This window comes from Coccinella septempunctata, chromosome 1, assembly GCF_907165205.1.
Source record: "Coccinella septempunctata chromosome 1, icCocSept1.1, whole genome shotgun sequence".
NCBI classification, from domain to species: domain Eukaryota; kingdom Metazoa; phylum Arthropoda; class Insecta; order Coleoptera; family Coccinellidae; genus Coccinella; species Coccinella septempunctata.
In genome coordinates, this window is record NC_058189.1 from 53278620 (window position 1) to 53566977 (window position 288358).

At 35.3% G+C, this 288358-nt stretch overlaps 23 protein-coding genes, 1 long non-coding RNA gene and 2 other non-coding genes across 33 annotated transcripts; 11 read left to right on the forward strand and 15 right to left on the reverse strand.

Annotated features, from left to right (window-relative positions):
• Window positions 1-23161: 23161 nt before the first annotated feature.
• On the forward strand, window positions 23162-24333 carry LOC123322234. Its single transcript, XM_044910149.1, has one exon. It carries the CDS (start codon window positions 23392-23394, stop codon window positions 23980-23982), a length of 591 nt encoding a protein of 196 aa, XP_044766084.1. The 5' UTR covers window positions 23162-23391; the 3' UTR covers window positions 23983-24333.
• Window positions 24334-57182: 32849 nt separating this feature from the next.
• Window positions 57183-67415, forward strand: LOC123322152 (cytochrome P450 4c3-like). The gene is made up of 8 exons (XM_044910011.1): window positions 57183-57410; window positions 58246-58361; window positions 59620-59710; window positions 59811-59993; window positions 61764-62128; window positions 63539-63607; window positions 66295-66646; window positions 66839-67415. Exons 1-8 carry the CDS (start codon window positions 57248-57250, stop codon window positions 67000-67002), a joined length of 1503 nt encoding a protein of 500 aa, XP_044765946.1. The 5' UTR covers window positions 57183-57247; the 3' UTR covers window positions 67003-67415.
• Window positions 67416-81638: 14223 nt separating this feature from the next.
• LOC123322146 (cytochrome P450 4c3-like) lies at window positions 81639-104466 on the forward strand. Its single transcript, XM_044910002.1, has 9 exons — window positions 81639-81920; window positions 82407-82522; window positions 84727-84817; window positions 84884-85066; window positions 86945-87321; window positions 88664-88732; window positions 96413-96764; window positions 98244-98498; window positions 104362-104466. Exons 1-8 carry the CDS (start codon window positions 81758-81760, stop codon window positions 98405-98407), a joined length of 1515 nt encoding a protein of 504 aa, XP_044765937.1. The 5' UTR covers window positions 81639-81757; the 3' UTR covers window positions 98408-98498; window positions 104362-104466.
• Window positions 91141-92801, reverse strand: LOC123322159. Its single transcript, XM_044910023.1, has 2 exons — window positions 91395-92801; window positions 91141-91217 (listed from the first exon to the last, which is right to left on the reverse strand). The coding sequence occupies exon 1, from the start codon at window positions 92591-92593 to the stop codon at window positions 91574-91576; it is 1020 nt and encodes a 339-aa protein (XP_044765958.1). The 5' UTR covers window positions 92594-92801; the 3' UTR covers window positions 91141-91217; window positions 91395-91573.
• On the forward strand, window positions 92839-94499 carry LOC123322166. Its single transcript, XM_044910034.1, has 2 exons — window positions 92839-94245; window positions 94423-94499. The coding sequence occupies exon 1, from the start codon at window positions 93047-93049 to the stop codon at window positions 94064-94066; it is 1020 nt and encodes a 339-aa protein (XP_044765969.1). The 5' UTR covers window positions 92839-93046; the 3' UTR covers window positions 94067-94245; window positions 94423-94499.
• A 3803-nt stretch (window positions 104467-108269) lies between the features above and the next one.
• LOC123322174 (gamma-glutamyl hydrolase-like) lies at window positions 108270-117614 on the reverse strand. Its single transcript, XM_044910042.1, has 4 exons — window positions 117286-117614; window positions 113941-113991; window positions 111618-111847; window positions 108270-108863 (listed from the first exon to the last, which is right to left on the reverse strand). The coding sequence occupies exons 1-4, from the start codon at window positions 117483-117485 to the stop codon at window positions 108376-108378; spliced, it is 969 nt and encodes a 322-aa protein (XP_044765977.1). The 5' UTR covers window positions 117486-117614; the 3' UTR covers window positions 108270-108375.
• Window positions 117615-119179: 1565 nt separating this feature from the next.
• LOC123312889 (glutamyl-tRNA(Gln) amidotransferase subunit B, mitochondrial) lies at window positions 119180-121586 on the forward strand. Its single transcript, XM_044897459.1, has 8 exons — window positions 119180-119312; window positions 119367-119625; window positions 119737-120052; window positions 120275-120510; window positions 120569-120748; window positions 120906-121039; window positions 121188-121311; window positions 121363-121586. The coding sequence occupies exons 1-8, from the start codon at window positions 119254-119256 to the stop codon at window positions 121579-121581; spliced, it is 1527 nt and encodes a 508-aa protein (XP_044753394.1). The 5' UTR covers window positions 119180-119253; the 3' UTR covers window positions 121582-121586.
• Window positions 121587-121906: 320 nt separating this feature from the next.
• LOC123314583 (tubulin-specific chaperone E) lies at window positions 121907-126301 on the reverse strand. Its single transcript, XM_044899949.1, has 8 exons — window positions 126107-126301; window positions 125879-126055; window positions 125565-125768; window positions 125241-125429; window positions 124648-125041; window positions 124462-124593; window positions 124215-124368; window positions 121907-122359 (listed from the first exon to the last, which is right to left on the reverse strand). Exons 1-8 carry the CDS (start codon window positions 126121-126123, stop codon window positions 122064-122066), a joined length of 1563 nt encoding a protein of 520 aa, XP_044755884.1. The 5' UTR covers window positions 126124-126301; the 3' UTR covers window positions 121907-122063.
• A 201-nt stretch (window positions 126302-126502) lies between these two features.
• Window positions 126503-128025, forward strand: LOC123314589 (beta-centractin). Its single transcript, XM_044899960.1, has one exon. It carries the CDS (start codon window positions 126681-126683, stop codon window positions 127815-127817), a length of 1137 nt encoding a protein of 378 aa, XP_044755895.1. The 5' UTR covers window positions 126503-126680; the 3' UTR covers window positions 127818-128025.
• Window positions 128026-130589: 2564 nt separating this feature from the next.
• On the reverse strand, window positions 130590-131344 carry LOC123309336 (respirasome Complex Assembly Factor 1). Its single transcript, XM_044892405.1, has one exon. The coding sequence runs from the start codon at window positions 131267-131269 to the stop codon at window positions 130883-130885; it is 387 nt and encodes a 128-aa protein (XP_044748340.1). The 5' UTR covers window positions 131270-131344; the 3' UTR covers window positions 130590-130882.
• Window positions 131345-131568: 224 nt separating this feature from the next.
• LOC123309319 (serine/threonine-protein phosphatase 6 regulatory subunit 3) lies at window positions 131569-142798 on the forward strand. Of its 3 annotated transcripts, none has more exons than XM_044892375.1 (14): window positions 131569-131739; window positions 131826-132012; window positions 132074-132153; window positions 132218-132491; window positions 133269-133439; window positions 133740-133918; window positions 135397-135510; window positions 135562-135718; window positions 136568-137101; window positions 137158-137247; window positions 137373-137479; window positions 139176-139417; window positions 141137-141524; window positions 141710-142798. In XM_044892375.1, exons 2-14 carry the CDS (start codon window positions 131953-131955, stop codon window positions 141774-141776), a joined length of 2463 nt encoding a protein of 820 aa, XP_044748310.1. In that variant the 5' UTR covers window positions 131569-131739; window positions 131826-131952; the 3' UTR covers window positions 141777-142798. The 3 variants fall into 3 exon arrangements, with proteins under 3 accessions (XP_044748310.1, XP_044748328.1, XP_044748318.1); XM_044892393.1 differs by having other exon boundaries at window positions 133302-133439; XM_044892383.1 differs by having other exon boundaries at window positions 131570-131739; window positions 135568-135718.
• Window positions 142799-143887: 1089 nt separating this feature from the next.
• Window positions 143888-145210, reverse strand: LOC123310464 (NEDD8-conjugating enzyme Ubc12). Its single transcript, XM_044893938.1, has 3 exons — window positions 144974-145210; window positions 144826-144920; window positions 143888-144758 (listed from the first exon to the last, which is right to left on the reverse strand). The coding sequence occupies exons 1-3, from the start codon at window positions 145077-145079 to the stop codon at window positions 144408-144410; spliced, it is 552 nt and encodes a 183-aa protein (XP_044749873.1). The 5' UTR covers window positions 145080-145210; the 3' UTR covers window positions 143888-144407.
• Window positions 145211-146407: 1197 nt separating this feature from the next.
• LOC123320177 lies at window positions 146408-174864 on the reverse strand. The gene is made up of 3 exons (XM_044907384.1): window positions 174634-174864; window positions 153488-153838; window positions 146408-147940 (listed from the first exon to the last, which is right to left on the reverse strand). Exons 1-3 carry the CDS (start codon window positions 174691-174693, stop codon window positions 146480-146482), a joined length of 1872 nt encoding a protein of 623 aa, XP_044763319.1. The 5' UTR covers window positions 174694-174864; the 3' UTR covers window positions 146408-146479.
• Window positions 155592-155663, reverse strand: Trnad-guc. The gene has a single exon. It is a non-coding gene; the product is annotated as a tRNA-Asp (tRNA).
• Window positions 157486-157874, reverse strand: LOC123320186. Its single transcript, XR_006538710.1, has 2 exons — window positions 157685-157874; window positions 157486-157617 (listed from the first exon to the last, which is right to left on the reverse strand). It is a non-coding gene; the product is annotated as an uncharacterized LOC123320186 (long non-coding RNA).
• A 2696-nt stretch (window positions 174865-177560) lies between the features above and the next one.
• Window positions 177561-195085, reverse strand: LOC123310988 (MOG interacting and ectopic P-granules protein 1). 4 transcript variants are annotated; one of them, XM_044894730.1, is made up of 10 exons: window positions 194776-195085; window positions 194316-194385; window positions 193286-194259; window positions 192315-193081; window positions 191939-192235; window positions 189375-189693; window positions 185536-185616; window positions 182547-182975; window positions 180905-181211; window positions 177561-177955 (listed from the first exon to the last, which is right to left on the reverse strand). In XM_044894730.1, exons 2-10 carry the CDS (start codon window positions 194368-194370, stop codon window positions 177948-177950), a joined length of 3237 nt encoding a protein of 1078 aa, XP_044750665.1. In that variant the 5' UTR covers window positions 194371-194385; window positions 194776-195085; the 3' UTR covers window positions 177561-177947. The 4 variants fall into 4 exon arrangements, with proteins under 4 accessions (XP_044750665.1, XP_044750657.1, XP_044750679.1 ...); XM_044894722.1 differs by having other exon boundaries at window positions 189366-189693; XM_044894744.1 differs by lacking the exon at window positions 185536-185616.
• Window positions 195086-201773: 6688 nt separating this feature from the next.
• On the forward strand, window positions 201774-202669 carry LOC123311355 (mitochondrial inner membrane protease ATP23 homolog). Its single transcript, XM_044895266.1, has one exon. It carries the CDS (start codon window positions 201856-201858, stop codon window positions 202630-202632), a length of 777 nt encoding a protein of 258 aa, XP_044751201.1. The 5' UTR covers window positions 201774-201855; the 3' UTR covers window positions 202633-202669.
• Window positions 202670-203017: 348 nt separating this feature from the next.
• On the reverse strand, window positions 203018-212232 carry LOC123311364 (importin-7). Its single transcript, XM_044895276.1, has 13 exons — window positions 212008-212232; window positions 211639-211950; window positions 210251-210469; window positions 209969-210174; window positions 209443-209762; window positions 207339-207811; window positions 207079-207234; window positions 206856-207017; window positions 204703-205077; window positions 204107-204464; window positions 203778-204038; window positions 203528-203671; window positions 203018-203349 (listed from the first exon to the last, which is right to left on the reverse strand). The coding sequence occupies exons 1-13, from the start codon at window positions 212089-212091 to the stop codon at window positions 203285-203287; spliced, it is 3135 nt and encodes a 1044-aa protein (XP_044751211.1). The 5' UTR covers window positions 212092-212232; the 3' UTR covers window positions 203018-203284.
• A 716-nt stretch (window positions 212233-212948) lies between these two features.
• LOC123311543 (eukaryotic translation initiation factor 3 subunit L) lies at window positions 212949-216103 on the reverse strand. The gene is made up of 4 exons (XM_044895582.1): window positions 216031-216103; window positions 215566-215829; window positions 213253-214470; window positions 212949-213157 (listed from the first exon to the last, which is right to left on the reverse strand). Exons 1-4 carry the CDS (start codon window positions 216046-216048, stop codon window positions 213023-213025), a joined length of 1635 nt encoding a protein of 544 aa, XP_044751517.1. The 5' UTR covers window positions 216049-216103; the 3' UTR covers window positions 212949-213022.
• LOC123311529 (85/88 kDa calcium-independent phospholipase A2) lies at window positions 215891-222553 on the forward strand. 2 transcript variants are annotated; one of them, XM_044895563.1, is made up of 7 exons: window positions 215891-215933; window positions 217160-217364; window positions 217597-217687; window positions 217743-218045; window positions 218344-219614; window positions 221872-222139; window positions 222194-222553. In XM_044895563.1, the coding sequence occupies exons 1-7, from the start codon at window positions 215906-215908 to the stop codon at window positions 222410-222412; spliced, it is 2385 nt and encodes a 794-aa protein (XP_044751498.1). In that variant the 5' UTR covers window positions 215891-215905; the 3' UTR covers window positions 222413-222553. The 2 variants fall into 2 exon arrangements, with proteins under 2 accessions (XP_044751498.1, XP_044751505.1); XM_044895570.1 differs by lacking the exon at window positions 215891-215933 and adding an exon at window positions 216809-216912.
• Window positions 222554-225111: 2558 nt separating this feature from the next.
• LOC123320477 (pentatricopeptide repeat-containing protein 1, mitochondrial) lies at window positions 225112-227616 on the reverse strand. Its single transcript, XM_044907811.1, has 4 exons — window positions 226066-227616; window positions 225867-225997; window positions 225557-225731; window positions 225112-225362 (listed from the first exon to the last, which is right to left on the reverse strand). Exons 1-4 carry the CDS (start codon window positions 227569-227571, stop codon window positions 225114-225116), a joined length of 2061 nt encoding a protein of 686 aa, XP_044763746.1. The 5' UTR covers window positions 227572-227616; the 3' UTR covers window positions 225112-225113.
• A 105-nt stretch (window positions 227617-227721) lies between these two features.
• Window positions 227722-234150, forward strand: LOC123321461 (sorting nexin-14-like). Of its 2 annotated transcripts, none has more exons than XM_044909079.1 (12): window positions 227722-228008; window positions 228213-228477; window positions 228591-228967; window positions 229037-229353; window positions 229833-230113; window positions 230170-230231; window positions 230287-230497; window positions 230712-230890; window positions 232739-233011; window positions 233072-233259; window positions 233672-233833; window positions 233889-234150. In XM_044909079.1, exons 1-12 carry the CDS (start codon window positions 227866-227868, stop codon window positions 234140-234142), a joined length of 2712 nt encoding a protein of 903 aa, XP_044765014.1. In that variant the 5' UTR covers window positions 227722-227865; the 3' UTR covers window positions 234143-234150. The 2 variants fall into 2 exon arrangements, with proteins under 2 accessions (XP_044765014.1, XP_044765022.1); XM_044909087.1 differs by having other exon boundaries at window positions 233892-234150.
• A 521-nt stretch (window positions 234151-234671) lies between these two features.
• Window positions 234672-238797, reverse strand: LOC123311578 (uridine-cytidine kinase-like 1). The gene is made up of 8 exons (XM_044895623.1): window positions 238630-238797; window positions 238109-238248; window positions 237871-238041; window positions 237527-237804; window positions 237108-237431; window positions 236796-237051; window positions 235086-235231; window positions 234672-235025 (listed from the first exon to the last, which is right to left on the reverse strand). The coding sequence occupies exons 1-8, from the start codon at window positions 238680-238682 to the stop codon at window positions 234720-234722; spliced, it is 1674 nt and encodes a 557-aa protein (XP_044751558.1). The 5' UTR covers window positions 238683-238797; the 3' UTR covers window positions 234672-234719.
• Window positions 238798-239250: 453 nt separating this feature from the next.
• LOC123311585 (ATP-dependent DNA helicase Q4) lies at window positions 239251-243436 on the reverse strand. The gene has a single exon (XM_044895633.1). It carries the CDS (start codon window positions 243303-243305, stop codon window positions 239292-239294), a length of 4014 nt encoding a protein of 1337 aa, XP_044751568.1. The 5' UTR covers window positions 243306-243436; the 3' UTR covers window positions 239251-239291.
• A 3635-nt stretch (window positions 243437-247071) lies between these two features.
• Trnal-caa lies at window positions 247072-247184 on the reverse strand. The gene is made up of 2 exons: window positions 247147-247184; window positions 247072-247116 (listed from the first exon to the last, which is right to left on the reverse strand). It is a non-coding gene; the product is annotated as a tRNA-Leu (tRNA).
• A 6258-nt stretch (window positions 247185-253442) lies between these two features.
• LOC123312671 (transcription factor Sox-9-A-like) lies at window positions 253443-281511 on the forward strand. The gene is made up of 3 exons (XM_044897171.1): window positions 253443-253826; window positions 262236-262382; window positions 280159-281511. The coding sequence occupies exons 1-3, from the start codon at window positions 253615-253617 to the stop codon at window positions 280931-280933; spliced, it is 1134 nt and encodes a 377-aa protein (XP_044753106.1). The 5' UTR covers window positions 253443-253614; the 3' UTR covers window positions 280934-281511.
• The last annotated feature ends 6847 nt before the right edge of the window (window positions 281512-288358 follow it).

Below are 288358 nucleotides of genomic sequence, written 5' to 3' on the forward strand. Positions count from 1 at the left end.
CTGATAAAAAGATATAGCCATTTTAAGTTTTCCTAATGAGCTGTGCCAGACCTGGAAAAACAAAATTACCTTCAAGATAACTAGAAATCTGTGATCCTACGCATCTGTGGGTCTTTTAAACAGAGTTGTATTCAGCCTTAGTACCCAATTTGTCAAATTTAATAAATACTTTTTAATTTTTGAATATCAAATTACTCGAAAACGGCACATTATACGAGGAAATATGAAGAATACTTTTATTTTACAAAACGTTCAAACATTCATCAGATAGCGTCCAACATAGTTTCAAGAGTTGGGTTAACTGAATTTTCGTAATTTTTATGGTACGTAATGGTCATAATGAGGAAACTGGATTACGTGGGTGATATGTTGTGTTCGAAAAACTTTCATCAAATAAATGAGAAACTATATTCAGAAATTCATTTCATTCGATAAAACCGTTTGTGAGATAAATTATATATAAATAATTTATTCTTAAACCGATGCGATTCTTGAGAAATGGTAAAGGAGAAAAGTGTTTCTTTTAACCTCAAGAATCTACTGTTGAAATATTTGTACGAGTCAAAGACTCACCCTGTATATTGTCACCTCTAAATATTGCAAATAAATTTTCTTTTCATGAAATCAATCCAAATAAAATTAGACTGCACTGCAATGACGAAATAACAAATGAATAGGGGAGAGTGGGGGATTACCGGCCCCCTAAGGAAAATTTGGAATTTCATGAAGGTTTATTATTGATTCAGAAGGAAACGGGTTGGTGTAAATCAAAGATAAGACATTCAGAAACAAAATTTATAAAAAAAACAGAAGGGTACAAATGAGTAGTAGCAACATAATGAATTTTCAAAAAATTACTAAGTGGCCGGCATTACCCGCACCGTGGGGGTAATATCGGCCGGGCGTTATTCCAAAAAATAGCTTAGAGAGATTAATTATTTGATTTGCTTATTCATTTTCTCGCTCTTGGTTAAATATAGGGCATCGTCCCAATCGAGGATTCGAAACATTGCCATTTCTAAGACGGTCTTGGAGAGTCGCTCTCGGAATCCCAAAACTTCTTGACACTTCCCGAACAGCACGCCCATTTTGTATAGCTGACAAAGCTTCCCTCAGAGTCTCCGAAGTCCAAGAAGCTTTTTCGGTCTTCCTTTTGTATGTCCTCGGCATCTGAAAGTTGGGAAAAAATTCAAAATCTATCTATGGGGTAATACCGGCCGGGCCGGTAAAACCCGCAAGGCAAGGGCCGGAATTACCCGCAAAACAGTCATTCAACAATAATCACGATATGAAAAAATGTGTGGAGGAATACCTTTTTTGAGTGAAGTGGATGATCACCAAGAGTATTCAGTTCATTTTGATATGCGCTAACTATATTTGCCACTTACCGTTTTGAAGTTATGGCGTCTCGAAGTCACAGTTTTCTTGTAAGCAACACGTCTATTTCACCAAATGATCAACACTAGGAACAATCATCACCTCCGAGCTGCCCAAATGATACTGAGGCACAGATTACAGAGTGTACTGAGGTTAGATTTCTCGATGTGCTTGGCCGTTGAATACAAATCTATGGAAAATTCCTATTGGGGTAGGGGAATCTCGATGGCCGGGATTCCCCCAGTCTCCCCTAATCAATTCGATAACTAATTAGTTTCTAGAAAAAAAGGTAATAATGAGTGGCGTTTTATAATGAAGGTTACGCTAGCTGTCTTATAACTCAATAGCAGGAATAAAAAAAAGAATCCTCGATTTATTACGAGGTGAAGAATCGTGGAGAGAGAAATACCCAAACAAGTCTCAATAACGACGGCACTAATTTTCTTTCGGTGAAATAGAAGATTTTTGCTACGAGCTGCGACATGTATTTTGATACCGGAGAAGACCCTTGAGCTAAAACTAGAAAAGCTGGAAAGATTAATTAAATGAAACAGATCCTTCGGATTTTCACGAAACCGTTACTTATGCAACTAGAAGAAATATTGCATTTCCTTCATACATTTTTCCGTAATCCCCTTATTATAAGATGAATTCATGACTGAATTCTTGAAAATTGAATTTATGTGTATCTAAAACAATATCACTCAACTTTTACTTGTATTCTGAGTCCTTAAATCAAGAACGATTGTTTAGAAGAATATTTCAATGTGATGAAAAAGAAATAACTTCGAATTTTTGGTTGATTACTCATACACACGAAATTTATAGATTAAAATTTTTATTTGGGCATAAAAAATAAGTTTTATGGATCAGGGTCGGACTTAATGACTCATCTGAGATGGAATAAAATTGTTGACAAACATAAAAGTCATACCTAAATGACAAATTCGATTTCAAAATTCCGTTGGACATCAAAACATTCGCATTATTATGGGAAGAAAATCAGTAGTATAAGCGATGATTCCAATTCCAATTATTCTTCTAACGTTCCACCTACTTGCACGTTCACTACATCGAAATTGATCAGATTTATTCAGAATCCTCAGCCAACATTTCGTCACTCGATGTAGAAAACTTTCCTTTATTTATTTGGACTCTGCCCTTCATAATACTGGCTCCGAACTCCTCTCATAACAAACAAAGGTTGCTTTTTTGTGCATAAAAATTATTTCAAGGACTGTTATGAATTCGCTCTCCAATAATGACTTCTTATAATATGAGAAATCTAGCGCGCAGTGCAGTGCTGAGGCAGCATCTGTAATTTTTTTTTACTTATTCATATATACTAGACTTCAAATATGCATCTGAATAATTTAATCTAAAAGTTATGAACAAGTTTATCAACCCCTTACATGGGGGGCAGGTTACTTCAGAAAAATAATACTTGTACTTTTGCAGTAGCCAAATTATATATCCTGATTTTTCAAAGTTAACTGTTAAAATGAACGACCAATCTACATGAGACTTTCAAGCTCAAAACAAGAAAAAATTCACAAAGTTATTGAATTCCTTCAAGGAACATATAAAATGCAAAAATTATTTCCAATCCAGGGTGGACGAAACCAAAAAATTATATAAGGACCTTGTTATTTCACAACATTTTTTTTCATGACAAGCCTCTCAGAAGAATTAACTTTATAATTTTTATCCCAAAAATCGTAGAAAGATAGTTATTATATCTTTTTAAACCAAGATTGATTACAAAAATAGTTTATAATGTACTAACTTCTTTGCTTTCCATAAAAATGACACGATACGATTTTAATTATTGGCAGTTAGACATATCATTGTTTTGGAATTGGAAATAAGAAGTAGATTTCAAGATTTTGATTTTTAGGATACAAGACAACTAGATTTTTAGATGTCATCACTTCCAATGTTTCCATTTTTCAACAATATTGCCAATATGCCAATAAATTGAGAAAGCTGCATTTATTCAGACTTCATACAGAGATATAAATATTCTTTTGAAATAGAATGTTACAAACTTTGAAACTTTTACAATATAAATCAATGACGCGGATGTAAAAAAATATCAACAAGAGACTGATGTTAAAACCTTTTACTTGTTCCAGATCTCAGTGTAAGCAGAGGAAAAATGTCAACGGGGTACCATACATATCTTCGTATGATACATGAAAATAGAGATAAAAAGCTCAGAAAAAACTCTCTGTCTGCCTGTATAAGTGTAATGATAATGAATTTGTCTAAAGAATGAGCTGAAATTATTATGTCGAAGGACATCTTCTTCATAGAACAAAATCCAAAAACTTCCTCCCCTTCTTTCTACTATGATGGTTGACGAAGTGAGAATAATCTGAAAACAAAAAAGAAAGAAAAAAACGAGAGGGGTATTGAATTTTATATTTCTTATCAAATAATTTTGAAATTTGAAACCCATCTCAAAAACGAAACGGTCACCGAATGAATGCCTTCGAAAATTTATATTTTCTGCAACTCTTTACCAATTGGTCTGTAGTTTCTTCTTCTACGACACACACACATTTTGGACTATCAACAGCATTCCACCTAAAGAGCTTGCTATTATACCGACCATGGCCAGTTCTAAGTCGATTTAGAGTACACCAAATTTTTCTTGGAAGATCAAAGCCAAGGACTTTTTTGAAGGATCAATAATCAAACGTGTATCAAAGAGATTACACGAATTCCATTCTGATTGCCAAAATTCTTTATGGCTATAAGTCCAATAAAGAAAATCTTTAGTCCATAAAAGCTTACGAGATTTCCATCTGGCACTTCTAGAATCTGGTAAATATGATTAAATTGGGAATAAATTTGGGAAGGAATGGAATTTATTCCAAGACTTCGAGACTGCCACCTGTCGGCGAATATGAGGTGGTACGATGTTTGACAGAACGGGTAATCAATGCAGAGGTGTAGATTTGATGGTTCCATCAGTGACAATCCTCATAGAATCACTGAGTAGGGTATCGATTTTATTGACATAAGCACTGTTGAACCAAACAGAGCAACAGTACTCAGCAGCAGAAATACCCAAGCCTAAAGCTGACGTAAGAAGTGTGATGGCATCAGCACCCCATGAAGAACCAGCCTATTTTCATAACCCACAAGAATTGAATATACAGGGTGTCCCGTAAAGACCACGTCAAACGAAAACGGAAAGTAGATCAGAATGTGCTCTACCTGATGTGAAAAAATCATTCATATGAAAGTCTCACAGTTTTCGAGATATTTGATGTTTTATGAAAATGTTGAATTTTTTCACTTAAACTGCTTTCTCTCTTGCAGAAGCTACAATTAAATACTTTTCGAATCAGTTTTTTTTCCGTAAATTTTGTTGAATGATTACTCCAATTCATGCAGTGAAAAATACCACAAAATATTATACAGGGATTCTGAAAAAAAAAATTGAAATTCATGTTCTGAAGGAAGTGCTTTTTTGTGCTGAATTCTATCTGAAGTGGTATAAAAAAAAGACACTAGACCTTTTCTGCATATTACGTTGAAAAGTTGCCCATTTTGTGAGGATTCCGAAATGGTAAAATACAGGTGAAAACCTTTTTCACGAAAAAAGATATTTGAATGTTCATCGAAAATGGAACATTTCTATGAAAAACTGATTTTTTCACCTTTTCCATAAATACTTTCATTTTGCACTTCCTGCTGAAAATAATCAATCAACAAATCAATAAAATGTTATTAAGATGCTAATTCACTGACTGAGTTTTTTTATTTCTTTTTCTTTGCCTAAAGAACTCTCGAACATCGATATGATGTGATGCGATTCAATGATTCACCAGACTTAAATCCTCTGGATTTTTTTACTGGGGTTTTTTAAAAAAAGGAAATTTATTCGAATCCTATAAGAGATGAAGGACACCGCATTCGTATTTCAGCAGCCAAAATAGCGGGGAGAAGTTTGTATGGTTTGAAAAAGGCATTTCTCAATAGATGATGGGCATGTATTAGCGAAGGGGTTGGTCATTTTGAGCATTTGCTCTAATAAGAATCCTGAATTTTTATTATTGATATTTTTATAAAGTTTCTTCACAATAGATTTGTTGATGTTGAAGGTCCTGTGCGTTATTACATTATATCATTGCAATTAATGAATAATTTCATTTTATAAAAAATTTAAGGACTAACTGACATTTTTCAAGAAAATTATTCAATATTTTACAGCAGAATCTTCAAAATGAAAGAATTTGTGGAGAAGGTGACAAAATCAGTTTTTCACAGAAATGCTCCATTCTCGATAAACATTCAAATATCTTTTTTCGTGACAAAGGTTATCACCTGTATTTTACCTTTTCGGAATCCTCACAAAATGGGCAACTTTTCAACGTAATATGCAGAAAAGGTCTAGTGTCTTTTTTTTATACCACGTCAGATAGAATTCAGCACAAAAAAACACTTTCTTCAGAACATGAATTTTAATATTTTTTTTCAGAATCCGTGTATAATATTTTGTGGAATTTTTCATTGCATGAATTGAGTTAATCATTCAACAAAATTTACGGAAAAAAAACTGATTCGAAAAGTATTTAATTGTAGTTTCCACAAGAGAGAAAGCATTTTAAGTGAAAAAATTCAACATTTTCATAAAACATCAAATATCTCGAAAACTGTGAGACTTTCATATGAACGATTTTTTCACATCAGGTAGAGCACATTCTGATATACTTTCTGTTTTCGTTTGACGTGGTCTTTAAGGGACACCCTGTATGTTACAAATTGGCGAATGCGCTGGGTTGAAATGGTGTATACTAATAAGTAAGTGCACACACAGAGATATAATACAATTCAAAAATTTTTGACGAGCCATTTACCTGAAATCTTCTTCATTCGACATCGAGATTTGTTTTTCAATTAATAATTTTGACCAAAATTATTCGCCTATGATATGCAAGTGTCTGTCTGTGGAAATTCTTAGTATGGTAGCTCAGTCAGGTAATTTATTTTTTGAGTTGATGAATTTCGAGGACAGCAGACGGTGTAAAATTTTTGCTCGGTGGATGGTTCTTGTTAGGAGCATCAAATGTATATGTCATTACTGAAATGAACAATGGAATACTTGATTCGTGATATAATCAGGGACAATTAAGGGTGTTATAAAGTGTCCGAAATGCGTGAAACATATGGCGGGATGAATAATAATCTCTGGTCATTGAACCCTCCAGCTCCAAAGAGTCGAAATTCAATGTTCATCATGTCATAAGATCGTGAGACTATTTGTTATTTCTTCGTTACATATACAACTCCGGGATACTACTCAAAGGATTCAGTAATTAAGGGATTTCACGGTCCAATCGAACTAGCTAATTACTCAACTGTAGGATTTGACTACGACTGGATGAATAAAAGATGCTCGTTATTGCTAGAGAGTACTATCCCCAGGTAACTCGAATCTGGGGTCTGCGAACTTTCATTCAGATTCATCATTGGATTGCAGCGTTCGAAAATATTCAAACCCAATTTATTTATTTGCGAAAAATCTGAAGATTTTATTCGCTCCAAGTTATCATCATGATAAACCAGTCCATTCTATCCCCTTCGGAACATAGAGCTCCCCCATGTCTCCCCAATACGATTCTAGTGTCGTTTTTGCCAGAAATGGATAGACCTTCTGTTGCTTAGTATTATTTGGTAGCTTACCTCGAACAACTGAAGAATAAGAAAAGGAGAATCATCACTTGGAAGACCGAATCTGGTCGAAAACAAGATTTGAAATATTATTAATCTCGATACTGATGGGATTTCTGACGACGAGAGTGATCCTCCACCAAAATCAACAGAGAATTCTTTGAAGCAGAGATGATGTTTTTCACAGTGCAATTGGGTAACAAGTTATGTACCTATAATTAATTAATTTTTCATTAGTTATAATCAAGTCTTCGAATTAGTTTGATCAAGGAGTTTTTTATCAACCCTTTCCCATCATTGACCAGAGACTTCTAAACAACAGAAGGTCTATTCATTTCAGTCAAAAAAAATTTAGTTCGTCATTTAAAAAACTGAACTTTCCTCTATCCCTCCTAGAAGGTGCATGACAAACTTCTCAATTATACAGAGTGTCCACGCCATGGGGCATGGGGCAGCGGTCGATTACTCGAATTCTATTAACTTACAAAAAAAAGTTTCAAAAAAAACTTTCCTCATTTTAAGTAGAGCATCTCCTTAAATTATTTAGAACTATACAAATTGTTTCGTTTCTTCTTCACAGCTATCAACTTTGTTATTTCAAATGGAACACCCTATACAATTTTACATTTTTGAATTCCTTGTTAAATTTGAATATGAGTTGGATAACACAACTATGTCTGAATTCTCAACGGTTTTCGAGAAATTTGACTTTTTTTATAAATATTTTGACAGTTTGAGGTACTTCCATAAAAAACTATAGCTCCGACACTATTCAATGTGATTGATTCAAATTTGTACTGTGTCTAGTCAATAAATGAAACACTGAAAATTCTCTTTGTAAATAACCATATTATATACAGGGTCCACGAAAACGTAGATTCATTATCAAAACAGAAATTCATCAAAATCTTAATTTTTTAAATAGCAACCCATATTTTTTTCTGTTCATTATTTAAAACAAGTTGAAGTGAACAAAAAATGTTCAAATAATGAATAGAAAAAAATTATGCGTTGCTATTTAAAAAACTGAAGATTTTGATGAATTTAAGTTTTGATATTGGATCTACGTTTTCGTAGACCCTGTATATAATATGGTAATTTATAAAGAAAATTTTTAGTGCTTCATTTATTGACTAGACCCAGTCCAAATTTGAATCAATTACATAGAATACGGACGAAGCTATAGTCCTTTATGTAAGTACCTCAAACTGTCAAAATATTGATAAAAAATTAAATTACTCGAAAACCGTTGAGAATTCAGACATAGTTGTCTCATCGAACTCATATTCAAATTTAACAGGGAATTGAAAAATGTGAAAATATATAGGGTGTTCCATTTAAAATAACGAAGTTGATAGCTGTGCTGAAGAAACGAAACATTTTGTATAGTTCTAAATAATTTAAGGAAATGTTCTACTTAAAAAGAGGGAAGTTTTATTTGAGACTCTTTTTTGTAAAGTTAATAGAATTAGAGTATTCGAACGCTGCCTCATGGCGCGGACACCCTCTGTATGTATATGAAACGTTGCGTTATTATAAATAATAAAAATATAGAATGCCGAAGATATTTACTTTGTGTATTACCTACTTCGTACTCGCTTTGTATAATTTGTTTTCGAATGAATCAACTTCTGAGACGTTAGTCTGGATCTTGAAAAGCTACTCGAATAATATGAACTGTGCAGACGTATATTTCTTTCAGTTAATTCTAGACGAAACATCTTTATCCTTATTACCTAAAAATTCACCACAACAGGAGCCTCTTATAATTCACACTTACATACCGACCACAAATTATTTTCACTTAGACCTTATTCTATGTCAGATATAATTTCGTTTTATACACGTGGAAGGATACAGATACAAAGTCGTAAAAGAGGCTTAGGTCAGTTGAATTCTTCACTGAATGATGATGAAAACGACTTTTTATCAATGAAGAAAATCCATAATTTGTGTATTCATAAGAAATTCGAATGAACGTTTATTTTTGGAGAGTTTTCGAGGAAAAATTTGACGTTGAATAGATAATTCAAGTTCAATCGTGAACCATTTCAATGGAAAAAGATTATTCTTGCTATAGCTTATCAATTTTATCAATGAAGAAGACCTATTATTTGTGTATTCATGAGAAATTCGAATGAACGTGTATTTTTGAAGAGTTTTCGAGGAAAAATTTAACGTTGAATAGATAATTCAAGTTCAATCGTGAACCATTTCAATGGAAAAAGATTATTCTTGCTATAGCTTACGTGTAGGAATAATAAACCAACAGCTTAGCTTGGGAGGTGCTGAATTATATTCTGATTGAATGACGTTGCTGAGAGATATGTCCTACTCATACGACTGAATTAATGAGTTCCCGAAGGCATAATAATCCCCCTACTCTGGATTTCGATCAGCACTCATTTTGCTGGAATATTTCGGGAAATTCCCAGTAGGATCTGAATGAAGGACATCATTAATGAGGCTGTCGCAGTTTTTTCCCCTATATTCATAGGTACGTATACGATTTTGGTTGATTCATTGAGAAATCAGAAGACTCATTAATTTGGAGAATATAATGATATAAACTTCAAATTAAGAATATATAACAGCATTCTTATTTTGGTTCATCTGTCATACTTAGGCCCGGTACTTTCACGTCCGAATAAATAAATTTATTCGATAGATAAGTCTTATTCGTAGGATAAGTAAAAATGCTGTCTTTTCACTTTCGGATAATGTTATTCATCGAATAAATCTATCATTGAATCTTAATAATAATGTTTTGTCATAGATCGAATGTGGGTACGTCATTATTGGTTGAATTTTTTAAATTCTTGATGTATGGTTATTTTTTGTGTGATTTTCACGAAATAATTGCTTTCTAGTTGTAATTATGACAATTTCTACAATGCGGTGTCTTATTTTACAAATCAGTGAAAAGTAGTATACCGTGCTTTCATAGAATTGTCATAGAATTTTTATTCGTCAAATAATTTCATCTGAAAGCACCGAAATAAGGTATTGGCGAATCCAAAAATCTAGACGCCCTCTGCTGACTGAATTACGAAACTACTTTGTCAGTACGGCAAAGTCAAAACAAGTTTAGTTCCTTATGTTTTTTCTTATCTCACGTTCTCCAACAAAGTATTATAATTATTATTGGGAGAAGTTATATTGAGATTATTGTCTGGGTTTCTGAATAGAAATATTGATTCCGAAAAAATATTGGAAAAGGTATTTATACCAGTGCTTTCAACATGCAGGAGTTAGGTTAAACGATTTTTCTTTGCGAGAGTTTTCTGCTGAATTCAATTGACGATTTAGAAATACAATTTCATAATTTTCATACTTCCAAATAAATGCTTTTTATCATCTGTAGAACTTGTTCCATGAACTGAATTATATTTATGTCTCTTCAGATTTCATTATGAGGAATACCTATATCATAACATGGAATTGAAATACTTTAAATAGAAACTTCACAAACTCAGTATATGCTGCCTCAACATTATTAGCTAGTTTCGATTCAAGAAAGAATCTGTGAAATATAGGATTTTGTGTCTAGGTACAGTGGATCACCAATATCATCGCTCGATTTTATTCCCCATTTCATCCTTTTCAAATGAAATATTTCAAAAAAATGTTGATCTTTTTTTACGAAACTAAATCAATCAATTCACTTCCGATAAATATCTTGATTTTCTAGAAAAACTCTGTTAGGCCGTACAAATCTTGAAAAGAGTACTGACAAACGTCAAAGTTTGTTTTCATTTCGCAGCGCCCTCAACGGTAATTGGATTCGCGAATCCTTCAGATAGGAATTATTTGACAGATACTTATTCACATTGAATAAAAATTATTCGAAGGTGAAAATACCATAGACAAATAATATTAGTTTATCTATGGAAAATACCGTTCGTAATTGCGTACGAAAAAAATTATACTCTCCTCAAAATATTCATAGTTTATAGTATAATTTGAATGATATTGTGGTTATATAGTTCCCTTCACACGTGCCATGAGTATGGATTGTTGAAAACAGAGAAGGTCTAAACTTAGGCCATTCATGCCTTCACCCTCCTTTCAGAAGGTAGGATCCCTAACTGCCTGTTTATAGGTGCTCAAGAGTATCTCAATAGGAGTCTCAAATGGAGGCATATTTATATACAATATAAAGTCGTACTACCATAAAGCAATTGACCAGAGGCACAGTGTAACTGTTCGATGGGTACCAGGGTACTGCGGTATTGGGAAAATGTAAAGGTTATAAATTTCCGAAAGGGTATCAAACCTCTGGTTGTCTCTGTTAATACCTACTGGACCCAAACCAAAGAGTGTCAACAGTTGGTACTCTTTGCCCAAACCCTTCTTTGTGCTTTTAACACCATATGCTATTCACTATTCAGCAGTAGCAGTTGTACCATAAGCTGGAGGAGGACACCCAGATTCGTGGAAGCAAAACTATTCGTGGAATTTTTCGTAAACCTTGCTCACCTGTTAACTATTTTTGGTTGAAAATAGGATTCGCTTTTATGTTGAGAGAGTTGATCTACTCGAGCTACTACGTTGCAGTAAAAACATGAGTTGTGGGAAAGTTGTCTAATGATACAAAGCAAAAGGATTAGAAAAGTTTTATTGATTTATAAAATAATTTTTTCATGGTTCAGTCAACTCCCATCAACATCTGATCGTTTCTAGAAGTTCGTCGAATTCAATTTGCCTCTCCGATAACTTTAGTTACACTTTTTCACGTGTGGAGAGAGATCGAACGGACAAATACCTACATCGGTAAAAAGCTGGGATCCATGAGCTGACGTTGAAAACAGAATCGATGCAAGTTCATTGTTCGTCCAACACGTGAATCTATATTCCGATTCATAGAGTATATGAACTCCAACTAATGAATGGATGAACTTGCGTGGAGGGAAAATTAGTATTTTCGTGTTAACCTCCATGTTGAACTCGGATCCGACAGCACTTCAACAAATATTGTTGAATGGATGAACCCTATTTTCGCATGGACGAGTTTAATGATCGGAATAAGTTTCCCTCAGAAACTATCTGATCGAGTAATTTCGATAAAATTGTTATTGGGCGGAACTTATTATTAGGTATTCATTTTTTCGGTTCCCCTACATTTCTGTGTGATGTTCTACAATGGAGAATGCTCATTTATTTTCATCTTTAGATATTCCTATTCTCTATAAAAAATAAAAATATTGTGTGAAAAGTGCAGCTGAAATATACACTGCGCAAAAAAATTAACGCACATTATGGAAATCTCAAATTTATTCTACAACTGAAGGTGTTCTCAATGATAATTATTTTTATCAGAATTATGCATGCATATGTTATCCACTTTCAACGGTTTTCTTCAATACAGATGTTTTTCCCAGCAGGAATAAAAAAAGATGATATTATCAGATTTTGAATGTATTGGCTCCATTCTAAAATCAGTTGTTCTCGATCAATTCTAGTGATCAATAGTTTTTCTTTCGTTTGATTTTCTACACTCGATCGCTATGCAACGCGAAACACGCAATTTGACCCAAGAGGAATGTGCCCAAGCTGTAGTTTTGCGAGAAGAAGGGTGGGCATACACAAGAATTGCAGAAAGGTTTGGAGTTTCCCATACAAGTGTGTCCAGAATGTTGCAGCGATTCAGGGAGACAGGTATGAATGTCCGATGACCAGGACAGGGTAGACCACGGGTAACAACTGCCATTCAAGAACGTTACTTGAGAGTTTCTTCGTTGAGACAACGGTTTGCAACCGCTCGCCTTCTTCAAATTCAGCTTGAGCAAACTCATGAGGTGCCAATTAGCACTCAAACAATAAGAAATCGCCTCAGAGAATATGATTTAAGGCCTCGTGTCGCGGAAAGAGGCCCAGCTCTTACCCCAGCCCATCGAAGGGCGCGTTTGGATTTTGCGAGAGAGCATATCCATTGGGAAGAGGCCGATTGGGAAAGAGTTCTCTTCACAGATGAGTCTAGATTCTGCCTCTACCATTGTGATCGACGTTCCCTTGTATACAGACGTCCACATGAAAGATATGCTCAGTGCAATTTCCTGAATACTACTGGTTTCGGGGGAGGATCGATTATGGTATGGGGTGGAATATCTTTGACTGCTCGCACAGACCTAGTGGTCGTTGATAAAGGAGCTATGAATGCTGATAAGTATATAAGGAACATTCTTGAAGAGCATGTAGTGCCATTTGCCCTATACATTGGTGAAAATTTCATTTTTATGGACGATATTGCCAGACCCCATCGTGCGCGCATCGTTCAGGAGTACCTTGAAGAGGTTGAAGTCTCTCGAATGGAATGGCCAGCAAGAAGTCCAGATCTCAATCCGATTGAGCAGGTTTGGGACAACCTCAATAGAAGGTTGAGAAGTTCAGAAAATCATCCAGCTACTCTTAATGACTTAGGAATCAAACTCGGAGAAATCTGGGAAGGATTAGATCAGAACATTTTAAGATCACTCATTTTGAGTATGAACCGTCGTTGTCGAGCTGTAATTAACGCAAGGGGTGGAAATACCAAGTATTAAATCACTTATCAGCATTTCAGTATTTTGAAAATTGTTCATTTCTCTTCTTTCACATAAGATTCGGTGAAATCCTGAATTTTTCTTCCATTTAATGTGTCTTCTTTCGTTCAAAACCTTCCCGAGAGAACATAAAAAATAAGTTATAAAGTCAATGTAGAGTTAACTTTCATTAAAATTGAGATTTTCAGAATGTGCGTTAATTTTTTTGCGCAGTGTACATGGTAACCATCTGCTCCAACTGATAAATCTTGTAGGCAATGTTTCAAGAATGGTGCACCATTGAACAAAAACTTCTCTCTGGACCGACAAAAAATTATGATGATGATGAAAATCCAGGTCAAATAGAATGGGCACTTGCAGAATCTTGTACTCAACAAGCAGTTTCCGTTCAATTATTAAACTCCATGGGCATCATTCAAATGCAAGGCAGTTGAATGCCTCCTGTAAAAGGTATCCCAAATAGCATGTTCTTGGCTATTTCTGGTACTTGGTACTTCTAGAGTAGATAGCTAAAAACGTTGAAAGGAGTCCTGTGCTCGATATTCGTGAATAATCCATTACGATATCTTCATTTTTCTTGAAGATATAACCAAATCTTGATATTTTTTCGATTTCGAAATTGTGCCATAACTTTTTTATACTCGAAAATATCTAAAAACGATAAAAACTTTGTCCAGACACTTTTTCACTGGGAATACGACACTATATTCATCTTTTTTAAATCTTTCGTGGAAAAAAACAACTTTTTCTTTTAATACGAATGCTTTCTTTTTTGTTTCATATCATACAAATAAAATAGCTTTTCAAAATGGGTCTCACGTACATTATTCTATGAATGAAGTGGACATACAATACTACAATACTTCAATACATTGTAATAGTGAAGGTCATATAGAATGAGATGAATTTTCATGAATTTTGCCCTAGATTATTATCAAAGAGAAACATTTCCATCGATATAGGCAACCAGTAGATGGGAACCGAGAACCCATGGTCCTATTGGCGTACCAGCAAGATCACCAGACCTCAATCGTTTGGATTTTTTCGAACAGGTTATTGTTAAAAATAAAATTTTCAAGCCAGTCTTAAATAGGGCCGACTAAGAGCAAAAAATCAGAGACATTTCCTGCGTTATGCTGTTGAATACAGTGAATTCTATTAGATAAAAATGTCGAATTTGTTCAAAGAGAACTTTTCATTAGTTATATTAAAATTGATTATAGAAATCCTGCTCGTAACATGAATTACATGATTTTATTGAAGTTATAGATGTTTCAGCTAACAAATTAAGTTTTAATTCGTATCATATTAATGGAGATTTATTGGAAATGAACATTTTTATAGTGAATGGTTCCATAGAATTCTATCATTTTCATTTATTGGATGAATCTTTTTCGAACACAAGATATCACCCACGTCTTCCAGTTTTCTCATTATGACCATTACGTACCATAAAAATACCAATAATTCAAAGAACCCAACTCTTCAAACAAAGTTGGACGCTATCTAATGAATATTTGAACGTTTTGTGAAATAAAAGTATTCTTCATATTTTACCGAATAATGCGGCGTTTTCGAGTAATTTGATATTCAAAAATCAAAAAGTCCCTGTGAATTTTCAAAAGTTGGGTACTTTGGCAGAATTTAATTCTGTTCAAAAGATCCACAAATGTGTAGTGTCACAGATTAAGGCCCGGTACTTTCACCTCCGAATTAATTTTATTCAGTGTGAATAAGTATCTGTCAAATAATTTCCTATCTGAAGGATACCTTATTTCGGTGCTTTCAGATGAAATTATTTGTCGAATAACAATTCTATGAAAGCACGGTATACTACTTTTCACTGATTAATGTAAAATAAGACACCGCATTGTAGAAATTGTCATAATTCCAACTAGAAAGCAAATATTTCGTGAAAATCACACAAAGAATAACCATATATCCAGAATCTAAAAAATTCAACCAATAATGACGTACCGACATTCGATCTATGTCAAATAAACTCTTATTATTAAGTTTCTATGACAAATGTATTCGATGAATAACACTATCTGAAAGTGAAAAGACAGCATTTTTACTTATCCTAAGAATAAGACTTATCTATCGAATACATTTATTTATTCGCACGTGAAAGTACCGGGCCTTAGCTAGTTATTCTGCAGGTAAGTTTGTTTTTCCAGAGGTGGCACAGCTCATTATGAAAACTCAAAATTGCTATATGTTTTTATCAGGGCCGAATCGGAAAAAATGGTGTAGTAATAGGAAAAAAGTGTTTCTTTTGACCTCAAGAATCTACTGTTAAAATATTTGTACGAGTCGAAGTCTCACCGTTACAAAGGTAGGTACTAATTGCTTCATTAAATGAAAATCTATCTTGATACTGGATCGATTGGACATTTTTAACATATTCGGAATTTTTGTGAAAAATTTAAGACCAGAAATACTGTTATTTTCGCATTGAGAAATTGATGTTTTAGTTGAGAACCCTTTGGATCGCTCTGAAGCAATCACCAAAAGTTCTCCTAACAATAGAAAACTGTCGTATATAGGTGTAGCACATAACATAACGAATTGATACCTGAATGTTGAATGTTTCAATCAAAACTTTCAACAGAATCGAAGCAATCAAACGTTTGCACATTGAGAAACGTGAGCCTGTTAATCACGATTCAGGTGATCAAAACAGGGTTGATATTGAAATCCTGCAGCCTCACGCTTCCATTGGGGATATTCACGTGTTCTACGAAGAGATTTCCAAATTAATAAAACGAATTTCAATACCCACGATCAGCTTCTCGGAAATGTATGCGGGATCTCATATACTTCCGAGAGCCGAAGTGAAATAGGTAAAAACACGAAAATGAATTTATGGTCTCATAAAGGGGATTTTATTTCAGGGAACCGATCTGACGGTATTTTCCTAGAAATCTAAAAGGGATTCTGATATACAGAATGTTCTAGGGTTATTGAGAATAAATTTGGATATAAGTTCAAAACCTCAAAATAATACGAAAAGTTTCTATGGCCTGGAAACGCTTCGTTGAAGTGTTAAGTTACTTGAAAGATGAAGAATTGGTTATGGATTTATTCAATTGTTTCAAAGTATACTCCATTCACTTTTATTTTAGCACTCGGTTGGCCATGGTAGTTTGACACATTTCACTCTGTATAGTACGAAAATGTGGGGTTATGACGCTTGTCAAAACATTTTTGGGTTTAATCAGCGCCTGTTCTACGTAAAAGTTTCTGTTATTACGTATTATATCACAATGTCGAATCTCTTCGGAAAATATGTGACGAACATAATTGACGTTTATACAGACTGATTGAAGGCATACCAAAACCAGTTATTTGCATGGAAAATACAAGAGATCAGTATAATATCATAATATGCACTAGCTTGAGGAGAGTTAATGTTCGTTATCTTCTTTGGCTAAAGTTTGAATACGTTACATCAGTTGTAGATTTCAAAAATTTTAACCGGAAGATGAAATGCATATGTTGCAGTAGTTGGGAATGGGTATCTCCCGAAGGAATTACCAGATAATTACAAGAATGTTAAATTCTTCAACAAAAATCATCTTGCAACAATATAAGTAAAAGAAATTAAAGGAAGTTTCAATCAAGATGAACTTCACCTTTGAACAAAAATTTCACATGAATAAGCAATTAGCAGGACAACTGGCGCGTATTTGTGGCTGTTCATCTTAATGCATTGATATAGTAATAATAATAATTAGGTATTTATTGGTACCTTAAGACATTTACAATGTATAGGACAAGTGAAATGAAAAATAGAAAAATCAATTTTCCGGAACTTATTCTACGATGACATTCTTCGAAAATCCTGTACTTAAAAAACTTGTCGTATTAATTCACTCAAACATAAAATACTCAAATGCCACCACTTTTTTGGGTCTCCCAATAGAAGGAAATTCTTTGTCATCCTCTTCATTCACAATCTTTCTGATTGTGGAAATATTCAGCTGAAATATAAGTCGTTTAGATTCAGATGAAACCTTATATAAATTCTCTATTCTCTTACACGTTCGCTACCGTCTGACGTATTGTGGATTTCAGAATATCATGGTATAACTATTTGAATGAGCGGACCTGAATTCCAAATAGCACTTCCTGAAACCCTGTCTCTTTTTTCAATCACTTTCGGCATTTTCGTAATATTAATTGATATAAGTTGTGTCAACGGCGTTATGACATTAACGTCATTTCATGAGTGCCAACCTTACTCCGTTCTAGTTACAAATACTTGAGAAAATTATTTCATGGCCAACCGACAAATGTGAATGGAGTATACAAGTAAATTTATAAACTTCAAGTTTATCTAACTTATTCAGTGTACCTCCACTTACCTGAAGATGCTACTATAAATTTTTGTTCAAAGGTGAAGTTCATCTTGACTTGAAACTTCCTTCAATTCCTTTTACTCATATTGATGCAAGATGATTTTCGTTGAAGAATTTAACATTCTTGTAATTATCTGTTAATTCCTTCGGGAGATACCCATTCCCAACCACTGCATCATATGCATGTCATCTTCGGGTTGATTTTTTGGAAATTTACAAATGATGTAACGTATTCAAACTTTAGCCAAAGAAGATATCCAACATTAACTCTCCTCAAAGCTAGTGAATATTATGATATTACTGATCTCTTGTATTTTCCATGCAAATAACTCGATTTGGTATGCCTTCAATCAGTTTGTATAAACTTCAATTATGTTCGTCACATTTTTTCCGAAGAGATTCGACATTGTGATATAATACGTAATTACTGAGACTTTTACGTACAAAGTGGGTTTAATACTCAATGGTACAACGGAGAACATAGGGTGATTTAAAACCCAAAAATGTTTGGACAAGCTTCATAACCCCACATTTTTGTACTATACAGAGTGAAATGTGTCAAATTTCCATGGCCAACCGACTGCTAAAATAAATGTGAATGTTTCACTCTTCCAACTCCAAATAATAAAAATGAATAATCCAATTGATAACTCCCTCGTATATTTAAATGGCACACAATTCAAATCCCACTACAATTGTATTTTTCCATGAAGTTCGATGATATAAAAGACTCCAACGCATCACCCATTCATCCTTGCATAAAACGAGAAATCTCGATGCACGTCATTAAATAATAGAGGTGGTTGATCGACCTCGAAACAACCTTCATGCATCTGGGCACTATAACATCTTATCAACGAATCTGAACGTGGAAACTTTCAAACGCATCACAGTTCATAAAACTGTGGATGTAACTCCTCAAAGTCGAAGGTGATTGTGTGATAACATCGCTCCGCCAGAGTTCATTCATTGTCCAGTTACTTACTACAGTTCATCTTGATTGAAACTTCCCTTAATTCCTTTTACTTATATTGTTGCAAGATGATTTTTGTTGAAGAATTTAACATTCTTGTAATTATCTGTTAATTCCTTCGGGAGATACCCATTCCCAACCACTGCATCAAATGCATTTCATCTTCGGGTTCATATTTTTGAAATCTACAACTGATGTAACGTATTCAAACTTTAGCCTAAGAAGATATCGAACATTAACTCTCCTCAAGCTAGTACATACAGGGTGGCCATTTGATAACGAAACAGACGAGATTATAGACGAAATAAATTTTTTCGATAGAAATGCTCGGACAGGTCGATTTCTGTTTCGAGGGGGACAATTTAAGATGTAGGTTACGGACGCATAGCGCTTCAACCCTTGCTACTACAACCCTCAACCCCAATTTTTGAATAGGGAAGATGGGGTGAGTGATACCTCATTTGAAAGGTATTTTTATACTGATTTCAGCACAGTAATTGTTTTTTCATTTTATGCAGCAGTTCTCGAAATATTCTTAACTAAGTATTTGAAAATGAAGTGGTGTTTACATGGCACTTGTAGTGTTTTTTTGTGAAAAATCGACATTTTGAGCTTCAAAACAACCATGAATGTGGCTTCCTTTGAAGCCACAAATTGATTGAAGAATTCTGCGGTTCTATTCGCACACTGATTGTTTGCAAAAAAAAGTGAAATTATTTCCACCCGCTCTGCAATTGAATAAACCATGTCGAACAATGAATTAGAACACATACAAGTCTCAATTCAAAACTAAGAATAATTCACATGTCAAAGAACCAGTAAGCCAACTTAATGATCTGTTCGTAATGAATAAAAAATTATCGATTCTCATTTTTTCGAAAAAGATATGAATTCAATAATCAACAAAATGAAAACATTATTGAAGCCAACTGAGAAAACACTTCATAATTAAGTCGGAAATCGTTTCACGAATTGGGACTGGAATATTTCTGTGGTATCATTAATGATTTGATTTTCTTACCTGGTAATCTGATTAGAGATATGTACGTATTTGGACTTTTTGGAGATTTCTATCGATCAAGTGTTACCGCATGTTATTGGAAATACTGCAAATTATATCGAATATAATTTAGATTGAGTTTCAGCAAGATTGAGCTCCTTCGCAATACGCTTTGTTTGTTCGACATCTTGATTAAAGATTTCTATGTCAGTGGATTGGAGGAAGGAAGCCACAGTCATGGTTGTTTTGAAGCTCAAAATGTCGATTTTTCACAAAAAAACACTACAAGTGCCATGAAAACACCACTTCATTTTCAAATACTTAGTTAAGAATATTTCGAGAACTAATGCATAAAATGAAAAAACACTTACTGTGCTGAAATCAGTATAAAAATACCTTTCAAATGAGGTATCACTCACCCCATCTTCCCTATTCAAAAATTGGAGGTGAGGGTTGTAGTAGCAAAGGTTGAAGCGCTATGCGTCCGTAACCTACATCTTAAGTTGTCCCCCTCGAAACAGAAATCGACCTGTCCGAGCATTTCTATCGAAAAAATTTATTTCGTCTGTAATCTCGTCTGTTTCGTTTTCAAATGGCCACCCTGTATATTATGATATTATACTGATCTCTTGTATTTTCCATGCAAAAATCTGGATTTGGTATGCCTTCAAACAGTTTGTATAAACTTCAATTATGTTCGTCACATATTTTCCGAAGTGATTCGACATTGTGATAAAATACATAATTACTGAGACTTTTACGTACAAAGTGGGTTTAATACTCAATGGTACAACGGAGAACATAGGGCTGATTTAAAACCCAAAAATGTTTTGACAAGCTTCATAACCCCACATTTTCGTACTATGCAGAGTGAAATGTGTCAAATTTCCATGGCCAACCGACTACTAAAATAAATGTGAATGCAGTAAACAAACTATTGCTTTCTATGTTTCACTCTTCCAACTCCAAATAAAAAAAATGAATAGTCCAATTGATAACTTCCTCGTATAATTAAATGGCACACAATTCAAATCCCACTACAATTGTATTTTTCCTCGAAATTCGATGATATAAAAGACTCCAACGCATCACCCATTCATCCTTGCATAAAACGAGAAATCTCGATGCACGTCATTAAATAATAGAGGTGGTTGATCGACCTCGAAAGAACCTTCATGCATCTGGGCACTATAACCTCTTATCAACGAATCTGAACGTGGAAACTTTCAAACGCATCACAGTTCATAAAACTGTGGATGTAACTCCTCAAAGTCGAAGGTGATTGTGTGATAACATCGCTCCGCCAGAGTTCATTCATTGTCCAGTTACTTACTACAGTTCATCTTGATTGAAACTTCCCTTAATTCCTTTTACTTATATTGTTGCAAGATGATTTTCGTTGAGGAATTTAACATTCTTGTAATTATCTGTTAATTCCTTCGGGAGATACCCATTCCCAACCACTGCATCAAATGCATTTCATCTTCGGGTTCATATTTTTGAAATCTACAACTGATGTAACGTATTCAAACTTTAGCCCAAGAAGATAACGAACATTAACTCTCCTCAAGCTAGTGCGTATTATGATATTATACTGATCTTTTTTATTTTCCATGCAAATAACTGTATTTGGTATGCCTTCAATCAGTTTGTATAAACTTCAATTATGTTCGTCACATATTTTCCGAAGTGATTCGACATTGTAATAAAATACGTAATTACTGAGACTTTTACGTACAAATAGGGTTTGATACTCAATGGTACAACGGAGAACATAGGGCTGATTTAAAACCCAAAATTGTTTTGACAAGTTTCATAACCCCACATATTCGTACTATACAGAGTGAAATGCAGTATACAAACTATTTCTTTCTATGTTTTACCCTTCCAACTCCAAATAAAAAAATTTAATAATCCAATTGATAACTTCCTCGTATATTTAAATGGCACACAATTCAAATCCCACTACAATTGTATTTCTCCTTGAAATTCGATGATATAAAAGACTCCAACGCATCACCCATTCATCCTTGCATAAAACGAGAAATCTCGATGCACGTCATTAAATAATAGAGGTGGTTGATCGACCGCGAAAGAAACTTCATGCATCTGGGCACTATAACGTCTTATCAACGAATCTGAACGTGAAAACTTTCAAACGCATCACAGTTCATAAAACTGTGGATGTAACTCCTCAATGTCGAAGGTGATTGTGTGATAACATCGCTCCGCCAGAGTTCATTCATTGTCCAGTTACTTACTACACATCATCTTGATTGAAACTTCCTTTAATTCCTTTTACTTATATTGTTGCAAGATGATTGTTGTTGAAGAATTTAACATTCTTGTTATCATCTGTTAATTCCTTCGGGAGATACCCATTCCCAACCACTGCAACATATGCATTTCATCTTCGGATTAATATTTCTGAAATCTACAACTGATGTAACGTATTCAAACTTTAGCCAAAGAAGATAACGAACATTAACTCTCCTCAAGCTAGTGCATATTATGATATTATACTGATCTCTTGTATTTTCCATGCAAATAACTGGATTTGGTATGCCTTCAATCAGTTTGTATAAACTTCAATTATGTTCGTCACATATTTTCCGAAGTGATTCGACATTGTGATAAAATACGTAATTACTGAGACTTTTACGTACAAAGTGGGTTCTCAATGGTACAGCGGAGAACATAGGGCTGATTTAAAACCCAAAAATGTTTTGACAATCTTCATAACCCCACATTTTCGTACTATACAGAGTGAAATGTGTCAAATTTCCATAGCCAACCGAATACTAAAATAAATGTGAATGCAGTATACAAACTATTTCTTTCTATGTTTCACTCTTCCAACTCCAAATAAAAAAATTCATAATCCGATTGATAACTCCCTCGTATATTTAAATGGCACACAATTCAAATCCTACTACAATTGTATTTTTCCTCGAAATTCGATGATATAAAAGACTCCAACGCATCACCCATTCATCCTTGCATAAAACGAGAAATCTCGATGCACGTCATTAAATAATACAGGTGGTTGATCGACCTCGAAAGAACCTTCATGCATCTGGGCACTATAACATCTTATCAACGAATCTGAACGTGGAAACTTTCAAACGCATCACAGTTCATAAAACTGTGTATGTAACTCCTCAAAGTCGTAGGTGATTGTGTGATAACATCGCTCCGCCAGAGTTCATTCATTGTCCAGTTACTTACCTTTCCCACGCCCCATCGCAGCGCCCGATTGCATTCGCACCTCGTGCATTTCTTCACGTGGATATTCCAACCCCCAGACCTGCGCCACATCGTGACAGCCACTAAACGGCGCCTATATAAGGGAGCGATATCGCAGGACTGGCAGTTATCGTTCAAGCAACCCAGTTTACCACTTGGACCTTGTGTGTTAAGAGTGAAAACGTCCAATATTAAAGTGCGAAGATGCCTTCAGTGGACCACAACATAATGCTAACATCTTTGAGCGTTGGCTCCGACGACAGTCGTAGCACATCCCCAGTGACCCCAACTTTCTTCAAAGAAGCCCGTGGGATGAAACTATTCCGAGCCATCAGTAGAAAACTTGGCAAACTCTCCAACGAAAACATAAGTTTCTTCGATGAAGACAGCAGATCTTCAAGCACAGACACCTGCTCCCTCACTTCAAACGAAAGAAGATGCTCAAGGAGACAAGGTAGAACATCATCGCCAAACCACTTATCCAGCAGTTCCAGCGAGACAGGTAGCGATTTCCCAAATCGCCACAGACATCACCATTCCAGCTCAGCCGAAAGCATTCGACAGGTGATCCAGAATTTGGAACTGAACACCAGATCACAAAGCTGCACGAATTCAAAAGATTGCAAGAGAAAAGCCGTTAAGAAGACGACGCCAAAGAAAATACTGAGATCGCCAGTTGCTTACACTTACGTTAAAGGACTATCAGGTTTACCGACACAAAGGGTGCCCAAAAGTTGTATGAGCAACTACAATACTTGTGGGTGCAACACCTTCTACATGGGACTTAACCGGTAATCAAGATTATCAAACAAAAAACACGTTCAATTCATAGAATGATAAGACTGTTAATTAATAATATATCTAGTATATATCAAAATTTGTATGAAGACTTTTTCAACTTCAACAATTGTACATAAATCAACATTTTTATACTGACTATACCTGAAGGTATATGTCCATTTGTTATACATTGTAAGAATTCACTATTGTAAATCTAGAATTAAGTTCTCATTAAAAGCACCTGTTCTCGATTTTCAAATACCGAGAAAACTCAATTTTGCAGCTTCTATCTTCCAGAAACTCATGATTTCACGAATGACTGCACATCTCTATATGAAATTGAAATATTTTATTATTGAGGTTTCGAATTAGTGCCTTGTAGATAATATCCCAATTAAAATATTCAATATTGATCTCTCTGGTTTTTTTCGATTCAATCCATTCTCACACCCTTGATGAATGATAGCCATGACAGAATTTTTCGTAAATTCATCAAAATACATAAATCACATAAAAAAAAATAGGTACCCAGGTACAATTGTCATTTATCTGGATACCTCCAGATAAAATTTCAAAAACCTTCCCCTGAAGAAATCGATTCAATCTTGCTAAAGCCATTAACTACACCTTAAAATGTTTTAATACATAATGATTGGACTCAACCAGTATTGAGAAAAGACGAAGGGGTTATATTGCATGTGCATATCCAATTTTTTTATGAAGGATATGAGCCAATTCAGCAGAGACAGAGCAGAAAAGTTACTAGCTGTCAGAGGCTAGCAAGGAAAATAAGGCTTGCTTACAAATGCCGATTTCAATGGAAATTACACATGTGAATTTGAGATATCTTCCAATCTTTCAACTCCCAACGTATGATCCAAGCCAGAATGGCGAGATCAGAACCAGTGGTCTCAATTCAACAAAAAATGATAATCTTCATAAGAATACCTTTCTGCGAAACCCCTTTTAATCCTTACAAGCTCAAGGCATCAAGTAAAAAGTGTTCTATTGAGAAATATTCAGGGCGTACATACTCTGATATTCATGCACATTTCTCCAATTACTTCAAGAATTAATTTTTAGTTAATGTTTTTTGAGCTCGCGCTTGAATATTCAAGAAAATTGCTTCAAATCAGAACATCTCCGATTATGATTTAATGTTTTCCAAGGTAAGTAAGATTGTAATCTTATACAAGTTGTATTGAGTATTGTAAACAGAAAGTCTATTTATCCGTGATGATCAGACTTGAAGGTTTTCTCTTGGTCAAAGTTATTTTTTTTTCAATTTCCACATCACAATGACTTCCAGTATGAGTTATCGGATTTGATTCTGGATTTAATCGGGGACTAATTGAAAACTGAAACTGAAGCTGCTATCTGAAACTTCGGTACACGTGTAAAGAAATGAGTTTCTTGCATAACTCAAACGTGTCTTTTCTGTTTGCTCCATAGAATGGAAAGAAATTCATCACGATTGCTGAACAAACGTGCTTGTTTTTACGGAAAATATTTATCAGCTGGACGGAAATATTACCCTGCGTAATCGGAGGGTATCGAAATTATAATAACCTCTGAAATCTTCATAAATTGAGTGGATGAAAATAGAACATTCGTTCTTCAGTGTCTGTTTCTCTCTTCTGAAGGGGGTTTCTGCTATTATACCGGTTTGAGAAAAATTACCAGAAAAATTATTCAACCCCCTACCTAACTAAGGGGGTTAATACTCAATGCCAGAATGGTCAATTATTTCAAAATATACGGGGGTTCTCAAAAATTTCTTTCATAAAACTTGAAAGCCTGTTAAAAATCTACATATCTGTGATAAATTGAAATATACACGGTCGACCACAAAGTAGTTGAGAATGATAGTTTTTTTGAAGGAACACCCTATATATTATTGCTTATTCTGGTTGTCGAGTCAATTTCAAATATTTTTATGGACCATATAATATACTTCAATTCATTTGCTTCCTAGCGTTTCAAAATTGCGAGAATAACAAGGCAAATTGTTTAAAATATTTTTGCATTCTTGGGATAATTTGTAAAATTTTCAATTAGTTAGGGGCTATTTTCAACACTTATTGAAGTAAAGAGCCAGTTTGTCTTGCCATGACGTTTTTTTTTTTGTTTAAAGATAACACATTAAATTGTTTCTTGAAAACTACACTTCGCAAAAAAATTAACGCACATTCTGAAAATCTCAATTTCAATGAAAGTTAACTCTACATTGACATTATAACTTATTTTTTATGTTCTCTCGGGAAGGTTTTGAACGAAACAAGACACCTTAAATGGAAGAAAAATTCAGGATTTCACCGAATCTTATGTGAAAGAAGAGAAATGAACAATTTTCAAAATACTGAAATGCTGATAAGTGATTTAATACTTGGTATTTCCACCCCCTGCGTTAATTACAGCTCGGCAACGACGGTTCATACTCAAAATGAGTGATCTTAAAATGTTCTGATCTAATCCTTCCCAGATTCCTCCGAGTTGGATTCCTAAGTCATTAAGAGTAACTGGATGATTTTCTGAACTTCTCGGCCTTCTATTGAGGTTGTCCCAAACCTGCTCCATAGCTCCATTATCAACGACCACTAGGTCTGTGCGAGCAGTCAAAGATATTCCACCCCATACCATAATCGATCTTCCCCGAAACCAGTAGTATTCAGGAAATTGCACTGAGCATATCTTTCATGTGGAAGTCTGTATACAAGGGAACGTCGATCATAATGGTAGAGGTAGAATCTAGACTCATCTGTGAAGAGAACTCTTTCCCAATCGGCCTATTCCCAATGCTCTCTCGCAAAATCCAAACGCGCCCTTCGATGGGCTGGGGTAAGAGCTGGGCCACTTGCCGCGACACGAGGCCTTAAATCATATTCTCTGAGGCGATTTCTTATTGTCTGAGTGCTAATTTGCACCTCATGAGTTTGCTCAAGCTGAATTTGAAGGAGGCGAGCGGTTGCAAACCGTTGTCTCAACGAAGAAACTTTCAAGTAACGTTCTTGAATGGCAGTCGTTACCCGGGGTCTAGCCTGTCTTGGTCTTCGGATATTCATACCTGTCTCCCTGAATCGCTGCAACATTCTGGACACACTTATATGGGAAACTCCAAACCTTTCTGCAATTCTTGTGTATGTCCACCCTTCTTCTCGCAAAACTACCGCTTGGGCACATTCCTCTTGGGTCAAATTGCGTGTTTCGCGTTGCATAGCGATCGAGTGTAGAAAATCAAACGAAAAAAAAAACTATTGATCACTAGAATTGATCAAGAACAACTGATTTTAGAATGGAGCCAATACATTCAAAATCTGATAATATCATCAAGTTACAAATCTGTAGCGTACGATCGATCTATCTGTGTCCGGTTGACAGATTCGTAAATAATGTAATTCTGGAAATGTTCCTGTAACTATCTTCTTTACAGTGTTAGTTTTGAACTACTTATCGTGAATAAATACGTATTCCTGTAAGCTACAGATCACTAAAAACGTCCAGAAATGCATAATTTTCCAGTAAGCTTATGAAAAGTTACAGATTGGCTTGCAGATGAAAGCAGAATACCACCGTTAATTTCATAAAGCATTCGTCTGAATTGAAATATGCTTATACTTTCTACATATGAGTGATAATAGATTCGTAATGATAACCCTGCACTGTCAAATCCAATCATTGCATCATGAATAAACAGAGTGAATAAAAGATAGCCCTCAGAATTTCGTAGGTATTCACTAACTATTTTGGAGAAATATGCTCGAACAAGCCAATTCTATATTAAATTACTCAATATCTCATGTATGAACGAAGAGTTTGTCATGCACCGTCAAGGGGTTGTTGAGTTTTTTTAAATGGCAAACCCATAATTTCTTGTGGTAGAAATGGATAGAACTTTTGCTGCTCAGGATAGTTTATTGATGGTGTCTTTTTTAACAACCTCTTTTCTATTTTAGGGAAAAAAAATTATCAAACTTGTCGAATCCGAAGTTTTGCTTTTTTAGGTATTTTGAGGTCAATGACATAAACTTTAGGAGAAATTGTTTTCTGTGGTGTTATCGAATGAAATTATTTTATTATTATTTTTCGGATTGTGATTTTTATTTCATATATCTTATCATCAATTACTAACCAACAAAAAAAGCATGTTTTCGATAATACTCATAGCAATCATCATGCAATAATTCTCAAAGTGTCGTTGTCCTCAAAATACATAAGAAAAAGTGGAATTTCAATACGTTTTCATCGCTATAATAAAAAAGCTGATAAAAACCCCAAAATGATCAAATAGTCCTCAGCAACAAAATGTCTATCCAGAGTTACCTACCTCGAAGTCACTCAAAGAGTTAGGGTTGCCTTTTAAACCAACTAATACACCATCCACCCCTCGTAGAGGTTGCATGACAAACTTCTCAATTCATGAAAATTTGTAAGCAAATGTGAAATAGAATTTGACCTGTTCGAACATTTTCTACAAAATTGCAAATACAGAAAGTGTAAATTTAGTGCTTTTTACGCACCCTGTATAAATTATTGTTGTAGTCTGCACCAGAATCTTCAAAAATACAGTCCATTAACAAATAAATAGTAATTCGATCGATAACTACAGATGCCTGCTGAAGTTATTTTGATGACGACTAGAAAACCTGAAAAAGCAGCAACAACTTTGTACTTTCGAATATGAAGAATAGCACAATTTTCTGAAAAAACTCCAGAACTTTGTTCTGCCATACCTTATCAAAAACTCAAGGTGTGCATATATTCAGATTGTGATGTCAATTTAAGGGCAGCTGTGATTTTTCTGGTCTAGTCAACGAATGACCATCTGTCCTGGTTTTTTTGTACAGGCAAGTTGGCCTGTAATTTAAGACTTTTTCATCGCCAAATCGATGAGTTCCTGAACACTGTTAACAGGAGAACTAGAACATCAATGATCTGGAGAAGATGGTCTTGAAGAGCCAAGACTCTTTACTGGATGAGCAAACAGACCCACACGGAGAGCTTTGGAAAAGAATGTACAACTAGCAAAAAGGCTGTAACGCCCCGTGTAGGACAGGCAGAGAACAAAGAATATAGTTTAGGAATCCGACAAAGAAAAAATGTACAGAGTTACAGTACACACTTTACGTGATATAACTTACGGTGAGATAAGACTTATCAAAAAAGTAGGTCATGGAGAAAAATCCTCCCAAGCACCTTGTGATTGAAAGATGCAAGATGCAAAAAACGATTAGGAAATATACCTAAAGGAATAATTCCTCCCCAAATTTTTGAGCTCATTGCAACTCTGTATGGGGAGTTCAAGAAGAAGAAGAATCTCTCAGACCTAATTTCTACTCTATCAGCGTTCTGCTGCCCCATTAAACCCTTATTTTCGGCCAATGAGCCTATCCTTCATATTGTAAAATCTATTGAGGCATTCCACTTCTAATCTGGGTTATGATAACAAGTCAAAACGAAAAAAAGGGGTGAATGAATGGGAGCCCCACCTGAAATGCAGGTAGTGACGTAAAAGGCACTGCGATATGACGTCATTCGGTGTGAACTGGGACGGAGGCAAATCAGAAACTGGGACAGTGACCGGGGCGAGGTCGTGGTTGGAGTTGCAAGGATCTACACTGATTTCAAAACAAAGGATTTCTATTCAACAGCGACGGGCAGGACCTGCAGATATTCCTGGTTCGTTATATTTGCGAAAACTGAAAGGAAAATGAACGTATTCATCGCTATATTTGTGTACCTACGTCTATCGGAGGACCTATTGTATGTTTGTATCTATTTATGTTGTCATTTCATGGTATTGTTACGATTGTTTTGTCTGTTACATGAGGAATATAAAGGATGTCATAACTTTGTTGTGGTGATGGTGTGCACGAAAATGGATGAAAATTTTTACCTTCTTAAGACTCCGTAGAGACACTATGAAATAAACTACAAAAAAGGCTCAGGTCCAGTCGGTGGAGGGTAAAACAGGGAGGTGGTGCATTTTTTAGGGTTTTTTCCCCAAATGGTACTATTCCAACTTGAATCATCAACTATTTTTTATTCTCCTGGTTTCTAGATCCCAACGTTATTGAAAAACGAGATTGCATGGACAAATTTTATAATCAATAACTCAATGACTAACTTTCAAACAACTTGTATTCGTAAATTTATCATCATATTGCGCCATATTGAAAAAAAATATTGAAAAAGGAGAAGAACTTCTCATTTTGGAGGAAAGCCTTTTTTTACACAAAAAAAATGTTGCAACAATTTGTATTTCCAAATTCTAAGGTTGAACATCTTAACATTTTTTGGCTAGAACGAGGGTATGGTCATCTTTCAATTATTTTGATGTATTATTGATGATAATAGTAAAATAAAGCAGTGCATTGTTAAAGGTTTTAAAAATACACTTAAGTTTCGACATCCAAAAATGCTTTCAATTTTAATAGGTACCTAAAGTGTATTTACTTAACTAATCAATTCGTACAAACTGTTCCGTTGTATTTTATTATTCTTACCGAGAATACATCAGAAGAGTGGGAAAATGAGCATACTCTAGCTGAAAAAATTAAAAGGTGCGGATAAAGAAAATTCTAGTTTTTTGATTTTCTGTTTTGTTTAACCTTTGTACTCTAGATTTGTTCCAAAGTTATTGCGATGAACAAATGCTATGATCATTTTCTTACTCATACCGGATGTTTGGGACTCAGCTGCTGTTAATAATAATTTGTCTCAGTAACGGACATGTCCTCTCGTATTTCAATGAAATTAGGATCCAGTAATTAAAAAAATAAGAAGGATTGATGATTTCATGGGATGAATATGGAAAAGTATTTGGGGAAGGCCATTTATTCGTTTTTAATTATCTGCCACCTCATTAACGAAACATTTCATGTTCTTGTCCAATCTCCGAACACAATCATCATTTAAATTGCAACTATACTCCATTCACGTTTATTTTAGCAGTCGCTTGGCCATGGAAATTTGACAGTTTTCACTCTGTATAGTACGAAAATGTGGGGTTATGACGATTGTCAAAACATTTTTGGGTTTTAAATCAACGCTATGTTGCCCGTTCTACGTAAAAGTTCCTGTTATTACGTATTTTATCACTGTCGAATCTCTTCGGAAAATATGTGACGAACATAATTGAAGTTTATACAAACTGATTGAAGGCATACCAAATCCAGTTATTTGCATGGAAAATACAAGAGATCAGTATAATATCATAATATGCACTAGCTTGAGGAGAGTTAATGTTCGTTATCTTCTTTGGCTAAAGTTTGAATACGTTACATCAGTTGTAGATTTCAAAAATATTAACTCATAGATGAAATGCATATGATGCAGTGGTTGGGAATGGGTATCTCCCGAAGGAATTAACATATAATTACAAGAATGTTAAATTCTTCACCAAAAATCATCTTGCATCAATATAAGTAAAAGGAATTAAAGGAAGTTTCAAGTCAAGATGAAGTTCACCTTTGAACAAAAATTTCACATGAATAAACAATTAACAGGACAATTGGCGCGTATTTGTGGCTGTTCATCTTAATACATTATTGATGTAATAATAATAATTTGGTATTTATTGGTACCTCACGACATTTACGATGTATAGGACAAGTCAAATGAAAAATAAAAAAATTTATTTTATGGAACTTATTCTACGATGACATTAATCGAAAATCCTGTAGTAAACTTTTCGCATTTATTCACTCAAACATAAAATTCTCAAATGCCACCACTTTTTTGGGTCTCCCAATAGAAGGAAATTCTTTGTCATCCTCTTCATTCACAATATTTCTGATTGTGGAAATATTCGGCTGAAATATAAGTAGTTTAGATTTTTAGATTCAGATAAAACATTATATAAATTCTCTTACATTGAATACGTTCGCAACCGTCTGACGTATTGTGGATTTTAGAATATCAGGGTATAACTATTTGAATGAGTGGATCTGAATTCTTGATAGCACTTCCTGAAACCCTGTCTCCTTTTTCAATCACTTTCGGTATTTTCGCATTATTAATTGATATTAGTTGTGACAACGGCGTTATAACATTAACGACATTTCATGAGTGCCAACCTTATTCCGTTCTAGTTACAAAAACTTGAGAAAATTATTTCATGACCAACCGACTGCTAGAATAAATGTGAATGGAGTATATATACTGTATACCTACGGCATTTTGACCAATTTTTCAACAAACGTTTATTCTCACAAAAGGAAAAACTAATGAAGTCCTCGCAAATCATTACTCGGTATGATGCTATTCTCCTCAATAATTATTATTCACTTTTTTTATTCGACAAAAAATGATAAACAAGTACTTGACATTCGATTTTTGAACTGCCTGAATTATTTCTTGCAAGTGAATCAGACTCCTTCCATTTCGTATAATTGGTATTTTTTAATATCTTTTTATCGACAATAAACAAAAAGAATTTGATATTTGGTATGATAATGGACGTGAAATGCCCATTAAAAATAATCATAAAAAATTGGATTGTCATTAAAACAAAACTATCGCTGACGTCATATCTCAAAATTGCCACAAGCGCTTAACATTTCCTCACATCGAAAAGAGAGCATTTTAAAATACTAATGAACCTGTCCGAGCATATTAATAAGAAAAAAACTCCTTTGATTTACCTAATCAATTTCAAGTAACGGACATGCACTATAAAAAAGATTTAAAAACATTTAATTCACAGTAGGACAGACTGTTCGAAATAATTGAAAACCTTCCATTGACAAATGTTTTGAGTTCAGGATTGATTACATGGATGGAAATTGACAGGTTGCAAAAAAAAACCTGCAGAGGAATACACCCCCGAGTTCCCGAGTTCTCATATTTCAGAGAGACAGAACAGAATGATTTTCATTCAGTCCGAAATATACAGAGCGAGTAAAAAGTAACGCACAAAATTCATATATCCGGTATTCCCTACTTTGTAGAAAAATACGCAAATGGGTCAATTTTTAGTTTAAATTAGGCAACTTTTCAGGTATAATTAAAGAGTGTATCATTCATCCTCTACAAAGGTTGGAAGAGTAATTTAATTTTTTTTTATATATAAATATCATCATTTTGTTCGATTCATAACTCAAAACTTCAAATTTTCACATGAAAAAAGAATTTTTTTGTGGAAGAAAGGTTCGCCTTTTTACCACAATGAATGAATCTTCCACTGGAGTTCCTCATTCATTCAGGTTTCGGAGATGTGATGAGAAGAGGTGAATTGTCAATACTGCAGAAGGCAGGAGATGAGCATCATCCAGGACTATAATACGGCGCATGCAGCATCGGGACGTTAACCTATTTTCGGGGTTATTGCCCAAGGCTGTTCTATTTATAGACCAGTGACGACACGATTACGTATTTGGGTTGGCCCTTTGTTATTTGTTGAAAGAAATTCTATTTATCAAAGTTCATTAAGGCTGACCGAATACATCAAATGTAAATTTCAGATCCTTGAACTATGTTGGCAAATTATCTGAACGCATAAAAGTATAATTGAGTTATTTTCGTATTCCTTCCTAATATTATTAAATATTATTAAAAGTATAATAATGTTTCAATTTTGCAATGAACCCAGAGTAACGAGTTTGTTACTGCAAGTTATTTCATTAGTATTATTTGAAGGAAATCCAGTGTGAGGTGGTTAATCAATAGGAAGGATTAATTATTTTTCATCCTTCCTATTTCATTAGTACCAACATGAATAAAATTCTCGAATAAAAAACAATATGCACGTCTTTTTCTTTTTAGTTTTAGCCCTTGCTTAGATTTTGTTTACTCGAAAGTTTTGGAAAATAATGGATTTTTTATTCGAAATACTTACAATAGAAGAATATGCAAGAAAAAAATAGTAGAAATAATGAAAATATAAAAAGTAACGTATATAATTCTCTTCGGTATTCTTTTTGTGCCAGAAATGGATAGACTTTTAGTTGTTATGGATAATTTTGTTATTGATGGGTTTTTTAGCAACCCTTTCCTCATTATAGGGATGGAATGAACTCGTTGAATTTCAAAATCTGAATTGAACGAATTATTTTTAGAACGGCCCCTTTCACATTTGCAGGAATGAGGTAGTAGGGCGGGATTGGCCAGGTCACTAGGTCATTCTATGTGTGTTCTACATTTCTCAATGATGATGACGTCAATTCATCCAACAGGGCATTGATTCCAACCGTAGGTTATTCTCGAATTCTGACTGATGGTTAAATCAGTACGGAGTCAAAACTAAAAAAGATGTGCGATGTTTAACAACCTTTGAATTGATTATACTTTACAGTTAATCGGTGAACTCCCAAAAAAACCATTTTATTGGAAGCCGACGCAGATGTTTCGGTATATACAGGGTGAGTCTTTGACTCGTACAAATATTTCAACAGTAGAATCTTGTGGTCAAAAGGTACACTTTTTTCCTTTACCATTTTTTCCGAATCGGCTCGGTTCAAAAGATACAGGCTGTTGGAAAACCATAAAAAAATATTATTTTTAGTTCTATCTCACGAACGGTTTTATCGAATGAAATGAATTTCGGACTCAAGAATTTGCTGTTAAAATATTTGTACTTTTCAAAGACTCACCCTGTATAATACCCTCTTCAGTACTCAGAAAAAAATATGAATAAAAGGATTAACAATTTTGATGTAGGAAATTCAACAGCTATTCATAAATAAAAAAAGAGAAACACAACCAAGTCACACCCTTGAGAAAAATCAATTGAACAAATTGAATAAAATTGAGTTGAGAAAAAACTTTGATAGAAGAATTATGGATATAATCATGAATAAATATCATTATCTTCATTTACAAGTGATCGATAAAGAGATGAAAAAACAAACAATCAAATAAATTTGTTGGAAGATTGTATAAAAGCATTAACGGAGGCTGCCATCTATATCGAAAATAAGTTGTCCGTGTTAAAGAAATGCATAAAACAGAAACTTGTATAAGTATGAACGCCAACACTTTATTCACATTGGATGCGTTTTTTTTTACTTATTATCCAATGTTCAGAGCCATATGTATCTAGCAATGCGTTCTACTTATTATACTTTTGTTTATTCTGTTTTTGTGTCCCCGAGAGGTAAATTAAATTCATTGATTTCAATCAAACGGCTATCGACTGCACTCTTCCAACCAATTGGTTTTGTTTAAAACAATTGAACATAAAACTTATTAAAAACTATTGGAAGGTAATAATTATTGTTATGTTAATGATTTTAGGTGATCGAAAAGTGGCAAAGCTGGCAACTTTGCCTTTGGTATAGACTCTTTATTGTAGTGGCACGATCATTTTATATTGTTTTGATTTGTGATGAATTTTTTGGTGAGCTTTTGCATTCTCTCCAGTATTGGCTCTATTTCCTTTATCTCGTATAAAGGTTGATTGGATGGGTTGTAGTTGTGGATTCGGTTGTTGAGGTGTCTTAGTTATGTAATTTTTTTAAGCAGGTTCTTTCTGCTACTTCCATAAGTTGTTTTTGGTGAATTCGAGAATATTGTATGCACATACGAGAATGTATCTAGTTAGTCTAGACCAATCCCATGCATAAAGAAATATCGCGTTACCATAGTAACGAGCAATAACTCATTGTGTCAGTGTCAGTGTAACCAGAGTTACACAATGAATTAAAAAAAAGAAGATGTCCACCGAAATTGTAAAAATCGAAGAATTGGAGTATTGAGCCATCATCAAGTACCTGCATTTAAAAGGGTTAAGAGGTAAGCTGATTTGGTGATCAATGTCCTTCGTATGCCACCGTGAAAAATTGGACTGCAAGCTTCAAAAGAGGTAAATTTTCCATTGAAGATGATGACCGATCAGGAAGGCCAGTTCTGTGTCAGTCCCCGAAAATATCGATGCAGTTCATGACATGATTTTATCAGACCGTCGAATTGGGCTAAAACGGATATCTGAAACACTGAATATTCCATACGAACGCGTTCATCATATAGTTCACGTCATTTTGGACATGAGAAAAATTGCTGCAAAATGTATCCCCAAATGTTTGAATGTTGACCAGAAGCGTGCATGGGTAGAAGCATCGCGTTCAATCTGTAATCGATTTGAAAACGATGTAGACATTTACAGTTTTGTGTCCAAAAATCTGCTTAAAAAGTTCTTGCTTCAGTTTTTTGGGATTGCCATGGAGTAATCATGATTGATTTTTTGGATAAGGGTAGAACAATAACCGGAGAATACTATTCGACATTACTGACCACTCTACGGAAAAAATTAAAGAGAAAAGACGCGGAAAGCTATTCAAAGGTGTTTTGTTTCTGCAGGACAACGCCCTGCACACAAATCTCATGTTGCCATGCAAAAAATTCGTGATTTAGGGTTTGAATTACTAGAACACCACCCTTTTTCACCAGATTTGCCTCCATCCGACTATCATCTCTTTTCTCAACTGAAAAAAAGTTTAGAAGGTCGTAAATTTTCTTCCAACGATAAGGTAATAAAAGCTTTGGTGGTCTGGTTTTCAGAGAAAGAAGAAACATCTTTTTTGAAAGGTCTAGATACGTTGCAGGTTCGCTGTAATAAATGTATCGAATTAAGAGGAGAATATGTTGAGTGATAAAATATTTCGGCATTGAAATTTTGTTTAGTTCTATAGTAGGCTAAGAATTTTTCAATATATCCTCGTATTCCAATGAAGGTCTGATTATTTTTGTAAATCCTAGTAGCCGTTTTATTGCTGATTCCTTGGTTTTCATACCAGTTAGATACCTGAAGTGCCCAACTCGTGTAGTAGCTGTTTTCTTTTGGATTTTTAAGTGTGCTTTCGAATTCATCTTGTGATCGATCTGTATGCCCACGTATTCATATATATTTGTAGTTCTACTTCGTGCAGAAAAGTGATCCTTCGTGTGAAAAAGTGCTCCTTCATGTGGAAAAGTTCTCCTTCATGTGGAAAAGTTCTCCTTTGTTTGGAAAAGTGCTTCTCTCCAAACTTAAGTGCGTTTGGAAACTGATACTTTCAAAACGCTAGTAGGCAAATAAAATATTTTGTAGGAGCCGCTGGGTTGAGTGAGTTCAGTACAGAGTGTCCGATTTAAAGTGTCCCTACACCTTATTGTGGAAACTGAAGAAGCTAGAAGAAAAAGTTGAATATAAAACTTGTGTGTAATCGATTGAACTTTTATTTTTTTATTACCCATCTTAATACAGGGTGCTCCGTTTTTTCCCTGTTGGTATAAATTTTCTTATTTTAAACGGAACACCCTGTATATTATTGCATTTTTGAATTCCTTGTCAAATTTTAAGGTAACTTTGGTATGACAACTATGATTCTATATAGCACCGATTCTGAGATATTCGAATTTTTACTAAAATTTTGACAGCTGTAGGTGCTCACTAAAACAGCTGATACTAGTTTTCTAATGAATGTATCGAAACCAAATTTTGCCCAGCTCTTGTCAACATCTTGGATCATACGTTACATCTCTAATTTCAGCAATCTGATATACAGGATCTTCAAAAATGAAAGTTAAAAATTCAAATAGAAGTTCAATCAAAACTTAATTTTTTCAAAGGGCAACCTATATTCTTTTCTTGTTCATAATGTAGAGTGGGTCGAAATGAGCAAAAAATGTAATAAAACTTTTTCTGTAAAGTGAATAGTTTCAGAAATATAGACGAAAAAGTGCATTTTCCCGTAAGAACCAAATATAATTATTAATTAGTGTTGCTGCTTCATAGTTGGCTTTGATTTTTAAAAATTTAATTAACTAGATAATGAAAGTCAAAAAGACTCTTTTTCTCATAATCAGTACTCGCTCCCAATAAAATTAAATTATTTCAATTTTAAAGGGAGACTCAACTAACAGATACATTTTTCTCAAAATAATCAAGTAGTTGTCTGACAATACAAAATACACCATTAGATAAGTGCTAGTTTCCATAGTTACCATATTCTATCAGCTTAATAAATTAATTATCGTTGGTTTTTACGGGAAAATGCACTTTTTCGTCCATATTTCTGAAACTATTCACATTACAGAAAAAGTTTGAATACATTTGTTGCTCATATTAACCTGCTCTACATGATGAACAAGAAAAAACTATAGGTTGCCATTTGAAAAAATTAAGTTTTGATTGAACTTCTATTGGAATTTTCAACTTTAATTTGAAGACCCTGTATATCAGATTGCTAAAAATAGAGATCTAACGTATGATCCAATATGTTGACAAGAGCTGGGCAAAATTTGGTTTCGATACATTCATTAGAAAACTAGTAGATATCAGCTATTTTAGTGAACACCTACAGCTGTCAAAATTTTAGGAAAAAGTCGAATATCTCAGAATCGGTGCTATATAGGACCATGGTTGTCAAACCAAAGTTACCTTGAAATTTAACAAGGAATTCAAAAATGCAATAATATACAGGGTGTTCCATTTAAAATAAGAAAGTTGATACCAACGGGTAAAAAACGGAGCACCCTGTATTAAGGTGGGTTATAAAAAATAAAAGTTCAATCGATTACAGACAGGTTTCGTATTCAACCTTTTCTTCTAGCTCCTTTAGTTTCCACAATAAGGTATAGGAACACTTTAACTCGGACACCTTGTACTGAGGGATGGCTGCTCTGGTTAAGAATTTGAAAAAGCGCCTAACTTCACGTCATATCAGCGCTCTCCTTCTTATGTGCAGGGAACATGCTCGATTTCATGTTACTGTCGCAGGCTTATCATAATATCAGTCTTTTTATAATACGCCTAGGCTTTTTCAATATGACTAGGCGTATTGTAAAACTACCAAACTAAATGAAAATCGGACAATAAGACGTGTTATAATACGCCTGACGCTTCTTAGTCTTATTGTTCAAGAGAATCCGAGAGAGAATATGTACGCGATGTTTTTAGAATTTCACTGTATAAAAAACGTGGTATATGATGGTATATGACTGGCAGTGTACCAGGCAAATCATAGAAATCGCTTATAGGACAAAAAAAATAAATATTTATAGATTTGGATTATTTATTACAGCATGGTCCACATGTTGTACATTTCATATGGGATTTGAAACATAGGCCTTTATTGTTACGACACTGTGACTTGCTTGGTTTGCAAGAACACCTGTCATTCGAATTTCGGAAATAAACTTAAAGCTTCTCTTGAGGAAATTACTTCATCCTCTGGAATATTAATCCCTTCATTACTGTGGCAATCAGTCATTTCATCACTCGAAAACCATCGGCTTAACAGTCCATCTGTGGTACCAATTTGGTAAACATCATTGAAGATCTTTACTACGGTTTCTAAGATATTTTTGAAACCCAGAGGTCCTCTATCTACTTTAGGAACTCTGATTGCTACAGATTGACCTATCTCAATTTCTTATTACTCACGTTCAGCATTTTACCTGAAGATCTTTTCTTTGGTTCATGACTATTTCTACATTATTGAATAGATTGGCACAATTAGCCTGACAAGCCGTCAGTCGTATTACCATACGGCGAGTATAACCAATCAGAATCCAGAGTATTCGCGGGCTTTTGAATTTTGTCAATAATAAGCCTAATATGAGCAACAGGCGTATTATAATACGCCTCAAATTGTCAGTCAAATTGTCAGATTCTGGATTCTTTCGGTGATATTGCAATATGCCTAGTCATATTGAAAAAGCCTAGGCGTATTATAATATGACTGATTTTACATTAAGACTACGACATTACCATACGGAACTAAGGAAGGGAAGAGCTGTATTTTTCCACTGATCATTGAACGAGGAAAGAAACGTTTCTCGGCCGTTTAGCCTGCTTATCCTCGAATCTTTTCTCATAGCGAATCCGCTGCCTTCCGTCAAGTGTCCCGAAGCGACGAGCATGACGCAGTGGCAACGGGAAAATCACGTTATTATTCACGTGTTTGTTTGGTGGTGGGTGGAAGGGAATAACTTTTAACAAACGGTTTGCTAATTGGGCTCTACGGGAGTAAATTAATTGCGGAGTCACGTTACTGAATGACACAATTCCTGGATGAAAGGCGCCGTCGATATTGCGGTAGCTGATCGTTGGATCAAAGTGGGACATGAAAAAGCAGAGAATCGAATCACGTTCAGATCGCTCTAGGGTTTGCTCGGTAGGATTTGCGCTGTATCAAATTGGCGATTGACATAAACACGTAGTAGTTGGGGAGCCGAAGAGGGAAATTCGGGATTTACTCGAGCGTGTCAGATTAATATAAGGGGACATACCTTGGACCCTGTAGAGTACCTCTACCAAAAATTAGACCTGTATATAGCGGGAATTGTCTAGGACAGCCTGTCGGAATAGTAAAAAAAAAACGATCATTGTACATACTCGGGCTTGTCAGATTAAGATATATGTGGTTAATTACATGTTGAAAAGTATATATTCTCTTAATCTGATAATTTAAGCGTGCCGAAAATGTGTGGGGGGGCGCCAAAGTTGCAAAAAAAAAAACGTCACGTGTACATTGTCGAGCGCGGTGGCGTTTTTTTTTATCTTGAAGCTAATGATTCAAGAATGACGGAAAAAATATAATCTGACAGTTTTAGCAAGCCGAAACGATAAAAATTGGCCATAAAGTTCAAAGAAATCAGTTTTTTTGAATTATTTCCTCCCCTGGGCTTCAAATCTTTTTCGCATTCATTATAAAAATTGTAGAGCATAACATTTTCTACGAATTTTGTCCCAAGCAATTTTTTCTACGTTCAAACGTTTTTGAGATATATGTCGATTAATGCGAGGTGTTTAGCGATACATGCTGAAGCGAAAATTCACTCGTTGGAAAATAGTACATTCTAAGGTTCAGTTACAGACAACACTAAAATTTTCGTGACTAATTTCGAAATTGTCATCATAGAAATACCTTGTCATTTTGACAATTGTAGATTAGACTGGGATTATACATTGACCTTGCCCTTTCTCATGTGTGGCTAAGCTTCTCGCCCTTATCGCCCTCTAACTCGAGAACAGTTAAGAGTATGTAAAATTGCTTCAGACAAAAGTTGTGTAGAATTTTATTATCTACAACATAATGAATACAAAAACGATTAGAGGTACAGGGAGGGAAATATTCGAAATAAAGGGATTTTTATCATCTTCAAAGTGTCAGACTAAGAAAACCCCCCCTGATTAGTGTCAGATTAATGGGTCAACACGTCTACAACACCCAGATTAACCATCTGTATGAAAATCTGACACGCTCGAGTATGTACAAGTAACGATTTTTTTTTACATGTTCAAAGGACCGCTGTGACCTTGCGCCCCGTCCAAATTGTCAGTCCCTTGAAAAGTAGCTTCCCTTGGGTCCATTTAACATATCCTCCAAAAATCTGACACGCTGGAAAATTTTTTTCTTTACCATTTTCAACTCTTCCGTGCGGCCAGTTCCACCGCGCAAACTGTCAGATAAGCATGAATTCATCATCAGAGACACGTAGGGCATATACAGTATCTTAATCTGACACGCTCGAGTATGTACACCTGACGATTTTTTTTACATCTTTGAGACCCTGCAGACGCTTTCCCCACCGCTGAAAGTGCATACATCATAGAACCTTTTTTTTTCTACCATCAAATCTTCAGAATCCACTAGGTCTCCACGACGCTCGAGTAAGTAAATCCCGATATAGCATCGTCGGCTCCCCAACTAATATCAGTGGGAGAAGATATGCACGAAGCATTAAAAGGTCATTTTTAAGTCGATGTCGAGCGTGTATTGATGCTGGTGGCAAGCAATTTGAACATTCATTATTAGGTTTATTATCGAATAAATAAATAAATACCATTTTTAAATTAATTCAACCCATTCAACCCCAAAAACCCATTTTCAGCACATAGTTGTTTACTACCAACAAGAGCAATTAAGAAATTTCATTATTTTTTCTAATAATATAGATCTTTTTGCGTCTAGTTTTCTTGAAGTATTATACCATTTTAGAATCTTGGTTAGTTGTGTAAATTTTTGAAAAAACTTGTCGCCATAGTGTCCATTAAAAATGAAATTAAAAATCTTTCAAAAGTTTATGGAAAAAAAATATTTTGATTATTTTTTGTGTAAAAACTATAAGTATTCTGGGAGTTGTAGAAGTTGTGGTGGGCAGCAGTACTACTCAAGTTGCCGATACAAAATAAAAAACAAAAATTTTTGAGAATTGTCGCCGTGGAAACTTGAAATATTATGAAGGGTGTTGATTTTCGAAGAATTTCATAATTTATTTGGTAATTAAATAAAAAATTGAGCTGAATTTTTTTCCTTATTTTTCCTGAAGTAGTTATGACCATGTTCACCCTACGGCGCCGTCTTATCGTTGAATTTTGGGACACGTTGCATATATATACCAAAAATCCGAAGATTCCAACTCTTGAAACTAAGTTAGACGCTATCTATTGAATGTTTGAACCTTTTGTAAAATGAAAGTATTCCTCATATGCTCTCGTATAGTGCGCCGTTTTAAAGTAATTTGATGTTCAAAAATTAAAAAGTATCTGTAACATTTCAAAAATTGGATACTTTGGCTGAATGCCACTCATGTTTTTAAGTTCCACAGATGTGTAGTGTCACAGATAGTTTTTCTGAAGGTAATTTGTTTTTCCATGGGTGGCACACCTCATTATGAAAACTTTAAATGGCTATATCAAAGTCCAATCGGAAAAAAGGTATAGGAAAAAAGTGTTTCTTATGGCCTCAAGAATCTACTGTTAAAATATTTGTACGAGTCAAAGATTCACCCTGTACAGGTTGAAACGGAAAGGTCGAGCATTATTTCTAAGTATGATAGAATAACCAAAACAAAAATAGATATTTTTTGTCTGATGAATTTATGTCCGAAACACCTTATCAAGGGTGCTACAAACCTTATACCCAACATGGTATAATGACCATGTCTTTATACAATGACCTTGCTAAGATTATATTCATTGAAGACGAACAACTATTATTAAACACGAATTACTCGACAGCAGTTAATTTTTGGATTCTCATCCAATGTTTTCTCTCTACGGAAAAAAACATCACTTTTTACTACAAAATATGAAAACCTTCTATCAGGAATATGCTGATTTTTACAAAAAAAAAATATTTAATATTTTATAAAATTACTTTTTTACTACTCACATTTTTCATCTTTATATCTTGCAGCAATTTTTGATATATCAAATAAATCCGTTAATTCTGAATCACCTAACACAAATTTTTAGTGAATTTTATGGGCCAAACGAAAGCCAAAAACGAAAAGTGGAAACATTACCTTAAAGAAAGCACTGTGATTTTATTTTACTAGTTATTTATTGAATAAATTACTTGATGATGAATTACTTCAACAATAAATTAAAGCATATTGACTACGAAAAATATGAACATTAATTATTCCACAACAAAAATTATTGATATACAAACATGAAATTTCACTCTCTTTTATTAGATATTCAGATTGTAAGCTGGATATCTTGTGAAAAATTATATACAGGGTTAAAAATACAGGGTGGCTTAAATTACAAAAAAATGGTACAACAGTAAAATCGCTATATAGGATTATGACTACAAACAAATCTGGACGAACTATGTAATCACTTTCTTGACTCACTTTTATAAGGAAGATGAATATATTTAATATCGGGTGTCACAGATACTACTTCTCCTGGATAAACGGCAAATTTTTCTGGCAATAACTTCAGACATTCAGCAGTATCAACGGCATCTTCTTCAGTGAGGAAATCCAAAAAACAGAATCCACCCTTACCTTCTTCGTGGATGGCTATAGATATTCCTGTCACTGCTTTATATATCTTGAAAAAATAGAATGTGTCTAGTATACTGTTTGATATGGATCCCAGATTTCCAACGTATAAGCGGTTTTTACAAATTTCTCTTTCTTCGTCCTTTATATCGAAGTAAATATTTCTAACGAACACTTTCTTTGGCGCCATTTCTGATTGAAGTATTTCGGTTACACTCGAAAAACTATGTAGTTAAAGTACGTTACAGAAGGGTTTTGAAATAAACCTTTTTCCAGGAATCTGGGAAGTTACCTGTACCACATGGTACAGAGAATAGAATCGGCATGCTATTCTTCTTCCCCGGAGAACGAACTGACTTATTTACAAATTCCTTCAAAATTTGGGTACCGGACGTTCAAAAATATTCGGCGTCAAGAAGGCAATGGAATTCTGAAGGTTTATGTTCTGTGTCTGAAAGTGGTTTTACCAAAGTACATTGTGTCCCAAAATCGATGCTCACTGGAAGCATCTCTAGAACTATATTTGTATAAGACAAAATTTTCAAGGACCCCAGATCTTTTTTTTCGAAATAATTAGGGGTCAGAAACCAGATCTTAAATATTTTCATCGTTCATATACCGCTATACAGGGTGGTCCAGATCGTAACCAAGAAATTTTAACCACGTATTCTACATCAAAAATAAGCCTTAGTTTGTCATATAAATATATGTCGAGAAATGTTTCCTCTCCGAAATACGGGGTGTTACAATTATAGAAAAAAAATGTTTTTTATTAATAACTTTCACACTGCTTGAAATATTTTTATGAAATTTGAGACATAGGTTTTGAGCGTCAAGGAGCACTTTTTGCATAATATCATTTCTTTTCTTTTCTACTAGTGGCGTCCGTACTGCAGCGAGACTGAATATTTTCAGATAAAAAATGATACGCCACTGGTTTTTCCGACAATAAAAATTACGATTTAAATCCTTATTTAATTTGGAGCAAATTCAGTTTCATGACTTTTTGCTGTACGAGGCACCGTTTCCGGTTAAAAAAATAAAACACATTCTCATGCATGAAGAAATCGCCAAAATTTGATATAGCAATAAAAAACTTACAACGGTTACGGTTTTGTAGCAATTTTCTAAGATTAGATAAATTCAACACACACCCAACTCCTATTTTTAGAGTAGAATAATTTGATTAAAAAACTCGAATGACAGTTTTGGTTTCCAATTACAAGCATAACCATAAAAAACTGTAATTTACCATATCAAATTTTGGCGATTTCTTCATGCATGAGAATGTGTTTTATTTTTTTAACCGGAAACAGTGCCTAGTACAGCAAAAAGTCATGAGACCGAAATTACTCCAAATTAAATAAGGATTTAAATAGTAATTTTTATTGTCGGACAAACCAGTGGCGTATCAATTTTTATCTGAAAATATTCAGTCTCGCTGCAGTACGGAAGCCACTGGTAGAAAAGAAAAGAAATGATATTATGCAAAAAGTGCTCCTTGACGCTCCAAACCTATGTCTCAAATTTCATAAAAATATTTCAAGCAGTGTTTTCAATAAAAAACATTTTTTTTTCTATGATTGTAACACCCCGTATCTCGGAGAGGAAACATTTCTCGACATAAGTTTATATAACAAACTAGGGCTTATTTTTGATGTAGAATACGTGGTTAAAATTTCTTGGTTACGATCTGGACCACCCTGTATATTGGTTTTTCTGCTCTTCCGAGTTCATCCTATGAGATTATTACAATTATGCAATAATGAATAAATGAAAAATATTCAAACAGGGTGAGTCTTTGGCTCGTACAAATATTTTAACAGTACATTTCTTTCCGAATCAGCTCGGTTTATAAGATACAGGCTGTTGAAAAACCATAAAAAATGTTTTTTAGTTCTCTTCAACAAACGATAAAATAATAAAGAAATAACTTACTGAAAGAGAGGTTACTAAGCTAGATACTTTTTCGTTGCGATGACAAAACAGGAGTTTTAATAATTTTTTTCAGATGAACAGTGTCACCACAATCTGAAGTTAAGTTTTGTTGTTTTTTTAAAGAAATTTCAAAAACAATTCTTTCGAATCAACAATTTTTTCATCACTTTCAGTTATTTTTTTTGCACAAAATTTAAATTGAAAAGATTTCTATTGGAAATAAAATAAGGCAGTTATATTGAAGACATTTATTTTGTAAATATGGGTATTTTTTTAACAATTTTACATAAATTATCATTCATCTCTGATACAGTAAATATTATTATAATCGTAATAAATTTACAATTTAAGAAGAGTACGATATGATTTTCGAGATAATATCACATGTTGAACGTCGCTTAGCAGTTCTTGGTCCTACGTTTGTAACGGAAATGGACGAATTGTATATCAGGTGAGATGGTAACTTCTTCTTTGGGCTGAATGATGAATTTCTGCTGCGGTGATGATTTAAGAATTTCAGCAGTACGTTGTCTATCTTCGTCGTTATCGAAATTCAGAAAACAAAATCCAAACTCTTCATTTTTCCCTATGGCTATTGATATTCCTTTCGCTTCCTGGTGGATCTTGAAGAAATAAAATATTTCCATGATATTTTTCGAAAGTGTACTCAAATTTCCAACGTATAACTGGTGACTGAATATTCCCTTTCTCTCTCTGTTCACTTCGGTGAAGTGTTTTCTGACGATGGCCCTGTTTGTATTAGCCATTTTTTCCAAATGATATTGGTCTTTCACTGGGGGATGAACTAGACTGCACTGTCGAGTTGAATTCGTTTCATAACTTATATTGTAGGAAGTTGTTGGCACGTTAATTTTCTTTGCTATAGGAAGGGGCATTTTTGATGACTACCCCATTGTTAATCATTATATCGATGTATTCTCGGAAACAGGTGATTATGAGGGTAAATTCCAAGAAGTGGAATATGCTAAAAAGATAAGAAGTCATTATGGAGATCTTGATGCCGCATCCTTTCACAGTCCTAGGCAAACATTTCAGTCAAACACAATTCGAATAAGTTAAGTAATAATAAGTAATAAGTTTTAAAATCGGTCAAATTTGTCGAATACCTCTTGACCAAAGATTATATACAGGGTGAGTCAAAAATGTGTACCGAGCTTTTTGGGGGTCTATCACCCCATTGAGAAATAAGTATAGTTTGATAAATAAGCTCATGGCCCAAAATGCATATTAAGGGAGATATATGCTTCCAAAGTTGATAAAATTAAAAAAATTTCTCCGCATAACTTCTAAACGGTGAATGCCACCAGATTTAAATTACGTGCATAAATGAATACTGCATTAACATTTATTTTAACAGTCGGTTGGCCATGAAATAATTTTCTCAAGTTTTTGTAACTAGAACGGAGTAAGGTTGGCACTCATGAAATGTCGTTAATGTCATAACGCCGTTGCTACAACTAATATCAATTTTTATTACGAAAATGCCAAAAGTGATTTAAAAAAAGAGAAGCCGGGGTTTCAGGAAGTGCTATTTAGAATTCAGGTCCGATCATTCAAATAGTTATACCCTGATATTTTAAAATCCACAATACGTCAGACGGTAGCGAACATATTTAATGTAAGAGAATAGAGAATTTATATAATGTTTCATCTGAATCTAAACGACTTATGTTTCAGCTGAATATTTCCACAATCAGAAAGATTGTGAATGAAGAGGATGACGAAGAATTTCCCAAAAAAGTGGCGACATTTGAGAATTTTATGTTTGAGTGAATTAATGCGAAAAGTTCACTACAGGATTTTCGATGAATATCATCGTAGAATAAGTTACCGAAAATTGATTTTTCATTCGACTTGTCCTTTACATTGTAAATGTCTTATAAGGTACCAATAAAAACCTAATCATTATTATTATATAAATTCATTAAGATGAACAGCCACAAATACGCACCAGTTGTCCTGCTAATTGTTTTTTCATGTGAAATTTTTGTTCAAAGTTAAAGTTCATCTTGACTTGAAATTTCCTTCAATTCCTTTTACTCATATTGATGCAAGATGATTTTTGTTGAAGAATTTAACATTCTTGTAATTATCTGTTAATTCCTTAGGGAGATCATTCCCAATCACTGCAACATATGCATTTCATCTTTGGGTTAAAATTTTTGAAATCTACAACTGATGTAACGTATTCAAACTTGAGCCAAAGAAGATAACGAACATTTACTCTCCTCAAGCTAGTGCATATTATGATATTATACTGATCTCTTGTATTTTCCATGCAAATAACTGGATATGGTATGCCTTCAATCAGTTTGTATAAACTTCAATTATGTTCGTCACATATTTTCCGAAGAGATTCGACATTGTGATAAAATACGTAATAACAGAAATTTTTACGTAGAACGGGCAACATAGCGTTGATTTAAAACCCAAAAATGTTTTGACAAGCGTCATAACCCCACATTTTCATACTATACAGAGTGAAATGTGTCAAATTTCCATGGCCAACCGACTGCTAAAATAAAAGTGAATGGAGTATATGTTGTTGAAATACATTTTTTCGTAGCACTTCTACATTTCTGATATAGTTATAAAGGGTGTTTCAAGAAGATGAGCCATGATTTTTTTGCTGTATTCTTTTGCTGTATTCGTTCTGGTTAAAAAAAATAGAAGCATTCGATGGAGCGAAGAAAATTACCTGAAAAAGGTATACTCTTATATCATCCAAAAAATTAAGAACATAATTGATAATGGCCTGCTAAAATATCGTTATCGATGAATGAATCTGCTGACATCATGTGACTAGAAAAACTAAAATATTACGAAAACGGTTAATTTTTTTGTATTTGCATTTAAGTACTCTTTTCGTGTAATTTTCTTCGCTCCATCGAATGCTCCTATTTTTTTCACCAAAACGAATACAACGAAAGAAGTTGTCCAAAAACACCCCCTAAAACACCCTTTATAACAGTATCAGAAATGTAGAAGTATAATAAAAAAATCTATTTTAACAAAATATATTTTTGAACAAAATTTCAATTATGCGGAGAAATATTCTTAAATTAATCAAATTTGGAAGGATATATCTCCCTTAGTAAGCATTTTGGGCCATGAGATTATTTATCAAACTGTACTTATTTTTCAATGTACTATCACCCCCAGAGAGCTCGGTACACATTTTTGACTCACTCTGTATACACAGGATTAATGTGAATAAATTTGTTTATAGTTTCAGAACCTCAAAATAATACAAAAAGTTTCCATGGAGGTCCGAAAAAGCTTAACTCTATTCTTCAAAATCAATACAGTTTCGATAGTACAAGTACATCATAGTTTCTTAGTTCCAGTAAAAAGAAAAATTTATTTCGCTTTGTAACGAGGAATAAAGTGAATTGATTTTTTCGATTTGGATTCGAAATCATAAAAAGTACAATATTTCAAGAACTTTCTAACAGACGCTCACTTAACTATACAGGGTGATTTGAAAAATTGGGTACTTTGGCTAAATACAACTCTGTTAAAAAGATGCACAGATATGTATTGTCACAGATTTAGCTAGTTTTTCTAAAGGCAATTTTGTTTTTCCAGGAGTGGCACATCTTATCATGAAAACTTAAAATTGCTTTTTTCAGTTTTTCTTTTGACCCCAAGACTTTTAAAATATTCGTATTCAAAGACTCATCCTGTATAATGTTATAACAAGTAATCGATTGTTTTATACGATTAAAATGAGTTCATAATATTAATTCTTTTTATCGATAGTAATTTTATATGTCGGAGGATTTTTTCATCTGTTTTTTCGAATTTTCTTGCCTGCAAAAGTGGACGAAGTGGTTAACAAAAAAACAGAATATCAGTGATTTTCAATCGCGTCAATTCTTCAAACAATTCTTGGAAGGAGTTATTTTTATTGCAGTTAAACTTTCCGTTCAGGTTTAGAACCAGCAATAGATATTCAATATCGATTCCACCAATACAATAATTGCTTCGTAAGATGAAAGAATGGGAGTGACTAATACAAAAAAGGATTATCTTTCAGGTAGGTCTGAAAGTCCCTTATTTATTTCGCATTAAATGTTCATTTCTTGAGTGAAAAAGATTCTGAAGAATAGTTGAATTTAAAAATACTCAAATTCTAAAGAAAGTCGTTATAAGGATATTAACATTTCAACCCACTACATTTATGTCATTTCATGGGAATGTCATTACGACATTCCCCAAAATATTATTTCGTGAATTTTTCGAGTTTTGTTGATGATGTATGAAATTCAACTCTAGTGAGATGATCATTTGTTAATGATTTGACTAAAATTGCTTCTTCTCACTTTCAATGTGCGCTAAGTGCTGTTGGTTGTCCAAATGATAATTAATAATAATTTTTTCAGTAGAATTCGAATTAGGTACGGAGTTGAATTGTTACATAAGAGAAGATGAATATTGACAATTATTAGTATTGGTGGTAATAGGTATCATTTTGATTCAACCAAAAAATAATTCAACTGCCCCCCTAGAATTATGTTCACTTTTTCAATATTCTATTATCTTAGAGTATTAAACTCAATGATATTATACAGGGTGGATCTTTGGCCCGTACGAATATTTTAACAGTAGATTATTGAGGTCAGAAGAAACACTTTTTTTCCTTACCATTTTTTCCGAATCGGCTCGGTTTATAAGATACAGGCTGTTGGAAAACCATAAAAAAATGTTATTCTCACAAACGGTTTTATCGACTGAAATAAATTTACAGTTTTTCATTTATTAGATTAATTAATCTCGAACAGAAGATACCCACGTATTCCAGTTTTCTCATTATGACCATTACGTAAAATAAAAATAGCAAAAATTCAAAGAACCCGACTTTTGAAGCCAAGTTAGATGCTATCTGATGAATATTTGAACGTTTTGGAAAATAAAAGTATTCTTCATATTTTCTCGTAGAATTACTCGTTTTCGAGTAATTTGATGTTCAAAAATTAAAAAGTATCTATCAAATTTGAAAAATTCAGTACTTTGGCTGAATACAACTCTGTTTAAAAGATCAACAGATGTGTAGTGTTAAAGATTTAGCTAAATATTTTTAAGGTAATTTTGTTTTTTCAGGGGTGGCACAGCTCATTATGAAAACTTCAAATGGCTATATCTTTATATCAGGGCCGAATCGTAAAAAATTGTAGAAGTAAAAAGTGTTTTTTTTTACGTCGAGAATCTACTGTTAAAAAATTTGTACGAGTCAAAGACTCACCCTGTATACAGAGTGGGTCAACAGTGCTCTATAGGTCGATAACACTTAGAAATTCTGGGCTAGGAGAATGATTCAAATTTTGGCGAAATCACCTCTACTAAGCGCATAAGCTAAAATTATTTTTCATTTTATAGATGAAACTCGATAACACCCTGCTCTTTCGAATTCCATATTTTCAATTCGTAGTTTCATGGAATAAAAATGAATGTGAAAAAAGTTCTTATTCAAATTTCTGATATAGGTAATACCAGAAATCCAATAAGTCTTTGTTTACATATATGTATGAATATTCCATATAGGACCCCATATTGATTAAATTTCTTGTTTCTAGTGTTAATCCTTCGTATTAACTGTGATTATTTTTCCTGTTTCTGTTTTCCTGAATATGGATGTTTTGATGTTATCTTTTGTGTTATTTTTCATTCAATCCAAATTGTTAGTTGGTGCCAATTATTTATTAATAATTTTCTATTTCAATTTTTTTAATATTAGTCAAATTATGAGTTAACTGTGATTTATTTTTGGTGTTTCTACTTTCTTGAGTATGAATACTTCTGATCTTATCTTCTTTGTTATTTATCTTTCAATCCAAATTGTTAGTTGGTGCCAATTATTTCTTAATATGTAATCTACTGTTTCAATCTTTTGAATATTTTTCTAGTCGTTTACTTGATGATAATAGTTAATTTATGAGTTGTATTTTTTTCTATAATCACCATAAGAGAAAGTTATAATTGTCGAATAACATTTGTGCTGCTTATACCTATGTACGCATAAAGATGTCATTGATAAAAGTACAACTGGATATAAGATGAAAACTATTTTGAACATAAATCGTACAGAATAGCACAGAATTCACAAACAGATCCCAAGCAGTGAAGCTGAAACGACGAAACAGTTGACTAACTGGTTGATGTCCTGAAAAAAGTATGGAATCTGTTATATCCGAATATAAAAATCTGAATATTGTGGTCGAGACCGCTGAAGAAAAAGAACTGGCAAGATTGTACGTTGGAAATCTAAGTCTAAAAACTAATATACAAGAAATCTACAATTTATTCTCAAGATATGGTAAAGTGAAAAAAATATCGGTAGCTATGAACAACGGCAAAGTTTGTGGTTTTTGTTTCGTCGTATTTGAGGAGTGGGAGGAGGCGTATTGTTGTTTAGAAAACACCAACAGAAAATGGCTGAATGACAGAAGAATTTCAGTCAGCTGGGATTTTTTGGTGACCTTTGAACCGGAAATAAACTTTTTGAACTTCAAACCGAAGACGAACTGTGAAAGATGCAGAAAGATGAGGAAAAATATGAAGAAGTGAGTCTTTTGATGAACATCAAATAATTATGAATATTTGTGCGGATACTAGAATAGATTAAGATATTCTATATATGTATGACAAACTCCCCTATTCGTGATGTATTTTCTTATATATTCTACTTGACAGTGTATATATATATGTAATAAATTTTTCGATCTACAGCATTCTTCTCTTCATTCTTCCCTATATATTTTCTTCATCTTATTATTACTTTGATTATTCATTATTTAATTATTACTTAAGAATCATACTTGAATAATTCACTTTATATCCTTCCTTTTCTAGTTCATGAAATCCCTTCATTGCGTAGATCCAAAATTATTTCGGTTGTGAAAACAAAGATAAATAAAAATGTATTTGTTTTTTGTTTGTTTTGTACATGAAGGTGCTTACAGAAAAATCATCTCTCACTTAAAACTTCTTTGTCTTCTGACTAGAGGTGTCAATAATGCTGATCTGCAGCTAGTTATTCACTAAATAATTGCATATCCAACGACAAAGCACACCAATTACTTTCACTGACTAAAAACATTTCTGAGAATTGAAAATTTATCGGAATAAACTCTATCTCCAGTATCTAGTGGTTTTCATGTGATGGAAAATTTCATGTTTAATATCTTTGATCTTTTTATGAGGGTCTCAGATATATCGATGATCATAATGATCTCTTGATCTGAACTGGAATTTTTTTCTTTGAATGAGATGTAATTGACATCCCTACTCATTATGAAGATGCGCACTATCACGTTATAACACTACGTATTTGATCTTCTAGTGTAGGTCAACGAAAAATCACACATTTTTAAACAACCTTAATTAGGTTACAGCGGATTGACAAACTACTTTTTGAATCTATACTTCTCCATGTACCTATCGAGAAAAAATGCTATTTTCATTATTTTTTCATCGACTTGATGTAACACAAATTCAGCTGAACGCATCCCCTCCATTGATAACTTGGGAGAAATACACTGCGCAAAAAAATTAACGCACATTCTGAAAATCTCAATTTTAATGAAAGTTAACTCTACATTGACTTTATAACTTATTTTTTATGTTCTCTCGGGAAGGTTTTGAACGAAACAAGACACATTAAATGGAAGAAAACTTCAGGATTTCACCCAATCTTATGTGAAAGAAGAGAAATGAACAATTTTCAAAATACTGAAATGCTGATAAGTGATTTATTACTTGGTATTTCCACCCCTTGCGTTAATTACAGCTCGGCAACGACGGTTCATACTCAAAATGAGTGATCTTATTATAAAATGTTCTGATCTAATCCTTCCCAGATTTCTCCGAGTTGGATTCCTGAGTCATTAAGAGTAGCTGGATGATTTTCTGAACTTCTCAGCCTTCTATTGAGGTTGTACCAAACCTGCTCAATCGTATTGAGATCTGCACTTCTTGCTGGCCATTTCATTCGAGAGACTTCAACCTCTTCAAGGTACTCCTGAACGATGCGCGCACGATGGGGTCTGGCATTATCGTCCATAAAAATGAAGTTTTCACCAATGTATGGGGCAAATGGCACTACATGCTCTTCAAAAATGTTCCTTATATACTTATCAGCATTCATAGCTCCATTATCAACGACCACTAGGTCTGTGCGAGCAGTCAAAGATATTCCACCCCATACCATAATCGATCCTCCCCCGAAACCAGTAGTATTCAGGAAATTGCACTGAGCATATCTTTCATGTGGACGTCTGTATACAAGGAAACGTCGATCACAATGGTAGAGGCAGAATCTAAACTCATCTGTGAAGAGAACTCTTTCCCAATCGGCCTCTTCCCAATGGATATGCTCTCTCGCAAAATCCAAACGCGCCCTTCGATGGGCTGGGGTAAGAGCTGGGCCTCTTGCCGCGACACGAGGCCTTAAATCATATTCTCTGAGGCGATTTCTTATTGTCTGAGTGCTAATTTGCACCTCATGAGTTTGCTCAAGCTGAATTTGAAGGAGGCGAGCGGTTGCAAACCGTTGTCTCAACGAAGAAACTCTCAAGTAACGTTCTTGAATGGCAGTTGTTACCCGTGGTCTACCCTGTCCTGGTCTTCGGACATTCATACCTGTCTCCCTGAATCGCTGCAACATTCTGGACACACTTGTATGGGAAACTCCAAACCTTTCTGCAATTCTTGTGTATGTCCACCCTTCTTCTCGCAAAACTACCGCTTGGGCACATACCTCTTGGGTCAAATTGCGTGTTTCGCGTTGCATAGCGATCGGGTGTAGAAAATCAAACGAAAGAAAAACTATTGATCACTAGAATTGGTCGAGAACAACTGATTTTAGAATGGAGCCAATACATTCAAAATCTGATAATATCATCTTTTTTTATTTCTGCTGGGAAAAAACATCTGTATTGAAGAAAACCGTTGAAAGTGGATAACATATATGCATGCATAATTCTGATAAAAATAATTATCATTGAGAACACCTTCAGTTGAAGAATAAATTTGAGATTTCCATAATGTGCGTTAATTTTTTTGCGCAGTGTATTTTTCAAATGTCGAAAAATTATTTTATTTCCCCTTTTCAAATGGGAATAAGTTTCAAAGTAGATTTCTCTCAAACATATATGTAGCTTATATTACAATTTTAATGATACACCTATTTATTTTATATCAACAAACACCTCACAGAATTTCAAATATGAAATTATACCCCCACCCCAAAATAATTACTGGAAGCTCCACTGCTGATGAAATTTCTAGATTTATTACAAGAAGACCTGCTCTTTCAGGAAAGGTGTAGCATTTATATCTACAATGATTTTTTTGGGAGATACGCGTGTCCAAATTCAATCTTGGAAAAATCCCGAAAAAGATGGGGTAAGAAGAAATCGTCTATATCGTACGGTGACACCAAGATCGATTAAATTCCAGACAATTATTGAATACAATTCTCCTTAATTATTATTCACAGGCATTAAATCCACCTTGTTTAGAATTTTTGTTTTGCTCCCTTAGCCCAATGGCTGTCAACGCCAATGGACGTGGACGTAATGATAGTAAAAATAGTTATTTTATAGTTTATTGAATATTCAAAACGTTGCAGGTAAAATTATTTGATTGTAATGACAGTTTTACAATGTGAGCTCAATGTTGAAAGGATTAGGAAACTTAAGAAAGACGTTTAGGTACATACGTTTATTGCATGACCAACATTAGATCAATAACTCTTATAAAAATGTTGAGAAGTTTTCGATATACCTACTTGTTCAACTGAAATAAAAATCAGCCCAGAGCACAATTCAGGGGTGAGAAGAAATGGGGTGGAGAAGTTAAACCTAACTTTCTTGTATGGATTTTTATTTTATATGTATCGGATTTCTGTTCTCCCTACATGAAATCATGAAGTTTAAGATCCATTTCACGAGAAAGGTTGTGGTTGGTATTATTTTCTCGTCATTTTTTCACATTGAGTTGGGGGGACGCATGTAAAGGGATAACCAAAATTTTGAGTTGATTTTTATTTCATTTGATCATGTATCAGATATTGTGCACAAAATCTTCCTGTCGGTACTTTACGGCAAGAAAAAACATACAAAATTAATTTTGAACAGGAATTCATCATAAATGAGTCCAACTCTATCGTTTGGACCATTTCCAGCATAAAATTAGGCATTTACGAATATTCGGGTAAAACGATGAGAAATTATGTGCCTATAAATAGGAAAAAGAGCGCATAAAAAAGTTAATCGAAGTTCGATAAATGAACTTGATGTACGATAACTATCAAAACAAAAAATATTGTTGTTCTCAACTAACGAGGTCATAATTAAGAAATACCGGCTTTTCAAGTCTCCACAAAAAAATAATTTGTAGGAAAATACCATGTTTCTTTACTATTCGAAGTAGGTTTATTGGTAATAAGAAAAAGTGTTGCTATTACAAAAAGATGGGTAACATTTTTCACCTCGAACAATTTTCAAGATATCAAATCCAAATTTCATGAAGAAGTATGATATAAAAATTCTCCTTTGAAAGAGCAGAGTGGTATCGTTTTTCACCACTTTCGGACCACCCTTTAGGTTCAAAATTTAGATTATGCGCTGAGAGTGGATTAGACCAGAGTTTGAATAGTTTTCCTATAGCCCAAAATTTCTAAGAGTTATCGATTTTCGAGAAAATTTCAACAAGTTCTCACATCAAAATAGTAAATTTAAAAAAAATAAAATTGCTGGACTAACTTTTTTTTCAATTTCCCAGAGAAGCCGACTAATTTCCGTGAAAATATTTATGCCGCAAATTGACTCGTTTTCGACGAGAAAACAAAATGCTTTTTTTTTTCATTTTAGATTTTCCTGTAAATTAGATGGACCTTGCCTTACAAAATTCGAACACACAAGTCAGTATGTACAAAGCACATTCTATTTCGGTTGTTAAAACCCAAATTTTGTAAAGGTGCTTGGTGGCCATTTCATACATATAGTGGAATCTGAGAGTATCAACTCTTTGGTGGAATATCTTGAAATGAAGAGAAAGGCAAAAACAGCACAGATACAGCACAAAAAAATTTCGAAAATTATGAGTCAACTTCACACCCGTTGCTTTTTCATGAGTTATAACTAATGAGAGATTTATAGGTACTTTGTATAGAATCATAACTTCTCTTCTTTATTTTTGTTTTATATTGCAATCTAATTTGAGCCATAGTTTTTTTTTATATCGGCAGCTCAAGCACTTTCATAACTATGACTAATATAAGTATTTTTGGGTCTGACAGTAGAAATATTTCAATTCCAGCTGAAGAAATCTCTTCGAAATAGTAAATAGTACCTCGTTCACTTATCGATTCATAAAGTCTTGCGGAATCCTTTGTTGTTCACCTCGGTTATTCCATATTGAAATTGTGAAACTTCAATATGAATTCAATTCAAATTAACGCTCAGTGTCGTGTGACATCTGAAAGAGCAATAGCTCTGTCCCATTCTTGTTTATCGAAGGTTAATGATGGTGATAATAAATCAAAATGGATATTATATTCATTCAGCTCAAAACGTTTTGAATTGCATCGTACGTCGAAATGTTGATAGCAGCGCTCTTGCTGGGAATTCTCCTGATATTCCTATTTACTCAATTTGGCAGATTGAAAAATTTTTTGCGTTTTGTGAAACACGTGAAAAAACTTCCAAGAAGAAAAGGCTATCCTTTAGTCGGTAACATTCTGGATTTACTGGGAGGTCCAGGTACGTGAATCTTTCATCATTTATTTATTCATTTATTTATTTATTTATTTATTTATTTATCTATTTATTTATTTATTTATTTATTTATTTATCTATTTATTTATTTATTTATTTATTTATTTATTTATTTATGTAAAGTGTCTCGACTGCAAAGGTCATTGACACGGTTACAGTCTATTCTTTAACTATTTGTGTACAATGCAAAATTTCAAATCTGACTGTACAGTTGTGTTGCTTTACGGTAATTGATCAGATTTCCAAAGTTTGTGGAGTTGTGTAGAATTTCCTTTAGGTTCGACTCTATTTTGTAGGATCTCCTTTCGTTTTCATAGTGCGAGCACTCCACCAGAAAGTGAGGGATTGTCAGAGGTGGCATTATTTGATTCACAGCCATAAACGAAATTTCGTTCAATTTTTTTCAGTAGTTAATATTAATTTTTCTTATATCATATTGAAGTACAGGAACTTTATGAATGATTATAATATCCGAGTGGGATGCAGATTTCTATGATTTTCACTGTTTAGGAAAGAGAGGTTTGTGAAATTTCAATGAAAATTGGGGATATACAATGATTACAAGATACCATGATTAATAATAATCAGAATAACCAGCTAATTCGATATAACTATCAGTATAGACGGCAAAAAATATTTCATTACCCACTCCAATGTCACATTCATTTATAAATGAATGGGTTATGTGTTACTGATGAGTTCGAATAAGGGCGAAACCGGTCTATCACTACTCTCCTTCGATAGAGGTATCTTTTGGTGTCCCTTTCATTTCACTTTATTTTCATGAATATTATGCCTTAAAGAATTCTTTTAATTTCAGAGGAAGTCTTTCGAAAATTGACACTCATTGTCAATGAATCTTCTCGCAATGGAATAGCAGTTATTTGGATGACATTTTTTCCTCTCATATTGGTATCAGAGCCAAATGTTTTGGAGGTATGTTCCTCATTCTTTGGGACTTATAAGAAAGACGATCTTTAAATGTACAGAAAAAAATTAAATATGTGACAGCGATTCGTACCTAAGGCTCAATGACCATTTGACGTGTTGAATCAGGTGATCACAATGGACTAAAGACGAATAACTGAATATAACATGATAAATTGAATCTGGCGTTATCGGAAGTAAATGCTATACAGGGTGTTTTATTGGTAAATGAACATACGGTAACCTGAGCTAAAGCTACCCTAGGCGAGTCCAAAAAACCCATATTAGATAGGTCTAATCAATTCCATAACCGAGATACAGGGTGCTTCATGTATTTACCTAAAATTCAAATGCGTGTTCAGATTTGTGATCAAAGTGCGAACTTAGTGTCTTGCTCACTCAAATCTTACTTCAAAAACAGAACAGATTGTCTTAGAACGATTTTTAACCAAAACATTTCTCACTTCGCTTTCCCGGGAGTTTCCTTTGAGCAAAATAACGTGCGGGACAATGAAATCTACTGAATCTCATTGATTTTTTTTTCAGCTCTTTTCAAATATCTCAATCAAAAAAAAAATTTTGATATACAGGGTGTTGAATCCCAGCTTGGAAGATGTCCCATATTTTTCAATTGCGGACCTGGAATTTTTTGGAAATTTAAATGTGAATCTATCGACCTCTGCAAGTGAATCATATATTCCAAATATCAACCGACTATACTGGTTGGTTTAAAAGTTATGAGAAATTTTAGGTGAATACATGAAGCACCCTGTATCTCGGTTATGGAATTGATTAGACCTATCATATATGGGTTTTCTGGAGTGGCGTAGAGCAGCTCTAAGCTCTAGCTTAGGTTACTGTATGTTTATCTACCAATGACACACCCTGTATAGATATTTGAAATTGAATTCGGAGAATAATAAAAGTAATTAATCTTTCACTTTTTAAAGGCATACCTATACTATACAGAGTATAGTTTTTGTAGTATTGAGGTCAAAAGAAACCTTTTTTCCCATTACTGGAGAGTAAAAAAATAATTGAAATATTATAAAGATCAAATTGATCTTGAAATCCTTTTGCCTAACAAATAGAACTGTGAAATAGAATCACTGTAGTAGAATAATAATATAAACATATAACATATAACATATAACATATTATAAACTTAACAGACATCACTCAAATGCACATTTCACATAATATCTATGCATTCATCTGTGGGAGCACGGGGCGTTTTTGTGGAAAAAGTATCACTTATGTTTTACAGCAAGTACTGAGAAGTCCAGTAAATAACACTAAAGGAGTAATATACAATATGGTTCGTCCTTGGCTAAATGATGGTCTTCTGACTAGTAATGGTAAGTGGTAGCCATCACAATTTGGGAAGAAATAAATAAAAAATTCGTTATCAACCTTAGGAAAAAACAAAAATCTTTCTCACACTTTCGAATTTTTCAGACAAGAAATGGCATACAAGAAGAAAAATGCTCACACCAGCTTTCCATTTCAATATATTGCAAAAGTTCCTTCACATATTCAATGAAGAAAGCAGATTGATTGTTGACAGCCTCAAAGGACATAGTCACAATGAAACAGATGCTTCGAAAATCATCAGCAAATTTACCCTGGATACAATATGTGGTGAATTTCATACATATCTTATAGTATCTACATCGCCAAACAACCAAGTCAGCCGGTATTGTTCATAAATACACCATACATGATATAGTTCGTTGAAGTCAGGTTATCAAGGTTATCATACATAATAATAGACCAAGCATTGATAGTTTCTTGAAATCAAGTTGTTGAGGAGCTTCGAAAAAATATACAGGGCTGTTCTATAGAAAATTAAAAAGGCAGACTGTGTTGGATTGGCACGAATCACCCTGTATGTATATTTAGATTTATGCTTAAGAAGTGCATCATTGAATTTAAAAGTTGACGTGTTCCATTGTTTTGAATAATTTGCTAGTATGATAGTTGGGGAGCCGACGATGCTATATCGGGATTTACTCGAGCGTCGTGGAGACCTAGTGGATTTTGAAGATTAGATTGTAGAAAGAAAAAAAGGTTCTATGATGTATGCAATTTCAGCGGTGGGGAAAGCGTCTGCAGGGTCTCAAAGATGTAAAAAAAATCGTCAGGTGTACATACTCGAGCGTATCAGATTTTTGGAGGATAGGTTAATTGGACCCAAAGGAAGCTACTTTTCAAGGGACTGACAATTTAGACGTGACGCAAGATCACAGCGGTCCTTTGAAAATGTAAAAAAAAATCGTTACTTGTACATACTCGAGCGTGTTAGATTTTCATACAGATGGTTAATCTGGGTGTTGTAGACTTGTTGACCCATTAATCTGACACAAATCAGGGGGGGTTTTCTTAATCTGACACTTTGAAGATGATAAAAATCCCTTTTTTGGAATATTTCCCTCCCTGTACCTCTAATCGTTTTTGTATTCATTATGAAAGTTGTAGATAATAAAATTCTACACAACTTTTGTCTGAAGCAATTTTACATACTCTTAACCTTCTCGAGTTAGAGGGCGATAAGGGCGAGAAGCTTAGCCACACATGCGAAAAGGCAAGGTCAATGTAGAATCCCAGTCTAATCTACAATTGTCAAAATGACAAGGTATTTCTATGATGACAATTTCGAATTTAGTCACGAAAATTTTAGTGTTGTCTGTGACTGAACCTTAGAATGTACTATTTTCCAACGAGTGAATTTTCGCTTCAGTATGTATTGCCAAACGCCTCGCATTAATCGCCATATATCTCAAAAACATTTGAACGTAGAAAAAATTGCTTGGGACAAAATTTATAGAAAATGTTATGCTCTACAACTTTTATAATGAATGCCAAAAAGATTTGAAGCCCAGGGAAGGAGATAATTCAAAAACACTGATTTTTGTGACGTTTATGGCCAATTTTTATTGTTTCGGCTTGCTTAAACTGTCAGATTATATTTTTTCCGTTATTCTTGAATCATTAGCTTCAAGATAAAAAAAAACTCCACCGCGCTCGAGAATGTACAAGTGACGTTTTTTTTTTTGCAACTTTGGCGCCCTCCCAGACATTTTCGACACGCTTAAATTGTCAGATCAAGAGAATATATACTTTTCAACATATAATTTATTAACCACATATATCTTAATCTGACACGCTCGAGTATGTACAATGATCGTTTTTTTTTTACTATTCTGACAGGTTGTCCTAGACAATTTCCCCTATGTACAGGTCTAATTTTTGGTAGAGGTACTCTACAGGGTCCAAGGTATGTCCCTTTATATTAATCTGACACGCTCGAGTAAATCCCAAATTTCCCTCTTCGGCTCCCCAACTATAAGGACACAAAGAATTTTATTCCATAAATGGTTCACACTGTATATATCAATGAATTCCTTCCAGAGACAGCCATGGGGACCAAATTGAGTGAGCTTGCGAACGGAGAGAAATATCGTTGGGCAGTTCGAGAATATGGAATTATGGCAATAGATAGGGTGGCCAAAACTTGGCTGTTGGTAGATGCAATACATCGTTTTTCTAAATATTACCGGAAGCACATACAAGTTTTGGATATCCTCCATGAATTCACAAGAACCGTGATCGATGCCCGTCAAAAAACCTTCATCAGTCATGAGGAAATAAGCATAAACGATGATTCAAGTAAAAAGAAGGAGCCAATGCTAGATCTGCTAATTTCTGCTCAGAGGCGTGGGGAAGATATTGATGATGAAGGAATAAGGGAAGAAGTCGATACTTTCGTGTTTGAGGTGAGGGGTAACTGCTATTTAAAATTCGAAAAATATGTTGTTGAGAAGCAGGAGATGTCATTTTTTTAATATAAGAATTGTGCTTGTATTTCTATAAAATAGTTCATTATATGCATAGATTGTTATGGTTTCTGAAAGTTTGAAGAGACACTGAATAGATCTAGGAAAAGTAGGTAATTCAAAAACAACAGATCATTGAAAAATTTTAAAAATGTAATCTGAAATTATCACACTTTATTCAAAAATTCGAATTTCTAATTAGAATTAAACTATGGAAAATTCTACTCAAAAAATTTTTCAATTAAGCTATACAGATCTTTGCTTACATAATTTTCACTGTAAATCTTCAAAATACGGTTTCTCGCTATAATCTTCTGATCAACATGAATTTATACCGTAGAGGTGGAGGAAAACAAATCTTATTTTATAATACACAGGGTGTTTTCAAAGGTGAAGCTTTTTTTTGACAGAAGGTAGAACTCATGAAAATAAGTCGTTTCACCAAAAATTTTCTATATAAAATATTCAAGATGGCTGAGATACAAACCCTAGAAATTCGACAAAATTTCATTGAATTTCAGTACGGGACTGTAGAAGGTGACTTCGGCTTCGGAAAAACGAAACAGAACATAAACATATGGCTGGATAATGAATGGTTCAGTACCAAGTTCATAGCATTAGATGCATCAGTTCACTTTTGAGAGAATCATAATTGTTGTATCGTGCAATTTAGGGTGGAAAAAAATGTACTAAATCGAGGCAGTTTCTTGAAAGTGCTTATGTTAATTATGTTGAAAAAGTGCTATGATGTTTTCCCATTTCATCCCATTTTTACGACGATTGTTGCAGTGTTCGAATAAGAAGATGTCCATAGCGAAAAAGTTCGTGAATAATTTAGAAGAATTTGGTTAGATTTTGAAGTATTATTCCATTTTTTGCACTTGTGTCCACTAAGTCTCTTCTGTCAGTTGGTACCGAATGAGCCATTCCATAAAATCGTGTAAGTTACTAAAAAATAATGACAACTATTCGGCAATCCTAAGTTTCCAATTTCATTACCACGTAAATATCGAACGAGCCAATATCCTAAACGAAACCACATGTTCGAATCAGAAGATAAGTTTTTTTCCACTGCTTCGCGATAATTTAGCTAACAAACGGTCTAGGGTCGTGTTAGGATCTATTATTTCAGTTATCATTATCAGCTTTGTCATTTTGAAAGTTTGGTATAGGTGATTTTTGGTGAAACGCTTCATTTTGACCAGTTTTACCTTCTGTTTGAAAAAAAGCCTCACCTTCAAATACACCCTGTATATGATCTCCCTATATGAATAAGTTATTTCGAAGAGCTATTCTAGGAATTTCGATGATAAAAGAGTTTCTCAATTCTGAATTCAACTCATATTCCAGGGTCATGATACCACGGCAGTCGCACTATCATTTTCTTTGATGCTTCTGGCAAATAACAGAGAATGTCAAGTAAGTTATTAATATTCAGATCTTGACACCATAAAATTGAACCCTGTAAAATAATAGTGATAATTGCACCTTTCGCCAAATACATATTCCGAAAATACGAACAATTATCACTATTACAGCCCCTGTAACTCTAGAACCGTTCACTCTAGCAAGATTATGTGATTTTTGTTCGCAATAGGGAATACTCCTTCTGAAGAAAGTCAGAATGCAATGTATTTTTCATGAAATATCTTTGAAACGTCACATTTTCAGTAGCCATTTCAACCGTTTCCAAAAAAAAATTATTTTAAGTACTTAAAAATGAAAAATAGAAATGGGTATTTAAAATTTAAAGAGTTTCGTTTCTATTGCACAAGTCGGCAACATCGACTGAAATATGCGTTGATAATAAAGGGCAACAAATACACTATCTTGATGAGATAGACAAAGATGGCTATGAAGTCTGCGATGAACGATGAAGGTCGTAAAATTTTATGGGATTCTTATGGCCGGTTGCTGTTGGGGCTCGCCAGTGAGTACGCCACTTATGATGGCTGTAAATCAACAGATTTCATATTATAAACAAGCCATTTTTCTTTTTATTTTCTAGTAGACGCTATTGTCAAATCGTAAACTAGAAACGAAGCCATTTAAATTTTAAAACTTATATTTGAAGAATGATTTTGGATAATTTCCGCGTTGCATTCGAAAAATTCATGAACGAAACCCATAATTATTCATTTTGAATTTGTATATGCTGTGATAACCCAAATTGAGGAGAATTCCCCATTCAATGGATATTATTTTTATACAGGGTGAGTCTTTGACTCGTTCAAATATTTTAACAGTAGATTCTTGAGGTCAAAAGAAACAATTTTTTACTTTACCGTTTATTCCGAATCGGCTCAGTTAGAAAGATACAGGCTGTTGAAAGCCTGTATGGGGAATGTTATTTTTAGTTCTCACAAACGGTTTTATCGAATGAAATGAATTTTCGAATATAGTTTTTCATTTATATTATTAATCTTTTTCGGACACAAGATATCACCCACGTCTTCAAATTTTCTCGTTATGACCATTACGCACCATAAAAATGCCAAAAATTCAAAGAACCCAACTCTTGAACGCTATCGGATGAATATTTGAACGTTTTGTGAAATGAAAGGATTCCTCATATTTTCTCGAATAATGCGCCGTTTTCGAGTAATTTCAAAAATTTGGTATGTACAGGGTGGGCAAATTTCGATGTTTTAGCACTAAAGCTTTTAAACCAGTGGAGATAGACAAAATCTGATACCCCATTCTCGGTCTCTTTTTCTGAGCAACTAATCAGAGTAGCAGTCATTTTTGGCCACCTTCTTTTGTTTTCGAGTTATAAGCGAAAATTGGAAAAATGGCGATTTCGAAATAAATTTATATCTCCGCTAATACTGATGATAGAGCTCTGAAATTGAAACATTATACAGACACTCTTTTAAGTAGAATCCAGTGGCGTGCTTGCCTTTTTAGCAGGATGTTTAATTACGGAGCTATGACCCAAAGTCATGTTTTTTTAAATGGGAACACTAGATTTCTGTGCAATTTTTTGAATGCTAAATTTTTACTGATTTCAAAAATATATAACATCATATGGTTTGTATTAATATAAATAATAAAAAATGGTCAAAAACCTCTTTTCTCAATATTTCTATGGTTTAAACTTTTGATGAGAATAGAAAAATGTAGCATCTTATCTTTCCCTCAGTCTCCTTCTATTAGTCCTTTCATTTCTATGCTTCTTACTCAATTTCTCCAAAATTCAAATTTTGTGAAAATTGGTAAAAAGTAGACAGAAAAGAATGACATTGCCGGAAGGAGACCATAGAACCATAGAAAAATTGAGAAAAAAAGGTTTTTGACCATTTTCTATTGTTTACACTGATACAAATTATATGATGTTATATTAAATATAATTATATATATATTATATAATTAAGCTTCCAGAAAATTGCACAGAAATCTGGTGTTCCCATTTAAAAAAACATAACTTTGGGTCATAGCTTCGTAATTAAAAATCCTGCTAAAAAGGCAAGCACGCCACTGGATTCTACTTAAAAAAGTGCCTGTATAATGTTTCAATTCCAAAGCTCTATCATCAGTATTAGCGGAGATATAAATTTATTTCGAAATCGCCATTTTTCCAATTTTCGCTTATAACTCGAAAACAAAAGAAGGTGGCCAAAAATGACTGCTACTCTTATTAGTTGCTCAGAAAAAGAGAATGGGGTATCAGATTTTGTCTATCTCCACTGGTTTAAAAGCTGTAGTGCTAAAACATCGAAATTTGCCCACCCTGTACTTTGGATGAATACAACCCTGTTTAAAAGATCATCCACAGATATGTAGTATCTAGTATCGCAGATTAAGCTAGATATTCTGAAGGTAGTTTTGTTTTTCCAGGGGTGACACATCTCATTATGAAAACTTAAAATGGCTATATCTTTTTATCAGGACCGTATCGGAAGAAATGATAAAGAAAAAAAGTGTTTCTTTTGAGTCAAATCTACTGTTAACATTATTTGTATGAGTCAGAGACTCATCCTGTATATAACATTACATTACAATTTTCAAATTCCAACAAATCGTTCTAATTGTTAAACCCTTCACTAATCTTTTCATTTTTCTTCGTTCACCCATATCATATCAACTTTTCAATTTTTATTATTCAGGATAAAATTTATGAGGAACTGAAATCTGTTTTCGGGGACGACGATAGAGATCCAACCGCTTCAGATCTTCAGGAATTGAGATACTTGGAACGATGTATCAAGGAGACCTTAAGACTTTATCCCAGTGTTCCCAAAATAAGCAGAAAAACGGAGGAGGACATTATTTTAGACGGCGGGCTTATTATACCGAAAGATAGCACATTATTAATTATGATTTACGAGATGCACAGGAGAGCTGATCTGTATCCAAATCCTGAAAAATTCGATCCTGATAGATTTCTGCCGGAAAATGTGCTACACAAGCATCCCTATGCCTATATACCATTCAGCGCTGGACCCAGAAATTGTATAGGTGAGTATAGTCGTACAGAAAAAGTCATAGAAAAAAAAGTGATGGAAAAATCACTAATTTTCATGAATGATTTTTTTGAATAACGCCCAGTTTCAGAAACATCAAGTATACTTCAATGATCCATTATAACTTCAATCCCCCATTAAAAGGGGAATTTACACTTCCCAATTCCTACATGTTTTCACGTTTTAGGTCAGAAATTCGCAATGATGGAAATGAAAAGCTTCTTAACCGCTATTCTTCGAAATTATATTCTGGAACCAATTGATACACCGGAAACGATACAATGTATAGCTGATTTGGTGCTGAGGACAAAGTATCCGATTAAAGTGAGATTCATTCGTAGAACAGACTAACTTATGTGGGTACATGGGTACTTTATATTTGAAAAAACTCCTGATAGCTATAATAGCGGCTGAATAAAGTTTCTTTCATATCAATGAGTATTGGCAGGTTATTCAATGTTTATATCTACATACCTCATCTACGTGAACGGGTACATAAAAGTACAAACCATTGAACTATTTATATGATATTAGCACAAACACACAAGTGTTCTAGCTTGTTCTTTTTTTATAGAGTGGTAGGTCCTACGTGATGTCATTCATAATGCTATTATGTTACCATTTATACTTTGCCAAAGAATTTGTGACATTTTCAGAATAGGAATAAAAATTCAAACTGAATTAAAATTTTTTATCATCTCATATTTTTTTCGAATTGAGGTTTTATTATGTGGTGGTTGGAAATACATAATATATTGAATAGGGACTGTTCTCTTAAGCACCTTCAACCCAAATTTTCAATATAGGTACCTAATTCCTTCCTATAGTTCCTCACCGGTTATTCTGCAGTATATAAATGTAAAAATTTCATCTTAACGTTGATGATTCGATCTAACTTATAGAAGGTAAATGATAATAATAATTTGTTATACTATTGAGATTTTAAGAGTAGCTTCTGTTAAGAAAATTCGAAATTGGAAATTTCGAATTTAGAATTTGTTCGAAAATTCGGCATCATCAATTTTCCTTTTATTTCCGAGAACAATGACCCAAAAATATCGGAAAAATTGCGGAATATAAATAGAGAAAAAAAACTCAACAATAAAAGTTGATTGAAAATCCTTGGAATCCAAAAACAATTTCTTGATAATACCTACCTAAAAGAAGCTCCCACATTTTCGGTGAAATCATCTTTTTTTCCAATAGCCAATATTTTATTGGGAAATTTTAAATTATATTTACTACTTCTGGTAAATTAAAGCATATCAAGATTTTTTTTCTTTAATGATGACAAGTAGTGAAGACACAATTCAGAACGCGAAGTATTTGAACTCCTCGTCGAAAGTTGAAAATGATATTGCATTTATTCTTTTTTACTCTTCAGAAAGTTGCTTTTGAAATATGTATAAAGGGTTTGTCTTCAACTCGTACAAATTTTTTAACAGTAGATTCTTGAGATCATTTTTCATAATCGTCTCGGTTCAAAAGATACAGGCCATGAAAAAATATTATTTTTAGTTCTATCTAACAAACAATTTCATCGAATGAAATGAATTTCGGAATACATATAGTATTTCATTTACTTGATTGATCATTTCCCAACACAAAAGAAATGCTCAGGTTTTTTAGTTTTCTCATTATGGCCATTACGTACCAAAAAATTACCAAAAATCCAATGAACCCAACTCTTGAAGCTATGTTGGACCCTATCTTATGAATATTTGAACGTTTTGAAAAATAAAAGTATTCTTCATATTTTCTCGTATAATGCGCCGTTTTCGAGTAATTTTATGTTCAAAAATTAAAAAGTATTTATGAAATTTGAAAAATTGGGTACTTTTTTCCTATACCATTTTTTTCGATTCGGCCCTGATAAAAAGATATAGCCATTTTAAGTTTTCATACTAAGCTATGCCTTCCGAAACTAGCTAAATCTGAGACACTACACATCTGTCGATCTTTTTAACAGAGTTGTATTCAGCCAAAGTACCCAATTTTTCGAATTTCACAGATATTTTTAATTTTTTAACATCAAATCACTCCAAAAGGGCGCATTATACGAGAAAATATGAAGAATACTTTTATTTAACACAACGTTCAAATATTCATTAGATAGCGTCCAACTTAGTTTCAAGAGTTCTTTGAATTTTTATGGTACGTAATGGTCCTAATGAGAAAACTGGAAGACGCGAGGTAATATCTTGTGTTGGAAAAAGATTCATCAAATAACTGAACAACTATATTCCTAAATTCATTTCATTCGATAAAACCGTTTGTGAGATAGAACTACTAAAAATAACATTTTTTGCATGGTTTTTCAGCAGCCTGTATCTTTTAAACCGAACCGATTCGGAAAAAATGGTAAGAGAAAAAAGTGTTTCTTTTGACCTCGAGAATCTACTGTTAAAATATTTGTAAGAGTCAAAGACTCACTCTGTATAATGAGGATGGAGAATAGGTATTAATTGGAAATTTTAAAATGAAAATCTATCAGTCCATGCATTTTTTTCACAACCATTTTATTGAATATATCTCTCACTTTCAGGAAACACTGTAAAGGCATCCTTTTATAGGTATAATAAAATTCTGAAATAACAAACGATAAAAATCATTAAAAATAAAATCTTGCATCTAATAGAAAAGTAAAAACTCTCTTTGAATAAAACATTATCACTTAATCCGTTTGGATAGAATTTAAAAATTGAAATTAATATTCAACCCCTGTATAAATACTTTTCAAAACGAACTACCAACAACTTCACAACTACCAATGAAAAACAAGTAGAACCTCCTAGATAACACTGATGAAATTGTTGAAACAATTTGAAAAGGAAGTGTCCTTCCATACTTACAAGTTTCGAAATTAATAATCTATTCTCAAATTTTATAGTACTGGAACTTCAGTCTAACTTTTTTTTGAAATCAACAAGTTCAACCTGATAATTTAAAATCAGCCCCAATCAGTAACGAAAAGGTCTCAAATCAACAACGCATTTCGTTTAAAAAAATCTACCTCCCTGTTATGTTGCCATGTAAAATATAGCGGTCGATTCAGTTAGACCAAAACTGTAAATCAGTTTAATTTTCGTTCTTAAAAGCTCAGATGAGATGATATTGTGCAGGCTCACTGTCGGTGAATAAATAAAGCTGCAAATAACTACAATTGATGGGGCCCAATACGACATTAAAATTATATATCAGGGACCTATGCTCGATGTTCCTATCCGGAAAAGTGTTGTTGTTCTTACTGCACTCCCCCACGGTGAAATCGGCGAAAAATTGTGAGACCCTTCTGTTGAACAAGTCATGTGGGATCCTCAGACTCTCCTGGAACTCGAATTTTGATTTTTCCGGGTGAAACTGAAATCCGTAAAATGGATATTTCTTGTGCTCCATGATGGATATGAATTTTTTTCCGTGAATATCCTCATTTCTCGTCACAATCCGCCAGATGTCAGTGAGGTTATTCTCATCTCGGTCAAACAGTACTTGTGGTAGTCATACGTTACGTTTTTATCCCTCAAATCTGACAGGATCTCTTTTGGGGTATCCTTGAAAACCCTGCTTTCACTGTAGTCTGAAAAAATAATGTTGAGTATTTGGACTGTTTCTTCATTTTCAGGGCATCCCGAAATTGATTAAACAAAATTTGGTCACAGATTTTATATTTACCAGGGAGCAAAATTCTGGCAAAATGCTAAAACAAGAGTCTCCTAATTTTGTCTCGACAATCTGTGACCAAATTTTGTTGCATTCATTTGCGACATCCTCCATATTTGCCTGAATCCTTTCATATTCCCCGAAAGCGACCAAAAAGTTTTACAAAAAACTCAATTTGAACCTAATTATAGGCAACAATCACAATAATTATGCTTAAACAGGGCACCCAAATTAAGTTAAAGAATATATTATACGTAAAAAAATTGGACGTACAGTTTTTCTTCATATGTGTATCTGAATTACATGGAAAAAATGTGAAGGGTGATTCTGAGGAAAAGTAAGGAGGGTAATTGATATAACTTTTTTTTTAAAACTCCTCGAAAGATTAACAAAAAAAGTTTTTCTTTTTTTATTTTCCTTTGTATTTGAGCTAAAGACACGAAACTTGGTAAATATCATTTGTCAATGAAATTAATGTGTTGGAATTTTTTCAACCCTGAAATATGCTTAGAAAGGGTTGAAATAGTAAAACTCTAAGATATAAACTTAAAAAAAAATATGGCTGAAAAGCCGAATTAATTAATACCTCAACTTTTTTATTCCTACAATGCTGGTATCGATACTATTGTTTTTATGATTGTCATTGCAAAGCACAAACTACTATACTCCATTCACATTTATTTTAACAGTCGGTTGGCCATGAAATAATTTTCTCAAGTTTTTGTAACTAGAACGGAGTAAGGTTGGCACTCATGAAATGTCGTTGATGTCATAACGCCGTTGCCACAACTAATATCAATTTTTATTACGAAAATGCCGAAAGTGATTGAAAAAAGAGGCAGGGTTTCGGAAAGTGCTATTTAGAATTCAGGTCCGCTCATTCAAATAGTTATACCCTGATATTCTAAAATCCACAATACGTCAGATGGTAGCGAACATATTCAATGTAAGAGAATTCATATAATATTTCATCTGAATCTAAACGACTTATATTTCAGCTGAATATTTCCACAGTCAGAAAGATTGTGAATGAAGAGGATGACAAAGAATTTCCTTCTATTGGGAGACCCAAAAATGTGAAGGCATTTGAGAATTTTATGTTTGAGTAATCGTAGAATAAGTTCTCGAAAATTGATTTTTCTATTTTACATTTGACTTGTCCTATACATTGTAAATGTCTTAAGGTACCAATAAATACCTAATTATTATTATTATATCAATGTATTAAGATGAACAGCCACAAATACGCGCCAGTTTTCCTGTTAATTGTTTACTCATGTGAAATTTTTGTTCGAAGGTGAAGTTCATCTTGACTTGAAACTTTAATTACTTTTACTTATATTGATGCAAGATGATTTTCGTTGAAGAATTTAACATTCTTGTAATTATCTGTTAATTTCTTCGGGAGATACCCATTCCCAACCACTGCATCATATGCATTTCATCTTCGGGTTAATATTTTTGAAATCTACATCTGATGTAACGTATTCAAACTTTAGCCAAAGAAGATAACGAACATTAACTCTCCTCAAGCTAGTGCATATTATGATATTATACTGCTCTCTTGTATTTTCCATGCAAATAACTGGATTTGGTATGCCTTCAATCAGTTTGTATAAACTTCAATTATATTCGTCACATATTTTCCGAAGAGATTCGACATTGTGATAAAATACGTAATAACAAAAACTTTTACGTAGAACGGGCAACATAGCGTTGATTTAAAACCCAAAAATGTTTTGACAAGTGTCATAACCCCACATTTTCGTACTATACAGAGTGAAATGTGTCGAATTTCCATGACCAACCGAATGCTAAAATAAAAGTGAATGGAATATAGATATTAAGGCAAAACACCCTCGATTTAGCTCATCTTTTTGAAAATGCATTGCATTTTTTTTTTCGTAAATGCTCAAGTTGTCAAAAAAACTGTCAGAAATAAAAAAGTTAGTATATGAGTTGGGTATGGAGGGTACCCTCCATAGAATTGGGCTTTTCAGCCATATTTTTAAAAGGAAAATTTTCATCATAAAAAAAGTTGTAAGAAAAAATATCTTAGAGTTTTACTATTTCAACTCTTTCTGAGCATACTTCAGGGTTGAAAAAATTCCAACATACGTAATTTCATTGACAAACGATATTTACCAAGTTTACCAAGACTTTAGCTTAATACACTGGGAAAATAAAAAAGAAAAATATTGTTTTTGTTAATTTTCGGAAAAGTGTAACTTTTCCAGGGAGAGGTTTTTCAAAACCATTCATAACTAAAACCCACTTTAATTTACACCACAGAATCACCTTTTCACACCTTACATTTTTCTGAAAGGTTCCGTATTCGAAATTGAGTCTGATCTGATGATGAAATTAATTCCCTGAATATTTCTATTCATCCGAAAATGTGTACATTCATGTAATGTTGGGCCTAATTGAAATGAATTACAACAAATGAATCAGATCAAGTCAGTGGCGCGAAATAAGGGGAGAGGCGTCGATGAAATGCCCTTATTACAAATTAATATAATATAAAATCATCATGTTGCAATTTTCTCAATATTTCTCACGAGAAACCTACTTGGGTCGAATTCCAATGGGAGCGACACCTTCATGGCATCACAACCAATTCGAATGTCCTTCCCACCAGCTGAGGCAAATGCTAATACCTGCATTCCTAAACAAATACCAATCAGGGGGTAATAGATTCCCCTATCATTAAGCTCCTCGGCTAACCGAAATATTATCTTAGCCGCTTCTGCATAGCCCTTCGATTCATTGAAGAAAGTTGCTCCTCCTGGAAACAGCATTCTGAAAAAATTCAATCTCTAACATACGGGTAATGAAGATATATCGAAAACTTATGATAAAGCTCAACTGAGCAATGGATTTTACAGCTGAGGCTCTAAAAACATAGTATAAATACTACAGAGTAAGTAATACTACACCATTTCCAGTTGTAATTCAGAAAGCATCAATTGAAATTCAGATTAATGAAGTTTATTTCAGTCAATTGTACACTGCGCAAAAAAATTAACGCACATTCTGAAAATCTCAATTTTAATGAAAGTCAACTCTACATTGACTTTATAACTTATTTTTTATGTTCTCTCGGGAAGGTTTTGAACGAAACAAGACACATTAAATGGAAGAAAAATTCAGGATTTCACCGAATCTTATGTGAAAGAAGAGAAATGAACAATTTTCAAAATACTGAAATGCTGATAAGTGATTTAATACTTGGTATTTCCACCCCTTGCGTTAATTACAGCTCGGCAACGACGGTTCATACTCAAAATGAGTGATCTTAAAATATTCTGATCTAATCCTTCCCAGATTTCTCCGAGTTGGATTCCAAAGTCATTAAGAGTAGCTGGATGATTTTCTGAACTTCTCAGCCTTCTATTGAGGTTGTCCCAAAGCTGCTCAATCGGATTGAGATCTGGACTTCTTGCTGACCATTCCATTCGAGAGACTTCAACCTCTTCAAGGTACTCCTGAACGATGCGCGCACGATGGGGTCTGGCATTATCGTCCATAAAAATGAAATTTTCACCAATGTATGGGGCGAATGGCACTACATGCTCTTCAAGAATGTTCCTTATATACTTATCAGCATTCATAGCCCCATTATCAACGACCACTAGGTCTGTGCGAGCAGTCAAAGATATTCCACCCCATACCATAATCGATCCTCCCCAGAAACCAGTAGTATTCAGGAAATTGCACTGAGCATATCTTTCATGTGGACGTCTGTATACAAGGGAACGTCGATCACAATGGTAGAGGCAGAATCTAGACTCATCTGTGAAGAGAACTCTTTCCCGATCGGCCTCTTCCCAATGTATATGCTCTCTCGCAAAATCCAAACGCGCCCTTCGATGGGCTGGGGTAAGAGCTGGGCCTCTTGCCGCGACACGGGGCCTTAAATCATATTCTCTGAGGCGATTTCTTATTGTCTGAGTGCTAATTTGTACCTCATGAGTTTGCTCGAGCTGAATTTGAAGGAGGCGAGCGGTTGCAAACCGTTGTCTCAACGAAGAAACTCTTAAGTAACGATCTTGAATGGCAGTTGTTACCCGTGGTCTACCCTGTCCTGGTCTTCGGACATTCATACCTGTCTCCCTGAATCGCTGCAACATTCTGGACACACTTGTATGGGAAACTCCAAACCTTTCTGCAATTCTTGTGTATGTCCACCCTTCTTCTCGCAAAACTACCGCTTGAGCACATTCCTCTTGGGTCAAATTGCGTGTTTCGCGTTGCATAGCGATCGAGTGTCGAAAATCAAACGGAAAAAAAACTATTGATCACATGAATTGATCGAGAACAACTGATTTTATATGCATGCATAATTCTGATAAAAAAAATTATCATTGAGAACACCTTCAGTTGTAGAATAAATTTGAGATTTCCATAATGTGCGTTAATTTTTTTGCGCAGTGTATTTTTCAAATGTCGAAATAGTTATTTTCCTATCAAGTGCGGAAAGTGACACTTGCCCGCACGAAACTGCCGTTGCCCGAACGATGCGAAGCAGAGTTCAGGTAAGCAGTTGAGTGCGGGCAAGACACTTAACGCAAGAGTTAGGAACAATATTTTTTCTACAAGCGCTTGAAATATATAAATGTTTCCATTTCACGAAACAGATCATATCTCATTTGATTAATTCATATATAATGACAGACGTAATTCTGCATGTCATTACTATGGGTTTCTCATCGTTGACGTTCTGTGCATAGAAACATGATAGAATTTAATTTACTCTATAATATTTGCGTGCGGGAAAAACCCCTGCTAATCCATTCCCGCACGCAAATGCGTGCGGGAAAGAAATAAGAGGCGTTTTTCCCGCACGTTTTCGGAAAGTGACTCTTTGCAACTTGGAATGCGTGCGGGAAAAAGGTTGAACGCGCACGCTTGTAGAAAAAATTATTTTATTTCCCTTTTCAAATGGGAATAAGTTTCAAAGTAGATTTCTCTCAAACATATATGTAGCTTATATTACAATTTTAATGATACACCTATTTATTTTATATCAACAAACACCTCACAGAATTTCATATATAAAATTATACCCCCACCCCAAAATAATTTCTGGAAGCGCCACTGCTGATGAAATTTCTAGATTTATTACAAGAAGACCTGCTCTTTCAGGAAAGGTGTAGCATTTATATCTACAATGATTTTTTTGGGAGATACGCGTGTCCAAATTCAATCTTCGAAAAATCCCGAAAAAGATGGGGTAAGAAGAAATCGTCTATATCGTACGGTGGCACCAAGATCGATTAAATTCCAGACAATTATTGAATACAATTCTCCTTAATTATTATTCACAGGCATTAAATCCACCTTGTTTAGAATTTTTGTTTTGCGCCCTTAGCCCAATGGCAGTCAACGCCAATGGACGTGGACGTAATGATAGTAAAAAATATTGTTTTATAGTTTATTGAATATTCAAAACGTTGCAGGTAAAATTATTTGATTGTAATGACAGTTTTACAATGTGAGCTCAATGTTGAAAGGATTAGTAAACTTAAGAAAGACGTTTACATACGTTTATTGCATGACCAACATTAGATTGATAACTCTCATAAAAATGTTGGAAAGTTTTCGATATACCTACTTGATCAACTGAAATAAAAATCAGCCCAGAGCACAATTCAGAAAAAATGGGGTGGAGAAGTTAAACCTAACTTTCTTGTATGGATTTTTATTTTATACACTGCGCAAAAATATTAACGCACCTTATGGAAATCTCAAATTTATTCTATAACTGAAGGTGTTCTCAATGATAATTATTTTTATCAGAATTATGCATGCATATGTTATCCACTTTCAACGGTTTTCTTCAATACAGATATTTTTTCCCAGCAGGAATAAAAAAAGATGATATTATCAGATTTTGAATGTATTGGCTCCATTCTAAAATCAGTTGTTCTCGATCAATTCTAGTGATCAATAGTTTTTCTTTTGTTTGATTTTCTACAATCGATCGCTATGCAACGCGATACACGCAATTTGACCCAAGAGGAATGTGCCCAAGCGGTAGTTTTGCGAGAAGAAGGGTGGACATACACAAGAATTGCAGAAAGGTTTGGAGTTTCCCATACAAGTGTGTCCAGAATATTGCAGCGATTCAGGGAGACAGGTATGAATGTCCGAAGACCAGGACAGGGTAGACCACGGGTAACGACTGCCATTCAAGAACGTTACTTGATAGTTTCTTCGTTGAGACAACGGTTTGCAACCGCTCTCCTCCTTCAAATTCAGCTTGAGCAAACTCATGACAATAAGAAATCGCCTCAGAGAATATGATTTAAGGCCTCGTGTCGCGGCAAGAGGCCCAGCTCTTAGCCCAGCCCATCGAAGGGCGCCTTTGGATTTTGCGAGAGAGCATATCCATTGGGAAGAGGCCGATTGGGAAAGAGTTCTCTTCACAGATGAGTCTAGATGCTGCCTCTACCATTGTGATCGACGTTCCCTTGTATACAGACGTCCACATGAAAGATATGCTCAGTGCAATTTCCTGAATACTACAGGTTTTCGGATGAGGATCGATTATGGTATGGGGTGGAATATCTTTGACTGCTCGCACAGACCTAGTGCTCGTTGATAATGGAACTATGAATGCTGATAAGTATATAAGGAACATTCTTGAAGAGCATGTAGTTCCATTTGCCCCATACATTGGTGAAAATTTCATTTTTATGGACGATAATGCCAGACCCCATCGTGCGCGCATCGTTCAGGAGTACCTTGAAGAGGTTGAAGTCTCTCGAATGGAATGGTCAGCAAGAAGTCCAGATCACAATCCAATTGAGCAGGTTTGGGACAACCTCAATAGAAGGCTGAGAAGTTCAGAAAATCATCCAGCTACTCTTAATGACTTAGGAATCACACTCGGAGAAATCTGTGAAGGATTAGATCAGAACATTTTAAGATCACTCATTTTGAGTATGAACCGTCGTTGCCGAGCTGTAGAGTTAACTTTCATTAAAATTGAGATTTTCAGAATATGCGATAATTTTTTTGCGCAGTGTATGTATTGGATTTCTGTTCTCCGCACATGAAATCATGAAGTTTAAGATCCATTTCACGAGAAAGGTTGTGGCTGGTATTATTTTCTCGTCATTTTTTCACATGGAGTTGAGGGGATGCATGTAAAGGGAGAACCAAAACTTTGGGATGATTTTTATTTCATTTGCTCATGTATCAGATATTGTGCACAAAATCTTCCTATCGGCACTGTACGGCAAGAAAAAACATACAAAATTAATATTGAACCGGAATTTTTCATCAATGAGTCCAACTCAATCGTTTGGACAATTTCCAGCAAAAATTAGGAATTCACGAATATTCGGGTAAAACGATGAGAAATTATGCAATTATTATGAAAAGAGTGCAAAAAGTTTATCGAAGTTCGATAAATGAACTGGATGTACGAAAACTGTCAAAACGAAAAAGATTGTTGTTTTCAACTAACGAGGTCATAATTAAGAAATACCGGCTTTTCAAGTCTCCACAAAAAAGCATATATGTATATGTAGATATTTGTAGGAAAATACCATATTTTTTTACTTTTCGAAGTACGTTTATTGGTAATTAGAAGAAGTGTTGCTATTGCAAAAAGATGGGTAACATATTACATATATTACATATTAATATATATATACTTCATTCAAATTTATTTTAGCAGTCGGTTGGCCATGAAATAATTTTCTCAAGTTTTTGTAACTAGAACGAAGTTAGGTTGGCACTCATGAAATGTCTTTAATGTCATAACGCCGTTGCCACAACTAATATCAATTTTTATTACGAAAATTCGAAAATGCCGAAAGTGATTGAAAAAAGGGACAGGGTTTCAGGAAGTGCTATTTAGAATTCAGGTCCGCTCATTCAAATAGTTATACCCTGATATTCTAAAATCCACAATACGTCAGACGATAGCGAACATATTCAATGTAAGAGAATTTATATAATGTTTCATCTGAATCTAAAAGACTTATATTTCAGCTGAATATTACCACAATCAGAAAGATTGTGAATGAATAGTATGACAAAGAATTTCCTTCTATTGGAAGACCCAAAAAAGTGGTGTTATTTGAGAATTTTATTTTTGAGTGAATTAATGCGAAAAGTATACTACAGGATTTTTGATAAATGTCATCGGAGAATAAGTTCCCTAAAATGGATTTTTCTATTTTTCATTTGACTTGTCCTATACAATGTAAATGTCTTAAGGTACTAATAAATACCTAATTATTATAATTATATCAATGTATTAAGATGAATAGTTACAAATACGCGCAAGTTGCCCTGTTACTTGTTTATTCATGTGAAATTTTTGTTCAACGGTGAAGTTGCATCTTAACTTGAAACTTCCTTCAACTCCTTTTACTTATATTGATGCAAGATGATTTTTGTTGAAGAATTTAACATTCTTATAATTATCTGTTAATTCCTTCAGGAGATACCCATTCTCAACCACTGCATCATATGCATTTCATCTTTGGGTTAATATTTTTGAAATCTACAACTGATGTAACGTATTCAAACTTTAGCCGCAGAAGATAACGAACATTAACTCTCCTCAAGCTAGTGCATATTATGATATTATAATTATACTGATCTCTTGTATTTTACATTCAAATTACTGGATTTGATATGCCTTCAATCAGTTTGTATAAGCTTCAATTACTTTCGTCACATATTTTCCGAAGAGATTCGACATTGTGATAAAATACGTAATAACAGAAATTTTTACATAGAAGGGGCAACATAGCGTTGATTCAAAACCCAAAAATGTTTTGACAAGCTTCATAACCCCACATTTTCGTACTATACAGAGTGAAATGTGTCAAATTTCCATGGCCAACCGACTGCTAAAATAAAGTTGAATGAAGTATAGTATATTTTATCTCGAACGATTTTCAAGATATGATCTCTATAGTTAAATATGCATCATAATCGGGAAAACTGGCCTACGTCAAAAAGTTACTTAGAAAAATCATCGCAACTGAGGTACCTATATCGAAATCTAAATTTCATGAAGAAATATGAAATAAAAATTCTCCTTTGGAAAAGCAGGGTGGTATCGTTTTTCACCACTTTCGGACCACCTTATAGGGTAAAATTTAGATTATGCGCTAAGTAGAGTCGATTAGGCCAAAGTTTGAATAGTTCTCCTATAGCCCAAAAGTTCTTACTTCGCACTCTTTCAGTGCATTTAAAAAAAATAAAATTGCTGGACTAGCTTACCAGAAAACCCGACCAAATTTCGTGAAAATATTTATGCCACAAATTGACTAATTTTCGACGAGAAAAAACAAAATGCTTCGATGACTTTTTTCATTTTAGATTTTCCTGTAAATTAGATGGACCTTGCCTTACAAAATTTGAACGCACAACTCAGTACATGCAAAGCACAATTTATTTCAGCCGTTAAAACCCAAATTTTCTAGAAGTGCTTGGTGGTCATTTCGTACATTTAGTGGAATATCTTGAGAATCATATGAAATAAAGAAAAATGGCAAAAACAGCACAGATATAGCAAAATTCAACACAAAAACATTTTGAAAATGCTGAGTCGACATCAGACCCGTTGCTTCAAAGAAATGTTTCATGAGTTATAGGATAGAAACTTTTCTTTTATATTTTTGTTGTACAGGGTGGGCAAAATTCGTTGTCTACTGAAGGGATCTCGAGAACTATAGCAGCTAGAAGAAAACGGATGACACATTCTCGAACTCTTTTTTCCTTACTATTCAAAATCTGAAAATAGATCCAGCCTAACGGTCATAGATTTTGAGTTATGAACGAAAATTGGGAAATTGTCATTTTCAATTAAGCTGAATAATTCGCTTATTTGAACTCGTATTCGAAATCCGTTGTTACATTCTATAGGCACTATTTTATGAGGAATTCGAATATGATATTATTAAATTTTTTGATCCAGTCATTTTCGAGATACGATAGGGATTTCCGATTTTTCAAATGTAAACTATAGTTGAAAGTTCTTTCATCTTGCTACAATTTTGTTGCTGATTTCAAAAATGTATCATATTATGTTGCTATTCACATGAATGTTACACGAGAAAAAAATTCAATACTTTTTCGTGCTTTTCCATTCTCTGTTGAATTATAAGTAGGCTGGGTTACCATAGCAACCGTTGAGTATGCATTATATTTTGTAAACCTGAGCCTCTATGATTGAAATCACGGATTGCTGAATAAATATTTCGATGATTAATTTGCCATCGTTTGTTCTCGCGATGTTTGGCATGCTTATCTTATGATGGTTCACAATTCGAACACTACCGTTGACAGAAGTACCTATTTTTCATCATCTTTCTTCTGTAAAAATTATAATTATAGATAGCTATCGTATTTTATTTATGATATTACTGACTCTTGAAGTTTCTTTCATAAATAGAAAAAGGTAATTGAATAAATTTTCTTCTTTAATAATCAGACGGAAGTCTTTTACTCTCTTTAAAAGGATATCGATCTCAATATCGATATATAAAAGAAATAATTATTCGTTAGTCGGTGATTGCTATCGCAGAAGGTTGAGTTCACATAGGATTATGTGGAGTTCACGAACGATAATGCATTTTCAACGGTCGCTATGGTTACGCCAGCCTACTGAAAATTCAACAGTGAATCAAGAAGCAAAAAAAGTATTGAATTTTTTTTCTTACGTTATATTCATGTGAATAGCGACATATGATACATTTTCGAAATCAGCAAAAAAATTACAGCAAGATGAAAGAACTTTCAACTATAGTTTACATTTGAAAAATCAGAAATCCCTGTCTTATCTCGAAAATGACTGGATCAAAAAACTTAATAATATCATATTCGAATTACTCATAAAAAAGTGCCTGTAGAATGTAACAACGGATTTCGAATACGAGTTCAAATAAGCGAGTTATTCAGCTTCATTGAAAATGACAATTTCTCAATTTTCGTTCATAACTCAAAATCTATGAACGTTAGGCTGGATCTGTTTTCAGTTTTGGATTAGTCAAGAAAAAAGAGCTAGAGAATGTGCCATCCGTTTTCTTCTAGCTGCTATAGTTCTCGAGATCCCCTCAGTAGACAACGAATTTTGCCAACCTGTATATTGCAATCTAATTTGACCGATAGTTATTTTCATATCGGCAGCTCAAGCACCTTTTCACAGCTGAAGAAATCTCATCGAAATAGTAAATAGTACCTCGTTCACTTATCAACTCATAAAATCTTAAAGAATCCTGTATTCCTGTTCACCTCGGTTCCATATTGAAATTGTGAATTCAATTCAAATTAACGCTCAGTGTCGTGAGACATCTGAAAGACCAATAGCTCTGTCCCATTCTTGTTTATCGAAGGTTAATTACAGTGATAAAGAATCAAAATGGATATTAGATTCATTCAGCTCGAAACTTTTTGAACTGCATCGTACATCGAAATGTTGATAGCAGTGCTCTTGCTGGGAATTCTCCTGATATTCCTATTTATTCAATTTGGCAGATTGAAAAATTTTTTGCGTTTTGTGAAACACGTGAAAAAACTTCCAACAAGAAAAGGCTATCCTTTAATCGGTAACATTCTGGATTTACTGGGAGGTCCAGGTACGTAAATCTTTCATTATTTGATTCACAGCCATAAACGAAATTTCGGTCAATTTTTTTCAGTAGGTGATATTAATTTTTCTTATTATTATCATATTGAAGTACAAGATCTTCATGAATGATTTTAATATCCGAGTGGGGTGCAGATTTCTATAATTTTCACGGTGTCGGAAAGAGAGGTTTGTGAAATTTCAATGAAAATTGAGGATATACAATGATTACAAGATACCATGATTATTAATAATCAGAATAACCTGCTAATTCGATGTAACTATCAGTAAAGACGGCAAAAAATATTTCACTACCCACTCCAATGTCACAATCATTTATAAAGATCGTAGATTGGGTTATGCGTTACTGATGAGTTCAAATAAGGGCGAAACCGGTCTATCACTACTCTCCTTCGATAGAGGCATCTTTTGGTGTCCCTTTCATTTCACTTTATTTTCATGAATATTATGCCTTAATGAATTCTTTTAATTTCAGAGGAAGTATTTCGAAAATTTACACTCATTGTCAATGAATCTTCTCGCAATGGAATAGCAGTTATTTGGATGACATTTTTTCCTTTCATATTGGTATCAGAGCCAAATGTTTTGGAGGTATGTTCCTCATTCTTTGGGACTTATAAGAAAGACGATCTTTAAATGTACATGTATATGTAAAAAATTATATATGTGACAGCCATTCGTACCTAGAGCTCAATGACCATTTGACGTGTTGAGTCAGGTGTTGAGTCGGAAGTAAATTCTATATATACTCCGTTCACATTTATTTTAGCAGTCGGTTGGCCATGAAATAATTTTCTCAAGTTTTTGTAACTAGAACGGAGTAAGGTTGGCACTCATGAAATGTCGTTAATGTCATAACGCCGTTGCCACAACTTATATCAATTTCTATTACGAAAATGCCAAAAGTAATAATAATAATAATAATAATAATAATATCTAAACAACTTATATTTCAGCTGAATATTTCCACAATCAGAAAGATTGTGAATGAAGAGGATGACAAAGAATTTCCTTCTATTGTGAGACCCAAAAAAGTGGTGGCATTTGAGAATTTTATGTTTGAGTGAATTAATGCGAAAAGTTTACTACAGGATTTTCGATGAATGTCATCGTAAAATAAGTTCCCGAAAATAGATTTTTCTATTTTTCATTTGACCTATCCTATACATTGTAAATGTCTTAAGGTACCAATAAATACCCAATTATTACAGCCACAAATACGCGCCAGTTGTCCTGCTAATTGATTATTCATGTGAAATTTTTGTTCAAAGGTGAAGTTCATCTTGATTGAAACTTCCTTTAATTCCTTTTACTTTTATTCATGCAAGATGATTTTTGTTGAAGAATTTAACATTCTTGTAATTATCTGTTAATTCCTTCGGGAGATACCCATTCCCAACCACTGCATCATATGCATTTAATCTTCGGGTTAATATTTTTGAAATCTACAACTGATGTAACGTATTCAAACTTTAGCCAAAGAAGATATCGAACATTAACTCTCCTCAAGCTAGTGTATATTATGATGTTATACTGATCTCTTGTATTTTCCATGCAAATAACTGGATTTGGTATGCCTTCAATCAGTTTGTATAAACTTCAATTATGATCGTCACATATTTTCCGAAGACATTCGACATTGTGATAAAATACGTAATAACAGAAACTTTTACGTAGAACGGGCAACATAGCGTTGATTTAAAACCCAAAAATGTTTTGACAAGCGTCATAACCCCACATTTTCGTATTATACAGAGTGAAATGTGTCAAATTTCCATGGCCAACCGACTGCTAAAATAAAATTGAATGGAGTATAGATATTTGAAATTGAATTCGGAGAATAATAATAGTAATTAATCTTTCACTCTTTAAAGGCATAACTATACTATACAGAGTATAGTTTTTGTAGTATTGAGGTCAAAAGAAACCTTTTTTCCTATACCATTTTTTTCGATTCGGCCCTGATTAAAAGATGTAGCCTTTTTAAGTTTTCATAATGAGCTGGCTCCTGGAAAAACAGAATTACCTTCAAAATAACTCATTGAACACTATGGGAGCTCAATGGGATAACTATCTAAACCTACTGACACTACGCATCTGTGAATCTCAAACAGAGTTGTAGTTAGCCAAAGTGTCCAACTTTTCAAATTTGACAGATATTATTAATTTTCGAAAATCAAATTACTCGAAAACGGCGCATTATACGAGAAAATATGAAGAATACTTTCATTTCACAAAACGCTCAAATATTCATTATATAGCGTCCAACTTAGTTTCTATAGTTGGGTTCTTTGAATTTTTGGTATTTTTATGGTGCGTAATATCGTGATATCTCTTTTGTTCGAAAATGATTCATACTAAACTATACTAAACTATATTCCGAAATTCATTCAATTCGATATAACCGTTTGTGAGATAGAACTGGAAATAACATTTTCGTATGGTATCTCAACAAGCTGTATCTCTTAAACCGAGCCGATTCGGAAAAAATAGTGAAGGAAAAAGTGTTTCTTTTGAACTCGAGAATCAATTGTTAATAAATTGGTACGAGTCAAAGACCGACCCTGTGTAGTAAAGCCCGGAGGGTAAAAAAATAATTCAAATATTATATAGATCAAATTGCTCTTGAAATCCTTTTGCCTAACAAATAGAACTGTGAAATATAACCACTGTAGTAGAATAATAATTGAAACATAACAGACATTAATTGAATGCACATTGCACATAATATCTATGCATTCATCTGTGTGAACACAGGGCGTTTACGTGGAAAAAGTATCACTCATGTTTTACAGCAAGTACTGAGAAGTCCAGTCCATAACACTAAAGGAGTAACATACAATATGGTTCGTCCTTGGCTAAATGATGGTCTTCTGACTAGTAATGGTAAGTGGTAGCCATCACAACCTTAGGAAAAAACAAAAATCTTTCTCACACTTTCGAAATTTTCAGACAAGAAATGGCATACAAGAAGAAAAATGCTCACACCAGCTTTCCATTTCAATATATTGCAAAAGTTCCTCCACATATTCAATGAAGAAAGCAGATTGATTGTTGACAGCCTCAAAGGACATAGTCACAATGAAACAGATGCTTCGAAAATCATCAGCAAATTTACCCTGGATACAATATGTGGTGAATTTCATACATATCTTATAGTATCTACATCGCCAAAAAACCAAGTCAGCCGGTATTGTTCATAAATACACCATACATGATATAGTTCGTTGAAGTCAGGTTATCAAGGTTATCATACATAATAATAGACCAAGCATTGATAGTTACTTGAAATCAAGTTGATGAGGATCTTCGAAAAAATATACAGGGTGTTCTATAGAAAATTCAAAAGACAAACTTTGTTGCACTTGCGCGAATCACCCTGTATGTATATTTAAATTTATGCTTAAGAAGTGCATCATTGAATTTAAAAGTTGACGTGTTCCATTGTTTTGAATAATTTGCTAGTATAATAGTTGGGGAGCCGACGATGCTATATCGGGATTTACTCGAGCATCGTGGCGACCTAGTGGATTTTGAAGATTAGATTGTAGAAAGAAAAAAAGGTTCTATGATGTATGCAATTTCAGCGGTGGGGAAAGCGAAAGCGTATGCAGGGTCTCAAGAATGTAAGAAAAAGGTGTATATACTCGAGCGCGTCAGATTAAGATAATGTATATACTCTACGTGTCTCTGATAATGAATTCATGCTTATCTGACAGTTTGCGCGGTGGGACTGGCCGTACGGAAGAGTTGAAAATGGTAAGGAGAAAATTTTTTTCCAGGGTGTCAGATTTTTGGAGGATATGTTAATTGGACCCAAAGGAAGCTACTTTTCAAGGGACTGACAATTTGGACGTGACGCAAGGTCACAGCGGTCCTTTGAAAATGTAAAAAAAAATCGTTACTTGTACATACTCGAGCGTGTCAGATTTTCATACAGATGGTTAATCTGGGTGTAGAAGTGTTGGCCCATTAATCTGACACTAATCAGGGGGGGTTTTCTTAATCTGACACTTTGAAGATGATAAAAATCCCTTTTTTTGGAATATTTCCCTCCCTGTACCTCTAATCGTTTTTGTATTCATTATGAAAGTTGTAGATAATAAAATTCTACACAACTTTTGTCTGAAGCAATTTTACATACTCTTAACCGTTCTCGAGTTAGAGGGCGATAAGGGCGAGAAGCTTAGCCACACATGCGAAAGGGCAAGGTCAATGTAGAATCCCTAATCTACAATTGTCAAAATGACAAGGTATTTCTATGATGACAATTTCGAAATTAGTCACGAAAATTTTAGTGTTGTCTGTGACTGAACCTTAGAATGTACTATTTTCCAACGAGTGAATTTTCGCTTCAGCGAGTATTGCTAAACGCATCGCATTAATCGCCATATATCTCAAAAACGTTTAAACGTATAAAAAATTGCTTTGGACAAAATTTATAGAAAATGTTATGCTCTACAATTTTTATAATGAATGCGAAAAAGATTTGAAGCCCAGGGCAGGAGATAATTCAAAAAAACTGATTTTTGTGACCTTTATTGCCAATTTTTAGTGTTTCGGCTTGCTTAAACTGTCAGATTATATTTTTTCCGTTATTCTTGAATCATTAGCTTCAAGATAAGAAAAAACGCCACCGCGCTCGAGAATGTACACGTGACTTTTTTTTTGCAACTTTGGCGCCCTCCCACACATTTTCGACACGCTTAAATTGTCAGATTGAGAGAATATATACTTTTCAACATATAATTAACAACATATATCTTAATCTGACACGCTCGAGTATGTACAATGATCGTTTTTTTTTACTATTCTGACAGGCTGTTCTAGACAATTCCCCCTATATACAGGTCTAATTTTTGGCAGAGGTACTCTACAAGGTCCAAGGTATCTCACCTTATATTAATCTGACACGCTCGAGTAAATCCCAAATTTCCCTCTCCAACTATAAGGACACAAAGAATTTTATTCCATAAATGGTACACACTGTATATATCAATAAATTCCTTCCAGAGACAGCCATGGGGACCAAATTGAGTGAGCTTGCGAACGGAGAGAAATATCGTTGGGCAGTTCGAGAATATGGAATTATGGCAATAGATAGGGTGGCCAAAACTTGGCTAATGGTAGATGCAATACATCGTTTTTCTAAATATTACCGCAAGCACATACAAGTTTTGGATGTCCTCCATGAATTCACGAGAACTGTGATCGACGCCCGTCAAAAAACCTTCATCAGTAATGAGGAAATAAGCATAAGCGATGATTCATTAAATCATTCGAGTAAAAAGAAGGAGCCAATGCTAGATCTGCTGATTTCTGCTCAGAGGCGTGGGGAAGATATTGATGATGAAGGTTTAAGGGAAGAAGTCGATACTTTCGTGTTTGAGGTGAGGGGTAAGGGGAAACTGCTGTTAAAAATTCGTTGTTGTGTTGTTGAGAAGCAGGAGATGTCATTTTTTTATTATAAAAATTGTGCTTGTATTTCTATAAAATAGTTAATTGTATGCATAGATTGTTATGGTTTCTGAAAGTTTGAAGAGACACTGAATAGATCTAGGAAAAGTAGGTAATTCAAAAACAACAGATCGTTGAAAAATTTTAAAAATGTTATCTGGAAATATCACACTTTATTCAAAAATTCGAATTTCTAATTAGAATTGAACTATGGAAAATTCTACGCAAACAATTTTTCAATTAAGCTATGCAGATCTTTGCTTACATAATTTTCACTGTAAATCTTCAAAATACGGTTTCTCGCTATAATTGTGAAGCATCTTCTGATCAACATGAATTTATACCGTAGAGGTGGAGGAAAACAAATCTTATTTTATAATACACAGGGTGTTTTCAAAGGTGAAGCTTTTTTTTGACAGAAAGTAGAACTCATGAAAATAAGTCGTTTCACCAAAAATGTTCTATATGAAATATTCAAGATGGCTGAAATACAAACCCTAGAAATTCGACAAAATTTTATTGAATTTCAATGGATTGTTCAGTACCAAGTTCATCGGATTAGATGCATCAGGTCACTTTTGAGAGAATCATAATTGTTGTATCGTGCAATTTAGGGTGCATAAAAAAAAGTAGAAAATCGAAGCAGTTTCTTGAAAGTGCTTATGTTAGTTTTGTTGAAAAAGTGCTATGATGTTTTCCCATTTAATCCCATTTTTACGACGATTGTTGGAATGTTCGAACAAGAAGATGCCCATTGTGATAAAATTCGTGAAGAATTTGGTGAGATTTTGAAGTATTATTCTATTTTTTACACTTGTGTCCTAAGTCTCTTCTGTCAGTTGGTATCGAATGAGCCATTTCATACAATCGTGTAAGTTACTAAAAAAATGACAACAATTCGGCAACCCTAAGTTTCCATTCTAATTACCACGTAAATATCGAACGAGCCAATATCCTAAACGAAACCACATGGTCGAATCAGGAGAAAAGTTTTTTCCCACTGCTTTGCGATAATTCAGCTAATAAACGGTCTAGGGTCGTATTAGGATCCATTTCAGTTATCATTTTCAACTTTGTCATTTTGAAAGTTTGGTATAGGTGGTTTTTGGTGAAACGCTTCATTTTGACCAGTTTTACCTTCTGTTGAAAAATAGCCTCACCTTCAAATACACCCTGTATGTGATCTCCCTATATGAACAAGTTATTTCAAAGAGCTATTCTAGGAATTTCGATGATAAAAGAGTTTCTCAATTCTGAATTCAACTCATATTCCAGGGTCATGATACCACGGCAGTCGGACTATCATTTTCGTTGATGCTTCTGGCAAATAACAGAGAATGTCAAGTAAGTTATTAATATTCAGATCTTGACACCATAAAATTGAACCCTGTAAAATAATAGTGATAATTGCACCTTTCACCAAGTACATATTCCGAAAACACGAACAATTATCACTATTACAGCCCCTGTAACTCTAGAACCGTTCACTCTAGCAAGATTATGTGATTTTTGTTCGCAATAGGGAATACTCCTTCTGAAGAAAATAATGTATTTTTCATGAAATATCTTTGAAACGTCACATTTTCAAACAGCCATCTCAACCGTTTCCAAAAAAAATTATTTTAAGTACTTAAAAATGAAAAATAAAAATGGGTATTTAGAATTTAAAGAGTTTCGTTTCTATTGCTCAAGTTGGCAACATCGACTGAAATATGCGTTGATAATAAAGGGCAACAAATACACTATCTTGATGAGATAGACAAAGATGGCTGTGTATGAAGTCTGCGATGAACGAAGAAGGTCGTAAAATTTTATGGGATTTTTATGACCGGTTGCTGTTGAGGCTCGCCAGTTAGTACGCGCCTTATGATGGCTGTAAATTAACAGCTTTTATGTTATAAACAAGACAATGTTCTTTTTATTTTCTAGTAGGCGCTGTTGCCGAATCGTAAACTAGAAACGAAGCGATTTAAATTTTAAAACCTCATATTTGAAGAATGATTTTGAATAGTTTCCGCGGTGCATTTGAAAAATTCATGAATGAAACTCATAATTATTCAGTTTAAACTTGCATATGCTGTCATAACCCAAATTGAGGAGAATTCCTCATTCAATGGATATTATTTTTATACAGGGTGAGTCTTTGACTCGTTCAAATACACTGCGCAAAAAACTTAACGCACATTATGGAAATCTCAAATTTATTCTACAACTGAAGGTATTCTCAATGATAATTATTTTTATCATAATTATGCATGCATATGTTATCCACTTTCAACGGTTTTTTTCAATACAGATGTTTTTTCCCAGCAGGAATAAAAAAAGATGATATTATTAGATTTCGAATGTATTGGCTCCATTCTAAAATCAATTGTTCTCGATCAATTCTAGTGATCAATAGTTTTTCTTTCGTTTGATTTTCTACACTCGATCGCTATGCAACGCGAAACACGCAATTTGACCCAAGAGGAATGTGCTCAAGCGGTAGTTTTGCAAAAAGAAGGGTGGACTTAGACAACAATTGCAGAAAGGTTTGGAGTTTCCCATACAAGTGTGTCCAGAATGTTGCAGCGATTCAGGGAGACAGGTATGAATGTCCGAAGACCAGGACAGGGTAGACCACGGGTAACAACTGCCATTCAAGAACGTTACTTGAGAGTTTCTTCGTTGAGACAACGGTTTGCAACCGCTCGCCTCCTTCAAATTCAGCTTGAGCAAACTCATGAGGTGCAAATTAGCACTCAGACAATAAGAAATCGCCTCAGAGAATATGATTTAAGGCCTCATGTCGCGGCAAGAGGCCCAGCTCTTACCGCAGCCCATCGAAGGGCGCGTTTGGATTTTGCGAGAGAGCATGTCCATTGGGAAGAGGCCGATTGGGAAAGAGTTCTCTTCACAGATGAGTCTAGATTCTGCCTCTACCATTGTAATCGACGTTTCCTTGTATACAGACGTCCACATGAAAGATATGCTCATTGCAATTTCCTGAATACTACTCGTTTCGGGGAAGGATCGATCATAATGAATTCATACCATAGTATGGGGTGGAATATCTTTGACTGCTCGCACAGACCTAGTGGTCGTTGATAATGGAGCTATGAATGCTGATAAGTATATAAGGAACATTCTTGAAGAGCATGTAGTGCCATTTGCCCCATATATTGGTGAAAATTTCATTTTTATGGACGATAAAGCCAGGAGTACCTTGAAGAGGTTGAAGTCTCTCGAATGGAATGGCCAGCAAGAAGTCCAGATCTCAATCCGATTGAGCAGGTTTGGGACAACCTCAATAGAAGGCTGAGAAGTTAGGCTTGAAAATTCAACTCGGAGAAATCTGGGAAGGATTAGATCAGAACATTTTAAGATCACTCATTTTGAGTATGAACTATGAACCGTCGTTGCCGAGCTGTAATTAACGCAAGGGGTGGAAATACCAAGTATTAAATCACTTATCAGCATTTCAGTATTTTGAAAATTGTTCATTTCTCTTCTTTCACATAAGATTCGGTGAAATCCTGAATGTTTCTTCCATTTAATGTGTCTTGTTTCATTCAAAACCTTCCCGAGAGAATAATAAGAGAGAAAATAACTTATAAAGTCAATGTAGAGTTAACTTTCATTAAAATTGAGATTTTCAGAATGTGCGTTAATTTTTTTGCGCAGTGTATTTCAACAGTAGATTCTTGCGGTCAAAAGAAACAATTTTTTACTATATGTAAGGTGTATCGTTCCAAAATAATTGAAGAACACAATTTTCAGTCTTAGGAACACTTTATTTACAATTTATTCACGCAGCAACGTTTCGAGAAAAATTCTTCTCTTCTTCAGGCTGAAATTACAAGAATGGTATGAACAAAATAGATCTAAATACCAGGACAATCCAGAAACTAAATTCAAGAACAGAGCAACAAAACAATGCAACTACAGTTTACGAACAACAATAGTGGAACAACAAAGACTAAGAACAATGACAAAAAACTATCAGAGGAAAAATCCACCAACTCACCTTATGAATAATGAATTAAAAATCGTCTGAAAAATTCAAACTCGTAAAATCATTCGAAAAAAGCAGGTTCATCTCGGGGTCTCAAATTAACGTGACGTACAGGTAGGTATGGACGCATTGATATGAATGAAACAAGAACATCGCACATACGCGGTCGGAATGCATGCACTCGAGAAAAACTATTTATTTATTTCCTTTATCAAATTCGAATACGCAATACTGAGTGAACCAATATCAGATCTCGAGTTCACAGAATTGGGGTGTTTTCTTATAAGCAACATCTCTTTGAAACTACGCTTGAACCAATTGGTCTCCTTGGTTAGAATCTTCGCATTTTCAAAATCAAAAAGATGTCCCTCATTCTTAGCATGTTGGGAAAGTGCGGTTGCCTCAGATTGTCTTTTACAATCTAACTGATGTTGCCTCAATCTGGATCCGAAATATTGACACGTTTGTCCAACATAAATAGCATCACAATTCGAACAACCAACCCCATACACCAAACCGGATTGTCTCATTGGGGGATCAATATCTTTCAAACGGGAAAATAGGCTCTTAACAGTTTTTTTATAATATGATACCACAATAGTAGATGTTCCCTTCATCAATCTAATCAACATCTGACTCAATTTGGGAATGTAGACTAATTTGTAATATCTGAAAATCTCTTTATCGGAACCATTATCAGTCGAAGGTATACTAGTTGAGTATTTCGAACCATAAAAAATTTTATTAACTAAAGTTTTAGGATAACCATTTTGACATAAAATGGTCGCTTGCTGTTTAAAATTCTTCGGATGAAATGATGTATCAGACAAACTAAGAATCTTCTGTTTGATACCCCTGACGACAGCAATTTTTTGCGATGTTGAATGCAGAGAATTGAAATGCAATGTACGGTGGGATGCCATGGGTTTAGAATATAGGTCAGTTTTTATACCACCACTATCCCTTATCAACAATAGGTCCAAGAATGGAATTTTACCATCTATTTCCATCTCATGTGTGAACTGGAGATTCTCATGGAAGCTGTTGAAAATCCTCAATACCTCTTCTAATCTACTCATGGGCACCGACATAATTATATCATCAACGTAAACAAAGACAAACGGTATATGAAAGTTCAAAACAGACAGAACGAATGCGATCAAGTGATTCATAACCAATTCCGCCAAAATTGGTGAGGCTGGGTTGCCCATAGCTGTGCCCCTCACTTGTGCGTAAAATCTTTTATTATATTGAAAAAAGCTGTTATCAAAAATGAATTTAATAATATTCAACAACACATCAAGTGGAACATTAACACAGCTCTCATAAACAGCCCAGTTATCTTTTATTAATCGTTCTACTAAATCTTGTGGTATATTAGTGAATAGGGATTTTACATCCACACTTATGAGAACATAATCATCAGGTATCATCATAATCATCAGGTACCTGATGATTATGTTCTCATAAGTGTGGATGTAAAATCCCTATTCACTAATATACCACAAGATTTAGTAGAACGATTAATAAAAGATAACTGGGCTGTTTATGAGAGCTGTGTTAATGTTCCACTTGATGTGTTGTTGAATATTATTAAATTCATTTTTGATAACAGCTTTTTTCAATATAATAAAAGATTTTACGCACAAGTGAGGGGCACAGCTATGGGCAACCCAGCCTCACCAATTTTGGCGGAATTGGTTATGAATCACTTGATCGCATTCGTTCTGTCTGTTTTGAACTTTCATATACCGTTTGTCTTTGTTTACGTTGATGATATAATTATGTCGGTGCCCATGAGTAGATTAGAAGAGGTATTGAGGATTTTCAACAGCTTCCATGAGAATCTCCAGTTCACACATGAGATGGAAATAGATGGTAAAATTCCATTCTTGGACCTATTGTTGATAAGGGATAGTGGTGGTATAAAAACTGACCTATATTCTAAACCCATGGCATCCCACCGTACATTGCATTTCAATTCTCTGCATTCAACATCGCAAAAAATTGCTGTCGTCAGGGGTATCAAACAGAAGATTCTTAGTTTGTCTGATACATCATTTCATCCGAAGAATTTTAAACAGCAAGCGACCATTTTATGTCAAAATGGTTATCCTAAAACTTTAGTTAATAAAATTTTTTATGGTTCGAAATACTCAACTAGTATACCTTCGACTGATAATGGTTCCGATAAAGAGATTTTCAGATATTACAAATTAGTCTACATTCCCAAATTGAGTCAGATGTTGATTAGATTGATGAAGGGAACATCTACTATTGTGGTATCATATTATAAAAAAACTGTTAAGAGCCTATTTTCCCGTTTGAAAGATATTGATCCCCCAATGAGACAATCCGGTTTGGTGTATGGGGTTGGTTGTTCGAATTGTGATGCTATTTATGTTGGACAAACGTGTCAATATTTCGGATCCAGATTGAGGCAACATCAGTTAGATTGTAAAAGACAATCTGAGGCAACCGCACTTTCCCAACATGCTAAGAATGAGGGACATCTTTTTGATTTTGAAAATGCGAAGATTCTAACCAAGGAGACCAATTGGTTCAAGCGTAGTTTCAAAGAGATGTTGCTTATAAGAAAACACCCCAATTCTGTGAACTCGAGATCTGATATTGGTTCACTCAGTATTGCGTATTCGAATTTGATAAAGGAAATAAATAAATAGTTTTTCTCGAGTGCATGCATTCCGACCGCGTATGTGCGATGTTCTTGTTTCATTCATATCAATGCGTCCATACCTACCTGTACGTCACGTTAATTTGAGACCCCGAGATGAACCTGCTTTTTTCGAATGATTTTACGAGTTTGAATTTTTCAGACGATTTTTAATTCATTATTCATAAGGTGAGTTGGTGGATTTTTCCTCTGATAGTTTTTTGTCATTGTTCTTAGTCTTTGTTGTTCCACTATTGTTGTTCGTAAACTGTAGTTGCATTGTTTTGTTGCTCTGTTCTTGAATTTAGTTTCTGGATTGTCCTGGTATTTAGATCTATTTTGTTCATACCATTCTTGTAATTTCAGCCTGAAGAAGAGAAGAATTTTTCTCGAAACGTTGCTGCGTGAATAAATTGTAAATAAAGTGTTCCTAAGACTGAAAATTGTGTTCTTCAATTTTTTACTTCACCGTTTATTCCGAATTGGCTCAGTTAGAAAGATACATTCTGTTGAAAACCCTTATGGGGAATGTTATTTTTATTTCTATCTCACAAACGGTTTTATCGAATGAAATGAATTTCGAAATATAGTGTTACATTTATTTGATTAATCTTTTTCGGACACAATATACCACACACGTCTTCAAATTTTCTCGTTATGACCATTACGTACAATGCCAACAATTCAAAGAACCCAACTCTAGAAAATAAGTTGAAGGCTATCGGATGAATATTTGAACGTTTTGTGAAATAAAAGTATTCCTCATATTTTCCCGTATAATGCGCCGTTTTCAAGTAATTTCAAAAATTTAGTACATACTTTGGATGAATACAATCCTGTTTAAAAGATCATCCACAGATATGTAGTATCTATACTCTATTCACTTTTATATTAGCAGTCGGTTGACCATGGAAATTTGACACATTTCACTCTGTATAGTACGAAAATGTGGGGTTATGACGCTTGTCAAAGCATTTTTGGGTTTTAAATCAACGCTATGTTGCCCGTTCTACGTAAAAGTTTCTGTGTCGAATCTCTTCGGAAAATATGTGACGAACATAATTGAAGTTTATAAAAACTGATTGAAGGCATACCAAATCCAGTTATTTGCATGGAAAATACAAGAGATCAGTATAATATCATAATATGCACTAGCTTGAGGAGAGTTAATGTTCGTTAGCTATCTTCTTTGGCTAAGTTTGAATACGTTACATCAGATGTAGATTTCAAAAATATTAACCCGAAGATAAAATGCATATGTTTCAGTGGTTTGGAATGGGTATCCCCCGAAGGAATTAACAGATAAAAACAAGAATGTTAAATTCTTCAAAAAAAATCATCTTGCATCAATATAAGTAAAAGGAATTAAAGGAAGTTTCAATCAAGATGAACTTCAGCTTTGAACAAAAATTTCACATGAATAAACAATTAGCAGGACAACTGGCGCGTATTTGTGGCTGTTCATTTTAATGCAATGAGATAATAATTAGGTATTTATTGGTAACTTAAGACATTTACAATGTATAGGACAAGTCAAATGTAAAATAGAAAAATCAATTTTCGAGAACTTATTCTACGATTATTCAAACATAAAATTCTCAAATGCCACCACATTTTTGGGTCTCCCAATAGAAGGAAATTCTTTGTCATCCTCTTCATTCACAATCTTTCTGACTGTGGAAATATTCAGCTGAAATATAAGTCGTTTAGATTCAGATGAAATATTATATGAATTCTCTTACATTGAATATGTTCGCTACCGTCTGACGTATTGTGGATTTTAGAATATCAGGGTATAACTATTTGAATGAGCGGACCTGAATTCTAAATAGCACTTCCTGAAACCTGAAACCCTGTCTCTTTTTTCAATCACTTTCGGCATTTTCGTAATAAGAATTTATATTAATTGTGAAAAGGGCGTTATGACCTTAACGACATTTCATGAGTGCCAACCTTACTCCGTTCTAGTTACAAAAACCATGAAAATTATTTCATGGCCAAGGCCAACCGACTGCTAAAATAAATGTGAATGTAGTATAGTATCGCAGATTAAGCTAGATATTCTGAAGGTAGTTTTGTTTTTCCAGGGGTGACACAGCTCATTATGAAAACTTAAAATTGCTATATCTTTTTATCAGGACCGAATCGGAAGAAATGATATAGGAAACAAGTGTTTCTTTTGAGTCAAATCTACTGTTAACATTATTTGTATGAGTCAGAGACTCGTCCTGTATATAACATTACATTACAATTTTCAAATTCCAACAAATCGTTCTCATTGTTTAACCCTTCACTAATCTTTTCATTTTTCTTCGTTTACCCATATAATATCAACTTTTCAATTTTTATTATTCAGGATAAAATTTATGAGGAACTGAAATCTGTTTTCGGGGACGACGATAGAGATCCAACCGCTTCAGATCTTCAAGAATTGAGATACTTGGAACGATGTATCAAGGAGACCTTAAGACTTTATCCCAGTGTTCCCAAAATAAGCAGAACAGTGGAGGAGGACATTATTTTAGACGGCGGGCTTATTATACCGAAAGATAGCACATTATTAATTATGATTTACGAGATGCACAGGAGGGCTGATCTGTATCCAAATCCTGAAAAATTCGATCCTGATAGATTTCTGCCGGAAAATGTGCTACACAAGCATCCCTATGCCTATATACCATTCAGCGCTGGACCCAGAAATTGTATAGGTGAGTATAGTCGTACAGAAAAAGTCATAGAAAAAAAAATGATGGAAAAATTACTAATTTTCATGAATGATTTTTTTTAATAACGCCCAGTTGCAGAAACGTCAAGTATAAACTGCTCCACATGAGTTCAATTTGCAAATTAATTTTAGCCTGTAGGTCTGCAGCGTTTTCAGGGTGGTTAAGAAAAATCGAGTAAAATAACGAAATTTTATTCCCAGAGAATTCAAGCATTTTAAGACTATCAATACAATGTATGGCCTCCACGGGCATCAATAACAGCTTGACATCTTCTTTGCATACTACACACGAGGTTGTTGAACATTTCTTGAGGAATTTGGTTCCATGAACGTGGCAGAAGCTCTCTCAGATCATTTAAGGATACTGGGGTAGGTTGATGATTATCTAATCTTCTTTGGAGCATATCCCATGCATGTTTTATGCAATTCAAATCTGGTAAGTGCAGAGGTATTGGTAAATGTGGAATACCAAGCTCCTCGCGCGCATTCTCAACTATGGCTGCACGGTGCGGTCTAGCGTTATCGTCTAGAAATTGAAAAGTTTCACCAATAGCAGCGTGGAAATTTGGCACAACATTATCAATGACATGCTCCCATAGACGTAACCCCATGGGTTTAGTCTATGCATGCTCCCTATAGTGTAAGGCGGTCATATTCCCAGGACAAATGTGTAGATCTGTGCGCCCGTTGAAACATATCCCGGCCCATACCATAGCACTACCCCCTCGTAATGGATGGACTTCTTGGACATAGCGACGATTACGGGGTATGCGTGGGATTGTCCATACCCTTATTCTTCGAGAATTCGAAAATCGTCCATATCTGGTTTGATCAGTGAAAAGGACACTACGCCATTGATCGTTCCAACTGATATGTTGCCTTGCCCATTCCAGTCTTTGACGCTTATGGTCACGTGTTAATGGAACTCCTCTTAATGGACGTCTAGAACCTAGATTCACCTCTCTCAAAAGTCGTCTGATGGTTTCGATGGAAACTTGGACCCCATCTGCATTTTGAAGAGTATTCCGTAGCATTCTACACGTAGATGTAGGGTTTCTTGGCGCCGAAACGTTGATGAAACGATCCTGAGCAGGTGTTGTTTTTCGTCGCCAACCAGCGTTTGTTAATTTACGTCTTTGCATTTTCAGAAAACTCGTTTCAAATCGAAGCCGTTGTTAAACTGACTTCATTTCAAAATAAGAACATTCATGAAGCATATCCAAAGAACCAAACTTCAGAAAAAAGGCGATCAGATTGACGAAATGTCTCATACTGATTTTTATTGGATCGATTCAAGTTGTTATTGAGTTTTAAATGATTTTACAGCGATTTTCTCGAAGATAACATACTTTTAAAAACGGTTGAATACGATATCCATAACTCTTGTGGAGCAGTTTAATTTCAATCCTCCATTAGAAGGGGAATTTACACCTTCCAATTTCTACATGTTTTCACGTTTTAGGTCAGAAATTCGCAATGATGGAAATGAAAAGCTTCTTAACAGCTATTCTGCGAAATTATATTCTGGAACCAATTGATACACCGGAAACGATACAATGTATATCTGATTTGGTGCTGAGAACAAAGTATCCGATTAAAGTGAGATTCATTCGCAGAACAAACTAACTTATGTGGGTACATGGGTACTTTTTATTTGAGAAAACTCCAGATAGCTATAATAGCTGCTGAGTAAAGTTTCTTTTATATCATTGAGTCTTCTTCTTCTTCTTCTTTTATTGTGCTTGGCAGCGGGGCCATCTACACATTGAACACTTCAATCTTCAAGGTGCTTAATATTTTAATATAATTTCAAAAGGTATAAAGACTTTTATTTATTATAGAGGTAAGTTTCAGCTTCGGGTGAGGAGGGGTGACACATAAGACATCACTTGGGAAACTGAAAGGATACATAGTGTTAGCTTCACGGAAATACACATATCACAGCTTATATCCACAAGAATTCAAAAAACCGAAGAGTGATTTGTATACCAACAGATTTTCAGAGAATATCAAATCTTGGATGTTAAGAGGAAAAGGCATATTAGCGCATACTTTAGAAAGGTCGTCATATAGTTCCCTGCATTCATGATCTTTGAGAGAACATGAAAAGAAAATGTGCTGCAAATCTCCTCTCTCTCCACATTCACAAAGGTCACTGTCTTTGACCTGGATCTTAGCTAAGTGGGCAGGTGAACAGCAATGGTTTGCCCTGAGTCTATTCATTGTTGTCAGATTGCCTCTAGGAAGATCAATTGAGTGGAACCATGGTTTTTTATGGAAGTGGGTCATGTTAATCATGGTAGAATAGAGATGACCCCTAAGGAGCGAAGATCGTTTCCATTCCGACCTCCACTTCTCCCATATGTTTCGTTTAAATCAGGGCCAATGTTCTCTTATGTCTCCTTTGATAGGAAGAGGACTAGGGAGTTTGCTACCTTCCTTAGCCAAACGGTCTGCATGATCATTGCCTGAAATATTTGTATGGCTGGGAACCCAGACAAATTCAATAGTACGGTTGGACTGAGAGAGGGTAGAAAGTCGGTTTCGGATTGAAAGGGTTATAGTATCATTATTGGAGTGGGGGGAGCCAGTTTTTTATCTTTTCAAGGGCGGACTTGGAGTCTGAAATGATGATAGTATTATTGTTGGACGTTTCTTCAACTATAGACAAAGCTTTATCGATCGCAAGAAGTTCAGCGGATGAGATGGAGAAGTACGAGGGGACGCGCCCACTGTATGAGATACCCTCTGAGCTGAAAACACCTATACCTACCTGGTCCCGAAATTTTGAGGCATCTGTGAATAGCCGGGAGTGATGGGGAAACCTCTCTTCGCATCTCTCAACAAACAAATATGAGTTGTCCAAGTCCTCTTTCCGAAGGTTTAAGGAGCAATAGTCGACATCAAGGTAGTGGACGGACAAAGGAAACTGAAAACAAGGAAGACGGCAAGAGGAGAAGAAACAATCTGTCTCAGGTAGCAAATTGAGAGCCTCTAATAAAGGTGGTGCAGATCGACCACCCCATGCATGGCGCCAAGATGACAGCAGTGACATCTTTTGAAGGAGGGGATTAGGTGATATTCTAGCTACCCTAGAAACAAATTTGGCAGCCAACCAGATACGACGGTGGGAAAGAGGAAGTTGTTTACTCTCAGCAAGAAGGACATTTATAGGGGTGGACTTCATGTATCCCAAAGCCACCCGGATGGCAGAAAACTGGACCCTATCAAGTCGAGACAGAATGGGCTTGGTACATCTTCCCAAGAAAATAGACCCATAGTCAAGAAAGGGAAGAACTATGGCTTTGTAGATAGTTAACATGGTTTGAGGGTGTGAACCCCACCATGTACGACATAGGGCTTTCATGACGTTAATGTTTCGGTTGGCTTTCGAACACATGTTTTCGATATGAAGGGACCAGTTCATATTGACATGTAAGGTTACCCCAAGGTATTTGGTGGAGGTTTTCCAGGGGATTGTACTAGAAGAAAGTTGAAGCGTACGGAGATTGACCAAAGTTTTTCTCTTGTGGAAGCACATAGCAGCAGACTTCTCTGCCGATACAGTGAGTCCCCTACTCTGAGTCCATTGCTCAATCAATGCCAGTGCCTGGGTCATTCTTTCAAAGGCGTCTTTAAAGGATTTTCCAGACGATATTATTGTGGTATCATCCGCATATTGGATTACCTCAATGCCTGGGACGTTCAAAAAGGAGGACAGTCCTTTAACGAAAAAATTAAAGAGATTGCAGCTATCAGGGGAACCCTGGGCTAGGCCTAGAAAAGATGTTTTTGGGCCAATAAGTTTGTTAAAACAAGGGTCTACCAAGAAAACCTTCCTTCCCACGGTTAGTTTTTGCAGGACATTGATTAGCTGGACAGGAATTCCTTCTTTCAGTAAAATAGATTGTAAGATATCAAATCTTACAGAGTCATACGCCTGTTTGATATCCAGAAAAACAACTACGGAAAATTCATCCCTAACAAATGCTGTGTAAACGGAGGTCGTTAAGGCAGCCAGAGCATCATTGACAGATTTGCCCTTTCGGAAGCCATATTGGGGCTCAGTTGTGGGGGTGTTCAGCTCGTAAATTCTCTCCAATCTTGCTGCTATAAGGGATGCAAAGATTTTCAGTAGACAGGAGGTGAGAGCTATGGGCCGATAGCTATTAGGGTCATGAGGGGGCTTTCCAGGTTTGCAGATAGGTACTACAACTGTTTCCGTAAGAGATGAGGGAATGTCAGGATTTGAGAGCAATCCGTTGAATATCCGTAGGATTATATAATAGTTTTAGCTTGGATGGGTAGATGTTTGAGCATAGAATACGTTATGCCATCCTTACCTGGAGCGGAGTCTTTTTTACTGAACATTACTTTTGACAGTTCACACAGAGAGAAGGGAAGTAGTGAGATCGAAGATCCACGGGATAGATTACTAGTGCCCAGAGGGCCACTATCAGCATCGTGGATAACTAGCTGAGGGGAAGGACAGATTCTCGAGAGGATTTCTCTGCCGCAAGATGGAGGGGCACGCGTTTGGGAGCATGGGGAGATGCCGGAACGAAACCTTCTGACATTTTTCCAAAGATTTTTGCTGTCCTTTATACTTAGGTTTTCACAGAAATCTCTGAAGGAGGACTTTTTCTTTTCTCTGATTTTTCTTTTGGCAATGGCTTGCATTTTCTTGGCATTTAGATAGTTTGAATTTGTAGGGTTCAGGCGGAAGTTCCTGTAGGCCTCTGACCTATTTTTCATATGGTTAATAAGCTCCGCATCCCACCACGGAACCCGATATCTGGAGTGACCCTCACGACACCTTTTAACAGGGAAAGAGCGATCAGCTGAAGAAATAATGATCTTCTGGACATCATCAAGTCGCTGAATATCTCGACATTCAACCTCCCGAGCGATCAATTCCTGGAACAGCATCCAATTGGCCTCCTTAAGGTTATATCTAGAAGTTGTAAAATAATTCTGGGAAAATTCAGTTAATTTGAGATTCGCAATCCTGGTCATCGTTGGCCAGTGGTCGCTGCTACCCGGATCCGGAAGGACCTCCCAGAAGGAGTCAACTCCAATACCCGGGGAACAGAGAGTAACATCTGGTGCGCTCGGTTTATCCGGGGTTTTAATCCTAGTAGGAGAGCAATCATTGAGGAGGCAAAGATCACTGGTGGATAAAAATTGATCAAGAATGTTACCATTTCTATTTTTGGAGTGAGAACCCCAAAGGGGATGCTGAGCATTAATGTCTCCACTAATAAGATATGGGGAGGGGAGATTAGAGGTTAAATTAACCCAAAATTTCATGGGAAGTACGCGGTCTGGAGGGCAATAGATATGCACAATCGTTAGCTGGTCCACTTTAAATCCATGAATATCAACTCCATCTGGGAGAGGCATGTTAAGACTAACCTCAGCAAAACTCAGACTTCTGCAAACAAGTGAGGCGATACCGCCCCCCAAAATAGATCTATCTTGTCTAAGTATACTATAGCCAGACAGCTTGAAGAAGTGGGAGCTGCTCAACCAGGTTTCGGAAAGGAGGATGATGTTAGGATGGTATTCCTCTATTTGATATTTCAAATTGTCAATGTTGGAAGATATGGATCTAATATTCCACTGAAGTATTCTTAACATTAGGGATAGAGTATATGAGGAGTAGGAGTTTAAAATGGACATATAGAGGAATATTCAATTGATATTTATTTGTTAGGAATGTTGGACTGAACATTGTTATTAGCTTTATTGTTGTTGTGGGTAGAAGAGTTGAATGAGAATTCTGGGGCTGATTGATTTTCTATGAAATTCATTAGGCTCTTAACAAACTCATGGTTTTTTAATACTCGCTGAGAAATTAGTTTGAACAAATCGTCATCAGAAATAGAATTAGAAGCTGGGTTGAGTGAAGGGTTTGATTTATGGAAGGAGTTCGGCGTAGTGACTGGGGATAGTGGGAGTGACAAGTGAATAAGCTGGTCATTATGTGCTTCCCTGTTATAACCTGGGGATTGCGGTATTTTTCTTTTCTTAACAAGAGTCGCATAAGAAGTATTTCTAGATTGATGTGATTGCAGGAGGGACCTTCTGTTCTGAACTGAAATGAGGGATGCCTCTTGAGGAGAGTTATTTCTAAGTGTTCGAGGTACTAGCGATGGGAAAGAATTAGGTTGGGAGACTGGATTAACTGCTTCGTTTTCAGATGAAATATCTGCATTATAGGATTTTGGGACCAGTTTCACAGCTTCAAAGTACGAAATGTTCTCCAATGCTATGAGATTGTTGATTTGTTTTTGCCTAGCAAATTCAGGGCATTTCCTATCGGTAGAAGCATGGTTACCAGAGCAAAACAGGCATTTAGGGTTATTATTATTTGGGCAATCTGATTCTTCATGTTTTTCGCCACAATTTCGACATCTTTTTGATTCGGCTGGGGAATTGCAGTTTGTCTTAGTGTGTCCATATCTCAGGCAATTGTAGCACTGGATAACTGGACCAACATATAGAGAAACATTTCTTAGAACACCAAAAATACCTATTTTATCTGGCAAGTTTTTCCCGTGGAAGGTGAGTACCCACGAATTTGAGGGAACATAAGCGGTAGTTCCATCCTTAAAACCCTTCTTTTCAACAGACGAGCACCAATAATTTTTATTCTGGAGTTGGCGTGGGACAAAATATCTTCCTCAGTGATACTAGATCCCACATCTTTGATGACACCTCTGCTAGAGACCATTCGGGATGGAATGAAAACATCGGCGATATCAGGGTCATCAATGAAAGGATTTTCAGATAGGAATTTATTAGCATTTAGGGGAGTAGAGAACTCCACGGAGATTCTCTTCTTTCCTTTCTTCTTAACATCTTTGACACCAGGCACCTTGAGTCTGTCGAGTTCCTTACCAAAGTTCATTGGATGCATGTTGCCAATGTTAGCGTCTGATTTAGATTCAACTATAACTAAAAAAAGGCCAGAATCTGACATAGAGTAAGTGTGGACTATTTTTTTTTTATGGGGTGGACGAGAATTCTCAGATAACTGAGATAACAAGGAAGAAACTGATTGAGATGCCTTTGTTGCCTCCAGGAATAGTTCTTAATTCATCATCCTGGAATATACTTCTAATACTATTGATCTCCCTAGAGAGCAATGAAATGTCTGCCAGAGAAAAATGAGATGAGGAGTCTTCGGTAACATCAACTAGCAATGATTTAAAAGTTTTCTGCGATTTTGCTGATAGGTGATTAAGAACCTGTGGAGAGAGCGGGGTTTGAGGACGAGAAATTAAGGGAGAATTACCCTCTGGGGGATCCTGGGGACCCCCCGACGACCAATCCATTGAAATTAGCAGTGATTTGCTACGTTATCACTCAGCGGTTTCTTCAATTATTTTTTCAGTGAAATTATAAAAAATAAAGTGAAAAAACAACTTACCCCACAATTTCTACGCTCACAACACAGTTAGTAGAAATTTTGAAGAGTTAGTGATTAAGATTACCCAATAATTAATAGGAAACAATTAATAATTCTGGAAGAGCTGTCACTCGTTGAACGGTTAACCTCTGTTTTTCATATATCATTGCAGGTTATTCAATGATCATATCTACATACATCATCTACGTGAACGGGTACATAAAAGTACAAACCATTGAACTATGTATGTCATTGGCACAAACTAAGATGTCTAAAACTCTGGTGTATTCACTGATTCGATTTTGTTTTTAATTTCGTGGGGATATGGGATCAATTTCGTTCTTTCCACTGTAGGTAGCGCTGTTTAGAATTTGACAGAGCATTGTCATTTGATATTAGGAAATAATTTGAATACTTTCCTACGACGTACGAATATGTGTATTTATAAGCGATTATTGGTATGTGAAAATGTATAAGTTTCGAGAAAGAGGTGTAGAACATTAAATCATTCAACATGTCGTTCAGTAAGTTCAGTTTTCTGTATGGACAATCAAGAACTACAGCTAAGAATTCGGTGTTGTTGGAATTTGAAGCAGAACTAAATCAGATGAATGAACATTCGGGACCGATATAGCTAAGTTTTATGGAAACTTCAGCAATATTTCAAAGAAACTGTATTGGAAATACGTAATGTGAATTGTGAGCATGTATTGAGAATCAGAGATACATAAATCTATTCGAGTCTGTTACTTCAAATATTCTTCCTGAGTAGATATAGTGAGAATTCCCTTTCTGTCATCTGAATATATTGGATATTTGACCTATCAACTGTGTTTTATTAAAATCATATTGAATTACCCCCTCACGAATTCAAGTTGTCAAACGGAAATTATCTTGAAGAAGGACAGTAAATCCTCCTTCGAACCCTTATTCAGTAGTGTTGAAATATTGACAGATTTGTTTTTACAACGAAAAACTGTAAATCACAAATATTCCTTAACAGCTCTGACAACATGGGCCGGTTCATATTTTGAACTCGTTGATCGACATTCGATATCAACGCTAAACAAAATAAAACGGGAGATCATTGGACTTGCTTTGGTAGAACAAGGATAGAACGAAGCAAATGACATGGTGGCGCCGCCACGAAACTGATCCCATATCCCCGATTTTCTGAAATGTTGATGCTTGCAAAAAGTGACAAGTGCACACACCAGTGTTTTAGACATCTTAGCACAAACACACAAATATATGTCATTCGTGATGCTATTATGTTACCATTTGTATTTTACCAAAGAGTTTGTGACATTTTCAGAATAGGAATAAAAATTTAAACTGAATTATACTTTTTTATCATCATATTTTTTTCGAATTGAGGTTTTATTATGTGGTGGTTGGAAATACATAATATATTACCTATGTACTGTTCTCTTAAGCACCTTCAACCCAAATTTTTAATATAGGTACCTAATTCCTTCCTGTTAGTTCCTTACCGGTTATTTTACAGAATATAAATGTAAAAATTTCATCTGAACGTTGATGATTCGTTCTAACTTATAGAAGGTAAATGATATAGTAATAATTTGTTATACTATTGAGATTTTAAGAATAAATAGAGTCTCAACCAAACTTAACAACAAAAGTTGATTGAAAATCCTTGGAATCCAAAAACAATTCTTAATAATACCAACCTAAAAGAAGCCCCCACATTTTCGGTGAAATCATCTACCTCTCCAATATCCAATATATTATGGGAAAATTTTAAATTATGGATCTACTGCTACTGGTAAATTAAAGGTTTTTTTTATCCCTAATGATGACAAGTAAAAAGAAGACACATGTCAGAACGCGAAGCATTTGAACTCCTCGTCGAAAGTTGATGATATTGCATTAATTCTTTTTTACTCTTCAGAAAGTTGCTTTTGAAATATATACAGGGTGGGCTTTTTAAAACGAAACAGGCGAGATAACGGGCGGATTAAATTTATTTCGAAAAAATGCTCGGACAATTCGATTTTTGTTTCGAGGGGGACAACTTTTGAGGTCAACTATATCGCTTCAACCCTTAGTGTTAGAACAACAACCCCTAAATTTTGAATAGGAAAGATAGGATAAGTGATACCTCATCAGAAAGGCCTTTTTATTCTGAATTCAGCGTATTAATTTTTTTTTCATTTATTGCATTCGTTTTCGAGATATTTCATTTTGAATTTCGTACAGTACCAGTCATTCCGCTAACCATGCTATGTGAAATCATCAATTATTTGACTAATTCATTCTGTGGTTACGATAGTAACCGTTAATTGTCAACATTAGACAACGAAATAATTATTATTGGTAATTACTTTCTTCAACAATTGAGGTGGTTACAGATCTGAAGTAGTGATCCAAAAATTTTCATTCAAAATAGGTTGGTGGTGTAAGGATCAAAAGTAAGCAGGAGAATGATACTCTGTCAGTTCGCCGACGTTTCGGAAATGTATTTTTCCATCTTCAGGGCTCTACAGAAGTTATGAGAAGACATCTTCTCATGGAAAAATACATTTCCGAAACGTGGGCGAACTGACAGAGTATCATTCTCCTGCTTACATTTGATCCTTACAGTACACCACCAACCTATTTTGAATTAAGGTGATTGTCTCGTCTGTTTCGTTAAAAAGCCCACCCTATATAAAGGGTTAGTCTTCAACTCGTACAAATTTTTTTACAGTAGATTCTTGAGATCAGTTTTCAGAATCGTCTCGGTTCAAAAGATACAGTCCATAAAAAAATATTATTTTTCTACAAACGTCAAAAAATGACAAGGTTCGCGCATTGACAACAATATGCGAAGTGACCCTTTTTTTCATTTTCCTTCGTTACCATGACACCGTGCGCGAAGTAGTGTGCGAAATACTTACTTCGCAAACTGCATGTAAACTATATGGGATTTTTATATCTTAACCTTTTTGTTCCTCAATCAAGCAAAAATCCAAGAAATCATTCATTTATTAATGTATGACAATAATTAAGGCTTTCAAATTGTGAGAAAATTTAACACTACCTAATTTTATTTATTATTCACAATGTTAACATTAATGGTGCAGCCAGTGCACGAACCAATAATTAGGTATTCCTAAACCAGATAACTCAAATTCAGCTCGTGATATCGTAGATTTAGGAGTTGGATAAGACTATCCATTTTTGATTTGCAAGCAACTGGCGTAGAGGTGACAGCACTTGATCCTGAAATTTCAATACTCTTTTTCATATTAAGCTAAGCATGTTTCTTATTTCAGAATAATATTTTTGACGTTTGTAGAAAAAATTTTGTTTGCATCTCATGCGCGAAATACTTTGGTGATCTCGACTATTTTTTTTAACTCGGCAGCGCCTCGTTAAAAAAAATCAGTTCTCGATCACCAAAGTAGCATTTCGCGCACTAGATACAAAAATAACTATTTTTTCATGGTAAGAGAAAAAAGTGTTTCTTTTGACCTCAAGAATCTTAAGACTCACTCTGTATAATTGGCAAGTGGTGCTTAGGGGATGGAGAACAGGTATTAATTGGAAATTTTAAAACGAAAATCTATCAGTCCATGCATTTTTTTCACAACCATTTTATTGAATATATCTCTCACTTTTAGGAAACACTGTTAAAGCATCCTTTTATAGGTATAATAAACTTCTAAAATAACAAACGATAAAAATCATTAAAAATAAAATCTCGCACCTAATAGAAACGTGAAAACTCTCCTTAAATAAGACATTATCACTTAATCCGTTTGGATAGAATTTAAAAATTGAAATTATCAACCCCTGTATAAACACTTTTCAAAACGAACTACCAACAACCAGAATCAGAACTACCAATGAAAAACAAGTAGAACCTCGTAGATAAAACTGATGAAATTGTTGAAACAATTTGAAAAGGAAGTGTCCTTCCATACTTACAAGTTTCGAAATTAATAATCTATTCTCAAATTTTATAGTACTGGAACTTCAGTCTAACTTTTTTTTGAAATCAACAAGTTCAACCTGATAATTCAAAATCAGCCAATCAGTAACAAAAAGGTCTCAAATCAACAACGCATTTCGTTTAAAAAAATCTACCTTCCTGTTATGTTGCCATGGAAAATATATAGCGGTCGATTCAGTTAGACCAAAACTGTAAATCAGTTTAATTTTCGTTCTTAAAAACTCAGACGAGTTGATATTGTGCAGGCTCACTGTCGGTGAATAAATAAAGCTGCAAATAACTACAATTGATGGGGCCCAATACGACATTAAAATTATATATCAGGGACCTATGCTCGATGTTCCTATCCGGAAAAGTGTTGTTGTTCTTACTGCACTCCCCCACGGTGAAATCGGCGAAAAATTGTGAGACCCTCCTGTTGTACAAGTCATGCGGAATCATCAGCCTCTCCTGGAACTCGAATTTTGATTTTTCCGGGTGAAACTGAAATCCGTAAAATGGATATTTCTTGTGCTCCATGATGGATATGAATTTTTTTCCGTGAATATCATCATTTCTCGTCACAATCCGCCAGATGTCAGTGAGGTTATTATCATTGAGAACTTCGTCGGTCAAACAGTACTTGTGGTAGTTATAGGTTACGTTCTTATCCCTCAAATCTGACAGGATCTCTTTTGGTGTATCCTTGAAAACCCTGCTTTCACTGTAATCTGAAAAAATAATATAGAGAATTTGGACTGCTGCTTGGTTAATTACATGTTGAAAAGTATATATTCTCTTAATCTGACAATTTAAGCGTGTCGAAAATGTCTGGGAGGGCGCCAAAGTTGCAAAGAAAAACGTCACGTGTACATTAGCCAGAGCGGTGGCGCTTTTTTCTTATTTTGAAGCTAATGATCCAAGAACAACGGAAAATATATAATCTGACAGTTTAAGCTATCCGAAACAATAAAAATTGGCCATAAAGGTAACAAAAATCAATTTTTCTTAATTATCTCCTCCCCTGGGCTTCAAATCTTTTTCGCATTCATTATAAAAGTTGTAGAGCATATCATTTTTTACAAATTTTGTCCCAAGCAATTTTTACTACGTTCAAACGTTTATGAGATATATGGCGATTAATGCGAGGTGTTTAGCGATACATGCTGAAGCGAAAATTCACTCGTTGGAAAATAGTACATTCTAAGGTTCAGTCACAGACAACGCTAAAATTTACGTGACTAATTTCGAAATTGTCATCATAGAAATACCTTGTCATTTTGACAATTGTAGATTAGACTGGGATTCTACATTGACCTTGCCCTTTCGCATGTGTGGCTAAGCTTCTCGCCCTTATTGCCCTCTAACTCGAGAACGGTTAAGTGTATGTAAAATTGCTTCAGACAAAAGTTGTGTAGAATTTTATTATCTACAACTTTCATAATGAATACAAAAACGATTAGAGGTACAGGGAGGGAAATATTCGAAAAAAAGGGATTTTTATCATCTTCAAAGTGTCAGATTAATAAAACCCCCCTGATTAGTGTCAGATTAATGGGTCAACACGTCTATAACACCCAGATTAACCATCTGTATGAAAATCTGACACGCTCGAGTATGTACAGGGTGGGCAAATTTCGATGTTTTAGCACTACAGTTTTTAAACCAGAGGAGATACACAAAATCTGATACCCCATTCTCGTTCTTTTTTTCTGAGAAACTAACAATAGTAGTAGTCATTTTTGGCTACTTTCTTTTGTTTTCGACTTATAAGCAAAGAGTGGAAAAATGGCGATATCGAAATAAATTTATATCTCCGCTAATATTGATGATAGAGCTCTGAAATTGAAACATTATACAGGCACTTTTTTACGTAGAATCCAGTGGCGTGCTCGCCTTTTTAGCAGGATTTTTAATTACGAAGCTATGACCCAAAGTTATGTTTTTTTAAATGGGAACACTAGTTTTCTGTGCAATTTTTTGAAAGCTTAATTTTTACTGATTTCAAAAATATATAACATCATATGGTTTGTATCACTATAAATAATAGAAAATGGTCAAAAACCTTTTTTCTCAATATTTCTATGGTTTCAACTTTTGATGAGCGTAGAAAAAGAGCATCGTATGATTACCAGTGTCTCTTTCTATAAGTCCTTTCATTATTATGAAAATTCATGAAATATATCTTGATTCAACTTTTGTGAAAATTGGTAAAAAGCATAGAAAGAATAACATTGCCGGAAGGAGACTGCTTTTGTTATAGGAAACTCTATTTTTCTGCGCTCGTCAAAAGTTGAAACCATAGAAATATTGGGAAAAAGTGTTTTTGACCATTTTCTATTATTTATATTGATACAAACCATATGATGTTATATATTTTTGAAATCAGTAAAAATTAAACTTTCAAAAAATTGCACAGAAAACTAGTGTTCCCATTTAAAAAAACATAACTTTGGGTCATAGCTTCGTAGTTAAAAATCCTGCTAAAAAGGCGAGCACGCCACTGGATTCTACGTAAAAAAGTGCCTGTATAATGTATCAATTTCAAAGCTCTATCATCAGTATTAGCGGAGATATAAATTTATTTCGATATCGCCATTTTTCCAATTTTTGCTTATAACTCGAAAACAAAAGAAAGTGGCCAAAAATCACTACTACTATTTTAAGTTTCTCAGAAAAAGAGAACGAGAATGGGGTATCAGATTTTGTCTATCTCCTCTGGTTTAAAAGCTGTAGTGCTGAAACATCGAAATTTGCCCACCCTGTACAAGTAAAAATTTTTTTTTCATTTTCAAAGGACCGCTGTGACCTTGCGTCACGTCTGAATGAATTCATTATCAGAGACACGTAGGGCATATACAGTATCTTAATCTGACACGCTCGAGTACGTACACCTGACTTTTTTTTTACATCTTTGAGACCCTGCAGACGCTTTCCCCACCGCTAAAAGTGCATACATCATAAAACCTTTTTTTCTTTCTACCATCTGATTTTCGAGATCCGCTAGGTCTCCACGACGCTCGAGTAAATCCCGATTTAGCATCGTGGCCTCCCCAACTATTTAGCTTAATACACTGGGAAAATAAAAAATAAAAATATTTGTTTTTGTTAATCTTCGAAATAGTATAGCTTTTCTGGGGATAGGTTTCTCAAAACATTTCATAACTAAAACCCACTTCAATTTACACCACAGAATCACCCCTTACATTTCTCGGTGTTATTCAGATACACCCTGAAAGCTTCCGTTTTCGAAATAGTCTGATGATGAAATGAAATTAATTCCCTCAATATTTCTGTTCTTTTTCGAAAATGTTTACATTCATCGAATTTTGGGCCTGCTTGAAATGAATTACAACAAATGAATCAGATCAAGTCAGTGGCGCGAAATAAGGGGAAAGGCGTCGATGAAATGCCCTTATTACAAATTAATACAATATAAAATCATCATTTTGTAATTTTCTCAATATTTCTCACGAGAAACCTACTTGGGTCGAATTCCAATGGGAGCGACACCTTCATGGCGTCACAACCAATTCGAATGTCCTTTCCACCAGCTGAGGCAAATGCTAATACCTGCATTCCTAAACAAATTCCAATCAGAGGGTAATAGATTCCCCTATCATTGAGCTCCTCGGCTAACCGAAATATTATCTTAGCCGCTTCTGCATAGCCCTTCGATTCATTGAAGTAAGTTGCTCCTCCTGGAAACAGCATTCTGAAAAAATTCAATCTCTAACATACGGGTAATAAAGATATATCGAAAACTTATGATGAAGCTCAACTGAGCAATGGATTTTACAGCTGAGGCTCTAAAAACATAGTATAAATACAATACTACAGAGTAAGTAATACTACACCATTTCCAGTTGTAATTCAGAAAGCATCAATTGAAATTCAGATTAATAAAGTTTATTTCAGTCAATTGTACACTGCGCAAAAAAATTAACGCACATTCTGAAAATCTCAATTTTAATGAAAGTTAACTCTTCATTGATTTATAACTTATTTTTTATGTTCTCTCGGGAAGGTTTTGAAGGAAACAAGACACATTAGATGGAAGAAAAATTCAGGATTTCACCGAATCTTATGTGAAAGAAGAGAAATGAAAAATTTTCAAAATACTGAAATGCTGATAAGTGATTTAATACTTGGTATTTCCACCCCTTTCGTTAATTACAGCTCGGCAAGGACGGTTCATACTCAAAATGAGTGATCTTAAAATTTTCTGATCTAATCCTTCCCAAATTTCTCCGAGTTGGATTCCTAAGTCATTAAGAGTAGCTGGATAATTTTCTGAACTTCTCAGCCTTCCATTGAGGTTGTCCCAAACCTGCTCAATCGGATTGAGATCTTGACTTCTTGCTGGCCATTCCATTCGAGAGACTTCAACCTCTTCAAGGTACTCCTGAACGATGCGCGCACGATGGGGTCTGGCATTATCGTCCATAAAAATGAAATTTTCACCAATGTATGGGGCAAATGGCACTACATGCTCTTCAAGAATGTTCCTTATATACTTATCAGCATTCATAGCTCCATTATCAACGACCACTAGGTCTGTGCGAGCAGTCAAAGATATTCCACCCCATACCATAATCGATCCTCCACCGAAACCAGTAGTATTCAGGAAATTGCACTGAGCATATCTTTCATGTGGACGTCTGTATACAAGGGAACGTCTATCACAATGGTAGAGGCAGAATCTAGACTCATCTGTGAAGAGAACTCTTTCCCAATCGGCCTCTTCCCAATGGATATGCTCTCTCGCAAAATCCAAACGCGCCCTTCGATGGGCTGAGGTAAGAGCTGGGCCTCTTGCCGCGACACGAGGCCTTAAATCTTATTCTCTGAGGCGATTTCTTATTGTCTGAGTGCTTATTTACACCTCATGAGTTTGCTCAAGCTGAATTTGAAGGAGGCGAGCGGTTGCAAACCGTTGTCCCAACGAAGAAACTCTCAAGTAACGTTCTTGAATGGCAGTTGTTACCCGTGGTCTACCCTGTCCTGGTCTTCGGACATTCATACCTGTCTCCCTGAATCGCTGCAACATTCTGGACACACTTGTATGGGAAACTCCAATCCTTTCTGCAATTCTTGTGTATGTCCACCCTTCTTCTCGCAAAACTACCGCTTGGGCACATTCCTCTTGGGTCAAATTGCGTGTTTCGCGTTGCATAGCGATCGAGTGTAGAAAATCAAACGAAAGAAAAACTATTGTTCACTAGAATTGATCGAGAACAACTGATTTTAGAATGGAGCCAATACATTCAAAATCTGATAATATCATCTTTTTTTATTCCTGCTGGGAAAAAACATCTGTATTGAAGAAAACCGTTGAAAGTGGATAGATAACATTTGCATGCATAATTCTGATGAAAATAATTATCATTGAGAACACCCTCAGTTGTAGAATAAATTTGAGATTTCCATAATGTGCGTTAATTTTTTTGCGCAGTGTATTTCAGATTAGTCAATTCACTCACTTGTATTATCAAATGTGATTCAGATTCTGATGATCAAAATTGAAGAAAACTCAAAAGGAAAAAAGTACAAAAATCAAGGGGTTGTGCTCACCCCCGTTAGGGAATTGAAGTTACAGGGATGAAAAAAGCAGAAAAGATGTTCCCCTCGAATGAGAAATTGACGGGTCCGAGCAGTTTTCCACATTTTTATTTTGAAGTCGGAAAATCAGGTTTTACGTTTTCGTTGGACCATTCTGTTTTTTACATGATCAATGAATGGATGTAACTGCAAATATCGCTGCTTCATTTTTTCCAATAATAATCTTACATTCGAAATTACACTCACCCATTTGTGAACCTGACAACCCTCTCATAATACTCCAAACTTTGGCCTATCCTAAAAAGTAAAAATTAGCATTATCTCTTAAATATTCACAAATGATTCTTCATAATTCCAAAAATAATGAAATTAAAATTTCATGCATATTCAATAACTGTCAATTACTTTGAAATGACTCAAGAGAGAATTCGAATCAATGTAGAATTTAAAAATTTATTTGAAATAGTTGAAATATATAACCAAACTAGATTTAAGTGTTTTTGGTAGGAGCGAAACATCGCAAAGCTTAGAATATTTTAGATCAATAGAACAGATGTAAGTATCAATGTAACCAATATATTTTAGGAACAAATTCGATTCTATCTCCCATAACGTTTTATAGGCCAGCCATCTTGGGACACCCTGTATATGTTGCAGCGTCATAATTCCTACGAATTAACGGCATTAGAAATATAGAAAAAGTGTATACGCTCATACGCATTCTGAGTATTGCGATATATAATTGACTATTTTCTTTCAAACGCTATTTGCGTACCATGGAAAATATAATCAATTAATTTGTTCCATCTGATAGCATTCAAAGCGTTATCTTCCTCATTTATCTAGGTATAATTCAATGATTATATGCATTATTATTGCGCCATCACTATTTCAGATAATAATTCAATAATGTTCCGAAAACTAACTAACTATCTATGTAGTAGTTTTATAAAATACAGTGCAAGTATATTTCAATGTCAAAGAATTGATGAAATACAATAACAATTTTTTTTATTTCACCTAATGATTCGAAATGAAAAAATATTTTGAGCTCGTCAGTCGATTCTACGTATAGAAGTGCCTGTAGAAGGTTCAAGTTTCAGATCTGCAACTTCAAAGACAAACAAGTTAATGAGAACTTTGCGAAATTGCTAAACTCAAAAACGAAGTATCGTAGGAGGCTGTGGTTTTCACCATTCTTTGTTTCTCCGAAAATGAGCTCAGAAATGTCTTATCCGTTTTCTTCTAGCTGCTATAGTTCTCGAGATCCTCTCAGTAGACAACGAATTTTGCCCACCCTGTATATCAAGGGCGGTCCTAGACTGTTCATCTGGGGCGGGGGAGTAATTATTGAAAGAACAATTAAAATTTCAAATTAAGAGTAGCATTTGCAGTCCCATATTTTTTTCTTAAAATTGTATCTCACCTTTTCATTTCATTATAATATTGTTTTTTCTTAGTTTTTTCATATAAAAATTTAAAAAATCGAATTCGTTATGGGCTCTGGGGGGGGGGAGTAATTACACACCTTTACCCCCCTGTAGGACCGGCCTTGATGTATATTAGAATAACAATAAAAATCATACATTTGACACTTTCTGAAGCTTAGGATATTCTCATAATTTTTCTTTATAGCTGTAATGAAACTTCTTAATGAATATAAAAAATATTCAGGAGATGTGACCGATATTGACAACACGTGTTTCCAGTGGCGGATTTACCATAGAGGCTGAGTAGGCTGAAGCCTAGGGTGGCAGATCTTAGGGGGCGGCAAATTTGGGGACAATTTTTTTTTAACCCATTATAGAAACTGAAATACTTGTATTTCAAATCAATTTTAATATCTATCTACATCTAATTTTCCCGACTTATAAAAAAAACTGAACAAGTAGTGCATCATTATTTTGCCCTGCATGATTATTATTTTCCTGTTTCCTACTTATTTCGGCCGCATTGGACTCTTAACTGTTCGTGAGGGTGAAAAATTTTTGGTGATTCTGAATCGTTGGGATGTGTTTTTTCGGTTCCTACGAAAACACAATTCAAGAAATGTTTGTCCAAATTTCGATATAGCAGTTCGTACCTATGGCTCTATGTATACACCATCGACAAATGGTTCGGGTGAGAGAAGCTTTTTTTGTTTGAAAAAAGTGAAAAGTTAGGTACCTAAGAACCACATTAATGCAAGAAAAGCTGAACGCTTTGGTTTTTTTGTGTATAGAGTCAGAACTAATGAACAAAATTTCATATGATGACATAGCAGAAAGATATTTGAACAGCGGGTTTCATAAAACTTTGATTTTGCGATCAACGATTTGACAGTCACCTGATTTCTACAACGAAATCACTGAAACCTTTTCATTTTTGAATATACTGAACAAGTAGCAATTGAGAATAATTTATTGGACCTATAAACATCATAATTTGATGCGAGAATGATATTCTAAATGATCTTGACTGATGTGATTTCGTGCTAAAATTCTCGGAATAAAAAAATAATCATGATGATAGCGTGAGTCGTAGAGGCTGAAATCATTTCTGAACTAGAATTTATCTAGTAAGCGGATGTAATTTTGATATGACAACTGACTAGTTTGGATTAACTTTGATTCAGTTATAATTTTTTGTTGATTTGACTATCATCTTGAGAATTTTGTCACATACTCATTAAAATGATTGTGTGCGCAAACGCAGAAAAGTTCGATATTCACTTTGTTTACGGTTTTTTTTTCTGAAAAACCTTGAATTTTCGCAAGATACTACAAAAGACCTTATTTGTTAAGAATGGATCAAGCTCTCCAAAATCAATTTTTTTTATTGTGAAATATGGATATGGAAAAAAGTTTCTTGCAAACAATGTTTAGGGGTGGCTTTCAATAGCTAGCACCATAGAGAAAGGGAAAGAGCCTCTTGTCTCTGGCTAGCACTTTCAATCATAGAGGAACAGCACCGAAAACTTCCCCGCATAAAATATCTGCTTAATTTCTTTCTAATCAGTTTTTCGATTCTCAAGAAAAAAATCAAAAACTGATTTTCGGGTGCCACCTTTAGGGAGCTGTAACTAAGCAGGGGGCTCAGAAAAAAAAATTTACATTATTATTAGATCCACCCTATTTTTTGACAAAGAATTTAATTTTTCGCAACAATTTCTATGTACCATGTATATATTATATTTGCTGTTTGTTTTCGTCTTTGCTACTTGTTTTTATAGTTGCTGAACTAAATGCTGAACTTGAACTAAATGCTGAACTTGAACTAAATAATTATGGTAAGGGCGGCAAAATTTGAATAGCCTGCTGGCGGAAAATATGTAAATCCGCCACTGCGTGTTTCGCTATTACAGCAACATCTTCAGGTGGATGACAGTCAAACCAAACTTTTCTACACATACGAGATGTGCAATTGTGTTTTCGTTAATGATAATCAGGATTGTCTAGTCCCTTGAAATTTTCAAGCTACGCCCCCAACCAAGGAAAACAAAATGTATATTGAAGTTTTATTTTGGTTTGATAAGAGATGAACTGTCAGAGTTATATAAAAAAATTGTTAATGTCATAATATATACATCTATATCAAAGGAATCGAACTCACCAAACAGGAATGACTCTAGCTCCAGAGCTCTCAAGAAACTTCACGTATGAAGCTGATATGTAACTGCTGATGTGAAGGTTGGGATAAAATTTCTGGATACCGTACGGCTCCAGTGCCAGGATTCCAACTATCGGTGTTTCTGTAGCACCCAAAAAGTTGATTCGCAAGAGAAGGCAGAAAACGTAAAATATCCATCTCATTTTTGCTCCCAACCAGGTTTCACACGTTGAGTTTCACTGCTATAGTTGACAGGAATAATTCCGGAGCTAGTTTCAATATCGAACGCTGGATATTTTCGTTCTGTGCGCGCTGTTGGTCATCGAACCGCCTCCTGTAATGGATTTTTCATTGTTGCCCAAGATTTTCTTATCGTTAAGAGACTCGAACTTTGTATTTCGGCTTTAGGCCCATTAAAGATCCAAAGATATTCATTATTTGGCATCAGGGGTATAGGTATATATACAGGGTGTGGCGTAATGAATGGATAATATGGAGCCTGCGGGTAGAGGACCTTATGGAGGTTCAGAAAAATATATTATATGTTTAGTAAAAGTCCCTTGGTTTTCGAGATATTGGAGATTTTCGAAAATTCAAGAAAATCACACCCTTCGCCACTCGTTTTGTAGGCAAGACTCCAAATGAAGGAATTTTGTTCAAACTGTTTTTTGGATAGTATTCTTGGATAGATGCGCTATCGAATGTAAATAATTATTTTTGGGGCGCATGAATAGTTTTTCATAAAAAAAAGATCTAACTCAAATTTTCCGTTTTGCTTATTTGTTTTTCCTAAGTTCAACCCAGCGTGGAAAATTTGAGTCAGATCTTTTTTTTATAAAAAACTATTTATGCGCCCCAAAAATAATAATTTACATTCGATATCACATCTATCCAGGAATACCATCCAAAAAACAGTTTGAAAAAATACCTTCATTTGGAGTCTTGCCTGCAAAACGAGTTGCGAAGGGTGTGATTTTCTGGAATTTTCGAAAATCTCCAATATCTCGAAAACTAAGGCACTTTTACAAAACATAACTTAGTCGCATACTCCCGTGTGCACCGAGACTTAAGAGTTATACAAATATGTGAATGAGGAATCGATGAAAATAATGATTTGCCAATTTCGAAAGACTCATGAGATTTGATGTTATTATATTAGGCCAGTAACGACAGACTCTAAATTCGACCAATTATGAAAAAATTGCAACCAAAGAATTTATTGCTGGAATGGCTTCAGATATGTCCCAATAATTATCCTAGGCTTTACCCCTCGGAGGAGTTGAGTTAAAAATGCGCCTAAAATGTGCCTTCTACAGGGGTGTTTTTACGGTTTTTCGATCATATCTCTTGTAGGACTGAAAATTTCAGAAGTGCCATGCTACACACACCATTGATCTGGAATGGACCTTGTGTTGTGGACGTGAAGCGGTCTTGTAAAGCCAAAACCCTAAGCTGCAGCTGACGATCTTGAAGTGGAATATGTAAATTAATTAGGTACCAGTTATTATATTCATAATGGCTAGAAGGTATAGAGTTTGGCCAAAATAATGAAGATTCTTCTAATATCATTATTTCGAATAAGTATCTCTGAAATTGTAAATTTTACGTATATGGTTGATATGGGCATAATTTATTTGTTCTTAGGAAAAGAATCATAATTAGCTGGAAATTTGAAATTTGTATTTGTCTGTTTGTCATTAGTGTAGAGTGGAGTGGAGTGCGGTTGAGCGTAATGGAGTGGAGTGTAGCGTTGAGCCGGTTATATAAAGTGAAATCCAGTATATTTGAGTGCAGTAAAATTTAGTTTCGAGTGAGAAAATAAACAGGGAGTGTTGATCAGACTACTTGCAGCGATAAACGAATAGAGGACAATAAAAGAAGAAAAACTAAAATTTTATTCTATAGATAACCTTTCTCGCGACACCTAACCTAACTTTATTTAAAAACAAATCGAACAAATGAAATATTAAAATGTTAAAAGTTTGGAAATATAAAAACTCTATTCGGCTGTATTCTTCAATTTCGACAGAGTAAATTATGAAAAATCATCTGGATTGTCTCAAATTATGAATTGTTTCTTCTAGGAAATGGAAAAGTGTAGTCGGATTAGAAGTACATGCCCAAATTACATCGAAAACAAAGCTTTTTTCTCCCTCTTCTTCGGAATTTTTCTCACCTGTTAACAGTAATGCTTCATTTTTGGATGCTTCATTACCTGGCACCCTTCCTGTACTTAATAAATCTTGTGTTGAAGCTGGTGTAACAACTGCCTTAGCTCTGAATTGTACCCTGAACATGGTGTCTATGTTTGATAGAAAACATTACTTTTATGGAGATATGCCTGTACGAAACATTCTTTGCAGATATAGCCTCTGAATGAGAGGTTGCCATTGCTACAATTTTCATCTATTATCCAATTCTATCATTACCCACTCAATTACATAGCGTTTTTAGGCTGGTTATCAAATTACTCAACAAAGAAGCCCACTGGCTCGAAATGGTATCCTACAATTTTTTGTATACACTCCTGGCGTTCATAAATCACCTTATAGTAAAGAAGTTAGAATCAAACAGTTGCAACTGGAGCAAGATAGTGGAAAAAGTTTACATGATACTGATCGTAGCTTAGTAGATTTAAATCGAGCAGGGATGGGATTAATGGAACTAGTTTTTGAACCTGATCTGAAGGATGGAGAGGAAGCTGCTGCTCTTGTCAAAGAATTAATAGCTATATTAAAAGCAATAGGAACTTGCTCTTGCAAAATGGAAGGTATTTTATAGTGTCTTGGCTTGACTTCAAATCGCCTTTCTTTAAGAAAGAAGGTACAAGTGTAATCAATACTACTTCATTGTAGCTCAAAAAAAGCATATAAAATTTTCTTGAGAAGTTATGCAATACTGTTACAACTCTTCTGTTATGAACCTTACCTGTGAAATTATCTAAAACTCTTGGTGAGTTACTTGAGGATAGTTTAATTGAAAAATATTTCAGAGGGTGCTTTGAGAGTTGATGCAAATGTTTCCATTCATAGAAACGGGGAACCCTTTGGTGTAAGAACAGAAATAAAAAATATTGGTTCAGTTAGAGGGGTAGCATCTGCTGTTCAGTACGAAATAGACAGACAAATTAAAATGAAAGAAAAGGGACAAAATATAATTAATGAAACTAGATCATGGAATGCAACAAGTAAATCAACATTACCTTTACGTGATAAAGAAGAAAAGCAGGTATTCTAGGTATATTGTTTATAAGAATTGATAGAGCAGCATATCAACGCCATTTCAGGACTACCGTTACATGCCTGAGCCCAATCTTCCCCCTCTTCATCTCTCTTATGGAAATTTCATTCCAGAATCAGTCGATGTGGAGCCCCTCAAGAAAGCATTACCTGAATTACCAGCTCAGACAAGAATTAGACTAAACAAAGAGCTTGGATTGACTGAAAATCAAGCAATACTTTTAGTGGTGAGTTCATTATTACTACCAAACCCCAAACAAAGGTATATTGTGCAACTCAAACAGAGAAATTCTTTATGAAAAAAATTTTTTCCTTGAAATTTGTAATTTTTAAGTTTGCACAAGTTCAACAAGACTTTCAGATTCTTTTGGATATTTATTTCAGAATGATTCTACATTGTTGACCTTATTTGAAAAAGCTCTGGAGGTCAAGAGTCTCAAACCGCCATTGTTAGCCAATATAATTATATATGAATTTTCCAAAATAATTACTGACTTCGATTCAAGACACGAAGAAATGTGAGTATCAATTATGTAGAAATTGAAATTACAATTTTTGAATAAATAATTGTTGTTTGCTTCTGCATCAATTCCATTTATTACTCTTGTTATATTATCTATTTTTTAAACAAACTTCTCCTTTGCATCCATGTATTCCTTTTTTCAGACCTCATTGGATACATTTTTTAGCTGATTGTGTAGATTTATTGGATACAAGACAAATTAACAGAAATACACTCCGTTACTTGTTCAAGACTTTATCTGAAGGCTGCAGAGAAGATGCATTACAGGTATGGAACAAAAGGAAAATGTATATCCCATTAAAATCAATATATTTTTAGATTGTAAAAACACAGGATCTTTTTCAAATAACTGATGCACAAGAACTAGAAAAATGTTGTGAAGAAGTATTAAAAGAAAATGAGAAAATTGTCAGCCTCTATAAAGGGGGAAAGAAAAAGGTCTACAAGGCATTAATGGGAAGATTATCCGCGAAAACTCAGGATAAAGCAGATATGGCTAAGTGTGATGAAATTATGAAAAAATTATTAAATAAGTAGAATAGCAAGCACCGTGATTATTCTGAATAAAACTTAAACCTCAATACCTCAAAAACTCGGAAACTTAAAACAGGAATTCATACAGAAAAAGATTCATTATAAAAATATTCCTGCCATTTCACTTCACAATGATATTTTTGAATACTTTTCACTGGATTAGGTATGGATAGATTCAAAATTGCGAACTGTAGTGTGCCAACAACGTCTATAATTTTTTCAGATATTGATTTTCTCAAGATCTTAGGGGACGTATAACAAGTTTCGTAGGAGCTTGCACTTGTAAGCAAGAAAAAAAATCTCTTTTGAAACTAATAAAAGCCCAATAAGGTAAAGATTGCTTTAATAAAAATTTCATTATTTTCACTTAAATATGATTTATAAGTATCACAAAATGAGTTATGGATAAATATTCATTAGGAAAATTATATCGTGTAAAAAAAATTAATAAATTAAAATGAGCCTATAAAATTCTTCCAAAAAAATCACTCATGGCTGATGAGTATTCTATCTCCATCCTGCATCGAATAAAAACCAATTTCTCTCTGTTCTTCCAGGTTTATTTGTAAATTAGAAGCTTCCCCTCTTATATGAATCAAATTCGGTCTGTAACTAAGCTTGAAGAATTTCTGTGCTAGCATTACTAGCTTCTGGACAACAATAGTCTTCGGTAATTTTTTTGTTACCACCTTCCCTTCATGCTCAAATCTCAACTCAATGAGTGTATTGGATATTGATTGTGGTTTAGTAACCAACTCTCCCTCATCTGGTTCCCCATACACTAAAAATTAAAAAATGGCGTGAAAATTCATAAAAATACACTGCGCAAAAAAATTAACGCACATTATGGAAATCTCAAATTTATTCTACAACTGAAGGTGTTCTCAATGATAATTATTTTTATCAGAATTATGCATGCATATGTTATCCACTTTCAACGGTTTTCTTCAATACAGATGTTTTTTCCCAGCAGGAATAAAAAAAGATGATATTATCAGATTTTGAATGTATTGGCTCCATTCTAAAATCAGTTGTTCTCGATCAATTCTAGTGATCAATAGTTTTTCTTTCGTTTGATTTTCTACACTCGATCGCTATGCAACGCGAAACACGCAATTTGACCCAAGAGGAATGTGCCCAAGCGGTAGTTTTGCGAGAAGAAGGGTGGACATACACAAGAATTGCAGAAAGGTTTGGAGTTTCCCATACAAGTGTGTCCAGAATGTTGCAGCGATTCAGGGAGACAGGTATGAATGTCCGAAGACCAGGACAGGGTAGACCACGGGTAACAACTGCCATTCAAGAACGTTACTTGAGAGTTTCTTCTTTGAGACAACGGTTTGCAACCGCTCGCCTTCTTCAAATTCAGCTTGAGCAAACTCATGAGGTGCAAATAAGCACTCAGACAATAAGAAATCGCCTCAGAGAATATGATTTAAGGCCTCGTGTCGCGGCAAGAGGCCCAGCTCTTACCCCAGCCCATCGAAGGGCGCGTTTGGATTTTGCGAGAGATCATATCCATTGAGAAGAGGCCGATTGGGAAAGAGTTCTCTTCACAGATGAGTCTAGATTCTGCCTCTACCATTGTGATCGACGTTCCCTTGTATACAGACGTCCACATGAAAGATATGCTCAGTGCAATTTCCTGAATACTACTGGTTTCAGGGAAGGATCGATTATGGTATGGGGGTGGAATATCTTTGACTGCTCGCACAGACCTAGTGGTCGTTGATAATGGAGCTATGAATGCTGATAAGTATATAAGGAACATTCTTGAAGAGCATGTAGTGCCATTTGCCCCATACATTAGTGAAAATTTCATTTTTATGGATGATAATGCCAGACCCCATCGTGCGCGCATCGTTCAGGAGTCTCTCGAATGGAATGGCCAGCAAAAAGTCCAGATCTCAATCCGATTGAGCAGGTTTGGGACAACCTCAATAGAAGGCTGAGAAGTTCAGAAAATCATCCAGCTACTCTTAATGACTTAGGAATCCAACTCGGAGAAATTTGGGAAGGATTAGATCAGAACATTTTAAGATCACTCATTTTGAGTATGAACCGTCGTTGCCGAGCTTCAATTAACGCAAGGGGTGGAAATACCAAGTATTAAATCACTTATCAGCATTTCAGTATTTTGAAAAATTGTTCATTTCTCTTGTTTCACATAAGATTCGGTGAAATCCTGAAATTTTCCTCCATTTAATGTGTCTTGTTTCGTTCAAAACCTTCCCGAGAGAACATAAAAAATAAGTTATAAAGTCAATGTAGAGTTAACTTTCATTAAAATTGAGATTTTCAGAATGTGCGTTAATTTTTTTGCGCAGTGTATTAAGAGAGTTCTATAATGGACGAGTATATCCGGGATAGAGTGGAGAGGAATGGCTATAGGGTCACACAATGATCATAAAGACATAAACGTTTTGTCTATTATCAAGTTGCATGAGTCAATTCTTATCCACTTTATCTTGCAAGTACAATGTGCAGGTTGAAAATTGTGTCAACCAGTAAGTTACCGACAATGAGTGATGTCTTTAACATTTAGATTTCGCACTGCTTCCTTTTTTTTTTGGTATGGACCAAAACATGCAAATTTGTCCACCCTATACAAGAATTCAATTTAGATCGAGACTTACTATCAATTAACTCCAGAAATCTATTGTGCGATCTTATGAACTGTTCTCTTTCTGGAGTATTGCAAACCCTTAACCATTCTAAACCATATATTTTCATATAGTCATATTCTGCTTCTCTTCTCATATATGGTTTCAAATCAGTTCCGTTCAATACCTGAAAACAAGTCGTTGAAGAATTAAATACATTGATGATGATTCCACAGAAATTCTATTCAGAAAAAAAAACCGAATAAAAACATGTACTTGCCTTCAAGTTTCCTATTCTAGCAACTATAATTTCGAAACGACTGGCCTCACTCTCTTGTTCGAGGACGGGATTCTTGATAAATCTCAATTCTTCCAAGTTTTTCATTCTATTCAACTGGCTAACCGAATCCCACTGTAAAATAATATCGCTTCATAAACACATACAATCAGGTAAATAATGACTCACATTATCAATGAGGTTATTGCTGATGGCCAATTTCTTCAACTTCAAGAAAGTGTCTACTTTGGGTTTATGACCTATGAATTCTATTTTTTTAAGGCCCACATTTCCAACAAAGAGCTCCTCCAAATTTTCAAGTGTACTCAATTTGCATATTTCGCTCCATTCTCCTATTTCGTTATCTTCGATGTCAAGTACTTTCAAATTTTTGAGTATTTCTGATGGTGTATCTAGATTCTTTATATTATTGAAAGGCACTCTTAATTCTGTTATATTCGGAAAAGCTAATGTTACTTTTAAGATATCCTCCCATGTTAAACGCATCTTTGTACATATTAGGGTTTCAACAGTGGGCAAATTGAAATCTTCAATATTGGCAGGAATTGTAAGTAAATTTTCACTGAAAAATCAACAAAAATTAAACAAACTGACAGAAAATCTCTGGATTTTGAGTAAAACCAAATAAAGAAGTTGAGTAGAGTACAGAAAATTCACAAAACACAGAGGCATAGGTAGAATATAATGAAATATTTTAAACATAAGCAAAGAAGTAATCATTTGCCTTAAATCTTTCCTATCTCAAGAATCTGAAGTGTTACCTCACATTCAGCCAACACAGTTGATCCAGTTGTTTACATATCTGAAAAACTATTTCCCATGAGGAAATCAAATTTAAACTCAGATCTAATTCTTTGATATTGGGGCAGAGATCTTTCAATTGATTATTTTTTCCAGCTGAACTTATTTTTTGCTTTCTCAAGTCAACTACTTGCAGGGAATCAAAGTTGCTATAAAAATATTACAATATATAGACCTTGAAAGAAATAGTATTAAATTGTTAAATTTTTCTATGCAATAAAAAAAAATTAATATAATTGAAAATTAAATGGAGTTGGAAAATTCAGTATAATTTTCATTCTTACCTCTGCTTATCAAGGACCTTCTCAAAACCTACCATTTCTAAAAATGGAGCATTAATACATTGTTGAAAATATAATAATTCTTGTTGAAAATCTTGAGCTATTGAGACATTATCCTTCTTCCCATATCTTTTCATAATAGAAGAAATAATAGATTGCCCGAGTTCAACTTTTTCTGGTCTGACAAATGTTCCAGACGTCTGAAAACTGTACAAACTAAACTTATACAAATCGGTGTTATACATAGATATATAGATTATTTTATATTATATATCCCTAATCCGAAAAAGCAATAATATATTTAATGGGCCTGTTACCTAGCTTCAAAATACTGTTTTCCATTGTGATGTCCATTGTGTTTTCCTCTCTTTGGATCGTCCCAGTCTATCCCCAACCAAGTAGATGAATAACCTTCAAGACAGCCCATATATTTTATAGTACCTATATGACCAGAGCAATCAATTCTTGAACCTACTTGCATTATATTATTTTCACTAGAACAAAGTTTTCAAAGTAAAATTGTAGAAAAAATCAACTGATAGTACCTTTCGATCATTGTCATTATCCTTCAAAATGACAAACCTTCATCAAATATTATCAACACTGTTTCCCAATGGGTACCTGATAGTTTCAATATACAAATATGTTACATATGAAACAATCAATTAATCAGATTATTATTAGAAAAAAATAGCTACCGGGTGAATATATTTATTTATTTATTTATTATTTCTGACAGATCTAGTAGTCCTAGTGTCATATCCAGATGTCAGATTGGTTGTGTTGTGTGAACTACTATTCGACGATTTTGAAAAATTTTCGTGAAACAAAATCGTTTTGCTGAATGGAACTGAACTAGCAATATACATAGGAGATAGTTGTTGTAGTTTTTAATTATAACTTTTTTGAATATTCAGTCTTTCAACTCCAGTTTCGAGTACAGTTTCTGACTTAACTGTCAAAACAGTGACAGCAAGTTCAGGGTGGATGATTGATGGTTAAGTTAATGCACTTTCATTTTTCATTAAAAAAGCTGTACGTAACAAAATAGTTCTTTATTACTTTTATGGAGTTGAGAGAAAACAATTAAAAAATCAAAAGAATTCTTTTTCGGATACTATGAAAATGGAAACATATGATGTCATAGTCAATCAACCGGTGGTGATAGATAATGGATCTGGTGTTATAAAGGCTGGATTCGCTGGTGATCAAATACCTAAGTGCAGATTCCCAAATTATGTCGGACGCCCTAAGCATGTACGTGTTATGGCAGGAGCATTGGAAGGAGACGTCTTCATTGGACCCAAAGCTGAAGAACATAGGGGTTTGCTTTCCATTAAATATCCAATGGAGCATGGACATGTAACAGACTGGAATGATATGGAAAAAATTTGGACATACATTTATTCTAAAGATCAACTATCTACTTTTTCTGAAGAACATCCCGTACTTTTAACTGAGGCACCTTTGAACCCCAAACCAAATAGAGAGAAAGCTGCAGAGTTGCTCTTTGAATCATTCAATGTACCAGCACTTTACATTTCTATGCAGGCTGTATTGAGTTTATATTCTACAGGGAGAACAACTGGTGTGGTTTTAGATTCTGGGGATGGTGTTACACATGCAGTACCAATATATGAAGGGTTTGCAATGCCTCACAGTATAATGAGGGTAGATATTGCTGGTAGAGATGTATCTAGATATTTAAAAATTTTGCTCTGTAAAGAAGGTATTAATCTTCGCACAACAGCTGAATTTGAAACTGTTCGCACAATCAAAGAAAAAGTATGTTATTTATCAGCTAACCCTATGAAAGAGGAATCTGTTGAAGCTGAACACATGCCTTATACTCTTCCTGATGGAAACATAGTAAAAGTAGGACCAGCTAGATTCAGAGCACCTGAACTTTTGTTTAGACCAGATCTTATTGGTGAAGAATGTGAAGGTTTGCATGAAGTGCTTGTATTTTCCATACAGAAGTCTGATTTGGACTTGAGGAAAATTTTATTCAAGAATATTGTTTTATCGGGGGGCTCAACATTATTCAAAGGTTTTGGAGATAGACTATTGGCTGAAATAAAAAAACTTGCACCAAAGGATGTTCAAATAAAAATATCTGCTCCTCAAGAAAGATTATATTCTACTTGGATAGGTGGCTCTATTTTAGCGTCTCTTGACACATTTAAGAAAATGTGGGTCTCCAAGAGAGAGTTTGATGAAGAAGGGCAGCGAGCTGTTCATCGAAAAATGTTTTAAGTTTAAATCAATTCTTATTATTGAATAGGTAGCAACTTACTTTTAGTATAAGTGATAAATTATATTTGCTATTAACATGCCTAAAGCAATTTATTCTACTCAATTTTTTTTATATATATATAAAATGTAACAAATAAGCTGTTTCCATAAAAAATTCTGTTTTAATTTATTTTTATGTATAATGTCCAATTAAAAAGTACCGTAAACAAATTTTTCCTCATTTTTATTATGATTACTATTTTATTTATATATAATTTAGATATTTTCTAGGAAGTATCGATTTTTAACCGATAGATACTTTTTTCAACTCTCTAGAATGCATTTTTAACGAAAAAATTAATGTTTATGATCAGTTGGTTTAATTTTTCCAATTTTATATATATTTTTCACCAGTGCAACGCTAGTTTTAGCTATTTGCTATAATTTTTTGAAAACGTGGCACCAGATAAAAATTTTGTGCTTTGCAACTTTGCATAGGTCACTGATCGCAGAAAACTACGTTTAGATTGGTTATATATTTCTGTGACATAACCATTTTCATCATAACTCATAACCTCAACCACAACAAATAACAACCATAGACAAACTACTGATAAAAACGTGAAAAAATTTTCGGGCAAATTGTTTTAAGTAAGGAATCAAAATGTTTACAGAAAATTTATTCGAAGAAACATTGAACTTATATAAAGATAGTAGATCAAAATCCATCACGTTGGACTGTATACGGAGTTTTTTAAGTAATGAATCATTTGAAAAATCATTTGTTTCACATATAAACAAGTTATTGAGTGCATCGTCTACAAGATTGGATGGTTTACAATTAGTGACAGAATGTATTGAAGAAATAACTCCAGATGTACTGTTCGAGCACGGATCTTTTTGGGTAAAGTGTTGTTTGACGAATTATGAACATAGTTTGAATAAAGAAATACATTTGAAGGCAATCCGTAGTATTGTTGAATGTGCACAGAAACATTCAGAATTCAGTAGAAAATTAGGTGCTGAATTTCTTACCACCATTCTAGACGTATCATTGAATGATGAAACAGATTTATGTGTGAAGAAATCTTCACTAGAGTGCATTATTTCATGTTTGAAGTACTTTTCCAGTTTTTGTAAACAACATAGGAGAAAAATTGAAGATTATCTGTTGAGCTTCTTGGAATCACCATCGGAAAAGTTAGTGGCAGACTCAGGAGTGGCATTCATTCATTGTCAGAAAGTTCCAAGTTGTGGCAACTCGACAATTAGTTGTATCAATAACTTAACTATCTGTCTGAGAAAATTATGTGTAACATGTCACCAATGCCTAGATGAGATCTTTGAACAGTGGTTGGAAATTGAAAGATTTGAGATGGAAGATATTGAGCCTTTTAATATCAGTGGCCCACCTCCTCATTATAATTCATACTTGAAAGTACAGTACAGGACGCAAGTTATAGTAAATGTTTTACAGTGGGTAATAACATTCTTCTCAGAAGGGGCTGCATTTGAGCTGTATCCAGAAATTTTCAGCCTTCTTGAAAGAGCATTATCGATACATAAATGTACGAAACAGGATTCCATTGAAACTAAATATTTTTCTTTCAATTTGATGCAGATTCAAACAAAAGTTTTGCAAGTGCTGAATACCTTAATTTTTTCTTTAAAAACAAGTATAGCTCCATTTTATCCTCTGATTTCAGAAATAGTAAGAGATCTCAATAAAAATAAAAATTGTGACTGCTATTTGAGTTGCAGTTTATTCCAAGAGTATTTGTATGAAATATTGCTAAATTTGTCGATAATAGGGCATGGATTAGAAAAACCACTTCAGAATATTTTGGTTTCACAAATAATAAAAAATAATACCCCTATTGAAGATGGTGTTACTGTGAAAATGCATGCAAATATGGTGGGAAAATCATCAAAAACAAAACAGAACATGATACTTAAAAGCATGAATTCTAAAAATAATAGAATGGAGAAAGCTTCTTCATGGACAAAGGCTAAGTTGGAAGCTTCCATCAGTTCACTAAAAGGATTATTGATTCTCATCCGAAACAATTCTCTCAATGATGATGCTTTAGACAAAATTACCTGCTTTCTCATAGATAATATTTTGCTTCTTCAGAAAGGAAATATCAAACCTCCGTTTGATAACCAACAATCCCAAGAATTATTGTATGAAATACTATGTTTAGTATTTGAGCATGAACGTCCAAACATTTGTTGGAAATATGGTCAACAGATAAATAAGATTCTTGTTACTGGGTGTGTTAGTGAAAACCTGAACATATCTTCAATTTGTGGGGCAAGTTTAAGGAGTATGGAAAAAATTTTTCATGCATTGATAAGTGCGTCAAGTGTTTGCACAAATGGATATTCTGAATTGTCCAAAAATTTCTTAGCTGAAAATGGTCAGAGACTTACAGAAACAAAACTTTCTACTGATACTTTTCTAGAGGAGAATGAAATAAGAATTTTGGAAAATAATGTGCTGGTACCAGCAAAAATAGAAAACCAAACAGATGATCAGGAAGTAGAGACCCAGGTTACTCAAACGGAAAATGAAGTAATAGAGAATAGAGATCAAGCAAATTCAGAACTGAAGGAAATAATAACTGAAAATGAATCAATGCATTTAGAAGATAACAATATTCTGAATGAGCAGATATGTTTAAAAGAAAAGGAAATTGGTATAGATGAAAATTTACAAATGGAGCCAGTACTCAAAAAGAGGAAGGTTGAGGAAAGTGTGGCAAATTTGTTTGCAAATGAATTCAATGAAGATTATAGTTAAGTTTGTTTATATTAAATATTCATTTTTAAAGATCGAGAATAAATGTATGCATATACCAATAATAAACAATGTATAAGTTTTTTGCTTTTTCTATTTTTAATACAAATTTTGTATTAGAGATCATTTTGATTTGGAATTGAATATTTAATCAATTGAAAATGTGAACTAATACATTTCTTTATGAAGACTACGGATGTTTTGAGCAATTTGTAAATTATCTATAAACCATGTTAAAGAACATAAAGGTTTTCTCTTACAGGGTACACAAAATCAGTATTTAATTTCACAGGTTTTGGTCAACTTCACTATGCAGTCCAGAATATATTATTATCCATGTTACCAAAAATCCAGCAAACGAAGTCATGAAGCCTTCTTTACATATTTCCCATGCTCCACCGTATTCTTCTTCGTCCACGTTTTGAAAATTTGAAAAATAATAGTAAACGATGCCTGCGTTCAATAACACAAATAATGATAGGCCAATGAACCCATTCAACGGAATCAATCCCCATAAAAGTCCTAACAAGAGTCCTATGACTTGCCTGGCCCAATAAATTACATCTAGTAATTCCTCCTTATCGGGCCACACAGAATTTGCAGTACATGCTCTTACCCAAATTGAAGGTAATTCTTTTTCTATATTATTAGTTTTGATATTCATAATTTTCATTCATATGAATATTCTCAATAAATTTTAATTTTTTTGCTTAATCATAACCTCTAAACTTGATTAGTGAACCGTGAACCATAGACCTAATAATATAGAAATAAATTGCTAGGGATGAGAGAATTTTATTAGTGGTCATATATTTTTTCGATAAATTATATAGTTATTTAGAAAGATACTCTTTCTGAGGTATCGTCTCTCAATAATATTCAAATGGAAATATTAAAATAACATGGCATTGAATGATGAACAATTGAATAAAAGTGAAATTTGAAATTTCCCGGCTCTGTCAATATCATTTTCACAAGATCAAAAATCTTGTCTATGAACAAGTGCAAACTCAAATAATGGTGTATTTTGGTCGAAAAAGTATGATTAATCAGATTTACAGTTTATAGTTGAATTAATTTTCTCACCTAAATATATTCCCAATCAAATATCATGAGCCTGGCAATCACTACAAGTGACAGAACGTAAGTAGATATTCTGTGTTCATTGTTCATTGATATGGTAAAAAAATGTTTATATTAATCGTAGATACGATATTAATTGATTCCAGAGCCCTTTACAACAACCTTTGAATTAACTGACAAAATCATTTATCGCCTGCACCAGTGCCTTTATTCGTCAAGCGTAAATGTTCGGAAAATAAGTTTTTTTTTAATCTGTAATAAACACCAGTGGATATGTTTTGGAAACATAATGCGAACTCCTCTCAGGAAATAGGGGCTCTCCTTGGAAAAGAAGTAATGATTTTTATTTGCCTTTCACCTCAGGCATTGATGTAAAACTTTTTGTTAATTGTAGGATGTTACTCTTCTCGAAGTGATGGATTCTGATGACATTATCAATGAATGTAGAGTTCAAAATAAGGCCTTAATAGACTTGTATGTATTGGCACTTTTCATTTCACTTTCTTATGATTAATTATCGAGATTTTTTTGTGTTTAGTTTACAAAAGCCAAATATTTTGGAAGAATTAGTGATACTTACCACTAATGAGCCACCTATAGAACTTGAGGATCATGTTCGCTACAAGTATCCTAACATAGCATGTGAATTATTAACATGCGATGTTCCGGCTCTCAATGAAAGACTTGCTAGTGATGAATTGCTTCTGGAAAAATTATATAATTTCCTTGATAGGGAGCCACCATTGAATCCATTATTGGCTTCCTTCTTCAGTAAAATTATGGGTGCCCTTATTGCAAAGAAGACTGAGCAAGTAAGTTCTATTCGTTAAATATTTTCAAGAGAAGTTGTCATACCATGTACAAATATAACATTTGCGAGATCAGTTGTTTGAGTTCATATAATTCTGCTTTTTGTTGATGTTTTTATGTTTGAATGATTGAATTTGCTTTTATTGTATATTGTTCTATTTTCTTAACAGCGAAATGATTTTCTGTCAGTCAGCCACCCCAAGGTGGAGATAAAACAAAAACGATTTCTTCTTTATACACCATCAATTTTTCTGAGCTGAACAATTTTGTAAAATGGGCATTGCCTTACCCCATGCTGAGGGTTTTTGATTGAATTTATAATGAACATTTTATATTCCCTGATAATGTTAACCAGGATTATATAAATTGAAATTATGAGTTCTTTAGTATAAATGATGAAAATGAAGAACATTGTCAAAGAAACTTATGAGGGAGGCAATAAATAATTCCATAATTCATTTTTTATTTGTACATTTATTTTTTTCACAATAAATTGATAATGGGAGTTCAATTTCATTCAATATACCATATTATGGTCCACAAAAATCTGGTTGTTCATGAAAACATTACAACACATTACATTTTCGTGATTGAACCATAAAATTTCTTTCAATTATTAAAATAAGTAGTACCAGTTATGAGTTGATTCCCTGAATGTTGATATATATTTATATATTATATAATTAGATGAAATTATAATGAGATATTTTTCCCTTCCTTCCTCCCCTGTTTCCTTCTTGATTCTTTTTCCGGGATCGATCCATTATTTCCAAACCCAGAACTGGTTGTCCTATCGTTTTACTTGCTTACAGGTCCTAGACTTTTTAAAAGCCAAGGACACATTTATATCATTACTGCTCAAACATATAGGCACGTCAGCTATAATGGATCTTATGCTCAAGTTATTCACCCAAGTGGAAGGCATCGAAACTAAGCAGAATATATTGAATGTAAGTATCATTCAAAATTTACTTAGTATGTTCAAAAAATGCGAGTATTTTTTTGGGTTGAATTTTTTTATATAATTTACGTGAGTGATGATCTACATCTGAGATTATCCTTCAAATTTTGGAAAATATAGGCTTGAAAAATTGACAAAATACTTTTTATATAAGTCATGAATAAACGATTACCCCTCAGTAATTTGGTTTGAATTTGTTAAGTGGATTGGGCAGAATTCCGTTGGCCCTGGATTTTATCGTGGGAAATGTTGAAACTATGTTTAGTCCTTGTACATTTTTTAATTTCAGTGGTTAGACAGTCAGCAAATTATACAGTCTTTGGTCTGCATGTTCAATCCAAGTATCGATAAGGATAGACATTATAACGTAGCTCAACTTTTATGTGATTTTCTAAGGATTGCAAGGGAAAATCAGAAGAATTCTTTAGAAAGAGCTGATCCAGATCCTCTGCTCAATACTCTAGAATCGTATGTATCTTTATTTATTCTTGATATTTTGTGTGAAAATTAACAATGAAGAAATGTCGAGTTTTTCATGGAGGATAAACTCAAAATTGCGGCTTTTCTATAGAATATGTTAGCAGCGGGAATTTTTTTATAAAAATTTGATTTTTCTCTTTCATCACCTGAAAAGAAATATGTTCTAAAAATCCTCATACCTGACGACCAGAAACTTTCTAAGGAAAAACCCGAAACTTCAGTATAAATATTTCAAAAACACTTGAAAACGACCAATCTCAGTAGACTTCCTCAAGCATCAGATGAGCACCGGCGTGCAAAATTTCACTTCCATAAATTCAAAATTACCAACTGTATTGTGTACAGGGTGGGTAAAATTGGTGATACCTGAATTCCAACTTTTTCAACCTAACGAGATAGAGGAAAATGCATGGCACATTACAGTCGTCTCTGTTCGAGAAACTAAAAATGCCATCAACTGCATTACTCTATGTTCTTTTGTTTTCGAGTTATAGGTCAAAATTAAAATTTCAACTTTGGTCATTATCTCTGTTTCTGTTCAGCTAGGATGTTGAAATGAAGACATTATACAGACGTTTTTTTGATAGCAATCCAGTGGCGTACTATGATGTTTTCCAACATATATATTTGCTGAGCTATAACATAAAGATGTATTTTCTCTTATGAATACAGTAGTTTAAAATGACTTACAAAGACTGAGGGCGATGTATGATATATTTCTGAAACGGTTAAAAAAATGGCGATTCTTTCTTAGTCATTTTAAACTACTGTTTTCATAAGACAAACCACAACTTAATGTTATAGCTCAGCAAATAAACCTGTAGGAAAAAATCATAGTACGCCACTGGATTGCTATCAAAAAAGTGTCTATATAATGTCTTCATTTCAACATCCTAGCTTAAACAGAAACGGAGATAATGACCAAAGTTGAAATCGCCCAAATTTTAATTTTGGCCTATAACTCAAAAACAAAAGAAGATAAAGGAATGCAGTCGATGGCATTATTAGTTTCTCGAAAAAAGACGACATGAATGGTACATTCATTTTTCTCTATCTCGTTGGGTTGAAAAGTTGTAGTTCAGGTATCACCAATTTAGCCCACCCTGTACACATTTGTTTTTATTTAACTATCTCTGTAACTGTTTATCCAATTTCCACCTGCTCTTTGATACGTGAATCCGCATAATCCTGTCGAAATTTTGCTCGAAAGCTTTGAAATTGCGACTTGTAGTGTTTCCACAGCAAAACATTACCCATACACACACAATCTTATTGAACAACTTTAAATCTTTGAAAGAATAGTTAACATAGAATGTGATGAGGGACAAAAAATTATTCCAAATATAGAAAAGCTTGTGTTGACAAACTAGCTAGGAAAATCGCTAATTAGAATTAGAAAATAATGCACAAATCAGGCCAGTCAGTTGATGAAACTTCAAATAGAATCTTAATTGTATTTTTTTCAGTTCTGAAATAGTCGATTTATTATTGGAAACAATCCTGGATAAAGATAAATGTGAGTCTTCCATAGTAGGAGGTATTCAAGTCTTGCTTGCACTTCTTGATGTTAACCAAACCAGGTTTGTGAAATAAATGGTAAATCTGTGAAGCCCGCAAGCTAAGCATATTAGTTTCAGTATTTCTAAGTTCAATTCGTTAACCAGCTATAGTGACATAAACGATGAAGCTAATGATGTTCAACATAAGCAGCAAGTGTTGAATAACATAACAACAGTTCTTTTGGGAAGAGTAGCGGATTTCCACAATATTTTATTGGATCCCCCTAAGGTAAGAATATGTTACCACACCTCTGTTTACGTAATTCGGAAAAACCATCCTGAGATAATACTTCCAACAATTTTATTATTGGATTTAAGTCCTCGCATCGTTTCTCCTTGAAGATTGAATGTAATCCTCCCTAACTTAATAACCTTAAAGGATCATTTACGATTTTTTTTGCATCATTCAAGATTGGGATTAAATTAGGTTCATCAATTAAACTAAATGACCCTAACAAGTAGCGCTTTCAACAAAACCAATATCAGGACCAGAATATTCTATTTTTCCAAGTTGAGTACTTGTAGAAATAACTCACCCTGTATTATCAAAAATCTGAGCCCAGATTCGAAATCTACTAAAAAGTCGTATAAGAATTTTCAAAAAAGGACTTCCCCGAATTTTTTGTAAATTATTATATATTCACTATAATTTGAATTCATGGAAATACAACTCAAATCATAATAATTTTTTGAACTCAACACGAAAAAATAAAAAAAACTTTACTGATATTACAAACAATTGTCAAAGTGGAGCCCTCCTACATTGCATAAACTAAATGATTTACTGACTTTCCAATTATTATGCTTTAGAATGGTAGTAGAAAAAAATTGAAAATTGAATTTTAGTCACCACCTTTTAAGGGTGTTATCTCGGAAAGGCGTGGGCTGAGGAAATTTTGCTATAGGAAAGACCTATCTTAATTTTATATGAGCAATCGCCTCCTGAATTTTTCGCATGAATTTAGGAACATCCTGTATATGTATGACTTTTTGCAATCATATTGGAAGTCCCGATAAGCGAACACCCTGTTGAGCTCTGGATTTTCATATTTATATTCATTTTCTTTTTTTTTAACAGAAAATGCCGTTGGAACTTACTTTTGGTGTATTGGATCCTCCTCTGGGTCAAACTAGATTACAAGTATTGAAGTTGTTCGTTTCAGTGATATCATTGAAAAATGATGAACTATTGCTGAAAATGATGTCTTTAGGAACTTTCTCAACGATATTAGATCTGTTCTTTAAATATTCGTGGAATAATTTTCTACATACACAAGTAGAGAAGTGTTTGGTACTTGCTCTGAAACATTACGTAACTGAAGATAGTGATGATACTGCAGTTGCCTTATGTAAACATTTTATAGAGAATTGTAAACTAATAGAAAGAATATTAGAAGCTTGGGAGGAAAATGACAAACAACAGGAAGCCAAAGGTGTTCGACAGGGTTACATGGGCCATTTAATAAATATAATGAACGAAATAATCAATTGTTGTTCCAAAAGTTACTTAGGTCATTTCCTCAAAGAAAATCATCCCGAGATTCTCACAAGATTAGAAGCCTTTAAAGACACCACTCTCGCAGAAATTAATAAAACGCAGAAAATATTATTGGTATGCCTTCTTCCTATGCTTTTTTTCAATTTCGCATCACATATTTGATATTTTAGGGAGGTTTCCATCCCAATGGATCAAATAATCAAGACAGTGGTGATTTTGGTGATTCAAATCTTTCCAATTCTATCGATTCGCAGCAACAGGTAACATATTGGTTTCGTTTATAAGATGTTTGGTACAAAATATCTTCAAATAATTTGGAAAAGTCGTTACTGAATCCTACCGATTGCAATGAATTTCATATTCCTTTTTTTTTAATTTTTTTAAGATGTTCGCTGAATACCAGATGCAGTATCTGAGTTCAAGGTATATAGAAGGTTATTATAGTGGTTTCAATGATGATGCATTCAATGAAGCTGGTGGCAACCCTTTGCAGTGAGTTTACTTTGAAAACCTTTATTGAAACTTTTATTGTTGTTTCTTGAAATATGATGCTAAAGTGTGCTCTTTCTACACTGCGCAAAAAAATTAACGCACATTATGGAAATCTCAAATTTATTCTACAACTGAAGGTGTTCTCAATGACAATTATTTATGTTTATCAGAATTATGCATGCATATGTTATCCACTTTCAACGGTTTTCTTCAATACAGATGTTTTTTCCCAGCAGGAATAAAAAAAGATGATATTATAATTATGTATTGGCTCCATTCTAAAATCAGTTGTTCTCGATCAATTCTAGTGATCAATAGTTTTTTTTTTTTTTTTTTATTTTCTACACTCGATCGCTATGCAATGCGAAACACGCAATTTGACGCAAGAGGAATGTGCCCAAGCGGTAGTTTTGCGAGAAGAAGGGTGGACATACACAAGAATTGCAGAAAGGTTTGGAGTTTCCATACAAATGTGTCCAGAATGTTGCAGCGATTCAGGGAGACAGGTATGAATGTCCGAAGACCAGGACCTGGTAGACCACGGGTAACAACTGCCATTCAAGAACGTTACTTGAAAGTTTCTTCGTTGAGACAACGGTTTGCAACCGCTCGCCTCCTTCAAATTCAGCTTGAGCAAACTCATGAGGTGCAAATTAGCACTCAGACAATAAGAAATCGACTCAGAGAATATGATTTAAGGCCTCGTGTCGCGACAAGAGGCCCAGCTCTTACCCCAGCCCATCGAAGGGCGCGTTTGGATTTCGCGAGAGAGCATATCCATTGGGAAGAGGCCGATTGGGAAAGAGTTCTCTTCACAGATGAGTCTAGATTCTGCCTCTACCATTGTGATCGACGTTCCCTTGTATACAGACGTCCACATGAAAGATATGCTCAGTGCAATTTCCTGAATACTACTGGTTTCGGGGGAGGATCGATTATGGTATGGGGTGGAATATCTTTGACTGCTCGCACAGACCTAGTGGTCGTTGATAATGGAGCTATGAATGCTGATAAGTATATAAGGAACATTCTTGAAGACCATGTAGTGCCATTTGCCCCATGCATTGGTGAAAATTTCATTATTATGGACGATAATGCCAGACCCCATCGTGCGCGCATCGTTCAGGAGTACCTTGAAGAGGTTGAAGTCTCTCGAATGGAATGGCCAGCAAGAAGTCCAGATCTCAATCCGATTGAGCAGCTTTGGGACAACCTCAATAGAAGGCTGAGAAGTTCAGAAAATCATCCAGCTACTCTTAATGACTTAGGAATCCAACTCGGAGAAATCTGGGAAGGATTAGATCAGAACATTTTAAGATCACTCATTTTGAGTATATGAACCGTCGTTGCCGAGCTGTAATTAACGCAAGGGGTGGAAATACCAAGTATTAAATCACTTATCAGCATTTCAGTATTTTGAAAATTGTTCATTTCTCTTCTTTCACATAAGATTCGGTGAAATCCTGAATTTTTCTTTCATTTAATGTGTCTTGTTTCGTTCAAAACCTTCCCGAGAGAACATAAAAAATAAGTTATAAAGTCAATGTAGAGTTAACTTTCATTAAAATTGAGATTTTCAGAATGTGCGTTAACTTTTTTATGAAGTGTATTTCAACTCTAGCTAGATCAATACTTCCTTATTATAATACCATTAAAGGTATTTTCTTGTTTTATAATAAATACGTGAAATTTTCAGGTCTTTAGATCCAGAAATACCCATAGATATGAACTTCTCAGATAATAACACCTTCTCCTTTCAAGCGTTCAAGCAACTGTGTTCTCAGAGTATCAACACGTTAGATGATGCCGACGATCAAATATTTGAGGATAAGGATAACACTTTCCAGACAGTTATTGAGAAACAAGAAGATCAAAAGGAAGATAAGTTAGACAGTAGTGATAGTGATGATGATATAACAACTGAGGATGATATGGATCGTAAGTATTATTGGAATGCCTTAATTGCAAAAACAATGAGATGATGTATTCATGGTTATAAAAATGCAATATTTGAAAAGTATGAAATTTTACAAAAAATGGAAATTCTTACTTCTATTCCCCCTCAACACAAAGAATCAAGGTGTAGCAATAACTGCTTGGCTTCTTCTTTGCATGCTTTTCCCCAAGTTATCGAGAAAATCTTACTCAATTTATTACCAAGGTTGTGGCAAAATATACAGGATGAATTGATCACTCTGAACAGTTTTGGACTAGGAGAATGATTCAAACTTTGGTAGAATAGACTCCAATTTATACAGGGTGGGCAAAATTGGTGATACCTGAACTACAAGTTCTTAACCCAACGAGATAGAGAGAAATGAATGTACCATTCATGTCGTCTTTTTTCGAGAAACTAATAATGCCATCAACTGCATTCCTCTATCTTCTTTTGTTTTTGAGTTATAGGCCAAAATTTAAATTTGGGCGATTTCAACTTTGGTCATTATCTCCATTCCTGTTTGTGCTAGGATGTTGAAATGAAGACACTTTTTTGATAGCAATCCAGTGGCGTACTATGATTTTTTCTAACAGGTTTATTTGCTGAGCTGTAACATAGAGTTTGGTTTTTCTTATTAAAACAGTAGTTTAAAATGATCAAGAAAGAATTGATATTTTTTTACCGTTTCAGAAATATATCATATATCGTCCTCAGTATTCCTAAGTCATTATAAACTACTGTTTTCATAAGAAAAAATACATCTTTATGTTATAGCTCAGCGAAAATACCTGTTGGAAAAAATCATAGTACGCCACTGGATTGCTATCAGAAAAGTGTCTGTATAATGTTTTCATTTCAACATCCTAGCTTAAACAGAAACGGAGATAATGATCAAAATTGGAGTTTTAATTTTGACCTATAACTCGAAAACAAAAGAAGATAGGGTAATGCAGTTGTTGGCATTATTAGTTTCTTGAAAAAAGACGACCGTAATGTGCCATGCATTTTCCTCTATCTCGTTGGGTTGAAAAAGTTGTAATTCAGGTATCACCAATTTTGCCCACCCTGTACGTAACCTGAAATATTTTTGACCTTATGGGGTGGTAAGAAAGTGATGAAACACGATACCATCTTTGCTTTTTCGATTGAAAATACCCACTTTTTATATCATATTCTGGATCTACACGAAATTTTGATTTAGAAATACTCCACTTGCATGTCCTAATATTCATCTGTGTGCCTTCTCGACATAAGCTACTTTTTTCAACAAATTTCATGGTTATGATAGTTTTAATAAGTTGAGACTAGAGATCATATCTTGACAACTGTTTTGTTGTTTTTTGTTTATTGAATTCCTGAGTGTTTTCAAGACTTTTTTAGTTTTTCTGATCACTCCTCAGTTGGTCCGAGAGACACTGAAATTACTCGAAAATTACCTTTAAAAAATGTCAATGACTTTTTTAATTGGCATGCTCTGAGTTTTTGTGATTGTCGGAAATCCTAGTGGGTGATCTTCACCCACTGAATCGACAGTTTTATTGGTCATTTTCGAAAAATCGCAGTGTCTTTGGAACCACCTCTAAAGTGATACTAAAACTGGGAATTTAATATAAAAAATCTTATTTATCTCTAACGGTTTTCAAGATATGATCAAATATATATTTCTATATTTGCCGCTTTATTCAGGGTCGGTATGAACCTTCTTATCAAATTTTCAGCTTGGTCTACTGTGAAGGCAAAAGTGGATGAAGTGGAAACTCCGAAGGATCCTTGGAATACTTCCGCAGATGAAAAACAGTCGGAATTTGATAATCCCGATTCGTGGGCCGACTTCTCATCAATTTCGGCCGATATGCTTGATTGCAATGCAGATGGAATAAGCAAGCCAGCTTCCTCTTCGAACTTGCCCGAATCAACAAATGACTTTGACGAGAGATTGTTCAATGTTGTGAATGGATTATTCGATGTCGGTGTGAATTCGAATAAATTCAATAAAAGTGATATTACTGATGGCGGTATACAACAAGCAACAGATGGTGAAGTTGCTGCTTGCCAACAAGAGGCAGAAATCAATATTGGTGAATTAACGTTAAATGAGCCGTCCAAGTAAGTATATCGATCTTCATGCACACAAAGTTGAGTTTTTTCCTTTTGTTATAACGAATTTTTGATGTATCTGAAGAAAAGATCTTTTAAAAATGAAATTCCATATTATTTTTTGTTTTATTCATTACATTAGTACGATTGAGAAGTGAGACTTACATCGAGTTTCAATAATTGATTTCTTCTAGGAATGTTTCACCTGTTATCAACACATTGGACAAAGAGTGTCATGATTCCCCAAAGTCAAATGAATGATGTATCAACATATCAAGAAATGGTAGTTCAGGGATTCAATTTCTTAAAGAAATTTCATGATTTTTCCACTATTGTGACTCTAAAATAATATTTTCAAGTGTTACTGGTTCTTCCTATATTAACGTTCTTTTTAGTGGAATTTTCTACTTTATCTTTTTCAATTATATTTTAGTGATCACTAGAATTACTTTATATACCTGGATTTTTGAATCTTTTTGATTCCTTCAGATATTTTCAAAAATGTCAAAATCATTGATATTGGGTTATTCATTTGGAATTATATATTTTACAAAACGCATCTTTATGCAGCCAAATTTGAACCTTGCTCTTGTATTTAGGGAAGTTTTTTTCACATTTTAATTAGAATATAAAATCGAAGCTTAGTACTTCCCTCCATTTTTTTTTTTAGATGATAATTGGTTTCCTGTGTGAAGAATGGCACACTTGCACAAAAATTATGTTTATGATTTTAGTGCTGCTGTAATATAATTCGTTGAATCACCGCCAACGCGTTCTGACTTGATATTAAGGAGATATTCTTTTCAATTTTGGGAAAAGCTCTTCGGAAAGTAAAAAGTATTAACAACAATCATTCTAATGGAAAATCTATATACTCCATAACGAAATATGAGCTTTTCAAATAATTTTCAGTATTTTGCTGGAAATACTTGAGAAAAATATAAATTATAAAGTGGAATATTGTATTGTACTTCTGCTGATGAATGTAAAGCTAAAAATAAATTATAGTTGAGAACAGAAATAATTTATGGAGCTGTGCCTAACATTCACTTGGAATTTTGTGCATTATTAAATTTTTTCATACATTCTTGAAAGGAAGATTCATAATTAATCTTTTATTTTATGTAGCAAAGACAGTTTTATATTAATATTCTGTTGAATAATAAAATATTTCGCTACCCCAAATATCTACCAATCTTTATAAATAATATTGCAGACTAGAAAGAAATTGGAACAATTGTGAATTTTAAAAATCATTTAAATAAAGCTTGTAAAATATCTAATTTATTTGATGCAGAAATTATGCTCTTATGGTCTCTGTAAATAATTAATAGTTTGAAAAAAATATAAAAGAGAGAGAAATAAGAAAAATTACTTCTCTTTTCTATTGCTATAAAAGTGGAAACAAAAAAGTGTTTTTCATAACGAAGAAATAAATTCCTTAAAAATGAACCTATCTCAAAATGGTCATTGATATAAAAAGTGCCAGGGGGAAGTTTGAAATAAAATTCATATTTTCCATTGTCAATGTGAAACGAGAAAAATGCTCTGGTGGGTTTCATTAGAAATTTTCAATAATAATAATAATAGTGTCTTTATTTGGGAAAAAAAAACAAAAATACACTTTAGGCGAAGTCTAGCATGAGGTACTCCACTCAACCCCTAACAAAAAAAAAAAAAATGAAAAAAATTTTCTCCAGTAAACGATCCTATTATTCATCAACATCGGTGAATGAATGCTTAGGCATAATAACTGGACGTACACTTTTCAATGTGCATGTTGACGTACTAAAGTGACCATTAAAATACGCTTTAGACATCAATGAGGCAGAATTCGCAAGAAAATCAGATACGTAAAACCCTTATGGTCAATTAATTCATCAATCATTATGAAATGAATTGATTGTAATGGTAATGTACCCACATAATAGAGTTGGGGTCAATGTACTATAGGTTTTCAATAATATTTAGAAATTCTTTGCAGATATTTCTCAATTAATTTCTAGGGAAAGTTCTACGGTGAACAATAGAATTTTTATTTTTTCCCCTTTATTTTACTCGTCTTTGAAAACATTTTTGAGAAAATTTCCAAACCGTTCATGAATAATGTGGACCACTAAAAATTTGTTTCCTCCAAAACCACTCAACTAAATATTTTTTTTTTGTTGAGCAGTTCAAACTATCATATATAACCATTGAAATAAAATAAAATATCAAAACTAAAATTTTAATTCAGAATAATAATTCTACTTCATACTCAATAAAGTTGAGTTCAAAGACTTTACATCAATTAGTAACATCATACATTTGATAATTTCTTAAAAGTTGCTCAGAAAGTTTGCATTTTTTAGTTTTGATTTTAATAACTTAAATTTTAGGTTTACGAGTTTATTCAAAAAAAATAAGTCAAAACAAAGAATTGGCTTAAAATAGAATTTGATCACAGGAGATCCAATCATATTCTTCGAAGTTGCATATTAGTTGCTATGACTGAAAATTATGCTACAAATGTATTTCAACAAAGTTATACAATATTTTTATACACAATTGGAAATTTGAAAAATATATTGGAAATAAAATTACACATACTTTCAGATTTAAGTACTTCGAAGGGGTAAACTTTATAGTCATTCCAAAATCATTGGAAATTTCAAAATTATTAATATGTTACAAAAATTACGTGAATGTGTTAAAGGTATCATGGGGCTAATATATAGACTTACTAATTTAATCATTACATTCCTGTATTGTACACACTTCACTAAAATAAAGTTCAGAATAATTTTCAACCAAAATGCTTATGTTGTGAAATTTAGTCCACTTAAAACAGTTTCTCTTTTCTAAAAGATCAAAACAGGTTTCATAACCTGCAAACATGTATATCATTTTAAATCACTTTGTTAGACATCGATCGAAGTACACTCCTCCTACATATCCCCCTCGCATTGCCTTTTGCACATTTGTTTCAAAAACTCTTCTATTACTGGATAATACTTCTGCTGCTTCTTTATTCAGGGGATCTTCTGGATTTGGTTCAAGGAATAAATATTGCAATCCATATACAATACTATTGATAGTAAGGACAGGTTTCCAATCTTCCCTTAATATATTGAGACATACATTTCCTTGCTGGTCAATATTTGGATGATAAACTGATGTTTCACATTTCACTTTGGGAGGTTCATGTGGGTAATTAGGTCCTACTTTGAAACTGAATATGAACCGACCATTTTTATAAAATCCCTGAAACCATAAGGATTTAATGTTGTAAAAATATAAGTATGTTTGTACATAATAACTAATAACGAACCTCATCTGGGCAAATTATTAATCTGAAATTTAGTAGATCGTCTGGATCAGAAAATTCCGTAGCACATGTTTTAGGTAAATTTAACTCATTGATATCTGCAAAAAATATCGAATTTTAGTTTTAGAAATTAGAACCTCGACAATAAAACCTTTTGTTATCCTCAGTTGAGCAGCTGAGGCCTTTTTCTGTTGACCACCTCTAGGAGAAGATTCGCCATCTTTTTTTTGCTGCTTTAGTGAAAATAGTTTAATCATTTCTCGTTTTTACAAGAACAATAAGATCGAATCACTAATAGTTAATTCCTAGAAATTGCAACATTTAAACAAAAACTTATAATCAGAATGAGAGGGTATTTTTGACAACTGATACCCAATTTCTGTTGAATTTTTTTCTGTGTTAAATTTTGTCAATTATAAGTCAAATATTCTGCTGATGCGTAGTCCTTGATTTTATTTTTGTATTAATATTCTTTAAATTAACTGGTAAGCTAAGATTATTTGATATTAATTACTTATAATAAGACAAAGTCGTGAATAGGGACAAGGGGAAGTACTCCTCCTGTCTTCCCTCTTTAAATCTCTGATAAAAACTAGATGGCAGTGAGGCAGAAACCAAAGATTCCTCTTTGCAGAAACTTAGTTACAGTAACTTTATAACAGAGATGTCTCTGCTTTATAATTATAAATACAGTGACTCTCACGAGATAGATGTTTGATAGAGTCACTGTAATTATAAATGTTATTATTATTATTTATAAAGTCGTTAATAACTCGTTAGTAACCATTTGTAACACAAGAATTTTTGTTTGTAACCTAACCTATAATGGGAAAATTACACCCTCAAAATGCGAAGTTAGCACCCACATTTTCGAAAATGAAGATAATTTTTTTTGCATTCGTTCGTAACTCGTTAGTAACTATTTGTAACATAAAAAGTTTTCTTTTGTAACCTAACCTATGATGGGAAAATGACACCTTCAAAATGCGAAGTTATATAGCACCCACTTTTCAGAAAATGAAGAAACTTTTTTTTGCATTCTTTAGTAACCAGAGATATAGAGATAAATATCTGTTAGTAACACGTTAGTACATAGAGATATGCGTTAGTAACTACTTGTCAACGCTTGATTGACGAAGAGATGTCAATGTGTTTTCCATCGTTTGATTTCAGTAAAATGATCATTCAGAATATCATGCTCGCATCAAATTATGATGTTGATACGGTCATTCAATGATTCTGAATTGCTACTTCTTCAATATATTCCGAAATGAAAAGATTTCAGTGATTCCATTTTAGAAATCGAGTGACTGTCAGATCGTTGATCGGACAATCAAACTTTTATGAAACCCAGACTCTATCTAATCTTTGATGCTCTCATTTACCTACGCATTCTACGCTCAATAGCAAAGATTAAACTCTTTGGTATAAGATGGCATTTTATTAACACTTCAAGTACCATTTTTTTTTGAATGAAAAGAAGAATATTATAACACATTATTTATTCACAACGATCGATTTATATTTTCTAGTAAATGTACAAAGTCGATGTAATATGATGAAATATATAATATACAAACACGTGATCCCTCGAGGGAAAACATTTTTCAGTTTTTATGATATAAAATGAGTAAAATACAAGTAATTCACATATCACTCAAAGTCTAGTTGCCTCCGAACTTGTAGATACTTGTTTTGAAGTGGAATTCTTATTGCTATAATATGTATTAGGATCATCTGATGCGATAGAATTCCTTTTAGGACTCTGGAAAAACCTAGTTTCCAAGCCAGGAGAGAGGGGATTAAGGGATTCGCAAGATTTATTCGAATCTGCATACTTTTGGTAAGACAATAAGCTTTCTGTTGATCTATTCGTATTGAAGTATCTCCTTTGTGTATGCGGAGTATACTGAGGGGTTTGTGCCGAACAAGAGTTGGTTTTTTCCAATCTAGCACACTGTGTCCCTTGAGATTTCTTGCTATAATTCGATCGTGTACTTCCAGGCTTATTCTTTCCAACCGAATCTATATAACCGTAACCGCCGAAGCCATAGCCTCCAAACGCTTTTGTTTCTAAACTATCCCAAGACTTCGGTTTAACAACGTTATATTGGACATAAACGGGTTCGTTGGAAGGTGGATACTTTTGGCATTCGTATTTGAATTTCCCATTAGAATTCCGCGAAGGATTTATATCACAGGAACCATTCCAGTAGAGTGTATCGGTACTAAGAGAAGTGGTATAGCTTCCGGTACTTTCTCCTGTTGTAGTAGGTGCAATAGCACTATGCTCGCTGGAGGTGAAAGAATGGAGACTACATTGACTAACAAGGCCGGATCCCATGTGGAAATTTTTTCTAGGGACATAAAACATTTGGCTCGATGGCGATACGGTAGATGTTTGAGAATGTGGTCGAGATCTTGGTGGCCTCTGATTTTGTGGTAAAAGATCGCATTGCGTTTCTTCACTCTTCGAATCCCTTCTTTTCACAGAATCTTTGTGATGCTTGGAACGTCTTCTATTAGATGGTACACAGTGTGGATTGCAACAGGGACTAGCTAAGTCATAAGCATCCAGACTCACATTGTCGGAGTTGTTAGGTACTTGAACACAGGAATTGCAGAGGTTACCGGAGTACAAGTGGCAATTAGTCTTCTTTTCTTTCTCCGAGCAAAATTTGGTTTGATTACCTTTGTTCTGTTTAGTTACCGGCGTTTCACTTGGCGTTTTAACCAACAAATGATGCTCATTCAAACTTTTTCCATCGTCGAAAGCCAAAAGGTATTCGCTACTACTTGCTGTAGGTTGCAAAATATACCCATAATGGGGATCTAAATAACGATAGGCCAAAATCAGAGAAGAGTTGCGCTGTTTTTCCGGTAGCTTTGCTACATCTTCAGTTGAAACAGTGGTTCTGCAATAGGAATACGGGGTCTGAGTAGGTGATTCCAAATCTCCAGATGGAGTTTGTTGAGAGCTTTTTTTTCTGGCTGGGAGACTGTGTGTTCTCCATTTTCCTTCGATCAGTTGCCTCTCTTGTGTGCACAATTTTTCCAGTTCAAGCATTTTGCTTTGCAATGTTCTCTGCAGTTGTATGTAGCGAATATGAAGTTCCACCTGTAACAATAAGAAAATTTATTAATTATGTCGAAGTTATTATCTATTTCCGTATCATGACTAATATGAAAAACAGTGTCGAGAATAATTTACACAGAATAATTTCTTCAATTAGATTTTTTTTGGAAAAATGGCTATATATCCCCTTTTGAAATGCATTTTGAAAACTATAGTATTTGAAATGACTCCAAATACACTGCGCAAAAAAATTAACGCACATTATGAAATCTCAAATTTATTCTACAACTGAAGGTGTTCTCAATGATAATTATTTTTATCAGAATTATGCATGCATATGTTATCCACTTTCAACGGTTTTCTTCAATACAGATGTTTTTTCCCAGCAGGGTCCCGATTCTCGAATGTGTAGGAATTAGATCCTATAGGAAAATGATCCCATGCTTTCAGTTCCCATAGGAACTCATAATTTGACGTGATACCTATTCTCGAATTCGATGGAATAGTTTTTCCCATAGGATTGACAGAGTGAGGTTTGTCGATGATAGTGTCTTGTCCTTTAACGAATACACCAATGAGAAAGATGTAAATTATGTTGGTAATATGTAACATATTCTGTGTTATGTAGTTCTGAGGTTATATTATTTTGACATTGAACTCAATGAATGAAAACTTCATGACTTCAATATTGTGTTCAAAATGTTTCGATATATTTTTATTACTACTTGTTCATAATACATAAGACAGCGAAGAAAGATGGATAGAAACGGAAATAAAAGAGATCGAAGAGGGGCCAGTATCAGTAAGGAGTAGAAAAAACTTCTGATTGAAATAATGGAGGGGTCTGAGGACTTGAGAGACTTAGGTCATTGGCGAAGAAAAGGCATATACCAAATAATTATATATGTAGATACATATATTATGAAGTCAGCATTAAGTTTTCAGATTAGTTTGTTGAAATGTTTCTTGTTGAGTTTAATTATTTATTATTCAGATTCTTGTTTTATTGTCTCATAGCCTGTTCGTTAATTGTTGTATAATAATTTCGTTTACAATGATAATATACGCTGAATTTTCTCTACTGTTTGTTTTGTTCTCAAACATATAAAGGAATATTTCATGATAAGGGGTAAATAATCATAAAATGTGATAAAAAGAATATGTTCGATATAAAACTGTTACATCCAAATTCAGAGGAAATATTTCCGAAATGGTCGTTACGGTGGGATGATTACTTTTCCTCACGTCACATTTTGGAGCTCCCTGAGTTGAAAGTGTCTTTGAATATTTTCTGTTGTCGACGTTTGTGAAGAAAATATTTCGAAAATGTTTGGTGATTGTTATGATAATCAGTTATTGTGACGGAGTTTGCAACGCAGCTCGTTCCATGTGTAGATGTCGACCAGCCAGGCACATTTCAAAAAATTCAATGAATGAATATGTTCCTAATCTTGAATTCCGAAGAATATTGATTCGCGAAACTGTCGAAATGAGAACATAAACGTCAAACGACCCTGTAACGTCAAATTTTCCCACTGGAAACAGCTCATTCCCATAGAAAAAACCATAGGAAGCAGTTCCTCTGAAATGTAGAGGAATATGTTCCCATACTTCAGTTCGAGAATACAGAATTTGAAAATTCCATGGGAAATGTCATTTTTTTCCTATAGGATTGCATTCCTACACATTCGAGAATCGGGCCCCAGGAATAAAAAAAGATGATATTATCAGATTATGAATGTATTGGCTCCATTCTAAAATCAGTTGTTCTCGATCAATTCTAGTGATCAATAGTTTTTCTTTCGTTTTATTTATGCAACGCGAAACACGCAATTTGACCCAAGAGGAATGTGCCCAAGCGGTAGTTTTGCGAGAAGAAGGGTGGACATACACAAAAATTGCAGAAAGGTTTGGAGTTTCCCATACAAGTGTGTCTAGAATGTTGCAGCGATTCAGGGAGACAGGTATGAATGTCCGAAGACCAGGACAGGGTAGACCACGGGTAACAACTGCCATTCAAGAACGTTACTTGAGAGTTTCTTCGTTGAGACAACGGTTTGCAACCGCTCGCCTCCTTCAAATTCAGCTTGAGCAAACTCATGAGGTGCAAATTAGCACTCAGACAATAAGAAATCGCCTCAGAGAATATGATTTAAGGCCTCGTGTCGCGGCAAGAGGCCCAGCTCTTACCCCAGCCCATCGAAGGGCGCGTTTGGATTTTGCGAGAGAGCATATCCATTGGGAAGAGGCCGATTGGGAAAGGAGTTCTCTCAACAGATGAGTCTAGATTTTGCCTCTACCATTGTGATCGACGTTCCCTTGTATACAGACGTCCACATGAAAGATATGCTCAGAGCAATTTCCTGAATACTACTGGTTTCGGGGGAGGATCGATTATGGTATGGGGTGGAATATCTTTGACTGCTCGCACAGACCTAGTGGTCGTTGATAATGGAGCTATGAATGCTGATAAGTATATAAGGAACATTCTTGAAGAGCATGTAGTGCCATTTGCCCCATACATTGGTGAAAATTTCATTTTTATGGACGATAATGCCAGACCCCATCGTGCGCGCATCGTTCAGGAGTACCTTGAAGAGGTTGAAGTCTCTCGAATGGAATTGCCAGCAAGAAGTCCGATTGAGCAGGTTTGGGACAACCTCAATAGAAGGCTGAGAAGTTCAGAAAATCATCCAGCTACTCTTAATGACTTAGCAGGGCCGGCGCGAGTAATTTTGGCGCCTGAAGCAAAAAAATTTTTGGCGCCCCTGCCAAAAAAAGAATTTTTTCTTCCTTGAATGAGTGCGTAAAAAAAATAAACTCGAGTGAATGAGGGATATTGAAATGTGCTATTATATAATACATATTTCACTTAGTGTTTCCAAGGTTTTTGAATGTGATAAAACAGCAAAAAAGAAATCTAGTTTATTCATACATAATTAAAAAATATCGTACACATAATTTACAAAATAACAAAACAAAAAATTAGTTTATTTATATATGCAATAAATGCATATAGCATTAAAATTTCATTAGGATTAGAACTAAGATAAATCACAGTATTTGTACCTTTCTAGATTTAATCCTGGCAAAATAATCTATAATATAAAATATTTTCAAAATCTTTTTCTGAACTAATTGTGTGTTCAATAGATATTATTGCCAGGCCTGAAAGTCTCTCCTGATGCATCGCGGAGCGCAAATAATTTTTTATAATTTTCAATTTAGAAAAAGAACACTAGCTACAGTTACCGGCATTGTAATTAGTATCCGAAGAACAATAACTATATTAGGATAATTTTCAGATAGATTACCCCCCTCCAAATAATTCAGCAACTTGATAGGTGACATTTTAGATTCCAACGTGATGCTCAAAAGAAGCAATTCTGTGCTGAGATTTTTGGGCTCAATGTCATTTCCTAATTGCTCGAAGAGTCCATTGCAATTTTGCATTATGTGCTCTGGTGATTTTGTAGCTGATGCCTTAACGTCGTATAAGCATTCAAACAATGAGCTATGTTCTTTCAGTTGAAGGAAGCGTTCATTCAAAGAGTTAATGCAAATATCTAATAAATAATTAAAAAAATCTATCTGAAATTTTTTTGAGGGTCTGCTATCGTTGTATCTCTTCCTTCATATTGAAAAAGCCTTGTTTTCCTACGAATGCGGACTTCTCTCTCAGATTCAAATTCAGGGTTTATTTCCATATTATCTGCCATTTCTTTAGCAGAGCGAAGCATTTGCTCGAAACCATCAGCTCTCAAATTTGCCAAATATTCTGAGACTTTGTTCAGCTCGCTAACGCAAACATTTATTATCATACCTGGACTTTGCAATTGCTTGGAAACGTTATCGATACGAACTAAAACCTCGTACCAAGTAGCTACTGAACAAATGAACTTGAAACATGAAATTTTCAAAGCCAAATTTTTGCTCTTCGCTGCTATTTCACAAAGAGCATCATATATTTCCCCTAACTGATACCTTAGCGGCGTAATAGCATTTATTCTACTTTCCCATCTAGTGGTACTGAGACCTTTTAGAGTTAGTGCTAAATTGTGTTTTTTCAAAATCCCCCACCTTTTAGTTGAACTAGAAAAAAATACGAAGATTTCTTGGACAATTGAAAAAAAATTTGATATTTCACCAGATTTACTAGCTGCATCGTTAATAACTAAATTCAAAGAATGACATAAACAAGGAACGAAGAAAGCTTTCGAGTTTTCATTGAGAATTCGTTTCTGCACACCAAAGTGAACTCCTTTCATATTAAAGCCATTGTCATAACCCTGTCCCCGAATATTTTTCAAACCTAGGCCTAAAATTTCAAGTTCTCTTAGTATAATACTGGTTAGTTCCTCTCCGGTGGTTTTTTCTACTGGTAGGAATTCAATAAAATATTCTTTAGGCGTGAATTCTTCCCCAACTTCTTTTGTAACCATCCTAATCACTAAGGACATTTGTTCCGTACGACTCGTGTCAGGTGTGCAATCCAGTATTATACTGAAATATTTAGCTTCCTTGATTTTGCGCCTAAACAAACATCTGTTCCGCTGAATCTGAATACATCTGGCAGTAGCTTCGAATTCAAAATTGAAGTAATTTTCCATGTGTTAAATCTGTAAAAAACGGTTTCCAGAGCCAAACTGCCAAATAACTGGCAAGCGAAGGAAATTTTGATTCTGTGCAAAACAGCGATATACATATTTGTTTTTAAAAATTGAGGATGAAATTCCAAAAGGCGGCCGGTAAACTGAGCCGATATGCCGCCCCTCAGACAGTGGCGCCTGAAACAGTCGCTTCACTGTTTCACCCCTAACGCCGGCCCTGTGACTTAGGAATCCAACTCGGAAAAATCTGGGAAGGATTAGATCAGAACATTTTAAGATCACTCATTTTGAGTATGAACCGTCGTTGCCGAGCTGTAATTAACGCAAGGGGTGGAAATACCAAGTATTAAATCACTTATCGGCATTTTAGTATTTTGAAAATTGTTCATTTCTCTTCTTTCACATAAGATTCGGTGAAATCCTGAATTTTTCTTCCATTTAATGTGTCTTGTTTCATTCAAAACCTTCCCGAGAGAACATAAAAAATAAGTTATAAAATCAATGTCGAGTTATAACTTTCATTAAAATTGAGATTTTCAGAATGTGCGTTAATTTTTTTGCGCAGTGTATATTACTCAGATTATAATGAAGCCCCACTCTCGAATATGTCGTGGATTATGCTGAAACTCCATCCAGTTATGGAAATGATTTTTTACTTTTTACATAAAATTGGTGAACAAACTCTGGGGAAGAATAATCTTGCAATTTTTATAGTTTAAATCCTTTGACATTTTGATAATGCTTTTCACAGCAAATCTGCACTTGACATTTCATATGGTCGCATTGGATTTGGGGGAATGATAACTGCGACATATTGAATAATTTATGGAGGCGATTTGTGGGGAAATAATTGTTTTTGACCTCCTGACAAAAAAGGCCTTGCTTTTGAAAGCACTATATATGCTAACCAGCAGACTTAAATCTATATATTTCAGTGAATAATAGACATATGGACTATCTTCGAAGATGAGAGACCCACCTTTCTCACACAATCTTCAAACAAGACTACCATCCTCATCCTAGAATCACAGCTCTTGATGAAATTGACTAATGTTTTATGGTCTGCCTTTTCCATGTCGGTGCCATTAATTGACAGTATGACATCACCCTCTCGCATACCTGCCCGATATGCGGAACCGTCGTAGTCGACATAATCTACATAAGTGATCATTTCGATCTCCTGTTCTTTCTTGTAATGAATGCCATAGCTTTGTAGTGTGAAGCCGTAGGAACCATTCTTTTTTTCAACGATAATGGTTCGCCTTCTACGATCTTCTTCTGGCTTTGTGAGGGTCACCCTATCTGGCTGCACTCTTTCCAGTATTTGGGACTGAAAAAAAAATATAATGGATCACCATCTATCACTGAACTCTAAAAGACCTTTTTATGTGCATATAAAGATTATAAAGTCCAAACGTTGTAGTGCTAGCTCATATGAGTTGTATGAAACGATTTACATTATGTCTATGTGATCAGAATTTGGCAAAATAGAATATTTACATTCAAAAACAAGGGATATTCTAGCTAGATTTCACCACGTTTTTGAATTAAAGTCATGGTAAAATCTTGTGAACAAGTTTTATAAGAACATATATAACCCGTTTGATTTGAAGTTTGGCGGGTGACAATGTGCATTATGCCAATAAAATGAGGGACCCTCCATAGTCAATTTTTTCAGAGAAAAAACAAAATGGCGGTATCAAAATATAGCGGACGAGTAATAAATGTGATTATCCGTCTGTTCCGATATTCCTGAACAGTACTGTCAGTATTTCAGAAACGATGCCTATTGGCCCAGTCGTTCGAGTTCTATTGTTATTCGATTGCGGGCCAGTACTAGCAGCAATATCGGAACAGGCCCTATATATGATCCGATTCTATTCAAAATTGGTATCTGATGATTTTCGGTGTGGGAAATTATGATTTTTCTTTCAAAATTGAAAAACTCATAATGGCGACTCCAAAATGATGGACAAGTTTATCTTCTTAGTTTTGTATATGGAGGGATAGAGATCTCTCTACGCTCCACAGTTTTGTGTTATTTATGTTGCGCTTCTATTCAAAAATTGATATATGTACGCGGTTTTCTGGTGTCATGTTTTTTCTGGCAACATTGAAAAAATTCAAGATGGTACTTCCACGTTATGGCTGACTAGTTTTGTGATTATGGTAGGATTCTGTTCAAATTTGAGTTTTTCGGAATTCATAATATACCTCTATTATCTATCTATACCTACATATTTACCATATTCATTTTCAAAATTTAAAAAATCGATTATAAAATATGATTATTCATTGAAATTCATTTTGTAAGGACGAGTTCTCAGAGTATAAAAATCATAAAAGAGGAAATTGAGTCACACGAACCTTTTTTTAAATCGATACACCACGAAAAATATGATTTTTCATTGAAATACATTTTATGAAAATGAGGGACGAGTCACGAGTTCTCAAAGTATAAAAAACATAAAAAAGAAAATTGAGTCACACAAACCTTTTTTTATATCGATACACCACGAAAACTATGATTTCTCATTGAAATACATTTTATAAAAATGAGGGACGAGTTACGAGTTCTCAAAGTATAAAAAACATAAAAAAGAAAATTGAGTAACACAAACCTTTTTTTATATCGATACACCACGAAAAATATGATTGAATTGATTCTTGTCAAAGTTCACTTTCTTTTTTTTTTACTAAAAGTTTTGCACTTGAAGTTTCTTATTTTTTATTTATTAATGGGTATATACATATGTAGGTATTATATACATATATATATATATATATTTACCACCCCGTCTCTCCGCCTTATATCAGTGCCCTTAGGGTTCTAATTATTTAATCTATTCATAGTTATTTATAGATTATTTTATTCTGGCATATGTTAGGCTTTTTCAGACTTTATATATGTAGGTATATTATTCAAAATCATTCCGAGTGAACAAAATAAATCAAGTGAAATAACATGATGAGATTTCATTTTTCAGTCTAACTGACCATGTAAATTGAAAAAATTCACTGTTTTCATTATGGTTCGAATTTTAATGAAATGAATTGAAATAAAAAAATTTAAAAAAGTTATTCTCCCCGGCGGGGAATCGAACCCCGGTCTCCCGCGTGACAGGCGGGGATACTGACCACTATACTACCGAGGATATATTAAGATCTGCAGAAAAATTCGTAATTCCACCCATGACGCTATTGCCGAGGTAATTTTATCATGGCTCAAGTTTTGCAAGTACTACTGTGATCTGTGATACAGTATCTACTGCCTACTGCCTGATATTAATAAATTACTAATTACTCTAATAAAAAAAAACTAATTTTACTCTTAAATTATTCTTAGGAGCATATTGAAGACGTATTTAGAACATATATTGCATTGATTTTTGAGTACCTAATCTCTCATCCTCTCTATTTTACTTCCTAATTTTCAACCTCTGGAATAATCGAGCTCGAAGAAAAAATCATAATATACCCTGAAGTTTTCTCAAGGTCCACAGTTGATTTACACTTAAAAAAGTGGAGGATGAGTAAGCGATTTTTCAATGAATTTAAAAAATGTCAATTTATCCGAATAAAGTGGGGTGAAATTCAGCTATGTGAAGCTGGCATAACAAAAATTTCAGGGTCGTTTTTCCTTCGTTGGTCCATGTTTGTCCGCCCTATTTTTTCATTTGTCCAAGCACCGTTTTGGAGATATAGGAAGAAAAAAATATCGGTGCATTGTTTGTCCAACGTTAGTCCACTTTTTGTCCACCCAATTATTTCAATTTTCAACGTTAGACAAACGATCTATACCATTAAAAAAACGTTTTTGCAATTTGGGTATGCTGCTCAAAAAATGCACCGAAAAAACAAGTATATATAATAACAAATCAATTGGAAGCTTCGAACCTTTAAAATGATGTGTCTCTCGACCCACAGCTCATTCAAAACCTTGTTAAGATATGGCAAGTGAAAATCAGTTTTTAATAAGAAGTTATGAAGAGTGGCCTGATTTAGTACCTCTGTATACAATGCCGAGACCTGATTCTGTATTCATATCAGGCGATAATGCGCACGACTTCTTGGATTCAAACTTTTTCTCCATTTTCAGAAGAACAAAGTAGGTACGCAATAAGATTGTAAGATCAAAGAGTAACCAACAAGAGGTTTCACTCTGTCAATTTACAAGGGGAAATCTGACGCATGGAATTTTAGCCTTGGAGTGGGGACACGATACGCGCCAGGAATACTGCGAACAGAATCATCCGCAGTCAAATGGAGAATCTGGGCGTCCAATCAAATTGCGAGTTGCGAACCGAACGAATATCGGCAGACATCGGCTTTCGTTTTCGTATCCTGTCGGAAACGAATCAATTTCCGTTTATGAAAATAATGCGACTTCTTTCAAAATAGTTCGAATATCGAATTATGAGTATTCCCAATAAATAAATTGAAATAATACTTTTAGGGGAAATGAAGAATATATGTACTTCTTTTTCAAGAGATAAGTTTTATTTATCTATCCATATGGAATAAGTTCCATCTACATGTAAAATTTTCATTATTGAAAGGTTCGTTTTTTCACCACTACTACATATTAATATTTTTGAATGGAATTGAGTATGTATATACGAAGGATATTAATTAAAGATTCCATAAAGATAGTTTTCCTTTGAATATTTGCGAGTTGGGTGTTGATACGATCTACGATCTATTTTTAATTACTGTATTTCCAACCCAACACAAATTGAAAGAGTAGATTTAGAAGACATGAACCATAATATACTTTTTTATGAAGAGTGGCTTTATTTGCACATATAAAATGAATTCATTAATCGATCAATTCTCAAAAGATCTGCAAGATAGGAATCCCCATGAAGATGTAGAGATTATACATTACATGCTCATATAAGATAGAGATGACACACATTGGAAGATTCAGTTTTATGTACCAAATATTTTTTCGCAGCACTAAATCAATAACACATATCTTTTCAAATCATTTATTCAATATAATTTAAATATATTGCAAAAACATCCTGTGAAGATGAATCATTGTACTTCTTGCCTGATAGCCTTCCAGTATTTTTTTGCAGTGTGTCCTTCAAATGGTACAGCTTCCTCGAAACCATGAAAAAGAGTATATTGAGTGGAATAAACTTCTGTTCACATAATGCAAGATTCTTACAATGGGATAGGATCCCTGAGCATATTCATAATCCATGAAAAATAGAGAGCAGTAGGAACACCTGCGAAGTTGAATCCATTTAATCATTATACTTCCTCCTTGATAGCTTCCAATATTTTTTTGTAATCCTTCAAGTTGTATAGCTTCATTGCGACTATGAAAAGAGTATATTGAGTGGAATAAACTTCTGATCACATAATGATATGCTTACAATGGGATAGAATCCCTAAGAAACATATTATCCACAATCCTCGATTTTTGAAAAATTGAGAGCAACTCACTATTCATGTTGCAATATTTGTAGCTTTCTCAATTTGTTGCTTTTCCTCTTATTATATTCATCCGATTTGAAATTTTGATTTGCATATTTCACAATATAAAATATTCTCATTCTTATGAATAAATGTATCAAATACACATAAGGAAATTGAGGGCAAGGGTGATAAAAGGGAATAGCTCTCAATTTTTCAAAAAGAGTCTGTCTAGGTGTTCTGGTTGCCACTGATTTCACATTTGTAATCAGTAATTCCTCCATTGATGAAACATATTTTACAAATGATTCATCTGGAATCAGCAACTTTCCAAAATTTCCAGTTTTCTTTCCATATTTATCAGTAGAAGCTGCAAGTATACCTTCCATAACAAAAGGAAAAGGAAAAATTTAAACTATACCCTTAAAGTGGCAGAAAAGCTTATTAGAGTCCATATCTTCAACTTTAGATGCGTAAGTTGGTTACTCTTTGGTAAGATTCTAATCATGAAATTAACAATTGGGCTATATAATGTCATATATCGATATATCAACACAAATGTCATGTATGAATCATGCATGCATACATTTTCATTATGTGGACGTGATTAGCATTCCATATTCCATATACTTATTAGATTGATCGTTTCACTTTTTAATAATGCGAAATATATACCTACCTAGCTGATGATAATTGGAAAATTTTAAGTATATCGAGATCTAAAAGACAAAGTTATGAATTTTTACTATAGAGGGTAGTTATCTCTGCGCTCCATAATTTTGACTAAAAAACATAGTTTCTGACCAAAGTCACACACCATTAGTAATGCCCATTACTACCTTAACTACCTTGAGTCAAAGTTACTTTTAATTCTTCTAACTATAACATTCTGACGTAAATATACGCCCAGAAAGTAACTACAGTAGAATCCGCTTATAATGACATTGAGGGGAAATGAAAAACACGTCATAATAACCGGAAGTCACAAAAAGCGAAATTGATGATATTTTTCATGGATTCAATTTGAAAGAAAAACGACAAATTATATGTTTCCTTTATTGAAAAAATTTAAAATTATCAGCTTCTTTCACAAAAACAACTAAATATGAAGAACTTTTTCGTTTTCACAAAAAAAATCAGATATATCTCGTATCGTATCAAACCTCGTCGCATGAAAAGGGGTGGGGTGGTTCGAGAAAACGATCGAGATGTCACTATAACCGGAGAAATTTTCTACAAATAATGTTGTTGTATCTGAAATCATGTCATTGTAAGCGACATGTCATTATAAGCGAAGTCATTAAATCCGAATCCTGTTGAAAGGAGTTTTGAATGAAACCAAACTTAACAGTGGAATTGCGTCATCATAAGCGATTGGTCAATATAGCCGGCGTCATAATAATCGGATTCTACTGTATGACTCTTAAAGTAGTTAAGGTAATAATGGGCATTACTACCTTAACTACCTCAAGAGTCATAGTTACTTTTAATTCTTCTAACTATAACATTCTGACGTAGAAATCGTGGGTTCACAGCGCGGGTAGAAATCGTAGGTGCAAAGCGCGGGTAGAATACGTGGGTCCAAGCGCGGGTAGAAATCGTGGGTGCAAAGCGCGGGTAGAATACGTGGGTCCAAGCGCGGGTAGAAATCGTGGGTTCACAGCGCGGGTAGAGAACGTGAGTCCAAGCGCGGGTAGAAATCGTGGGTGCAAAGCGCGGGTAGAATACGTGGGTCCAAGCGCGGGTAGAGAACGTGAGTCCAAGCGCGGGTAGAAATCGTGGGTCCAAAGCGCGGGTAGAATACGTGGGTCCAAAGCGCGGGTAGAAATCGTGGGTTCACAGCGCGGGTAGAAATCGTGGGTGCAAAGCGCGGGTAGAATACGTAAGTCCAAGCGCGGGTAGAAATCGTGGGTCCAAAGCGCGGGTAGAATACGTGGGTGCAAAGCGCGGGTAGAATACGTGTGTCCAAAGCGCGGGTAGAAAACGTGGGTCCAAGCGCGGGTAGAAATCGTGGGTTTAAAGCGCGGGTAGAAATCGTGGGTCCAAAGCGCGGGTAGAATACGTGGGTCCAAAGCGCGGGTAGAAATCGTGGGTTCACAGCGCGGGTAGAGAACGTGGGTCCAAGCGCGGGTAGAAATCGTGGGTGCAAAGCGCGGGTAGAAATCGTGGGTGCAAAGCGCGGGTAGAATACGTGTGTCCAAAGCGCGGGTAGAAAACGTGGGTCCAAGCGCGGGTAGAAATCGTGGGTTCACAGCGCGGGTAGAGAACGTGGGTCCAAGCGCGGGTAGAAAACGTGGGTGCAAAGCGCGGGTAGAAATCGTGGGTGCAAAGCGCGGGTAGAAATCGTGGGTGCAAAGCGCGGGTAGAATACGTGTGTCCAAAGCGCGGGTAGAAAACGTGGGTCCAAAGCGCGGGTAGAAATCGTGGGTTCACAGCGCGGGTAGAGAACGTGAGTCCAAGCGCGGGTACAAATCGTGGGTGCAAAGCGCGGGTAGAATACGTGTGTCCAAAGCGCGGGTAGAAAACGTGGGTCCAAGCGCGGGTAGAAATCGTGGGTTTAAAGCGCGGGTAGAAATCGTGGGTGCAAAGCGCGGGTAGAAAACGTGGGTCCAAGCGCGGGTAGAAATCGTGGGTGCAAAGCGCGGGTAGAAATCGTGGGTGCAAAGCGCGGGTAGAATACGTGTGTCCAAAGCGCGGGTAGAAAACGTGGGTCCAAGCGCGGGTAGAAATCGTGGGTTTAAAGCGCGGGTAGAAATCGTGGGTGCAAAGCGCGGGTAGAATACGTGGGTCCAAGCGCGGGTAGAAATCGTGGGTGCAAAGCGCGGGTAGAAATCGTGGGTGCAAAGCGCGGGTAGAATACGTGGGTCCAAGCGCGGGTAGAGAACGTGAGTCCAAGCGCGGGTAGAAATCGTGGGTCCAAAGCGCGGGTAGAATACGTGGGTCCAAAGCGCGGGTAGAAATCGTGGGTTCACAGCGCGGGTAGAAATCGTGGGTGCAAAGCGCGGGTAGAATACGTAAGTCCAAGCGCGGGTAGAAATCGTGGGTCCAAAGCGCGGGTAGAATACGTGGGTGCAAAGCGCGGGTAGAATACGTGTGTCCAAAGCGCGGGTAGAAAACGTGGGTCCAAGCGCGGGTAGAAATCGTGGGTTTAAAGCGCGGGTAGAAATCGTGGGTCCAAAGCGCGGGTAGAATACGTGGGTCCAAAGCGCGGGTAGAAATCGTGGGTTCACAGCGCGGGTAGAGAACGTGGGTCCAAGCGCGGGTAGAAATCGTGGGTGCAAAGCGCGGGTAGAAATCGTGGGTGCAAAGCGCGGGTAGAATACGTGTGTCCAAAGCGCGGGTAGAAAACGTGGGTCCAAGCGCGGGTAGAAATCGTGGGTTCACAGCGCGGGTAGAGAACGTGGGTCCAAGCGCGGGTACAAATCGTGGGTGCAAAGCGCGGGTAGAAATCGTGGGTGCAAAGCGCGGGTAGAAATCGTGGGTGCAAAGCGCGGGTAGAATACGTGTGTCCAAAGCGCGGGTAGAAAACGTGGGTCCAAGCGCGGGTAGAATACGTGGGTCCAAAGCGCGGGTAGAAATCGTGGGTTCACAGCGCGGGTAGAAATCGTGGGTGCAAAGCGCGGGTAGAATACGTAAGTCCAAGCGCGGGTAGAAATCGTGGGTCCAAAGCGCGGGTAGAATACGTGGGTGCAAAGCGCGGGTAGAATACGTGTGTCCAAAGCGCGGGTAGAAAACGTGGGTCCAAGCGCGGGTAGAAATCGTGGGTTTAAAGCGCGGGTAGAAATCGTGGGTCCAAAGCGCGGGTAGAATACGTGGGTCCAAAGCGCGGGTAGAAATCGTGGGTTCACAGCGCGGGTAGAGAACGTGGGTCCAAGCGCGGGTAGAAATCGTGGGTGCAAAGCGCGGGTAGAAATCGTGGGTGCAAAGCGCGGGTAGAATACGTGTGTCCAAAGCGCGGGTAGAAAACGTGGGTCCAAGCGCGGGTAGAAATCGTGGGTTCACAGCGCGGGTAGAGAACGTGGGTCCAAGCGCGGGTACAAATCGTGGGTGCAAAGCGCGGGTAGAAATAGTGGGTGCAAAGCGCGGGTAGAAATCGTGGGTGCAAAGCGCGGGTAGAATACGTGTGTCCAAAGCGCGGGTAGAGAACGTGGGTCCAAGCGCGGGTAGAAATCGTGGGTGCAAAGCGCGGGTAGAAATCGTGGGTGCAAAGCGCGGGTAGAATACGTGTGTCCAAAGCGCGGGTAGAAAACGTGGGTCCAAGCGCGGGTAGAAATCGTGGGTTCACAGCGCGGGTAGAGAACGTGGGTCCAAGCGCGGGTACAAATCGTGGGTGCAAAGCGCGGGTAGAAATCGTGGGTGCAAAGCGCGGGTAGAAATCGTGGGTGCAAAGCGCGGGTAGAATACGTGTGTCCAAAGCGCGGGTAGAAAACGTGGGTCCAAGCGCGGGTAGAAATCGTGGGTTCACAGCGCGGGTAGAGAACGTGGGTCCAAGCGCGGGTACAAATCGTGGGTGCAAAGCGCGGGTAGAAATCGTGGGTGCAAAGCGCGGGTAGAAATCGTGGGTGCAAAGCGCGGGTAGAATACGTGGGTCCAAAGCGCGGGTAGAAAACGTGGGTCCAAAGCGCGGGTAGAAATCGTGGGTTCACAGCGCGGGTAGAGAACGTGAGTCCAAGCGCGGGTACAAATCGTGGGTGCAAAGCGCGGGTAGAATACGTGTGTCCAAAGCGCGGGTAGAAAACGTGGGTCCAAGCGCGGGTAGAAATCGTGGGTTTAAAGCGCGGGTAGAAATCGTGGGTGCAAAGCGCGGGTAGAATACGTGGGTCCAAGCGCGGGTAGAAATCGTGGGTGCAAAGCGCGGGTAGAAATCGTGGGTGCAAAGCGCGGGTAGAATACGTGTGTCCAAAGCGCGGGTAGAAAACGTGGGTCCAAGCGCGGGTAGAAATCGTGGGTTTAAAGCGCGGGTAGAAATCGTGGGTGCAAAGCGCGGGTAGAATACGTGGGTCCAAGCGCGGGTAGAAATCGTGGGTGCAAAGCGCGGGTAGAAATCGTGGGTGCAAAGCGCGGGTAGAATACGTGGGTCCAAGCGCGGGTAGAGAACGTGAGTCCAAGCGCGGGTAGAAATCGTGGGTCCAAAGCGCGGGTAGAATACGTGGGTCCAAAGCGCGGGTAGAAATCGTGGGTTCACAGCGCGGGTAGAAATCGTGGGTGCAAAGCGCGGGTAGAATACGTAAGTCCAAGCGCGGGTAGAAATCGTGGGTCCAAAGCGCGGGTAGAATACGTGGGTGCAAAGCGCGGGTAGAATACGTGTGTCCAAAGCGCGGGTAGAAAACGTGGGTCCAAGCGCGGGTAGAAATCGTGGGTTTAAAGCGCGGGTAGAAATCGTGGGTCCAAAGCGCGGGTAGAATACGTGGGTCCAAAGCGCGGGTAGAAATCGTGGGTTCACAGCGCGGGTAGAGAACGTGGGTCCAAGCGCGGGTAGAAATCGTGGGTGCAAAGCGCGGGTAGAAATCGTGGGTGCAAAGCGCGGGTAGAATACGTGTGTCCAAAGCGCGGGTAGAAAACGTGGGTCCAAGCGCGGGTAGAAATCGTGGGTTCACAGCGCGGGTAGAGAACGTGGGTCCAAGCGCGGGTACAAATCGTGGGTGCAAAGCGCGGGTAGAAATCGTGGGTGCAAAGCGCGGGTAGAAATCGTGGGTGCAAAGCGCGGGTAGAATACGTGGGTCCAAAGCGCGGGTAGAAAACGTGGGTCCAAAGCGCGGGTAGAAATCGTGGGTTCACAGCGCGGGTAGAGAACGTGAGTCCAAGCGCGGGTACAAATCGTGGGTGCAAAGCGCGGGTAGAATACGTGTGTCCAAAGCGCGGGTAGAAAACGTGGGTCCAAGCGCGGGTAGAAATCGTGGGTTTAAAGCGCGGGTAGAAATCGTGGGTGCAAAGCGCGGGTAGAATACGTGGGTCCAAGCGCGGGTAGAAATCGTGGGTGCAAAGCGCGGGTAGAAATCGTGGGTGCAAAGCGCGGGTAGAATACGTGTGTCCAAAGCGCGGGTAGAAAACGTGGGTCCAAAGCGCGGGTAGAAATCGTGGGTTCACAGCGCGGGTAGAGAACGTGGGTCCAAGCGCGGGTACAAATCGTGGGTGCAAAGCGCGGGTAGAATACGTGTGTCCAAAGCGCGGGTAGAAAACGTGGGTCCAAGCGCGGGTAGAAATTGTGGGTTTAAAGCGCGGGTAGAAATCGTGGGTGCAAAGCGCGGGTAGAATACGTGGGTCCAAGCGCGGGTAGAAATCGTGGGTGCAAAGCGCGGGTAGAATACGTGTGTCCAAAGCGCGGGTAGAAAAAGTGGGTCCAAGCGCGGGTAAAAATTGTGGGTTTAAAGCGCGGGTAGAAATCGTGGGTTCACAGCGCGGGTAGAGAACGTGGGTCCAAGCGCGGGTACAAATCGTGGGTGCAAAGCGCGGGTAGAATACGTGTGTCCAAAGCGCGGGTAGAAAACGTGGGTCCAAGCGCGGGTAGAAATTGTGGGTTTAAAGCGCGGGTAGAAATCGTGGGTGCAAAGCGCGGGTAGAATACGTGGGTCCAAGCGCGGGTAGAAATCGTGGGTGCAAAGCGCGGGTAGAATACGTGTGTCCAAAGCGCGGGTAGAAAACGTGGGTCCAAGCGCGGGTAGAAATCGTGGGTTTAAAGCGCGGGTATAAATCGTGGGTCCAAGCGCGGTTAGAAATCGTGGGTTTAAAGCGCGGGTATAAATCGTGGGTCCAAAGCGCGGGTAGAAATCGTGGGTGCAAAGCGCGGGTAGAAATCGTGGGTTCACAGCGCGGGTAGAGAACGTGGGTCCAAGCGCGGGTAGAAATCGTGGGTGCAAAGCGCGGGTAGAATATGTGTGTCCAAAGCGCGGGTAGAAAACGTGGGTTCACAGCGCGGGTAGAAAACGTGGGTCCAAGCGCGGGTAGAAATCGTGGGTTTAAAGCGCGGGTAGAAAACGTGGGTCCAAAGCGCGGGTAGAAATCGTAAGTTCAGAGCGCGGGTAGAAATCGTGGGTTTAAATAATGAGGTATAAAAGAGTTGAAGTCTTATTTAAAAGAAACACTCATTTATTAGAACGTGGAACCAAAGCGCGGGTAGAAAACATGGGTCCAAAGCGCGGGTAGAAATCGTGGGTGCAAAGCGCGGGTAGAAATCGTGGGTCAAAAGCGCGGGTAGAAAACGTGGGTGCAAAGTGCGGGTAGAAATCGTGGGTCCAAAGCGCGGGTAGAAAACGTAAGTCCAAGCGCGGGTAGAAAACGTGGGTGCAAAGCGCGATTAGAAATCGTGGGTGCAAAGTGCGGGTAGAAATCGTGGGTCCAAAGCGCGGGTAGAAAACGTAAGTCCAAGGCGCGGGTAAAAATCGTGGGTGCAAAGCGCGGGTAGAAATCGTGGGTGCAAAGCGCGATTAGAAATCGTGGGTGCAAAGTGCGGGTAGAAATCGTGGGTCCAAAGCGCGGGTAGAAAACGTAAGTCCAAGGCGCGGGTAAAAATCGTGGGTGCAAAGCGCGGGTAGAAATCGTGGGTGCAAAGTGCGGGTAGAAATCGTGGGTCCAAAGCGCGGGTAGAAAACGTAAGTCCAAGCGCGGGTAGAAAACGTGGGTGCAAAGCGCGGGTAGAAATCGTGGGTCAAAAGCGCGGGTAGAAAACGTGGGTGCAAAGCGCGGGTAGAAATCGTGGGTGCAAAGTGCGGGTAGAAATCGTGGGTCCAAAGCGCGGGTAGAAAACGTGGGTGCAAAGCGCGGGTAGAAATCGTGGGTGCAAAGTGCGGGTAGAAATCGTGGGTCCAAAGCGCGGGTAGAAAACGTAAGTCCAAGCGCGGGTAGAAAACGTGGTTGCAAAGCGCGGGTAGAAATCGTGGGTGCAAAGTGCGGGTAGAAATCGTGGGTCCAAAGCGCGGGTAGAAAACGTAAGTCCAAGCGCGGGTAGAAAACGTGGGTGCAAAGCGCGGGTAGAAATCGTGGGTGCAAAGTGCGGGTAGAAATCGTGGGTCCAAAGCGCGGGTAGAAAACGTAAGTCCAAGAGCGGGTAGAAAACGTGGGTGCAAAGCGCGGGTAGAAATCGTGGGTGCAAAGTGCGGGTAGAAATCGTGGGTCCAAAGCGCGGGTAGAAAACGTAAGTCCAAGCGCGGGTAGAAAACGTGGGTGCAAAGCGCGGGTAGAAATCGTGGGTGCAAAGTGCGGGTAGAAATCGTGGGTACAAAGCGCGGGTAGAAAACGTAAGTCCAAGCGCGGGTAGAAAACGTGGGTGCAAAGCGCGGGTAGAAATCGTGGGTGCAAAGTGCGGGTAGAAATCGTGGGTCCAAAGCGCGGGTAGAAAACGTAAGTCCAAGCGCGGGTAGAAAACGTGGGTGCAAAGCGCGGGTAGAAATCGTGGGTGCAAAGTGCGGGTAGAAATCGTGGGTCCAAAGCGCGGGTAGAAAACGTAAGTCCAAGCGCGGGTAGAAAACGTGGGTGCAAAGCGCGGGTAGAAATCGTGGGTGCAAAGTGCGGGTAGAAATCGTGGGTCCAAAGCGCGGGTAGAAAACGTAAGTCCAAGGCGCGGGTAAAAATCGTGGGTGCAAAGCGCGGGTAGAAATCGTGGGTGCAAAGTGCGGGTAGAAATCGTGGGTCCAAAGCGCGGGTAGAAAACGTAAGTCCAAGCGCGGGTAGAAAACGTGGGTGCAAAGCGCGGGTAGAAATCGTGGGTCAAAAGCGCGGGTAGAAAACGTGGGTGCAAAGCGCGGGTAGAAATCGTGGGTGCAAAGTGCGGGTAGAAATCGTGGGTCCAAAGCGCGGGTAGAAAACGTAAGTCCAAGCGCGGGTAGAAAACGTGGGTGCAAAGCGCGGGTAGAAATCGTGGGTGCAAAGTGCGGGTAGAAATCGTGGGTCCAAAGCGCGGGTAGAAAACGTAAGTCCAAGGCGCGGGTAGAAATCGTGGGTGCAAAGCGCGGGTAGAAATCGTGGGTGCAAAGTGCGGGTAGAAATCGTGGGTCCAAAGCGCGGGTAGAAAACGTAAGTCCAAGCGCGGGTAGAAAACGTGGGTGCAAAGCGCGGGTAGAATACGTGGGTCCAAGCGCGGGTAGAATACGTGGGTCCAAGCGCGGGTAGAAATCGTGGGTTCACAGCGCGGGTAGAGAACGTGGGGCCAAGCGCGGGTAGAATACGTGGGTCCAAGCGCGGGTAGAAATCGTGGGTTCACAGCGCGGGTAGAGAACGTTGGTCCAAGCGCGGGTAGAAATCGTGGGTGCAAAGCGCGGGTAGAATACGTGGGTCCAAGCGCGGGTAGAAATCGTGGGTGCAAAGCGCGGGTAGAATACGTGGGTCCAAGCGCGGGTAGAAATCGTGGGTTCACAGCGCGGGTAGAGAACGTGGGTCCAAGCGCGGGTAGAATACGTGGGTCCAAGCGCGGGTAGAAATCGTGGGTCCAAAGCGCGGGTAGAATACGTGGGTCCAAGCGCGGGTAGAAATCGTGGGTCCAAAGCGCGGGTAGAATACGTGGGTCCAAGCGCGGGTAGAATACGTGGGTCCAAGCGCGGGTAGAAATCGTGGGTTCACAGCGCGGGTAGAGAACGTGGGTCCAAGCGCGGGTAGAAATCGTGGGTCCAAAGCGCGGGTAGAATACGTGGGTCCAAGCGCGGGTAGAAATCGTGGGTTCACAGCGCGGGTAGAGAACGTGGGTCCAAGCGCGGGTAGAAATCGTGGGTGCAAAGCGCGGGTAGAATACGTGGGTCCAAGCGCGGGTAGAAATCGTAGGTCCAAGCGCGGGTAGAAATCGTGGGTCCAAAGCACGGGTAGAATACGTGGATCCAAGCGCGGGTAGAAATCGTGGGTCCAAAGCGCGGGTAGAATACGTGGGTCCAAGCGCGGGTAGAATACGTGGGTCCAAGCGCGGGTAGAAATCGTGGGTTCACAGCGCGGGTAGAGAACGTGGGTCCAAGCGCGGGTAGAAATCGTGGGTCCAAAGCGCGGGTAGAATACGTGGATTCACAGCGCGGGTAGAGAACGTGGGTCCAAGCGCGGGTAGAAATCGTGGGTTCACAGCGCGGGTAGAAATCGTGGGTCCAAAGCGCGGGTAGAATACGTGGGTCCAAGCGCGGGTAGAATACGTGGGTCCAAGCGCGGGTAGAAATCGTGGGTTCACAGCGCGGGTAGAGAACGTGGGTCCAAGCGCGGGTAGAAATCGTGGGTCCAAAGCGCGGGTAGAATACGTGGGTCCAAGCGCGGGTAGAATACGTGGGTCCAAGCGCGGGTAGAAATCGTGGGTTTAAAGCGCGGGTAGAAATCGTGGGTCCAAACGCGGGTAGAAATCGTGGGTCCAAGCGCGGGTAGAAATCGTGGGTGCGAAGCGCGGGTAGAGAACGTTGGTCCAAGCGCGGGTAGAAATCGTGGGTTCACAGCGCAGGTAGAGAACGTGGGTCCAAGCGCGGGTAGAATACGTGGGTCCAAGCGCGGGTAGAAATCGTGGGTTCACAGCGCGGGTAGAGAACGTTGGTCCAAGCGCGGGTAGAAATCGTGGGTGCAAAGCGCGGGTAGAATACGTGGGTCCAAGCGCGGGTAGAAATCGTGGGTGCAAAGCGCGGGCAGAATACGTGGGTCCAAGCGCGGGTAGAAATCGTGGGTTCACAGCGCGGGTAGAGAACGTGGGTCCAAGCGCGGGTAGAAATCGTGGGTCCAAAGCGCGGGTAGAATACGTGGGTCCAAGCGCGGGTAGAAATCGTGGGTTCACAGCGCGGGTAGAGAACGTGGGTCCAAGCGCGGGTAGAAATCGTGGGTCCAAGCGCGGGTAGAAAACGTGAGTGCAAAGCGCGGGTAGAATACGTAAGTCCAAGCGCGGGTAGAAATCGTGGGTCCAAAGCGCGGGTAGAATACGTGGGTGCAAAGCGCGGGTAGAATACGTGTATCCAAAGCGCGGGTAGAAAACGTGGGTCCAAGCGCGGGTAGAAATCGTGGGTTTAAAGCGCGGGTAGAAATCGTGGGTCCAAAGCGCGGGTAGAATACGTGGGTCCAAAGCGCGGGTAGAAATCGTGGGTTCACAGCGCGGGTAGAGAACGTGGGTCCAAGCGCGGGTAGAAATCGTGTGTGCAAAGCGCGGGTAGAATACGTGGGTCCAAGCGCGGGTAGAATACGTGTGTCCAAAGCGCGGGTAGAAAACGTGGGTCCAAGCGCGGGTAGAAATCGTGGGTTTAAAGCGCGGGTAGAAATCGTGGGTCCAAAGCGCGGGTAGAATACGTGGGTCCAAAGCGCGGGTAGAAATCGTGGGTTCACAGCGCGGGTAGAGAACGTGGGTCCAAGCGCGGGTAGAAATCGTGGGTGCAAAGCGCGGGTAGAAATCGTGGGTGCAAAGCGCGGGTAGAATACGTGATTCCAAGCGCGGGTACAAATCGTGGGTGCAAAGCGCGGGTAGAATACGTGTGTCCAAAGCGCAGGTAGAAAACGTGGGTCCAAGCGCGGGTAGAAATCGTGGGTTTAAAGCGCGGGTAGAAATCGTGGGTGCAAAGCGCGGGTAGAATACGTGGGTCCAAGCGCGGGTAGAATTCGTGGGTGCAAAGCGCGGGTAGAATACGTGTGTCCAAAGCGCGGGTAGAAAACGTGGGTCCAAGCGCGGGTAGAAATCGTGGGTGCAAAGCGCGGGTAGAAATCGTGGGTCCAAAGCGCGGGTAGAATACGTGGGTCCAAAGCGCGGGTAGAAATCGTGGGTTCACAGCGCGGGTAGAGAACGTGGGTCCAAGCGCGGGTAGAAATCGTGGGTGCAAAGCGCGGGTAGAATACGTGTTTCCAAGCGCGGGTAGAAATCGTGGGTGCAAAGCGCGGGTAGAATACGTGTGTCCAAAGCGCGGGTAGAAAAAGTGGGTCCAAGCGCGGGTAGAAATCGTGGGTGCAAAGCGCGGGTAGAATACGTGGGTCCAAGCGCGGGTAGAAATCGTGGGTGCAAAGCGCGGGTAGAAATCGTGGGTGCAAAGCGCGGGTAGAATACGTGTGTCCAAAGCGCGGGTAGAAAACGTGGGTGCAAAGCGCGGGTAGAATACGTGTGTCCAAAGCGCGGGTAGAAAACGTGGGTTCACAGCGCGGGTAGAAATCGTGCGATTAAAGCGCGGGTAGAAAACGTGGGTCCAAAGCGCGGGTAGAAATCGTAAGTTCAGAGCGCGGGTAGAAATCGTGGGTTTAAATAATGAGGTATAAAAGAGTTGAAGTCTTATTTAAAAGAAACACTCATTTATTAGAACGTGGAACCAAAGCGCGGGTAGAAAACATGGGTCCAAAGCGCGGGTAGAAATCGTGGGTGCAAAGCGCGGGTAGAAATCGTGGGTCCAAAGCGCGGGTAGAAAACGTGGGTGCAAAGCGCGGGTAGAATACGTGGTTCCAAGGCGCGGGTAGAAAACGTGGGTTCACAGCGCGGGTAGAAATCGTGCGATTAAAGCGCGGGTAGAAAACGTGGGTCCAAAGCGCGGGTAGAAATCGTAAGTTCAGAGCGCGGGTAGAAATCGTGGGTTTAAATAATGAGGTATAAAAGAGTTGAAGTCTTATTTAAAAGAAACACTCATTTATTAGAACGTGGAACCAAAGCGCGGGTAGAAAACATGGGTCCAAAGCGCGGGTAGAAATCGTGGGTGCAAAGCGCGGGTAGAAATCGTGGGTCCAAAGCGCGGGTAGAAAACGTGGGTCCAAAGCGCGGGTAGAAATCGTAAGTTCAGAGCGCGGGTAGAAATCGTGGGTTTAAATAATGAGGTATAAAAGAGTTGAAGTCTTATTTAAAAGAAACACTCATTTATTAGAACGTGGAACCAAAGCGCGGGTAGAAAACATGGGTCCAAAGCGCGGGTAGAAATCGTGGGTGCAAAGTGCGGGTAGAAATCGTGGGTCCAAAGCGCGGGTAGAAAACGTAAGTCCAAGCGCGGGTAGAAAACGTGGGTGCAAAGCGCGGGTAGAATACGTGGGTCCAAAGCGCGGGTAGAAATCGTGGGTGCAAAGCGCGGGTAGAATACGTGGGTCCAAGCGCGGGTAGAAATCGTGGGTTCACAGCGCGGGTAGAAAACGTGGGTCCAAGCGCGGGTAGAAATCGTGGGTTTAAAGCGCGGGTAGAAATCGTGGGTCCAAAGCGCGGGTAGAAAACGTAAGTCCAAGCGCGGGTAGAAAACGTGGGTGCAAAGCGCGGGTAGAATACGTGGATCCAAAGCGCGGGTAGAAATCGTGGGTGCAAAGCGCGGGTAGAATACGTGGGTCCAAAGCGCGGGTAGAAAACGTGGGTGCAAAGCGCGGGTAGAAAACGTGGGTGCAAAGCGCGGGTAGAATACGTGGGTCCAAAGCGCGGGTAGAATACGTAAGTCCAAGCGCGGGTAGAAAACGTGGGTGCAAAGCGCGGGTAGAATACGTGGGTCCAAAGCGCGGGTAGAAAACGTGGGTGCAAAGCGAGGGTAGAATACGTAAGTCCAAGCGCGGGTAGAAATCGTGGGTCCAAAGCGCGGGTAGAAAACGTAAGTCCAAGCGCGGGTAGAAAACGTGGGTGCAAAGCGCGGGTAGAATACGTGGGTCCAAAGCGCGGGTAGAAATCGTGGGTCCAAAGCGCGGGTAGAAAACGTAAGTCCAAGCGCGGGTAGAAAACGTGGGTGCAAAGCGCAGGTAGAATACGTAGGTCCAAAGCGCGGGTAGAAATCGTGGGTGCAAAGCGCGGGTAGAATAGGTGGGTCCAAAGCGCGGGTAGAAATCGTGGGTCCAAAGCGCGGGTAGAAAACGTAAGTCCAAGCGCGGGTAGAAAACGTGGGTGCAAAGCGCGGGTAGAAAACGTAAGTCCAAGCGCGGGTAGAAAACGTGGGTGCAAAGCGCGGGTAGAATACGTGGGTCCAAAGCGCGGGTAGAAAACGTGGGTGCAAAGCGAGGGTAGAATACGTAAGTCCAAGCGCGGGTAGAAATCGTGGGTCCAAAGCGCAGGTAGAAAACGTAAGTCCAAGCTCGGGTAGAAAACGTGGATGCAAAGCGCGGTTAGAATACGTGGGTACAAAGCGCGGGTAGAAAACGTGAGTGCAAAGCGCGGGTAGAATACGTAAGTCCAAGCGCGGGTAGAAATCGTGGGTCCAAAGCGCGGGTAGAATACGTGGGTCCAAAGCGCGGGTAGAAAACGTGGTTGCAAAGCGCGGGTAGAATACGTAAGTCCAAGCGCGGGTAGAAAACGTGGGTCCAAAGCGCGGGTAGAAAACGTGGGTGCAAAGCGCGGGTAGAATACGTAAGTCCAAGCGCGGGTAGAAAACGTGGGTGCAAAGCGCGGGTAGAATAAGTGGGTCCAAAGCGCGGGTAGAAATCGTGGGTCCAAAGCGCGGGTACAAAACGTAAGTCCAATCGCGGGTAGAAAACGTGGGTGCAAAGCGCGGGTAGAATACGTGGGTCCAAAGCGCGGGTAGAAATCGTGGGTGCAAAGCGCGGGTAGAATACGTGGGTCCAAAGCGAGGGTAGGAAACGTGGGTGCAAAGCGAGGGTAGAATACGTAAGTCCAAGCGCGGGTAGAAAACGTGGGTGCAAAGCGCGGGTAGAATACGTGGGTCCAAAGCGCGGGTAGAAAACGTGGGTGCAAAGCGAGGGTAGAAAACGTAAGTCCAAGCGCGGGTAGAAAACGTGGGTGCAAAGCGCGGGTAGAATACGTGGGTCCAAAGCGCGGGTAGAATACGTAAGTCCAAGCGCGGGTAGAAAACGTGGGTGCAAAGCGCGGGTAGAATACGTGGGTCCAAAGCGCGGGTAGAAAACGTAAGTCCAAGCGCGGGTAGAAAACGTGGGTGCAAAGCGCGGGTAGAATACGTGGGTCCAAAGCGCGGGTAGAAAACGTGGGTGCAAAGCGAGGGTAGAATACGTAAGTCCAAGCGCGGGTAGAAAACGTGGATGCAAAGCGCGGGTAGAATACGTGGGTCCAAAGCGCGGGTAGAAAACGTAAGTCCAAGCGCGGGTAGAAAACGTGGGTGCAAAGCGCGGGTAGAATACGTGGATCCAAAGCGCGGGTAGAAAACGTGGGTGCAAAGCGCGGGTAGAATACGTAAGTCCAAGCGCGGGTAGAAAACGTGGGTGCAAAGCGCGGGTAGAAATCGTGGGTCCAAAGCGCGGGTAGAAAACGTGGGTCCAAAGCGCGGGTAGAAAACGTGGGTGCAAAGCGCGGGTAGAATACGTGGGTCCAAAGCGCGGGTAGAATACGTAAGTCCAAGCGCGGATAGAAAACGTGGGTGCAAGGCGAGGGTAGAATACGTAAGTCCAAGCGCGGGTAGAAATCGTGGGTCCAAAGCGCGGGTAGAAAACGTAAGTCCAAGCGCGGGTAGAAAACGTGGGTGCAAAGCGCGGGTAGAATACGTAAGTCCAAGCGCGGGTAGAAAACGTAAGTCCAAGCGCGGGTAGAAAACGTGGGTGCAAAGCGCGGGTAGAAAACGTGGGTGCAAAGCGCGGGTAGAATACGTAAGTCCAAGCGCGGGTAGAAAACGTGGGTCCAAAGCGCGGGTAGAAATCGTGGGTCCAAAGCGCGGGTAGAAAACGTAAGTCCAAGCGCGGGTAGAAAACGTGGGTGCAAAGCTCGGGTAGAATACGTGGGTCCAATGCGCGGGTAGAATACGTAAGTCCAAGCGCGGGTAGAATACGTGGGTCAAAAGCGCGGGTAGAAAACGTTAGTCCAAGCTCGGGTAGAAAACGTAAGTCCAAGCGCGGGTAGAAAGCGTGGGTCAAAGCGCGGGTGAAAATCGTGGGTCCAAAGAGCGGGTAGAAATCGTAGGTTCAGAGCGCGGGTAGATATCGTGGGTTTAAATAATGAGGTATAAAAGAGTTGAAGTCTTATTTAAAAGAAACACTCATTTATTAGAACGTGGGTCCAAAGCGCGGGTAGAATACGTGGGTCCATTTATTAGATCGTGGGTACAAAGCGCGGGTAGATATCGTGGGTTTAAATAATGAGGTATAAAAGAGTTGAAGTCTTATTTAAAAGAAACACTCTTTTATTAGAACGTGGGTACAACATTCTCATGCATGAAGGAATCGCTGTCGGATATGTTAGACGTCTATGTGAGTTATGTGTTCAGCAAAATGGTTCATACTTCGAACATCTTCTTTAAGTTCGTTCTGAGTGTGGTTGTTAATGCTTATTTTTTTTTAGTTACACGATTCGTTCACAAAAATAGTCTTATTATTATTATGAACCTACCATATCAAATTTTGGCGATTTCTTCATGCATGAGAATGTGTTTTATTTTTTTACCGGAAACGGTGCCTCGTACAGCAAAAAGTCGAGAGACCGAATTTGCTCCAAATTAAATAAGCATTCAAATAGTAATTTTTATTGCCGGAAAAACCAATATTCAGTCTCGCTGCAGTACGGACGCCACTGGTAGAATAAAAAAGAAATGATATTAGGCAAAAAGTGCTCCTTGACGCTCAAAACCTATGTCTCAAATTTCATAAAAATATTTCAAGCAGTGTGAAAGTTATTAATAAAAAACATTTTCTTTTCTATAATTCCAACACCCCGTATCTCGGAGAGGAAACATTTCTCTACATATGTTTATACGACAAACTAGGGCTTATTTTTGATGTAGAATACGTGGTTAAAATTTCTTGGTTACGATCTGGACCACCCTGTAGATAATAGGTATATTCCTCTGCGGTTAATTAGCCGATTTGTCCTTCGCATTTCGCTCACATAAATCGTTAACAACAATAGGTGGCAATACGAAAAGCACTTACCGTCGATGATGTACAATCATCGTCGCTTTGTTCGGTCATGGATTGATTTTGCCGGCGCATTTCCTCCGATAAAACTAAACACCCTTCAGGTAACGCACTCAAACTTCCTCAATGAACCGGACGAGAAAATTGCGTTCTCCATTTTCCAACAGCTGTTTTGACACAAATGCTCGATAATTCTTGCCCGCACTCCAAACGTCGGGACGCCAACGAGTTGCTTTGTCATCGCGAGATCGCACGACATTTTCCGGATAAGCTCGGAAATCGACGCTAGGCGCCACCTTGACACTGGCGTCCGGCGTCTCTGGTAGTAAAGTCTCAATAGCTGGCGTCTCAACGCGATAAACAGCATTTTTCTACGAGAACAAATGTTCTTATTTGGATTTTTGGCGGAATGATTCCCATTTGTACGACTATGGAACTATCAGATGGAAAAACCTGAGGTCCGGCGATGTTTTTTGAATAACTTGAGTTTTATTATGCGGTCGTGCCAATTGTGCGTGTACAGGGTGGGCAAAAATCGTTGGGATTGAATGGCAGCTCTGTAACCTTAAGAGCTAGGGAAAAATGTATGGCACATACATACGGACCTCGAAATACTATTTACCAGAGACAACTGTCTCTGCTATTTACAGACACTTTGTGATGTAGAATGCAGTGGCGCAGTCAAAGATTTTTTTCAGTCCGGCACTACAGTTATATGGTGGTAACTTTCATTTTTCGGCTCTTTGAATTGGTACCTCTATTTCGAAAGGTTTCAGTGATATCGAAAAACAAATGGTTCATTCTATAGAACCTTTTTCGTGTAGAATGCAGTGGCGCAGTCAAAGGTTTCTTTCAGTCCGCCACTTATCAGTTATATGTTCATAACTTTCATTTTTTTTTAAATATAAACCCTATGTTATTTTTACATACATATTTCAGTCCCTTATTCTTTTCTGGTTCAGAATAAATAATATACGTCGTGTCCCTGATTGTTCTTCCAATAAAAAAAAACAAAAACATGGTGCGGTCAAGTTTTGGCATGTCATTTTCATTGATTATGATAATGATCTTTATCCTTCTACATTGTGTCAGGTTATGTCTCCACACACAAGCTTTGCCTTTATTGGATTTCTTTAAGTTTATTATTCAGATATGTCAATATTTGTAGCAATAACCTTTTGTAGATTTAAAAGAATAAATCTCATTATTATCACTAATATGGAGAGACTTTGAAGATCGCTTTCATAGGTTCCGAAATCTTTTCAACTTTTCATCTTTTCAAATAAAGACGGTTGTGCTAGTACTAGTATAAGTTAATATAAAATAGTTATGAGAATTCTCATTTTCCGAGTATCTTCTCGAATATCCGGAATGAAAGTGACCTTCAAAGTCTCTCATAATCTGACACAACATAGAAGCATCAAGTTCATTATCATATCATCAATGAAAATGACCTGCCAACTAGACCGAACTAGTTTTTGTTTTTGAGATTTTTTTATTGGAATAACAATTAGAGACACAATGTATATTATGTATTCCGAATAAGAAAAAATATAGGACGAAAAGTGTGTAAAAATAACAGGGATTATATTTGAAAAATGAACATTACCATTATATAACTGGAGTGAGGGACTGAAATAAATCTTTGACTACGCCACTGCATTCTACATGAAAAAGTGTCTGAAGAAAGTTACATTTGTTTTTCGATAACACTAAAATTTTTCGAAATAGAGGCAGCAATTCAAAGAGCCGAAAATGATAAGTTTTCACTCATAACTTAAAAACAAAAGAAGATAGAGGTATACGGTTTTGATCATTATCCATCTTTTGAAAATCGAGGTCGGAAACGATTACGGAGTTGCCATTCAATCCCATCAAAGTTTGCCCATCCTGTACGTGCATGAATGATTTAGGACATGCTCAAAATATCAAAAAATGAACTTGAATTCAAAAATGTTTCAATACAAGTATAGGCGCGATCCACGATAATTCTTATTAATTTGATTAGGGAAGTCTAATGTGAGCTCTCTATGGACAAAAAACTTCTTGCTACTGGCGGCCGTTTTTACCTACCTTTTCAGTTTCGAAATTATTCAATTTCTGCTCTGCTATATTGGCGGAAAAAGAATTCTTTACCCACTAGTGCGGGAAAGTGATATTCTAGGAACTGAAATAGGTGTAGGAAAATGGAAAAACAAAAAAGAATGTTCCCAATTCATGCGTAGCCGCACCTTTGGGAAGAGTAAAAAAAATTCAACTTCAACTAGGGATTTTATCGATAAAAAGATTGATCATGAGAGAAAACATTTGATATTTCATTATTTATTATTTTCTACCAGCTTCATTTGTCACTTTTTCTAGAAAAAATTTACTGACTCAAAAGTGATTTGAGTTTGTATACAAGGATTTGAATCAGAATAAAAGGAGCAGCCCCATTTAGGGCCAATTTCACTAAACGACGATAACTCCGCTCAACTAAATCCCAGAAAAAAATTGTAACAAACTCTTCCTAACATTGATACCTGCTTTGCCTATGAAGGAAAGTAAAGTTTTAAATTATATGATGTGTGGATCCTATATGAAGAGCAGCAAAGAATGAATCAAAATCAACTGGGATGTGATGTTTCATTTTGTTCAGATTACATCCATTACTGGATTTTTCATAAACTGGCTCAAAAAAAAATCAACTAGTTTTCTCTGTTCGTAAAGGACATAACTTTATTGAATTCTGAAATAAAAAAACAAACTAATCGTAAGAAACATAAAGTTCAACTATTTTACATTATTTTTTCTTCATTTCTACTCTTGTAAAATTGTAGTGAATATAATCAACTTATTTTTGGTTAATATGTACATAAATCCTTTTTAACCTCATTGTAAAAAAAATTGATGAGCACTACAAATGAATGTTTCCTAAAAACAGATCAATGAAAACTCAAATATTTATAATATAATCTATTTTAGTTTTTACAAGTGCAAGTTTGTTTTGTAATTTTCTACCTATACCTTATGAAAATCATGTGTTTTCACATAAATAAATAGTACTAATGTAATTTTTTCAGATTAAACATTTTCAAAACACTGTACCTTCAATAACTATAAAGAAGCATGTTTTCCATAAAAATAATGGATATTTTCCAAATAAAAATGAGTCACTGATTCACTGTCACTAATTCTTGAGTATGTCACAATATAATGTTCATTTGGCAGTGCTCAATAATGCACTTCTTCAAGTTTTGGATACAACAAATTTATCCCGTATATCTTGGTTTGAGTTTCCGTTATCAAATAAGGCGTCTAGAGTGTTTCTCTTAAAGACTGCTAGGTATTCAGGTATCTGAAAAAAATTGCATGTTAGAGGCGAAAGTATTATACATTCCCTAAAAATTTTCATTCCCATGTATGTAAAAATTTGATTCACTGAATCTGCCCCAATAACGATTCTAAAAATCAAAATGTTCTCTTAACCAAGTCGTAAAAAATTCTTCAACCACCTCTGGCACAATTCCAATCAATTTTCAAATTAATTATGGTACCACATCAAATGTTACCGTTTCAGAGAGGTCTTTATTTATTTTTTGCACAATACTTACCTGAAAATCAATGAAAATACAAAGATTAAGACTACTAAATGTGATGTAAAGTGCTCAAAGTTGTTTAGAAAAGATCTACAGATTACTAAATAAATTATAGTTGTTTTTTACTCATTTCATTATAAAATCCCTTTTTTCAACTTGAGTTTATGATCTAGACAGCCTATAACCCAACGTTGGCTTCATATACAGGGTGTTTTGGGCAGAGTGCCCACTAGAAGTATCTATTAGACCGAATCAGATTTTTTTGTGAAAATTTGTGGATCATATTGAATCACCGGAATTCTGGTTCTGCAGATATTAATTTACTCCCCTCAAATTAAATCAAGACTCTTGAATTGCCTTCTTCTTTAGAAAAGACTTTCCTGTATGAAATAAAACAACTAATAGAAATTCGTTCTCCATGAATCACTTAATCACGAGTTTTACCATTTTCTTCTTCCTTAGTTGATGTGAATCATAAGAAAGTATCAAAAAATCAATTTGAAAATTTACTTACTTGCCAGTTCAGAATAATGAAGTTAATTGAAAAATTGTCCAAATAGAGAAAAACATTTAATGGGGATATTTCACTTAAAAAGTACTTCTTAAATTTTTCAAAATTACAAAAAATAATTGTCAATTTATGGCTACGATTTGGAATTGGAAATCAATCAATAAACTATATTTCGGAGTTTCATGTTTGCTGCCAATCGACAACAAATCGTTTGAAATAATTTAATAATTAATGAAAAGGTAAATGATAAATGATTCTGCATATGTGAAAAATGGTCACAATGGTTTTATTTTGTTATAATTTCTTTTCATGTAACTGACAGCCAACTTGTTAAATACATAAAAATGCAATGAAATTTCTAAATACACTTTTATACGACTTCAAAAATACTCTTGATTTTACCACTTATTCTTTTTAAATATTTTACACTTACATCGTTTTTATTTGATGAATAAATTAGCCAGATACACTTTTCCTTAGTAAATGTGGTTCGTAGTTCATTTTACATGAAATAGTGGCAGCCTCAAATTATTGAGTGTCTGACATTTAAATCATCATTGAGTATTTAAAAGAGAGCTCAAGTCGAGAATTTTTAGTAATCCCTGGTCTTTAGTTGTAGATTTAAAAAAATTAATAAACAGAAGTTTTTCACTCAATACTAAAAATGTTTAATCGAAAACTGAAATAGATAAGTTAGCCTTAGGTCAGAAATGATAAATATGCTGAATTTCAATCACAACACTTCAATAAAATATTATGCTTAGATTCGTAGTAAATTTTATTAGAAAATTTTTTTCCACTTTCAATCTTCTCTACCCAAATAGTTTTTGAAAAATTAACAAGGTTTTTTTTTGGTTTCTTGAATATCTTTGGTAGGAGTTGAGTGAAAACCCCTGTTTTGTTGATATGATTGCCCTACTTCATAGAAGTATAAAATCAAATGATCCTTTCACAGGATGATTCGTCTGGCCTATCATACGTTTATGGAGAACTAAACATAATTTTCTGCTAGAAATTTTCATGTTGGCATTTTTGACAATGACCTGCCTCCCTGAAATATCTTCAGACATGGCAACTTTACCGAAAACCATCTTTACTTTCTTAATTCAAATGGGACACCCAGTGTATCTTTGCATCTGCTGAGAGCTGATCTGATGGAAATTTCAACAATATACAGCTGTACCTTCCGCAAAAACTCAGCGGTTTACGAATTATTGGGATTGTTATGAAAAAATCGTGAAAACAAAGTCATCTTTTTTTTTAATGTTTCTGCTGAGGTAATTTTGAACTTCTCGATTAATCAGTGACTTCTGGAAACTACAGAAGGAAAATAAGTAAATTTTCGATCCAAATCGCGAAAAATGTTATGAAACTACATATTGGTCAAACTGCAAACCTCCTCTTCAGAAATATTTGACAAAGTGTTACTTCTATTCACAATTTTTTTTATAAGAATCCCAATAACTCAAGACAAAGAAATACTGCTGAAATTGTCATCAAATCAGCTATCTACCAATGCAAAGATATATTGGGTTTATTATTGCGGAAGTTGCAGAGACGCGAAAATATTTCAGTAAGAAAGTTCGTTATCGAAAACCCCAAAATGCAAATTTTCAGCACGAAATTGTGATCAGTTCTCCATAAACGCCTTCTAGGCCATCGAGACGAATCAGCCTGTAAATATTAATCGATTCCAGCTTGAAAAAATGTGATGGTTTTTGTCCATCGTAATAACTTTATAAAACAATTGAGTCAATAATTTGGGGATGTGATACAAGCCAGAAAATATAGCAAGTTTCTATATTCCTATATTGATACAAGTTACAATGAATCATAAGATAAGTATCTACACAACCAATGTAAAAAAATCTTCGAACCATGAGATTTGCCATTCGCAAACTTTGTCATTGTCAATTTATCAACAATTTTTTTAAAAACCTTCAGGACAGTACAACGGTTCAGTAAAATGAACAAGCGCCCTCCTACATATTTAACTTCGAGAAATGCTTATGCCAGTCCAAAATCTCAAAGAAATGCAACTTTATCTTTTAGAATATCTAAACAATCTGTACATGTTACTCATTCCGGAACTTTTCGAAAATCAAATACACAGCAGAAATTATAATACTTGTAAAGAAGATGACGATCTGTATACATGTAATTCTCCTGATTTACATACATTTGAAAAATTACCTACTTTTGTTAGAACCAGTCTCTTCTTTTCCTGAAGCGGCTTTCGCAGGCTGGGGAATAATCGTTATCTCGTCGTTTATCTTCAGAGGCTTTAAAGCTTGTTCAGTGCTAGAGGATTTACTACTCGATGACCCTTTTTTGTCCATTACACGTTTAGCAACAACGCTATGTGCGGAATATACATGATTCTCAAATTGTTTATACATTCCAAAGGTGGCTGTACAAACGGTGCATTTATACGATAGATGGGCCGGTTTCAGCGTCATATTATGGTCGCGGGCTACATGGTTCAAAAGTTTCCACTGGTAAACCTGTAAATATTTTCATTGTAAGTTCCAATTTCATACTTAAAGCACAAAAAAGATTTTGGTGAAGAAGTTATACTCCATTCACATTCATTTTAGCAGTCGGTTGGGCATGAAATAATTTTCTCAAGTTTTTGTAACTAGAACGAAGTTAGGTTGGCACTCATGAAATGTCGTTAATGTCATAACGCCGTTGCCACAACTAATATCAATTTTTATTACGAAAATGCCGAAAGTGATTGAAAAAAATAGACAGGGTTTCAGGAAGTGCTATTTAGAATTCAGGTCCGCTCATTCAAATAGTAGGTAACACTGATATTCTAAAATCTACAATATATCAGATGATAGCAAACATATTCAATGTAAGAGAATTTATATAATGTTTCTTCTGAATCTAAACGACTTATATTTCAGCTGAATATTTCCACAATCAGAAAGATTGTGAATGAAGAGGATGACAAAGAATTTCCTTCTATTGGGAGACCCAAAAAAGTGGTGGCATTTGAGAATTTTATGTTTGAGTGAATTAATGCGAAAAGTTTACTACAGGATTTTCGATGAATGTCAACGTAGAATATGTTCCCGAAAATTGATTTTTCTATTTTTCATTTGACTTGTCCTATACATTGTAAATGTCTTAAGGTACCAATAAATACCTAATTATTATATCAATGTATTAAGATGAACAGCCACAAATACGCGCCAGTTGTCCTGTTAATCTTTTATTCATGTGAAATTGTTGTTCAAAGGTGAAGTTCATCTTGACTTGAAACTTCCTTTAATTCCTTCCACTTACATTGATGCAAGATGATTTTTGTTGAAGAATTTAACATTCTTGTAATTATCTGTTAATTTCTTTGGGAGATACCCATTCCCAACCACTGCATCATATGCATTTCATGTTCGGGTTAATATTTTTGAAATTTACAACTGATGTAAAGTATTCAAACTTTAGGCAAAGAAAATAACGAACATTAACTCTCCTCAAGCTAGTGCATATTATGATATTATACTGATCTCTTGTATTTTCCATGCAAGTAACCGGATTTGGCATGCCTACAATCAGTTTGTATAAACTTCAATTATGTTCGTCACATATTTTCCGAAGAGATTCGACACTGTGATAAAATACGTAATAACATAAACTTTTACGTAGAACGGACAACAAAGCGTTGATTTAAAACCCAAAAATGTTTTGACAAGCGTCATAACCCCACATTTTCGTACTATACAGAGTGAAATGTGTCAAATTTCCATGGCCAACCGACTGCTAAAATAAAAGTGAATGGAGTATAGGTTTTTCCTAATGAAAATAAAATTGGTTAGTCGAGACTTTCTTACCCTTCCACAAACTGGACACCTGCCAGCGTCTTTGCTTCGGTTGGCCGCTTCCTGCATACTAGAAGTAACCAGACCGTGAGACCCTAAAAGATGCCTTTCCAAGCCCTGATCGGTGAAAAACCTAAATTGGCACTTCTGGCAGTTCAGGGGTGGTCTGTTATAGATCATCTTCGGATGTATCTTGACCTTATGTATCCAGTGCATATGATTCCTGAGTTGCTCGAGGTCTTTGATGTAACCGTCGCATATTTCACAGATAACAAAGGAATTCTTCGAGTTGGTATCGCCTGGTTTAGCCTGTTGCGAAGCTGGCGCATTCTGACTTCCAGACGATGTCGATGCACGGGGGGAAGGTGCAGTTGTCCTCGGGAGTGGTGTAATGGAGATGCTGGGGGTATTTACTGATTTCGCTTTCGGCGACTGTTGTTGCTGCAAAAAAAATATTTTGGTGTTTTATGATGGTACAGAAAGAGCGGTGGCGCTGTTAAAATGTATTGCTAGATTCAATAAAATTTTTAAAACCTGAATTATTTGTTTTGGAATAATTCCCATGCAAATATATCACAAGCTCAAATTGTACAAAAGAAATCGTAAGACACAAGGGTTAATTTTCGAACATGATCATTCGACTCCGTTTGTGGTAGAAATATCAAAAAAATAATTGATAATAACAAAACGGTTTAACTTTGATATACAGGTTGTTTCGCGCACTAGAAGTATCTAGAGAACTGAATGTGACGCTTTCAAGAAATTTGTGGACCAAAATGGGTGGCTGGGGTCTATTTAACTAAAATATTCTCGTCTCGGCAGTACGTCCGGTTGTACCGGAAGTTAAGCCAAACATTGTTATTTCGAATGGGACATCCTATATTCAACACATTTTCGGATTCCTCACAGAATTTTGAATACGGTTGATAAGAAATTCCCCATATTTTAAGCACTTAAAAATGAAAAATAAAAATGGGTATTTAAAGTTTAAAGCGTTTCATCTCGATTGCACGAGTTGGCAACATCGACTGAAATTTGCCTTGATAATAAAGGACAACAAATGCATTATCTTGATGAGATAGACAAAGATGGCTGTCTATGAAGTCTGCGACGAACGAGGAAGATCGTAAAATTTTATGTGATTTTTATGGCCGGTTGCAGTTGAGGCTTGCCAGTAAGTACGCGCCTGTAGATCAACAGCTGTTATTTTATAAACAAGCTGATTGGACATTGTTCTTTTCATTGTCTTGTATGCGCTGTTGCCAAATCTTAAACTCCGCACAAAGCGATTTAAATTTTAAAACCCCATATTTGAAGGATGATTTTGAATAGTTTCCGCGGTGAATTTGAAAAAATCATGAATGAAACTCATAATTATTCAGTTTAAATTTGCATATGCAGTGATAACCCAAATTGAGGAGAATTCCCCATTGTACAATCCTAAGATAAAATTCTATAGACTCTACTTTTTGTTAATCATGGGGAGTAAAAAATTGATTCCAACTAAGAGTGGGAGTTAAACACGAAAAATTATTTTCTCAAAATAAAACACCCTGAGTTTTGATAGACCTTTGGATGGAACGCAAAAATCTCTATCTAACAATGTTTCACACCTTTCTGAAAATTTTCGAGAAATTTTAACAATTAATTTAAAACAAACTTTTTGTCAAATTTGAGACAAATCTAGCATAACTTTGAGGTTTGGGTATGGGGAAGTTTAAATAAATCGTTGAAATTTGTGGGGAATTCAAAAACAAAGTTGGGCTCAACTTCCGGTGTAACCGAATAGAAAACCAATACTAATAGTATTTCAGTTGAATAGATTCTGAACGAATTTTCAGAAGAAAATCTCATTGGGTTCTCCAGTGGACACTTTGCATAAAACACCCTGTATTCCATAAATTTTTCTCAGGGGAACGAACTTATACAGAATGGTCTTTGAAGACATCATAATATTCAAGGGGGATATTCTGTGACACATTTTAATGAAAAAACTTCTTAAGAAGGAATTTTGTGAACCTTTGAGATAGAGATAGATATATACGATATGTCCCAAAACTAGTGAATCAAACGTCACACCACGATAGAGTAGACCAAATATTATCGAATGACACCAACATCGGTTCAACGAAAATGTATCGTTTCCAAAATAATCAGAATTTTATTAAAATACCTAAAGTTGCCGATTTTCGAACTATTTTTCTTAAACACAGGACCAGTTTGTGAAAAGGGATATCGATTTTAAATTATATTAATCTAAGATTATTGTTTTATCTCCCCTAATTGAAATTATTTCAAGTAGTTAATCGATAACCTAAGTAAATGTAAATTAAAACAATTGTTTATTCTACATGATTTTTATTACTCAGAATAAACCCCCTTTATAGGGATGATAATATGGGAGAAAAACGCTATCCTTAATCACAAACTGGCCTTGTGATTGAAAAAATAGTTCGAAAATCGGTAACTTTAGGTTAGGTTTTTTCAGAAACGGTACATTTTCGCTCAACTAATGTTGGTGTCATTCGATAGTATTTGATCTACTCTATCGTGGTGTGACGTTTGATTCGCTAGTTTTGGGACACCCTGTAGTTTTTAATTTTTTGTAATTTGTGTTAAAGTAAAACCAGTTACTTTTTTCTGTCCTTTTTTGTCAAAATTTGGTAAAATATGGTTTTCCAATTTTCGTATATCATAAACAGAGCAAGAACTCATTATAAAACATATTATGTGAAATATAGGTTATCATTCAATTCCCACTCTAACAAACAACCTATAGCATGCCTAAATCTACTGAAGTAAAAAAAATACAGATGTGGATATTTTTCAGATCATAGCTATTGGGTTGGGATGTGAATTGTTAATAATTTTCAAGCTGCTAAATTCTAAGAGAACCAATCTTTTTGGTAATATCTCACATGAATACATTTTAACAGAAAGTTAATGAAAGCAAAACACAAAATCATTGATAATTAGTTTGAGACCAGGCATTATTTCATACCTGCGCCAGGCTCGAGGTGGCAGGAAGGAGCATGTGACTGTTGGGGCCTAGGCGTCCATTCAAGTCTTGCCCACCCACCACCTGATACATCAACTGAATTAGAAGAGATGCTTCAATTCAACGGCGTTTACTATGCATGAACCGACTCTATGGTATTTATTAAAAAATCCTTTAATTAATAATGTTTCACCAAAAATTCAACTCAAGATAGATCAAAGATAGCAAAGGGAGCATTCATAAAAGTGAAAACACAGGGTGAAAATACATTCGACTAATATCGAATCAAATTTCATAATTAAGAATTGAGAACACAGCAATTAGAATGACTGCTAATTTCAAAATTCCATGATATTCATTAATATGGAATAATTCAAAGTCCTGTACGATGTTATAATTATTTATAAAGACCCTATACAGGGTGGTCCAGATCGTAACCAAGAAATTTAAACCACGTATTCTACATCAAAAATAAGCCCTAGTTTGTCATATAAACATATGTCGAGAAATGTTTCATCTCCGAGATACGGGGTGTTGAAATTATAGAAAAAAATATGTTTTTTATTGATAACTTTCACACTGCTCGAAATATTTTTATGAAATGTGAGACATGGGTTTTGAGCGTCAAGGAGCACTCTTTGCATGATATCATTTCTTTTTTATTCTACCAGTGGCGTTCGTACTGCAGCGAGACTGAATATTTTCAGATAAAAATATGATACGCCACTGGTTCTTCCGACAATAAAAATTATTATTTAAATCCTTATTTAATTTGGAGCAAATTCGGTCTCTCGACTTTATGCTGTACGGTGCACCGTTTCCGGTTAAAATAATAAAACACATTCTCATGCATGAAGAAATCGCCAAAATTTGATATAGCAAAAATAGTCTTATTATTATTATGCACCTACCATATCAAATTTTGGCGATTTCTTCATGCATGAGAATGTGTTTTATTATTTTAACCGGAAACGGTGCCTCGTACAGCAAAAAGTCAAGAGACCGAATTTGCTCCAAATTAAATAAGGATTTAAATAGTAATTTTTATTGCCGGAAGAACCAGTGGCGTATCAGTTTTTTATTTGAAAATATTCAGTCTCGCTGCAGTACGGACGCCACTGGTAGAATAGAAAAGAAATGATATGCAAAAAGTGCTCCTTGACGCTCAAAACCCATGTCTCAAATTTCATAAAAATATTTCAAGCAGTGTGAAAGTTATCAATAAAAAACATATTTTTTTCTATAATTTCAACACCCTGTATCTCGGAGAGGAAACATTTCTCGACATATGTTTATATGACAAACTAGGGCTTATTTTTGATGTAGAATACGTGGTTAAAATTTCTTGGTTACGATCTGGACCACCCTGTATATCCAAAATTTGACAATATGAAACTAAAAACTGAATTACCCGATTTTCACTAGTTGCATAAATTTAAATGACTGAAATCATGTACATAATTCACTGGATATACAGGGTCTTATTCTGCTTGTGCCTAAAGCAACTCACTAAAGTTGGGTTCATATAAGTGCTTGTACAGGTTGTCACGTTGAAAAGGAAACGGAGGTCTTTTCTAATAGAAAAGAATCAAGATTTTTGCTTTCGTGTCATTTTTTCGTTTCAAATGGCGCAAACAGAAATAAGTCTAGAGGAGACGGATCCGGAGATCTGGCTGGCCATTCTATCGTACCACTCCGGACTTAAAATCGAAAAGTTAGGCTATAGAATGCGCCTCTTTGGAAGAATTACTCCATCTGTCGAGGGATGTAGCCCAAATTACCCCTGAAATTCTTCAGAATGTGAGGAGGAAGTTCGAGCAAGTGTTTGGCAGTTGGCACAACTCAGAGTTTGTTAGATTAAACTATCTTGTTTTCCTGAACAAATATTCCCCTCCTGGATTATTCCTTTGAAATTGGTAATCATCTTATGCTCCAGATAAATTGGGTGAAATTTCCTTATTTAAAGTAGAAGATTATGTAAACGAATTATTCAGATCACAAAAAAAAATGATAATTTTCAGAAGAAAGGGGAATGAAATTTTCAACAATAAATCGCACAACCCATCTTTCCCCTTCCAACTTAAAACATTGGGGTTGCCGCGCAGAGGGATGAAATGATATGGTGATGGTTTTTAGGTAAAAAAATATCCCCCTCAAGACGAAATTGAAAAGTGCGAGCGATCTTGAAAAATCTTGATTTTTTTTACTAGAAAAGACCTTTATTTCCTTTTTTATGTAACACCCAGAGTAATCTGTCATTCAAAATTTGTTACTGTAATTTCATTGTTAAGATAGCATCTGTAACTTACTTATCATGATTTAAAAAAGTAATATTATATACTCTAAAGAATCATACTCTTTTATATGCCAGAAGGAAGTACTGATTGTTGCAATAGACCTTAGTTACTACGAGGATATATTGAAAAATTCTTATCCTATTATAGAACCAAACAAAATTTCAATGTCTCAAAATATTTTATTGCCCTCTAGACCTTTCAAAAAAAATGTTTCTTCTTTCTCTGCAAACCAGACCACCAAAGCTTTTATTACCTCCTCGTTGGAAGAAAATTTACGACCTTTCAAACTTTTTTCAGTTGAGGAAAGAGAAGATAGTGGGATGGAGCCAAATCTGGTGAATAAGGGGGGTGTTCTAGTAATTCAAACACTTAATCACGAATTTTTTGCATGGCAACATGAGATTTGTGTGCATGGGCGTTGTCCTGCAAAAACAAAACACCTTTGGATAGCTTTCAGCGTCTTTTCTCTTTAATTTTTTCCCGTAGAGTGGTCAGTAATGTCGAATAGTAATCTCCGGTTATTGTTCTACACATATCCAAAAAAACAATCATGATTACTCCATGGCAATCCCAAAAAACTGAAGGAAGGACTTTTCCAGCAGATTTTTGGACACGAAACTTCTTAGGTATTGGAAACCAGAGTGTCGCCATTCCATCGATTGTTGCTTTGTTTCTGGATCGTAGAAATGTACCCAAGCCTCATCCATAGTAACAATTCGGTAAAAGAAGTCTACATCGTTTTCAAATCGAGCACAGATCGAACGCGATGCTTCTACCCTTGCACACTTTCGGTCAACGTTCAAACATTTGGGGATCCATTTTGCAGCAATTTTCCTCATCTCCAAATTGACGTGAACTATATGATGAATGCGTTCGTATGAAATATTCAGTGCTTCAGATATTCGTTTTAGCCCAATTCGACGGTCTGATAAAATCATGTCATGAACTGCATCGATATTTTCGGGGACTGACACAGAAACTGGCCTTCCCGATCGGTCATCATCTTGAATGGAAAATTTACCCCTTTTGAAGCTTGCAGTCCAATTTTTCACGGTCGCATACGAAGGACATTGATCACCAAGGGTATTAAGCATATCTTCGTAAATCTTCTTACCTCTTAACCTTTTTAAATACAGGTACTTGATAATGGCTCGATACTCCAATTTTACGATTTTCACATTTTCTTTCTTTTAATTCATTGCGTAACTCTTGTTAACTTTTTTGACCTCAAACTTCACACTGACACTTCTAATGAGTTATTGTTCGCTGCTATGGTAACGCAATAGTTTTTATGCATGTAACTGGTCTAGGCTAACTAGATATCAATACATCCTCGTAATCCCATTTGTAATTTCAATCAATCTTTTTTACGTATGAAACTACGTCGATGAAAAATGTTCTCTAACATAAAACTACAAAGTTGGATATAATCTAATGTCTGCTTCATCAACTAAGGGATTCTTCGAATTTTACCTTCACCAAAGGGAATTATTCCTCAACTCATACCCAGACAAACACTACTAATAAACTACTTACTGTGAATACCTGATTTCCGCTCAATTGATAAGATGTAGGCACCAATACAGACCCTCCGGACATGGTTGGCTTATAGACCATTCCAGGAAGGTTACCCTGTCTAATAAGTTGTGCCCCTTTCAGCTGCGGCATGGAAGCCCTACCACGACCTCTACTCATCTGGCTGTTGTTCTGAAGCTGCATTTTGTTGAGCAACTGGAACTGTTGCTGCTGTTGCGGGCTGTTCTTCGAGAGGGCTTGATACGCCGATACGTTCATACCAGGACGCATCTTCGGAACTCTCGGTATCTTGGCTGGGGGTTCCCAATCCAAAGGAGGTTCTAAGTTTCTAGGGAGTAAAAAAAAATTAACAACAATTCTGATGAGTATTGAATTGACGAACTAAAAAACTGAATTACATGATTTTCACTAAAATGAGTTGCTTAACCACTACTTATGTTTCGCCATTATAGTAGCATCTTCAGGTAAGTGGAGGTACAGGGTGGGCAAAATTGGTGATACCTGAATGACAACTTTTTCAACCCAACGAGATAGAGGAAAATGCATGGCACATTACGGTTGACTTTTTTCGAGAAACTAATAATGCCATCGACTGCATTACTCTATCTTCTTTTGTTCTCGAGTTATAGGTCAAAATTAAAATTTCAACTTTGGTCATTATCTCCGTTTCTGTTTGTGCTAGGATGTTGAAATGAAGACACAATACAGACACTTTTTTGATAGCAATCCAGTGGCGTACTATGATTCTTTCCAACAGGTATATTTGCTGAGCTATAACATAAAGATGAATTTTTTCTTATGAAAACAGTAGTTTAAAATGACTTAGAAAGACTGAGAGTGATGTAAAATATATTTCTGAAACGGTAATAAAATGGCGATTCTTTCTAAGTCATTTTAAACTACTGTTTTCATAAGAAAAAACACAACTTTATGTTATAGCTCAGCAAATAAACCTGTGGGAAAAACTCATAGTACGCCACTGGATTGCTATAAAAAAAGTGTCTGTATTGTGTCTTCATTTCAATATCCTAGCACAAACAGAAACGGAGATAATGACCAAAGTTGAAATCGCCAAAATTTAAATTTTGGCCTATAACTCAAAAACAAAAGAAGATTGAGGAATGCAGTTGATGGCAGTATTAGTTTCTCGAAAAAAGACGACATGAATGGTACATTCATTTTTGGGTTAAAAAGTTGTAGTTCAGGTATCACCAATTTGCCCACCCTGTACAGGGTGGGCAAATTTCGATGTTTTAGCACTACAGCTTTTAAACCAAAGGAGATAGACAAAATCTGATACCCTATTCTCGTTCTCTTTTTCTGAGAAACTAACAAGAGCAGTAGTCATTTCTGGCTACCTTCTTTTGTTTTCGAGTTATAAGCGAAAATTGGAAAAATGGCGATTTCGAAATAAATTTTTATCTCCGCTAATACTGATGATAGAGCTCTGAAATTAAAACATTACACAGGCACTTTTTTAAGTAGAATCCAGTGGCGTGCTTGCCTTTTTAGCAGGATTTTCAATCACGAAGCTATAACCCAAAGTTATGTTTTTTTAAATGGGAACACTAGATTTCTGTGCAATTTTTTGAAAACTTAAGTTTCAATGATTTCAAAAATATATAACATCATATGGTTTGTATCGATATAAATAATAAAAAATGGTCAAAAACCTTTTTTCTCAATATTTCTATAGTTTCAACTTTTGACGAGCACAGAAAAATAGAGCTTCCTATAACAAGAGCAATATCCTTCCAGCAATGTCATTCTTTCTATGCTTTTCACCGATTTTCACAAAATTTGAATCTAGATATATTTCATAAATTTTTGAAATAATGAAAGGACTAATAGAAGGAGACTAATCATAAGATGCTACATTTTTCTATTTTCATCAATATTTCATGGATTCTAAAGAAATATTGAGAAAAAAGGTTTTTGACCATTTTTTTATTTATATTGATACAAACCATATGATGTTATATATTTTTGAAATCAGTAAAAATTAAGCTTTCAAAAAATTGCACAGAAATCTATAGTGTTTCCATTCAAAAAAACATAACTTTGGGTCATAGCTTCGTAATTGAAAATCCTGCTAAAAAAGCAAGCACGCCACTGGATTCTACTTGAAAAAGTGCCTGTGTAATGTTTTAATTTCAGAGCTCTATCATCAGTATTTGCGAAGATATAAATTTATTTCGATATCGCCATTTTTCCAATTTTTGCTTATAACTCGAAAACAAAAGAAAGTGGCCAAAAATCACTACTACTATTGTAAGTTTCTCAGAAAAAGAGAACGAGAATGGGATATCAGATTTTATCTATCTCCTCTGGTTTAAAAGCTGTAGTGCTAAAACATCGAAATTCGCCCATCCTGTATACTGAATGAGTAAGATAAACTTGAAGTTTATAAATTTACTTGTAGTGACTTTTTTTATATACCTCAAACTGGTAGAAAATCAACATGCTCAAATAAGAGAAGGATTTCACAGCAAAAATTTTAAAATTTTTCCTGTTCTCCAAGTTTCACTAACCGTTAATTATGAAATTGTTGCAATGAATTCTAAAGCACTCACCTTTCTGGCTTGTACTTCCTTGAGCAAGCCATTAAATGCCTGGACAGTTTACCCTTCTGGTTTTCCTCGAATGGACAGTTGGGACATTGATGGAATGATAATGCTCTTTCAAGGCGTCCTCTCACCATGTGCTCAGCTTCCATATGGTAGAGAATATCATGAGGACTTCTGGTTTCATGGGCACAGAAATTGCATTTATAGATATAGTTCTTAACATGTGGAGTTTCCAGATGATAAGACATAGCAAGTAAAGATTCCGTCTTGAAGGAGCAGAATTCGCACTTTTTGAATGCCAGTCTGAAAAATAACAAGAAAATGAAAATTTCAAACTTTTTTATTCCATTTTAAAAACTGAATAGCCAGAAATGAAACTCACTTGTAGGGTTCATTATTTTCTTTGGTAAACTCCAGATTCTTACTCAAAGATTGAATAGTTTTGAGAGTCTCTGGATTCCTAGAGCGTTCTCTATCCCTTTTCCTCTTTTGCTGTTTGAGTAGATCGGTTTGAACAAATTCTTGCACAAGGCCAATCCCAATTTCACTGAAAAACTTGCCTAATGGACTTGTGAAATAATTGTATGGTTTATCATCATCATTCTTCTTCTCTACTTGTTTCTCTGATACTTTCTTCTCTTCAGTTTCATCAAGCTCTTCTTTTTCATCTTCTGCTTCCCCTTTTTCACTTTTGTTGTCTGTCTTTTCCTTTTCCAGTTCCTTCTGGACTTCCTTCTTGTAATTCACCAAAAATTCCTTCAGATTTTCAACTGGAGGTTTTTCATACACATAAGGAACTATAAAAGAAGGAGCCTCGACAACAAACATGTCATCGGTTAGAGTGGGCAATACAGGCGTATTGGGCTGGGACGTAGATGGTTTAATAACGGTTTGGTTTTGATTAACCATTGGAATGGGCGTGATAGTGGCTCTCATATTAGGAGGGTACATTCCTTGGGCAGGCAATGCCAACGGTAAAACGGAAGAATATCCTGTTGTCTGTGACGGTATATTCAAAGATTTATTGATTGGTATAGGGCCTTTACCGGAGAGTATGGAGTTTGTATCAATTATCACAAGGGTTGGTTCCTTTTTCCCAGATGTTGTTGGAGTTGATTTGGATGCTATTTCAACTAATCTTTTAGTATCCTGATAAAAAAATACGCAATCATTAAATTAACCAGGGTGAAATGATTGTTTATAAGTGATGTTGTTTGAAAATGTTTCAAGGAAAGATAATAGTTATTATGGTATAGGATAATTAACTAGTATTGCTAAACTGTCAAACCAATTAAAAAGTTTAGTAATTCCAAAAACATTAAGTTCAATTAAATAAATATAGCTTTCACTTACTTTTACAACAATAGCTGATGAATCAGAAGTCTTAGGCAAAATTTTCCTTTTTGAAGGTATTCTCTCAATTTGAATAGCATCTCCAATATTAGCAAGAGGATCCTCCGGTAGAATTTCTTCAATATCCGATTCTTCAGAGGACTGTTCAGCTGCCAAAACACGTTTCGATTCTTCTTCCTCTTTCTCTTCTTCAACATAGCTCTTTTGTCTATTTATATTCCTAGAACTCCTTCGAGGTGTAATACTCTCATCTTCTGGTATCTTCTTTTCTGGAGTTGTCAACTCTATTATTTCAGTTTCATCTTGTCTAGACGTTCCGTTTTGTTTAGGGGATCGTCGAGGATTATCAACTATCATAACTTCACCCTCTTCAGCTCCAGAATCATTCAGTTCAATTGTTTCTTCTACATCTTCATTATCACTAGCAGCTTCTTTTGATTCAACATGAATAACATCATCATCATCTTCTATTTCATGAATATCTTCTTCATCCCCACTGTCCTTGGGACTTGAAGTATTTTGTGTTGATTCTATCACTTCATCTTCACTATCTTGACTTTGTGAGTCATTATCTTCAACTTTGGCTTCATCTTCATCATCTTCCTCATTCTCATCCTCATCTTTAGAATTTTCACAATTTTTCTCCATGTTTACATCATCACATAACTTATCTGCACTGGTTTCATCCATATTGGAACTAATTTGATCATCTTCAGTAGTTTCGTCAGTAATATTTGATTCTTCTCTAACTTCCATATTAGAATCGGCATTTGAATCACCATTGTTTAGGTTTGATCCCTCATTTGTGTCATTAGGAACTTGAATTTCATCGGAGGATTTAGATTCATCCACTGAATTTTCTGATTCCTCAATTTCCATTTTTTCATCTGAATTTCCAGCAACATCCTTATTTATATCATCACATTCTACACTATTCATTTCAGTATCACTTGTATCTCCATTTACAGTAGCTCCTATAAATATTTATGTAAACATTCAAATTTTTATAAAGACTTTTCTCAATGTTTACCTTCTTCCTTAGATTGCATGTCTTCAACTTCACCCATATTCGCTATCGCTGCCATGTCAAAAGGTGAAACCTGTAAATTTTCAATCAGTTTGACATATAATTACTTGACAAATAAAAAAATAGCGCCCGGAATTATTTTTATTCAAGTCAAATACAAGAAAAGAATCAAAACAATCTGTTTTGAAAGATATCTCCCATAAATATTACAATAACTTAAGATTTATCCTAACTTTGTTCAACAATCGAACCATTGCATAAATTACTGAAGTACGCCACTGAGAGCAGACTGGCCGACAGGAGGTTTTTACACCTCTTTGGACCCAGAACGACGCCGCTGACTGTGAAATCTTTCAGAGGAACAGTTATCAGGAATGGTATCACATAACCTATTCCAGAAAATTCATCCAGATGAAAAAATACAGAACAACCGATGAAAAATATTACCTAGAGCTTAAATTACCTGTTTATGGTACTCGCATTTAAATTCCCGCCAAAGCACATGGATATTCAGAGAAAATCTGCATCGGAGTGATCACTGCACTACCAATAGAAGGCTATGACAATCGTAAATACCCGAAGTTCTGTGAAACTGTAACCCGGGATATTCAAATTTACTCTCCGACAACAAACTGGGTTTGAACATAACGATACAATTAACAATCGAATGAAATTACAATTGTTCCTTGTGTTTTCCACTAAACATTACAGAGAACGGTATGTGACAAACCTAGCACTATACCCTAGCACAGCACCAAACTGCCAATATGGCGTCTAACGGTACGTCACGTGACCAAATAGTGACGTAGCTCTTCACGATGTCTCAATTTTTTTTCATTACGTAAGCGTCTTGGGCCTCGGAAAAGTTTTGGTCAAGTTAAATAATGAATTCGTTGAGGAATATTGCGATCTTTCAGTTTTCCCAAACGAAAAATGTTTTTCTCGTCGGCAATTTTTTTCATATACCTCAGGTATATATTTTTTTCGTGAGATAGGCACACCGGTATATTTTCGGATAATTATTCCTTAATTGAAAATACTTTCTATTATTCCATCACTGAAAATGAAATACCTGTGAAACATAGCAGCATTCTCTCCGCGTTTTTCTGATTTTCCAATTTTGAAATTCAATTTTTTTTTTATTTAACTCCTACTTATTAGTCAAGATTTTTATTTGACGAGGTAGTTCGGCGTTTTTCTCAAGATGTTTCAGAAAATCCGAATAGATATATGTATATATACGCTTTCGTCGATATAGAAAAAAAAATCGAAGAAATTTTTCATATAGCCCCGATATGAAAAATCACCTCCATCAGAGGTGATATGTTTTCTGAGCCAACTACTGATATTTTCAAATTTTGATGAGAGAAAAAAAAATAGGGAGCAATTTTCTCATTAATATTCATATTGGGAGAAAGTATCAGAATAAGTTTACTGCACCCGGTAAAAATCTGGAGCGGACTCCCCTCGAGTTGGAAATGGTTTCTCCCAAACCTCATTTTGTTCATATACTCACTCTCCGTATCTTATAACTTTTTCCTCAACGCAAACTACGCTTCGTCTCTCTCCAACGCTTTCTAATAATGATGACTATTATGATCCTTATAAATCATGCAAATATTGTATTTTTCGCAAATTTTCACGATCACAGGACCTACCATGCAAATACTTCCTTCTTACGAGGATCTTCAAGCCAACATTTCGGCATCACATTTTTCTTGTTCTAGTAACAGGAATTGAAAATCGCATTCGTGAAAATATAGTTTTCCCAGAAATTTTATATACTGCGCTTTTTTCAACTAAATACACCCCCGTATAAAACGTAACTGCTTAAAGATGTTTCACGATATCCTAGAGATCCTGAACGAAAATGAATCAATTTTTCCTTAAAATAATTTGGGTTTCCATATTTTTATTGCAAAATCTTTCTATTTTTTTTTTAAGTTACTGGGATATTGAAAACTTTACTAGCGCGTTGTTTTCGAATTAAAGCTAATAAAGTTTCCATTAATTCCCAATATCGTTTTATTATTCAAGAAGAGGAGGTCAACACGTTTGAATTAATATAAAACTCGATAGAAAATTTAAAAAAAGTAGTTTTTTTCTCATTTCTTCACAATTAAGTATCATAAAGTAATAGATCATTCTTGTTGACTGCTTTTGGTTCATAAGATTTGGGAAAATAGTAAATCACCAATTAGCGATCAAGTGGTCAGTTCTTAGAGAGAGTTCATTTGCTCGGAAAACATACGCATATTCAAATAACAAAATATTCGTTGCGTTATTAATCCAATTTACCTCAATAATAATACTTGTTACAATTGAAAAATGAACCTCATTTTCAGAAATAAAGCCTTTAAAACAATTACAAAAGATGGATAAACTGAAATTTCAGTTGATTTTTCTTCCTTGTTATGGCAGATGGTTCTGATATTTTTCCAGCATAAATAAGTATTGTTTCTGACACAGAAGCTATTTCATAGTTCAGATTAAAATTTCTGAATAAAATAAGTGATAGTAATAATATCAGAACTTATACAAAGGGCCGTCGAGCTTAGGTCCTTAGGCCCTAAATATGTATTTTTTGAGCAGTTTCGATAAGAAGCGTGTATTTCTATTAATTTCACGAAAAGTTGTTGTCGTTTTATTTTTGTTTACTCATCAATTGTATTATCAGCAGAAATGACATTAGTTTGAGGAAATGTTGTTGAAGAACAAACATATATAAAAATGTAAACGAAAATAAGTATTTTAAACGTTTTTTGCGCTTATTCCTAAGAACGAAAGCGCAGTCTTTCTTCTCTTATTCTCAAATATCTATAATTTTCTAATTTTGTATCGAAAACGATCTTAAACAATAGGGATTGACTCATTGATGAAGAATTCATATCTAGCCATCTGCAAAAAGGAAATGTAACATTTTTTCCCAATATTTAAATGAATACCTATACATACAATTGAATTAAAACTCAATAACAAGTTGTTAAGCATCCAAACAAAAAATTTTCCAGAATCTCGTGGGGATAGAAAGTAATAAAACTCTGTTTTGGGAAAATCATTTTTCGACTACCTACTTTTCTGATCACTCATTTTATAATTTTCCCGCACTAGTGCGAGAAATGAATTTCTCCCTGCTAAAGTACCTGGAAGTGACTTTCATCTGCACAAACTATTGAGTGAAACAGTGAAACCGAAATAATTAACGCATGTTTTTTGAATTTTTTTCTCTATTTTCAGTTTGTAAAGTCTCTTTGAAACTTGAGTACGGAAAAGTAGGTAAAACGCACGGAAATAGAAAATAACCAATTTTTCTTCTGGGTGACTCTTTGGTGTGCAAAAGCTTCTAACTGCAAGTCAGCTTTCATTTCTTATTAGAATGCCAGATACTCCAAATGTCTGAACTTTCAATTTAGACGATCGTCTGTCTATAACATATTTCAAATGTTCCTGATCACCACTTAACTTCACTTTAATTGGGCAGATATTGTTCTATCCGGTAACGCTAACGTATAACAATCGGGAATAACCACTCGATATTTTTTTATTAATTAAATCGTTCATGTCAGTTTTCTGGTTTCTGAGAAAAAAAATTAAAATTGCTTCTCAGGTGTCATCTTTAGGAGGTTGTTTTCAAGCAGGGGATGATCAAAAGTATTTTATATAAAAGACCCGCACTATTTTTGACACCTTAACTTAAATGTTTGTTTATGTATAATAACAATATCATTAGTGGTTTTAGAACTCAATTTGTGAAACTCGTATAACTGTTTCAAGTTTAATTCACATAGATACAAGAATTATATTTAATTTATCAAGGTAGTTCGTACACACCAATGGAATAGAATAGCACAGGAGTATGTATCTATACTTATATTCCGTATTATTCAATTATATTTATTCCCCAATTTTTGAGGTACGAAGTAAGTCAATTGGGAAGGGAATTGACCCCTAATAGGGTTGATTGTGTTCAATATAGATTGTTGAAATCAACCAATGAATTAGATTCTCATATCATCATTACGATGTATGTATACACACCCACAGTTTTTTATTATGCACGTTTAATTTCACTATAATGTCTCTAATAGGAAGAAGGTGACGTAATTTACAATTTGCTGACTATGCTTATGAATATCATCAATTTCCTAAGGAAAAATTTATCATTTACAATAACTTTCGTGTCGGAGTTGCAAAATGGCGAAGGAACTTACGGTAGCAGATCAGAATAATAAGGTCCTTTCGTTTGCATAAAAAGTGTAGCACTTTTCTCCACTCGATTTGATTTATACCAGAGTAGAGGAAGTGTAGTTTATCCACACATAGTCAAAAGGAGATGTAGATAAACTACACCTCCTCTACACTGGTGTAAAAGGACCTATAGAGTCGAATTCGAAACCTATCGAAGAACTTAATTTGATTCATGATGAAATACATAAAAGTGAGCATAACTTCTTATGAAAATAATAAAAGGTTTTCGTCAATTTTAGATTGCGTTTGTTCAAGCTGTTTAATATGTCGCCTGTAGGGCTTCCAGCTTTCGCTTCCGTAAAGAAGCTGTCTTGGTCTTCAGATTGAGGTCGTGATTTTGAAATACTTTGTCCTTTAGCTTCCAGAATGCCCGTGATGCCGAATTGATACGGTTGTGTATTTTCGTGTCTAGGCTAGCCCTAGTATTTATGAAGCTTCCCAAGTATTTGAACTGCTCGACCTGTTTTAAAGTTTCACCCTCCAGGCTGATATCTGTTTGAAGGCCTTCTGGCGGACTTACCAGGATTTTGGTTTTGTCGATATTGAGTCTGAGGCCTAAAGCTTCGTATATATGTTTATAGGTGTCCAGCATTATCTGTAGCATTATCTGTATATTCGTGTTCTGTGATCTGTAGATCCTCTGAGCTGCTAGCGATAAGTGCGCAGTCGTCTGCATATTGAAGTTCCGTGATAAACTTTGTACGGGTTTTTGCTCTGAGGCGCTTCAGGTTTAACAGGCATGCATCAAATCTGAATCTTTTATTCCAACACCTCTTACAACCATGCTCATGTCAGCAATTATCTAGACAGCAAATGTGCTAACACGCAGCCTTTTTTTATTTTATTAATATTTGGTTAAGAAATGGTGGGTTGTAGAGCCATTATGCTGTATTTTAGCGGTGTTGTTGGTATGGAGGCTTTTACACACTGCTAAAAAATTTTTGGGTACTCCAAGGCGTCCCATAATTTTCCATAGCGCTCTCCGATTCACCGAGTCGTAGGCCTTACTTAAATCGATGTAGGCTGTATAGATCCTTGATTGTTGTTCATGGGCCTTCTCTTGCAGCTGTCGCAGTGTAAAAATTAGGTCCACCGTATATCGATTGGGTCGAAAGCCGCACTGGGATTCAGGTAATAGCTTTTTTAAGAGTGGAATCAGACGATTAGCCATAATCGAGAATTTTACCGGCCACACTGAGCAACGATATGCCCCTGTAACTGTTGCAATTTGACGTATCGCCTTTGTTCTTATAGAGGTTGATAACTAAAGCTTCTCTGAAGTCTTGTGACGATTTAAGATTGTATCTAAAGACAAAGCGTTCTTCCGACAAGATATTTGTCTTTTAACACAAAGATTGGTCGAAGAGATATGAGGATTGACTATAGTAAAAATACATATTTTTCTTTCAAGATAAATGTTTCCTGAAAATATTGCTCTTTTTTCGACGAAAGAAAATGTTATACAGCTTTTACTCCAAATTTTAGAAACGACGTGTAGTCGATAATTTTGTTTCGAATGGCAATAATACACTAATCTTTTATGACTATCATCAACTGATAAGAAAATTGAAATCTGATTCAACCCAATTTTTTTACGAGAAAAGATAAATAAATACCTCTGATATTCCATTTTTAAACTGCCTGAATTATTTAATTTAGTTTGAATCCATATCTCATATTTGGGAAACGCTATATAACATTTTTCCTACATCAAAAAGAGGACCATTTCAAATAATAATCGACAGTTCCGAGCATATTTACAACAAAAAACTTTTCTTTGATTTACTGAATTCATTCCTAGTTTAGAACGTGTGTTTCATGCTACAGCTGATGAAGTCATTTGCTTTCCAAACAAAAAGGCCTAAGAAATATGGCTATAATATATAGTACTTTGAAAGATGCATAAACGATGTAAAATTTATTATTTTTCCAAATTCGATTTAAATCACTTCATTCGCTTCGTAAATACCTACCTATGTTTCATTTATTTATTTATTCATTTCCAGATTATTATGAAACAATGGACGTAATCAATTATTGATAATATTGATAATTTTTCAACGAATTTCCACTGACTAAACCTTAAGATTCGAAATATCTTCTTAGTGAAAAAATTGATGCGGAGAACAGATCCATGTCACAAGCACTTGCTCTATCGACTGGACCATCATGGTATAAGGTCTCTGATGGTATAGTTGGTTGGATTGCATCATGTGGAACGTTTCCCTGAATCTCAACAATGCTGGTATAGAATTAAGAGTCCTATTCGATGAAGAAGTAGGTATCTATAGCAATTGGGAATTATTAAATGGACGTATATCGATCATAGCTTGTTGCAAAAATGATATCTATATGGAAGACTCAGAACTCGATTGTTTATTGAAATATTATCTTTATAGATCCGCAATGAAGCGTATCAATGAAGGAGCGGAGGAAGGTTCTTGTTAAGAGCATTCGCCATTTTGCAATTTCTGGTATTTATATTGTTATGTTATACGTAACATATTTGGGAGTAAATATATTGAATGATTGGTAATAATAATGAGAAGTGGAGAAACTATCAGATAATTTGAAGGAACTTGAATCGGACGAAACTATGTATAGAGAATAGTCAAGTTCCTAGGAAATTTAGAAGAGTAGAGATATAGTTATAAAGTACCGATACGAAGAATTGTGCATACTTTCATAGGGACGGCATTCCCGGAAGTTCCTTTTTTAGGACTAACTTCCAGTTTCATATTCAACTTTAAAGTCCCTTCAAGCTCAAAGTTTAAGATTGATTATGAAACCGGCTGTTAGTTCTTAGGAATCTCTGCGTAATCCCACCATAAGTCATTACGAATTATCTGGCATCCTTCTATACATAAAAGTTGTGATAGGTGGTGAAAATGATGAATTTTGCAAATTTACTGTTTTTTGGTGATAGTAGGAAAAGTATAGTATTAAAGCCTCTGCAGGCAAAGTAATCTTTGTTCAGGAGTATTCTTTCCTGCTTGTTAAGTTGTTCCGGCACGCGACTGTACGGCAGTCGCATGTGGGAATCACTTTTCTTGTTAGGAAAATAAATATAAATTTGAATTAAAACGAAAGATGAAATCGCATAAACCTTCCAAAAGTTGATTGACAATTTTTCTATGAACCTCGGTAGTTCATTCAAGCCATAGACCTAATAATTCAAGCAGGAGCATAGACATAATAATTAAGTCTATGAGCAGGAGCCGTCAAATTGAGGTTAAATAACCTCAAGTTTGAAATTTGAATTTTTTCTAATTATGAACCATTTTCTTCATTCAAAATGACTTTAATAACACCGGAAACTTCAGCAAACGATAGTAATAAAGAAAAATCTGACTCTGAACAAAGTAAATCGGGTGAAACTAAATGGGGTTATGATTTGTATCCTGAAAGGAAGCCGTCTACAGATGGTGATATAGCAAAATTTCTCAAAGGTAGAACGAATATCGATAAAGGCAAGTGCGAACAAAATGTTTATAAATGCATATTGAAAAGTCCCTTGGTGAAGTTGATGATGGGGGCCTTGAAAAAGTCTGGTTGCGAAATAGATATAAGAAGACATATATCTTGCGAAGAATGCAGCCCAAATGTTAGTGGTGGTTATGATCCCATTTTGAATCAAGTAGTTGTATGCCAAAACACAGTAACACGTCCTGGTATGGTTCAGGCAGTACTCACTCATGAATTCATTCACATGCTGGATAGTTGCCAAAATAAGTTAGATTTTAATAACCTTGAACATCTTGCCTGTACTGAAATTCGGGCTGCCAACTTGGCGCACTGCAGTTGGCTTTCTGCATGGATAAATGGCGACACCTCAATATTCAAGTTCAAAGAAACACATCAATACTGTGTGAAGAATAAGGCCTTAAGTTCTATTATGGCCGTTAGAGATGTAACAGAGGAGGAAGCTATGAAAGCTATAAATAAAGTGTTCACCAAATGTTACAATGATTTAGAACCATTCGGTAGAAGAATACGTAGGAATTCAGAGGATATATATAAAGTATATGCAGAAGGTATTTATTATGGATATGAATTTGAAGTACCCCAATAATGTAGTTGATGATCGAAGTAAAATCCATTTAAGATAATGTTTCTTCATCACAACCCTAATCCTTCTTTCAGAAAGTGCTTGAAAAATGATGAGAATTATGAATGTTTTTGTGTCATCTTCAAGTAGTTGGAAAAGTCCTTGTCAAAAATTATGAGATTTTAAACTATGAATGTAGCATAACAAAACATTTTTTCCATATTATTTCTCAGTGATGTTAACCAATATGATTAACCAGTATTTTCAAAATAGAATACTTGTTATACTAAGACATTTCTCACCGATGTTAATTCAACAAACCAAGTAATTATGTCATGACTTACCAATAAGACTCAACCTTTTGGGATTAGATATTGATTTGAAATTTTCCTTCAATTAAATTTGAGTCCAAATTTCAAAGGCTTTTATGCAATAAAAGGATTTCTCATAACATTGAATAAATGAAACAATGAAATTCAGATTACAGTTGAGACTTGTTAATACAATAGAATATAGATGAACTGTTGGGTTCATCTTTATATCGTAGTGTATGTTCCTTGTAACATATGTACATAATAAAAAGGCACTTAATAAAAAGAAGATACACAAAATTAAAACTGCATAGTTCATTTGTTACAGTCAATTTTACATCAGTCAGAATAAATAAAATTTTAGATTATCCCAAACTAGAATCTCCAAATTTGAAAGTTGTTGGTACAGCCTGCTGGGTAAAAACATAACCTGAAAAGATTTCAATTTAGAATATATTCCTAAATACGAATTCTGATATGAAAAACAGCTAAAGTAGTAAAAGAATACACAGAGTGACTCCAAATTCTTGTGTATCAGAATTATATATTCATTTGAGACTCACTGAAATTTTTAACCACATTTTGTTTCAAAATTTGAGTGAACTCACCTCCTTGTTGTTCGATTTTTCTACTTTCTCTGAAAGCACGCCTCTGATCTGCCAGAACACAAATATCCATGAGGGCCTTCTTCTGTTGATCATTTAAACAAGACAAAAGTTTATTATACCATTCTTGTTCAGAAGTTTCTAATCCTGAAAGACAAAAATATTTGTAATTCCAAGATAAGTAGGGAGTTTCTTGGTGATATGAATCCATGATTTCTGTATATACCGAAATTCATTAAAAAATTTCACTTACTAGACATAACATCTTTGAAGAGGATAAATTCATCCAAGTCACAGTTTTCCTCATCCAGAGGAGTAGAGTATGATTCCAAGACTGTTTCATCTGTTACTTTATAATCAGAGTCATCGTCATCAGAGCCATCATCTATATCGTTAATTGTTGCATTAATGGGCAATCCAGCATTAGTTCCTGCACTAACTGCCTTCTTCGATAGAGATTCTAGATAATCTTGTCCTTCATCATCGATATCGTCTTCGTCTGAACTAAGAACTTCTGAAATATAAAAAAAAAATTTCAATTATGAATTTCATCCATTGCATTGTTGGGAATTTTTAAATCACCTTCGAAATCATCATCAGAGCTTTCACTATCTTCTTCTTCCCCATTTTCCAACGCTTTAGCGGTGTAAGCTCTCTTGAGCCCCTCGAAGATCATGATCAAAGAAGGCACAATTTTCTGTGCCTCTTCGACGAGAGCCGGTGGTTTATTTGGAAGACTGATCAGCGTGCAGATACCGATAACGCACATTTTCCTGTCATGGATACCTAAGAAACAATCAGCATCGCACAACCATTGTTTGATGAAATGCTTGGTGAAATCTGGAATGCCTTCAAGCACTGTGAAAAGAATTTGGGGATTGTAGTAAAGTGCGGCTATCAACACTTGCAGACACATTGTCCTCAATTCGCTCGTTTTGACCTGGAATTTAAGTTTGAAGGCTCAGAGGGGAAATTCGTGAACTATTTTAGTATTTGATTTCTGTATACAGGGTGTTTCATGCAAAATGTCCACTAGAAGTAACTAGAGAACCGAGGAGAGTTCTTTTTGAAAATTTGTAGATCTATTCTCTAGATTCTCACCATAACTACTAAGTATTGAAACATGTTCAATAAAACTGATTTTTTTATGTGTTAGGGTCGAAGAAATCAGTTCTTACCTGTCTTAATAATCTGGTTGCCGCCAATTCCACCAACATAGGTACTGCTTGGTCAATTTGCCTTAAATATGTTAAAAGTAAAATTTCAAGTAATTTAGCTGCATGAGATTCTGGATCTTCTCCCAAAGAGCCACTATCGAGAACTTCCTTACATATGTTGTAAACAGCTAATAGACGCTTAGTATCAGACAAAAATGCTTCTTTATCCACCGTGATGTAATTGTGTAAAACTGGCATCATATCTATGAAATTATCCATACCATTTTTCATGAACACCTGATACATCAACTCGAACACTTTCCACATGTCTTCCGATATATGTTTGCTCGTCAAATCATACACCAAGGCGAGCACTTCTTCATAATACTCATGCATCTAAGAGAAGATTTATGTATTCAGACAATCACGAAATCACAAGTTTTTAAATTCTAGTGCTGTTTCACTAAGGTTGATCAGGGAAGCATTGCTTTATTGACGGGTCAACATTGATTTGATAATCAAACATGTATGAGGTTCTAACTTCGTTTCTCATGTACAGGGTGGGCAAAATTGGTGTACCTGAACTACAACTTCTTAACCCAACGAGATAGAGAAAATAAATGTACCATTCATGTCGTGTTTTTTCGAGAAAATAATAATGCCATCAAGTGCATTCTTCTATCTTCTTTTGTTTTTGAGTTTTAGGCCAAAATTTAAATTTGGGCCATTTCAACTTTGGTCATTATCTCCATTCCTGTTTGTGGTAGGATGCTGAAATGAAGACATTATACAGACACTTTTTTGATTGAAATCCAGTGGCGTACTATGATTTTTTCCTACAGGATTATTTGCTGAGCTATAACATAAAATTGTGTTTTTCTTATGAAAACAGTACTTTAAAATGACTTAGATCGCCATTTTTTTACGGTTTCAGAAATATATCATACATTGTCCTCAGTCTTTCTAAGTCATTTTGAACTACTGTTTTCATAAGAAAAAATACATCTTTATGTTAGAGCTCAGCAAATATACCTGTTGGAAAAAAATCATAGTACGCCACTGGATTGCTATCAAAAAAGTGTCTGTAAAATGTTTTCATTTCAACATCCTAGCTCGAACAGAAACGGAGATAATGACCAAAGTAGAAATTTTAATTTTGACTTATAACTCGAAAACAAAAGAAGATAGAGTAATGCTGTTGATGGCATTATTACTTTCTCGAAAAAAGACGACCGTAATGTGCTATGCATTTTCCTCTATCTCGGCGGGTTAAAAAGTTGTAGTTTGGGTACCACCAATTTTGCCCACCCTGTACAAATGCGCCCCTTAAATTGAGTCGTGTTCATAAATTTGGAGAATAGGGAATACTTCTCCTGACGAAAATGATGTATTTTCTAGGAAATGTCTTTGAAACGTCACATTTTTAAATAAACATTTCAACCGATTCCCAAAAAAAATTATTTTAAGCACTTTAAAATTTAAAGCGTTTCGTTTATATTGCACAAGTTGGCAACATCGACTGAAATATGCCTTGATAATAAAGGACAACAAATACATTATCTTGATGAGATAGACAAAGATGGCTGTCTATGAAGTCCGCGACGAACGAGGAAGGTCGTAAAATGTTATTTTATGGGATTTTTATGGCCGGTTGCAGTTGAGGTTCGCCACTAAGTACGCGCCTGTAAATCAACAGCTGTTATTTTATAAACAAGCTGATCGGACATTGTTCTTTTCATTGTCTAGTAGGCGCTGTTGCCAAATCGTAAACTAGAAACGAAGCGATTTAAATTTTAAAACCCCATATTTGAAGAATGATTTTTTTTAAATTTTTCTTTTTTGAGAACTTGAAATGAATTTTTCAGGGAAAAGGTTCAAATGATGTGTTTGAAATGCGAAATTTTGAAGATATTTCATGTGAAACATGAAAAAATGTTGTGAATGTTTTAACTTAAGGAATACATGGAGATGAACACCAAACAGTAAATAAACAGTAAATAAAAAAAATGATAAAACAAGTCACAAGGAAAGAATATTTGAAACAAAACCTCGTAACCCCACATTATTTTTTTAAATTCACCCATGGAAAAAAGGACAAATAAGGATCAACGCTCAAATATTTTAGGGAAATAACTCCTAACTGAAAAAGATAAAGAATAATTTTTCATTCTCACCTCATTTTGCAAAACATTTACAACAATTTGCAAAACTGTCGGTTCCAAAACTTTGACTACCTCAGGACTATCTTCCAACACAGTCAATAGAGTCTCTATTGTATTTAAAATACCCATCGCTGCTATCGCCTTTTCGTCTTGTATATCGTCGTTTTCCACCACCTGAATTAAACAAAAATGGGACTTGTCAACTCGCACAAAATGGAACTTGGGAGATATTTACCTGTGTGAATGTTCTCGCCAATTGTCCACAAATTTCCGAAGCAATGGGAATGAGATGCTGGGTGTAAATACACACCATTTTTTGCATTACGCCCGTAACATCTTCATTCTCTGTTTCATGTATGATTGAAAGCAATTCAAGGGAAATATCTTTGATCTGTAAACGGAACGATATGAAATGTTTTTCTCGCAAGTCAATCGTAAAATGAACTATTACATTCCACGATAGACCCTGTCTTTTTATGTCTGAAAAGCTCTCACCTGAGGTTCTGCATGTTTATATGCTTTTTCTTGATAGCTTAAGAGTGACTGCAGGGCAATTGCTGCTTCTACCTTCACCGGAAGGTCCTTGTCATACAATAACGATTTAATAACCAGGTTGACACCTTCCACCAATATATCATCTTGTTTAAACTCATGCTCTGCAAAATTGTGAAGAATCCAGCAGGCCCTAGCTCTCAAGTGCCCCCTGTCAGAGTTGAATTCTGGGAAAACGAATTTCACAAAGAATTGATCCAATTGCTCCTTGTACAATTTTTTTCTCAAAAGTATATCCGCCAAAGAACCAATCATGTGCAGAGCACCGTCTTTCTGGGGCGCCTCTGTCTGATTATTGGTCAGAACTTGCGTCAGGAAAACCATTGTTTTTGGTAATACTTCTTTACGTTTTTTACAGCAAGAGTGCAGAAGTGTTTGAGCTGCATTGACAGGTGAAACAAAGTCCTCAAATACGTCTGGAAAAAAATTAATTATTTTTAGTCTCAAATTAAAGATCGAATTAGTGAAGAGTGAATTCGAGATATCTACTCTGCGCAAAAAAATTAACGCACATTATGGAAATCTCAAATTTATTCTACAACTAAAGGTGTTCTCATTGATAATTATTATTATCAGAATTATGCATGCATATGTTATCCACTTTCAACGGTTTTCTTCAATACAGATGTTTTTTCCCAGCAGGAATAAAAAAAGATGATATTATCAGATTTTGAATGTATTGGCTCCATTCTAAAATCAGTTGTTCTCGATCAATTCTAGTGATCAATAGTTTTTCTTTCGTTTGATTTTCTACACTCGATCGCTATGCAACGCGAAACACGCAATTTCACTCAAGAGGAATGTGCCCAAGCGGTAATTTTGCGAGAAGAAGGGTGGACATTCACAAGAATTGCAGAAAGGTTTGGAGTTTCCCATACAAGTGTGTCCAGAATGTTGCAGCGATTCAGGAAGACAGGTATGAATGTCCGAAGACCAGGACAGGGTGGACCACGGGTAACAACTGCCATTCAAGAAAGTTACTTGAGAGTTTCTTCGTTGAGACAACGGTTTGCAACTGCTCACCTCCTTCAAATTCAGCTTGAGCAAACTCATGAGGTGCAAATTAGCACTCAGACAATAAGAAATCGCCTCAGAGAATATGATTTAAGGCCTCGTGTCGCGGCAAGAGGCCCAGCTCTTACCCCAGCCCATCGAAGGGCGCGTTTGGATTTTGCGAGAGAGCATATCCATTGGGAAGAGTCCGATTGGGAAAGAGTTCTCTTCACAGATGAGTCTAGATTCTGCCTCTACCATTGTGATCGACGTTCCCTTGTATACAGACGTCCACATGAAAGATATGCTCAGTGCAATGTCCTGAATACTACTGGTTTCGGGGGAAGATCGATTATGGTATGGGGTGGAATATCTTGGACTGCTCGCACAGACCTAGTGGTCGTTGATAATGGAGCTATGAATGCTGATAAGTATATAAGGAACATTCTTGAAGAGCATGTAGTGCCATTTGCCCCATACATTGGTGAAAATTTCATTTTAATGGACGATAATGCTAGACCCCATCGTGCGCGCATCGTTTAGGAGTACCTTGAAGAGGTTGAAGTCTCTCGAATGGAATGGCCAGCAAGAAGTCCAGATCTCAATCCGATTGAGCAGGTTTGGGACAACTTCAATAGAAGGCTGAGAAGTTCAGAAAATCATCCAGCTACTCTTAATGACTTAGGAATCCAAGTCGGAGAAATCTGGGAAGGATTAGATCAGAACATTTTAAGATCACTCATTTTGAGTATGAACCGTCGTTGCCGAGCTGTAATTAACGCAAGGGGTGGAAATACCAAGTATTAAATCACTTATCTACATTTCAGTATTTTGAAAATTGTTCATTTCTCTTCTTTCACATAAGATTCGGTGAAATCCTGAATTTTTCTTCCATTTAATGTATGTTGTTTCGTTCAAAACCTTCCCGAGAGAACATAAAAAATAAGTAATAAAGTCAATGTAGAGTTAACTTTCATTAAAATTGAGATTTTCAGAATGTGCGTTAATTTTTTTGCGCAGTGTATGTTTGAATGTAGTTATAGCCTGGACTCACCAAATTTGATCCTTATATACTCATGTGGATCCAGCGTCCAACGCTCATGATCCTCAGCGGTATAGCAGAGAAGAGGGAACAATACATCTTGAATAACAGCTGCCATATGTGGTTTCAAAATTTTCCAGGTATGAGCAAGTGTCACTGCCTGGTTCAAGTAGTTGAGAGTTTGTTGTAGGCATCTAGGTGGCAGCCATGTGCCACCTCTATAAGAATCTAACTGTTTCAAGAGAACCTCTAAGATACCATTGCTGAAGGTAGAAAGATACCAATCGGCAAATGTGTTATATTCCTTGCTAACATGTCCTGGGGAACCAAACCTGAATAAGGAACATAAAAATTGTAGGTAACAAATTTGATAATGATTGATGAACATATTAAATGAACGAGTTCAAAAACTCTTACCACACTTCAAAATACTCAAAAAACCTTTATCACTGGAAAAATACTTAAAATCCAAGTAGTGAAATAGACTCAATTTAAGTGGTATTTTCCATTAGATAAAAAACTAAACTGAAAACTATACCTTTCAAACATTCTATAAATTATATGTAGGGCCCATTTTTTACATTTCCACCATGGCAGATCAGGTCTGTCGTCTTCTTCAGGCTCAAAAGCCTGAGGTGGTACAGGTCTTTCTATAACTTGTCTGCATATTTCCATCCATTGCGTGAAAGTCTCTCTAGTGATTATGTCAAGTGGTAGTATATACTGAACTATTGAAAAGTATACCTAATAAAGAAAAATGATGCAGAATTACCGAACTTAAATGAAAAAATACTATTTTGAATCAGAGATTAATTCTAACCTTGAGGCATTCTTTCTGCAAAAGAACTGACTGTTCAGAGTTATCCGGAAGCAAGCGTACAATAAGTTGATAGAGCTGGGGTAACAACAAGTTCATGGCCTCATGCAATGGTCTCCTTTCCTCCATTTTTTTGTATTCAAATATTTTAACTAACTGGTACATGCATGAAACTGCCCCAAGCCAACCATTTGGTTCGGGGTTGGACAAATAAACACTTATCTGAAAAGGACATGAATTTTATAGGGAACACTTTAGAATATTATTGTACATAATATAAATAACTCTTAATTAACTTTTAGAGCACCATGAATTTTTCTAAGTGAGCAGGATGAAATATACAAACAAAATCAGTTTCTGGAATAAAAAACAAATGATGAATGTATCCTAACTTAATTTTATTTCTAAAACCAACTGAATTTGGCAACAAATTAGTTATTTGATAGCGTACTTTTTAGTTACTAGTCAGAAAACGATTGAGGTTTGCCTTAATAAATAACTCGGATCAACTATAGGACTCAACAATAGGTTATGAAAGCTGAAACTTGAGGAATTACTGGTAAAAATGATATTGCATAAACCATTCAAATAGACAATGCAGAATGAGGCTGCCGTGAGTAAATTGGACGCTAGATGTGTTGGTATAGAGTGAGGTCCACATCATAGACTAAATGATTAATATTAAGTTTATGGTATCCATATATCTGTTATACTTATATTGATATTATGTGTTTTATGCTATAAAAGAAGTGAAGCCAAATCGTCAGAAAGGAACTTGCACACACGCAAGAACTAAAAATACAAAAATGACTGAGATATTGATTAGTAACCAAATATTTCTAAATTCAATTTCTCCAATATTATGATCTGTGAAATGACAAGTTCCCTCTCATCGTAGAAAAATAAATCTTGCATTTTTTTGGTGGTCTATGTTCAGGAGCTCACTCTACAGAGGCACCCACTGGCAAGCACAAAAACGGTAGCCCTCATTAAATGATTTCTAGTGTGATGTTGGTGTAAGAATTGAATAATCATGTTATATTCATAGTGCTATTTTGCCTAGTTGACTTCTTCATGTTTCAACAGAACCTCCCAGACTTTTTATGATGAAGAGATTCAGTATGCCCTACTTTATTTTTCCAATTAATTAATTTTGCCTTATTCCATAAATAATGAAAGTGTTTCCTAAATATCCTAAATATGGTTCTTATGGCTGTTTCTTCAACACTGTGATTTACATTGCATGCTTCTGCTGTTGATTTTATTCATTTGAACAACTATTGTTAAAATGACACCTAACCTATACTAAGGATGTACATCATATATGACTAATCACATCATTATCAGCAGTAATAGGATAATTTTTTCCAGGAGATAGATATTTAACTCACTTTATCGACAATTTGGGTCCATCTTCCAGGAAAATCATGTTTCACCATGGTGTTGACACATGTACATAACTGTGTCCGAATAAGATCTGGTGCATGCACAACCGCATCAACAATGCTGTCCCTTATCAACGCTCGATCTTGTTCGTGAATACAAAAGGGCAAAGGCTGTCCAGATTCAGCCTCCCTTTCCTGCCAACTATTATTTATCAAGTTTTTGAGATAGATAGCGCCCGCTTGCCTAATAGGCATATCACAATCCCCCATCATGACAATTTGAAGTAATGTAGGAGCGAATCCTATGATTTTGTGTATCTAAAATGCAATGAATAATGTTATAAACTGACAAAAAGCACATGCATGTGCACGAACCTGATCTAATTGAGTCTCAGCTTGCTGACGCTGATTTGGGTCTATAGTAGCCCGAAGTAATTCAATAGTTTTTCTGATTTCCATCTTCTCAATTTATTTCAACTTCAATTTTAGGGGTGATATTTAAAAATAAAACTATCTAATGCATGAATAACCCCAACACTTCAACGATGATCTGACACTTGGAGAAACGTCTTGAAACTTGAAAACACAGAACACGAATATAAAGCACAGAACAGCCAGAACACGAATCTTGAAAGAGAAAGAGAAATGCGAACGACCACCACAGAGTATGTATACCTGATCCATAGAAAAATGTCAAGATTAATTGTTTTTTTATCTGGGTCTGAGAAATTTAGAATTCGAAAAAATTCTACATATCATTCTCATTGAAACAAGAAACCGTGTTTTCAAAGATTATAAATTAACTAAATAGTGTTTTTAAAGGCGCTTTTGCGCAAGTTGGCAGCAGAGATATCTCTGGTTGGCAGTCGCCAACGAACATCGAATTTTCAATTCACCAAATTTCAAAAGACCTGAACCCCGGGAAAAATGAATATTTTCTTTAATAATTGATTACGTGATAATACTGGATTTAGACTTTACTTGGCTACCAGATTTTTTTTAATTTGCCGTGTATACCAAGAAGATATAGTCATATCTTCTTGGTGTATACTGAGTTTTTGACAATGCCTAATCTGAACGTTGGTTTTACAGCCAACTCGGTAAGGATGAACTAAGGGAACACCTATCTACCATTGCTCCCTATAAGGTTACCTACAATCTCTTCTCCCTTATCCAACATGTTGACAATTACATAAATACATAAAGCTGACCCAAGAAATAAATCCTCATCTTAGCTACTCACAGCAGCTACCTTGGTCAATGATGCTGAGGGAGAATGTTGTCATGGTAGGGTACATAAAAGAATGTTCATGGAATGAAGTGGCAATCATTTATTAAACATAAAAATCATTTGAGTAATGTTAAATGATATTATGCTGTAAATTACATATTAAATTTTAATATGATGCAACTTCCTGTTGAGTTCTTCGAATTTCAAAATTTTTCTTATAAAGAAATCACCATATCTATGAGCTACTTTCGTATCAGCAATATGGATCATGTCATTGTCAATGTAAAAGTCCAACTAGAAAAGAAAAACATTTTATAGTACATAATTTTTGGGTACGTTCATTTGATTTCAGGATTCATCAAAATCAATCATCTGAAAAATGTATTTACCTCAGATCCTGATTGAAATTTGCCTTCCAATCCAGAAGCACCTTTAGACCAAACAACATTCTTCATTTTATGCTTGAAACACAGCAGATGGATAATGAGGGACTGCATTTCCTTCTTCAAATCCCATTTACCATCGTTATTCCTGTTGTTTTGTGCCATGAAACTGGCCAATTTACTCAGTGGCAACGTGGTATACAATTTCAAATAACTTCTTATTGTGGGTAACATCTTCTGCTGTTGTACCTCTTCCATGAACATTGCTGTCTGATGTCTTATAGCTTCCTTAGAATAATCATCTGGTGGAAAATCTACCGAAGGTGGGCATGGTGATAAGAATTTCGGACAGGCAAGTGTGAAGCAATTTTCAAATTCTTGCAGATCCCCATACTGCATCTTATACATTTTTTCATGATAACTCTTCTCCCGCAAAGTTTGTTGGATTGATTCATCAATGCATTGAGGATGTAGCACCAAGCAGATAGCCAAAAGATGGTACATTTGATCGGTTTGTTTATTGATCTGCTCATGTTGGTAACTCTTTGAAGCAAACAGTTGTTTCGTTCTTTGAATGTACAGCAGGATTGATGAAAAAGTCCTAATTGCATCGGAGTACCTTCTCATCATCATATAGGCAAATCCAACATAGTAGGAAGTTGAGATTTGACAAGCAGGTATATGTGCATATTGGGATTTCTTGTGAACCTCGATGTTCTCCAACACTTTGATAGCCTGGTAATAATCCCCTAACAAGGAATGTAGACGCAATAATCCTACTAAGGAGAAATAGCCCAGCATTTTGTACAATGAATGACTTCCAAATTCACCAGAAACAGAATCTGGATCACCACCGCTAGCATATACCTCCAGCTGTTCCTTAATGTTACTTTTATCAACAAGAGAATGCAATACATTCAAAACACAAAGTACATTCCACACCTTATTGTTTGAATTTAAGGTTTCTAACTCCTGAGGAGTCTTCTTCTGCAAACGTGCTCTGTATTGAGCAAAAGATTGAAACTGGTAAACAAACTCATCAATCAATTCCCATAACCATAAATCGGGTAGTTCCAGAGGTACAGGCTCTTCAGCACTCAAGATGTAATTGAAAAGGTCACAGTAATTGTAAAAAGAATTGAACCTCTGCTCGAGTGTTGGCCCTCCCTGAATTCTAGCATAAATGTGACGAAAGTACAATTCTTTATAAAGAATCATAAATACCTACAAAAAAAAAATATGCCTTTAACTTAATTTTTATACAAAATTCAAGACTTCCTTTTTATTTATCTTTTCAGTGAAAACTTGAGGAATTACTTGAAATTTAGATTATTTAACTTCAAAAGAACATTATTTAAACATGAACCAAACACACAAAATATTGGACTTAGATAACTTCACAATTTAGATATCACAAGATCAAAATTACAGACATTTTATATTGTTTTGAATAAAAACATGAATTTTGTCTTTAAAATCATGACCAAAAGCGGAGTTGTATTCTTCATAACTGCCTGTCTAATCAAGACCCTCAACTATAAAATATGTGGCTAAAGAACAAACAAATTATATTGAAACTACGTTACTGTTAAATGACCAGAGAATGAAGCAAAACTTGGAGTATATTACAAAGATACTTTAGGAATCAAGATAATATTGTACATTAGAAAACCTATCACATAAATTATAAAATAATAAATTTTTCTAAAGTTAATCAATGTATTTTGAAATCTGAAATTAATAATATATATCATCATAAAGTATAAATCCCTAAAAAAAATATTATGGAAAAATTTCATCATTGAGGTCTTCATTCCACTCATTTAATATATGAATTATTGATAGCATGCGGCAGATAAATTGAAATCAATAAGATATTCCATAGTTTAAAAAAAAAGAGTTTCAATGATGAGAACTGGCAAGTATTCAAATCAAGTAAATTTCTTTGTTCATTTGTATCAACAAATTAATAGTCAGAAGAAGCATATTCTCTTCATGACTCAAATATAAAATATTCAGACCAAATATCTCCTAATAAACAATGAAGGATATAAAGCAACTGAATAATAGATTAGAGTGGGATGATTACTTTTCTATTGATTTCTCAACATTTGAGATCATCAGAAGTAGAAAAGGGTCAATGTTAAACACGTTTCAGTTGAAGTTCATCAAATATGGAGCACTGTAAGCAAATTTTGAATAAGACCGAAGAACTGAATCATCATCTCAGGGAGGATATCAAAAATGCAAAGAGCCATGTTAAATCGAAGATAAATGATGTTTCCGATAGGGGACTAAGAGGTGAGTATTGACACTTACTGGATCAGTACCAACTAGGGCAGCTACTTCGGTCTCTTCCGGCCAAGGTTTTTTCTCAAAGTGATCTTCAGTCAATTTTGGCCATGTGGACTCATATAGTGTTTGTAATTCAAAAACCATTCCTTCCTTCACACAATTCTTGAAGTATCCTAAAAAGTTACTGACGTAATCTGGCATTTTGTAATATTGCCTATTGTATTCATTATCCAGATTAGGATCTCCAGTGTGGGCCCCGTAGTCATCATAAGTATAATCATTGTATCCCTTAAAACATACAGAATCGATTAATTCAATGTCAAACCAAAAATTGTCATGATTAGATATTAATATATAGTGCCTGATGGGACTAGGTGCAGCAAAATACGTAGGTATGTAACTTTATCAAGACTCTGAATATTTTAACGTAAATCATATTTTTGATTCATATGAGTATAACAATACTCATATGTAAAAATTTAATAATACCTGCTCGTTATTATCCATTGTCACAACAATTAATTGGAAGAGGTTAAAAAAAATTCACGTTTGCATCACAGACACAGACCAACACAGACCTACAGAACACCGAATCCTCCATTGAACACAGAAACGAAATTGTTGTTCTATGGTGGTCTGGGTTCCGTTTCTCCCATCAGTTCACAAATAAACGAAACATTTGATGCTGATGTTCTCATCATTTTAATGATAATAGGTGAGAGTGAAAATATCAATAGGTCCAAGCTAATCCTTAATGAGCTTGTGGGGATCCAAGAAATTTTTTTTTATTCTCTTTGTTTTGGTTCGCACTTGAGGCGGTTCCGAATCGGTTCAAAGTAGTGGAGCAGCAATGGTGTGGGAAGCTACACGCATGCTACGCGCGAGCTTACGCAGAATAAATAAATGTGCGACTGTTTTGAACCGTTCTGGAACCATCCTAAAAGCGAACCAAAACAGGCCTATTGAAACTGGTCGTTCTTTTGTATTTTCTATGCTTAGGACAAAAGAGACAAGGAACAAGTCGAAAAAATATGCTTTGTTTTGGTTCGCACTTGAGGCGGTTCCGAATCGGTTCAAAGTAGTGGCGCAGCAATGCTATGGGAAGCTACCCGCATGCTACGCAAAGATATGTAATATCTTTGATGCTACGCGCGAGCTTACGCTGAATAAATAAATGTGCGACTGTTTTGAACCGTTCTGGAACCATCCTAAAAGCGAACCAAAACAGGCCTATAATCTTATTTTATTATTATATTAGTGTTCTGTGCTTATTTCTATGGCTCTCATTAACCTGAACGTGTATTTATAAATTTTTTCATATATTTATTATTTGTAAATATTATCCCATATTAAATATGAATATATGGCCAGGTGAATATTTGGGCTATCTTCTAATTTGATCATGACCGTCCTTGATCATTCTTTTCTCCTCCTCATTTATAGGGATTCTCATCGAAATTTTTGAACATGGTTATTCGAAAAATATACAAATGTTTTCTGTTTTTTTAAAGATTTTGAATTAAATAATAAACCCTCAAGCTGTATTTTGGTCAACCTTCATTTTTTTCCCTTCATAAAAGTTCAAATAATTCTTTTTTATAACTATTTATTTTTCCAGTTCTCAAAAACTTATGGTCTGAAGATCCACCCCATAAAGTCGTTGAGACAAAATATGATGCATATACCTCTAGAGGAGTTTTACATAGAGGCGAAGGACTTATACTTTATTTACCAAATTCTAATTCTTCAAAAAGAGATACACCTATCTTTGAGATAGTATTGCATAAAACAGCTAATAGCCACTTACCTAGACAAGCCTTTAGGTATGAAAAATATTCGTTTTACTTGTTTGCTTATTGCATGTGGAAGCAAGTAAGAGCAATAGTCTAGTTCTGTACCTGAATGGGTGACTGCTCTGGTTATGAATTTGAGGAAGTCTACAAAAGCTGCTCACTCACATCAGTGCTTTCCAAATTTGTTGTCATAATCGTAACTCTGTGCATTATTCTGTATCATATTAAACAGCTGATGTTAAGTCATAATTTAACATTTCAGTTTGTATCGAGCAAAAACCAGAGATGATGCCGAACTAAAATTCCTTATTTTGAAGGATAAATTACCTGAATTTATCGATATTTCTGTGGAAGTGAGTACAGCGAACTAAGAGGAAATTAATGATTATGGCAACATATAATTTCCAGATGTGCACTACTGCAGGACTTCAAAAGATTTGTGATACCTTATATGAACATCCTCAATGGTCATTAGCACATTTAGCGGCTCATTTTGCGCTATATGATTGTCTGAATAACCCAAAGATAAGTAATTTTTTGAACAGTGCTGATGAAGTTAGTGGGGTGTCCCCTCTGCAGGTAGCGATCGCTAGCAAAAATCTTAGAACAGTGCAATTGTTAGTTGGTGCTAATTGTTCTCTTGAACATCTTGACAGAAAGAAGAATTCTATTTATCACTATGCAGCAAACAGTACGAAGGAGATAGTGGCTGTAAGTTTGTATTATGTACTCAATATTTGATACAACTTAAGTAAGAAAAAAATTTGATATACATATGTAAGTATATTCAATTAGTTATTTTTCTCTGAACAAAATGAGTTGAGTATGTTTCAGTCTTTTGGAAAAATTGCATCGATACACAAAATATTCGAAATGGCGGATTAATTGTGAATGCCCATTCCATATGTATTTGGACTGAAGATGTTAAACTCAATTTGTGGAAATTTATTGAAAAATTTAAAAAAAATTAAGTGGCACTCAGGTTAAATTTAATATTTACTTCTTCTAGGTTCTAGCCCAAGACCCACCTTTGAAATGCCTTAATTCAAGGAACAACGAGGGTTTAACACCATTACACAAAGCATGCTCTGCCGACAATACCGACTGCGTTTTAGCACTGTTGAAAGCAGGTGCAGATGTTAATAGAACGGCAGCTTTATATGAAGGAGAAGAAAACTTGGAACCCAGTTACGTGCATGATTATGTTGAAACAGCTTCAAACGATTTATATAGAGGGGATATGAAATCGGGTGGTACACCATTGCACTGGGCATGTTCCAAAACTGTGGTTGAAACACTGATAGATAGGAATTGCTACATCAATATGGGAAACTTTCAAAAGCGTACTGCATTGCACATAATGGTCCTCAGAAGGAGATTAGATTGTGCTGTTGCTTTACTTAGTAGGGGTGCCGATCCTAATTTAGGGGATAACGAAGGCAACAGACCTCTTCACTTTGCTGCACAAGTTGGATGCATTCCAATTATACAGTGTCTAGTAATATTCGGTGCGGATTTAGATATTCTCAATAACGCTGGTGAATCAGCAAGACACTTGATAAGTCCAAAACTGCTCTATTATTTATCAGCAATTGGCGCAAAGCGGTGTTCTGAAGACATGACTAATTGCAAAGATGGTTGTAAGTACGATGGTACTTATGAAGGTATTCCTCCACCACCAGTACCAATGCCAACAAATCGTGACACTTTGAATGAAATTCTGATGGAGCATACATTGAAAACATTGAGTGAGAAATATGAGGATGCGAAACTACCACAAAAAGGAAGGTTACTATGTCTAGATGGTGGAGGTATAAGAGGTTTAATTTTAGTGCAATGTCTACTAGAACTAGAGGACGTCCTTCAAAAACCCATTGTGCATTTGTTCGATTGGATAGCCGGTACAAGTACAGGAGGTATCCTAGCTTTAGCAATTGCTAGTGGAAGAACAATGAAAGAATGTCTTTGTCTGTATTTTCGCCTCAAAGAACAGACGTTTGTGGGAATGAGACCGTACCCAAGTGATATTTTAGAAAATATTTTGAAGGAAACGTTCGGTAGTGACACTGTTATGACTAACATAGATCATCCGAAAATCATTGTAACTGGGACACTCGCTGACAGAAAACCTGCCGAATTACATTTGTTTAGAAATTACGAGAGTCCAAGTTCCATCTTGAAAATTGAGCCTGATTCATCTTATGAGCCACCTGCTCAACCCGGGGAGCAATTAATTTGGGAAGCAGCTAGGGCTACAGGCGCAGCTCCGACATATTACAGGTGAGTGTTTGATTTTAGTATTCACTACCATCTCGTCTACAGAGTGCCTCAATTTATCGAATACAGACAATATTTCGCTTGTTTGACAATATATAGAAAATAAAACTGCTTTGAATGGCATTGAAATATGTAAATTACATTTGACAGCCCTTTGGTAGCAAGTCTTCAAATTTCTTTCGTGTAGAATACATGCAAAATGCAAAACGTGGTTGCCTAAATCCTAAATCCACAGATTGTGTCTGATAAACCAATTTTTTTTATATTAGTCCAGTGGTGCTAGATCTTGCGAGCCGGGAGGCCAAGTTGTAGGTCCATAAAAACCAATTCTTTATTCGTTTTTTTAATTAGTTATATGTAATTCATGAAATGTTAATGTTTTTGATGTTATTAATTGAAAAAAATACCAAGTTTTATTCCAAACAGATTGACACGCAATTTTCAAAGATTACATATTTGAAAATATAAAGATGGAGGTAGCTAGTAAAGGCTGGACAAAATACGATGGGATTGAATAGCAGCTCTGTAACTGTAAGAGCTAGGTAAAAAATGGATAGCACATTTTCGACGTCGATTTTCAAAGGATATCTATACCTTTTCAACTTCAAATTGAGACTAATCACATTCAAATTGGAATCAAACAAATTCAAAATGAGAATAAGCAGTTTCAAAATGGTAAACACAATCGAATTGGGAATAAACGAATTCAAAATGGAACTAAACAATTTTATATTGGGAAATGATGAATAATAAAGGTATTGATCAGATAATTTTGAGTGTTTTGTATTGATTCTCAAATTTTTCAATTGAATTGTTCATAAAATAGCGTTAGATTAAGTTTATATACAATTCTGAGTTGCAAAATAAATTTTCTTGAAATATGAAATAAAACTGAAAATGAATTTTCGCAATATGAAATTGTTTAGTTCCATTTTGAATGTGTCTATTCCTAATTCGGATGTGTTTACCATTTTGAAGTTGCTTATTCTCATTTTGAATCTGTTTAATCTCAATTCGAATGTGATTAGTCTCAATTCGAAGTTGGAAAGGTATAGATAACGGCCAAAACCGTATCCCTATATTTTCTTCTGTTTTCAAGTAATAGTGGAAACTCATTTTTTAGTTCTTTTAATTGGTGCCTCTTATAAAGTTTAAATAATATCGAAAAACAATTGTTACAATCCAGAGATACTTTTTTATATTAAAAAAAAAGGTACGATTATATCACTGAAATGATAAATCAAAAAAAAAAAAAACTTTTCCTACGCCACTGAAATGTTATATTTGTTTATCCACATTACTTAAACTTCACAAGATAGGGGAACCAACTTGAAGAGCCGAGATGAGTTTTCACTTAAACTAAATTGAAAACAAAAGAAGATACAGGGATATGATTTGTTAAAACCCTGTACAGGGTGGGCTAAATTGGTGATACCTGAACTACAACTTTTTAACCCAACGAGATAGAGAAAAATGAATGTACCATTCATGTCGTCTAATAATGCCATCAACTGCATTCCTCTATCTTCTTTTGTTTTCGAGTTATGGGCCAAAATTTAAATTTGGTCATTATCTCCGTTTCTGTTTGGGCTAGGATGTTGAAATGAAGACATTATACAGACACTTTTCTGATAGCTATTCAGTGGTGTACTATGATTGTTTCTACATGTTTAATTGCTGAGCTATAACATAAAGTTGTGTTTTTTTTTTTATGAAAACAGTAGTTTAAAATGACTTAGAAAGAATCGCCATTTTTTTACCCTTTCAGTAATATACATCACCCTCAGTCTTTCTAAGTCATTTTTAACAACTGTTTTCATAAGAAAAAATACATCTTTATGTTATAGCTCAGCAAATATACCTGTTGGAAAAAATCATAGAACGCCACTGGATTGCTATCAAAAAAGTGTCTGTATAATGTTTTCATTTCAACATCCTAGCTTAAACAGAAACGGAGATAATGACCAAAGTTGAAATTTGAATTTTGACCCATAACTCCAAAACAAAAGAAGATAGAGTAATGCATTTGATGGCATTATTAGTTTCTCGGAAAAAGACGACCGTAATGTGCCATTTTCCTCTATCTCGTTGGCTTGAAAAAGTTGTAATTCAGGTATCACCAATTTTGTCCACCCTGTACAGTGCTGTCCAATGTAATACATTCCAAGTCCAAAGAAAGGTACTTCAATGCCATTGAAAGCTGTTTTGTTTTCAAGTATCTTAAATCTTAATGCATATCAAGGAATTAAATATATTCAAGGGCTTTTGGGAAATATCTCGATGGGGGTTTGATAGCCAACAACCCAACCCTTGATGCATTGACAGAAATTGAAGAGCATTGTCTTGCCTTGAAAGCAATGAACAGGGAAAGCGAAGCAGCACCTGTATCACTAGTCGTAAGCATCGGTACTGGTCACATTCCTGTAATTGAAGTAAGAAACATGGATATGTACAGACCTGATAGTTTTGTCGATAATGCCAGATTGGTGTTTGGTATATCAGCGCTTGGAACTCTTCTCGTGGATCAGGTAAGACAGTTATTCAGGTTAATTTTGATTACTTTTGGTTGAAATTCATTTTAGGCTACCAGCAGTGATGGGAGAGTGGTTGATCGAGCACGATCATGGTGTGCTTCAATTGGGGTTCCCTATTTTAGATTCAGTCCCCATATGTCTGAAGAATTCCCACTAAATGAAAAAGATGATGAAAAACTATGCAAAATGTTGTGGGAAACTAAAGTATACATGAGAAAGAAAAGCGACACGTTGAAAAAATTAGCTGATCTCTTGAATAACCAATAATGATCATTAATATGTTGACTTGATGTTCTTAGCTGAAATTATCTAGATGAAATGTTTAATTGAATTGTAATCTAAGAATATTCTCTAAATATCCAATACATGACCAGAATATGTCATCACAGGTTTCAATTTTTTTTTATCGGAAATTATATTAGTCAATTTGTTATAGGAATAATATTCTTTACAAATGAATTTTTTAACTAGTCGTTTCTAGCCGCCCAATTTTATTTATTTATTAGTTTATTACAGAAAAACCCCTATTTTTTTGGGTGATCAATTGAATATGAATTTTCAACATTTCAGCATTCGTCTCTTCAATAAAATCCTCACATATCCAAGTAATTATCACTACATAAAAAATAGTTTCGCAGAAATTGTGAAAAGACAAATAGTGACGGTATGATTGACAAGTTTCCTGATATGAATGAGGTGGTACTTGACGTTCTAATACTATAGTAAATTGATGAACAATTAGTCTATAACTACCTTGATGGGTTGAAACTATACTCATGTTAATCCTTACTGTTTGATATTTATCTCCTAGTCACGAATGTTTACTATACTTTAATCATTCCAGTTATTGGAAATCAGTAACAGAAAGCCTCTGTTTGTTATCAGAAATATATATGTCTACAATTAAGTGCTTTATTTCAAACTAATATATCACAGCTTTTATTACCGATCATGTGTTTGCACATAAGAGATATGGCTTATATCCCTTATGATTCTGCACAGGATGCAATTTTTTTTGCAATAAAAACATTCCCTTACTTTTTGTCATTCTATTCGTTGATTCAAGGTGCTTGCATGAAACAAAATTAAAAGTAAGTCCACAATAATTTTAATAACTGGAAAACCGTTTTGCTGACTTCCACCAGAATCAAAAGGCTTCTTTACATTGTGGAAATTGAGCAGATAACTTCAAAACTGTCCACAACAGATTACATACACACAAACAGAAACAAATTTCTGAATCTACGTCTTTCAAAACAAATTACGTGATAATTTTTCTTCAAGATATACAGGGTGTTTCATCATAAACTGGACAAACAAATATGGTGGCTAAATGACACCGTGAGAATCACTTTTGCCTTATGACATATACCCCGTTTTCGAGGCATAAGCGAGATATAGGGTGTTCAACGTCGTATTTGAGCAATATTCTAATGAGTGTGGTCAGTTATGTATAAACCTAAAAGTAACGGTTTCTGGTCACATTGGAGTATTTTTGAGAAAAGATGCCAAAGTAAATTTCATTTTCTGAATGAACACAATTTTCGAACAATTTCTGTGAAGAAATTTTTTCATAAATCGAACACAACTTTTTTTTTACATGTCTACAGCGAAAAAAAAAATTCACTCGAAATTGTTGAAATGTTTCCCGATTGTACTTCCTTTTATACCTAACACGAATATGGAAACAGAATCGAAAAATATTAAACCGTTTCTTTACTGCAGCCGTCCAAATATCTCGTAGGAACCTCTAACATAATCAAAAACAAAAAACTGGTTTGGCTTTGCAGCCCTAAACTTTTAAATTGAGCTGTCGAAACATTCCAGATGGTAATATAAATTTATCAAAAAAAAAAAAAAAAATTTCGATGAAACTTTGTTGGGACTCGAACTCGCGACTTTGTGGTATTACCCTCACCTGTGGAATGTGAATTTAAACTAATCGAAGGATATGAATTTTCGTCACCAAGCAACAGCAATACACAGAATTTGACAGTGCATTCGAATTACCGTTGCTTGGTGACGAAAATTCATATCCTTCAATTAGTTTAAATTTACATTCCACAGGTGAGGCTAATACCACAAAGTCGCGAGTTCGACTCCCAACAAAGTTTCATCGAAAATTTTTTTTTTTTTTGATAAATTCATATTACCATCTGGAATGTTTCGACAGCTCAATTTTAAAGTTTTGGGCTCCAACCAAACCAGTTTTTTGTTTTGGATTATGTTAGAGGTTCCTACGAGATATTTGGACGGCTACAGTAAAGAAACGGTTTGATATTTTTCGATTCTGTTTCCATATTCGTGTTAGGTATAAAAGGAAGTACAATCGGGAAACATTTCAACAATTTCGGGTGAAATTTTCTTTTTCGCTGTAGACATGTAAAAAAAAAGTTGTGTTCGATTCATGAAAAAATTGTGTTCATTCAGAAAATGAAATTTAATTTGGCAACCGGAAAAAAAAACACGAACATGGAAGGTTTTCCGCCATTTTGAAAAAAAATTCTCGGACTTCTTCATCTTTTCTGAATTGAGCACTCAAAAATACTCCGATGTGACCAGAAACTGTTACTTTTAGGTTTATACATAACTGACCACACTCATTAGAATTTGCTCAAATATGACATTGAACACCCTATATCTCGCTTATGCATCGAAAACGGGGTATATGTCATAAGGCAAAAGTGATTCTCCCAGTGTCATTTAGCCACCATATATGTTTGTCCAGTTTATGATGAAACACCCTGTATAGGCCACTTTTCTTACAGAGAGCTTGACAACTAGGTGGTGAAACAAATTATCCAACTTTTTTACGTCTTGAGAACTTAAGTGAAGCTCAAACAGTGATTTTCAGCACCTTTATTTGGCTGCAATGATTTAGATACCTCTTCAGTGCTCCCCAAATAAAATAAAAACCTTTAGATTTGAATGACTGAATGTTGTTTGGCATAAAATAAATCAAAACATTTCAAGTTGCTATTTTATTTGGTGTATCCATTTTACTCGGTTTGGTTGCTCGCCTAGGTTTAAAGTGTGAAGATTTATTTTTGTCAACAAAATATTTATCTGCATTTGGATCTGCATCTTCCTCAAATTGTTCCAAAGGGTTCTTTTCTTCCATTTTATCCATTTTGACTTCACTCAACCATTTTTTATATCGTAACCTGAACAGCTGAAATCCTCTTTGGAAAGCTTTTGATTGTCCCACTCGGTCATTCTGAAAGTAAATTAAAAATGAACCAATATATGTTCTCAGAAATTATTATCATGAATGTGATAAGAACTTTCCCTATGAAATAAAATCGGCATATTTGCGAGCTTTGAATTTTATCTCACTCATAACTATCATTGGGGGATCGAATTGTATTATACATTTTTGAAATATTCACTCAATAGTTATAACCAACTTACCTTATTATTGATCATCCTCCTACATTCCTTCTTCAACTCATCCAAATGATCAATAAATTTCTTATTAGGCTTGACATTTTCTTCAATGCATATTTGCATAACTTTCATAACATACATAAAATTTTTAGAATAACAAGCCTGGTGTAGTAATGATCCCAAAATTTCTGCATTCAACCTATAGAGAAACTATCTCAATAAGAATTCATCTGATAAGTACTTATATAAATACATATAACAAAAATTATCTTCCTAAGATATTTTCAAATTTTATCGTTCAACCTTGAAAAAAAAAAGGATAATAATAAATTACCTATATTTACAACTTTTCATTTCGTCTAGAAACTGTAAAGCCTCTAGTTCAGTTCTACAGCAAAGGGCAAGTACTCCATAAGTAAATAAATTTGGTCGAAGTGAAAGTTTTTCCATAAGCTTCAGAACTCCCTAAAATATCCAATTTTTAGAACAAATTAACAACTATCGACATTTTGAACTAAATAATAATTTTTTACCTTTGCATTATCATAATCTTGGCGCATAATTCTTTTTTTCATCAACATATTGAAAAAGTCTACATCTATTTTGATACCAGATTTTTTCATGTGTAAAAGGAGCTGATTTTCTGCAGCTAATGAACTTGGTATGACATCCAGAAGTAAAGTATATGTTTTAATATCTGGCGTGCAATCATTTTCCTTCATATCATTTAAATAAGAATTCATTCCTCCAACCAGTAACAACTTATCCTCAGGTTTCACAACCTCACACAGAGAAATCAAGTTTCCAAGTTTGGGTGTTTTGGCCATTAAATTTGGATAACTAAGGTCATTCAGAGATGAATTTTGAATCGGATTTTCTGTTGAGGGAACTAAATCTTTTTCTGTTGATAATAATAGCTTTTGGTCAGTTCCATTCAAAAGTAATTTATTAGTTTCACTTCCAATTTGAATTTTCTCATTAACGATTTGGGATATCACATTTTGAGTAACTTCAAGATCTCCTAAATTGCAATCTCTAATTGTATGAAGCATCAGATTGTATGTATATATAGATGGTTTGATTTTTAATTTTATCATTTTTCTCCAAACCAGCAAAGCATGTCTAAAGCCTGAATTTTTATCCTGTATGCATGCTTGCAGTAAGAAATTCAAGGTATCACTGGTAATGATCATTTTCTTAGTTATCATTTCATCTACAATTGCAAATGCTGTGGAAAGACAACCACACCTTCCAAATGCTTTTATCATAGCATTGTAATTAGTATCATTTGGTTCATACATTTTTTCAACCATTATATTTCTCAAATGCTTGGCACTTTTCAAACCATCAGCTGCAGACGGACTATTAGCACAAGCATTAAATAGAGCTGTGTATGTTCCACCAGTTACTTTTAATCCTCTTCTTTTCATATCATTATAAAGAGAAAAGGCTTTTTTAAGAAGTCCTTGTCTACCACAAGCACCAATTAATAAATTGTATATATAGTTTTCAGGTTTAACTTGATCTTCCTTGATCATTTTTATCTCTACTACATTAATAGCTTGCTTCAAATTGCCACTGCTAATATATTTTTTTATCATGTCAGCATATTGCTTCGTTGAGAGTTTTTTAGAACGTGGTGTTCTTTGCCCAATAAATTTTTCTTCCTTTAAATCACCTTCGTCCAGAATATCATTATTTGTCGAGGAACCAAACTTATCCGGATCATTCTTTAATTTCACTAAGAAATCTGCTTCAGAGGTGGCTGCTAAAGTTGGAGATGCAGTCGTCTCTGAAGGAGTCCTTAGAATTGGTGATTCATTTTCTTTTTGCTTAAAAGCAGCTGGGGCATTCTTCAAAGAAGAAATTGATGCACTGTTTGCCTTTTGCATAACAATCATTAGTTTCAAACATCTTTCTTGCCTTTTCAAAGTTCTCAAAAACATTTGAAATGCTAAATGGTTCAATAAAAAATTGTAGTATTCGATAAAAGAGACGGATAGTATGATATATAAATAATGCAAAAAATGGATTTTCATACACAAAACATTTATTATCAACAATTTGTTAGGTTATTTATTAGGACCATAGACTGCTGACCACAAAACAAACAGCGGTCAAAGAGGAACAAAGAAAAAGAACTCTATGTAATGACAAAGTAGGTTATGATATCGATCTGTCACGATCAGCTGATTTTATTTGTTTTGTTATCAAAATGTCAAATTTGTTGATCAAACAAATCAACAGAATGGATGTTTCAAATCTGAATTATATATCCTTTAATAAAAGCGTATGTGTCTATTCTGAGCTTTGATGATTCAGTTAAGGTTTATATGAGAAGCCAGAGATACAATATGATTAAAACAATCCATCAAGATTTCACTGAAACAATCAGAATTTTGAGAAAGGATCGCTTTTCTAAAGATGGGGCGATTATTTTATTCATAATACTAGCAACTTCTTCCTTGGTATTGAGGTGGGTAAAAAAATTAGATAAATTTGCATCGAATAACACAAAACTTAAACGAAATGAACTGTGCTAGGTTCTTGTTTTTCCAAGATACATTGGTTTTAGTGCTCAGAAAACTGTAAAAGGTTTGATTAATTCAACCACAGTTATAGGAGTCATACTTCTACAATGACTCAACACATGAAGTCTTACCCAATACTTTTTTTGCAGTTACTCACTGACATGTTTTCTCTTGAGTGCTTATGTGATAGGTTTGGTAATATGCTATGCATTCATTAAATTACAAGGATTTGCATCATCAAGTTTACTTCGCCTGGTATATTTTTATAAAGGCCATATTTCAGCATCCAAGAAAAATGGAAGATCTTGTACAGTATGTCATAATCCTTCTTGTGATAGGCATCGCCAAGATTTCCTTGTAGCGCCATGGAATGATTTGTTAATTGATGATCAGCTTAATAAAGCGATTGAGAAGGTGAAATCTTATTAGAATTTGTTATTTCAAATTTTTCACACAAGGAATACACTGTATTTCAGAAGAATGATAGCAATGATTTGTTTGAAATCAACATTCTTTCTTTTTTCTAGTTTTATTCAAAACTCTTGGACATGTTTGTATCGTCATGGTATGGCCATTTAACCAAAGATGAAAGTTTTATACATGAGTTACGATACGCTCTAAAATATTCAACTGCTATTGTAATCAGAAGAATAATAGAGATTGATTTGGCAACATTAATGTCTAGAAAAATTTTACCTTGCATTGTAAAGCATGTAGATGACGTCATATATATAGAAGATATAGCAAAACTAAAGAAAAGGAACATAAATGATGTGGCAATTGAATATTGGGGAAATAAATTGCATGGAGCAGTTACAAATAGGAGTAACGAACTTGTATACCTTCGAGAACTTGCTGCCTCTCTCTTGCCAATTATTTTGCCTCCGAAATATTTCCAGTGCAGGTAGATTTATCTGCAAGCTCATTTCAAAAACTGAATTCCAACAGTGAAAATGAACCTTAAATGTTGTAGGAATTCATCTACTCTTTTTCAAGAGCTCATTGCAGGCTGGGTTCTGCTTCCAGTGATGGATACTGCTTTTAATCCAAATATTATCAATTCCATGATTGTGATGGGTGCAAATTACAAACCAAAGCATTCAAAACTTAAAGAATACACCACCCAAGTATATTACCTACAAAATTTCGAATGTCCTGTAGATCAGAAAAAATCACTTTTCTACAGGGATTTGAATGAGGTGAAAGAAAATACTGAATTGCTCTATACTTTCATACAATTTCTGAAGGATGAGGATCAAGTTCATTTGCTGAAGTTCTGCTTGGATGTTGGTGAGTAGTAATTCATTTTCAATCCACAATTTGGTAGACAACAAGTGCTCAACCTCTTTCACTGAATGATATTTGAATGAAAATGACGGCTTTCAGTTAAATCTCCTCAATTTTTGGTGTTATTAGATTTCAAGATCCCTGGCAAAAGTGTCCATGAGTAGCTACGAAAAAATCGTATGCCTAGTTACAGGGTGTTTTGATGCAAAGTTAAGCTTTCACCTAAGAATTTTTAACAATTTCCAAAACACCTTCTTTGATGTTGGAACCTCGAAATTGTTACAAATTCTGAGCCTAAAGCTCCACTCATCGTTGACACCCTGTATCACAAAAACTTATCATACAATTTTTTTGTGCCCAAGAACATTTTGTTGGGGATTTTGAAATTTAAAACCAAAAACTCCGAAAAGTTAATAGGAATACATTTCCCCATTTAAGTAGAAAAGGCAGTTTCTAAATAAATCCTCTATTTTCCAATTCAGATCAATTCAGCAACATCTTAATGACGCCCGATCACAGCAAAAAAACTTTGGATGAACTTTATGGAAGCGCCCTTGCCATTTACAATGAATACTTTTGCTTAGAAAGTTCAAATTTCATAAAATGCAACAATAGTATTTCCCAAGAGATGAAGGATCTCCTCAAAGATGGCATACATAGCATTGCCAAATTGAAAATTTCAGCACCATTAATGGAAGCATATAAGGTAGTCTTCAATAATTTGGAGGAGAATTGGCTGCCTTTATTTTATAAAAGTAATGAGGTTAGTTTGTTGCCTAATCTGAAATTTTCCCTTTTAATATTCTTGCTTTTTTTCAGTTTTATAAATATCTGTGCGGAATGAAATCATCCTCGCAATTCAATAGGGCTCAATATAATGAGTAAAATCTATAACTATACATTGAAAATACATTTTTTTAATTTTTCCCATTCCAGAAACAATAAGCAGGGAACTGCACCCCTAACACCTCGATTAGGCGGTCTCAGAAAGTTGAAATCAGCTTTCATGAATTCATCTCCTGTAGAAGGATCAAGAGTACTACCTGAAAAACAAAGTTTTGATAGTGTTGGAGAGATTATTTCTCCTATCTGCTATAATATATTCAGAGATATAAGTACTTGGACAATTTCAATCTCTTCGTATGTAGTAAGTTCTTGACAACATGGAAATAATTGAACATATTGATGATTCTTGGTTTGGTAGTCGTAGTAGTAATTTGGTAACATAATTATTTATCTGAATATTCATGTTCCTTTCAAATATTAATCAGATAACAACAATCAGATAACTTTCAATTCGCCATCAATTTACTTTTAGGTTTCTTTTATTTTGTCTTATTCATAAATATCGATGTTTTCAGTCTCTGAATAAGGTAATCTACTTCCATGTGAATGTGAAAAGGCCCTCTTCAGCTAATAATGAAGCAGAAACATCTAGAGTGGTTCTCAGAAAAGATCAGGACTTTTTTACTCTGAAAGCAAAATTGGTTGAATTTCATGGTGAGAATGAAATAACAGATTCTCCACTACCTGCAAGAAAGTAAGTATTGAAAATACACTGCTCAAAAATTGAAGCGGATAATTTGCATCCATGCAATACCAACTATATAAAGGGTAATAAAACCTTTATCAGTACAGGCTGGGCAAAATTCGTTGTCTACTGAGAGGATCTCGAGAACTATAGCAGCTAGAAGAAAACGGATGACACATTTCCGAGCTCTTTTTCGGGGAAACAAAGAATGGTGAAAACCACAGCCTCCTACGATACTTCGTTTTTGAGTTTGACAATTTCCTAAAGTTCTCATAACTTTTTTGTCTTTGAAGTTACAAATCTGAAACTTGAACCTTTTACAGGCACTTTTTTACGTAGAATCCACTGATGAGCTCAAAATATTTTTTCATTTCTAATCATTAGGTGAACTTTCATTTTTTAAATGCAAATTTTTATTGAAATTGTTATTTTTTAATTGGAAAAAAATCTTTTGTCAGTAGATTCTATGTATGAAAGTGCCTAAGAAGGTTCAAGTTTCAGATCTGTAACTTCAAAGACAAAAAAGTTATGAGAACTTTTCGGAATCGTCAAAATCTCACTTTTTGTTTATAACTCGAAATCTACAAATGATAGGCCGATTCTGTTTTCATATTTGGATTAGTCATAAAAAAGAGCTCGGAAATGTGTCATCCATTTTCTTCTAGCTGCTATAGTTCTTGAGATCCTCTCAGTAGACAACGAATTTTGCCCACCCTGTACTGATAAAGGTTAAAACTTTGTTTCCCCAACACACTTGTTCGAGTTGGTGGGCATCTAAATGCTTGTTAAACATGTGAAAATTAATGCTACACAACATCAGGAAGTTGCAACAGCCCATTTCCGCTCAAATGGACTACAAAAAAAAATCATACACCTATAAGAAATGAGTCCCCTGTATTTTTTGAAATCAAGCCATTAAGTATCATGAGGACCATATTTTGTCTGTGTGTAATATGCAAACATCGGGTTTTCCTTATTATATGTACAGGGTGGGCAAAATTGGTGATACCTGAACTACAACTTTTTAACGTAACGGATAGAGAAAAATGAATGTACCATTCATGTCGTCTTTTTTCGAGAAACTAATAATGCCATCAACTGCATTCCTCTATCTTCTTTTGTTTTCGAGTTATAGGCTAAAATTTAAATTTGGGCCATTTCAACTTTGGTCATTATCTCCGTTTCTGTTTGGGCTAGGATGTTGAAATGAAGACACAATACAGACACTTTTTTGATAGCAATCCAGTGGCGTACTATGATTTTTTCCTACAGGTTTTTTTGCGGAGCTATAATATAAAGTTGTGTTTTTCTTATGAAAACAGTAGTTTAAAATGACTTAGAAAGAATCGCCATTTTTTTACCATTTCAGAAATATATTATACACCACCCTCAGTCTTTCTAAGTCATTTTAAACTACTCTTTTCATAAGAAAAATACATCTTTATGTTATAGCTCAGCAAATATACCTGTTGGAAAAAATCATAGTACGCCACTGGATTACTATCGAAAAAGTGTCTGTATAATGTATTCATTTCAACATCCTAGATTAAATAGAAACGGAGATAATGACCAAAGTTGAAATTTTATTTTTGACCTATAACTCGAAAACAAAAGAAGATAGAGTAATGCAGGTGATGGCATTATTAGTTTCTCAAAAAAAGACGACCGTAATGTGCCATGCATTTTCCTCTATCTCATTGGGTTGAAAAAGTTGTAATTCAGGTATCACCAATTTTGCCCACCCTGTATAACAATTTTGAAAATTTCATTCAAGTGCAAAAAGTTTCCTCTTGGTTATCCACTACAATTTTCAACATCTTATATTTTGTCATATGCACATTTTTATATAAAATTTAGAGCTGGTTCAGATATTGGCACAAGGATGGCTGGTTATGAGAAGTTTCTTCAGAAAATTCTACAAAATAACACACTAAGGGGAAGCGATTTATTATATACATTCCTCACAACTGAAGATGATTTTTCTCTGTACTTATCAACATGTGGAGCACCTGTACAAGATCTGAGTAATATTTATCAGTCAGTTACTCAGAAACTTCGTAAAGAAAAGGGGCAGCATTTGGATAATTTCATGAATGTATTCATGTCATCTACAGGAAATGAGAAATCAGGGTAATCTTAATAATGTTTGGCATTTCTTTATTCGGCAATACGGATCAATTTATTTTTCAGAAAGTTCTCAACTCTAGAGGTTGGTGATGAGGTAGATCCTTTAAATGCAATGTCTCAAGATATTCCTTCAAAAACATTCCATAACTCTGTTTTCAATGATAATTTCAAAATACTGTTCAATAAATCCAGGAGGAACACAACTAGTAGTGTTAATCCACTCAACATTTTGGAATGTCTTTTTTATATAGGTAAATTTTTTCAAGCTGATCTTACTGAATGATAATTTTCAATGAAACTAATTTTTCTTTCCATTTTTAATTTAACACTAGCTAAAAAGGGAGTAATCTTCAGGGTCCTATTATTATAATATTTAAAAAAAAAATTAATTAACTTGGTTTCAGTTATTAGTTGTAAAGTAACCGTACGTAAACTTGTGTGAAATATAATGGGAATTGTATTGCTAGGGAATAAAATGAAAAATTCTCAATTTAGCATATACCTCAGGAGCTCTCAAATTTTGCAGTAAAACCCAAGAACGACATTTTCAGAAATATTCTTAATATATCAAGGAAAAAGTAGGAAACTAGAAACTACATTCATAATCTCATCTTCAATACTTTTTTGTTTGACTTATATAAATATTTATTGTTTGTTTTTCAGCTAAACACATTTTGAATGTTCCATTAATAGTTTTAAGATTTTATGTTGCAACGTGTAACATGGTTGGTGACACGTTAGAGTATATTTGGTGCATCTTTATTCAGAAGAAGCTGGCTTGGTTTTGTCAGCAGCACTTGGAATATCTAGTAACATGTTTACAAGGTGAGATTATTTCACAGCTGTTGAGTACTGGTGGAAGCTAATGTTCTAATTTTAGAAGTGATTTTTGAAGATCTGGAATCCCCAGCAACATTGATAGAATCGGAAAAACATAAAGAGGAAGCCTTGAAGGTTATGACGCGTATTTTTAACGAATTTCCTTACAATTTACTGGGTAAAAACTTTTCAAATGGAGTAGTTAGCTTTTGGGAAGTGATACAAAATCCGTTATTCAACAAACAATTAGCTTATCAGCTTCTGGATATTCTACTTTTGGAAATGTATCCAAATATTTTACTCACTAAAAAATAGATCTTCAATGGAAATTTTATTTATTTAGTATTTCGAATGTGATATTTTATTTTGTTTAAAATGAGAGATTTTTTATGTATCCTTGAATTAATATAATGAAAAAAAACTGGCTTCAGTATTACTAAGGTAGGAATTTTTTTTTAGAAATTTTGCCATTCCTCTCTGATATGTCTGATAATGATTAAAATCGCAAAACCACTCATCCCTATTAAAAATCAAGAGGGCTCACCTCCGTTAAGGGTTGAAGTTACGGGGATGAAAAATGGGGAAAAGTTGTTCCCCCTCGAATGAAATTGACGGGACAGAGCGATTTTCCATATTTTCTTATCATCAAGTCGGAAAATCGAGGTGTCAAGTTTTTTGTTTATGATACAGCAGCATCCAATTTGAAAAATTTCGCTTCTCATTGTTTATGCACGACTCTGCTTTCGAACAACCCTGTACAATTAGGAATGTATTTTGCTGCATATAAATGATACACAGGATACTGGCAATAGCGTGGGGATACCATAGAACAGAAAAACCTTGATTACACATATAAAATAAAATTTTATTAAAATCACACACGCTAATTCATTTAATCGTACTCTGTGCCAAAATAACGATCACCAAAGTTACCAATACCTGGCAAGACATAGAACTTTTCATTAATTTCAGGATCGATGGCTGTTGTAACGATCTGAACATCTGGAAAGGCATATGCTATAGAATGAACTCCAGATTCTGCCATTAACAACGATACTATAATAATGTTGCTTTGTTGTACGTCATGATCGAGTAAAACTCTGATTGCCATCATAGCTGCTGCGCCTGTAGCTACTGTGGCATCCATTAAAATAACCTTATAGTCTTTTATATCTTTGGGAAGTCTTAGGTAATACAGCTGAAATTAAAAAAATAATTTTCAGAAATTTTGTTTAAACAATTCGTTCATCTCACTAACCTCAGGTTCTCCTGTTTGGAGGTTTGTTTGGATGAGAATCTTTCCAATTCTTATATCCTTACAAACATCACATACAGCTTGTTCCATCGTTTCACCGGCTCTCAAAATGGACACACCACAAATTTTATCAGTTGCCATTCTCTTTCCTAAAATGGAGATTCGAAATACACTGCGCAAAAAAATTAACGCACATTATGGAAATCTCAAATTTATTCTACAACTGAAGGTTTTCTCAATGATAATTATTTTTATCAGAATTATGCATGCATATGTTATCCACTTTAAACGGTTTTCTTCAATTCAGATGTTTTTTCCCAGCAGGAATAAAAAAAGATGATATTATCAGATTTTGAATGTATTGGCTCCATTCTAAAATCAGTTGTTCTCGATCAATTCTAGTGATCAATAGTTTTTCTTTCGTTTGATTTTCCTCACTCGATCGCTATGCAACGCGAAACACGCAATTTGACCCAAGAGGAATGTGCCCAAGCGGTAGTTTTGCGAGAAGAAGGGTGGACATACACAAGAATTGCAGAAAGGTTTGGAGTTTCCCATACAAGTGTGTCCAGAATGTTGCAGCGATTCAGGGAGACAGGTATGAATGTCCGAAGACCAGGACAGGGTAGACCACGGGTAACAACTGCCATTCAAGAACGTTACTTGAGAGTTTCTTCGTTGGGACAACGGTTTGCAACCGCTCGCCTCCTTCAAATTCAGCTTGAGCAAACTCATGAGGTGCAAATTAGCACTCAGACAATAGAGAATCGCCTCAGAGAATATGATTTAAGGCCTCGTGTCGCGGCAAGAGGCCCAGCTCTTACCTCAGCCCATCGAAGGGCGCGTTTGGATTTTGCGAGAGAGCATATCCATTGGGAAGAGGCCGATTGGGAAAGAGTTCTCTTCACAGATGAGTCTAGATGCTGCCTCTACCATTGTGTACAGACGTCCACATGAAAGATATGCTCAGTGCAATTTCCTGAATATTACTGGTTTCGGGGGAGGATCGATTATGGTATGGGGTGGAATATCTTTGGCTGCTTGCACAGACTTAGTGGTCGTTGATAATGGAGCTATGAATGCTGATAAGTATATAAGGAACATTCTTGAAGAGCATGTAGTGCCATTTGCCCCATACATTGGTGAAAATTTCATTTTTATGGACGATAATGCCAGACCCCATCGTGCGCGCATCGTTCAAGAGTACCTTGAAGAGGTTGAAGTCTCTCGAATGGAATGGTCAGCAAGAAGTCCAGATCTCAATCCGATTGAGCAGGTTTGGGACAACCTCAATAGAATGCTGAGAAGTTCAGAAAATCATCCAGCTACTCTTAATGACTTAGGAATCCAACTCGGAGAAATCTGGGAAGGATTAGATCAGAACATTTTAAGATCACTCATTTTGAGTATGAATCGTCGTTGCCGAGCTGTAATTAACGCAAGGGGTGGAAATACCAAGTATTAAATCACTTATCAGCATTTCAGTATTTTGAAAACTGTTCATTTCTCTTCTTTCACATAAGATTCGGTGAAATCCTGAATTTTTCTTCCATTAAATGTGTCTTGTTTCTTTCAAAACCTTCCCAAGAGAACATAAAAAATAATTTATAAAGTCAATGTAGAGGTAACTTTTATTAAAATTGAGATTTTCAGAATGTGTGTTAATTTTTTTGCGCAGTGTATATTGTAAGAAATTTCCCAAATTCCACTGACCTTCGTAAGTGAAACCCTGTGGGGTATCCACTATTGTTGTATTGAATTTCATCAAGGATAATGTATATTCCAAGACAAGTCTTATTAATCGTTTACTGTAGAAGATAAATTCATCCCTGGCAGTGTCTTTATTTCTGATGAATGTATGCAGACCTCTAATTTGTGGCGTTGTTGGCAATAGTTTCACTGTGTCTGGTAGAGGCTGACCACTAAAGGCATGTGATTGGGCTAATTCTTCCCGGATTTTTAAACCTCTCTAAAAAAATCACAGAAAGAAGGGAAATAATACTGTTCTTCTTGCAAAGAACTCACCGATTGTAGTTGAGTGTGAACATGCTGTACAATCAATTGAATAGCCACTTCATTTTCTCCTCCTCTAGGTACAATGATATCAGCATGGACCATAAGAGGTGCTATATAATGATTGAAAGATGGTTGCACCATGCCGTTATACTGTTTCAAAACGCCCTCCAAATCTCTACCACGTTGAGCAATATCTCTCTTTAGCCTCCTCGCTAACCTTATGTCAGCATCAGTATCGACGAAAATTTTCATATCCAGCATGTCTCTCACTTCTTTATTGTAAAATGCTAAAATACCCTCAAAAATTATGACATTTGCTCCATACATTGTTTTCTGAAATATATCACAAGGATTGAAATACAAAAATGATACAAAATGATGATTTACACCCCCATTTGAAACAATTAGTTATGCTTGTTCATACTTACAGTTCTTGATTCACGAGAATGTGTAACGAAATTATAAATAGGAACTTCAACTTTTCTACCTTCCTTTAATTTTGATAAAGTTTCAATTAAGATTTCGAAATCGAATGCCTCTGGATGATCAAAATTATATTCATTTCTGTGTGATTCCTCGTGCTGCTTAGGCGTTAGCACTTTGTAGAATGAATCCATACTTAACAGTGTGACCCAAGAAACCCCAAGAGATTCAATGATTTTTTCAGCAACTGTTGTTTTGCCAGAAGCACTGCCTCCACATATACCTAAAAACCATAATTATTTGATAAATAATAAATGATATCTAAAATATTCATATTGGTGGTACACACCAATGACAAAAGGTTCAACTTTTTGACCTTCACTATTATACCAAGGTGGTCTTCCTGCAGTATAAATGGTTCGATGAGAGGTTCTTATCACTGATTCATTAGACCCCTTATTTGAAGACTGATTTAATGAAGTAGTTCTCTGTCTTCTGCATTTAGGTGATTTTTGGGAACCTGAAAATAACAGCAAACACATATTTACGCGGATAAATAATAAAGAATAATTACAATTAATACTCACCAGTGGAAGGAGGCCTAGGGTGATAAGAAACAGCTGACTGAAAAGCAGGATGATTGTATATATCAGGACTGTTTTCTTCATCTAATTCTCCCTCAGCAAATACTTCAATACAATCAGATTGTACTTCTATTCCATCATCACTACAATCATTCAAATTGCATGAGATGATACTGAATTTGGAAGATCAAAAAGAATTATGAAACAGTTGGAATCAAAAAGCCAACATCTAGTATAAAACAGAATAAACACATATAACTATTTTTGACGAAAATCTTAATAAACTTAAGGTCACCCTTATTTTAGATGCTAATGAATTTGATATTGAAATTTTTCCACTCAAGAACTCGAAAAAACGTGAAGAAATCGTCAACATTCATCCCGAAAATTAATTCCGATCGTAGCCTCAGTTGTGTATATATATATATATTTATATTAAAGAGTTAAAACGTTTGAATTTCCAAAGGACTTCTATTCTCTATAGATTGTTTCATGTACTAATAACTGAAGAATAAAAGGAATACCTTTCAGAACTAGCCGACGACAGAGGCTCCAGAACATTCATTTTAGCAGCCATAATTGGAAAATTTTCTCTCTTTTATAGATATTTGTTTAAAATTATTGAATTTTGTTTAAATATTTATATTAGATCAGGTTGTCTCCGATTAATGAGCAGCTTGTTATTACTTAACCTAAAAAAGTGTACGTCATAGAGACGTCTATGGTGTACGTAGTTTAGGGTTATGAGCACAGATCATAAGTGCTTAGTTCAAGAAGATGTGCTTGTGCTTAGCCTATGGACTCTACCCTCCATAGCTTAGCCTAAGCAAAGTATATATCTTTTTGGTGAATGCGCTTTTGAATCGCGCAGACCGCACTATTGGTAGTATCTCCCATCGTAGATCGGTAGTTTACTCAATCCTTACTTTTCTGAAATTCAAAAATAGGTACCCCGGTAAAGGGCGAAAACGTACTTCATGTTTGTATAATATTCTTTCGGTGCTAGTGTTGTTGGTCATTACACGCACCTAAGATGTGTTTTTAGACATCTTACACGAACCTATCAATCTGCCAACTAACAACTAACAAGTTGGCAAACGATAAGCGGTACTAAACATGCAGCAAACAGAAAAAAAAAACATCAATATGAAAATAAAATTTATTGGAAGATTGGAGATAAAATTGATTATGCATGAATCCTGATCAATTCACTAGTTGCAATTTTGCAAATGGTATTGAAATGAACTTTCAAGTGACTTCTCCAAAATTTTGTCCTTCCCCATACTCGAGGTTGAAAGTTAGGACTTGCAATACCGTGAAATATTCTTGCAATAGATCGTCCTGTAAAATTTTCATCCCCATATCTATCAACTATCAATTTTATATCTCGAATAATTGCATTTCTTTCTTCCTCGGTTATTTCTGGAATCTGGACGGTTCCTATATTTTTTTTAGATTCGAAATATTCTCGTATATCTTTTTTCAATATATCACTTTTCTCTTCTATTCCATTCAGATTTTTACATGTAGGCAATGCTACTTTCGATAAAGTTTGATCAATATCAATCAATTGTGCATAGGCAACATTTTCTTGGTTTAGAACTTTGTTATATAGAGTATCTAAAACTTCATCCAAATCTTCATCAGGTAAGTTCCCAGGGGAGAGTAAATGAAAGCTTAAATCAGAAAACTCAACATTGAGAGCTGAGCGTTTAGGCTGGCCGTTGATAGTGGTCCATTCCAAATTTTTCAAGATTTGTTTGCATATACCTGTATCATAATTTAAAACTTTCGAAACTTTCATTATAGAAAATTCTATCGAGTTGGAATTATCCAACTGATTTTCATTCAGATGGAGTGCTTGTTTTAATGGCTCACATGTGAGGGCTGTTTTATGTATCAAAGCACCCCCACCATATGAAACCACTTTACATTTCCCATAGGACTGCTTCAAAACTTTAATGTATTTCCTTTCGTGTAATTCCAAATAACACAGAAGGGTAGAAATCACTTCTTCTGGTATATCCAATGTGTTGACTGTAGAATTCACAGAGAACATAATTTCATGTTTCAAACAAGTGCCTTCACACTTACAAGGGATGAAGACTTTCCTTAAAAGTTTTCTTATGATGTGGCGGTCAACGCTATTGCCATATATATGTCGTCGAAGTTCGTAAACATCGCCATGTTGTCTGTCGAGAAATATGTGACAATGAGCTGGGAGTCGGTCACGACCAGCTCTACCGATTTCTTGCACGTAACTCTCAAAATTAGCTGGCATATTGAAGTGAATAACAGATCGTATATCCGCTTTGTTTATACCCATACCGAAGGCAACAGTGGCAACTACTATCCTTAAATCCCCAGAAGTAAATGCATTCTGGATGGTTTTACGTTTTGCTCCAGATAATCCAGCATGATAAGCTTCCACTTGAGAGCTGATACGTTTCCTTTTCTTTGAATTACTGGGAGGAACATAATCCTTTAAGGACGCTCTGAGAAAAGATGCTACTTTCTCACAATCATTCCGTCTCAAGCAATAAATAATTATACTTGTGAAATCCACAAATGGTTTGGACAGTAGTAACTCCAGAAGAGCCTGCTCTCTATTCATATCTCTTGATACAGTTAATATTAAATTCGATGGGATAGGAATATCTCTAATAACCCCTCTTTCTCCATCAGGTATTTGTAGTTGATTAATTAAACTGTCTCTCGTACATTGAGTAGCTGTGGCTGTGAGTCCAAGTATTGTTTTAATACCAAGTTTTTCTTGTAATATTTGGCACACTACTAGATAACTTGGTCTGAAGTTATGAGACCACTGAGATAAACAGTGAGCTTCGTCTAAACAAGCAAAAGCTATAGGAGGTATACGTGAGAGAATAGAACCAAAACCAGACGAGTAATCACACGACAGTATTGATTCTGGTGAAACCATTAAAATACTCACATCGCCATCTGTTAAAGCCTTTATAATTATATCACGTTGAGTTTTTGTTTGATTTCCATGCAAGCAGACAGCATTCAACGGTCCTGGCATACATTTTATTTGATCTTCCATCAATGAGATAAGAGGTGAAATGACTAGAGAAATACAACGGTATTTTTGCCTGAATAAGTAGGCAGGTAGTTGATAACATAGGGATTTTCCAGAGCCAGTGCTGGAAGTCACTAATGTGGACTTTCCTGATAAAATTCTCATCACTGCTCTTTCTTGACCTTCCCGGAATGATTTATGCCCAAATAATCTTAAAGCATTGAATACCTCTGCTGGAGTCTCAATCAAAGATCCATCATCTTCAGGTGAATACAATGGATATACTCCTTTCATATCTAGCATATTTTCTACTCTGATAGTTTCCAATAATAAATTAAAATCATCATCATCATTAAAATTGTGCTGATTTGATTGTGCAATTACTTTGTTTTCTGTTTCTATTTCCATTGTATCATCATAGGTTTCAATCAGATTATCTTCATTCTCATCTTTTTTCTTCAACTTTTTGGAATTTGAATTTATTTGCTGATTTCTGCCTGTTTTTTTCTGTGAAACTCTTATATTGGTTGATTTTCGCTTAGCGGTATTCAGTTGTGGTTTACTTGATGTGCTCTTGATTTCTTTCTGGGAAGATGTTGGCAAGGTTTGTTTTAATACAGCTAATGGCAGGTCATCTTCATCTTCTTCTTCACAAACAGGCGTTATCAAATCTGTTGATGAAGGAGGGTCATAGGAAGCAACTTCTCCAGATGCTTCATTCAGAGTCTCCAATAAATTATTTTCCTCATCCGAAGCATAGTCCTCCAGAGGCATAAGTTTAGCGAACTTCTTTTTAGATGAGTCACTTCCTTCTTCCATTTGTTCCATAAACTTTTTCCTGCTCTTCCACAAATTTTTTTTGTATGTAGAAAAGTTCATTGTTTTTTTGCCTCTAGCGTAAATTTTCTTCTTTAGATTTACCCGCACAAAGTTCTCATTTAAATTTTTCTTCTTTTTCAAACTAGTCAATGCCTCATTCTCGTGTTCATCAATTTCTTTATTTCTATTATTATAACTACTACATCCACCTGATTCAATCTTATTAGAATCGTTTTCATTTTCTTGTGATGATTTAGTGGACAAATCTTTTGTTCCCATTCCTTTTTGTGAAACACTGGAAATGGAATTTTCTGCAGATGGTACAGTGGACAATTGAGAGAGCTCTGAAGTTTGTGTGCTAGAAGCACAATTTGCTACACTTGTTGCTGCAGCTAGTTTATCAGAAATAATATTATGTTTAATGAATTTCTGGAAGTTAGGAGTAACATTATTGCTATATTTAAATCTCTTAGCTACGTGACTTGAACAATTTGAATCATCATCAGAATTATCAATTATATCTTCATCACTTATGGAATCAATTTTGGTTACTTGGGTCTCATTTTTGTTGTGAACTTCAGTATTAATTTCAACCCTTTCAAGCCATTTAACATCAACATTTCTTAGTTTGGGAGTTGTTCCTACTTTTCTGTCCATCAAATCATTAATAATATTTATAGATGTGGGTGCAACCTTATTCGCAGGTACAATTTTTACCCTTTGTGTATTGAGTTGAGGATGACTTATCTCTGAACTGAGATCCACAGAATTTGTTTCTACTTGAACTGGTTCTGAGTAGGAACGACAAATAGGAACGGAAGTGCTAGTTATATTAAGATTTTGTTTTTCTTGTGAACTTGTTGTAGTATGTTTATTTTGTGAGAGAGATTTTCTTGGATTTCTCTTAACGAGTTTAGAACCAACTGAGAGTTTACTAACAAATTTTTGATTCAAATTAGCAGCCGGTTTCAACGGTTCTGAATGGCTCTTTTCCAATGGCTTTTTATTGAGGTGCTTACCCCAAGTGGAATCAGGCAGACAATTTTTCTTCATATCACAATGTTCGTCAGTCTTACTAACTGGATCTGCTTGTTGAGTGTCACAAATAGGTTGCTCCTCATCTGAACAAAATCCATCGATCCCCATGAAACTTCTTTCCAAGGCAGCTGTTTTGAGTCTAAAATATGTTTTATACGCATTCCTAACTTTAGAATCTGCTTCTTTGATGTCTAATCTGGACGGAAGTCTTCCATTTGTCTTCTTAAACTTATGCTCCCAAACTTTAACTTCATATTTACATTTATCGTATAGTGATTTTTCCGATTGATCTATCAATTCCATTATAACCCAATAAATAATTAAAACTCACTTAATGTAAAATATGCACACATTTTGTTATATTTCTTTAAAATTTCAAATATTTTTGTTTGAAGGTTAAAATAAATAATCTAAGGTTAACAGCTGTTGCGCGGTTTCGGATGACGTCAAGACAAATTAACTACGAGCAAAAAATATTAATTCTTACTCTTTTTTACTGGTTCCTCTATGCGTTTAGAGGGATGCGTACTCAGGGATGTCCATAATATTTTCAGAATTCCGATATTTTCAGAACATAGAATCACTGCTCACCAGTGTTCATTTTCAAGCCACCTGGTGGCCAAATATACAATTGCGTCAAGTAGGTTTCACTTTGAGATCATACATAAACGGATGTTTGCAGGAATGGAATTCTTTGAAGCTGTGTTTCAGGTTTGTTGGGTTAACATATTCGAATTTTACGAAATTGAATATGTTTTGTTATGTGTGGATGTAATTCGATAAAACAGTTTGTGAAAGAACTAAAAATAACATTTTTGATGGTTTTTCAACAGCCTCTATCTTTTAAACCGAGCCGATTCGGAAAAAAAGTGTTTCTTTTTACGTCGAGAATCTACTGTTAAAATATTTGTACGAGTCAAAGACTCACCCTGTATTTGGCTCTACTACTGCAGCCATTCTCCTTTTGCAAAACAGGCCTTTTTTCCAAGCATTCAAAAAATATCACTATTAACAAAATCTGCCATTTGTCTTATATCGAGATCGAGATCGATACTACCATAAGTTATGGTAAGTTTTCACGGCTCCAATAATTCTAATCAGTAAAAACAACATTCGAGCATTCTTATATGAAGCGGTATAATAATATTAATTTTGTGGAAAATTTATCAGGCTACTCCTATCAGATCATTCGGTTCATCGTTTAGGCAACTACTACCCTGAAGGAGGGGTGCCTAATGCTTCCCAAAACATTATTTATGAAATATCAGAGAAGCCTGGAATTAAAACAATATGGAAGAACGGGATTTCAAGAATAGCTTACTTTTATAGTTCAGATAGAATATATTATTACTCGGATTAGAGGTCCAAAGATGTTGTTCATTTATTTCACCACTGTTCAGTTTTCCACAATAAATATTGTATTATCTTAAGAAACATGCAAGTAGAACGCAGAATAAATACTAGTTCCTCACCAAAAACACTATTCCTTAGGGTTATTGAATGAATATGGCCAAGATGTACCTAGATTTCAAAGGGATGCCGAAAACTTTATTGCTTTATTAGAGAGAATATGCGGAACCTTTTATTTGATGTTATATTTTACTGACAGCTGAATTTTGCTTTAGGTCTGGCTGCATTTCGTGTGACTGTGACAACTTACGTTATTCTGAAGAGGCCAACATTTTTGTTTTTCATTTTCACTTGCAGAACGAATTTTCTTTCTGAAAAAATTTTGATACGATCGTGGGCCCTATGTACCTCGGGGCCCTACGCTCAAGCGTACTAATAAGCGCGTACCGGTTAATCCGACACTGGCATATAGAATAATACAAAATGATAGAAATAGCCCGATAAAAATCATATAATATTTTGGTATCAGCAGGGGGACATTTTCCACAGAACAAACGTTTCTGTGAATGATTCATATTCCATTTAAGTTTGCTTGCATACGTCGTATGAGGAGGGAAGAATAAAATCCCCGTATAACGAACGATTTTCCATCGAATTCATAATTCACACATAGACATAACTTTTCGGCACTTCATCATACTCCGCTGTCCAACCATCTGGTATTACATGAGAAATATGCCGCTGAAGCCTCAGACAAATGTCATGTATAAATTGGTGGCAGAGGGATCACTAGCACCGAAAGCATATGCAAGTTATGGGGCGTGACGCGCGCCGTGACGCATGTCGTCGTCTCCCAGTTATCTACCTGGATCTCAGCGCGCTAATGACCATTGAAATAGAACATGGAAATTTAGAACCAACCTTTCCTTATCTAAATCTCCGTGCTGAAACTCTGCCTCAATTGAGGATCCGTTAGCTTGGCTGTTCTTTTTGATACTACAACACAGGAACTTCGACTAGATGGAGCAGCAGGGGCATTTCCAGCCAATTGGCTTGGGGGGTAATTAAAAAAAAAATAACAAAGCATATAAGCAACACACCAAAAGATTCTATTACCTCCCCTGAAACCGCGAGAATTTCAACAATTTTTCATTCTATTCATTATATTATGATCATAGATTAGAGTTATGTAGATTGGAAACTTTCATACTACGAGACGAAACCGTTTTTTTGCGCCCTCTCTTAACCTGGGGTGAATTAATGGGTGTTTCTTTCAATATACAATTAATAGATGACGCTGGAAAAAGTAGATTTCCTTCAACCTTCAACTTCATTCACAGGACAAGGAGAGATTTGTGTTCTGTCATTTGAAATTTTGAAGATTAATCTTTTTGAATTGAAATGTTTGAAAATATTTTATATATCCTAGTTTAGGCAGCGAGTTATTATTCCCATGATTTTGTGAGGTTTTTTCATCCCCTTCAGGTAATGCGAAGAACATTTTTAGTCAACTGTTTTATTTTTACCTATTGAATTATGCATTTTCAAATGGACTTGTTAACATTCGATACATTGGAGTTGTAACGAACGATACTACCAATTTTACTCACTTATGAAATGACTTAATTTTAATATTTTTCAACTATTGATCAATAAGGTATCGGAAAGAGTAAATATCAAAAGGGAAAATATCAAACTATATTTCCGGATATCCGATTAGAAAAAAAAATTCATTCCCGTGCTGAAGAAGGCGTAATTCTACGTGAAAGTTACGATTGTGGCGACTGTGAAATAGCTTATCAGGAAAAACTTTCCTATACCTACTAAAATGGTTCGAATTTAAGACTGGAGTCCTGGTATAAACGAAAGAATAAACCTTTATAGAGTATATTTTATTGCTTGTTGATCCATGCAATTAATAAAATAATACAATAAAGAATGCCATATTATCCTTATTTTTTCCTTTGCATTAATCGGTTTTTCACTTTGAAAATTATGCGAATGAGAATACTACTGCGGTGATTTATTCGTATCATAAAAATACTAAACTACTGATATTTCATCTGAACTAAATACCAGTACATTGGTGTTTATATTATTTGATACTAATAAATTGTCAAGTAGTTTTCTTGCGTTCACATGGACAACTCGAATTTCCTGCAATGTATGGAGAATATACTGAAAACACAGAAATTATACTCGTTCTTTTTGTTTGACAACACACAGCTTTTTTTTCAAAACCAGATCTACTCAAGCTTCACCCCAGTCCACCAGAGGTCGCGGTGAACAATGTTTCAAAATATTGTGAGAGTTTCCTATCTACACTACCTTAATCTATGATTATGATGTAGGTATGTACTCCTTTTTAGGCTACCTAGCAAGCAATGATTTTTTGAACATTTGACAGCCAGTGAGCTTTATTCTTGGTGGATTACTCAGAACTTGACTGGACTTGGCTTGAGCTCGAAAAGAAGAGTGTGAGATGGTGCAGATCTAGACTAGATCGTTTTAACCGTGGATTAAGTGATGAAAAAGAAGCAATCATGTCAATTTGGGCATACATATGCAATAAGTCGCCTTCAACAAAAAAGTTGGTGAGAAAAGCAAAAGCCGAATCATGGTCGCTATTTTTTTGGAACACAATTTTACAAAAAAAGCTTCCGTTAGAATTTCTACCGATATGAATTTTCCGTTTATATAAAAAAAATTAAAAAAGTTCTGTCAGAAGTGGGATTCGAACCCACGCCCTCAGAGAGGACCAGAACGCCCGAAACCTGTAGAACAGGCAAGTAACCTTGAGTCTGGCGCCTTAGACCGCTCGGCCATCCTGACATTGGCAATGTGTATCATTTAGAGGGATAAGGCGGCAACTCAGGTTTAAAAGTCTAACTTTTATGCAGTTTTTTTGAATTATACGCAATAGAAATAAAATCTCATAATAATGTATAAATTTAATTATGTCTTATATTTGGTCCGTTCAGCGTGATAGGTGAAATCTCAGCGAATTCACCAGAGAAAAAAAATTGTTGCTCATTATTGCAATGGTACTCTCGAATAAAACATCAGCATATAATTAAACTTTTATCGCATCTAGATGATTGCTCATCGTTGGATAAACGGTAGCAATGAACCATTCTGCTGGTTCTGCATATTTTCTGATTGCCATTCACAAAAATAAATACTGGCCAATCATCAACGCAGTTAGCAGTTAGTTTCGTGTTTTTTTTCTTATAGCAACAATACAGGGTTATCATTTCAACCGAATGTCCGTCATTTTCGAGAAATAAGCCGAAAATGACCATTAAAAAAACTTAACACCTTGTAGAAGGAAGTTAAGCTCCTACATGAAAAGTTGGGTAGGTACCTAATTTAAAATTAAAACTCTAGAACTTTTCTACATTTTTCTACAGCATTGAGTATTTAATACTCAGTATTGAATTCTCAAAGATAGTACATGAAAAACGGCGTTCCGTAAAGTCTGGTATTCTGTCGGTATGTAGGTGAATCCTGACGAAGTTTATTCTCGAAAATGTTACATTTGTGGATAATTAGCAAGAAACTTGGAAACGCACCTTCAAAGTTTGATGTATTCTAGAAGTAGATCTCCGGCAATAATTTATGGCACTGATGATCCTTATCGCTCCTGAAATAGTTTTGTGTTTATCTAGATTAGTTTCAGATAAGGATTGAGTGACATTTGAATTTAATTTATAGTTTTGGAAACAGAAGGTTCACGAAATTTTAATAATAATTGAGAAGACAATAATTAGAATCACTCGCAATTTCGAAATCCCATGATATTCTGTGGTATGGAAAGGCAGATTGAGATAAAAATCCAACTCACTGTGATCTAACACTATGGTAGAAATCTGTATTTTGAAAAAGCAATTCAACACAAGGGAAACAGAAGATAAATAATACTTACATTTGTTTTATTTACTTATTTATTGTTAAGGGACGGCATTGTTTCGAAAATATTTGTTGGGCAACATTGTTTCAGACCTGAGACTGTGTAAGTTCTAATGCAGAGTCGATTTCTGCAAACAATTTTTCAATTGTATCCTCGATTCCCCCTTGTTTCAGATCTTGGGAGAGAAATCCCATCAGAAATTTCAAGAAGATTGCATTTATGCACTTCCCAAAACATCATTCATCAAAATTCATCGGTGGGTCTTTTTGACGTAGTCAAATTTCATGGTTATGAGTTATGATGGTTTTAACTAGAGATTATCTTGAAAACCGTTCGAGATGAATGCTTTTTTCTGTTGAATTCCCGAAGAGTTTTAAAATCGCAGTGAATTTGGACTATTATCTGCCGCTCTATTACTAAAGAAGGTATGAAATTTCAAAATTCTCAGTCATTCTAAAATTGTCTCCCAACTTACCTATTATTAAAATTATGCGAACCTTCTGTTTCCAAAACCCTAAAATAATTATTGTAATCTGCAAAATGAAAACATTTCGACGGCCGATGGTTCTATCTCTATTCTCTGTAACACAGTTGCAAATTAATTAAATCCATAGAATATATTTCATGTAATATGCCAATAGATGAAGCATACAGCATACTTATATATTCGTTGTGATTTTTTGGGATGAAAATCTGAACGGAATATTTAATTTCGTAAGTATAACACACTTAACATTCAAATATTTATTGTACTGGCCTTTAACTATACTATTCTTCAATTCAAAATGTGATAAATACGATAAATGAGTTGACATGACAATATAAAGTGCAGATTAATTTAGTTAATCAAGTATACCAGCTTTTTTGTTGTAAATATGCTCGGGCAGACAGAATAGTGTTTTAAATTGTGCATTTTTTGATGTAGGAAAATGTTATACATAAAGCGTATCCCAAATTTGACATATATGAAGTCTTAATCTTTTAAATGCCAATCCTTATTTTCTAGACTATTCTTACAGGGTCTATCAATTTACACTTGCGTGTATCAAATACTTATTTCTTGTCGATGAAAATATGTATACAGGGCGAAAAATTGAGGAACGTATACAGGCTACTATTCTTGATAAAAAGTATAATAAAATTTTTGGATATTGTCTTGTTTCCAATATATAAGTGTTCAAAATTTCTGCATGCCATAAATTTTAAACTTTAATAGCTGATAAAAAAAACAGAAAAAATTAAATCAAATGTTCAAAAATGCCTCCATTAGCATCGATACATGCTTGGCAACGCAGGAATTGCACTCTAATTGCATGTTTTGCCTATTCTGAGTGGATTCGACTGCATCAATAATTCGTTCTATTAATTGTCCTTTATCATTAATTTCCACTGCGTAAACTTGTTGTTTCAAATGTCCCCATACAAAATAATCCAAAGGATTCGAATCAGGTGAAATCGCTGGCCATAGCACGTGACCACGCCGACCAATCCATCTACCATTGAAATTTTGTTGTCAGGCGACAACATTTCGTCCAACATGCGGTGGTAATTTATGAAATTCAGTTGGTTGCATACAGAAACATTATTGTCAAAAAACTAGGAAACGAAGCCTCATCGGCCAAACATTTTTTTACGTTCAATTAAGAATATCAGTCTCTATATGTCCCTTAATTTTCGCCTTGAGTTTTGAATCACCCTGTATTTACTTAATAAACTTCAATTTATTCTAAAATGAAGGAATCTGATTCAGCTCAATGGAATAATTCGGATTTAAAATCGAATGGCAAAAGATATCTGTATGTAATCATCGTCAGAGAGCCCTCACTGAAGCTATAAGCATATACAGTGTGAGTCTGTGACTCGTACAAATATTTTAACAGTAGATTCTTGAGGTCAAAATAAAGAGTTTTTATTTCACCATTTTTTTCCGAATCGGCTCGGTTTAAAAGATACAGGCTGTTGAAAAATAATATTTTTGGTTCTCACACAGGGTTTTATCGAACGAAATGAATTTCGGAATATAGTTTTTCATTATTTGATGAATCATTTTCGAACATTAGATTCCACCCAAGTTTTCCATTTTTCTTATTATTATCATTACGTACCATGAAAATAGCAAAAATTCAAAGAACCCAACTGTTGAAACCAATTTGGATGCTATCTAATGAATATTTGAACGTTTTATGAAATAAAAGTATTCTTATATTTTCTCGTATATCTAATGCACCATTTTCGAATAATTTGAAAATAAAAAATATCTGTGATATTCGAAAAATTGGATGCTTCGGCTGAATGCAACTCTGTTGAAAAGAGCCACAGATGCGTGTAGTGTCATAGATTCATCTTGTTATTCTGCAGGGCATTTTGTTCATCCAGAGGAGGTATAGCTCATTATGAAGATATAAACTGGATATATCTTTATATCAGGGACGAATAAGAAAAAAAGGTATAGGGAAAAAGTGTTTCTTTTGACCTCAAGAATCTACTGTAAAAATATTTGTACGAGTTGAAAACTCACCCTGTGTATACTCCTTCCAGTACTACCATGTTTTGGAAAATTGTGATGTCCATATACTAGAGGAAAGTTGCTTACCTTGATATACCTTTTATTATTTATTTATTTAGTCATAAAAAATCATGACGATGTATAACATTTTCTTTCATCAAAGAGGGAGCAATTTAAAATACTAACTGATTTTTCCTAGCATATTTAAGAGGAAAAAACTGTCTTTGATTCAATGAATTACATAATTTCAAGTTAGATACTAGCACTGTACAACCTCCAGTCTGTGTTTAAAGCACTATACAGGGGCCCTATAATGATTGTTACATTGAAGTGCACATTTTTTTTGAATGATTTTTATGATATAGTCCATGTTACAATCATTTATATAGACTATATTATTCATGATGTTAGAATTTGATATTGTGCAGTCTAAAATACACTGCGCAAAAAAATTAACGCACATTCTGAAAATCCCAATTTTAATGAAAGTTAACTCTACATTGACTTTATAACTTATTTTTTATGTTCTCTCGGGAAGGTTTTGAACGAAACAAGACACATTAAATGAAAGAAAAATTCAGGATTTCACCGAATCTTATGTGAAAGAAAAGAAATGAACAATTTTCAAAATACTGAAATGCTGATAAGTGATTTAATACTTGGTATTTCCACCCCTTGCGTGAATTACAGCTCGGCAACGACGGTTCATACTCAAAATGAGTGATCTTAAAATGTTCTGAACTAATCCTTGCCAGATTTCTCCGAGTTGGATTCCTAAGTCATTAAGAGTAGCTGGATGATTTTCTGAACTTCTCCGCCTTCTATTGAGGTTGTCCCAAACCTGCTCAATCGGATTGAGATCTGGACTTCTTGCTGGCCATTCCATTCGAGAGACTTCAACCTCTTCAAGGTACTCCTGAACGATGCGCGCACGATGGGGTCTGGCATTATCGTCCATAAAAATGAAATTTTCACCAATGTATGGGGCAAATGGCACTACATACTCTTCAAGAATGTTCCTTATATACTTATCAGCATTCATAGCTCCATTATCAACGACCACTAGGTCTGTGCGAGCAGTCAAAGATATTCCACCCCATATCATAATCGATCCTCCCCCGAAACCAGTAGTATTCAGGAAATTGCACTGAGTATATCTTTCATGTGGACGTCTGTATACAAGGGAACGTCGATCACAATGGTAGAGGCAGAATCTAGACTCATCTGTGAAGAGAACTCTTTCCCAATCGGCCTCTTCCCAATGGATATGCTCTCTCGCAAAATCTAAACGCACCCTTCGATGGGCTGGGGTAAGAGCTGGGCCTCTTGCCGCGACACGAGGCCTTAAATCATATTCTCTGACGCGATTTCTTATTGTCTGAGTGCTAATTTGCACCTCATGAGTTTGCTCAAGCTGAATTTGAAGGAGGCGAGCGGTTGCAAACCGTTGTCTTAACGAAGAAACTCTCAAGTAACGTTCTTGAATGGTAGTTGTTACCCGTGGTCTACCCTGTCCTGGTCTTCGGACATTCATACCTGTCTCCCTGAATCGCTGCAACATTCTGGACACACTTGTATGGGAAACTCCAAACCTTTCTGCAATTCTTGTGTATGTCCACCCTTCTTCTCGCAAAACTACCGCTTGGGCACATTCCTCTTGTGTCAAATTGCGTGTTTCGCGTTGCATAGCGATCGAGTGTAGAGAATCAAACGAAAGAAAAACTATTGATCACTAGAATTGATCGAGAACAACTGATTTTAGAATGGAGCCAATACATTCAAAATCTGATAATATCATCTTTTTTTATTCCTGCTGGGAAAAAACATCTGTATTGAAGAAAACCGTTGAAAGTGGATAACATATGCATGCATAATTCTGATAAAATAATTATCATTGAGAACACCTTCAGTTGTAGAATAAATTTGAGATTTCCATAATGTGCGTTAATTTTTTTGCGCATATTATAATAGGCATTTATGTAATTATTTTATGGGTCATAGTTTATTTTTATCCTGTTTTTGTTGAGAAGTATATTATGTTATGTCTCATTCGTTTGATACGTGGTTTACTTATTGATTGAATCGATATTCATCAACATTCATCGATATATTTTTCATTCTGAAGTGGACCAGTTCTGTCTATGTCTTTCCACTCTCTGACTTATCCATGACCTTAGTCAAACACAAAATTAAAAAATGCGTACACTTGACCCCAACCATACGAAATCAGATAAATGAGATTGATGTGCGAACGCACTGTATGAAAGTATTGTGTGTGAACCAACCTTGCGATCATGTATCTAAAAGTGTGCCATACTTATATAAATAACTCAATTTAAACATAGATCAACTGTTGTTGAAAAAACATCTCGGTAAAAAGACACGAGCTATTAGCCACGATCTCATCGAGTTCCGCAAAGTGTGAACCCGAATAAGTAAAAAATACATTCAGTCCAGGGACCAATGATCACTTAACGAGGCGGTATCCGCCAAGATCCCAGTCTGTCATTGGCCAAGAGGAACTTACTTAAGTAATGCCGACTAAGACGGTCGAGAGAGAAGGAACGATTGGCTCTTACCCTGTCCAAGCTGGGAGTTTGGGTCGTCAGCAATCATCTAATCTTTAGTGAGTTATTCGAAACAGCATTGCTCAGTTTCTCAAAGCGCTCATTGATTCGTGTGGCAGAGAGACGTGTCGTGCGTGTACCAAGAACACAGACTGCCATTGTTACACGCTGACTGTCAGGTGGTTTGAACGTGTCCATTCATAATTTCGAGTTTCGAAAAATAAGTCCTTACATTCGCGTAAATATTTGACGGTTTTCACCTTCGGCTTTTATCTCGTCATGTTGCCGTCGCGTACGTCAAATGTTTCAGTCGCGCCGACGTCCGTCGCAGCGGCCCCCGCGAAGGTCCTGCAGGATAAACCGTCGTCGGAGGGTTCTGGTGCTAAAGAACAGGAAAATGGCAAAATTACATTGGACAAAAGGGAGATAAATGAAGCGGTGACTAAAGTTCTGGAAGGGTATGACTGGTCATTGGTTCCCATAGCATCCAAGTGAGTTGATTTATTTACCCACATTAAAGAAAAAGGCTCTCTGGTTAACGCCTGACCCGAAAGATATGTCCTGAAATTCAAAATACAAATTTTCTGTATGTTTTCTATTTTTGTGTATGTTTGTGTGTTTGTGCAGTGGCGGATTCTTATTTGTATATAAGGAAATTCATAGAGGAAGAAATTTCCAATGAAAATATGAAATAATGAAAATAAATATACAGGGTGAGTCTTCGAATTGTACATACAAAGTGAGTCTTTGACTCGTCTGAATATTTTAATAGTAGATTCTTGAGGTCGAAAGAAACACTTTTTTCCCTTATCATTTTTTCCGAATCGGCTCGGTTCACAAGATACAGGCTGTTGAAAATCCATAAAAAAAATTTATTTTTTGTTCTATCACACAAGAGGTTTTGTCGACTTAAATGAATTTCGGATTATAGTTTTTAATTTATTTGATGCATCTTTTTCGAATACAAGATATCACCCACGTCTTTCAATTTTCTCATTATGACTATTAAGTACGTACCATAAAAATACCAAAAATTCAAAGAACCCAACTCTTGAAACTAAGTTGGCAGCTCTCTAATGAGTATTTGAACGTTTTATAAAATAAAAGTATTCTCCATATTTTCTCGTATTATGCGCCGTTTTCGAATAATTTGATGTTCAAAAATTAAAAACTATCTGTGATATTCCGAAAATTGGTTACTTTGGCTGAATGCAAGTCTGTTTAAAATAACCACAGTGCAGATGTGTAGTATCATAGATTTTGCTTGGTAATTGGGCTGTGTCGATCAGGGTATTTTCGTAACCCGGGTCGATCGCGACCCACCGGCTCAGGGATCGGGTCAAAAGATTCGATCATTTCGATCACAGAACCCAAATATGCTAAATTAACTCATTTATCGTGTATCAAGCCTGTTCAAATGTGATCGGGCTCAGAAATGAAAAGAGTGGGTTCTAGATTGTGGTCAGAAATGATTTTAACGGGTTTTTTATATATGAAATATATTTACAATTGATATTTTATCAATTATCATACACCTAATTCGATCATTCGATCATAAAACCCGATTTTGTTATATGGCATTGACTCATTCACCGACTATCGAGCCTGTTAAAATTTTATTGAGTTTCGAGTTTAAAGATCGACTCAGGAAATTAATTTTTCTAATTAAAGATGTATTTTTGTGATAGAAGATCGTAATTAAATGGTCTAGCATTTTCGGCCTGAATGTGGCCAAAAATTTCGTCGTCCTAAATCAAGAGGTTTCTGTTATCATTAAATTAGTAGAATTTCATTTCTTCCGAAAAGTTTCTCTTCAATTCCGCTTAATGAGAAATTTCCCAGCTTTTATATTTATATGTACTTGTCCAATTAATCTATCGCTTCCAACTCCATAATTCACAATCGATCCTTATGGGTTCTTTAAGATACAATTCAATCATTCGATCATTTCGATCTTTTCCATCGCGTCGCCTCGCATTCGATCTTTCGATCTCGACTCTGTCAGGCTACAATACCTATTCTTGAATAGACAACCATCGATACGCGATACACCCTACAACCAATGCCAAAATAACCAATCCATCTATAGAGGGAAACTGAAAGTTGCCATCTTTTGTCAAATGAACAATCTATTGAGAAAATAGTCATTTAATGTTGTCAGTCACTTCAGTCAGTCGAATTCTGTAGTAATGCTCGTGTCCAGAAGGCGCAGGCGGCTCGAACTCGAATATGACCGAATGATCGAAATGATTGAGTCATTTCGAGATCGGTGACTCGATCACTCCCGCACGGGTTACGATCGAATCCAAACGATTCGATCGATCGTGATCGACACAGCCCTACTTGGTAAGCCCGTTTGCAACAGCCGAGAATTCTCTAGAGAATTTACTCGAAAATTCATGCGCCGTGAATTATTTACCGTTACATACGCACTTTCGGTAGAATTCTCTATTCAGATGCATACAAAATAATCTTTGCCGTTTTCTTGCGAGAATTTTGTAGAGAATTCTCCAGAGAATTCTCGGCTGTTGCAAACGGGCTTTATTCTGAAGGGAATTTTGTTTCTTCAGGGATGGCATAGCTCATTATAAAAACTTAAAATGGCGATATCCCTTTATCAGCGCTGAATCTAAAAAAATAGTATTAGAAAGTGTTTCTTTTGACCTGAAGAATCTACTGTTAAAATATTTGTACAAGTCGAAAACTCACCCTGTATATTTCAACAGTGGATTCTTGAGGTCGAAACAAACAGTTTATCCCTTCACCATTTTTTCCGATTTAACCCTGATGAAAAGATATAGCCATTTTAAGTTTTCCTAAAAAGCTGTGCCATCCCTGGAAAGCAAAATTACCTTCAGTGTGAAAAGCGAAATCTGTGACTGTACACATCTGTGGATCTTTTGAAAAAGTTGCCAAAGTAACCAGTTTTTGGAATTTCACCGATATTTTCTATTTTTGAATATCAAATTACTCAAAACCGTCATAGGAGAAAATATGATGAGGAATACTTTTATTTTCCAAAATGGCCAAATATTCATTAGTACGAGTTCAACTTACTTTTGAGAGTTGCGTTCTCTGAACTTTTGGTACTTTTGTGGTATGTTTTGGTTATAAGTAAGAAACTGGAAAATATCTGGGTGGAATTTGATAGTACCTATTGATCACATCAAGAAAAAACTATATTCCAAAAACTATTCCATTCGATAGAATAGTTTGAGGCGTATAACTCAAAATTACTTTTTTTATGGATATTCAACAGCAGAGCTTGTATCTTTTCAACCGAGCCAAGTAGGAAAGAATGAAGGAAAAAAGTGTGTCTTTTGACGTCAGGAATGTTTTTTTTGAAAACATGTATGTAGACTCACCCTGTATATAAAATATATTATAATCATTAGCACAGATAACATGGGTATACAAGGCGATTCACCGCGATGGCCTATTAAACGTTTATGAAGAACTAATCATAATTTTGTGCTGAAAATTTGCATGTCGAGGGTTTCGACAATATTTTCAGACCTCTGCAACTTTCGGTTATACCGGAAACGATCTACTACTTCCTCATTCTAAAAGGCATACTCAGTCTATCTTCGCATCGTATAATACGAGTAGCTGATTTGATGGCAATTTCAACAGTGTATCATACCTTGGGTATAAACTCAATGGTTTCAGAGTTATTGAAATTCTTATGAAAAAAAAGGTGAAAATAAGTGGTCAGACTTTTTTGAATATTTCTTCGGAAAGATCTGAACAATTTTCCCAGTTTTTAGTATTATAACACAGTTTGCTGTTTGGACCTAAAATGGACAGGGTGTTTATGAAAAGTTCACCAAGTTGGACAAATCGATTTCATCAAAACTCAAGATTTTCGAATAACAACCAATAATTTTTTTTGTTTCATTTGATTATACGAAGTAAAAGATGAGGGTTACATAAAAAACCCTTTACCTAAAATGGAAACTTTCAAAATTATCGAAGAAAAACTGTGATTTCCGGAAACCTTGGGAAAAACTAAAATCTGATGTTCCGATAAATAATTTTATGAATTATTGATGAATTCTCAACAATTTTTCATTATGAGCATTTTTATTTTCATGCTAAATTTGCATGTATCTAATCTAAATTGAAAAAAAAATATCGAGTAAGATATGGGATTTTTTTTATTTAAAAATACTTCTAGGTTAATTCTCATAACTGTTATACATGCGGATGATAAATAAACAACAAAAACATCTGACAAGCGATAAAAAATAATTATTTTATTGAAAATCATTCAATACGAATTGAATTGAGAAAAGAAAAAAACTGAAAATAGCATACCTTTTTGTTCCAAATACTTACATTAGCCCTCATGTTTATTATTTACAATAGGTAATTAAAACTTGAGTATCGGGTTCATTTTAGAATTTGATTTTGAATAGTGAAAGTTGGGATATTAAGAAATCTTTGGTAGCATTTCTTGATCGATACTGCACTTTTGTAGTTTTTGGTCTTTTTTTACTAACGATAATTGTTAGGCATCTCTGAACAGTGTTTCGAAAAAATGAGTAGTCAATGAAATGTTTTCATCCACCCTTAAATTTCTGTGGAAGAGTTAAATTTTTCAACAATTACGGTTTTACCGCAAAACAGTATCTTCAAAGTCCCGATACTTAAAATATAAAATTTTGTCAATTCTCATTGTAGTAAGGAAAAGTGAGAAAAATGAATTGCATAATATGCAATATATTTTTCTCACTTTTTAAATTCTTCTAATTCTACAAAAATTATCTGTTTTCTACCTGAAATTTTCAATATAGCACCACGCATAGTGAGACAGTATTGTCTTAGTCTTACCTATATCTGAAATTCATATTCATTTCCTATCCTTGAAAATCAAGGGTTCATTTCGAATGTTTCAATTTTTTATATGGACTTCATCAGACTCTTTATTTAGTAAATATTTATCGAATAAATAACGAATTAAACAAGATATAATAATATCCTAGGTATTATCAACTAGGGCGTTCGGCATTTCACAAGGACCAGGTAAAACCAAGATATATAGCTTTCAACGGAAGTGAGGTGTTTGGCTGTTTGTCTTTCACAAGTTAATTTGTAGATAGAGCCTATAATTCGCAAAGGAAGGAGATGATGGATTTCTTTCGGGGCACTAAATCTTCATATAATTTAATGTAATGATGATTACGGTATTTGCCTTCATATAGTCGGTATTTTTGACAGATGTACATGTTGCCGAAAACGTCACATCTGCAGTGACCGAATTCTGGGAAAAACTGAGTGTAATGGCTGCAATTAAGCTTGATAAAAAATTCGTTGCTTCTGAGGAAGAAGTTGCAACTGACAATATTCTCAAAAAGTAATTCTTCTTGGGTGATGGTACAAATATATTGACTTGTAGCGTTGTAGCATCCATAAATCAAATTATGTATTTTGTTATGATTTATTCTGAAACGATTGAAAAAAAACAAACGTGTGTACGTTGAATTTTCATTTTCATTTACTTGTAGGTACACATTGAAAATGTGACAACACGTACCTAACCTTTTATTGAATAACGTAGAAGTGTGCTAAAGGGAGGAGCTTATTCCAATAATTCTAGGAGAAACCGGAAAAACTAAGTATATAGGTGCAAGGTACAATAATTCTTCCGCTTCTCAACATCTGTTAACATCTTGGGGGGTATTTTTCTGAAGTAACGCTGTTTTCACCATCTGGTGTTATTGGTGTGAAATCCCAGAAATTCCTTTTCGCAATTCAATTCATCACTTCAGATTTTGCCACCATGAATTCATCCTCGTAAAGCATATTCGGTGCCGAATATCAATGCTTGGTAGTTGCGAGAATCCTCCAATAAGAGCTGGTGTGAATTCGATTTATTATACTTAGCTCCAATAGTAGTGAAACTCATTCATTCAATTTTATTTTGAATCTGGATTTTTAAGTATATGATACGATAAACCTCATGCTAGATCCTGAGCAATTTTCAGGAAATAAATAAAAAGATAGTGCTCCAGATCTTTTTGTTGTCACATATACAGGGTGTAACCTTAAGGGGTGATTCTCTGTCAAGAGATAGTGTAGGGTGTAGGTCTTTCATATAATTTTTTTAGCAGTAGATTCTGCTTAGGTATACCTTCCTAAAGATGACAGCTAATGAAAAACAATTTCAAATTTTTTTCTTATAATCCAGAAAACTAACAGAAATTAAATTGAGCGGACATTCTATGGGAGCAAAAACGCAACGCAAAAAAAAATGTTGCTTATAATGTCACCATATATCCGCCTACTAGGTGAATTTCACTCCAGCATATAAGACTGACGCTCATACCTTACTGTTCATAATTTTTTTTCCCAAAAACCGTTACTTCTAGCAAGAAATTGGAAGAGAATTTAATTAATTAGTCATTCAAAAAGTTTTAATAGTATTATATGAGTAAGGAAAAAAGTTTCTTGCGAAACAAATGTTAAGGGTGGCTTTTATACCGCTATAATTAAGTATAAGAGAATTAATATCTGAATTAATTGAGCTATGGACTCTGGTAGTGACATTTTCGTTATAGATTTACCATTTTAAATGACAACATAAAAATAGCCCATTGGAGTAAGATCAGGAGAATGTGCTGGCCATTTACTAGGACTTTCCCTACCTATCCACCGATTTGGATCGGGACAATTTTTCTCTGCCACCATTGAGTATTAATACTCAATGCTGCCACTGAGAAATACAGTTGCACCATCGTATTGGAAGATCCATGATCTCTGATGGTGTATTGCTTCCAAAAGATCAGGAAAGATTTTCAGCAATTCCATATAAAATGAGGAATAATCTTTTTTAGAGTATTCTTTATCGTTAAGATATGCAGAGAAATGCTTTTGATATCTGATCATCAAATCAAAGACTCAAAAACGCTCTTTTATATTGAAAGTATCAAATTCATAATCCTATACTGAAATATATGGGTAGAATTTTGTGTTCGGAGAAGGTTTATCACACTAACGAAAAACTATATTCCGAAAATTATTCCATTCGATAAAATCGTTTGTCAGATATAGGTAACTGAAATTAATTTTTTTTATTGTTTTTCCTCGGCCCGTGTCTTTTCAACCGAGCTGTATCTTTTATTTTTTAGACAGGAATCTTCTGTTGAAATATATGTACCTAAAAGTCAAAGACTCACCCAGTATATCTTGGAATATCGACAATTGTATAAGTTCAATAAGATTATTCTTACCCATGAAGATGTGAAGAATACCTATGCATAGAATGTCATTTTATTACATTTTCGCTTCGAATCTCAGAATGATGTAAAAAGTAAAACATTTTCTGGTATGTCGAGAACAGTTTGACCAAGTGCCATTTATATTTAACTTTGGAAATAAATCTTACTTTCGCGAAAAAAAAATTGGCAGACACTCGCTTCTAAAATAAACGTTGCTGATACAAATTTTCCTCTTATATTAATTGAATTTTCTCGGTAGCTGTAATTATACCTGAATTAATTAAGTTATGTATATATAGATATACAAATCTATATGAGAGGTGCACTGTACAAATGTAATTATAGGTGTGTATAATGATGATTTATCGATCGCATATGGTCAAGTTCAAAAAATTAAATTTTCGATTTTTGTAATACTTATATCAGTATTTTAATCTTTATTTATGAATAACAATTATTCAGGCTGCTGCCCTGAGTATGATCTATGAAATTTTAGTTCTTTGATAGAATTATCCAAAAAATTATATATTTGCACAAGCTTGAAATTTTTTTTCATAAGATGAAACAAAATATGAAATGTGAAAATTTAAATCCCGTAAAACTAATAGACACATGTAGAAGATATTTATGTCTATTGATTAGAATATATAGATCGCAGTAATGATAATCATAGTTGATAGTTCACACACCATTTTAGAAAATATTCAGTATGATAAATATAGTGATAATATTGGTGTGTGGAAATATTTTTTAGAGGTGCAAATTAACGATTACCGACAGAAAGTACCGCCTTAAAACATGATGAAATTAAAACTAAGTGGCTACTGAAACGGGCAATAGCACTAATTAACACCAACTGTTTTAAAATTACTCATTAAGTGAAATAGAAGAACACAATCCTGTGATGTTTGTCTTTCACGTTGTCTAATTGGGAGTGAAAACATTAGAACGGTGTAAATGGCTTTGTGGAGGGTATTCGAAATGTTCGATTCCACTTAGTGAAAATATGACGTACTAAAAATAATAACTGACCAAAGTCAAGCGCCGAACGAAAAATTTTCCATCATGTCATCACTTCAAAGAGATGTAGTATGATGATTGATTACTTCTGTTGACAAATTTTGAGTCATGAAGGAAAAATAAATGTCTTTTTTGTCTTTATAATATGTTTCGAGCTCTGTTCACAACAAGCAGCATGCAATTCAAATGGTCACAAAGAATGAAGAAATATAATTTGTTTCAGAAAATCGAGTTGAATTTAGTCATAAAAATAACATTGAACCGAAAAAAAAATTTTACTGTTTATTGTCATTTTATTTTAAGCTTGATTTGTTTGTTTTTCCAAATTTTTTAGCAGCACATTGATCAGAGATGAAAATAATTATTATGAATTATGGGGAATTGTAGAATGTTAACTATAATGAGTGTTTCAAAACAAATTTTAAAAATGTCCAGTCATAAAATGAAATAAAAAGATAAGAAATTTTTCACTTATTTACATAATGCTAATGAAATATAATATGATTGTATGAATGCAATTTTTTAAATGGCATTTGATGATTACAAAAACAGAGAAAAATTTTTGTAGCAAAATAAAATTAACCAGTCCTGTTTTGACATGGTTTTCTGGAAGGTGATTAAAAATCTCCCCAGTTTAATGATTTCGCTTTCTGATTTCAGGGCAGCATCAGACAAAAAAAAATTACACGTAAAAAGACCTATGAACGCATTTATGGTGTGGGCACAAGCTGCTAGGAGAAAATTAGCAGATCAATATCCCCAACTTCATAATGCAGAGCTGTCGAAAACTTTAGGAAAATTGTGGAGGTAAGTTCACAACAAAAGACGATTAGGATAAAGTAATAGAAAAAAGAACGAAACATAGAAACATATACCTTTCGAGGAAAATGAATTAATTCTATCAAACAAAACCTAAAATAATTAATGGAACTACCGAAACTAAGGCAAAATAGAAGTGAAATATCCAAAAATAACAATATATGGGCAAAAAAAATTATATTCATTTTATGAAAAATAAATTCAATTATTAATTTGCTGATAGATATTATTTCACTTTTCCATTAATTTTCATAGTTGAATCTATGTTAAATTATACATATAATCTAAACACCCCAAGAGAAATATTTGGATCGTTATCGAAGTTTTTAAGTTTATTTTTCAAATCTCTACCTAATTGCGTTTTGGAAGTTGAAAGCCTAAGATTTTTTCTTCATTCATACATTTTTTCCTTGTTTATTTGATTCCAAGCCGAATTCCTTATGCTTCATGGGATAACATCAAAAGTAATTGAACTACTATACATCCCAGTTCTGTAGAATGCTAACAAAAATCCAAGTACAAGATAATTTTTTATAGATCTTCTGTCATCGGAACATTCTTGCGATGCATCTTGTTACTGTTACTTTGAGTTTTGACACTTGAGTACATTTGGAATTATATACTCCCACAGGTTTCTTACATCTATCGAAGTTCATATACTCTATGACGCAATCTTAAGTACCTAATATTTGGTTTGTACGTTCCTAGTACTACATAATATATCGAATGAAAAGGAAATAATAAAAACGCCAATTTTTGGTATGCATGTTTGCTACTGCTTTGGAATTATATCTGTGTAAATAAAGATATTTTGAAAATCTTTTATTGTGGTGTGTGTGGGGTGTTCAAAAGCACAATTTAAAATTATTGTCATAAGGGTCAAAATATAGACACTTTTTAAGATGTAACACTCTGTATTTGACCTCAAAAATGGAATTATTACGAGATAATGGTGAAAATGGTTTACTAGTTTTGAATTGAAAATCGAAAATTGCTCAGAAACTATCAGGTTTAGAAGTAGGAAAATTTTATGAAGATTTATGAAGTTTCGAAATTAATTTTTACATTCAACGAGATATAGAAATACCGGGTGTGCCATTTGAAATAAGAAAGTTTCGTCGCCTATTTGAAGTTGATGTTTGAGAATTAATTATGATCACTCTGTATATTCCAGAGTTGAAATTTTCTTTTATATGTAGGATTAGCCAACTTATCTAATCGAAAAAACTCTGTCTGTATCGCTGGCTTAACTAGTTTCTTCATTAATTGCTATTTAAAAAAACTCCATATTTTCAATTTTTCGCCATTTTCTCGTAAAAGGTGCTTCTGAGCTATAAAATAATCTGAAGAAACTCATCATATCTTGTGCTTGCCATTCTATTTTTGAGGTCAAATATAGGGTGTTACATTTAAAAAAGTGTAACTTTGGTCTATATCTTTGTTTTCGAACACTATGTATGTATGACAATAATTTTAGATTGTGCTTTGGGACATCCTACACACACCACAAGAAAAGATTTCCAAAATATCTTCATTTACTACCTCAAAATGAGCGCCGCGTCTGGGGTGCACCACCCGGTATATGGTCATTATTCAATACCTATTAGTGCATAATATGTTGTTTTTCCTATCGCCAAGTGTATTTGCATTTCATTTCCTTTGGTTCCTTGGCTCCAGTGATTCAAACAGAGGCTAGCCTTTGTATTATATCGAGTGTTTTCTTGTGGAATTGACAAAACAGCAGAAATCATAGACTTCGCACCAAAATCATAGACTTCGTATCGTATTTTTATGAGAAAGAGTTTAGCTACTTAGCAAGGCGATAAACGAATGAAATGTCATTGACTCAGCTACTTATGACATGAATATGGAATGGATCCATCAAAAATATGAAGTTGGAATAATGAGCAGGATCATTACAGTGACAAACTATTTTGGTAGCAATCCAAATATCGCAACATTCTGTCAAGATACATTTTGGTGACTTCTCGAAGTTGATGGTGCGATTATTGGCCAAGTTAATGCCTGTCAAAGGACTTTGAAATTAATTTATGTCCAACTATCTCAACGTTATTCCTAGACATTTTTTAGGGAAATTGAAGAAATTAAAATCCGTCTTAATGCAAATTATTTTCGTTCAGTTTTATTCATTCATCTCAGACTTTCTGTCAAAAAGTCTGTAATATATTGCAAAGATTATAGAGTAGAAAGATAGGAAAAGCCCTTATATCGCTAGTACTAAAAACCGACCACATTTTGGCCAGTGAAAACACATTTGACAATGAGATGGCGCTGAAAACGTATAATCATTACAGAAAAACTGTTTAATAACAGTTTTCTGTTTTATAACTGAGGGGCGCGAAATTGGAATGCTATTCCTTGTATTGAATTTCAATATTGACTTAGTTTAGACCAGAAAACAAACATCCTGAGCGACAAAACAAGAGGATGGTTTTGTTACCAGGATGTTAGTTTTCATCTGAATATTGTTTGGAATCGATTGGTATCAATGAAATACGCTGTTGGATGTGATAAATTTTTATTTGCAATCTTTAAAAAATTTACAAAAATTTGAAATTATGGACAAAGAATAGAGCTTTGACTAGGATACAAGAGTATATGGTTATCTGCTATAGGTACGTCAAAGGTGTTATTCTGTGAAAACGTTTTGAATTAATAAACTGAGTTAAATTTGTACAATTTATATTAGAAATTGATATGAACCAATATTCATAGGATTCACATTTCCGTTACTTACATATTATTTACAAAATTTTCAGAACCACAATTTTAAAAAACCTTACAGAGGTATACTGGTATACAAGACATGTATTCAAGCCCGTCAGTATAATTTCTTCATGCTTTTTTATGATTTCTTCATGGTATGGTCTCTTTATGACACAATATACGAATTGATTGATGAATGAACAAAACATTCACAGAAGGTTTCATAAAACTTTGACTTTCCAAACAACAATTTGACAGTCACCCGACTCCCAAATCGAAATACATAAAACTTTTGCTTTTCTGAATATATTGAAGGCAATTGAGAATCTTTCAATGGACGTATAAAAGTCATAATTTCCCCTAAATGAGCCCTTTATGCAAGGAATGCTTCCTGCATACAACAATTTACGTGGATGAACAGTTCTCAATCGACTTGCAGTAAAATGTTCATTGCACATGGTGTAGTCAGTAGTGTTTGCAGGCCTTTACGCCCTGAAAATTTTATCCACTTCGTAGCACTGAGAATAAAAATCAATGAATGACCGAGTCACATGTTACCAGTTGTAATACTTCCCATTCCCATTTTCCTTATTAAAATTCGTTTTATTTGATCCACAGTTCCGCACCATACAATAATTTTCGAACGATATTCTGAGGTTTTCGCCAAGAAATTAGACAAAAATTTCAATAATCAGCAACTAGAACGGGCTTGAAAAACAAAAGGCGATACGAGGTTGTCTATGGATACGAGAATCAAAACATTCAAAACCTGTTTGATAAAAAAGGCCATCTGACTCTGACATATCACAAAATTTCGTATGTCCTTCGAATTAAAATTTTAAACAGTCTTAAAAACACATTTGAAACACAGATGGCGCTCACATCACTTTAGTCGCTTCGTTTCCTATCTTTCTACTCTATAATCTTTGATATATTGGAAGTGGGTACAATCCATAGACATAGAGACATGGACTGAGCAATGTCAGCATGAAATTGGCTTTTTTATAGAAAGAGAGAAATGATCGTCAGGCATTTAGCTGTCTCTTTTTTGTTCACATAGAGGTGAGTGTGGACTAATCAAATTCTAGAAAAAGACCGTATTTCATGCATAGATAGAAAGGGAAGGCACAGTCCATGTGTATATGTCTATGGTACAATCCAACAATTATCCTGGGATCAATAGAGGGTGGAAAATAGAGCAATAAGGCGAATATCTGTGGAATACTCAGGGGGGATTGAAGATTATGTGATAATGACCACATCGTCATTAGAGATTGTCCTTGTTTCTTAACATATCTATGTTCATCATTCACTAAAGTTGAAACTATTGTCACTTATTTAACAGTGGCTAATAGGAGTGAGCATATGCATTGTACGCAAAATATTTATTCTTCTTCCATAATAAAAACGCTCCTTTCGGCCTTGATATCTAATGGACCTTCCATTGAAGATGCGTATTGATAACGTCAACATAATTAAAACCAAATGTGCTGCGTTCCAGTTCAGAACCCGGACCGCTGCAGCTTCACGATTATCCTCTGCTATCGTCTTACAAAATACTTCAATCAAATGAACAATTTCCATCTCGAGCCGTTATATACCCTGAAATTATCGAAATATGATATATCAAGAAACGTATACCTTTTTTATCAGCCTGTGTCATGATTTGTTTATCGGTATTTGCGGATGTCTTCTGTTTTGTTTATCCAATGAATTATGATTCATAATTCTTTAGCATGAAGTTTCCGAAGAGGGTAAGGTGAAAATTATGATCCATTAGGAGGAATATGGTGAAAATTTTAATCTTTAGAAATTTTTATAAGGTATACAGTATGTTCCTTGAGAGAGAGCCATTATGGCTAGTCAAACAAATGCTGTTTCAAAAATGGCTCTTGTTTGAAAAACGTCTTTGGATGTTGTTATTGATCAACAATTTCAATCAGATACGTTTATTGTCGCTAATAGTTCTTGTTTATTGATTTATTCCATCGACTACTTCTTACTTCTTACTTCTTATCAATAAGAAGAGTGTGGTCCAACGAAAACTTAACACGAAGCGAAGAGTCGGCAATTCATTCTAGTTTCGTTGACGAAGGAGTTTTGTTGCTCTGACGAGGTCAAATGAGAACGAAACCATGGTCAGCATCTACTCTTTGTCGTCGAAATGAAATTTCTGGTAATACTTTGACCGATGGTAGTTTGTTAGTTCGATTCTGGAATAAAACAAGGCTGCGTGTTAGCGCCTTTACTGTTCAATATTTTCGCCATAGCTGTCTCGATAATTGCTGACATGAGTATGCCTGTAAGAGGTGTTGGAATGAGATTCAGATTTGATGGAGGCCTATTTAACCTGAAGCGCCTCAGAGCACATTTTAGCTCTCACAGTGTTGAAAATCTCAAGGAATTTTTTGGGCTGTTCCCCTAAAAAGCTTTCTTGTAGGTACATTTATATTGCATTCACATTTATTTTAGCAGTCGGTTGGCCATGAAATAATTTTCTCAAGTTTTTGTAACTAGAACGGAGTAAGGTTGGCACTCATGAAATATCGTTAATGTCATAACGCCGTTGCCACAACTTATATCAATTAATATTACGAAAATCAAGTGATTGAAAAAAAAGACAGGGTTTCAGAAAGTGCTATTTAGAATTCAGGTCCGCTCATTCAAATAGTTATACCCTGATATTCTAAAATCCATAATACGTCAGACAGTAGCGAACATATTCAATGTAAGAGAACTGAGAATTTATGTAATGTTTCATCTGAATCTAAAGGACTTATATTTCAGCTGAATATTTCCACAATCAGAAAGATTGTGAATGAAGAGGATGACAAAGAATTTCCTTCTATTGGGAGACCCAAAAAAGTGGTGGCATTTGAGAATTTTATGTTTGAGTGAATTGATGCGAAAAGTTTACTACAGGATCTTCGATGAATGTCATCGTAGAATGAGTTCCCGAAAATTGATTTTCCTATTTTTCTTTTGACTTGTCCTATACATTGTAAATGTCTTAAGGTACCAATAAATACCTAATTATTATTTTTATATCAATGCATTAAGATGAACAGCCGCAAATATGCGCCACTTGTCCTGCTAATTGTTTATTCATGTGAAATTTTCGTTCAAAGGTGAAGTTTATCTTGGTTGAAACTTCCTTTAATTCCTTTCACTTATATTGATGCAAGATGATTTTTGTTGAAGAATTTAACATTCTTGTAATTATTTGTTCATTCCTTCGGAAGATATCCATTCCCAACCACTGCAACATATGCATTTCATCATTGAAATCTACAACTGATGTAACGTATTCAAACTTTAGCCAAAGAAGATAACGAACATTAACTCTCCTCAAGCTAGTACATATTGTGATATTATACTGATCTCTTGTATTTTCCATGCAAATAACTGGATTTGGTATGCCTTCGATCAGTTTGTATAAACTTCGATTATGTTCGTCACATATTTTCCGAAGAGATTCGACATTGTGATAAAATACGTAATAACAGAAACTTTTACGTAGAACGGGCAACATAGCGTTGATTTAAAACCCAAAAATGTTTTGATAAGCGTCATAAGCCCACATTTTCGTACTATACAGAGTGAAAGGTGTCAAATTTCCATGGCCAACCGACTGCTAAAATAAAAGTAAATGGAGTATAGAACAGGTCGAGCAGTTCAAATACTTGGGAAGTTTCATAAATACTAGGGCTAACCTAGACACGGAAATACACAACCATATCAATTCGGCATCACGGGCATTCTGGAAGCTAAAGAACAGAGTGTTCCAAAATCACGACCTCAATCTGAAGACCAAGACAGCTGTTTACAAAGCAGTGGTCCTGCTGGACGCCCTACAGTCGACATATTAAACAGCTTGAACAAACGCAACAACTTCATCTTAAGACCAATAATGCACATCAGAAGGTTCCACAAAGTTTCGAATGCAGAAGTCTTGCAACGCGCGAGTTGTACAACAATTGAGACTCAAGTAACGATGGAGAGTTATTTCATTATCGATGGAAATTTTGAAGCGAAATTTAGGGGCAGATAGTATTCGATACGATCTTTAAAATTAGTCATCGCAACATCCCTCATCCTTACTCAAAATCAAGGGGTTGTGCTCACCTCCGTTAGGGGGTTGAAGTTACGTGGATAAAAAAAGCCAAAAGTTGTTTTTAATTTTCGTTGGACCACCCTGGATATAATTGACCTGGAAATACTATTTATAGTTCTTTGAATGGAATTGATATATTTCAAAATCCTTGATGGAAATGAATGAATTTTTGAATTTGAATATTTCGATATGAATATTGGTCTATGAAGTAAATGGTGTTTTATCATCTCAGAGTATTTCATTGGGAATGTTGGTGGGATTGGGCAATCTTTCTCTTATTTCCTTTCGGTTGGCAACTGTGTCATCAAAAATAATCGATTAATTCTAGATAACTCATGGATTATTGAATATACTTCCATGCGAGTAAACAGGAAGTGGACTGTATCAGTGGAAGCTGTAAAAATTCATCGTCATTAAATATTAATTGAACGTGCAAGCTCAAGTTGTGGGATCAAATAGGAGTTGAATTAATCAATTTAATTGCGCTGATAAAGGCAGAGAAGATATTATACCACTGGTGATATAAACTTCACCAGTTACATAAACCTGACTGGTCGAAAGATATATTAGTATTGCTTCAAAGAAAATAATTCCGAAGGATTATATTGTGCTTTGGCTTTTATTGCTGCATTTGCATAGCGCTATCGGCCAGCTTGATTCCCCATATTGGCAACTTTTCTTCTAACGTGTAACGAACGAATATCGGAAACAGAAGCATAACATTTATGGTCCATTGAAGAATGATTGACATATATAATAATAATAATAATATTATTTTTATTAGTAAAAACTGACATCTCCACAAGAAATTCGTAATCGAAGATTTGTTCAAAGGATGCAAATTATGAAGACTTCACTAAGCTTTCCCCATTGTCACGAGATAGATGTAGATATTTTCAACACATTATGGATATATTTTTCAAGAAAAATCTTATTGAAACACTAAAATATTCTCCGTTCCTCGATGTGAACAAACAAAAGTGCATTAACTTTTTATTTACAGAAATTGACACCAGGAACATATCGCTTGCTTGGAATTCCCAGCTGATCAAAAACAAATTGACGTCTATTCGTCAATCAAACGTTCCCCGATCAAGCTTTATGAAACCCGGGGGTAATGGTGAAACAGCTACAATCAGGGTCACAATAGATCTTAAGCTCAACATTCACTCTACCAGGTGGTCTTGCTTCACCCTCTCATACAGTTATCCTTAATTGGTCCAATTTGCATACTGTCTAGGCCCATGATTTTACCAGAAAGAAGTACCTACGGGATGTCGTACTCAGGGTGATGTTGAACGGTACATACAGTACCTGTAAACATGTTTTGTTTTAGGTTCTTGTCGGCTTGTACGCTAATGACCGACATCTCCGTGTGATAGCAAACGCCGAATTGCTATACGATAATCCCGCTGCACTGGCACTGCTCTGGCGGGCGGTGACTTTGATTTTGCCACCCGGAGAGAGCATGGTCCCCTTAATTGCTGGGATTATTCGGCCAGACTGCTGCATGAGACCATTTTTTCCTCCGTCCTTTTTTTTTGTCTTATCGACATTACTCGGCTGATATAACTGTTATATGATCTGGGAAAGTTTACAGATGATTCGTTGCAGACATCGGCGATGTCGGGAAGTTTCCTGGGAATATGTGATGAGATCACGATAGAAAATTCTATTTTTTATCCCACATCATTATCAAATGTTTCGGAAAAACTTGATGAATATAATAACTATACTCCATTCACTTTTATTTTAGCACTCGGTTGGCCATAGAAATTTGACACATTTCACTCTGTATAGTACGAAAATGTGGGGTTATGACGCTTGTCAAAACATTTTTGGCTTTTAAATAAACGCTATGTTGCCCGTTCTACGTAAAAGTTTCTGTTATTACGTATTTTATCACAATGTCGAATCTCTTCGGAAAATATGTGACGAACATAATCGAAGTTTATACAAACTGATCGAAGGCATACCAAATCCAGTTATTTGCATGGAAAATACAAGAGATCAGTATAATATCATAATGTGCACTAGCTTGAGGAGAATTAATGTTCGTTATCTTCTTTGGCTAAAGTTTGAATACGTTACATCAGTTGTAGATTTCAAAAATATTAACCCGAAGATGAAAGGCATATGTTGCAGAGGTTGGGAATGGGTATCTCCCGAAGGAATTAACAGATAATTACAAGAATGTTAAATTCTTCAACAAAAATCATCTTGCATCAATATAAGTAAAAGGAATTAAAGGAAGTTTCAAGTCAAGATGAACTTCACCTTTGAACAAAAATTTCACATGAATAAACAATTAACAGGACAACTGGCACGTATTTGTGGCTGTTCATCTTAATACTTTGATATAATAATAATTAGGTATTTATTGGTACCTTAAGACATTTACAATGTATAGGTCAAGTCAAATGAAAAATAGAAAAATTAATTTTCGAGAACTTCTTCTACGATGACCTTCATCGAAAATCTTGTAGTAAACTTTTCGCATTAATTCACTCAAACATAGAATTCTCAAATGCCACCACTTTTTTGGGTTTCCCAATAGAAGGAAATTCTTTGTCATCCTCTTCATTCACAATTTTTCTGATTGTAGAAATATTCAGCTGAAATATATCTAAGTAGTTTAGATTCAGATGAAACATTATATAATTTCTCTTACATTGAATATGTTCGTCTGACGTATTGTGGATTTCAGAATATCAGGGTATAACTATTTGAATGAGCGGACCTGAATTCTAAATAGCACATCCTGAAACCCTGTCTCTTTTTTCAATCACTTTCGGCATTTTCGTAATAAAAATTGATATTAGTTGTGGCAACGGCGTTATGACATTAACGACATTTCATGAGTGCTAACCCTACTCCGTTCTAGTCACAAAAACTTGAGAAAATTATTTCATGGCCAACCGACTGCTGAAATAAATTTGAATGGAGTATACCTACTACCTGTACTATGAAAAAATTCCGAAAGGAAATCTATAGGTATATTTATAATGAAAAGCAATAACGTCCCGCACTATCCTAAAACCTACGTGATTTATAAAGTACAGCAAAACATTTTTCGTTCTCATAATCACAGTCATATCTATTTTGATCTCGATCCATATGCATACATCAAATCAACAATGATATGGAGGTTTCACTAATTAAATTTCAATGACCCATGAACGAATTTATTTATTTGATACGTAAAATACCTATCTGTGTTTGTTCTTCGCCGACATTCTTTGAACCTTGCGAAAAATGATTGACAAATTAATTGAATCACGAAAAGATCTATAAATTCTAATAGCGATAAAATTAACGTTTGATTTCTATTCCGACAAAATGTATATGATTGATGTTCAAAAGATGCAGAATCTTTCGGATTAACCGTGATGGGCAGCGTTTAGGAGATTGGTTGAATATCCTTGATAATTCGTTCAAATTTTTAATTGGAACATTTGGAACGCCTATAAATCCGGCAGTTGAAAATTATTCGGGAAATTGTATGTATATGAACCACTCAACTCTAACTGCTGTTAGTTGTCGAAAGGACTCATAATTCAGAAAAAGATTGTCTAAATATCTCAGAATTTTATTTAAGTACGACCCTTCACAGAGTATTCTATAAGAACGTGGATCATTTCCGGAAATACAAGTTGCTTTTGTTAACGAATATTCGAATTCATATACAGGGTGTACTTGAAGCTGAGGCTCATTTTTTCAACAGAAGGTAGAACTGGTCAAAATAAAGCGTTTCATCAAAAATCACCTATACGAAACTTTCAAATTGACAAAGTTGAAAAAAAAATTGAAAATGATTACTGAAATAGATCCTTATACGACCTTAGACCGTTTGTTAGCTGAATTATCGCAAAGCAGAAGGAAAAAAACTTATCTCCTGATTCGACCATGTGGTTTCGATTAGGATATTGGCTCGTTCGATATTTACGTGGTAATGAAAATGGAAACTTAGGATTGCCGAATTGTTCTCATTACTTTTTAGTAACTTACACGATTTTATGAAAAGGTTCATTTCGATACCAACTAACAGAAGAGACTTAGGACACAAGTGTAAAAAAAAGGAATAATACTTCAAAATCTCACCAATAAAATTTGTCTAAATTAATCATGAATTTTTCACAATGGGCATCACAATCGTCGTAAAAATGGGATGAAATGGAGAAACATCATAGCACTTCTTCAACATAACTAACATAAGCACTTTCAAGAAACTGCCTCGATTTTCTACACTTTTTTCACCCTAAATTGTACAATACAACAATTATTATTCTCTCAAGTGACCTGATGCCTTTAATCCGATGAACTTGGTACTGAACCATTCATTGTCCAGCCATATGTTATTTGTGTTTTGTTTCGTTTTTGACATGCCGAAGTCACCTTCCACAATCCCGTACTTAAAATTCAATGAAATTTTGTCGAACTTTCAGGGGTTGTATCTCAGCCATCTTGGATATTTCATATAGACAATTTTTGGAAAGTGTTTTTTTGACCTCAAGAATCTACTCTTAAAATATTTGTACGAGTCAAAGACTCACCCTGTATTCTATAAAAAAATTGTCTTCCATAAATTCATGTTTTCGAAAGGATACCAGGTGTCACAGAAACCACGCTCACCTCCAGAAAAAATCTACATTTTTCAGGACATAGGATTGAAATTTTGGACATGAAGACAACATTTTAATCTACATTGACTTACGGCCAATCACAGTCCATTAAAATTTAATACTCCATCAAAATGTTAATCCTTCATTATTTCCTTCAAAAATGACAGTATTAAATTCCGATTGGACCTCAAATCTTAATGGACTTTCCTGCAACTTGGCCATAATAAATTGAATAGTCTAATAATATTTTCTTCTTTGATATTGGGAATCGTTTTTTCACCTTGTCACCTCTAATTGATATTTGTAATTTGTAAACACCAACGCCCAGTTATTGGAATGTCCGTAAAAATTCATGCACCTTTGAAATTTCAATCCTTCATTATTACCCTCGAAATTATTCAAGTTAGTAGTTTTAAATTTTAATGGAGAATTAAATCTTAATGGACGTTTCTGTAACTAGGCCTACAGAGTTCAAATTAAATTTCACTTCAGAAGAAGAAATTCCTTTCTTTTATTCATAGCCTACTGAGCGATGATATTTTCAAAAACTTTTTATTTATACGAAAATGCAAATTCACCAGAAGAGAGATTGAGCGGATGAAAATGCCTTTATAATAACTTGTAAAGTCGATGAGAAGGGTAGATTTTATAGTGCATGCTTCCGAACAAAAAAAAATCATGGAATCTCGATATCTATATTAATTCCGAAACCTATTGAAGAAAAAACAACTGTGAAGAAGGAAGTAAAGGTACTTTCTTGCTATAAACGACAGGAAGTCAATCACAAATTATGTGACATATTACACGAAATTGGCGATTATCATAGATGATAATTTTCCATTTATTTTTATTTTTCCCCAAATGAATCTAGTCGGCACATATGACAAAATACTCTTATCTGCATCGAAAATTATTCCTCTCCCAATTTAAATATTTTATCACATCGAGCCAAGATAATAACAATTTTAAAAGTAATTGTTTCCAGATAAAATAAAAGGGGTCGTTAAGAGGTCAGGTTGATCACAACAATCAGTCCGGTTGAGTCAACGATCGACTCTATTTGACATTTCGTACGGTTATCTTCGAATGTATCCGTTGCAAAACTGAGATAAGGATCCATTCATAAAAACCATATGGTCTCGGTCAATCGAATGGAGTAAGATTCTAGTAAATTCGCATCCATTCAAGTAATTATACATTAGGTTCATTCATAAAGACACATTATTATAATTGTACTGTTCTCGTTGACTGATATCGGAAATATGCGGCATTGTATAGCGTCATCCAGTCTATGGATGGATAATGCCGAAGAGGTGAGGGTAAATGCCTTTTGTGCCATTTGAAATTTAAAAAATTCAACTACCTTCGACACCTCTTCTGAGTACAAATCAGTTTGATCCGTTTTTATGGTGGAAAATGCCATTATTCCAGAACAAAATGAATGAACAGATAATTCAAAGTATTCTCCATCGCTGCCTACTACTTTTTTGCACCTCTCAGGCAATTTTAGAGTTTCATCTTGAAAAAATTCCTTTCGAGGCGATCCAAGTTGGGAATCCATTTATCGAGTAATGCCTCAAATAGGGCATACTCCTTCTGACGAAAATGATGTATTTGTATTCATTCTGAAATAACCATTTCAACCGTTTCCCAAGAGAAAATAATTTTAAGTACTCAAAAATGAAAAATAAAAATGGGTACCTATATAATGGAGAAGGCAAAATATCAAATTGAGGCTCTCCATATAATCAATTTTCTTCTATTATGATCGTGTAAAGAGCCAAGAAGTTCAGATTTAAAATCTTGCTCTCTTTTATCAGCTGATTCAGAACATAGTCGGAATTTTTTTCATATACCGGGTGTCCCAGAGCTTTTAGGCCAGCAGATATCTCAGTTACCTGCGGAAAAAAAAAATTGAAAAAAATACTTGTCGTAGGAGACCATACGCTCTTTCATGCAGCATAGCAAAATCCACCCCCTGACAAACAACCCCTGAGAAACAACCCCTAACTTTTGTTTTTCAAATGGCACCCCCATGTTTGTTTGGCTTCAACTGACAGCTCTTTTTAATTCTCAATCAATGATATATCATAATATGTAGTTGTAAAGATAGTCACTCGATAAAATTGAATTCGTTAGTGGGTACTGTGAATTGGACTGATCGAATTAGTCTACATTGTAGAGACAAGAAAAAGTGGATGTTGAAAAAAAGAGTCAATAAAATGTTAGAACTTTTTGTGCTTTGTTTTATTCCTACGGTATCTGGATGACAAATTGGTCACAATACAGCTGAGCGTATAAATTCGTATTTCATTTGTATTTTCATTTTCCATAATTCTGCATGCCATTCTAGCTACCATGATACATCATTGAATGAGAAATGAAAAAAACTGTAAGTTGAAGCACAACAAACATGGGGGTGCCATTTGAAAAACAAAAGTTAGGGGTGGTTTCTCGGGGGTTGTTTGTCAGGGGGTGGATTTTGCTATGCTGCATGAAAGAGCGTATGGTCTCCTACGACAAGTATTTTTTTCAATTTTTTTTTTCCGCAGGTAACTGAGATATTTGCTGGCCTAAAAGCTCTGGGACACCCGGTATACTAATACATTTATTGACTTAAAATTGATAATAATTAACACACTTGAATCCATTTGCGATAACCAAACTTCAAAATTGAGAAAAACCAACTATTAACTGAGAAAAAGAGGTTTATTTGACGAAAATCTCAAAATCCCCTTCAAAAATGACAATGACTGCATTAACTTTTTATTTCGAACTGTCATCACCATGTCGCTGCAATCTACATTTGAATTTCCAATAATTCAGTCATGATCATTCAGAATATCATTCTTGCATCAAATTGTGATCTCTATACGTCCATTCAATTATTCTCAATTGCTATTTCTTCAATATAGGGGAAAGGTGCCCAAGACGATCCCCTTAAGCAAGAATTTACGTAATTCCTTAGTTTCTTCGGGTAGCACAAAAATGATAACGTGTACTTCTATTATAGAAGTATCCATCTTTCTATTGCCCTACTCGAAATAGTCGGTCACAAAAGGTTTTTTGAAATATTTTCGATTTTCCAAAACGTTACAAAAGGATCATCTTATACACCCTGGTGTTTAAGATGATCCCTGTGGTATGGTTTAGATGATCCCAGGGATCATCTTGACCCCATTTTCTCAATTAGCTCGCATATTTTCAAGAATGAAGTATGTGAATCAAATATCTGTGGAATTGATAAATTTGTTCTCTTTTTGGTTCATGCTTATGCGCTGATCTTCCAACGTCTACCAAACTATATACTTGTGAATTGTGTTGTTAATATTTTAGTATGTCATCATGTCCGTACTATATGGACAAAATGGATTTTGTGATCGGTTGCATTTTTTCTTAATATGTATTTTATTAGAAAGACTTTGATACTGTTAGTCAATGTACTTGAAAAGAGTGAAAACCAAGGACATTGCTTAAAATTGCTTTAAATAAATAAATATGATGAAAAAACAAAACACCATGTCATTTTGTACGTACTTCCCCTACGTATTTTATAACAATCTCGAATAACTTCCGAAAATATGAAGTCGAAAATATGTGACGAACATAATTGATGTTTATACAAACTGATTGAAGGCATACCAAATCTAGTTATTTGCATGGAAAATACAAGAGATCATTTTCATCATATACTTATTTTTGCTGTGGAAGAAAATTGAACTATTGGCACAAAATATGCAGTAGCCTGAGGAGAGTTTATGTTGGTTATCTTCTTTGGCTAAAGGTTGAATATTTTACACTTTACATCAGTTGAAGATTTCAAAAAAATCAATCCGAAGATTAAATGCTTATTAAAAATTATAAGTAGAGTTAGGTTAGGTTAGCTAACTCTATAATTTTCGATGCATATGATGCAGTGGTTGGGAATGGGTATCTCTCGAAGGAATTAACGGATGTTGTATAGAATATTAAATTCTTCAACAAAAATCATCTTGCATCAATGGAAGTCAAAAGAAGTTAAGGAAGTTTCTAGGCAAGAATTCACATGAATTAACAATTAACATTAGTACTGATTCATATTCATGGCTCTTTATTTTTAATACTTCTATATAATAATAATAATTATATATTTATTGATATTGATCCCTCAAGACATTTACAACGTATAGGACAAGTCAAATGAACAATAGAAAAATTAATTTTCTGGAACTTATTCTACGATGACATTAATCGAAAATCCTGTAGTACTTTTCGCATTTCTTCACACTAAAATAAAATTCTCAAATGCCACCAATTTTTTGGGTCTCCCAAAAGAAGGAAATTTTTTTGTCATCCTCTTCATTTACAATCTTCCTGATTGTGGAAATATTCAGCTGAAATATAAGTCGTTTAGATTCAGATTAAACACTATATAAATTCACTTACATTGAATATGTTCGCTACCGTCTGATATATTGTAGATATTAGAATATCAGGTTTACCTATATTCCATTCACTTTTATTTTAGCAGTAGGTTGGCCATGGAAATTTGACACATTTTACTCTTTCACTTCGAAAATGTGGGGTTATGACGCTTGTCAAAACATTTTTGGGTTTTAAATCAACTCTATGTTGCCCGTTCTACGTAAAAGTTTCTGTTATTACGTATTTTATCACAATATCGAATCTCTTCGGAAAATATGTGACGAACATAATCGTCAGTTTATACAAACTGATTGAAGCCATACCAAATCCAGTTATTTGCATGGAAAATACAAGAAATCAGTATTATATCATAATATGCACTAGCGTTATCTTCTTTGGCTAAAGTTTGAATACTTTACATCAGTTGTAGATTTCAAGAGTATCAACCCGAAGATGAAATGCATATGTTGCAGTGGTTGGGAATGGGTATCTCTCGATGGAATTAACAGATAATTACAAGAATGTTAAATTTTTCAACAAAAATCATCTTGCATCAATGTAAGTAAAAGGAATTAAAGGAAGTTTCAAGTCTAGATGGACTTCACCTTTGAAAAACAAATCACATGAATAGACAATTGACAGGACAACTGGCGCGTATTTGTGGCTGTTCATCTTAATACATTGATATAATAATAATAATTAGGTATTTATTGGTACCTTCAGACATTTACAATGTATAGGACCAAATGAAAAATAGAAAAATCAATTTTCGGGAACTTATTCTACGATGACATTCATCGAAAATCCTGTAGTGAACTTTTCGCATTAATTCACTCAAACATAAAATTCCCAAATGCCACCACTTTTTTGGGTCTCCCAATAGAAGGAAATACTTTGTCATCCTCTTCATTCACAATTTTTCTGATTGTGGAAATATTCAGCTGAAATATAAGTCGTTTAGATTCAGGTGAAACATTAGATATATAAATTCTCTTACATTGAATATGTTCGCTACTGTCTGACGTATTGTGGATTTTAGAAAATCAGGGTATAACTATTTGAATGAGCGGACCTGAATTCTAAATAGCACTTCCTGAAACCCTGTCTCTTTTTTCAATCACTTTCGGCATTTTCGTAATAAAAATTGATATTAGTTGTGGCAACGGCGTTATGACATTAACGACATTTCATGAGTGCCAACCTTACTCCGTTCTAATTACAAAAACTTGAGAAAATTATTTCATGGCCAACCGAGTGCTAAAATAAAAGTGAATAAAATAGATAAAATGAAAAGTAAGACCCCTCTCTACTTCAGGGAAACCATAAACGGAATAGACATGTCATATCACGAGATATGAGAATAAAAAAGTCCCATCCAACCACTTAATTCAACTATATTTTGAAAATCCAAATGAATCGAAAATTAGAAAAAATAATGATTCCTACAAATCTTCACCTGTATAATTCAAAGTTACAGCTTGTTGAAGGGAATTTTCGTTTTTCGCCGTTTATTTCAGAACATTGAAAAATTTTAGGTACATCTCCCAAACTTTCAGTCCTCTATCAAATGGACAATCGTACATCAATAGCATCTAACTGAAGTCTGAAGTGGAAGCTAGCATCATAAAAACTGATATGATAAGACTAATTCGGAGAGAATTAGTAATACTTCAACAAGATAAAACGAGCAACTAGTACATTTCTGCAAAAAATACTTCATCCGGCTTTTACCCTTTATTTACTCGACTTTTATTATCTCAAATCATGACTCCATATCATACACCTGGTTCAATAAAATGAGGGGATACCTCTTATCCAAACAGCGTCTTTTTGACTGAAATTATTCTTAATGATTTTTCTCAACTTCCAAATGATTAACTCATGATTTTTTTTACAGGCTCCTCAGTGACGCTGATAAAAAACCGTTCATAGAAGAAGCCGAGCGTTTGAGGGTCATACATAAGAGAGAACATCCAGATTACAAATACCAACCAAGACGTAGAAAGCAAACCAAGGGGCATGAGGGTCTCACACAACCTCATGGACAAAATGTCACATTCTCTAGGAATATGAAGCAGGAAGATCCCCCGGGAAGCCCTAGGAGCCACACGTCGACTTCTCCTTCCAGTTGTTCATCGCAGCCTCAAAGCCCGAACCAAGTCTTCAGATGTTTAGAACAACACAGCCTAGATTTCAATATCGGCCGATTGCCTGAGATAGAAAACAGTTACATAGCAGAAGATGGTGTAGATAGCAGCGATTTCGATCAGTATTTACCTTCAGAGAGTAACAGTCAATACTCTGGTTACTCCAGTTATAACAAAGACGAAGATGAAACGAATAACAACCAGAAATGCAAAAGATTATGTCTAGACAATTTCTCATCGCAGCATTCGAATGAGACTTTCGACGACAGTGTTCACACATCTTACGCAAGATACCATGAGCTGCAACCCAGTGGAGTGAAATCAGAAAGGTTTATCCCAACAGCTTCCTCAGTCTACAATTATCAGAGTGGTATGCCTTTGACACCCTCAACAACATACTACAGTAACAATCAGTATTTACAATCTTACCAGTACCTCCCACAACGGTCGGTTTTTGGAAACAGTTCGTTGAGTGGTTTTGGTGTTGATGGTTCTTCAGACACTTGGAACCACTACTCCATGTGAATACAGTGATACAAGTGCCAAGAAAAACGTTTGCTCTCTTTTATAAACCGTTACGTACGAGGTTCTTCCGGTGAAAATTTGAGGCAGCTGTTGGTGGAGTGTGTTACAAAACTTCAGGATATTTACAAAGAAAATCTCTCCAATTTTAATTGTTAAATCTCCATGTTGAATCTCGAGAACGAAACCAATTCTTATGATGAGTTAGTTAATTCGAATAGAATGAAAAAACAAATTTATATATATTTTAATATTCGTGAAACTTTCTTCAATGTATCTCAGAAGTTTCCGCATATATTTATACATATTTTTTCCTTCTGGAAGAGTATCTGTTGAATACAGACACTTTGTGTTTGTGATATTTCTGTTTATTAGGAAGATTGTAGATTTTTTAGATCAGGTTAGTTCGTATGAGTTGTTTAACGTGTGATTGAATGTTCTATTCGAAAATGTACAAATAGTTTATGTTATTGCTGTAAATTTTGCGTTTGATTTAGTAAGATAGTTCTGATACTGCATTAGGATAGGTATGTTGCAATTATGAACAATTTTATACTAACAATAAATATTTTTGTATGGAATTTGTTTTATTTTATTTTCGATAACAATTTGTTCTTCAATTGAAGAAAAGTGGTATAAGAATGTCTGAGAGCTATCCAATCAATTAGAATAATTCCTTCAATTCCATTACTGCTGGTTCGATTAATATATCACGATTGTCAGGTAAAATGTAACATCTAAAAGTATTTTCGGATACTTTGCTTTGCATAATGGTAAAATTCCTTATTGTTAAATAAAGAAGATTTTTATTTCACCAACAACTTTTTTATGGAGGTGTGAGATGTTTTCCTTACTTAAAAAGAAAAAAAAAGTCCTAAATAATGGTCAGCAACTACTCTTTTTGTACGGCAACGATCTTTCCAGGGCCGGATTCCGACTTGATAAGGCCCTAATAAGATATTTTAGAAAAAGTTCAAAAATCTAGATATAGATCAGTTCAGGTCATATGGAATTTGTTTTCAGATAATTCTGAGAACAAATTTCTTATTATTTGAAATAAATGAAAGTAGAATGTTTTTCCTGTAAAAAAGGGAACAATTATTGAACTTTAAAAGTGGGCTTGATAGTAATTTAAATTTTATAGGTGCTGTCACGTGTTATAGGTAATTTTTTTGGTTGGTGGAAATGACCCTTTGGAACAGGGTACCTAAGACAATGAGCTGTATTCATCTGCACTTCAAACATTTTCACTAAAACTATATGAGATTAATTAATCAAATAAATATGGATGAAGTAGATTATAACTCCAATGAATTTATTTCATTTTGATGATTTTTATTGCTAATTTGTAGTAATTTCAAGAGGAAAGTATGCAAATCGTAAATTTTACGAGAAATGTGTGCTTCAGGACGTTAATATACAGGGTGAAACAACGGTGCTTGATCGGTCTATAACTCTTATAAATTTTGAGCTAGGAGAATCATTTAAACTTTGGAAGGATCGATTCTACATAACCTTAAATTATTTTTGACTTTATAGATGGTCTGAAAGTGGCGAAACACGGTACCACTCTACTGATTCAAATGAGGGTGGTACCCAATTTTTATATCATATTCTTAATCTACATGGATTTTTACCGAGAGATCACATATGTATTGTGAAAATTTCGAGATAAATGATATTTTTCATTGAATTCCGAAGAGTCTCCTTTCAGATTACTCTACAGGTGGTCCGGAAGACACTGCGATTTTTCGAAAATTACCTTTAAAAAATGTCAATAATGTCCATTTTTCAAATGGCAAGACCTGAAGTTTTTATCTGTTGGATACCCTCTTGGGTAGTTGTTCGTTTTCATGGAAACATTTCAGGCCTGAAATGAATAGTTTTTAAAATTCATTTTAGGCTTGCAATGTTAGAGAATATTGTCCAAAGCGCCTATCTCGACGTTCTGTGGTAAGTGTCAGTTCTGACAGTTGTCAATTTGGTTTTATTATCATCTGGTCACACATTAAAGTAGGGGAGACTGTATTATGTGAGATCATATTTTGCTACATTCATTGAATTTGTGAAAACAAACCCTAATAATATTGGTCGTATAATTGTAATCTTCAACAAAAACTAGGGGTCGAAATAGTCAAACATAAAACGTTGACACTGTTAATAAAGGCCTCCTTTAACTATTTACTCATTTTGATGCCAAAATATCACGTTGAAGAAATTTCTTGATAATTCTTATGTCAATATTATATATATTTCAGTAATGAAAATACTCAAGGGTGGAAGTAATAATATATATTTATTAAACTTAATAAAGTGATCCATATCACACTGATTCAATACTTGCTGCTTCTATAGGTCCGAAAATGGAGATGGATATTTCTTGTTGATAATTTTCAATAAGAATTCCAAATATAAATAATGCCACTCCTGAACTGCAATTGCAATGACTTTTGCTCTTTAAACAATCTTGCCGAAGATCATTTGGAACTCGATATGCGGTTGGTTCAGAATATTAAAATTTCGAATCGATTGAGGCCATTGAGATAATGGAGGCATTTCATAAACAATTAATTCAGTTCTCATGGGTGGCAATGTTTTATCTCGCTATAAATTGAAAGTGGATAATTTCTGTGTACCCCACTTGACTACCGTTTAATTTTTTCTCACCGTCTAAGCTTATCGACTCGCTTGTGAATGTAAACAGGAATTAAGACCTGTGTTGTCTGGGACTCCGCATGAATCGTTTGGTAATGAATACCTGAGATACTATCGACTGGTGTCTGAATGATAAAAGCATTCCCATAGTCTACTTCATTCGTCATCTCGCATGCGAAGTCAAAATAATTTCGCGTGAGATATTTATAATAACAGCAAAAAAAAGTAAATTACTGACGTGAAGTCATAGATGCATTGAACGCTTGTTCGAATTCAGAACCAAAGCGCCCATCCATCCAAATGCTGAACTAACAAATCGCTGTTTGGCTCCCAAAAAATTTCCAATATTCCCAAAGATAAAGATCTGATTCAGTTGGAAATTGAACTGAGTATACTCCATTCACATTTATTTCAGCAGTCGGTTGGCCATGAAATAATTTTCTCAAGTTTTCGTAACTAGAACGGAGTAAGGTTGGCACTCATGAAATGTCGTGAATGTCATAACGCCGTTGCCACAACTTATATCAATTTTTATTACGAAAATGCCGAAAGTGATTGAAAAAAGAGACAGGGTTTCAGGAAGTGCTATTTAGAATACAGGTCCGCTCATTCAAATTTTTATACCCTGATATTCTAAAATCCACAATACGTCAGACGGTAGCGAACATATTCAATGTATAATGTTTCATCTGAATCTAAACGACTTATATTTCAGCTGAACATTTCCACAATCAGAAATATTGTGAATGAAGAGGAAGACAAAAAATTCCCTTCTATTGGGGGACCCAAAAAAGTGGTGGCATTTGAGAATTTTATGTTTGAGTGAATTAATGCGAAAAGTTTACTACAGGATTTTCGATGAATGTCATCGAATAATACGTTCAGGAAAATTGATTTATCTATTTTTCATTTGACTTGTCCTATACATTGTAAATATCTTAAGGTACCAATAAATACCTAATTATTATTATTATATCAATGAATTAAGATGAACAGCCACAAATACGCGCCAGTTGTCCTGTTAATTGTTTATTCATGTGAAATTTTTGTTCAAAGGTGAAGTTCATCTTGACTTGAAGCTTCCTTTAATTCCTTTTACTTATATTGATGCAAGATGATTTTTGTTGAAGAATTTAACATTCTTGTAATTATCTGTTAATTCCTTCGGGAGATACACATTCCCAACCACTGCATCATATGCATTTCATCTTAGGGTTAATATTTTTGAAATCTACAACTGATGTTACGTATTCAAACTTAAGCCAAAGAAGATAACGAATATTAACTCTCCTCAAGCTAGTGCATATTATGATATTATACTGATCTCTTGTATTCTCCTTGCAAATAACTGGATTTTGTATGCTTTCAATCAGTTTGCATAAACTTCAATAATATTCGACACATATTTTCCGAAGAGATTCGACATTGTGATAAAATACGTAGTAAGTGTAGTAACAGAAACTTTTACGTAGAACGTGCAACATAGCGTTGATTTAAAACTCAAAAATGTTTTGACAAGCGTCATAATCCCACATTTTCGTACTATACAGAGTGGAATGTGTCAAATTTCCATGGCCAACCGAGTGCTGAAATAAAAGTGAATGGAGTATAGCATATGAAGTGCTACTGCTAAAAATTGCCCAAGTTTTACAAGCTATAACTTTGACATTACCTATTTTGGTGAATAGATTCGTTTAATGGAATAAGTCAGGTCTAAGCAATGAAACCACATTCAGCAAGTAGCCAAGGTTTTGAGCATGTTTTGGATCATAAGGCTTTTACAGGCTGGTCTTTTTATTCAATTTTGAATTTCAGGTGATCGTTATTCTCTGATATTCATTTTCTATTGAACTTATAGTCGGGGAAATATTCAGGCTAGACAAGGACCAACACTAAAAATACCTACTTGTTCCCTTCAGTTTGTTCAAGAATTGTTATTTTTTGCATGCGGTTTTGAGACCACGCTGCGTGTTGAATGTTGAATGAATAAGATTGAAATGGTCTTTTTTGAACAAGAGGAATTACGTTTTTTGTTCAAATGTTTCATACAATTAAACCATGCTATATTGGTTATTGAATGCTCACACATTATTTTCACAAAGACCAATGAACTCATTCTACTCTCAGGTGAATTCACATTCAAATCTTGAAAGTGAGATATTTTTCACTTAACACCAATTCAAACCAGTTAGATGTTGATAAAATAAAATAGGTACCTCCTATATCTTTATAATTGTTATATAAACTATATGTTTGAAAGAAAACAACTTATGAACTTCTTATTTGAAGAGGGAAATATTTCAAAAAATATTTTTCTCAAAGAGCAACTCTTCTAGTAATGAATCTCGAAATTTCATAGGGCTCGGTGTAACCGTTTGGTCTTCAGGTATTTTTAACTGATCCCATCTTTTTTTGAAATTTTCGAAGATTAAAGTTCGATATCTCCCAGCAAAAAAAAGAGCGAATTCTCAAGAGTATATTATACATACTCTAGAAGAGCAACTCTTCTAGTAATAAATCTCGAAATTTCATGGACCTCGATGCAACTGGTGAAAAATCCAACATGAGCGAGAAAACGCTATGATGGTGATTTTATAAAATGTCCATATTTCCATAGCGATACGATGTATCCGAGAAATGGCAAAGACATTCCAAGACCAAAAAATATACCCAGCTTCAAAAAAAAGCTTTTTATGGTCCTCCACAAATCTCTAATCCTTCGTCTGAAAACGAAAGTTTTTGGCCAACATAACCAAAGTAATGTTAAAATAGTACTATTGAAACGTAGGAATTTTTAGCTGTCCCTGTTCCTGTACAATTTGAGCGTCATCGCGTATAGAATATTTTCTGAAATTTTTTTATTTTCTACTGTTGTGATCTCAACGAAATTAGCTTTTCTTTCGCTGATGGCTTAATTGTATAATGGAGGTCAATGCGGAAATTTTGAAAAAAATTAGAAATTGATAGATTAACTTAGCATAATCCCAGTCCACATCGGAAATTGTTACTTTCGACCCACAATTCAACGAGTCATTTAGGGAATTATTTTAACGACTCGTACAAGTGGCCTGAAAGTAAACAATGACTTCGGTCGGGTCCTGGTGAATGTTTATGGACCAGGGTTTATGTAGTAATCAGAGGAAGTCAAGTGCATAAACTTCAAGCTATAAAACATCGAAAGTTGACAAGTGTAACTGGGAATTTTACGAGGCTTATTTGGTGATTGAAAGGGAAACACTTAATTTCCAGAGTTCAAAGTTGGTTCTGTCGGATGGAAAAAAAAAAGGAAATTTTCTTGATTCAACATCGGTCAGTTTCTCGAAGGATATACGTTTCCTGAGTTCATTTTTCGGTTTTATTAAAAGTACTTACTTTATTAACAACCACTCTGAAATCCTAGATAATATTTTGAGTTTCTAGACTTTTTCTTTCTTTTTCTTTAATTTTGGTTAAACGACTTATTTTGACGAGTTCTACCTTCTGTCGAAAAAAATCTCACCTTTGAAAACATCCTGTATAGAAACACCCTCTTTCTGAACTGATGCGAAAGATTTCAAAGGGCCATTATTCAGCAAAAATTAAGGGGAGTCTTTCATATAACTTTTTGTTCAATACCCTTTTCCTTCCAAGTTAAAGCCCTTTAAAATTAGGTAAAAAAAATTGTTTTTATTCAATATATCCACTTTGGAAGAATTAAGAAGAATGAAATTTGGCAGATAACTGATGCTAATGAAATGGCAGTTTTTGAGTTGTTACCCTAAAATGTAATCACAAGAGGCTGAAAAACAACCCCTATAATATTTCGCACCAGAACCTGACTTTTAATCCTAAAGTCGTTAGCTTGATCACAAAAAATGAAATACTGCTCAGACTGCTTTCCCAAAAGTTCACAGAAAGGTTATCTTTTATTAAAAAAAATCAAGTGAGCTCAAATACACCCAAAAACTGCCATTTTATTAGCATCAGTTAATTTTTTTTAAAGTCGGTTGGCCATGGAAATTTGACACATTTCACTTGTTTAGTACGAAAATGTGGGGTTGTGAAGCTTGTCAAAACATTTTTCGGTTTTGAATCAACGCTATGTTGCCCGTTCTACGTAAAAGTTTCTGCTATTACGTATTTTATCACAATGTCGAATCTCTTTGGAAAATATGTGACGAATATAATTGAAGTTTATACAAACTGATTGAAGGCATACCAAATCCAGTTATTTGCATGGAAAATACAAGAGATCAGTTTAATATCATAATATGCACTAGATTGAGGAGAGTTAATGTTCGTTATCTTCTTTGGCTAAAGTTTGAATACGTTACATCGATTGTAGATTTCAAAAAGATTAAACCGAAGATGAAATGCATATGATGCAGTGGTTGGGAATGGGTATCTCCCGAAGCAATTAACAGATAATTACAAGAATATTAAATTCTTCAACAAAAATCATCTTGCATCAATGTAAGTAAGAGGAATTGAAGGAAGTTTCAAGTCAAGATGAACTTCACCTTTGAACAAAAATTTCCCATGAATAAACAATTAACAGGACAACTGACGCGTATTCGGCTGTTCATCTTAATACATTCATATAGGTAATAATAATAATTAGGTATTCATTGGTACCTTAAGACATTTACAATGTATAGGACAAGTCAAATGAAAAATAGAAAAATCAATTTTCGGGAACTTATTCTACGATGACATTCATCGAAAATCCTGTAGTAAACTTTTCGCATTAATTCACTCAAACATAAAATTCTCAAATGCCACCACTTTTTTGGT

Excerpts from the sequence above, each read along its gene's own strand:
- LOC123322234 (XM_044910149.1), top strand. The coding sequence starts at position 23,392 with ATGCCTTCAGTGGACCACAACATAATGCTAACATCTTTGAGCGTTGGC.
- LOC123322152 (XM_044910011.1), top strand. The coding sequence starts at position 57,248 with ATGTTGATAGCAGCGCTCTTGCTGGGAATTCTCCTGATATTCCTATTT. Across the intron at positions 57,411-58,245 it reads GGATTTACTGGGAGGTCCAG|AGGAAGTCTTTCGAAAATTG; the intron begins GTACGTGAATCT and ends TTTTAATTTCAG. Across the intron at positions 59,711-59,810 it reads TGGTCTTCTGACTAGTAATG|ACAAGAAATGGCATACAAGA; the intron begins GTAAGTGGTAGC and ends CGAATTTTTCAG.
- LOC123322146 (XM_044910002.1), top strand. The coding sequence starts at position 81,758 with ATGTTGATAGCAGTGCTCTTGCTGGGAATTCTCCTGATATTCCTATTT. Across the intron at positions 87,322-88,663 it reads TCGATACTTTCGTGTTTGAG|GGTCATGATACCACGGCAGT; the intron begins GTGAGGGGTAAG and ends CTCATATTCCAG. Across the intron at positions 96,765-98,243 it reads TGGACCCAGAAATTGTATAG|GTCAGAAATTCGCAATGATG; the intron begins GTGAGTATAGTC and ends TTCACGTTTTAG.
- LOC123322159 (XM_044910023.1), bottom strand. The coding sequence starts at position 92,593 with ATGGGCAACCCAGCCTCACCAATTTTGGCGGAATTGGTTATGAATCAC.
- LOC123322166 (XM_044910034.1), top strand. The coding sequence starts at position 93,047 with ATGGGCAACCCAGCCTCACCAATTTTGGCGGAATTGGTTATGAATCAC.
- LOC123322174 (XM_044910042.1), bottom strand. The coding sequence starts at position 117,485 with ATGAGATGGATATTTTACGTTTTCTGCCTTCTCTTGCGAATCAACTTT. Across the intron at positions 113,992-117,285 it reads GCTAGAGTCATTCCTGTTTG|GATAGGCCAAAGTTTGGAGT; the intron begins GTGAGTTCGATT and ends TTTACTTTTTAG. Across the intron at positions 111,848-113,940 it reads GTTGTCAGGTTCACAAATGG|AATGCTGTTTCCAGGAGGAG; the intron begins GTGAGTGTAATT and ends GAATTTTTTCAG.
- LOC123312889 (XM_044897459.1), top strand. The coding sequence starts at position 119,254 with ATGTTAAAAGTTTGGAAATATAAAAACTCTATTCGGCTGTATTCTTCA. Across the intron at positions 119,626-119,736 it reads ACTTTTATGGAGATATGCCT|GCTGGTTATCAAATTACTCA; the intron begins GTACGAAACATT and ends TAGCGTTTTTAG. Across the intron at positions 121,312-121,362 it reads GCAGAGAAGATGCATTACAG|ATTGTAAAAACACAGGATCT; the intron begins GTATGGAACAAA and ends ATATATTTTTAG.
- LOC123314583 (XM_044899949.1), bottom strand. Across the intron at positions 125,430-125,564 it reads AAGGTCCTTGATAAGCAGAG|CAACTTTGATTCCCTGCAAG; the intron begins GTAAGAATGAAA and ends ATATTTTTATAG. Across the intron at positions 124,594-124,647 it reads GCAATAACCTCATTGATAAT|TGGGATTCGGTTAGCCAGTT; the intron begins GTGAGTCATTAT and ends ATTATTTTACAG.
- LOC123314589 (XM_044899960.1), top strand. The coding sequence starts at position 126,681 with ATGAAAATGGAAACATATGATGTCATAGTCAATCAACCGGTGGTGATA.
- LOC123309336 (XM_044892405.1), bottom strand. The coding sequence starts at position 131,269 with ATGAAAATTATGAATATCAAAACTAATAATATAGAAAAAGAATTACCT.
- LOC123309319 (XM_044892375.1), top strand. The coding sequence starts at position 131,953 with ATGTTTTGGAAACATAATGCGAACTCCTCTCAGGAAATAGGGGCTCTC. Across the intron at positions 132,154-132,217 it reads AATAAGGCCTTAATAGACTT|TTTACAAAAGCCAAATATTT; the intron begins GTATGTATTGGC and ends TTTTGTGTTTAG. Across the intron at positions 135,511-135,561 it reads CTTGATGTTAACCAAACCAG|TTTCAGTATTTCTAAGTTCA; the intron begins GTTTGTGAAATA and ends TAAGCATATTAG.
- LOC123310464 (XM_044893938.1), bottom strand. The coding sequence starts at position 145,079 with ATGATTAAACTATTTTCACTAAAGCAGCAAAAAAAAGATGGCGAATCT. Across the intron at positions 144,921-144,973 it reads TCAACTGAGGATAACAAAAG|ATATCAATGAGTTAAATTTA; the intron begins GTTTTATTGTCG and ends TATTTTTTGCAG. Across the intron at positions 144,759-144,825 it reads TAATAATTTGCCCAGATGAG|GGATTTTATAAAAATGGTCG; the intron begins GTTCGTTATTAG and ends TTATGGTTTCAG.
- LOC123320177 (XM_044907384.1), bottom strand. The coding sequence starts at position 174,693 with ATGCGCCGGCAAAATCAATCCATGACCGAACAAAGCGACGATGATTGT. Across the intron at positions 153,839-174,633 it reads ATGATTGTACATCATCGACG|TCCCAAATACTGGAAAGAGT; the intron begins GTAAGTGCTTTT and ends TTTTTTTTTCAG. Across the intron at positions 147,941-153,487 it reads TTGAAGATTGTGTGAGAAAG|GTGGAACTTCATATTCGCTA; the intron begins GTGGGTCTCTCA and ends TTATTGTTACAG.
- LOC123310988 (XM_044894722.1), bottom strand. The coding sequence starts at position 194,370 with ATGGCAGCGATAGCGAATATGGGTGAAGTTGAAGACATGCAATCTAAG. Across the intron at positions 193,082-193,285 it reads CATCAGCTATTGTTGTAAAA|GATACTAAAAGATTAGTTGA; the intron begins GTAAGTGAAAGC and ends TTTTTTTATCAG. Across the intron at positions 181,212-182,546 it reads GGTGTCCAGTTTGTGGAAGG|GTTTACCAGTGGAAACTTTT; the intron begins GTAAGAAAGTCT and ends AAATATTTACAG.
- LOC123311355 (XM_044895266.1), top strand. The coding sequence starts at position 201,856 with ATGACTTTAATAACACCGGAAACTTCAGCAAACGATAGTAATAAAGAA.
- LOC123311364 (XM_044895276.1), bottom strand. The coding sequence starts at position 212,091 with ATGGAAATCAGAAAAACTATTGAATTACTTCGGGCTACTATAGACCCA. Across the intron at positions 204,465-204,702 it reads CAACCAGATTATTAAGACAG|GTCAAAACGAGCGAATTGAG; the intron begins GTAAGAACTGAT and ends CTTAAATTCCAG. Across the intron at positions 204,039-204,106 it reads CTCTGATGATGATTTCGAAG|AAGTTCTTAGTTCAGACGAA; the intron begins GTGATTTAAAAA and ends TTTATATTTCAG.
- LOC123311529 (XM_044895563.1), top strand. The coding sequence starts at position 215,906 with ATGGGACTAGGTGCAGCAAAATACGTAG. Across the intron at positions 219,615-221,871 it reads GCAGCTCCGACATATTACAG|GGCTTTTGGGAAATATCTCG; the intron begins GTGAGTGTTTGA and ends AATATATTCAAG. Across the intron at positions 222,140-222,193 it reads GAACTCTTCTCGTGGATCAG|GCTACCAGCAGTGATGGGAG; the intron begins GTAAGACAGTTA and ends AATTCATTTTAG.
- LOC123311543 (XM_044895582.1), bottom strand. Across the intron at positions 214,471-215,565 it reads CCCTAGTTGGTACTGATCCA|GTATTTATGATTCTTTATAA; the intron begins GTAAGTGTCAAT and ends TTTTTTTTGTAG. Across the intron at positions 213,158-213,252 it reads AATTTCAATCAGGATCTGAG|TTGGACTTTTACATTGACAA; the intron begins GTAAATACATTT and ends TTTCTTTTCTAG.
- LOC123320477 (XM_044907811.1), bottom strand. The coding sequence starts at position 227,571 with ATGAAAATCCATTTTTTGCATTATTTATATATCATACTATCCGTCTCT. Across the intron at positions 225,998-226,065 it reads AAGATTATGATAATGCAAAG|GGAGTTCTGAAGCTTATGGA; the intron begins GTAAAAAATTAT and ends TGGATATTTTAG. Across the intron at positions 225,363-225,556 it reads GGAGGATGATCAATAATAAG|AATGACCGAGTGGGACAATC; the intron begins GTAAGTTGGTTA and ends ATTTACTTTCAG.
- LOC123321461 (XM_044909079.1), top strand. The coding sequence starts at position 227,866 with ATGAGAAGCCAGAGATACAATATGATTAAAACAATCCATCAAGATTTC. Across the intron at positions 233,012-233,071 it reads ACAGGAAATGAGAAATCAGG|AAAGTTCTCAACTCTAGAGG; the intron begins GTAATCTTAATA and ends TTTATTTTTCAG. Across the intron at positions 233,260-233,671 it reads GGAATGTCTTTTTTATATAG|CTAAACACATTTTGAATGTT; the intron begins GTAAATTTTTTC and ends TTTGTTTTTCAG.
- LOC123311578 (XM_044895623.1), bottom strand. The coding sequence starts at position 238,682 with ATGGCTGCTAAAATGAATGTTCTGGAGCCTCTGTCGTCGGCTAGTTCT. Across the intron at positions 235,232-236,795 it reads ACAGGGTTTCACTTACGAAG|GAAAGAGAATGGCAACTGAT; the intron begins GTCAGTGGAATT and ends TCTCCATTTTAG. Across the intron at positions 235,026-235,085 it reads TCCAAACAGGAGAACCTGAG|CTGTATTACCTAAGACTTCC; the intron begins GTTAGTGAGATG and ends TTTTAATTTCAG.
- LOC123311585 (XM_044895633.1), bottom strand. The coding sequence starts at position 243,305 with ATGGAATTGATAGATCAATCGGAAAAATCACTATACGATAAATGTAAA.
- LOC123312671 (XM_044897171.1), top strand. The coding sequence starts at position 253,615 with ATGTTGCCGTCGCGTACGTCAAATGTTTCAGTCGCGCCGACGTCCGTC. Across the intron at positions 253,827-262,235 it reads TTGGTTCCCATAGCATCCAA|GGCAGCATCAGACAAAAAAA; the intron begins GTGAGTTGATTT and ends TTCTGATTTCAG. Across the intron at positions 262,383-280,158 it reads ACTTTAGGAAAATTGTGGAG|GCTCCTCAGTGACGCTGATA; the intron begins GTAAGTTCACAA and ends TTTTTTTTACAG.